Source organism: Schistocerca gregaria, chromosome 2, assembly GCF_023897955.1.
Source record: "Schistocerca gregaria isolate iqSchGreg1 chromosome 2, iqSchGreg1.2, whole genome shotgun sequence".
In the NCBI taxonomy this organism is placed as follows: Eukaryota; Metazoa; Arthropoda; class Insecta; order Orthoptera; family Acrididae; genus Schistocerca; species Schistocerca gregaria.
Window position 1 is genome coordinate 91,355,791 of NC_064921.1, and position 288,358 is coordinate 91,644,148.

A 288,358-nucleotide genomic window follows, 5' to 3' on the forward strand; every position below is an offset into this window, starting at 1 on the left:
TTCTAAGACGCTAATGCTTCACGTAAACGCCGAGAAGCTGATGCCGCCGGAACAGTTCGGCTTCCATCGCGGACACCGCACAGAGAAACAGATGCTACGTGTGGTGGAGGACGCGATGAGTGTCCAGGAGAGTCGAGAGTACGCAGGGGCGGTACTCCTTGACGTGTCTAAGGCTTTTCACTTTGTGTGGACACAGGGGCCTCCTCTACAAATTTTTTGTATTGGTGTTACCGAAACCACACGTCCGATTCATCGAATCTTACCTCGGTGGTCGAACGTTCAATGTGTGTGCTAGAATGGGCATATCTACAGCAAGGCACATACTGGTGGGAGTACCGCAGGGTTCTGTTCTCGGTTTCCTGCTGTACTCCCTAAATATCTCGGACACACCAGAGGTTAAAAGAGTTTCGCTCGCATTGTACGCGGACGGCACCACGCTTTTTGCTAGAAGCATGAATGCGAATCTCATGCGGTAACTTCCGAAGACTGCAGGGCCTCCAGGGTAGAAAGGATGATTATGAAACTCCCACGTGACTTCCGCACCAGGGAACTAAGTAACACCACAGGAGTGCAGCCAAAAAGGAAGTCACAACAGTCAGAAAAAAGACTGGTCTCGAACCTTGGGAATAAATCGCATAGAAGGGGCACCATAAGACGGCAGTAAACAACCGCCATAGCAATAAAAAAATGGTTAAAATGGCTCTGAGCACTATGGAACTTAACATCTGAGGTCATCATTCCCCTAGAACTTAGAACTACTTAAACATAACCTAAGGACATCACACATATCCATGCCCGAGGCAGGATTCGAACTTGCGACCATAGCAGTCACGCAACACAGTCTGACACACATCACAGAGTAACACAGTAGAACAACCACACACAACAGGAACAGGAACACCTATAAATACACACCAGGAAGCGCAGGAATGTTGCAAATCACTTGCCCAGCCAAGAGATAGCCAGGCGTTATCCAACTAGGTAAAGAGCGAGCACGCCGGGTGGTGCAAAGGTCCTTCGAACTTGCATGCATGTCCAAAAGGAACAGGCACTGCGGAGCCTACAGCTGTTATGAAATACAAGGAATGTACTCGCAGTTACGAACGTTGTCAACGAAAATTTGTGCTTGATCAGGACTCGAACCGGGGTCTGGCCGTTGAGTCGTGCTTGGGTACCCAAATCGTAAGGAGACCGCTGGCGATAAGTGGGAAACCCAGGTTTGAGTCCCGGTCCGGTACGAATTTTCATTGTCGACATTCCATTCTACAGCTGTTGTTTGCCCATATTCGCAACTGCGAATACATTTGCGGTATTTCATAACGTCTGTAGTCATCGTAGTGCGTGCATGTCCGAAGGAACCAAGGAAGTAATTCGGATTAACAGACACTGCAGTGTCGGGAGATATCTAGCAAGATCAAGGAAGCAACAAGTGCTCAAGTGTTCTGATTAGCTTAACTCTTGACTAAGCAATACGATGGTCTGAATTTTCTCCATTAATGTTCCTACCATTGTCTATATTTACAGTGCTGCGTGCAATATCTTGGTCGGACGAACATTTTTCAACGTCTAATTATGCATTCGACAAACTACTCTGTTTCTTGCTTAGATGAGCAACCTACCGAGGCTCATTTTCTCCTCTTTGTGTTTATTACACAGTATAACGGGAGACACTGGAAAGTTAGGATACTTCTGCGCCTTCTTAGAAAGCCATTTTGGTCAATCATTTTACGAGGAAGCTGTGGAATGCACTTTCGGTATCTCATGCCTTTGACAATGAGTAGTTACTTCCGTGGATTTTATTTTCATTTATAAAGCGTTATTTCGCAGTATGAGGAATACTGTCCACATAATTACATGTGATATTACGACTTGTATAAAACCTCTCCTTGGAAGCCAGGTCACTTGTAGATATTTTAAGTTGAACACCATCTCTGTAGTTCATATACCACAGTAGGAATTTGACTTCTTTTTAAAACCGTCATTCCCTAGTCGTCGTTGCGCCAGTTTTTGTCGATATTTGCACGAATTGACAAATCAGCAACGAGCAGAGATGTTCCCTCGCTGTTACCTTAAAAGGGGGAGGCTACAATAGCTTTGCAACTTTCTTACGTCAGACATTAAGAGAGCTTATCTTGTGAGCATCTCTGTTGATGAGTCAAGTTCTCCAATTATCGGACAGCTGTTTTATAAATTCGATAATCGATATGACTAATGTCTATTGTGGACGCGTAAAGTAAAAAGTAAAGTGATAATACCTTTGTCCAAGGATCAAAGTACGCTGAACAGACGATGTTACAAAGGTCAGTTAAGGTATTACAGTTGCGACAATGGAATAAAGCTATAATGGCAATAATGAAGGTGAATGTAAACAAGCACTTCAGTCGCATGATTCGCGATACATTACTTGCCCTTTGAAACACCAGCGTAGCAGAGATAAAGAACACAGGGTCATACTTGAAGAATAAGGGATACGAGACAAAAGAAAACATTCAACGGACGTAATCCATAGCTGGGAATAACGTGATTAGCTTTTAGACAGCGGACTTGAAACATAGAAGTTCAAATAAAGCTTCAAATAAAACAGTTATCTTCGTCAATCTCTCTTTAATTTCATCCCACGACGAGTTTCGAGAAATTACACCCTTATCTCCAGGTGTAACAAGGATGTTGTTACATTTTTGCTAGCTAGATCAGTCATTTATTGGTTGTGGTTTCATTTTGCTACAAAAACATGTAACACTCACTTGTTAGCGTAATATGGTACTTTTTTTTTTTGGTCATCAGTCTACTGACTGGTTTGATGCGGCCCGCCACGAATTCCTTTCCTGTGCTAACCTCTTCATCTCAGAGTAGCACTTGCAACCTACGTCCTCAATTATTTGCTTGACGTATTCCAATCTCTGTCGTCCTCGACAGTTTTTGCCCTCTACAGCTCCCTCTAGTACCATGGAAGTCATTCCCTCATGTCTTAGCAGATGTCCTATCATCCTGTCCCTTCTCCTTATCAGTGTTTTCCACATATTCCTTTCCTCTCCGATTCTGCGTAGAACCTCCTCATTCCTTACCTTATCAGTCCACCTAATTTTCAACATTCGTCTATAGCACCACATCTCAAATGCTTCGATTCTCTTCTGTTCCGGTTTTCCCACAGTCCATGTTTCACTACCATACAATGCTGTACGCCAGACGTACATCCTCAGAAATTTCTTCCTCAAATTAAGGCCGGTATATGATATTAGTAGACTTCTCTTGGCCAGAAATGCTTTTTTTGCCATAGCGAGTCTGCTTGTGATATCCTCCTTGCTCCGTCCGTCATTGGTTATTTTACTGCCTAGGTATCAGAATTCCTTAACTTCATTGACTTCGTGACCATCAATCCTGATGTTAAGTTTCTCGCTGTTCTCATTTCTACTACTTCTCATTACCTTCGTCTTCCTCCGATTTACTCTCAAACCATACTGTGTACTCATTAGACTGTTCATTCCGTTCAGCAGATCATTTAATTCTTCTTCACTTTCACTCAGGATAGCAATGTCATCAGCGAATCGTATCATTGATATCCTTTCACCTTGCATTTTAATTCCACTCCTGAACCTTTCTTTTATTTCCATCATTGCTTCCTCGATGTACAGATTGAAGAGTAGGGGCGAAAGGCTACAGCCTTGTCTTAAACCCTTCTTAATAAAAGCACTTCGTTCTTGATCGTCTACTCTTATTATTCCCTCTTGGTTGTTGTACATATTGTATACGACCCGTCTCTCCCTATAGCTTACCCCTACTTTTTTCAGAATCTCGAACAACTTGCACCAATTTATATTGTCGAACGCTTTTTCCAGGTCGACAAACCCTATGAACGTGTCTTGATTTTTCTTGAGCCTTGATGCCATTATTAGCCGTAACGTCAGAATTGCCTCTCTCGTGCCTTTACTTTTCCTAAAGCCAAACTGATCGTCACCTAGCGCATTCTCAATTTTCTTTTCCATTCTTCTGTATATTATTCTTGTAAACAGCTTCGATGCACTAGCTGAAACTTGTTACAGAACTCAATTAGTCTTTCTCCTCTTTCATTACTTGTCCCAAGCCCATATTCTCCAGTAACCTTTTCTTCTACTCCTTCCCCTACAACTGCATTCCAGTCGCCCATGACTATTAGATTTTCGTCCCCCTTTACATACTGCATTACCCTTTCAATATCCTCATACACTTTCTCTATCTGTTCATCTTCAGCTTGCGACGTCGGCATGTGTATCTGAACTATCGTCGTCGGTGTTGGTCTGCTGTCGATTCTGATTAGAACAACCCAGTCACTGAACTGTTCACAGTAACAGACCCTCTGCCCTACCTTCCTATTCATAACGAATCCTACACCTGTTATACCATTTTCTGCTGCTGCTGATATTACCCGATACTCATCTGACCAGAAATCCTTGTCTTCCTTCCACTTCACTTCACTGACCCCTACTATATCTAGATTGAGCCTTTGCATTTCCCTTTTCAGATGTTCTAGTTTCCCTACCACGTTCAAGCTTCTGGCATTCCAAGCCCCGACTCGTAGAACGTTATCCTTTCGTTGATTATTCAATCTTTTTCTCATGGTAACCTCCCCCTTGGCAGATTATAAATTTTAAATGGTAATAGATGCATTTTCAATCTGTTACAGCGCACAGAACACTGCGGTTCGTCATAGATATACATTTTCAACTCAATTTATATCACAGAACACTAATCAATAACATTAAAAAACTAAAGACTATAACGAAGTAAAGGTATAGCACCCTGCCTCAGATCTCATTCATTGTTTCATTGTTTACAAGAACATGTTATAAGTATTACTGTTGCAAATACATAACAGTAAAGACACAAATAGAAATAAAATAAAAAACATAAAAACTATACTACTTGCAGACTTAGTGTTAAAAATCTAATTCTTACTGTTTCTGTACAGTGTTTTGGGAATTATCTTTTACTAAGTAGAAAGTGGAAAGTGTCTCACCTAGTACATCTGCGAAGCCCTTAAAGAAGCTCATTGCCACCGTCTAAGCTTTTTCGTTTAGTGTATTCAGCCCATGTTTCCTATTGTGAATGAAAATTTCCAGTTCTTCGTAAAGATTGAGTTTGTGGCCTTTGTTTATGTGGAAAAAGCTGAAAGGCAAGTGTTCTAAGCATTCTCAATCGACATAAGTTCCATCTCTATCACATCCCCCTCCATAAAGGGCTACGTGGAAACGATTATGAGAATCGTGTTAACTTTTGTACATGGGTATTAAGACAGGAAACGCAGCGTCCGTGGAGTGTAAACGTTTGGTGTGGGATAGTGAACCATCAACTCGTAGGCCCGTTTTTCATAGATGGAACGCTGAACGCGCACAAGTATCGCAGCTTCGTAGAGACCATCTTCCACAGTTGCAAGAAGACGTTCCCCTGCAGACTAGGAGGAAGCTGTGATGCCATCATGATAGCAGTGCAGGAAGTACTAAAGGAAGCCTTCACAAATTGTTTCTAAATCGTTGGATTAGACGCATGGTAGCTGTACCTTGGCCGGCCCTTTCTCCGGTTTTGACGCCTGTACATTTTTTTTTTCTGTGGTAAAAGCTGAAAGACCCTGTCTACATGGACATACCAGGTACACCCGATGATGTGCAACGACGTATTACTGCAGCCTACTCGGACATCTACGCTGAAATACTAGCACTTGTGCGGCAGCCGTTCCATACTAGACTGGAAGGGTGGATTTCCGATGGCGGTGGTCACTTTGAACAAAACATGTGAAAGTCAACTGCCTCATTACTGGCGTATGCACTTGTGTTGTTCGATAGTGTGTGCTATCACAGATATTGCACTAGTGTCGGTGTGGGAACTCGTAAACGACTCGCACTAGAATCCTGCTATAAACACCACTGACGTTCTAATTTACCCTGCTTTTAGCCTGTTAATTTCAACAGGCATTGTTCCATTTAAAAAAGTGTATGTTTTCACAAAAGGTGCACTTGTTAAGTATTACTGCAACCTGTTGATTGACTAACAATACGAGCCCCTGACTATTAATCTATTATGTGGAAATTGCACTTCAATAGCACATTCCGTTTCCGCAGTATTTGCGGTGCAAGTTTCAGGTGATTCGCCCTGTATATGGAATTAGATTCACAGGAAATAATTGACAAAAGCGGACCAGGCAGCTGTTGCACCCACATAATACCCGTCAGCTGACGTTCTTGGTGAGAACCATCATAAAGGGAAGCAGTATCTTGCACGGGAGTTCACATTGCCTCGCGCGGCGTCCCTGCACATCTACGGATATCTCTCAACGTCCGTCTGCAGACAGCCTGGAAGACCGCAGACATCTGCTGATAACGCTGGTGCCCATGATGTGATGCCCGCACTATCGCACAGGCTATTACCGTCGTACAGGTTATCTACAATGGAACACGGAACCAAAGATAGCGGACTTCAGACTGCGGGCAAACAGAATACTAACACTTCACCTTTGCTCTCAAATGAATTGTAAAAACAAAAACAAAAAAGTGTTCTTACATGCGAACTGTTTCGATGTTCTATACTTTCTCCTTGTTTGACACGTTTGTCATACACCTAAAAATAAGAAAAAAGTTTCTTTTTTTTGGGGGGGGGGGGGGGAGGCAAGCGAAACATGTTTATATAAGCAAAGACCTGTGTTTGTTAGTAATTTTGCTTTTGATACCGAACGATCTCTCTAACAAACCAAATACTGATACGAGTTACTTACAGAATGGAAAAACTTGTCAAATCCGACCTCAGGGTAGATCGGATTGGGTTATGGAAAAATGTAAACACACTCGAGGCAATACTGATCCTACAACTTATCTTACAAGATAGGCCGAAGAAAGACAAATATACATTTATATCTTTGTAGATTTAAAGAAGGCTTCTGACAATTTTATTGGAACAAAATGTTTAAAATTTTGTGGGTAACAAGTGTGAGTACGACGCGCGCTCAGGGAGCTCTGCACCAATTTAATTACGTATATACACTCCTGGAAATTGAAATAAGAACACCGTGAATTCATTGTCCCAGGACGGGGAAACTTTATTGACACATTCCTGGGTTCAGATACATCACATGATCACACTGATAGAACCACAGGCACATAGACACAGGCAACAGAGCATGCACAATGTCGGCACTAGTACAGTGTGTATCCACCTTTCGCAGCAATGCAGGCTGCTATTGTCCCATGGAGACGATCGTAGAGATGCTGGATGTAGTCCTGTGGAACGGCTTGCCACGCCATTTCCACCTGGCGCCTCAGTTGGACCAGCGTTCGTGCTGGACGTGCAGACCGCGTGAGACGACGCTTCATCCAGTCCCAAACATGCTCAATGGGGGACAGATCCGGAGATATTGCTGGCCAGGGTAGTTGACGTACACCTTCTAGAGCACGTTCGGTAGCACGGGATACATGCGGACGTGCATTGTCCTGTTGGAACAGCAAGTTCTCTTGCCGGTCTAGGAATGGTAGAACGATGGGTTCGATGACGGTTTGGATGTAGCGTGCACTATTCAGTGTCCCCTAGACGATCACCAGAAGTGTACGGCCAGTGTAGGAGATCGCTCCCCACACCATGATGCCGGGTGTTGGCCCTGTGTGCCTCGGTCGTATGCAGTCCTGATTGTGGCGCTCACCTGCACGGCGCCAAACACGCATACGACCATCATTGGCACCAAGGCAGAAGCGACTCTCATCGCTGAAGACGACACGTCTCCATTCGTCCCTCCATTCACGCCTGTCGCGACACCACTGGAGGCGGGCTGCACGATGTTGGGGCGTGAGCGGAAGACGGCCTAACGGTGTGCGGGACCGAAGCCCAGCTTCATGGAGACGGTTGCGAATGGTCCTCGCGATACCCCAGGAGCAACAGTGTCTCTAATTTGCTGGGAAGTGGCGGTGCGGTCCCCTACGGCACTGCGTAGGATCCTACGGTCTTGGCGTGCATCCGTGCGTCGCTGCGGTCCGGTCCCAGGTCGACGGGCACGTGTACCTTCCGCCGACCACTGGCGACAACATCGATGTACTGTGGAGACCTCACGCCCCACGTGTTGAGCAATTCGGCGGCACGTCCACCCAGCCTCCCGCATGCCCACTATACGCCCTCGCTCAAAGTCCGTCAACTGCACATACGGTTCGTGTCCACGCTGTCGCGGCATGCTACCAGTGTTAAAGAGTGCGATGGAGCTCCGTATGCCACGGCAAACTGGCTGACACTGACGGCGGCGGTGCACAAATGCTGCGCAGCTAGCGCCATTCGACGGCCAACACCGCGGTTCCTGGTGTGTCTGCTGTACCGTGCGTGTGATCATTGCTTGTACAGCCCTCTCGCAGTGTCCGGAGCAAGTATGGTGTCAATGTGTTCTTTTTTCCATTTCCAGGAGTGTATATACACTACTGGTCATTGAAACTGCTACACCACGAAGATGACGTGCTACAGACGCGAAATTTAACCGACAGGAAGAATATACTGTGATAGGCAAATTATTAGCCTTTCACAGCATCCAAACAAGGTTGGCGCCGGTGGCGACACCTACAACGTAATGACATGAGGAAAGTTTCCAACCGATTTCTCATACAGAAACAGCAGTTGACCGGCGTTCCCTGATGAAACGTTGTGATGCCTCGTGTAAGGAGGAGAAATGCGTACCTCACGGTTCCGGCTTTGATTAAGGTCAGATTGTAGCCTATCGCGATTGCAGTTTATCGTATCGCGACATTGCTGATCGCGTTGGTCGAGATCCAATGACTGTTAGCAGAATATGGAATCAGTGGGTCCTGGAAGGTAATATGGAACGCCGTGCTGGATCCCAACGGCGTCGTATAACTAGCAGTCGAGATGACAGGCATCTTATCCACATGGCTGTAACAGATCGTGCAGCCATGTCTCGATCCCTAAGTCAACAGATGCGGACGTTTGCAAGACAACAACCATTTGCATGAACAGTTCAGCGACGTTTGCAGCAGCATGGACTATCAGCTCGGAGACCATGGCTGCGGTTACCCTTCACACTGCATCATAGACAGGAGCGCCTGCGATGGTGCACTCAACGACGAACCTGGGTGCACGAATAGCAAAACGTCATTTTTTCGGATGAATCCAGGTTCTGTTTACAGCATCATTATGGTTGCATCCGTGTTTGGCGACATCGCGGTGAATGCACATTGGAAGCGTGTATTCGTCATCGCCATACTGGCGTATCACCCTGCGTGATGGTATGAGGTGCCATTGCTTACACGTCTCGGTCACCTCTTGTTCGCATTGACGGGAGTTTGAACAGTGGACGTTACATTTCATATGTGTTACGACCCGTGGCTCTACCCTTCATTCGATCCCTGCGAAACCCTACATTTCAGCAGGATAATGCACGACCACATGTTGCAGGTTCTGTGCGGGCCTTTCTGGATACAGAAAATGTTCGACTGCTACCCTGGCGAGCACATTCTCCAGATCTCTCACCAATAGGAAACGTCTGGTCAATGGTAGCCGAGCAGCTGGCTCGTCACAATACGGCAGTCACTACTCTTGAAGAAGTGTGGTACCGTGTTGAAGCTGCATGGGCAGCTGTACCTGTACACGCCATCCAAGCTCTGTTTGACTCAATGCCCAGGCGTATCAAGGTTGTTATTACGGCCAGAGGTGGTTGTTCTGGGTACTGATTTCTCAGGATTTATGTAGCAAAATTGCGTGAAAATGTAATCACAAATCAGTTCTAGTACAATATATTTGTCCAATCAATACCCGTTTATCATCTTCATTTCTTCATGGTGTAGCAATTTTAATGGCCAGTAGTGTATGTAATTCCGTCATGATTGTTTGTCTTATATGTCTCTACTACTATCAGACTAAATTTGATACGTCTGCTTCGAACATTGTACTATTACTTCCGTTGGACCCCTGCCTCTATACCGATTTCCACTAGTGTAGTGCCCGCGATAACAGCGCCGTGGTTGTGGAAACGTGTTCTGTTGGTCGCGTGCCTGGCGCTCCTCTAGGCGGTTGCCAAAGACTTCGTGCACAACAAATCGGCGTGTTGTTGTCCGGGACGTTTCCCTACATATGAGGCGAGTGTGAAGCGGATTTGTCAACAGGCACTTGCGCCTGTTGCTGCAGACGGTGCCTGAAGCGTTGCCACACGCGAGACGCTGGTGTGTAGCTGGCTGCAGGGGCTGTCTTGTAGGATGGACACAGCACCCCTTCTCCCATGATGGCGAAGTCAGGAAACAATGGTGGCAGATGTGGAGTCGTAAGACGAGAAGCCGTTCGACGTCGGCCGTGAGGAAGTGGGATCAGAGACGTCCAGCCGCCATTTTTATAGGCTGGATCCTGGACCCATCCCGAATAGAGGTGTACACATTCTACTTTAAACCTGCCCATGTTTGCCCATTAGTATGGCTGCCGCATGCTAACGGTAAAAACGGGAAGGCTGCTTTACTCTCATCCAAGCCAAGCTGTACCCAGCCCAAGCATACTAAAGGAGTCCTGCTTGGCCTGATCGTCTTCACGCTGTCCTACGGTACGTAGCAGTCTAATCCGTACACTTTTCCTGTAGTGTTATGAGTGGGATTCTAAGGTTAATCGAAGGAATATTTTACCCGAGTATCACAAGACGAGGCTCAATGAAATATATTTTGGGCCATTGTAGAACAGTCGTTATTCGGAATGTTGATAACGGCTGTGATGTGGGATCTGAGTGGGGTACTGTCAAGTGGGGGGTGCCCCAGGGATCAGTGTTGGGGTCACTCCTGTTCCTTATTTATATAAATGATATGCCCTGTAGTATTACGGGTAACTCTAAAATATTACTGTTTGCTGATGACACTAGCTTGGTAGGAAAGTATATTGTGTGCAGCATTGGCTCAGTTTCAAATAGTGCAATACATGACCTCAGTTCACGGCTTGTAGAAAATAAACTAACGTAAAATCACAGGAAGACTCAGATTTTACAGTTCAACAAAACCCGACATTTTAATTTCACTGAATGAGCATAAGATTAGTGAAACTGAACAGTTCAAATTTCTACATGTTCAGATGTTTAGTAAACTTTTGTGTAAAGCCCACGTTCAGGATCTTATTCAGAGACTTAATAATGCCATTTTTACTATTCGAACGGCATCAGAAGTGAGTGATACTTCGACACGAAAATTAGTCTGCTCTGCTTATTTTCGTTCGCTTATCTCGTTTGGTATTATATTTTGGGGTTACGCTTCCCATTCTACAAGGACATTTTTGGCTCAGAAACGGGCGGTTCGGGCAATAAGTGGTGTGAGTTCACGAACCTCTGGCGACCTCTGTTCACGAGTCTGGGTATTTTGACATTGTCCTCTCAATATGTATATTCCTTATTGTCGTTTCTTGTTACCAATATTAGTTTATTCCCAAGAATAAGCAGCTTTCACTCGGTTAATACTCGGCAAAAATCTAACCTGCGTTTGCATCGGACTTCCTTAACTCTAGTGCAAAAAGGTGTGCAGTATACTTCTGCATCCATTTTCAATAAGCTGCCACTCGAATTCAAAAATCTTAGCAGTAATCCACGCGCTTTCAAATCGAAACTGAAGAGTTACCTCATGGGTCACTCCTTCTATTCTGTCGAGGAGTTCCTTGAAAAATTAAGCTGATTGTTATTGTATTGCTGATAGCGTTTACTTAAACTTATGGACTGACTTTTTTCCGGTTCATGAACATTTATTTTTATCTGTTATTACTTTTATGTTGTAGTTTGATGTACTGGCACGTTCCATGACCTTGGAGATTTGCTCCTCAATCTGGTCCTACGAAACTTGACGTGTAAATAAATAGATAAGTAAATAAAATGGTGGATTTTTTTGTCCCTTTTTACTATTTGGCGTATTTCGGGATTAATAATTTATTTCGATATGAACGGTTTTCTCTGCAACTCCACTGTCCCTCGACTGGTACAGCCTATTCTCAATTCGAGTCTTCATCAGATCACCTCTGATACGCGTTTTCTGTAGTAAGAAGAACCGCCTCTGAAAGTCGAGTTCCTATGCACCTAAGAACCTGAAGGTGTATATTATACTACAATGCCAACTAAAGTAATGTTTTGGAAATCTACGTAGCCTTAGCGTATCTCAGCCAAATATAACCCATGTTATAGCAGTTTCAATTACTTTTTCCAGCAATCATCAATTGTATTGCGGGTTCGCTGAAATCACTCTAAGCAGCTAAAATAGTTCATTCTAAATCCTCCAAGTGCGTCTTAACAAATACGAAGTTGTTTTTCCATATTATGTTAATCTAATAAGTATATATCTGAAAGAACAAGCTTTTCTTTTATCCTAAGCTTTCTTTGCACTACTTTGCATACCACCAGAATGTAGTTTTTAAGTTACCCCAAAAAACAAGACCATACCTAATAATGGATTCGAAGTAGCTTGTATATGCTACTTTTCGTGTGGCCATGTCAGTTTCAGATGCACTGCACATGCAAGTCTGCTCAGTTTGTTTGCTAGATATTCAATGTGTGTCTGCCAGCTCAAATTTTTATCGACATTTAAATCTAAGAATTTGACTGAGTCAAACTGCATCATGTGAGTCTTAGATATGTTCAGATTCAACCCATTTAGCTGAAACCAAATTTCTAAGGTACTGAGGGTTCTGATCACAGGTTTGGGAGTTTCTTCCGAATCCTGATCACAAGAGAGAAGTATCATCTGCGATTAGAACTGATGGGGAGCTTATATTTAATGGTAAGTCATTAACATAGAAGAGGAATAGGACTGGGCCTAATGTGGAGCCTTATAGTACACCCTGGGATATTTTTTTTCACTCAGAAAAATAATATTGTACATTTGAAGAGACGCTAACTCTTTGCTTTCTGTTTTATAAATAGGATTTAAGCCATTGTAGTGCACTGCCGCTAATGCCATACTTTTCAAGTTTGTAAACAAGCAATGCATGGTTTACAGAATCAAAAGCCTTTGTGAGGTAGCAGAAAATTCCTGCAGCGGTTGGTACGTTTGTTTCCAAATTTAGCAATTATACGAAGAGCAAAAGTGGATGAACATAATTGGACGACAAGCCGAGTAATATGATTCTCTCAGCTCAAGTTTTCATCAATATGTACACAAAAAAATTTGGACTATTTTGTTGTACATACTGACTCTTGCTGATGTGCTAAATCAAGTTTTGATATGAGTCTATTTGTTGTAAGAAACTCAATGTAGTCTGTTCTTTTTTTAAAAAATTAATGAGAGTCCATTTTCAGAGAACCACTTAATAATTCTTTGGAAAACATGATTTTACTAATTCTTCTGTTTCGTTTTCTCTAATGAGATTTATTATAACACTAGGATCATCTGAAAAATCAGCAATTCTGCTTGTTGAATGTTACCTGGAAATTCATTCATATATACACTGAAGCGCCAAAGAACCTGGTATAGGCATGAGTATTCAAATACAGAGATATGTAAACAGGCAGAATACGACGCTGCGGTCGGCAACTTCTGTAGAAGACAAGAAGTGTCTGGTGCAGTTGTGGATCGCTTACTGCTGCTATAGTGTCAGATTACCCAGATTTAAGTGAGTTTGAACGTGGCGCATGAGCGATGGGACACACTGTCTCCGATGTAGTGATGTAGTGGGGTTTTCCCGTACGACCATTTCATTTTAAAAAAAATGTTCAGATGTGTGTGAAATCTTATGGGACTTAACTGCTAAGGTCATCAGTCCCTAAGCTTACACACTACTTAACCTAAATTATCCTAAGGACAACACACACACCCATGCCGGAGGGAGGACTCGAACCTCCACTGGGCGTAAATATCAGGAATCCGTTAAAACATCCAATCACCGACATCGCTGCGTCCGGAAAAAACATCCTGGAAGAACGGGGCCAATGACGACTGAAGGCCGGCCGGGGTGGCCGAGCGGTTCTAGGCGCTACAGTCTGGAACCACGCGACCGCTACGGTCGCAGGTTCGAATCCTGCCCCGGGCATGGATGTTTGTGATGTCCTTAGGTTATTTAGGTTAAAGTAGTTCTAAGTTCTAGGCGACTGATGACCTCAGAAGTTAAGTCCCATAGTGCTCATAGCCATTTTTGACGACTGAAGAGAATCGTTCAACGTGACAGAAGTGCAGCGCTTCCGCAAACTACTGCAGACTTCAATGCTGGGCCATCAACAAGTGTCAGCGTGAGAACCATCCAATGAAACATAATCTATATGGGTTTTCGAAGACGAAGACCCACTCGTGTACCCTTGATGACCACACGACACAAAGCTGTACGCCTCGCCTAGGCCCGTCAACACCGACATTGGACTATTGACTGGAAACATATAACCTGGTTGGACGAGTCTCGTTTAAAAAATTGTATCTCGAGCGGATGGACGTGCACGAGTATGAAGACAATCTCACGAATCCATGGACCCTGCGTGTCAACAGGTAGCGGTTCTTTAATGGTGTGGGGCGTGTGGAGTTAGAGTGATACGGGACTCCTGATACGTTTAGATACGACTCTGACAGGTGACACATACGTAAGCATCCTGTCTGATCATCTGCATCCATTCGTGTCCACTGTGCATTCCAACGGACTTTGGCAGTTCCAGCAGGACAATGAGACACCACACTCTTCCAGAATTGCTACAGAGTGGTTCCAGGAATACTATTCTGAGTTTAAACACTTCCCCCTCCACGAAATTCCCCAGCCATGAACATTATTCTGCACATCTTGGATGCCTTGCAACGTGCTGGTCAGAAAAGATCTGCACCTCCTCGTACACTTACTCATTTATGAACAACCCTGCAGGATTCATGGAGGCAGTTCCCCTCCAGCACTACTTCAGACATTAGTCGAGTCCATGCCACGTCGTGTTGCGCGTCATTCGCGGAGGTCCTACTCGATATTAGGCAGGCGTACCAGTTTCTTTGGCTCTGCAGTGTCTAAGGAATAGTAGTGGACTCTGTAGGACTCTCTTTGGGGCTTTACGCGTGTCACTAAAATTTTCTAGCCTTCTAACATTGAACTATTCAGCACAACACTTTGCATTCTGTTTGTCAAGTATGATTCAAACCGGATGTGTTGAAAGCCATCAATTGCATAAAACTGGGATTTTACTAGGAGTATACCATGATCTACACACTCAAAAGGTCTTGGAGACATCACAAAAAGTACCAGCTGACGACATATTTTTAATAGAGGCCTTACTGGTAAGGGGAACTCGCTCAGTCATCTCTGAAACTGGGTACTCCTCTAAATTTTGCAGTCTTTCGTCAAGGTCTGAATTCGACTTTTCCATTTTATCTTTCTTTTTTACTTTCCTAACGAGGGATATGAGAACTTCCTCCACTTTCCTTACTTTATTTTCGGGCTGGAAAAGCCTATTCACTCCCCTATGAACCATTTTGCGAACATTATCTCTGCGTTTATCCGAAGTTTCGAATTAGCGAACTAACACTCCCATATTCTCCAAAAATTTCTTCCCATCATTCTTAATGCCTAGACTATTCGCATCTGGCTCCTCCTTTTGGTTTCCGTCTTTTCAGTCGTTATCTTCCTGTCAGCTTCTGATTTTTCGAACATTATTGTGACGTGGCACATCTCTAGTATCTTCAACCGTGGACTTACTAGGCGCCTCACTATTTTCACTTTTATTTGACTTCTGGTCTCTAGTATCTTCACTACCACAACGTTTTCCCGCGTTTGAGATAGAATTTCTTTTTTCTAATAATTCCTTCACTGTCAATCCAAAACTCAGTTTCGGATTCCGCCAAAGTTTCTTCCCGCAAGATTTTTTTTTCTTCACGAGATCGAACGGTATCTGCGCGATCCACAATTAATAGAACAAACAAAACACAAAATAAAACGAAAAACTCACTTTTACACTTCAGATATTAACGGGTGAACGCTGTGATTCATAAACAACAACCATACTCAAAACTGAAAATATTTTCACACACTGAATATCTTTTAATCACACTTCACCTGAAAATTAAATTTAAAAAATACCCTCAAAAATAAATAAAACAACTGCAATCAATAATAATGCGCCGCTGCTGAAAATAATTTATAATTAAGCAATGCGCTGTGGGAAAAGTAGTCCCTACACTTTGGTTCTGCACGTTAAACCGCGTCTCATTGCGTCGTCCTGAATGTATCTCAAAAAGGCTAAACATGAAATGTTTGCGCCTCTTGCCGTATTTGTTGTACTGTGTACGAGTTGACCGGAGTTCAGTAATCGTTTGTGCAATCTGCCTCCCACACACGCGAACTCAACATACAAATGACTAAACGAGCGATTTTATGCTCATATAGAATCCAACGGAACCGTACAGTTGTTTAATTGATAATTATTCATGGCGCTAAGTGCTAATGCAGATGAAGTTTCATTGTACAGAAAATGAAATTTAATTCAATCCATATAATTAAAAGAGACCCATTTAACTTTCCAGATTAAGAGGAAAGAATATGACCCTCGTAATGGCACATCCATTACAGGGTGTATCAAAAAGGATGGCGAAAACTTACACGGCTGAAAGTGCACGATAATAGAAGCACAAATGTCAAGTAAATGTGGGCTCTAAAACGTGTACTTTAAGAGCTATGAGATATTCTGGATTTTCAATATTGTGAAACAAATCTCTTCTACTGCAAGCTCTTTGCTTTCTATGTTTTGGTAAGGGTTAGTATGGACCAAAACAAGAAAAAAATGTCCAGTAAACATGTGCTCTAAAATGCATACCTTAACAGCTATAAGCACCTGTTCATTTTCAGTACTTTGGAACACAACTCTTCTAATGAACAAATGCTCGTAACTTTTAAGGTATGATTTTAGAGCACATGTTTGCTGGACATTTTTTCTTGTTTTGGTCCATACTACCATTTCCCAAAATGCGGAAAGCAAAGAGCTTGCAGTAGAAGAGATTTGTTTCACAATATTGAAAATAAAGAATATTTCATAACCCTTAAGGTATGCGTTTTAGAGCCCATGTTTCCTTTACCTTTGTGCTTCTATTATCGTGTAGTTTCAGCCGTGTAAGTTTGCGCCATTCTTTTTCATACACCCTGTATTACTGGAACACCATCACTGTGAGACTACAGTTCAGTGAGGTAAAACCCTCGAAGATTTTTATTTGTCATGGAAAAGGTCGCCTCTTCGAAACGTTGTGGGAGGAAGTAATGTAGTGACAGAAAGTTATCTTAAAATACTAATTTATTTGCTCTCAATCAATATTGTTCAAGTTGAAGTTGGAGTGAAATACAATTACTTTCATGATAAAAAAAAGTAGCAACATGCGTACAATGTTAAGCTTTCTCCGAAACAGCAACGTCATAACATTCAGATTTATAAAGACTATATCCGCGCTGTGCCGAACCCCTTACCGCTGTGGTAACACCGGTTCCTATCAGATCGCTGAAGTGCTGTCGGGTTTTGATAGCACTTGATGGGTCGTGGTCCAGGTCTGCCGAGTGCTGTTGGCAAGCGGGGTGCAGCCAGCCGTTTGAGGCCAATTGGGGAGCTACTTGATTGAGAATTAGCGGCACCGGTAAAGAAAACTGACAACGGCCAGGAGATTGGTGTGCTGACCACATGCCCCTCCATAGCCTCATCCAGTGACCTCTAAGGTCTGAGGATGACATGGCGGTCGGTCGGTACCGTTGGGCCTGGAAGGCCTGTTCGGACGGTGTTTATCTGTTTGTATCTGTTCAGAACGCAAACTCGGTTTTTGAGTTCACTGTTTAAATAAAAAACAGATAATGTGATTCTGGAAACATGTAAACGATTGTAAACCACCTGGAGATGAGTACAAACCCGAAACCGGTCGTTTGTTAAATAAAACCACCTTCAGTTATGACTGGAAGTATGTATCATTCTACACCATGTAAAAGAACAGTCATGGATTTCAAATGCATCGATTGTGGATAAAATTGACTTAACCATGTGCTCTTCCTACTACACTGCCGGAGAAAAAAATCGCAACATCGAAAATAATTAATGTAGAGTAATGAAATTTTGACAGTACATATATCTAGGTAACAAACTTAAGAGGAAATTTTAAGAGTACATTTATCTAGGTAACAAACTTAAGTGACTGGCATCGCAAGATCACAAGTTAACCGAGATAAGCTACTGGAAATGTGAAATGCTGGCACCTTAATGACAGCTAGAGCCGCCAGAATGTCGAATGCAGGCAAGCAAACGTCCATGCATTGTGTTCTACAGGTGCCGGATGTCACTTTCTGGAACAGAGTTCCATACATTTTGCACTCGGTCCGTCAATACACAGATCGTTAATGCTGTTTGTGTATGAGACTGGAGTTGCCATCTGACGGTGTCTCATACGTGGCTGATTCGAGGCAGACTGGTGATTGAGCAGGCCAAAGTAACATGTCGCACTTAATACAGCATGTTAGGTTACAACAACGGTACGTGGGCGAGCACACCCCTGGAATGCTGTTCATGAATAGCAGCACAACAGGGCGAATCAGCAGATTGGCGTACAATTTTGCAGTCGGGTTCGAAAGCTGGTTGCAGACCCTCACTTGAACTGCTTTCAACCAGCACCAACACCAACACACATCATTCGCATCGAGGCAGAACCAGCTTTCATCGGGAAACACAACAGACCTCCATACTGCCCTCCAATGAGCTCTCGCTTGACATTACTAAAGTCGCAAATGGCGGAGGTGATGGGTCAGCACGCTACTGGGCGTCTGGCTAGGAGCTGTCCTTGAAATAACCGATCTGCAACAGTTCTTTGCTCACAATGGTGCCAACTGATGCTAATATTTCTCCTGCAGGGTCATACGCCGAACACAATGGTCTTCCCTCTCGGTAATGTCACATAGCTGTCTAAGCCCGGTCTTCTTGCATCATGGGGTCCCAGGGTCGATTCCCGACCAGTTCGAGGATTTTCTCCGCCCGGCGACTGGGTGTTTGTGTTGTTCTCATCATCGTTTTTGGAAATGGCGGGATTGGAAATGGAAAGATTGGGCAGTTGTAGGACGCTGTTGACCACGTTGTTGAGCGCCCAGCAAAGCAACATCATCATCTTCATCATCATCTACTGGCAGCAGTATATTCTTGTAACTACCGCTGCCAGCAATCAATCATGTACATTGGCGATATGCCTGCCAAGTCTGTCTGCAATATTGCAGACGGAATATCCATCTTCTCGTAGCCATAGTACACGCCCCCTTTCAAACTCAGTGAGCTGTTGATATGGCGTCCTTGTCGGCTTAAAGGCATTCTTGACTGACGACATCTCATCACGTCCAATCTCAAAGGTAGCTAGCACTCAAAACCGTTACAGCGTGTATTTAAGGGAAACTTGATTCACGTCCGCACAATGGCTATACTTGTGTGTACAAGTCGGTGGTAAGGCCTGCTATGGTATACGGGTCAGAAACATGGCCAATCACAGTAGCCCAGGAAAGGAAGATGGAAGTGGCGGAAATGAGGATGCTGAGGTGGATGTGTGGGGTAACGAGGAAAGACAGGATTAGAAATGAATTTGTTAGAGGAGCTGTGAAAGTGGCACCCATGGCGCAAAAGATGCAAGAGAGCAGACTAAAGTGGTACGGACACTTACAGAGCAAAGGGGAACAGTATATCTGAAACAGAGTTGAAGATATAAAGATTGAAGGAGCGAGAAGGAGAGGAAGACCGAAGATGAAGTGGAAGGATAAGATATCCGGGGACCTAAGGGAGAAAGGATGGGAGAAGGAAGAGGCAATAGATAGAGTAAGATGGAGGAGAACGATCTACATCTACAAGATTACTGTGCAATTCGCATTTAAGTGCTTGGAAGAGGGTTCATCGAACCACAATCATACTGTCTCTCTACCATTCCACTCCCGAACAGCGCGCGGGAAAAACGAACACCTAAACCTTTCTGTTCGAGCTCTGATTTCTCTTCTTTTATTTTGATGATCTTTCCTTCCTATGTAGAAGAGCAACGCCGACCCTACGTGACGTGGGACAAGGCGACGATAAAGAAGAAGAAGAAGAAGAAGACGAAGACGAAGAAGAAGAATGGCGTTACTAGTGCCAATCTTATGCAAATGACACGACATTTGAATAGACATCACCTTTCAGGAGAAGAAACACGCCTAATAACTTTTGTTCATGTCGCACAACTTCCTCTTGATGCAGAGACTTTCTTCCGTCATTGTATACAGTACACCCACTTCTTCTGAGTCCTCCGCTACCTCGACATCTGTAGCTAATGATAAGGTACAGGGGATGGACAAAAATATAAAAGTGCTGAAAACACAACACCTATTACGATGTAGGAAAATCGGTGGCGTTCAAAACAGCCTTCAGTTGTATCGGAGTGGATAAATACAGGTGCTCTGTGGTTGTCAATTGTATTTTATTCCAATCTTTCTGCAAGATAGTGGAAAGTTCGGGTAAAGACGATGGAGATGAATAGAGATCACACCAATTTGTCTACAAAGTAGAGCATGAAAGGTCAATAATATTGAGACCTGGTGACTGTAGTGGCCAGAGGAGATGCGACAACTTGTCCCCGTGCTCACGAAACCGGAATGTGAGAACGGGCACCCCGTCGTCTGGGGACACAGCATCACCATTGGGGAACAAACATTGTTCCATGGGATGGACCTGACCATCCAGAACGGTCACATTAGTCTTGGTAATAATCTGACCTTGCAGAGTAGCCATGGGGCCTCTCGGAATATCACGATTTGTCTGACAACTTCATCACCGAACCCCCACCATTTTCACTCATGGGACGTAAACCTGGCCAGAAGTTGGGAACAGTGCGAATCAAGACTTATACAACCACATGATTTTCTTCCATTGCTGCATAGTCCACATTATATGGCTCCAGCACTATAGTTTCCTGAAGAGTAGTTTTGGAATCCCAGCTTGCCCAGGAATTCCCAAATTTGGCGGTTCCTTAGTGTTGTTTTGGTGCTCACATGGTTCGCGAGTGCAACATTCAGTTCTGCAGTGACGTTTGCAGCTGTCGTCCCGTTATTTTTCGTTACACTTCTCTTCAATGATTGTCTGTCATGACTCAATAGATACACTATCGTCCGCGTTGTGACTTAACGGATGTTGTTTCTCGGTTTTCCCTGTATGTTGTGCAAATTTTCGGTACGGCGCTTCTGGAAACACCGAACGCTTCTGCTGCCTTGGTTACGGAAGCACCCACTGCCAACAATTTGCTCATGTTGGAATTCACTTAACCCCGACGTAATGCACTCACAGCTATGCAGAATAGTGGTCTGACCACAACGGACACTTGCAACGTACTGGAGACAACAGCGCAACCTGCAGGCTTGGCTAGCGTCTGCATTTATGTTCAGATACACATTTCTCGAGGCGTTTCCATATTTTGTCCATCCACTGCACATTGCGCGTATGGCATTAACTGGATGTTTATGTTCAAATTAGTGATTGGTGTGTCTTACGTATATTTGTTTAGCATACGTGATACTGATCGGTTGCACGATGACCTTAATATTCTGTTCTGTGACACACCAAGGTCTAGAAGGGAACCAACTACTCGCTACAGCCCCCGACAGAAGAAAGATTTTAAATCGACGTTGTTATTTTATAAACATGCATCTATATCTGTATCTATGTTATCTTCTCTCGAAGCACTTTCTCTCAGGCGACCTGATACGTTAAAAGATTACAACAGGATTAAGCGGGTCTTAAGCAACAGGTCGATAACAGAAGTGTTCCTCTAGCAACAATGACAACTCTCCTTATCTGAGAGAATCTAAATGCATTGTGGACTTAGGACTTTTCCCCTCGCTTCCTAGGCACAGTCGGTATGATACGACTACTCTAGATGTGACTACCTCGATCAAAGTTCGATTTTACGAGATTTCGATTGTGTTGTAGACTGAGCGACCGTTTACCCCGGAGGGTCACATCACCCGTAATCTCAGGCTTTCTGTCCATTAGTAACGTTAAACAGAAAGATATCAGAATGTGTTGCAGATCGCTTCATAATTTTCTGATGGATAGAATCTCGTGCTTGCAACCAGTTTGTTTGTAGAGGAGGAGGTGGTGCAGTGGTGAGCCACTGGATTCACGTTCGGGAGAACGGTGGTTCGGAACAACGTCTGACTTTCCAGATTTAGCCTTTCCTTGATTTCCCTCAATCGCTCACGGTAAATGCCCAGACGGTTCCTTTGAACAGGCCACGGCCAGGTCTGTTCCGCATCTTCGCACAGCCGAGTCCCTTCAGTATCGTACCCCAACCCGACCTTGTAATCCGTGTCAGTTGATATCATAGTCGACGGGATGTTAAATCCTAATTTTCTTTTCATTTTGGTAGCCTTGTTGTTCATAGATTTACACGCTCTAGATGCCGTACTGTACGACTGCCCGCCTGCACGATATGCAGTGAGGTGACGAATCATGGGATGGCGATATGCACATATAGGGTGGTCCATTGATAGTGACTGGACCAAATATGTCACGAAATAAGCATCATACGAAAAAACTACGAAACTCGTCTTGCTTGAAGGGGGGTACCAGATGGCGCTATGGTTGGCCGCTAGATGGCGCTGGCATAGGTCAAACGCATATAAACTGCGGTTTTTAAAATAGAAACCCCCATTTTTTGTTACATATGCGTGTAGTACGTAAAGAAATAAGAATGTTTTACTTGGACCACTTTTTTCGCTTTGTGATAGATGGCGCTGTAATAGTCACAAACGGACAAATACGTGGTATCACGTAACACCCCGCCAGTGCGGACGGTATTTGCTTCGTGATACATAACCCGTGTTACAATGGACCGTTTACCAATTGCGGAAAAGGTCGATATCGTGTTCATGTATGGCTATTGTGATCAAAATGCCCAACAGGCGTGTGCTATGCATGCTGCTCGATACCCTGGACGACATCATCCAAGTGTCCGGACCGTTCGCCGGATGGTTACGTTATTTAAGGAAACAGGAAGTGTTCAGCCACATGTGAAACGTCAACCGCGACCTGCAACAAATTATGATGCCCAAGTACGTGTTTTAGCTGTTGTCGCGGCTAATGCTCACATGAGTGGCAGACAAATTGCGCGAGAATCGGGAATCTCAAAAAATGTCGGTGTGGAGAATGCTACAACATCGATTGCACCCGTACCATATTTCTATGCACCAGGAACTGCATGGCGACGACTTGGAACGTCGTGTACAGTTCTGCCACTGGACAGAAGAGAAATTACGGGATGATGACAGATTTTGTGCACGCGTTATATTTAGCGACGAAGCGTCATTCACCAACAGCGGTAACTTAAACCGACATAATATGCACTATTGGGCAACGGAAAATCCAAGTGGAACATCAGCGACCTTGGCGGGTTAATGTATGGTGCGGGATTATGGGAGGAAGGATAATTGGCCGCCCCCATTATATCGATGGCAATCTAAATGGTGCAATGTATACTGATTTCCTACGTAATGTTCTGCCGATGCTACTACAAGATGTTTCACTGCATGACAGAATGGCGATGTACTTCCAACATAATGGATGCCCGGCACATAGCTCGCGTGCGGTTGAAACGGTATGGAATAGCATATTTCATGACAGGTGGATGGGTCGTCGAAGCACCATACCATGGCCCGCACGTTCACCAGATCTGACGCCCCGGATTTCTTTCTGTGGGGATATTTGAAGAATATTTGCTATCGTTATCCACCGACAACGCCTGACAACATGCGTCAGCGCATTGTCAATGCATGTGCGAACATTACGGAAGGCGAACTACTCGCTCGTTACACGTATTGCCAAATGCATTGAGGTTGACGGACATCATTTTGAGCATTTACTGCATTAATGTGGTATTTACAGCTAATCACGCTGTAATAGCATGCATTCTCAGAAATGATAAGTTCACAAAGGTACACGTATCACATTGGAACAACCGAAATAAAATGTTCAAACGTACCTACGTCCTGTATTTTAATTTAAAATACCTACCTGTTACCAACTGTTCCTCTAAAATTGTGAGCCATGTGTTTGTGACTACTACAGCGCCATCTATCAGAAAGCGAAAAATGTGGTCCAACTAAAACATTCATATTTCTTTACGTACTACACGAATATGTAATAATAAATGGGGGTTCCCATTTTTAAAAACGCAGTTGATATCCGTTTGACTTATGGCAGCGCCATCTAGCTGGCCAACCACAGCACTGTCTGGTTTCCCCCTTCAAGCTAGAGAAGTTTCGTTCTGTGTAGTTCTTTCGTTTGACGCTTATTTCCTGTGATATTTGGCCCGGTCATGGTCAATGGACCACCGTGTATACAGATTGCGTACACAAGGTATAAGAGGGCTGTGCATTGGCGGAGCTGTGATTTGTATTCAGGTGATTCAGGTGAAAAAGTTTCCTACTTGATTATGGTCGCTCGTCGGGAATTAACAGACTTTGAACGAGGAATGATAGTTGGAGCTAGACGTATACAACATTCTAGTTCGGAAACTGTTAGGGAATTCAATATTCCTAGATCCACAGTGTCGGGAGTGTGCGGCGAACACCACATTTCAGGCATTTCCTCTCACCACGGGCAACTTAACGACCGAGAGCAGCGTTTCCGTAGAGTTGTCAGCGCCAACAGACAAGTAACACTGCATGAAATGACAGCAGAAATCAATGTAGGACTTACGAGGAACGTATCCGTTAGGACAGTGCGGCGAAATATGGCGTTAATGGACTGTGGCAAAGACGACCGACGCGAGAGATTTTGGTATCAGCTGCACATCTCCTGCAGCGTCTTTAGTGGTTCAAATGGCTCTGAGCACTATGGAACTTAACATCTATGGTCATCAGTCCCCTAGAACTTAGAACTACTTAAACCTAACTAACCTAAGGACATCACACAACACCCAGCCATCACGAGGCAGAGAAAATCCCTGACTCCGCCGGGAATTGAACCCGGGAGCCCGGGCGCGGGAAGCGAGAACGCTACCGCACGACCACGAGATACGGGCCGCGTCTTTAGTGGGCTCGTGACCATATCGTTGGACCCCAGACGACTGGAAAACCGTGACCTGGTCAGATGAGTCCCAATTTCAGTTGGTAAGAGCTGATGGTAGGGTTCGAGCGCGGTGCTGATTCCACGAAGACATGGACCCAAGTTGTCAACAAGGCATGGTGCAAGCTGGTGGTGGCTCGATACTGGCGTGGGATGTGTTCACATGGCATGGACTGAGTCCTCTGGTCTAATTGAACCGAAGACTGACAGGAAATGGCTATGTTCGGCCACATGTAGACTATTTGCAGCCATTCACCGTCTTCATGTTCCCAGACAACGATGGAATTTATAAGGATGGCAATACGCCAGTTTGGCGGGCCGCAATTGTTCGCTCACTGGTTCGGAGAACATTCTGGACAATTAGAACGAATGTTTTTTGCGACATGAATCCTATTGAACATTTATGGGCCACAATCGAAAGATCATTTCTTGCACAATATTCTGGCCGCGGAGTGGCCGCGCGGTTTGAGGCACTGTGTCAAGGATTGCGCGGCCCCTCCCGCAGAAGGTTCTAGACGTCCTTCTGGCACGTGTGCGTGTGTGTGTGTGTGTGTGTGTGTGTGTGTGTGTTGTTCTTCGCATAAGTTAGTTTAAGTAATGTGTAAGAGTAGGGACCAAGACCTCAGCAGCTTGGTCCCTTAGGAATTCCCACACATTTGAACACAATATCCTACGACGTCAACATTTTAGCTATTACGGACGGTAATAGAGGCGTCATGGCTCATATTTCTGCAGGGGACTCCCAACGACTTGCTGAGTCCATGCCGGGGGAAAGGAGGCCCGACACGATGTTAGGAGGTACCCCATAACTCTTGTGTCAAAGAAAATGGTTCAAATGCCTCTGAGCACTATGGCACTTAACATCTGCGGTCATCAGTCCCGTAGAACTTAGAACTACTTAAACCTAACGAACCTAAGGACATCACATACATCCATGACAGAGGCAGGATTCGAACCTGCGACCGTAGCGGTCGCGCGGTTCTAGAATGAAGCGCCTAGGACCGCTCGGCCACACCGGCCGGCCTTTTGTGTCAGTGTATGCTAAACTACAAACACTAAACTACCATATGTAGTATACTGTATATGAATATTTCACAGAACTTATTGTTTACCGTGAAACTGCAAACTGTTTCTTTGCGTTTTTCTTTTGTCGCATGAACGTCAGGGTGTGCGGGAAGTCCTGGCTGCTTTTGTTCCCTTGCGCTGCACCAAATCTCCTGCGGCGATTGTGACTGTACACTGAAACAAACAAAATTAATACTGAATATTTTGTTGAGTACATAGTAATCTGTTCCCCTTCTGCCCATGGCAATGTCAACATATAATTTATATTTAAAGTCTTTTATATAAATGGGGAAATTTAGTTTCATTTGTGTTTTGATGGGTGTCAATGAACTGATTACTCACGCCGAAAAAGCGTATTTAAAATGGAAACAATGAGAAAAATAAGAAATGGTATGTTAAACACAAATTGTGTTTTCCCTAAACCGTATCAGACAAATTCCGGGACCGTTCCTTTGAAAGGGCACGGCCGACTGCCTTCACTAATCCTATGGGCTTGATGAGCTCGCTGTTTGGTCGCCTGCCACAAATCAACCAACCAAACACAAATTGATCTATTAATTCAACGTGAACGACATTTATTTTACTTCGATTCACTGAAAAGATTCGCAAAGTACATTATGGTGGAAAATATTTAATTTCATGGGAAAACCAGAGATTCAGTGAGTTAGGGGGTTCCATGTCATCGATGTTTGCCTGTGTAACGCAGTTAACAAACAAATTATAAACAGTTAAGACAGAAATTTTAACCAGAAGCATTAACCTAACTCGCCCTACTTCACCTCAAAAGCGACACACCTGCAAACTGTTCAATGTCTAAAGAAATGGTGGGGCACACGTAGCAGTACACGGTCAAGGTGAAACTTAAATACATTATCACTCGTAACACTGTCCATTCGCTACATGGACAACACTACAACGGGGGCGTGCTGAAAGGAAATGACTCCAAATGGTTCAAATGGCTCTGAGCACTATGGGACTTAACATCTCTGGTCATCAGTCCCCTAGAACTTAGAACTACTTAAACCTAACTAACCTAAGGACAACACACAACACCCAGCCATCACGAGGCAGAGAAAATCCCTGACCACGCCGGGAATCGAACTCGGGAATGACTCCAAATTTTTATGTGAAAACTCTTAAAGCTTTTTAAGTCAAACAAACTTTCTAATATTCTACATCTTTATTCATCATGCCTACATATTTACTTCTCAAGATAGCCACCATGGCGACAAACACATTTCTCCCAACGACACACCACTTTGTTGATGTAGTCACTTAAAATGTAACTACATTTCCCTATACGGCGACTGAGAGCTAGTAAACTATTTCTGAGAATATGTTTATTTGATTAGCTATTACTCCCAAGGGTATAGCGTGTAAATGTTGTTGGTTTCTGACGATTAACAAGTGGTGTAGTTAAGCAATAGTCTTTCAATAATATTGAGAATAAATATAACCTTTAGTAAACTTGTTAGAATAGTAAAGAATCAAATAAAACAACTAGCTACATAAGACTTGCGAGTAGAGTCTGTCGGGTCCGTTGTAGGTAGGAACACATAGCTTAGTCTGAAATTATTAAACCTTTCTTCACCCAATCTAATCAGAATATTTCCACTGATGGTCTTATTGGCAGCGTCTGGTGTCAGTTCGGTCACAATGATGCAGCGGCTTATTTTTCTGAAATTATATCTTATGTTCGCAGGCCGTGTGAAATCACCCGTGTGCAGTGATGAATATTTCCATGGAGTATGGATGATAGTTTGTCCAATAAATTGCACTATCGGTAGGTCGCGCGTCTTTGCCTTAGCAGTGTGTGGTTCACGCAGACATCGGAGGCGCGTGGTCAGTGACACTGAGATCGAGAAGGTGAAAACATTACAATTGATGGTGGAGGGGGGGAAGGAAAGGAGAGGGAAGGGATTACTAATATTAGCTGCATCGGGACATTACGCGAAATCAGCGGCGACGAGTAAAAATATTTAATGGATCGGGGCTCGAATCCGGGATTTCTTGCTTATTTTTTTGTTTAATCTCATTTTGTTCGGTTTTGTTCGTTGCAACTGCTCGGAGCGGACGTCGTAAGACATCCGTTTTTTTTAATCTCATTTTGTTCGTGTTTTTTTTTGTTTTTTGTTTGTTCGTTGAATCTGATCGGGGCGGACGCCGTAAGACATCCTTTTGAATTCGTTGTTGATATATTAACTCAGTTTTTTTTATTACAGAGGGCAGCTAACCCTCTGACCGAACACGCTGAGCTACCGTGCCGGCTAGTCCATGTTCACTTTCTACATGCACGTTACTCTGAGATTCCCGCACGAAGTCGGACGTACTTGTGCATCCGCACTGAAGAAAGTGGATCTATTGCACTTCTAGGCGAATCAATTATGTGAATGCATGGTATCTGTTCTTTCGGACATGTCCTTCTAATCCGGTACATTAATCGCAAGCTTAGTCCCAGCACCCGATTTGCCACCCGCTAATAACCAATCCAGGTACCCTACTGCGCCATTACATCCATATTCCACGTCCCATGCACCCCCATGCCTTATCGATCCTCTCCCGCCGGAATTTTAATCAGTTCCCACTCCCCAACGACGAAATCCGTCCTGAGATATGCCCCTTTTTCCAACCCGTAACACAACCCCCCACCTCACACCATGTAAGTAGGCTGTTCAGGTTTTCTTATTGGTAACGCCACGTAGCGCTCTGTATGAAAAATCACTGGCTGTGCCGTGTGCAGTCTGTGGCTGGTTTGCATTGTTGTCTGCCATTGTACTGTTGGGCAGCGGCAGCTGGATGCTAACAGCGCGTAGCGTTGCGCAGTTGGAGGTGAGCCACCAGCAGTGGTGGACGTGGGGAGAGAGATGGCGGAGTTTTGAAATTTGTAAGAATTGGTGTCATGAACTGATATATATATTATGACTATTAAGGTAAATACATTGTTTGTTCTGTATTAAAATCTTTCATTTGCTAACTATGCCTATCAGTAGTTAGTGCCTTCAGTAGTTTGAATCTTTTATTTAGCTGCCAGTAGTGGTGCTCGCTGTATTGCAGTAGCTTGAGTAACGAAGATTTTTGTGAGGTAAGTGATTTGTGAAACGTATAAGTTAATGTTAGTCAGGGCTATTCTTTCGTAGGGATTTTTGGAAGTCAGATTGCGTTGCGCTAAAAATATTGTGTGTCAGTTTAAGCACAGTCTTGTATAATTTTTCTAAGGGGACGTTTCAACCATCCTCCCATTTTCTCCTTATCCCTCCATCCGCCTTACTGACTTCTAATAATTGCCTACGGTTCTACATGGCCGCACAGTCTTACTTTTTCATGCGTCACCTAGCATCGCCTTCATGTCATGGCATCATTAACACCCGTCAGTGATGTATTTTAACTGTAATATAAAATCGTCAGTCGAGTTAAGACCATCAGGATTGTACATGTGCATGTATTTTACAGAATCCTCCTTTGTTGTTACTTGTTCTTATGTAAAAATCGTTAATATCTTCCACTTATGCATTTTTTACAAAATCATTGTTAATGACACCTTTCATACATTTTAACCGTCTTTAAATAAACTTTTTGTAACCTTTGGCTGAAGACCGGTTTTTATCCGCTGCCGGTCTGCCCCCATTGTGGGTAATTGAAATAACAATAAAGGAAAAAAAAAACATTCGTATAGTTAGGACTGAGTTTGTAAATTAGGCTATCTTTATGTGCCTACATTTTTCTAAATCCGAAGTTGGTCATCACCCACCAAAATTAATTACTTGATTACAAGTATTGTGATCTAAGACCGGAATTATGATGAAGCAAGTATTTCCCTGGATCACTGAAAACTTTTTCGTTAATATGTCACCATTTGTAAACCGCCACTGTCTTACAGAAGTACGGTAAGCTGCCCGGAATCGATACGCAGCCGTGTCGAAGCGCCCACCTCAGGTGTATCCCGGATCCCCGCTGCTCAGCGGGCCCCACAGTATGACTGACCTTATCTGACAATACAGATCAGCGAAAGCGCGCGCATGTGTGTGTGTGTGTGTGTGTGATCTGAGGTTTTCGGGCGCTAAACGGCGTGGTCATCAGCGCCCAAACGCATAGAAACAGGAACACATGCGGTGAAGGGACCAAGACGGACAGCGAACAAGGAGAACGGCTAAAAGACACAGGCCTAACGCAGTTCCAAATCCTCACATACAGAGGCAAAACAAGAGGAGAAGAAACACACTAAAAAAAGGAAAGGAAACACAAGAAAAAGAGAACAGAAATCGAAGTGAAACAAGCGGACCTCTTACCTGAAACCTGAGTGAGTCAGTCACCCAGCAGCACATTAAAATCCTCTCCCTAAAATCCGAGGCAACAAATTGGACAGAGCACAAAACTGTAAGACTTTAACCACAGTCGTTTCGTCGTCTTGCAAAACAGAGGGCAAATCTGGTGGCAAGGAAACCACCACCCTCTGGTCAGAGAATAAAAGACAGTCAAGTAAAATGTGGCGGACAGTAACCTGGACGCCACAAGCAGTGCAGTTGGGGGGGGGGGGGGGGGTCCTTCCGCCGGAGTAAAAAACCGTGCGTTAAGGGACTATGCCCGATGCGGAGGCGAGTGAGGAGAACCTCATCCCGCCTGCACGACTGGTAGGACGTACGCCATGGCCGCGTCGTGGCCTTGACCAGACGTAGCTTATTTTCACCGACTGCCAGCCACTCCTCTTCCCATTGACGCATAACACGAAAACACAAAAGGGAGATAACAGCATGGAGGAGGACGGCACATTCGACAACGTGAGGGAGGGAACCTGCATCTTTGGCAGCCACATCCGCCAGTTCGTATCCCCTAATACCCACATGCCCCGGCACCCAGCAGAAAGAAACCTCCTTCCCCTGGCGTTGCAGGTGGAGTAGGGCATCATGGATGTTCTGGACGAGCGTATCCGTTGGGTACAAGTGCTGCATAGTCTGAAGGGCACTCAGGCAGTCAGAACAGATGAGAAGCTTAAGACTGGGAACACATCTCATCTGCTCCAATGCCCGCAAACGCCGAGATCAACAATGTCATTCCGACAGGGCGGGATCTGCAGCCGGGTGAGCGCCTTCAAAGATCGCTGCACCGAGGGCGGATTACGTAACCCGCCGGAGCGAAGTCCGCCGTAAAATATAAGCGCGCCGGAGGACGTTATCAACGTCGGATTCATCATCTATAAAAGCCGGGCGAGCGCGGACGCCGTTTACCACTGCACGCTTGACCATGCAAGCAATCGCCAAGGGTGTCTCGCGCTTCACGAGGTCGACGCAGATGGCGTCTGCGGCGCGGATTCTACACGTGGTCGCGATGCTGCACTACCTGGTCGGCATCCACGGCGCGGCGCAGCTCAAGATCGCCAGGGTGGGCCCCTTCCTGTCGGACGTCTTCTACAACATAGGCAACTGCAAGTTCGTCACCTACTGGAACCTGGTGAGCCACTCCTCCTTTATTACGACGGCAGCTCCTCGTAGAATACTACACAGTGGGGGTCAGCTCGTCAGCATCTGTTTGAAACGAGACGTTTCAGGTTATAACCGAACATCAGCCATTGGTATATTTTGTGATCTCTGAAAGGCTTTTGATTGTGTGGATCGTGAAATTCTTCTAGATAAGCTTAAGTATTGTGGTATGAGTGGGGCAGTGCACAAATGGTTTAATTCATACTTAACTGGAAGAATGCAGAAGGTTGAAATTAACAATACAGATAGTCTACAAAAACCAGCAGAGTCCTCTAACTGGGGAAGTATCAAGAATGGTTTCCCACAGGGTTCAGTCTTGGGTCCCTTATTGTTCTCAATATATGTTAACGGCTTGCCAGTCTATATTCATGGAGATGCAAAGTTAGTTCTTTTTGCTGATGATACAACTATAGTAATCACATCCAAGAAGCAAGAATCACCTGAGGAAATTGCAAATAATGTCTTTCAGAAAATTATTAAGTGGTTCTCTGCAGATGGACCCTCACTAAATTTTGAGGAAAAACAATTCATACAATGTAAGTAAGCTGTTTAGGTTTTCTTATTGGTAACGCCACGTTGCGCTCTGTATGAAAATCACTGGCTGTGCTGCGTGCAGTCGGTGGCTAGATTGCATTGTTGTCTGCCATTGTAGTGTTGGGCAGTTGGCTGTTAACAGCGCGTACCGTTGCGCAGTTGGATCTGGACGTGTGTCTATCAGAGACAGTTAATTTGTAATACTGGATATCATTATATATATATATATATATATATATATATATATATATATATATATATATAATGACCTTTGAACACTATTAAGGTAAATACATTGTTTGTTCTCCATCAAAATCTTTCATTTGCTAACTACGCCTATCAGTAGTTAGCGCCTTCAGTAGTTTGAATCTTTTATTTAGCTGGCATTAGTGGCGCTCGCTGTATTGCAGTAGTTCGAGCAACGACGATTTTTGTGAGGTGAGTGATTTGTGAAACGTATAGCTTAATGTTAGTCAGGGCCATTCTTTTGTAGGGATTATTGAAAGTCAGATTGTGTTGCGCTAAAAATATTGTGTGTCAGTTTAGTGTTGATCAGAATAGGTAAAGAGCGAAATGTCTGAGTATGTTCAAATAACGTAAGGTGTTAACCAGCATAGTAATTCATAAATTGTTCAAAGGGGACGTTTCATAACAATTCTGTACAGTAAATGGCATAACACCAGTGATAAATATAGACTATGGATGGAAGTCTGTTGCTAAGGTAGAATACTCAAAATTTCTGGGTGTGTGCACTGATGGGAGATTGAATTGGAAGAAACACATCGATGATCTGCTGAAACGGTTAGGTTCAGCTACTTATGTTATTAGGATTACTGCAAATTTTGGTCATAAACATATCAGTAAATTAGCCTACTATGCCTATTTTCATTCACTGCTTTCATATGGCATCATGTTTTGGGGCAATTCGTCATTAAGACAGAAAGTATTTATTGCACAAAAGCGTGTAATCAGAATACTAGCTGGAGCCCACGCAAGATCACCTTGCAGACATTTATTTAAGGAACTTGGGATATTCACAGTACCTTCGCAATACATATATTCACTTATTAAATTTGCCGTTAACAACCCATCACAATTCAAAAATAACAGCGAAGTGGATAGCTACAACACTAGAAGAAAGGATGATCGTCACTATTCTGGATTAAATCTCACTTTGACACGGAAAGGGGACAATTAGGCTGCCGCAAAAATCTTTGGTCGTTTGCCAAATAGTATTAGAAGGCTGACAGATACCCAACCAACATTTAAAAGCAAATTAAAAGAATTTATGAATGACTACTGCTTCTACGAAATAGATGAAATCTTAGATATGAAGTAGTAACTGTAAAAAAATTAATTAATTATTTTGTGTAAAGAAAACTTATTTTGAAGTGACACGTTCCACATGATTACGAAATGTCGTATTCATGATCTATGGAACAAGGATTAATGTATGTATGTATACATGTATTGCTATTGTGGTTGTCTACAACAAAGCCACAATATGGACTGTATACACTATCCACTATCAATAACCCGTTCGCGTCTTGATCACTAAAATTATTTGTTAGGTCTACCGCTTTCCTTCTGCCGTTTTTTTCTCTAAGTTTGATACTTTATTGTGAAAAACTTACAAAAACCTTACAATTCAAAGTACTGGCCATGGCTGGCCACTACTTTGTCCATCCTTCGGGCAGAATACGTATTCTACTGCGAAAGAACTGGGTGTCTTTTGAGGAGATCCTTGAATCGATCCTATTACTCACTTGTTCATGTGACCGGAGGTGAAGGTCAGCCAGGTGGCGTGCCATTGATCGGGAAAGGTGGCATTCAGAGGAAGCAATGTCAGGAGAAAACGGCGGGTGGGGTAGGACTTCCCACTTCAACGTTTCCAAGTATGTTTTGACGGCTGTCGCGACATTGGTTCGAGCATTGTCATGCTGAAAACTCACCTTCTCGTGTCTATCGCTGTACTGTGGTCGTTTGCCTTTCAGTGTTCGATTCAAACGCATCAGCTGCTTTCGATAACGATCTCCTGCGACTGTTTCCGTTGGTTTCAGTAGCTTCGAAAAACCTTCTATCTTCCACCGCCGTGCCTGTCTTCGACGTTAAATCACCGTTTCTAAAGCGTTGAAAACATTTTCTCCGCGTTCTTTCACTAACAGGTGCCTCACCAAAGGTCTTACGCAGCATTTTATAGCCTCAGTCGCAAATATTAAAGAAGAAAATTAAATTTTCAGCAAATGACGAGAATAGGGCTCGTAAGTTGACATATTCAGTCGAAAATAACTTTATGCTGCAATCACAAACCGACTAATATTTTGATGGCTTCATGTTTACATATGCTTGAACTTGTTGTATGACATTTTAACGACGACCTGAACCACCACTTACCCCCACTGCCATCTAGTGCAAAACGGCGGAAACGAAGTTGTAGACCTAATATTTAAAACTTTTATCCATTATAGGTGTGATACATTGCGATTGTGATACGTTAAGTTTTTTTGTGACGGTTCAGGTTTTATGCCACTATGACCGGTTTCAGATCACCGAGCGACTCACCATCAGATGGTACACACTTTTAATGGTTGCAACGTTGTGAGGGTAGTTGTTTAGCAGCTATGGGAAGATAAAAAAGAACGAAACAAGTAAGCGATGAGTGTGGCGAGGTGTCAGGAATTATTTATGTTGCAAGATAGACTTGAAGACATTACATATCGATACCTGTGTTAGCATCCATAGGTTTTGTTCCGGATACACACATCGCTGTGGTAAACATAACTTATGTTTTCTTTATATATTACATTTACAACACAACGTAAACTACACCACAGGCAACAACTCCCACGTGCTTTACAGGTTGTAAACAAACCAAAGAGTGTGATGACTTAAGCTAATATCCAATGATCCAACGCACAATCTTTGAACATTTAGTCACACTCTTTGGTGTGTTTGCATCCTGTAAAGCATGTAGGAGTTGTTGCATGTGGTAAAGTTTGTTAGGGGTGTAAATTTAAAATACCAAGAAAACATAAATTACGATTTCTGGGGAGTTTGGGGGGGGGGGGGTGGTTTAAGGGTGAGGGCGGAGGGGGGGGGGGAGAATCACTGTAATATGTCCCCTCCTCTTCTCGAGATATAAATTTTGTCTTGTTGCTTCCATGACGTTGTAAGTTGGGGACGTCAGCTGTGACATATTTTGTTATGGAGACCAAAGGCTATATTCTTCTACTACTTCACTGTTCAGCTGTGTTTATTGTTTCAACTTGTTTGCAACCGATTGCGGAGGAACTTCGTTTTCTTCGTCAGGTACTTTAGCACTTCGTCGGTGTAACTTACCACTGCAAGAATATCCTGCTAACCGCCATGCTCTGGAACAATTCGTGAAAGCTTGGAACTTGTACCCCGTTCCTTGGGGTTGTTAATAAGATAGACGCTACGACGGTTGGAATTTTGAATCCACTGTGTGCCTACAGGGAGACTTCCTTGCGCTCAGAAGTCTCCAGTTTTATAGCGAACTCAGATTGTAATATCTCCATCCAGTGAACCGAATTGCAACGTACAATTTGCCCTTTACTGCTCTCGTGAGGTTTTTGTGTCTCTACGAATTCTTTCGAGAAAAACTGATATCGACTCGCGGACACAACGCTTGTTATGGACTTGCTACTCTAAAGTCGGCCTATTGCGAACCACCAACTGCTTGTTTGATGTTATGATCTTTGGTCGACTGTCACAACTTCTCGAGTGAGGGTTTAAGAGATCATTTCCCATTGCATAGTCTTTATTTTGAACAATAGCATACTGATTTGTTGCAAAACATTATCTGTGGTCTCTTTACCGTCTCGTTACATAACTTTATGTAATCTACCTTACACACACTAGCGTCAGTTTCCATTACACACAACATTGTTCTAGACAGTCGTTTAAACTCTTTCTTATTTTGCGCCGTAATAGTTAATAATTATTTAGAGTAATATGATATGAGGAACGTGCAATTTGATTACTGAAGATGCCTTGAAATAAAACGATACGTCTTTGATAGAAGTAAAGATTTGCTGAAATTGGAGAAGACTTTAAAGCCTGTACATTGTTCATTTTCATGAACTACATATTTATAATATTAGCTCGGGAAGGGAAGAATATCATTGAGAAATGTATAGTGGAAAAATTCCCTTCTGCATACATATTTGTCACTGTACTTACAATTTTTAACCCTAAATTAATTGAAAACACACCTACGTTTCACTGATTACAAGAAACTTTAAATTCTTTCTTATATTAATGACGACATAATTCCTTAATAATGAACCAAACCTAATTAAAAGTAAATCCATACAAATTCGTTATGTACTTTGCCATATAGCATGTAACGTACTCGTAAAAGCACTGCCAGCTTGCTTTAACATGTTTAACAAAGTCTTACGTTCATCTGAGAATAACGTATACCTCTTAGCCTGAAGTACAGCGTCGTGCGGAAGAGAATAATGGATAGCGGTAAAACTGAAAAAAAAAGAATGCTTCTATCGCCGTCAACTGTGTATTTTCTGACTTCAAAGATAATACGTCAGGTTATACGCGACAGGTTTGAAAATTTTCAAATAAATAATTCCTCAATCGCAATGGAACTATGCAGTGGCACATCACTTGTGCATCGACTGCAGTTCGTCGCACATCGCAGTTACAAGATAAGATGCGATTAAGTAGCGTCAATCAGTTGCTGATTATCACGCGCGTCCCCCGCTTAATAAAATGAGGATCCAGCAACAAATGTAACTCTTCAAGCCAGCGGGGACCGGTAAACAAGAGAAAGCAGTAGCGCTGATAGCAGTCACAGGCACGAGCGAGAGTCGGAGATTAGGGTTCAGCAATAGACTGACGGCGTCGTCATCACAAGGTCTTAAAGTAGCCTCATTAATTCAAGGAAAGAAAATCGTCGAAATGTTTTTAAATCATTGACTCCTTATGTGTGTATTCGCCGCAATCCGCTATGGAAGGCAAAAGGTATTCATCTCAAAGAAGAAAGTGTAGGATTCACGCACGTTTATCTTGCGGGTGTCTTTTAAGCAGCTGGTAGCACTAGCCTTTGCCTCATAATTCATTTATTCATTTCTGAAAGCACTGGAAGCGATCAGCTGTATATGCTCTACCTTCGCGACAACGGACTACAGGATTTGCCGTCGTAAATGGGATCTCTCACTATCTGATAAGCTCAGTCTCGGTTCCCACCAGTCTGTCATTGTGCCTCATCCCACGCATTATTCGCCCGAATGCTCTGCTGGGCTGGATTCTGTGACTACGAAGGTTGGAGACGTCTCTGTGTGTTAAACCTGAAGATGCTGGTTTAACGCGTCGAAACCGGTAGTGTGAGTAAATCATCAATTAGCAGCTGTTTGCGGTTTTATTCAAGTTCAGTTCACCAAGCAATTCAACGACTGTGGCTGCCGATGTTATAAAGTTGTACATGTTACTATCGCTCATCAACGAAGGACTTCTTATTTATCACGTCCTTACTTGTTTTCCGCTTATCCATGTGATAAGCCAGCATTGAACTTCAGAAAGTGACATATTAATCTGTCAAAACAGGTTATTTGTAATAAAATATTCCAGTTGTGGAGCCGACGACTGACTTCAATCTGAAAAAAAAAGGACAGAAAAGTAAACATACAGTCAGACCCACAAGAAATTGTACGCCATAATCTTAAATGTAACGCCCGCAGCCACATCTCTGGAAGTTGTCTCGAATCTGCACTCAAAGCACTTTTTCACAGTATATTGATAAACAGTTGTGAAGTTGAAACTTCCTGGCAGATTAAAACTGTGTGCCGGGTCGAGACTCGAACTCGGGACCTTTGCCTTTCGCGGACAAGTGCTCTACCAACTAAGCTACCAAGCACGACTCACGCCCCGTCCTCACAGCTTTACTTCTGCCAGTACCTCATCTCCTACCTTCCAGACTTTACAGAAGCTCTCCTGCGAACCTCTGGAGTTGTGAAGTTGAATGTATTATTTTGTCTGTTACATGTCTGGCTTATTTACAGCCAATTTAAATGCTGGAAAAATGCGCAATATTCATTAAAATGCCTCCTGTCGTTCGTTAAGAATCTATTTGGTTCGAACGAGGCAGACTGGATGCTTCAAGAGAATAATTATCAGAAACTTCGCAGCCGTGTCTGTACAGCGTGGGAACACGACAATGGGGTGTCAACGATGGATTGGCGCACAGTGTCTCCCGATGCAAATCCTATCGCAAATGTTTGGTCGTATGTTAAGACGAAGCTTAAAGGAAAGCCAATACATACTTTGAAGCAGTTGTCATAAAATCAAGACGATATATTCATCGCTATCGAGAGAAAATGCAGAAAATCTCGTGACAAGCGTGCCACAAAGGTGAAAACCTATAATCGATAGTGGCAGTGATTGGATTAAGTATTAGGTAATTGTGCAATTAGTCATAACATTTATTTTCGTGTAAACTTATGTTTATAATGGTCTTTTATTTCACACATGTAACGGCGTACACTATCTTGTGAAATTGACTCCATATCACACTTGCTCGAAAAATGACAGCTATGAGAAAAGTCACGAAAGAATGCGAGGTAAGGGCGCAAACAGAGCCATACACAGCGTGGCAAAAACAGTATGAATAGCTTGTAAGGATGTTGCAGGGAAGGCTGTCCTGACAAGTAAATAATTCCGAGTTGTTTAGTACTGAAATTAGTCAATCAGGTCGTTCAGCACGAAAATTTAAGAACCTGCCAAACACAGTGTTGCCAAACTTGTTCTTCATTCGTTCGGGCAGCGGTTCTCGAATTACTCCGTGACCAAAGATCGGATTTCTGTGGTCAAGAGATTGAACGACTGGTAGAACGATGCATCCGTTGTTTACAAAGATTGGTGATTATATCGAAAAATAGTCTCATGTATGTGCGTCACTTCTAACTGTAGTGCAGCATTCACTAAAAGTTAATTGGCGTGCCATAATATTGTACAAGTTTATGAATCGAGATAAATTCGCTGAATACGAATATTTTGGCGTCAGCTGCATTAGTTACAGATATTCTACCCGTTGGTGACATGAAAATTTGTGCCGGACTGGAACTTCAATCCGAATTTCCCGCTTATTGCGAGCGCCTTACTATTAGGCTATCCAACAGGGCCCAAGGGCCAACCCCAACTTCCATCCGTCACACTGACTACATCCCCACTCCATAGTCTCTTACTTTCATCACTTAATGTTCTTAGCTTAATTCTGCATTTATTTCCATCTAGTTTCGATCGGCTGTCAATCATAATCAATGTAAATTTTCTTTTTGAAGTGCCATTTTAATATTTATAGAATACAGTACTTTTCGTAACCGTGATAGGCTTTCGACTTAATGCTGTCGGAACAAAGTTAGCTTTTGCATGCGAATAAACTTTGACAGCAGTTGTGACTGATTTGCTGCATGTCGCTACGAATACCTTGCAAGTGACATTTGCTTGTACAAGCGTGCAGATTTTCGGTACACCCACTCTAGCACGTACTGGGTGACCCAGAATCCCGTTAACATTCAAAAATGCTCTAATTCACGGAATAATAATAAATAATAATGTCGTGTGACTAGGACCTCCCGTCGGGTAGACCGTTCGCCGTGTGCAAGTCTTTCGATCCGATGCCACTTCGGAGACTTGCGCGTCGACGGGGATGAAATGATGACGATAGGACAACACAACACCCAGTCCCTGAGCGGAGAAAAATCTCCTCCCCACCCGGGAATCGAATCCTGGCCCTTTAGGATTGACAATCTGTCGCGCTGACCACTTTTTTTCTCATTTTGTTCTATATTGTTCGTTGAATTTGTTCGTGGCGGACGTCTGATGACACCCATTCAGGTTGTTCGTTGATCCATTCACTCAGTTTTTTTCATTTTTTTTAATTGCGGAGGGTAGCTAAACCCTCTGACTGAACACGCTGAGCTACCGTGCCGGCGACCACACAGCTACCGGGGGCGGACGATTCAGTGAATAATGTAGGTGGAGAGCACATGTCTGATGTCTGAAATGATTTGGCGCTCTATTGAAACCAAAAACGAGTGAAAAAACCGGCCAACAGGTGGCGCTGGACAGCAACACGTCAGTAACTCCGCATTAGAATCGTGTATAAAATTAGCCGTAGTTAGAACCTGTCTCATAAAGACCTGTTTGAAGGTACGACTTTCATGCAGGATGACCCTCCACCTCGAACTGCCACACGTTTGAAACATCTCTTGCGCACACCGGCTGCTGCGGATCGCGTGCTAGCCGCCACTTGCGTCATACTTGGTCTCCCAGGTCCCCAGGCCCCTATCCGCGTGATTATTGGGTGTGGGGAGACCTTAAGGCGGAAGTCCGACCTCATCACGAATGCTAAAAGAAAACATCCGACGACATTTTCTCACCGTACCTACTGATACGCAGTACAGCTCTGCTCACAACATTGCCGTTCGACCATAGGTATTGTTGATGATCGACTGAAAAATGTTGAACATTTGTTGTAAAGAACATCTCTTAGCTAAAATCACAATTAACTGCTTTTGTATTATATGAAGCGCCAAATGTTGATCATTTTGTGGACATTTTTGCTTTCAATAAAACCCCACATTAATCAAGCATGTCCCATGTCTTAGGCGCAATCTCACGGTTTGCGCGGCTCCCCCTGTCGAAGGTTCGAGCCCTCCCTCGGGCTTGGTTGTGTATGTGTAGTTCAGCGTAAATCAGTTTGTTAGATTAAGTAGTGTGTAAGCCTAGGGACCGATGACCTCAGCAGTTTACTCCTAGAGGAACTTACCACAAATTTCCAAATTTTTTCCTATTTCAAGCATGCGTGGTAATTTTTACTTCTCTACCTACATTGTTCCGTGAAGTATCAAATTTTCATATGATAACGGACATTTTGGTCATTCCGTACTCTGATATGCTCTCAAAAGCTTGCATATTTGAAAATGAACCAAGCGACAAGCAGTTTTTAACGGTGCTTAATTTGGCGCACAATTACTCTACAGCCCATTTAGCTCGCTTGCACAATGTGCTTGATCATACATGCTTGTCAACCCTGCTGTTATCTGTATGGGCGCCTTAAAGCAGGCTCATAGAAGCAAATGTAAGTTTTTAGGCAATCTTCATAGAGGCAGTTCAAATGGCTCTGAGCACTATGGGACTCAATTTCTGAGGTCATTAGTCCCCTAGAACTTAGAACTAGTTAAACCTAACTAACCTAAGGACATCACACACTTCCATGCCCGAGGCAGGATTCGAACCTTTGACTGTAGTTCGCGGTTCCAGACTGCAGCGCCTAGAACCGCACGGCCACTCCGGCCGGCATAGAGGCAGTATGCCGAGCAATGTGAAGTAAATGCGTTGCAAATTACTGTAAAAGTCTGATCGAGTAAATGAAACCTACTGTTATTTCATGTGTCTTAAATCAAAAGCTTATTACTGTTAGACAAGAAGGGACGTTCCTTTGTCCTACTTATAGTGAAATATAAAGCAGTTGCCATGATACAGACATGTTACTATTAAAAAGGTAAAATCTTCCAGAAATACGTAATAACAGGAGGGGAAAAATTATGGTATTTATTTATCTGCGGCAGGAATTCTATATCTGCGTTTCACAGGTGTACACAGGTGGCAATATGAGGATTCTTATCCCCTTCAGCTAGTGAGGAATCGCAGCATTTCCGTCAATCTTTCGTATGCTGCTGTTTAATCAATGGCCCAACAATTAAAAGACGATTGAAGTGTGTTTCCCCATTGGTCTGAAATAATTGCACCAATCATGTGGATATCTCTTCAACTCACTGTATAGCTTAACGTGAGAATAAAAGTTTTTCATTAACTTGCTGTACATTAATGCGGGCCCAGAGCCTCTATAAATTCTCTAGATGAGGTCATTTTCGCTTTTAGCAGTTAACTGTTTAATTCCGCTATTTCAATTTTGTCCTTTATGTTATTTTCAAGTATGAGCTTTCAATAGTTATCAGTTAACTCTAGTGCCATCAAGAGCGACACAACTCTATGCCAATGCCATGATCCACTCATATTATAAAAATGTATATATGTTTCACATCTTCTCCAAACCATTGAGCTGATTTCAGCCAAAATTAGTAAACATTTCATTTACTGTCTGGAAAGAATCAAAGTGGCGGGGGTGGGGATGAAAAAGAAGTGTAGCCTACGATGCGCGAATACCCAGATTTTATTCATCTTGTATTTGAACACTTAGTGAACTGCAATAAACTTTACGCGTAATTCCAATTATTTGCGAAAACTTTTCTCGGCGACAGCCTACACAAAATTATGAAAGGAAAAAAACTGCCGCATCAGACTTGATGTTTTAATTCGTTATTTCTTTACTATTAACTGCATTCGCAACACTTTTGCAGACAGTATTCACATACACCATTGAATGTCCGGTAAACATTTCATCACTGTAGGACACATATTTCAGGAGATATACCCTCATAAACACTGAGATGCGTGAAAAAACTGTCACATGATGCGTAACGTTGAAATTGATTATGGCTTTGCTACTAACTTTATTCGCAACGTATTTCGTAGACAATGTCCACATATGCCACTGAACAAAATTATATCACTTTACGACTCGTAGTGCAGCAGATCCGACATCATAAACACTAAACTGCATGAAAACAATCTGCAGGGCGTATTTCGATAGAGGTGTACGTGAAATGTGTATACAAATATGAGTTAAACGTGTTAAATATGTTTCATATGCGTGTACGCGAGCAAAGTCTTGGTTGAAAAGTCTTCGTAAACTCGTGGATCGATTTCAACCAAAATTGGTACAATACTACTAACTGTCAGGCAACAAACAAAACCACATACCTCTCATAGTTCAGTAGAAATGATGCGGAAGTCGCCGCCGGCAGAATAAATTGCACATAGTGTATTTTTGTGTCTTCTTTAGAGCGGATTAGATCACAGGTTGTTTACTCCTCGAATGTTTATTACTCTTTGTAACTGATTCTTTTGGGGTAACGCCTGTTTGACAATTCCCGCAAACGGGACGTCATTTTGACGTCACACACAATATCGACGACCACATGATCGGCTATCGACTTCAGTTAGCGTTCGAGATAGGCCTCTCACAAGATTTCATGCGTGTCCCGTAGTTTTCCAAAAACACGTCATTTTTGGAGTGATTTATTATAATTATTAGTATAATAAAATGTCACTTAATGCTTTCGTACAAGATTGCTCTCTTAGTAGAAATACTGTGACGGTAAGAACGAGCAACCTCGTGTTGAGGTAGAGATGATAACGTGGAGAAATGAGAGAGAAGGAGGAGGAGAAGGAAAAGGAGATGGACATACAGAGAGGGAGAAGGAGGAGATGGTCAGAGATAAGTGAGAGGAAGAGATAAAGAAGAAAGGAAAGAGAAAATAGACAGAGGCAGGAGGATGAGATGGACGTATGGAGGGGAGGGAGGGTGGAGGAAATGGACACACACACACACACACACACACACACACACACATATATACACATACACACACACACGCACACAGAGAGAGAGACAGACAGACAGACGACAGAGAGAGAGGGGGGGGGGGGGGTGGAGCGGGAAAGATCAGAGAGATGGGGGAGGAGGAAATGGACTAATAGCAAATTGGAATAAATACATGCCCGGGTAAAGCCAGGTATTCAGCTAGTATTGCATAAAATTTTATGCTTGAAAATGGAACAAATGCCGAAATTGCATATAAAAGAGAAAACGACATGCAAAAGTTTTCACACTCATTACATATTGTGTATATCTCGCGATCATTTTTCTATGCTAAGATAAAAGGATGAAGTAATGAATGTAGCTGCTCGTGAGAGGATGGGCGATCTAATGTGACGGATCTGAGATTAATATTATTAAAAGTTTACGAATGTAGCATAGTATTCAGATTGTAGTTAACACGTTCAGGCGTGTTATTTTGTTCCAAAATGGTTCGAATGGCTCTGAGCACTATGGGACTTAAGGTCATCAGTCCCCTAGAACTTAGAACTACTTAAACCTAACTAACCTAAGGACATCACACACATCCATGCCCGGGGCAGGATTCGAACCTGCGACCGTAGTGGTAGTGCGGTTCCAGACTGTAGTGCCTAGAACCGCTCGGCCACCTCGGCCGGCTGTTATTTTGTCTTCAGACCTTTGAGAATTTTATTTACGCCGAAACTCATCAGATATGTGATACCTAAACTATTACTTCGGTACTCCAAAAACATTTAATCGCATAATAGTTTGCTGATCTACTGTACGTCTGTTTAGTTGAGTTTATTTTAAAACTTCCATCAATGCAATCACGGCCTGATAAGGGCGAGTCTTATAATGGTAATGATAATTTAATGCAGCTGTGCTAGGTAGTTGGAAAAAATCGTTTCAAATGCTAATCAGTAGCGTAGTTGCGTTTCAGAAGCCTTTATTGTTCAAAATGTTCAAATGTGTGTGAAATTGTATGGGACTTAACTGCTAAGGTCATCAGTCCCTAAGCTCATAAACTATTTAACCTAAATTATGCTAAGGACAAACACACACACCCATGCCCGAGGGAGCCGCAGAGTCCATGACTGCAGCGCCTGAGACCGCTCGGCTAATCCCACGCGGCAAGTCTTTATTAGGAAACGGTAAATGTAAGTATCCCACAACATCAACCTTACGTTCCAGTCGATCATTGAACCTAATGATTAGTATTAATATCACATAGAATTCGAAATGAAGTACCAGCTGTAAGAGCCAGATTATCAATAAAGTAACGCGTCACACTGAATGCACATTTACTATGCCCACGTGGAGAAATGCCTGCCTCAATAGAGAGGACTCCTGTTTGTACATTATTCTGTGAAACTGAAATTTTGAGGGAGTTTTTTCTTCCCGCCAGAATGTGTAAAGTGCTGCACTATTGCCAGAGGACACGTAGCAGCTAGTTGGCAAGCCGCGACTTCCTTTAGTGGAGTGGCACAGTGTGATGATTTTGTAGTACAGAGTGGAAGTACTGACATTGACATGGGGAGTGGTTGACAAGTCATGGGGTAGAGCCAGGGCCTTTTATACCATGCTGGCAGCACTTGTTAGCGTCAGATTGGCTGGCCCAACGAGTCACCGCGGGACGGAGTAAGATATCTTTTTTTTTCCATTAGTCTCCTGACTGATATGATGCCGCCAGCCAAGAATCCCTCAGCAATACCGAGCCGAATTTGCCACATCACGCGGAGTTCAGTGTGAGGAAGTGGCTGAAAACTCTGGGTGACCTCGGTAGGGGCCGTACATTAGTACGATGGCTGATGTTGTTTGGAGTAGGTGGGCTTGTCCAGAACGTGCTGACTCAAGAATTGGCTGCGAGCTCATTGCTGGCCACCAATCCCTGAGGAAGGAGTGGTAGCGTGGAAGCACCAGCACTGGACTGTAACAGTCAGCACAGGGAGTGAACGGCTGTAATGTGGACATCGTCAAACTGTGGTAGTAGATGGTATCTTCCTTCCGGCACGCAGAAGAAGACAACAGCTCAGAGACATGGAGGAAGGACGGTGAACAGTTTCGGCCATGATTGTACACTGCAAAGCATAAAATGCAGTGCAGCGGTGTGTGCTGGAATTTGTGAACTGGCCTGGTATAGTTGTTGTGAAGAAGTATGACAAAGCTGTGACAAATTAGATCGTGCCATAACTGTACTTAGGTGTATTTGTATGCGGTGTCTGTTCAAAAAATGGTTCAAATGGCTCTGAGCACTATGCGACTTAACTTCTGAGGTCATCAGTCGCCTAGAACTTAGAACTAATTAAACCTAACTAACCCAAGGACATCACACGCATCCATGCCCGAGGCAGGATTTGAACCTGCGACCGTAGCGGTCACGCGGTTCCAGACTGAAGCGCCTAGAACCGCACGGCCACACCGGCCGGCTATGTGGTGTCTGTGGTGTTATCTGTGTGCACCATTACTGTGATGTCTTTACACCAAACGTTGTGTTTCCCCCTCCGTTTTTCTATTGCACCACCACTACAAAGCCGAGCAAAAAGAGCAAATAGTTGTCGTCCGATCTCCACGCAGTCGAAGCTCAAATTGCCACCTGTACGAGAAAAAACTGTGTGGAGGCGAATGTTACATGTACGTGCTTGTAAATCTGGCAGTTGAGTGTGTAACCGCCTTCGTCCTTAACCCACTATTCCTGCAAGTAGATCGCGTGATCATCGCTCCGCAGCGGCAAGCAGCGTATGATGCGATAGCCGCGCGCGCTGTCACCTCGCCGCCGCCGGTGACGTAGCCAGGTGAAACAGAGCTGCCAACCTGCTAACGATCGCAGCGCAGCGTCCTGGATTTCCTTCGCCCGTAGTTGCGTTACTTTTGACCTAAACCGACGTGGACGTGAGATGCTCTGTCAAAGCAGCACGTGTTGGATTAGTGCCGTTCGCTTAAGCACTGCCGGGTCCGTAAGGAAAGGTGCGAATTCGTTCCTGAGACCATGTACGGCAGGTACGCGGATACAATCAGCCGTGGGTCGGCGACAGTTTCATAATAGCGGACCGCGTGTGCGGTGATTAAGAACGGCGTCTGCGCGCCTTGTTGTCGGGGAGGGGGCAACGCCTGAAGGAAAACGTGGAGTGCGGGCGGCGTGCGGCAGTTGACACTGGGCCATGGACGTGAAGAGAGCCGTGCTGCTGCCGCTTCACTCCGTGGCCGTGGCGCACTTCGTGGTCGCCATCCACGGCGGTCTCACCGTCCAGTTCCCCCGCGGGGACGGCACGCCCGGCGCAGAACTCCTCTGGAGGCTGGGGCAGTCCAAGTACCTCACCTTCTGGAACCTGGTACGGCACGCACCTTTACACAACGTTATTTTCCTTCGGTGCAGTTCTATACCGATACAGCGGAAGTGTGCAATATGGTTTGCCGGAGACAAACCCGATCATATTGGAGTTTTGATTTCAGTTCCCGTGCTTACATAAAAATGAGTTGAGGATGAGTCAGCCTCCCTGTAAGTACAAAAATTATCACCCAAACATGTTTCACCACAGTTGTGGCATCTTCAGTGGCGCTTTTATTATTTTCCTGAAATACATACATACGGCTTCTTTTAGGTATATTTTACGTTGTATGCGTCCTGTGACTGCCAGCCGAAACCAACAACAGGTCTAAATTAGTACACCATGTCATCAGCTAACATGAGGGATGTTAGAAAACCGTCTCCCTTGAATTTTTTGTTTATTATTCAATCTTTAAAATGTACGTTCTCGTAAAATTCATGGCATATGCCCGTTTTACCAAAGCAGTATTTTGCTAGTCCTTGGTTGTGACAAGCTTTTTCATCGATCAAATGTGCTTTTTTGTAGTTAAGCTGAAACTAGTAGTTCGATGTAACTTCCTATCTTCAGCGTTCTACTGTAACACCACATTTAAAAAGCTTCGATTCTCTTCTCAGAAGTGTTTATCACTTCCGCAGAAAATTGTTTATTTAAAGAAATTTCCGCCATTTGGCTTAATTGTACATTTTGTCATGATTTCGGCTTTGTAGCCATTCTCTAGTGCATATTGAGATGTTAAAACATGTCTGACCTGTCTGTGTCAGGTCATCGACGAAAAAACATATTTTTCGTCTTAGAGACCAGTTGTATTACAAGATACGACCACACAAGGAAGATGCATAATATGGCTGACACTGTGCATAATGAGAAACCCTTAACATACAGTATGGCGTATTAAAAGGCTAATATATTCCTGTGACCTGCATTCGTCACTGACTGCAGGTCACAATGTGTTAACTGTTAAGTACACCAAACTGTACGTTAATGGCTAATCATTGTGCACAATGTCAGCCATTTATGTATCTTCGATACATACTCGTATCGTATAGTACGACAAATGGTCAACAAGACCAGAAATGTTTTTCGACGATGACATGTCAGACATATCTTAACATCTCAACACGCATTAGACAGTAGCTACAAAGCCGAAATATTGATTGCGTAAAAAGAAACGAGTGAATAATTAAAGTCAAATGGCGGAAATATCTTCCAAGGAACCTATTTGGCTGTAGTTTCCCGCAAAGGAAAGAGCATTTCCGAACAAGAGGACACTCCACAGGTGTCCTGAAAAACGACTAACACCGAAATTTATTTCAAATTGGCTACACACCCGGTATAGCCTGCGTATTTATTTTGCCATATTTGTATTAAAAAGGAAAACCAAAAATGAACTGTTTCTTGTGTAACATTGAAAAAATAGTTTCTATGTATTCGTAAAAACTTCAACCTATGAAACAGTCGTACAAAGAAATACGCATACTGTACAAACATAACTACGGTATCCCGGTCAATTACTAAAGGCTGGGAGCAGCTGCTTCGCGTGTCTACAGCTCTAATTTCTAATCGTCTCAATGGCAACGGCTCTCCATAAATCTGCAGACGGATTTTGTTACCCCCTGCAGCCGTCTTCGCTTAGCAGTTCAAAGCTGTGACAAGTGCTGCCAGGCGTCATGGATTTCCTTAAGCTGAATCGATTTTAGCAGTGTCTCGCTAGTAAAGAATAAATGCATTAAAATTTCATGCACGATGCGGCATTTTTTCGTATCTCAGTGTTTGACGTCACATCTCCTGAACTATATCTGGTGCCATGATATAATCTAGGTGCATTTTGCAACATACGTGAATACTGTCTGTGAGATTTGTTGTGGTTGGCAGGAGAGCCAACACCGTGTTACTATAGGAGGCAGAAATGCACGCGTTTTAGCTCACGCAGGCTGGCGTGAGGTCTGAAACATTACAAGGGAATTAGAATTGAGAAAAACGGGCGTAGCTGGTGGAATACTTAACTTTAATCCATTAATGACGAACGTCGCTCTTGACGGTACATGATTTACAATATCAATAGAAACTGATCATGGCGCCTTGCTAGGTTGTAGCAAACAACGTAGCTGAAGGCTATGTTAACTATCGTCTCGGCAAATGAGAGCGTAATTTGTCAGTGAACCATCGCTAGCAAAGTCGGCTGTACAACTGGGGCGAGTGCTAAGAAGTCTCTCTAGACCTGCCGTGTGGCGGCGCTCGGTCTGCAATCACTGATAGTGGCGACACGCGGGTCCGACGTATACTAACGGACCGCGGCCGATTTAAAGGCTACCACCTAGCAAGTGTGGTGTCTGGCGGTGACACCACAAGATTTATTGCGAAGAGTTGTAGCATAGAAGTAATAAATTAAAATGTCACGCATGATGTGGCACTTCCCACGCATATCATTATTACGTCATGATAGTCGTTCTCCTATGGCTGCCTGGCAGTAGGGGATGTGTGTACAAAGGTTGATTGAAGTCGGTCCAGTAGTAAAGTCCGTGCGAAAATAAAAACTACTTACCTGTTTGGGGTAAACCTTTTTTATTTATCGACATAGTCTCCTTTTTTATTTATCGACATAGTCTCCTTTTAGACTTATCCACTTCGTCCAACGCTGTTCTAATTTGTTGATCCCTTCCGAGTAATAGAAATTGTCCAAGTCTGCAAAATAGCTATTAGTTGCTGCAGTCGTGTCCTCGTTTGAATAAAATCTTTGTCCTGCCAGACATTTTTTTCAAATTCGGGAACAAATAGTAGTCCGACGGAGCCAAGTCTGGAGAACAGGGGGGATGTGAAACGAGTTGGAATCCTATTTCTATTAATTTTGCATTTTGATACCACAACCGCTGAGGTGTGTACTGGTGCATTGTCGTGATGGAAAAGGACTTTTTTGCAGTCCAATCGCCGGAGTTTTCTTTGCAGCTCGGTTTTCAAAAATGGCTCTGAGCACTATGGGACTCAACTGCTGTGGTCATTAGTCCCCTAGAACTTAGAACTACTTAAACCTAACTAACCTAAGGACATCACACACATCCATGCCCGAGGCAGGATTCGAACCTGCGACCATAGCAGTCGCACGGTTCCGGACTGCGCGCCTAGAACCGCGAGACCACCGCGGCCGGCCTCGGTTTTCAAATGGTCCAGTAACGACGAATAATATGCACCTGTAATAGTTTTACCATTTTCCAGATAGTCGATGAGGATTATTCCTTCCGAATCCCAAAAGACAGTAGCTATAACCTTTCCGGCCGAAGCACTGGTATTCGCCTTTTTTGCTCCAGATTATCTCTTGGTAACCGATTGTTTAGATAGTTGTTTGGCCTCAGGAATGTATCCATGTTTCATCCACAGTGACGAAACGACGCTTAAAGTCCTGCGGATTCTTCCTGAACAGCTGCAAACCATGCTTGCCACACTTCATACGACTCCGTTCTCGGTCAAGCGTGAGCAATCGCGGAACCCATCTTGCGGATAGCTTTCTCATGTCCAAATGTCTATGCAAAATATTATGTACCCGTTCATTCGAGACGCCCACAGCACTAGCAATCTCACGCACCTTAACTTTTCTGTCATCTTTCACCATATAATGGATTTTATCAATGATTTCTGGAACCGTAACCTCCACATGGCGTCCAGAACGTTCAGCATCACTAGTGTCCATATGGCCACTCTGAAAATTTTGAAACCACTTATAAACTGTTCTAATAGAAGGTGCAGAGTCACCGTAATGTTTATCAAGCTTCTCTTTAGTCCCCTGAGGCCTTTCATAAAGTAATGTTTAATCACCACACGAAATTCTTCTTCGTACATTTTTTGAGGATCACTCAACTTCCTTGACTCACACGAATGACAAACACAAAGAAATAGACCAATATGGCTGAAACTTGGTGTGCGTTCTTTTCGAAGATGCTACTAACTAAACATGAACGCGATACGCGCCAGTGGTGCCATCTCTCGGACTTTACACCGACTTTTCAGACGCCCCTCGTATATAAAAAATTAACAATTTCCTCTTTTCCGGAAACGGTTTTCTTGGTATTGCAATCTGGGTTTTATATCCTCTCTAGGTGAGCCATCATCAGCTGTTATGCTGCCGAAATAAAAAAAACCTGACTTTGCGTTCCATTTCGTATTTTGGCTAAACTGCACTTACGGTTTCGACGACTCTTCCACTGCTTGCTGCTGTTGGCAGCGCGCTGTAATTGGTCGTAGCCAGTCCGGTGATAGGCATATGGTAGTCAATGAGAATCGTTTAACGTAATCATGCTTTCGGAGTAAGTCACGATTTTACAGATTGTAGTTAGGTTGGGACCTAATAGCACACCTGAAATTCCTGCGGATCAAACGTGGTACGATAATATTTATTATTTCGGTTGTCACAAATATGACTGTTTTTCGGTAATATGTCGCAATTTCCGAGGTAGTTAATGTGAGATCTATACGGTCAGCTTAAACTGCTGCAAGTGAAACAAAATACCAGCTAAGTTCATTTACGAAGCATAGGAAATTACGAATGACCGGTGTAATTCGCTACCCATTTGTAATTAGTTATTCTTCGTGTTCACTTCCCAGTATTCATCACGGGATCAGTTACAAAGAGCAGCAGGCAAACATAAAAGCCGTGGACACCGTCAAGTGCAGTTTTATCCCTAACCTAATGTCCACAACATCGACTACATTCCATTACCTGGTTTTCACTTTTGTTGTTAATTTCATAACTTTTTTCAAAACGTTATCCGTACCGTTCAACTGGTCTCTGGGAAAGTCGCAATGTCATCGGCAAACCTCACGCTTTATTTCTTCTCCCTGAACATTAATTCTCTTCCCAAAACTCTCCTTGATTTCCTTTATTGATTGTTCAATCAACGGGTTGAATAACGTCGGGGATAGGCTGCAATACAGTCTCGCTACCTTCTCAACTACTGCTTCGCTTTCATGTCCTTAGACTCGTACAAGTGCAGTGTGGTTTCTGTACAAGATTTTGATATCATTTCGCTGTCTTTATGTCATCTCCTCTTCCTTCAGAGTTTCAAATAACGTATTTCAGTCAACAGTGTCGAAGTTTTCTCTAAATCTAAAAATAACTGAGGGTACTCTTTTTTAAAGAGCCACATATCCAATATCACCCGCTTCGATCATAGTTATCTCCAGATTCTGTACGTCATAGGTGGAATTTGATCTATCTCTAAAATAAAATTACAGAACACTAGCCAAACGCAAGCATCACTAACAGGGACACACAGATTTCGCTACATATTCAGAAAAAAATGGCCAAATTTTTGTGACAAGAATACAAACATCGTTGCTGGTTTCAGAATCTCTTACAAAAACGAAGATGAAAAAAAAAAAATTCTAAATTGACATACAGCAGGACGCGAATGCTCTTCCTTCAGCTCAGTTACTTGAAATCTCTAACGACACGACCACGCTGAATATCGGAATTTAGGTACAATATGTTTCTAGTATAATTAACCTCAAGATTTCTTGAAGGCGTTTGCCTCCAATGTGTCATGAACTGACATCCAATTACAAGAAATTCTACCGAGGGTGACGTGCTTATGACAAATCTTCAGTGGCCCAAAAATAGCCGTATTCGGGAGGACGACGGTTCAATACCGCGTCCGGTCATCCTGATTTAGGTTTTCCGTGATTTCCCTAAATCGCTACAGGCAAATGCCGGGATGGTTCCTTTCAAAGGGCACGGCCGACTTCCTTCCCCATCCTTCCCTAATCTGATGAGATCGATGACCTCGCTGTCTGGTCTCCTTCCCCAAAACAACCCCAACCCAAAAAATAGCGCACACGTGGTAGAGACCGAGAAGCTTTGCACATGCGCAACGTAAGTGGCGGGTGTTGACTAGAGTCTTGTCACTGTGGTCCCTTTCCCGTGTCTCAGCACAGTCCCAGTCAGATGGAACGTCTGCAAATACCTGCATAAGTTTTAACTTAACGTCGTTTGAAAAGGAGAGTAGAGTGGCTTCACTCATTTTCTGTAAAGACCTGTGTTGTTCGGCATGCTTCATGCTTCAGAGGGACAGATATAAAACTCAAGATATATTAACGATAACTGAGCTTGAACAGTCACAGGCAACTGGACAGGTACGTCAAGAAATTTCAAAAAATAATATGAAGAACATATCAATGGATTACTTTTTTACTTCGAAAATGGCTCTGAGCACTATGGGACTTAACTTCTGAGGTCATCAGTCTCCTAGAACTTAGAACTACTTAAACCTAGCTAACTTAAGGACATCAGAAACATCCATGCCCGAGGCAGGATTCTAACCTGCGACAACGGTCTAACCTGCGACAGGCTGTAGCGCCCAGAACCGCTCGGCCACCCCGGCCGGCTTTTTTACTTCAGATGGGTCCATAAACCAGTAGGTTTCTAAAATTTAAATGTATAACGGATTATGCAGGAGAAAAGGTGTGAATAAACCATGGTGAGAGAGAAGGGTGTACTTTATTGCGTACTCTTTCTAATATTTATATAGACAACGCCCTCCGAAAATGGAAATAAAGAGCGCCAGAAGGGATCCATATAAACAAGAACAAATATAGTAATACACTATTAATGCTGATGTCATTGTACAAACGGCAAATTCTGAAGACAAACACAAAAAACAAAATTGTTTTATCTATGAACGCCACATACATGGACAAGGCCATGTGCACAAGGTGTTTCTTGGCTGCAGATGTTTTATTTCTGACAAATCTTTGTATAATGTGCCACATTTTATCCACTACTATGACAACTTGATAAGAGGTTGCAAGTCACAATGAACATATTTTATAACAATTTTTTGACGATCAGATGATGACAGGAAAGCCTGTCGAAAATGTTTGTCTAAAATAAAAAGAATTAATGCTATCCTCGCTACAGAATGTTTGAGTGAAATACAATACCTGCAGAGCCACTGCCCTGTTTATTTTAAGTGGGTAGTCACACAAAATTCTTGTCTATCTCCTCCAGTGTGTGTATTTGTATGAAGGTAATAACAACTAGTCAGATGAAATTTTGTTCTTGAAACACGTGGCTGTTGAGTTCGAAGTCGTAGCACCATTGTTCAGACATTGTCAGTCACTGACAAAGGCACATTAGGCGACAAAAGTGCAATTCCGTAATTTCGTCTGTTTTTGAAAGTCGCTTAGTAAGGCTGAGAAGGAAGCGATGTTCCAGTGTCGCTTACAGCAGAGACGCGTGCTCAATCTCTGACAGATAAGAAGGCTGTCCCGGGAAAAGGGTTAAAACGAGCCCGCGTTGATTGCTTTGGGTGGGTATAGTCCAGACACGACCCCGAGCGACGCTCTCGTAACAGGAGCATCTCACAAGAAACTGGTTTCCTAACAGACGGACGCCTGTTAACTCGCTTCTACAAGCAGCGGAGATATCTCTGTACCGTCGCGCGCCTTCTCCACCTCCCCCCCCCCCCCCCCCCGCTCACCCCCCATTCTTCATAGCCGTTTATCACCACACTCATTAATGGTAGGATAGGGGGGGCAGGGGGAGAATAGGTTAGAAACAGCAAGATAAAATATAATGACCTGTGGTTGACGGATGAAGCATGTAATTTTCTTCTTCACTTCAATACGCCTGTTCTGACTCAACATTTTTAAGCCAATCTTTTTTTTAGTTTCTAACATCTCCTTTTCTTGGGGTTTGTATTTGTTTACAATGACGTGAATTCTCTCTTCTTCCGTATGTTGACGATGGTGCCTTGGTTTCTTCCTGTATTCTTTTACTTTGTCGTTTAAGTGAAATTTTTCTAACTCTTCTCGTATCTCCTCATTTTTTATAGGATCTCTCCACGAAAAATTGTAAAAACTCTCGTTTTAGTCAATTTCATGTTTTGTCTTTCTTTATCTCAATCTAGGGTTCACAACATTTAAAGCCAAAACATACACACCTTTTGCTTTGCAAAGTTTCCTCATCTTGTTCTGTAAAGTTTTATTTGTAGTTCCATGTAGCTGCTGAAATTGGATTTTATTCTGTACATCATCGTTATTTAAGCTATCACACCCCAACTATCTGAAAGTGGAGCATTGTTCCAGAGCCTTGTCTTAAATTACAATCCATACTGACACAACTTTAATTTTAATGGACATTTCAATATTCTAGCGTTGCCTTCTTAGTTCGTGTATTCTATACGCGGAGGGTTGTAAATCTGCGTTCTTATCCTGTATTAGGACTTCATCAGCTGCACGTAACATAACGTACATACGATATTTTCTTTCCAGCTATATTTATTCACGTGCTACATTCTCCCATTTGCTTAACAGATTCTCAATATATGACAGAGAGTCGGTGATAAGCTACAAACTTTCCTGACACCTTGGTTTATTATTGACCCTTCCGTTCTTGAGCCGCCTAAGATTAACATTACTTTGAAACTTTCATGAAAGTTTATGCTTGTATCAGATATATTGGATATCCGGCTTCTTCCATTACTAACAATAGTCGTTTTAATGATCGAGGGAAAAGCTTTCTCGTAGGCAATAACGGCAGCATATGTTTCTCGACTGACTTCCCGTCGTTGTTCTATAATTCTTTTAATGCTCAAAATGTTATCGTTCGGAGAGCGTCTCTTCCTAAATTCACTTAGCGCTTCTCCCAGGGATACATCTGCTATTGCTCTCAAACGATTATTTAATGTTTTGAGTAAGTTTTACAAAGTGCATTTAAAAGGCTTATACATTTGTAATAGGGACTTGCTCTTCTTACCCCCCCCCCCTTTTTTGAGATAATTACCTCCATGGTCGTCCAGTTAGAAACTTCATTACTACGCCAGCATTCTTTGAATAAATGTTAAAGCCTTACCTCCCTCGCACTGTGTCTATCCATATTTAATGAGTTAGATATTTATTTCATCTGGGCCGCACTATTTACAAGTTTTTAGACTTTTTAGTACGAGTTGGAACTCGTCTGTTATTGACTCGTGTAATCGTATCGGTGAGGTACGTATTCCCTTTTTGCTGCAGCAGTTTCACTATACTGTAATTTTTGTAATCTATTATCCGTTGTTCTTTATTAATTACAGCAATTGTAGCTTTGTCTCTTTCCAACTGATTAAACTTTTTCAACACTTCATGGGTGAAATTCTGCCCTCCTAGTTTACTTCCATGAATATGTTTCTAATTTGTAATAAACTTATCGTAAGAATCTTGGAATGATTTTATTACTTGTTTAGCATGATTTCGCTTATTATCTACATATATACTCCGCTAGCCACCAAGCAGTTTGTGGCGGAGGGCACAATTCCCGCCGAAGTCATATTCTCCCCCCCCCCCTTTCTGTTTCACTCGCGGATCGCACGAGGGAAAAACGACTGTCTGAACGCCTCAGTACAAGCTCTAATTTGCCTTATCTTTGAATGGTGATCGGCGCACGATTTGATAGTTGGTGGTAATAACACGGCCGTACGGCCGTTTCATGAGTGTACCGTGAATATCAAGAATCCGGCAAAACATCAAATCTCCCACATGGCAGCGGCCGGAAAAAGACCCTGTACGAACGGGACCAACGACGACTGAAGAGAATCGTTCAAAGCGACAGAAGTGCAACCCTTCCGAAAATTGATGCAGATTTCAATTCTGGGCCATCAACAAGTATCAGCGTGCAAACCACTCAACGAAACATCATCGATATGGGCTTTCGGAGCCGAAGGCCCACTCATGTACCCTTGACGACTGCACGACACAAATCTTGACGCCTCGCCTGGGCCCGTCAACACGGACATTAAACTGTTGATGACTGGAAACATATTGCCTAGTCGGACGAGTCTCGTTCCAAATTGTATCGAGCGGATGGTCATGTACGGGTATGGAGATGACCTCACGAATCGATGGACCGTGCATGTCAGCTGGAGACTCTGTAATGGTTTGCGGCGTGTGTACTTGGAGTGAAATAGGACCCCTGATATGTCTAGATACGGATCTGACAGATGATACGTACGTAAGCACCCTGTCTGATCACTTGCATCCATTAATGTCCATTTTGCATTCCGCCGGACTTGGCCAATTCCAGCAGGACAGTGCGACACCCAACTCGTCCAGAATTGCTACAGAGTGGCCCCAGGAAAACTCTGCTGGGTTTAAACACTTCCGCTGGTCGCCAAACTCCTCAGACATGAACTGTATTGAGCATATCTCGGATGCCTTACAGCGAGGTGTTCAGTAGAGATCTCCACCCCCTCGTACTCTTACGAATTTATGGACAGCCCTGCAGGATTCATGATGTCAATTCCATCCAGCACCACTTCAAACATCAGTCGAGTCTATGCCATGTTGTGCTGTGGCAGTTATCCGTGCTACACGAAATTAGGCAGGTGTACCAATCTCTTTGGGTCTTTGGCGTAAATTCTTTACTAGTATGTGTTATATTCTTTTTGTAAATATGTGAAAATTATGTCTTCCCCTAGCTGTTTTTATCTAGTTGTATCTTTCATAGTAAATACATTACTTACACAGGATAGACCTGCGGCAAAGCCACCCTGTTCTACTCCTATTAGTGTCCCATTCTCTAGACGTTGTTTTATAATTCGAACGCACAGCCTTCCCACTAATGCAATCTTATTTTGATCCACTTTTTTAATAAAAACTTTGTATACCTAAGCATAAGTTATAATTCGTCTCATGTTTCCGTCTTCATTCTTGTACGAGACATAGTGTTGTGAAACCGGATGAATCGCTCTGAAGCACCGTACTTTACGGTCTTACTTCGACTGTTCTGAGACTGCCGGACTCTGGTCGGCACCTGCTTCCTGGAATTGGCGCCACGAAGCTTTTCCTGTCTGGCCCAAAATACCCCGGCGTGGCGGTAATATCGAACCAGCCGCCCCCACTGGGGGTCCACGCCCACCACAGGCACGCGACGGCAGAAGCGGACCAGCTGTCCGAAGAGCTGGCCGCACGCCACAGCCACTCCGCTTCCAGGCAGATTGCTCCACCGTGGTCTCATTCTGCTTACTCACACACTGAGTTTATAGGTGGTACCGAATACGAGATACTTAAAACGCGTAATCTGGCTCGTGTATGGCAAAAGATCGAATGAATTGTTGGTAGCTGTCTTTGGGATTGTTGCTGTGTAAAGAAGAGAGTGGCTTTGTAACTGACTGCCCTATCCCTCTACGCGCTGGGTTGCCATTGATCGAAGGTCTGTCATGGGTCTCAGGGGGTGGAGAGGGGGGGGGAGGTGGGGGTGGGGGAGAGTGGCTGGGCGTGAATGAAAATAAGATACAATCAATAAAAGCGATTGTGAGTCCATGGCGCACCTCCTTCTGGCCAGATGGAATTGATGAAGTCTGTTTAACGCGACTTCGGAAGGGATACAAGCCCACTGACCCATGGCTTCCTTCTCAGAAGTGAAAAAAAATGGTTCAAATGGCTCTAAGCCCTATGGGATTTAACATCTGAGGTCATCAGTCCCATAGACTTAGACCTACTAAAACCCAACTAACCTAAGGACATCACACACATCCATGCCCAAGGCAGCATTCGAACTTGTGACCATTAGCAGCAGCGCGATTCCGGACTGAAGCACCTAAAACCGCTCGGCCACAGCGGCTGGCAGATGTGAAGAACCGCCTGTTTGTGGTGCATGTGGTGTGCTGGTTACGGTTCGCTACATTTTAACACTGTATTTTATGTAATGACGAGAGGGTTCAAACTAGTTTACCGACAGACTAGCCCTCAATTTTAGGTGATAATGAGCTGAATGTGGCACGTGTTTTCCGATTTTGCGTTTCATCTGCACTTCTACTTAAGCTCTTAGGTCGCGCCACTTTTAGTAAGAGAACGACTGGCTCATCCCTTTGCTGTTTTTATGACCCGCCGTTCTTCCTTTCTGGACTTGCCTCTTAGTGGCTGTCCTGAACAGATGTCATTGTAATGGGCTACCTTGACTCGCTTCCTCCACTGTATCGTTCAGAGGAGATGCATGAGTTCATGCAAAAAAGAGTTCAACGTAACGTGTGTGGTCTCAAGTTGTATTTTAGGCTATCCTCATTTTGTGTTCTATAGCCCCATTAGCCTCACACAGTCAGCGTACGGGCGCTGGTGACCGCGATGTTGAGCTCCCTCCAGATGTAGCCCCCTCCTTTCCCCCCCTTCCTCCCCCACCGGCCCCCCCACACACACACACGCACGCACGCACACTCTTATGTGTCACCCGCAGAAGAATGACGGCTCGTCTGGCTTTAGTAAGCAAGAGAGCTGAAAAAATGGGGCATCAGTCTTAAAACTAGAAGCTATCAGATGAATGAAGGAATCGCTTAGATCTGCAAGAGTTGTTTTCAGAGAAAAAGGGCCGAATAACTTTATACTCACAACCCGCACCTCGTGGTCGTGCGGTAGCGTTCTCGCTTCCCACGCCCGGGTTCCCGGGTTCGATTCCCGGCGGGGTCAGGGATTATCTCTGCCTCGTGATGGCTGGGTGTTGTGTGATGTCCTTAGGTTAGTTAGGTTTAAGTAGTTCTCAGTTCTAGGTGACCATAGATGTTAAGTCCCATAGTGCTCAGAGCCATTTTTTTGTATACTCACACCCTACACCTGATTGCTACTCATATGGAGGAGACTGAACATGGTTCTGAAAGCAAAATAATTTCAGCTACTACTTTCTAATACCGGATGGTCATAATTAACTTTTCCTATTTAACAGGTTATAACACGGAAACGAACTACCGTACGAGGACCAAACTTGGTAGCACTAATGTCAAGGACATGGGGAAAAGAAATGATGCAGAATCAATTCAATCGAAACGCTTTTAGTGTGCCGCTGCGGTACATCATACCATTACATACCGGTACCATTACCGCTACAAAAGGGGATCGATATGGCGACCATCAGTGTCCGGAAGAGTCTGAAAGAGCAGGATTGTTTTCTGCACAGCAGAACGAAGCTTGTCCGTAGGTATCCTGTCTACCCCTCTTGAAACGCTGCGCTTCAGATCAGCACATGAGTGAATGTTCCCCAGGTAAACCTTGTCCTTCAGGTAGCCCCACAACCAGAAATCACACGGAGTGAGTTCAGGTGATCGTGGCAGCCAAGCATTTGGAAACGATCGGGTGATAATTCGAACGATTCCAAATGTGTTTCGGAGAAGCAGATGAACTTCACGAGCGATGTGCGCTGGGCCCACATCTTGTATGAAAACAATTGAGTTCAATGCGTCTGTCTCCTGTAGGGTGGGTATGATACGCTGGAGAAGCACATCACAGTAACGCAGGCTGGTCACACTGCACGTCTTTGGTCCTTGAGCGCCAGCCTATTAAAAAAGAATGGACCAATGATGAACGCAGCCGTGAAGACACAGCACATGGTGACACGTTCATCATACAGAAGAACTTCATTCACACTGAGTGGAGGTGAAGATCAACACACTCGGCAATTCTGTGTGTTCACCTCACCCGTCAGAGAAAAATGAGTTTCGTCTGTCCATAGGATGGGCCAGGGCCAGCTCTCGTCATCTTGCGAGAAAGCGGAGAGCGATGCCAACACGTCGTGCGTACTGTGGTGCAAGCTGCTGTGCGATATGGATTTTGTACGGATACCATGTGTGCATGGTTCGAAGCACCTTCCATACAGTGGACCACGGAATGTTCGACTGTCGTGACACAGCACGCGCACTGCCTGACGATCGTGAATTGGCCAGCGTTGTCTCCCATAGCAGCAGCGATTTCGTCAACCACCTGTGGTTTAACCTGTCATCGGCCTCGTCCGGGAGCGACGCCCAGATCATGATTACAACTTCACCATTCTCTGGGCAGCAGGTGGAGAAAGAGGACTCTTCCATAATCCTTTCACTTGGCGATATTCTCGAAGTGCAGCTGCGACATTACTGATGTTTTGACAACAGAACTACACCGCTCCTTTTGTCCAAGCTCGTGTTGACACTTTAACAAGTGCACTGCGACTAGTCAGGCGTGTGAGACTATCAATAACGATGACTGATCACGGCACTTGGTGCCCGTAGTTGGAACTGGGCGGTAGCGCTGTGACGCATGGAGATCATGCACCCCATATTCTGGACATTAATGCTACCAAGTATGGTACTCGGAAAGTGATTAGTTTCCGTGTTATAACGTGTTAAATAGAGAATGTTTGATTATAGCCGCCCGGTATTTTACGAGTTGATTGCCGTGTAGTTTGTTTGATCTGCTTTAACGATTTATAATCATTTAAATATTTTGTCTGCGCCGAAAGACAGTTATCTGGAGAACATTTCCCGGCTATGTTTCGTTTACGATTTTAAATCGTTTTGAACGATTAAATAATGTAAGAACAGTTTAGAAATGCACTGAATGTTTTAGAAATTGCGAATATGGAGTGACGACAATGAAAATTTGTGGTGGACCCGGAATCGAACCCGGATTTCCCGCGTGTCGCAGCCGATTGCCTTACCATTGGGCTAGTCGAACATGACTCACGGCCAGACCCAAACTTCCATACGTCGCCAGTGTTTAAGACGACCGTCCGCGATAAGTGGGAAATCTGTTTTCGATTCCCGGTCCGGCACAAATTTTCATTATCGTTCCATTATACAGTTTGTGATTGCCCATATTCGCAATTGTGAATACATTTCATGTATTTCCTAACGGGTGCAATGCCGAAATACCTGTGTCTTCGGACATGGTACATGCTGCGAAGTCCATCTGTTCGAAGCATCTTTGGGTCGGCAGATAGAATTCTTTTCGTTTTGTTAGAGGACGTAATCCATACCTGAGAATGCGTCGGACAGATACTTTGTATGTAAGAAGGGGAACTGGTTGTTCAACTTCCCGTATTCGGTACTTCATGAGACGTACTAAGTCAGAGTTTAGCATGTTTAATCTGTTCACGTGTGTTTTCCTGGTAATTTAAGAGTTCAGCTAGACAGATTCCGAGATATTTAACGTTTGCTGCTGCAGGGGGAACCCCAGTTACATTTATGACGTTTCCGTGATTTGTGCTGGAAAGAGCGTAAGGGCTGGCACCCAGAAACATCGATCGCCGTCTACACGTTTTTGGATCGGTGCCAAAAGCCCGGGCGTGCACCTGCATCCCCGGGACTGTATTCCACCCGCTACCGCATCGCCATTCAGAGAATTGCACATCTTTCGCAAAACATTGGCACCAGGATTCTGGCAGAAACACAGTAGCTTATACGGACTTTAAAATGAATGTTATTGTCGTCCACAAGCGATTAACCGTAGGCGTCCAAAGACGAAATATTTTACTTCCACGTGTTCCAGCCTGCTGCGTTAAGGAAATGGTCACCTGGCTATACTTTATGAAGGCAGCATTTGTGGCGTTTCTTTCTCACGAAGCTTTATTTAATTGGCCACGGCATGATTTCTGTAGCTCGCAGGATCAATTTTCTCTTCATAGTTGCAGGTATAAATTACTTTCTCGCCGTGTTTTTCTGTCTGAATGTGCAAGCTAATCTCAGGAATTTTCGTACCGTTTTTCCTCACAGGCAGACTGATTCACGAGGAAGGTCTGTAAGTATAAATATTTCATGCAAATTGACTGAACTATGATGATGTTGACGATGATGATGATGATGATGATGATGATGGTGATGATGATGATGGTCGGTTATATCGTGCCTCCTGAGAACTTCCTTGGCGTGAGATGTTTATGATATTTTAAACGGTCCAGGCACATAAATGTGACCACCTCTTAAAAGTCTGAATTATCACATTTTGCACTGCGGACGTCCCGGAAGAAAGTCAGTGAAGTACCGACAGGGATGTAGAGCCATGCTGACTCCAGTGTCATGGACAGCTGCACTAGGTTTCTCAGTTTAGATAGTACGGCCTTAACAGCAGGATCGTAATGGTCCCACAGATTCTCGATTAGATTTAGATCCGTGAGTTTGGTGGCCAGGGGAGTACAGTAAATTCATCCTAGTGCCCTTCCCACAACGCACGTTCACTGTGAGCTGTGTGGCATGTTGCATTGTGCTGCAGGTAGATGCCATAGTGCCGAGGAAAAACAAACTAGATGTAGTGGTGGACATGATCTCCAAGGATAAATGCGTGGTTGTGTTCATCCATCGTACCTTCCAGAATGACGAGATCACCCACGGAATGTCACGAAAATATTCCTCAGACCATACCGCTCCCTCCTGCGGCCTGCACACTTCAGAAGATTGTGGCAGGGTGTTCGCTTTCAGATGTTTCTCGTCCGATGGTTCACTACAACTGATTCATCTGAAAAGGCCACTAGTCGCCACTCAGTGCACAACAGCTGTCATCGCCGATGGACAACAGTCAGCAAGGCTGCACGAACCAGGCGCCTGCTTGCGGAGACCCAAAAGCAGCAACGTTCGTTGAGGGTCCGTTGGTTCGATTGGGCGGTCAGTTACTTAGCAGTTGTTCGGCTATTTGCCCGTCCACATCTCCGCAGCCGTCATTATCTCCTGTCATTCATAGCCCATGATGCACCACAGTTGCCTCAGTGCCGGTTTTGTATAGGGCCATTTTGCCATGAATGCTATACTTTAACCACAGTGGCACACAAACCGTTTACAAACTTAACCGTTTCGGAATTGCTTCCACTCTCCTTCCGAAAATCAATGACCATATGATCATAGCCTTTTGGACGTCGGTAGAAATCGCTTAGTTTCCGCATTTAGATAAAGATTGCACAGTTCCCCGCATTCAGAGCCCCCTCCCCCGCGACACGCTTTATATACCCTCCACTGTTAGTGCTGCCCTGCCGCCTGTAAACGACTATTGCGCGTTGACGGCGAAAATTTAGAGGCGGTGGTGACATTAATGTGACTGGATCGTGTAAATGTACTTTGTAAATATACAGTTACGTAACGTTGTTCTCTGACTTTAATAACTCTGCGCAACGACCCGTCGAAAAATTACCGCTGCGGAGACAAGTAGATACGAAGTGCAAGCCGTGCGAAGCCTGGGTCGGGGCTTTAGTTTATATATATATATATATATATATATATATATATATATATATATATATATATATATATATATATCACCAGTTGATAGCATACGGCTTCATGTAACTTATATTTCGCGCATAATTTATCTTTCGGACTCCATTCCTTTTCCCAGGCGTTGACGGGAGTTTGAAAGTAAAAAGAATTTTTTTATATTTTTCGGGTTTATATATATATATATATATATATATATATATATATATATATATATATATATATAATAATGAGATAAAAATCCGAAAAATGTAAAAAATTCTTTTCATTTCAAACTCCCGTTAACGTCTTTGAAATTTAGTTCTAAATATTTCCACACAACTCTAAATGAGGCACATAAATACTGATTTCTTGTTACTTTTATATGAACTCGCACTGGAAGTTTTTTTTTCTTTTTTTTTTTTTGTAATATCGTCTACACTGGTTGAAAATTTTAAGATTGTTACACACATTGCTTCAAGATCTAATAAAATCGGCAACCGTTTTTTACAGAACTTTGTGGACTGTACTTTTATAAAGATTAAACTACGTCGTTTGTATTGGTAACACAGTAGAAAACAGCACAGTATCGCTTCGTAGCATTAATACGCGTTTTATGTGTAAGTGGCCAAAGTGACGAATAAACAGATACGTCTCTCAAAAAGTAAAATGAGACCAAAATGAAGTGTGTTTAAGAAACATTGGTTTCATGGTAACAGATTTTCGAAGAAAGAGGAGCATTGTGTTCAACATATGGCGTTTGAAGTTAGACAACGACACGCAGCCCAACTCGTCAGTATCTAGAGAAACACCCATTAGTGCTTCGAAGATTAAAATAAAACGTTGTCAGACACAATTTTCTGGAATATAAAGTGATTTAAAAGGTAGGTTAGGTTATATCTGATATATTTAAACATCCTAATAAAGATGTTAGGTAAACGTGTGTGTTGTAAAGTATGTGGAGGGCCAGTTAGCTAACACGAATACAGTAGGGTATCATATGGATTAGTCACGAAACTTATTATTGATTGTTCTAGTTGTAAATATACTCATTCCTTTTGGAGTTCTGATAAGTGTAAAGAAATTTTTAAAGGAAATGCTGGGGGGTTTTATCGACTGAGAGAGAGGCGCAAAGGACACGATATGTGCTGTGTGCTGTAATTACCATGCCACGCCGAGCTTGTGGAAATAATAAGTATACAGGATGTATTGGAGCTGCTGTGGAATCTGTTGCATGTGAGTCAATGAAGGATGCTGCCAACTAAGCTGTTAAAATAAATGACGGTGTGAGAAACATACCGGCAGCTTTTGATGTCACTCTGCTGAAGTGCTGCTGCAGTTGTAAGAATTCTGTTGCTACGGTGACCAGTGTGGATACTGGAAATGCAATAGACTTCCAGAATGCAACAAAACACTTTTATAAATGTAAATCAGTGAGTGAAGAAGAACATACCTGTGATAGAAATTAATGAAGAGACAGGTGATGGTATGGTGGCCTCTGCAGCTATTGAAATTTTTAGTCGATCTATGAATGAATGGGGGTGTCTGTTACTCTAAGTTCTTGTGTGACGGGGACTCAAAAGCATACAACAGCGTAGTAGCCGCTAAGTCTTATGGTGATAAGACTATCACAAAACTGGAATGTCTTCATGTCCAGAAGAGGATGGCACCAAGTTGAAGAAGTTGAAACAAAGTTTGAGAGACAAGAAAATTTCCAATGGTAAAACCATAAGAGGCAGGCTGACAGATAAAATTATTGATAAACTACAGCAATATTATGGAATGGCCATTAGAAATAGTACTGGTGATTTGTTGAAATTGGAGAAGGCAATATGAGCTATCTCCTTCTACGCACTGTCAACAGATGAAAAACTAGTGCACCAACTTTGTCCTCCTAGACTAGATTAATAGCGCAATTACAACAACGCCCAGTACACACACAATCCATACAGCCACAAACATTCCACGTCAACAGCAATCATGGATGTCATAAAATCTATTTACAGAAACCTAGCATATCCTGAATAATTGAAGAAGTGTTCATGGTCATACTCAAAATCCAAATGAATCTTTCAATAATCTCAAATGGATTCGATTATAAATATTTTTTTGTTCGAATGAAGGAAGGGGGGAAGGGAGTCTGTGATACTGTTATCGCTTTTAATGGTAGCAACGTTGGTAGGGTGGAAGTGTAACACATATGGCAATGCAGCGCAGTTGGCCACGAAGGATTAACGCAGAGAAGAAAAGAACAAGAACCTTGAAAAAAGATAAAGATTGTGGTTCACAGTATGGTGCAGGGTGCTTCTGAGTGGGCAAAACTAAAGCATATATAAAGTTAGTTTGTCTTTTGAAAGTCTATAAGCCGTATCTGAAAATTTACATTTTCTGTTGCATATTTCCCTGAATCTCAGAGACCACTTAGAGCAGCGTATTCAAATTTTAAGGGAGTATGTACTGTGCCACTTCTTTCGCGAAAAGTTACGCTAACCTGACCAAAATGACACAGCCTTGCCTTTACGATTAGCCATACCTCGTCCCCAGTACTAATAGAACGTTAAATTTTAATCCAGGATTGTTAATTACGTATTCATTATAGTGGCGGCGCGCAAATAACGCATTCAGAACAATTCAGGCGTATGCCACTAGTACGTGCATATGTCTAAATCCAATTTACTGTGCCCATCAATAATATTACTATGCGTAGGAAGTGGTGAAAAGCTATTACTCGTCAGCCCTTGTATTATTTCTAATAGCAAATGTGAACTGACTAATCTATGTTACCATGGCACTTTAAAATGAAATCGAAACACGATCACTAATTCTGTTGTACAGTACTTTGTTAAGGAAATCAATAACCCAATAACTGTTATAGGCATTATACAGGGTGGTCCACTGATAGTGACCGGGCCAAATATCTAGACGAATTAGCATCAAACGAAAAAATAAGAACAACAAATATGTTCGAGCGTGACGGGGAAAACAGATGGCGCTATGGATGGCGCTGCCATAGGTCAAATTGATAGAAACTGCATTTTTTAAAATAGGTAACCCCTTTTTTATTATATATTCGTATAGTACGTGAATAAATAGGAATGTTTGATTTGGAACATTTGTTTCGCTTTGTAATGGGTGACGCTGTAATATTCTGGCAAATGTAGGAGCGCATCCGATAGCATTTTGTGCAATTCATTACTTAAACTAGGCATGATAATGCACTTGTCCAGTCACAATAATTATGCGGAAGACAAAATCTTGTTAAAATGGGACCTTTGAAAGTCTCAGAAGAGGTAGATGCGGTGTTTATTTATGGCTGTTGTGATCAAAATGCCCAACAAGCTTATGCTATGTATGTTGATCGTTATCCTGACAGACAGCTTTCAAGTGCCCGGACCTTTCGTCGGATAATTAGTGTATTTAAAGAAACCGGAAGTGTTCAGCGAAAGAAGACGACGCAACAAAGAACTGCAACAAATGAAGACGCAAAAATAAGTGTTTTAGCTGCTATTGAGGCTAATCCGCACATTAGTAGCAGACAAACTGAGCGAGAATCGGGAATTTCAAAACCGTCGGTTTTGAGAATTATACTTCATCATCAATTTCACCCTTACTACATTACTATGCACCAGAAATTGCATGGCTATGATTTTCAACGTCGTGTAAATTTTTGCCACTGGGTATAAAATAAATTACGAGACGATAACGGTTTTTGTTTCAAGAGTTCTATTTAGTGACGAGGCGTCATTCACAAACATATGTAACGTAAACCGTCATAATATGCACTATTGGGCAGCGGAAAATCCACGATGGCTGCGACAAGTGGAACACCAGCGACCCTGTCATGTTAATGTATGGTGTGGAATTATGGGAGAACATCTAATTGGCCCTTATTTTATCGATGACAGTCTAAATGGTGCAAGGTATGCCGATTTCTTAATTAATGTTTTACCGATTCTACTACAAGATTTTTCAGTTTATGACAGAATGGCGATGTACTTTCAACATGATGGATGTCCGGCACATAGCACGAGTGCAGTTCAAGCGGTATTCAATGGAATATTTAATGACAGGTGGATTGGTCGTAGAAGCACGGCCTGCACGTTCACCGGAGCTTACATCTATGGACTTCTTTCTTTGGGGAAAATTGAAAAATATTTGTTATTGTGATCCACCGACGACGCCTGAAAGCACGCGTCAGCGCATTGTCAATGCATGTGCGACCATTACTGAAGGCAATCTACTCGCTCTTGAGAGGAGTTTCGTTATTCGTATTGCCAAATGCATTAATGTTGGACATCATTTTGAGCATTCATTACATTAATGAGATTATTGCGGCTGCTCAAGCAGTAACAACATGAGTTCCCATAATTTATGATAAGGTCACAAAAGTAAATGTATCACATCGGAACAATAGAAATAAAGTCCAAACATAATTACTTTTGTGTTTTAATTAAGAAACCAAATTGTTACCAATTGTTCATCCAAATGGGTGAAGCGTATTATAAGTGTTGGCATATTACAGTGCCATCCATCACAAAGCGAAACAAATGTTCCAAATCAAACATTCATATTTATTTACGTACTACACGAATATGTAATAAAAATGGCGATACCTATTTAAAACAATGCAGTTTCTATCAGTTTGACCTATGGCAGCGCCATCTGTTTTCCCCCGTCACGCTCGAACAAATTTGTTCTCATTTTTTCGTTTGTTGCTAGTTTCGTGAGATATTTGGCCCAGCCACTGTCAATGGACCAACCTGTATACTCGTAATATAAGTGTTGGCATATTACAGTGCCATCCATCACAAAACGAAACAAATGTTCCAAATCAAACATTCATATTTATTTACGTACTACACGAATATGTAATAAAAATGGCGATACCTATTTAAAACAATGCAGTTTCTATCAGTTTGACCTATGGCAGCGCCATCTGTTTTCCCCCGTCATGCTCGAACAAATTTGTTCTCATTTTTTCGTTTGATGCTAGTTTCGTGAGATATTTGGCCCAGTCACTGTCAATGGACCAGCTTGTGTATTCGTAATACCACACCCACTGCGATGCTTCCAATTACAATGTTTATCTTTCCATCTCTTTAAGACAGTCAATAGGTTCATGATGCGAGATAACTACAACTAAAGCTCGCTACGTATCTCAAAACAAAGCGATCGATCAGTAAGATGCTCTACAGCGGAACGTGCCACATCACTACGAAAAATGCAATGTACATCAACACACACATTAAATATTTACCGTAGCTACTGCTAATCTTACTTACGGTAAGCACTGATTTAATAAAATGTCTCCAATATTAAATACCAACTCGTCTCTTTTTACGATAATTCCGATGGTAAAAATCAAAGCTATAATTTTACTATAACCAGCGATGTAGCGATAGCTACCTCTGCGATGATATTAACTTCGATGATAACTGATCTCTCTCTGTTATTATCCCTTTTATTATCTTTACCTTCTTAAAACCTTGAAATAAGCTTTTAATTATGAACGTTATTATTTTCTTTTATATAACTCAAATGAAATTCTGATTAAAACCTTTTCTAATATTTACTGAACTATTTTAATCGTAATTGAGTTAAAAGTTCGGCGAACTTCTTTATTTTTTATCTTTGACACTACTGAAATTTACTAACCTTAGCGTATAGTCGCTTTTGAAAGCTTTGAAACTCAAAACAATCTTTTCCTTATATATGCTGCTTGTCTAAATCTACTTCAGAGGGGATTCTGTCCTTTCCAATAAATTGAAACGCGTAACGCTGATTTCAGTTTGACTCTATTTAATTCAATTAATTTCAGTACAGCTTTTAAACTTCAGTGTGAACGAATGACACCAAAGCTAAACCCCACACAAATCGGAAACGAGGAAAGACAATAGACTTTAAACAGAAAGCCTACGTACCAGCAACATTTTTGTACTAAATTTAAAATCATAAGCAAGGCTCAGACTCTTCAGGTGCTGACTTTCGCGTTCCCACCAACACTCCCTAATTTGTCATTCGCCACCCTGCAAGCAATGGAATATCGTAGTTTTACATCAGTCGGTTCCGCTACGGTACAAATTTATCCTTACTGTTTGAAACGACTAATTTGCGGGCAACAATAACTCTGTTCTCTCAATGTAAACCGTGCAAATTCTGGTTCCTGGCTCTTATTAAACAGCGATTGAGATTTTAACTCAACGGTACCCAAATCACTTATGATACGCCACTATATCAGCAGTGTGTACTAAAACCGCAACAAACCCAACCTCTGAACACTCAATTACTTTAGAATGGGCGTCTTATACCAACCACGAAATTATCGCAAACGCTCAATTACCTTAGAGCGTGAGTTCCTCTAAACACCACAAAATGGAACCACAACGACTTTTAAAGATTTGCGCACACCAGTAAAAATCACTAATAACACTTCTATTCCAATTCTGAGACTATCACTTTTATGAACATAAAGCTTCTCCAAATAAGGAACACAGCTTCCTCAAATCGAGCGTAAGTTTCCTCGCACGTTAGCCCGTTACCTTTGACCGCTGTGACCACGAATAAACTATATTTACGTCCTACCAACGATAACTAACACATTCACCAAGTACGGCGTCGTGGCTAAACCTTTCCAGAGCTTACGATCAGAACAATCTCTAATTAATTGACATTAGTGTACTCTAAAATATCTCTTAAGAAACAGCATAAACTCAACGCAGACAACTGCAGAACTCGTCTACGAAGACCGATCACACGAACTTAGTTATCCAAAATCCGAACAAACTCTAAATCTATAGCTCCATTCAAATTTATGGACCATATTCGCGGTCTCGACTAAATCCACGATCAATTGCCTTTCCTCGGATGACCGTTACACGCGATGTATAACTAGAGCTTTCACAGAGCAGCTCTCGTGTAGGACTGAACTTTTTAACACCCAATACCCATAGGGGAACTTTGACAATCATGTCACGATTCCATTGCTTTTAACAATTAACTATTTATTCGTCTGCAGCCTTCGCTGCGTCGAATAGTGGCCAGCTAGATCGGATGGTATCTCTGGCACGGACAGTTGTTGGCTTCTGCTGGCGCCGAATGGAGACTCTTTACCGCTACTTGCTCGACTGTCAAGCGTGGACGTTTGCTCGCTTTTCTAGAACAGTTTGTCACACAAAGACTTTGATTACCGAACATTATTACATTTACAAGGATTCTTCAAGTACTAACAACTTTTGAGCCTCTAAATTACTACGTTGAAGTGACTAAGAATCCGTGATGGCACTGGGAAACTTTGGTCCCGTCACAAGTAGCAACATACATATCCTGAGTCTACTGAAGTAAAAGAAAAATGTAATTAAAATTATTTAGTAGAAAGTACAAAAATTGCATAATTCTAAACGGGTAATTAAAGAAATCGTATTTCCAAAAGCAGTTGCTGCAATGCAATTGTTGTAGTTGAGTAAGCTCAGAACATACCATGTCCTGTAAAAGTCTTATGTTAGTTGCTTCAGTGGTTTATGAAACACAGGGAAGCCAAACGCAAAGTTCATCGTTGTCGAGATAGGGCGTACCAACTCCGCTTAAATGAATGACGAATTTGAAGAGCGACAGCCGCGCGGGATTATTCGAGCGGTCTGAGGCGCTACAGTCATGGACTGTGCGGCTGGTCCCGGCGGAGGTTCGAGTCCTCCCTCGGGCATGGATGTGTGTGTTTGTCCTCAGGATAATTTAGGTTAAGTAGTACGTAAGCTTAGGGACTGATGACCTTAGCAGTTAAGTCCCATAAGATTTCACACACATTTGAACATTTTGAAGAGCGACACAAATTAAAGAGGCGTAGTTACAAATAGGGCAGATGCTGAGATAGATTAACATGTTCTAAGCTTCATAGACTTTCGAACTCCATTGTTATCTATGACAACAGAGGCCAGACATCAGCTGAGTCGGGAGGGATGGTCGGAGGTGTTCAATTTAAGGCAGTACCCCATGCGTCTGCTGAAGTGGTTTAATGAAAACAACGGCAAACTTAAATGTTACCCGGTAGGATACCCCTCCAAAACAGGAGAATTAACATCCTCAATTGCCATTTCCGCTTTCGTGAAATAGCGCTAGCGTCGGTTTTTCGCACGGTGGTCCCAGCTTCGATTACCAATGGTGAAGTCAGACCCCTCTGTGATGGATATGAAACAAGGGCTTTTCAAATGCGCGACGTCGGGGAGACTGCTTGAATTAATGAGCGTCGTCAAGCTAAAGTACTCTCCAGTCTGGGAGCCACAACACCTTATTAGCGCTGCGCTAGTCGGGGGCACTCGCTCCAATAGCTGCTCCGCCTGTGCTGTTCGAAACGGTCGCGCACTATCGTCCAAAAAAAGAATGAAACTAAAAAGTCAGGGTCTAAGGCACACCTGAAATGGAAATTTGGGATAAGGACTATGGGACTGCTGAGGTCATCGGTCCCTAGGACTTACACTCACACACAGGCCCGAGGGAAGACTCGACCTCTGACCGGGGGAGGGGGGGGGGGGGGGTGAAGGGGGAGAGCCGCGCGAGCCGTGACGAGATGCCCTAGACCGCGCGGCTACCCCAAGTCACAAGGCACACCTGAAAAGTTGATGATTGGGAAGTAGTACAGTATCAAGCAACGTGGAGCAGAGAATGTACCGTGTTTAAAGATTTGAAGCTTAATACGCACATGCAGCATTAAGGCTTCACATACCTTAATACCTGCGTTGGTAAGACGATCATATTTTACAATTTTCGTAGGTGAAAGACGCGTGAGATTCCAGTGACGGACAAATGTACACTCACTATTCAACGTTGTTATGGCACTGCACTTCTTCCCCATTTTCGTCTTTTGAGGGTTGCATTCGGCACTGGCCTCTTTTTCATGGATGACAGTGCACGGGCGCATTGAAGAGCGCAGTTGGATAAGCTCTTGGATATTCGGCGAATCAACTGACTTCCCCGTTGCCCTGACTTAAATCCCATCGAGAACATTTGGGATGCGTTGGGGTGAATTATTGCAGCACCAACCACCATCACCGATGGACATCAAGCAGCTGTGAACCGCGCTGCTGGAGGAATGGAACACCTACCAGAATAACTTTTTACCAGCCTTGTACACGGTAGCACGTTGCAGAACATACACTACCGTCCTTGGTGATCACCCACCCTATTAAGAAACATGTCCCACCTTTTGTAATATCCAAATATCCATCATAAATCGTGGTGACTTCAGTATAACTTTTGTCCATGAATAATTGTCATTTCCGTCAGTCTGACTGGCAATGGCCTTGCCGCAGTTGTTACACCGGTTCCCGTGAGATCACCGAAGTTAAGCGCTGTCGGGCGTGGTTGTCACCTGGATGGGTGACCATCCGGGCCGCCATGTGCTGTTGCCATTTTTTGCGGTGCACTCTGCCTCGTTATGCTACTCTACCGAATAGTAGCGGGTCTGGCCAAAACCATCATAACGACCGGGAGAGCGGAGTGCTCACCACACGCCCCTCATATCCGCATTCTCCACTGAGGATGACACGGCGGTCAGATGATCCCGATGGGCCACTTGTGGCCTAAAGACGGAGTGAGATTGCTTGCTAGCGAAGAGGGCGATTGTAGCAACGTTCATTGGCTTTATGCCTTCTTCACGGATTCACTGACAATTTAGTTACACTGTTTTAATCAATCACTATACATCTTCAGCATTTCGTCGTTTACTTATTAACTAAATGCCGTATCCCCGAGAACATTCTGGGGATATCCTCGCGAAGACCTTCTTAGGATCTGAGAGTGCCATTTGTAAAGGACAGGCAACGATCCTTTCGGTAACAGGCTTCACTACAATTTCGAGATATGCAGTAAACAAGGCTCGGTGTAAGCGACAGGTACAGGTAATTTAACAAATGTTTCCACGAGTTAGCTGGTCCTTAAAGGAACACGCTTGTCTGCTTCCACGCACTGTGGGGGCTTTATCGTTTGCGTTGGTGACAGTGTTGGGCGATTACTTCAACTAATGCGCTACATGCATAATCAGCTATTTGACATTCATTGCCGTATAAAGACCGCCTCCCAACAGCTCTGTGCGTTAGGCTCTTAAACTCATGCTGCTGCTGCTGCCACTGCTGCTTGGTTTCTAATTCCGGTCTTTCCACATTTGCTGAGACGAGCAAACAACTTTCCTAGGTGTATCATACAGTCGTCAAAGTGAATGTGTTTCCGATTTACATTTGATTTTTGTTACGGTCATAATTACCCAGCAAGATGACGCAGTACTGGAGGAGCGCCAAATGGTCTCCAAGAGAAACACGATTTTTCGGAAAATATATTATTAGAGTAAATTCTATATATTGAACTATTGTTTCTAGAGACTCAACACGTGTCTCTTATCGGAACAAAATCTTCGGATTTTCTCTTCCGGTGCAGACCAAAGGAGAGTGGTGTAACAATGCCAGAAGGTAGTACCGATTTGCAGAAGTGCTTACAGAGCATTGATGACTCGTCCAGAGACTGGTAGCTGACCCCGAAGGTAATTAGATGTAACTTGTTGCGCATACATATAAAAAAATCCACTTCTACACTGCTACACTATTAATGACAAACTGCATGGAACAATAACTACTGTAAAAATATCTAGGAGTAACAACTATTCAGAGCCACCTTAAGTGGGAAAAGCGGACGCCAAACTGAGATTCATAGCAAGAATCTTAAAGAAATGTAATTCATCGAGCAAGGAGATGGCTTGCAATGCGTTTGTTGGACGGATTCTTGAGTATTGGTCATCATCTGGAGCTCCAAGGAGACAGGACTGATAGAAGAGGTAGAGAAACTCCAATGACGAGCGGCGCGTTTCGGCGCGAGAGCGTTACATGACGCTCAACAAAGTCCAGTGGCTGACGCTACGGAAGGCCTCGTGGATGACGGACAGTTTTCCTACTGAAGTTTCGGAAGAGTTCTTCCCACACGCCATTCGAGGATGGAACAAGAAAGGGAATAAGTCGCCAGAACTACCTCGCGCCGCAGACGGTCAGGTGTCTTGCAGAGTAATGATGTAGATGTTGATCATGTGCTTTGGACTTTGCTGACTGACTGCTTCATAAGAAACTACTTATCTTTAACACTCTAAAGGAGTGGTCGTCAAACTGGAGACGCGGGCCGCATTCTGCCCAAATCAAGTGTTGGTGCGCCTCGCGGTTCTCACATGGGAAACTCCCCATTGCACCCTCCTCACATCCATTGGTAAGGTGGTCCAGTGCATAGTCCGTTGAAACAGTCAACGGTCCTAGCACAAGATGTGAAACATCCATTGAATTGAAATAGCCACGGCGTCGCAGTTCTGTGATCACGGTGTTGGACTGCGAAGGGAAATATCCGTGTCCAAACTTCCCTCGTGCCCCATATATACAGGGTGTTACAAAAAGGTACGGCCAGACTTTCAGGAAACATTCCTCACACACAAATAAAGAAAAGGTGTTATGTGGACATGTGTCCGGAAAACCTTAGTTTCCATGTTAGAGCTCATTTTAGTTTAGTCAGTATGTACTGTACTTCCTCGATTCACCGCCATGATTTCATACGGGATACTCTGCCTGTGCTGCTAGAACATGTGCCTTTACAAGTACGACACAACATGTGGTTCATGCACGATGGAGCTCCCGCACATTTCAGTCGAAGTGTTCGTACGCTTCTCAACAACAGATTCGGTGACCGATGGATTGGTAGAGGCGGACCAATTCCATGGCTTCCACGCTCTCCTGACCTCAACCCTCTTGACTTTCATTTATAGGGACATTTGAAAGCTATTGTCTATGCAACCCCGGTACCAAATGTAGAGACTCTTCGTGCTTGTATTGTGGGCTGCTGTGATACAATACGCCATTCTCCAGGGCTGCATCATTCTCCAGGGCTGCATCAGCGCATTACGTATTCCACGAGACGGAGGGTGGATGCATGTTTCCTCGCTAACGGATGACATTTTGAACATTTCCTGTAACAAAGTGTTTGAAGTCACGCTGGTACGTTCTGTTGCTGTGTGTTTCCATTCCATGGTTAACGTGATTTGAACAGAAGTAATAAAATGAGCTCCAACATGGAAAGTAAGCATTTCCGAACACATGTCCACATAACATATTTTCTTTCTTTGTGTTTGAGGAATGTTTCCTGAAAGTTTGGCCGTACCTTTTTGTAACACCCTGTATATATTTTTTTTTCTTCGAAAGGTTATCAACTGTCTCTCCGGTCATTGATGTGTCTGTTCGGTGTACCCTAATTTGTGTCTGCGTAGTAGTGTAATATCCGATTGCAACAGCGAGGTGTAACGATCCGTTTTGGAAGTTTTACTCTTGAACGCAGTTCACGCCAGTTTGTTGTTTTTTATCTCTGTTAGTGGTCTATACGGCATCTTGTCTGCTCTCACTATTCATCACATTTATTTGCGACAGTAATATTTTCTTACTTGGCTCATGTTCTATAACCATTGTATAGTATGACAACTATATACATATTTAAAAAAACAGATAAAAATTCACTTAACGCCTTAGTGAGAGACAATCTGCTCTCATTCCAAATTAATAATATAAGTGTAGACCGGATGTGGCTTAAATTCAGAGAAATAGTATCTGCAGCAATTGAGAGATTTATACCAAATAAATTAACAAACGACGGAGCTGATCCGCCTTGGTACACAAAACGGGTTAAAATACTGTTGCAGAAACAGCGAAAGAACTATGCCAATTTTAAACAGACGCAGAATCCCCAAGATTGGCAATCTTTTACAGAAGCTCGAAATTTAGCGCGGACTTCAATGCGAGGCGCCTATAACAGTTTCCACAACGAAACTTTGTCTCGAAACCTGGTAGAAAATCCAAAGAGATTCTGGCCGTATGTGAAGTATGTTAGCGGCAAGAAACAATCAATGCCTTATCTGCGCGATAACAATGGAGATACTATCGAAGACAGTGCTGCCAAAGCAGAGTTACTAAACACAGCCTTCCGAAACGTCTTCACAAAAGAAGACGATGTAAATATTCCAGAATTCGAATTGAGAACAGCTGCCAACATGAGTAACATAGAAGTAAATATCCTCGGAGTAGTGAAGCAACTTAACCACTTAATAAAAGCAAGTCTTCTGGTCCAGACTGTGTACCAATTAGGTTCCTTTCGGAGTATGCTGATGCATTAGCTCCATACTTAACAACCAGATACAACCGTTCGCTAAACGAAAGGTCCGTACCTAAAGACTGGGAAGTTGCACAGGTCGCTCCAATATTCAAGAAAGGTAGTAGCAGTAATCCACTAAATTACAGGTCCATATCGTTAACGTTGATATGCAACAGGATTTTAGAACATATACTGTGTTCGAACATTATGAATTATCTCGAAGAAAACGGTCTATTGACACACAGTCAACATGGGTTTAGAAAACATCGTTCCTGTGAAACACAACTAGCTCTTCATTCACATAAAGTGTTGAATGCTACTGACAATACAGATCGATTCCGTATTTCTGGATTTCTGGAAAGCTTTTGACATTTTACCACACAGGAGGCTCGCAGTGAAATTGCGTGCTTATGGAATATCGTCTCAGTTATGTCTCTGGATTTGTGATTTTCTGTCAGAGAAGTCACAGTTCGTGGTAAATGACGGAAGGTCATCGAGTAAAAAAAAAGTGATTTCTAGCGTTCCCCAAGGTAGTGTTATAGGCCCCTTTGCTATGCCTTATCTATATAATCGACTTGGGTGACAATCTGAGCAGCCGTCTTCGGTTGTTTACAGATGACGCTGTCGTTTATCGACTAATAAAGTCATCAGAAGATAAAAACAAACTGCAAAACGATTTGGAAAAGATATCTGAATGGGGAGAAAGGTGGCAGTTGATCCTAAATAACGAAAAGTGTGAGGTCATCGACATGGGTGCTAAAAGGAACTCGTTAAACTTCGATTACACGATAAATCAGTCTAATCTAGAAGCCGTAAATTCAATTAAATACCTAGGTATTACAATTACGAACAACTAAAATTGGAAGGAACACACAGAAAACGTTGTGGGGAAGGGTAACCAAAGACTACGTTATATTTGCAGGACACTTAGAAAATGAGCCGGCCATGGTGGCCGAGCGGTTCTAAGCGCTACAGTCTGGAACCGCGCGCCCGCTACGGTCGGAGGTTCGAATCCTGCCTCGGGCATGGATGTGTGTGATGTCCTTAGGTTAGTTAGGTTTAAATAGTTCTAAGTTATAGGGGACTCATGACTGATGTCCCATAGTGCGCTGAGCCATTTGAACCAACTTAGAAAATGTAACAGACCTACTAAGGAGACTGCCTACACTACGCTTGTCCGTCCTCTTTTAGAATACTGCTGCGCGGTGTGGGATCCTTACCAGATAGGACTGGCGGAGTACATCGAGCCGCGCGGGATTAGCCGAGCGGTTTGAGGCGCTGCAGTTACGGACTGTGCGCCTGGTCCCGGCGGATGTTCGAGTTCTCCCTCGGGCAGGGCTGTGTGTGTTCGTCCTTAGAATAATTTAGGTTAAGTAGTGTATAAGCTTAGGGACTGATGACCTTAGCAGTTAAGTCCCATAAGATTTCACACACATTAGAACATTTTTTGAGTACATCGAAAAAGTTCAAAGAAATGCAGCACGTTTCGTATTATCGCGAAATATGGGAGCCAGTGTCACAAAAATGATACAGGATTTTGGTTGGAAATCATTAAAAGAAAGGCGTTTCTCGTTGCGACGGAAATTTCTCACGGAATTCCAATCACCAACTTTCTCCTCCGAATGCGAAAATATTTTTTTGACACCGACCTACATAGGGAGGAACGATCACCATGATAAAATATGGGAAATCAGAGCTCGTACGGAAAGATATAGGTGTTCATTCTTTCCGCGCGCTTTACGAGATTGGAATAATAGAGAACTATGAAGATGGTTCGATGAACACTCTGCCAAGCTCTTACATGTGATTTGCAGAGTATCCATGTAGATGTAGATGTAGATGTAGCACTGCCAAGATGATAAAAGAACAGACACATCACTTACTGGACGCGCAGTTCATAAATTTGTGAAAAAAATGGGTCACGACGGAGATTTGAACACGGGTCTCCTTCTTTACAGTCCAATACCATAACCACACAACCACGACGCAGTGATTCTTAGCATTCACTTTGTATTGGACATATTAAGCTTGCACCGTTCACTACTTCTATTTTACTTTTTTTCAAGTTCAGTCCGGCTTTTTTTTTTTCATACTTCATCTGTGTTCAATTTTTTACGACTTATCCATTGGGCCATGTTACCACTAAAGATGAGGGCGGTGCAAGGGTAGTTTCCCTTGTCAGCACTATAATATTATAATAGACGGCTAACAACCATGAACCGCACGAACACTTGATTCAGGCCGCATTCGGCCTATGAGTCGCAGTTTGACGATTACTGCTCCAAAGTCTGCCTTGTCACTACATATGCATTTTGGTATCCGACAGTGATTCGAATTCCCTGCTCAGCCCGAGTAGCGATATAGAGAAAAGGTGAGAGGTATTCAGGTTTCATACCACGACCGTAGCTTGCTGTCGAGGACACCGGCATGTCACGTGGGCCAGTCCACTAAGGCACAGAGTCCGTAAATACTGAGGAGCCGCACTTGTCCGGCAGTGTTCGCTCTTCCCTGAAGCCTTCGATGGCGCCACTGATATCTGAGTGACTGACCTTGCCTGTGTTTACGCTTTTAGATTGGGAACGCACACACTGAAGTGTGTGTGCACGAGTTACAATGACATCCACTACTCTCTTGACTTTACTGCTGGATACGCGTTCATTTCGCGAAGTCTGCCGTCATCGATTACAGAGGTTTTCCCATCACCACCAGCGCGAATAATCATAAACTGTTCTACTTACAGCGAGACGTATACGACATGCAGTTAACATTGTCCTTTGAATGAAGCATTTTTCACTGCTTAGTATTTGCATTTGCTAGTTCTTTGCCCTTTAGTGCAATTTAAAGCTATGTTTTGAAACGCAATAACTTAAATTACTGTATAGATGGTGTTATTTCAGTAAGAAATGCAACCTTTTTCTTTCTGAATGCAGTTTGGTTTTATTCTGGGTTCTGCACCCCGTATTATTCCCTCCCCTTTCCGCTACAAAATCCTATTTTTCAACGTAATCTTCGTTCAAGTCGACGGCCTTACGCAACCTTACTGTGAGAGCACGTATGCCCGCATGGTATCAAAAAAATGGCTCTGAGCACTATGGGACTCAACTGCTGTGGTCATCAGTCCCCTAGAACTTAGAACTACTTAAACCTAATTAACCTAAGGACATCACACACATCCATGCCCGAGGCAGGATTCGAACCTGCGACCGTAGCAGTCGCAGGGTTCCGGAACCACATGGTATCACTCTATTGGTCGACGTCGGAGTCAATGTCTTGATGCATCTGTAACCTCCCCACCATCCACGTACTGTTTCCTGCGGAGTGCATCCTTCATTGGGCCAGACAGGTGGAAGTCGGAAGGTGCGAGATCTTAGCTATAGGGGGATGGGGAAGAATGATCCAATGAGATACTATGAGGACTACCAACAGAGACGTCCAGTTGAGCAGCGAGATTTTTTGTTTGTGATCCGCCGATAGCCTCGAACGAGAGTGTCCGCACGTTTCAACACTGCAGGAGTCACCGCTGTGTGCGACGGACCAGCTCACGGAAGATCGAACAGGTTTGTGGACCTTGCGGTGACGACAGAGACCTCTCCCAATGATTCATCGTGTATTTGTTCACTGTCATATCTTCATAGACATACTTCAAGTGTGTATGAATAACTGATGTGTTGAAGTTTTCCACCAACAGAAATTCAATATTTAGAATGCTCAGCCAGCCGAGCGGTTCTAGACGCTACATTCTGGAGCCGCGTGACCGCTACGGTCGCAGGTTCGAATCCTGCCTCTGGCATGGGTGTGTGTGATGTCCTTAGGTTAGATAGGTTTAAGTAGTTGTAAGTTCTAGGGGACTGATGACCTCAGAAGTTAAGTCCCATAGTGCTCAGAGCCATTTGAACCATTTTGAATGCTCCTCCGTTATGACACCATTTTGAAGAATACGTATTGCGCCGCCACCTGTTGGAATTTCATGAAACTACGAGTGTAATCCCAAAAGTAAGGTTTCCTATTTTTTTATAACTACAGAACTATGTTTGTGTGGCAGTTGGTCACATGCGCACACCGAGATGATGCGCTCAGTCTTGGCTTGGCAGCCGTTGAGTATGGAGCTCCCGTTGGATTTTACCGCCAAGTGCGATCTGCGCGCAGTTATTCGGTTTTTGAACGCAAAGGGCACTGCGTCGATTGAAATCCATCGCCAATCGACGGAAGTGTATCGTGAGCCGTGCATGGATGTCAAAAATGTTCGTAAGTGGTGTAGAGAGTTTGCAGCTGGTCGGGCCGAAATTCACGACGAACAAAGGAGCGGGAGACCGTCACTTTCTAAGGAGACAGTGTTGAAGGTTGAGCAAAGCATGCGTGAAGATCGGTCTACCACTTTGGATTATCTCTGCACGTTGATTCCTGTGGTTTCCCCAACCATTGCTCACACCCTAAAGGAAACATTGAAGCACCGGAAGGTGTGCGCAAGATGGGTGCCACGCATGCTGACTGAGGGTCACATGCGGAAACGAGCTGATGCTTCCCGATCATATCTTCACCGCTTTGCAGCCAAACAGGACAACTGTCTGGACTCAATTGTAACGGGTGATGAAACCTGGGCATACCACTTTTCACCTGAGACCAAGAGACAATCACTCCACTGGCGGTATCCTTCTTCGCCAAAGCCGCGGAAATTCAAACAAACATAGTCCACCGGTAAAGTCATGGCAACCGTTTTTTTGGATCGGAAAGGGATTGTTGGTCGACTTTATACCTACTGGGACCACAGGTAACGCTGACAGGTACTGGGAGACCCTGAAAAAAACTCAAACGGGCAATTCAGAACCGTAGAAGAGGAATGTTGAGCAAGGGCGTACACATTCTCCATGACAACGCTCTCCCACACATCGCTCGGCAAACCGTTGCTCTCCTGCAACAGTTTCAGTGGAACATAATCATCCACCCACCCTATAGTCCTGACCTGTTCCCTAGGTTAAAAGAACATTTGGCCGGAAAGCGATTCAGCTGGGACGACGAGGTGAAAGAAGAGGTTCATAACTTTCTGAACAGCGTGGCGGCGAGCTGGTATGACGTGGGCATACAGTAACTGCCACAGCGTCTACAAAAATGCATCGACAGAAAAGGTGTTTATCTTGAAAAAAAGCTAAATGTTGAAGCTGTAAACTGATGTAAACCATTGTAGAAATAAACAGGTCTATGGACTTATAAAAAATAGGAGACCATACTTTTGGGATTACCGCCGTGTAGAATATTCCACTATGTCCCACAACGAACTCAGCATTTTTCCAATAGAAATTGGCAAAGAAAGAAAGTGCCATTACTTGTTGAACGCCCCTCGTAAATTGTCTATTAGCTAACTACGTAGCCTACGTTATTAACTCAGGATGGCATGGCGACACTTGACATAGGTGTTGCTGGTTAAGTTGCTGGCGGAGGAAGTTTCCACCAGTATTTCCAGGCGGGGAGAAAGTAAGAAAGGTGATGACATAAAGATCTTGAAAAGAACGCTGGATAGCATCCTGCATCAAATCTAACTTCCCCAGAATTCGTAATAGAAAGGCATGTGACCTCGTTGGCACTGCTCTCACTTGGCATCTCCCAGTCCAGTTGCACACCACATAAATACTTCCTGCACCAGACAACCCCCACTTCTCATGCCCTGTTTTTCGAATCACTAGTATAATGGCCACAGTTTGTAATATACGTAAATAAATACGAGTCACAGTTTTGCAAGAAACTTTCTTTTGTGCTTACAGTGTACAATAATGGGAGTTATTGCATTTACACTAAATTGTTGCTACTGACGTGCGCAAAGCAGAGGTGCTCATATTAACAGTGGCCCTTGTTCTGCAGACCAAGCATGACGACTTTGTACTTGGGAGCCTGGACATTACGTATTATGCTACGATAGTATTAGGTTTAAGTGTTGTATCGACGATGAGCGGATTAGAGGCAAAGCACAAGCCCGGAAAGAAAGGGACTTGGCAGATTTCTTTTCTTCTTAACAACATCTGTGTTTCTCGAAAGATGTCTTTGGTGCTTTTAAAGATGTCTTTGGTGCTTTGAAAGAAGTCTTTAGTGCTCTTAAAGAAGTTTTAAACATATGACTCCTTTGTATTTTAAGGAAACGACTCCTTTGTTTTTTAAGGAAACGACTACCTTTTTTTAAGGAAACGACTCCTTTTTTAAAGAAACGATTCCTTTGTTTTTTAAAGAAACGACTCCTTTATTTTTTAAAGAAACGACTCCATTGTTTAAAAAGTTTTATTTGTTTTTAAAAAAGGTAAGCTTCTGTTTACCCTAAAAACTATGGTGCAAAAAGTTTTGCTTATCAAACTCGTCTTTTGCTTATCGTACTTGTCTCTTGTTATCGAACTCGTCTTTTGACTATCGAACTTGTCTCTTGTTATCGAACTCGTCTTTTGCTTATCGAACTTGTCTCTTGTTATCCAAATTAGTCTTTTGCTTATCGAACTCGTCTTTTGCTTCTCAAACTCGTCTTTTTATGTAAATAAAACTTATCTTTTTCAAACGCATCTGGTTTTTTTAAGAAACACGTCCCTTGTTTTTAAAAATGCGTTTGTTGGTTTTCAGAAGGATGTCTTCATTACTTTTTAGAATGATGACTCTTCTTCAAAACTATGTCTTTGCTGCTTTTTGTTTCCAAAAGTCTTCTTTAAAAAACAATAAGTCTTTTTGTTAAACAAATCTCTATTGATTTAGAAAAACAAATATTTTGCTTTTAAAAAGATGTCTTAGTTGATATTAAAAATTCATGCCTGTTGCTTGTTTAAAAGAGCAGATCGTCCTCGTTTCCGAAACGACATTTGTTGTTTTTTGAAATACTTCTTCCTTAAAACACGTTTGCTTGTAGAAACGGATCACGTTTGTTTATTTAAATTCGTATCTCCTGCTACTGGTCCTGTATAAACATGGCAGAAAAAGTAGACTTGCGAAACCGTATTGTGGTCTTCCGCAAGTGGTTTGGTGTGGGAGATGCTCGCTTGACCCTGACAGAGCCAGTTCGAGCCCCGGTGGTGGCGGTGGCCGCGTGAGTGAGTGGACAGTGAGATGACGGCCCGAGCCCCTTTGGGCGGCAGCAGGCAGCGGGCAGCAGTGGAGTGGAGAGCGGCGCAGTGCAGCGGCGCCTGCCCTGCCACGTGCAGCGCCGCCGGGGAGGCGCATTGTCCCGAGCAGGCGCCGGCGCTGTGCACTTGTTGGCCGACGCGGCGGGAAAATCGTTACCGTCCGCCGCCACCGCGGGGGAGGGGCGCCGAAGGGTGAGCCGGGGGCGGCGGGAGGGGGGGCGACGCTCCGGCGCGCGGCGTCTCGCGACACTCGACGGCGTCGCGGCGCCCGCGTCGCCGCTGCAGTAGCACTGGTCGCGTCCTCGTGGCAGTCGCCCGGTAGCGTCTTCTGGAGGTGCGGTAGCTAGGGACCGCCGGCTGCCATGGGCAGGGCGTCGAGGACGGCGGGCCACCACCGCCACTGCGGCTGGCACGTGACGGTCACGTGCCGCAAGGCGAGCGCGGCGGCGCTGCACGTGTCCGCCGTGCTGCATTTCGCGGTCGGCCTGCACGGCGCCTACCTGCTGGAGCACCCACACGTGGGGCCCATGCAGTCCCAAGTGTTCAGGGAGCTGGGGCAGTGGAAGTTCCTCACCTTCTGGAACATGGTAAGCAGCGCCGCACCACACCACGCGCACTCTCCTTACGGACGTAGCCGTAAACATACTCAGCCGACAGTCTCCCTTGTAGTTTCGGTACTTGATGAATTATCTCGCTTGTAGTCCGTAGATGACCAGTGGCGCAAGTCATTTTCAGTTCGAGCAAAAGTAATGCTGGCCGTTGTCTCCCATAAAAGATTCTATTTCTGTTGTTCAATAGCTCACTTGTTTCTTTGTAGATAAAGTGCATGCTTCATATACACAAGTATATTGCTTGGTATACATAAGTACCGGGTGATCAAAAAGTCAGTATAAATTTGAAGACTGAATAAATCACGAAATAATGTAGATAGAGAGGTACAAATTGACACACGTGCTTGGAATGACATGGGGTTTCATTAGAACCAAAAAATACAAACGTTCTAAAAATGTCCGACATATGGCGCTTCATCCGATCAGAATAGCAATAATTAGCATAACCAAGTAAGACAAAGCAAAGATGATGTTCTTTACAGGAAATGCTCAATATGTCCACCATCATTCCTCAACAATAGCTGTAGTCGAGGAATAATGTTGTGAACAGCACTGTAAAGCATGTCCAAAGTTATGATGAGGCATTGGCGTCGGCTGTTGTCTTTCAGCATCCCTAGAGATGCCGGTCGATGACGATACACTTGCGACTTCAGGTAACCCCAAAGCCAATAATCGCGCGGACTGAGGTCTGGGGACCTGGGAGACCAAGCATGACGAAAGTGGCGGCTGAGCACACGATCATCACCAAACGACGCGCGCAGGAGATCTTTCACGCGTCTAGCAATATGAGGTGTTTTTTTCGTTCTAATAAAACCCCATGTCATTCCAAGCATGTATGTCAATTTTTACGGAGGAGGAGGAGATTAGTGTTTAATGTCCCGTCGACAACGGTGTCATTAGAGACGGAGCACAAGCTCGTATTAGGGAAGGAAATCAGCCGTGCCCTTTCGAAGGAACCATCCCGGCATTTGCCTGAAGTGATCTAGGGAAATCACGGAAAACCTAAATCAGGATGGCCGGACGCGGGATTGAACCGCTGCCCTCAATTTTTACCTCACTATCTACATTATTCCGTGGTTTATTAAGTTTTCAAACTTATACTGACTCTTTGATCACCCGGTATATTGTATGAGTCATCACTAATTTGCAGCCACTGGTGCTGGATTGAAGACCGTGCTCATTTTCTGTGCATTTATTTTCAGTGAAGCGCGTGCCCGCGTACACACACACACACACACACACACACACACACACACACATATACACACGAAGGCGCTACTGCTCACTCACAAAAATTATTTGGTTTGATTGTATGAGAGGAAACAATTACAACAACGCGTACTTCTAATGCGACGACAGAGACGTAATGTCGCCTACGTCACACCAATGCCCCAATCAGGACACGAACCTGCTACATGAGCTTTGACTTGGGGTTACAGACACTGGCGTACCTACCTTTCTCTGGCATGTTTCAGGCACTCTTCTCTGTACATTAACTGAATTAAAGTTGACATCTTGGATATTCGGGAATCCAGCCGGATGTTCGCGTCGTTCTCGCAAGATATTTCAACAGCGTGCCTCGCTGTCTTCTTCAGTTGCCGGTGCCGGTGCAGGTGCAGATGCCGGGAAAGCATGATGAATTAAAGTTAATTCTCGCAAACGAGACAACAAGAGTCAGTCACTGTCGAAGATGCTGTTTACAAAAACAGCGCCGCAGTACTGGTTTCGAACCGACAGCTTTTATCGTCAGACGGTTTTTCGCGTTTAGAATGGTTGTTGTTTACATTAGTTGTTGGCTGTTTTCCCCCTTGTGGCGAAAGTTCGTTTTGGTGGTGGTGCCTTACAGAGAAAAAAGTGAGAAACGACCTTTTTAACTGTATCCATTAACGAATAAAAACAACGTAAACAAATCAGTAAAGCGGAATTGTTATAGCTTTAGGTTACTTATGTCGAAGATCCCGCCTCATTATGTTGTATTGTTACACACACACATAAATACACACATACTCACACACACACAGACACAGAACAGTTTTTGCCACATGGAAAACTGTAAACAAAGATGGTCGTATCACAGATGAAACAGCGTCAAACAATTTTAATTCCACAAGAGCCATCTGAATCTGTCGGTTAGACATCGAGAACGTGGGCTATTTGTGTGAATAAATAAATAAATAACTTCATTAACAATGGCTGGTTGCTGGGTTCTTGTTTGCAAGAATGAACTTGTATTTTGTACACAGTCACAGTCGTAAAATGTCTGTTTTCAACAAAATAAAAATAGCGGAATTCTTTCCGTCGGTGTTTGGCAGAACACGAAAAGATGCTAAACAGGAAACACTTTACTAATGTTCCGAGAAATTATTTTTGTTCGGTCATGAACCGCATTGTAAACTGGCAATGGCAAGGAAAGCATTTCTGAAGAAGAGAAATTTGTTAACATTCTGTATTGATTTAAGTGTCGGTAAGTCATTTCTGAAAGTATTTGTATGAAATGTAGCCATGTATCGAAGTGAAACATGAACGATAAATAGTTTCGACAAGAAGAGAATAGAAGCTTTCGAAATGTGGTGCTACAGAAGAATGCTGAAGATCAGATGGGTAGATCACGTAACTAATGAGGAAGTATTTAATAGGATTGGGGAGAAGAGAAGTTTGTGGCACAACTTGACTGGAAGAAGGGATCGGTTGGTAGGATATGTTCTGAGGCATCGAGGGATCACAAATTTAGCATTGGAGGGCAGCGTGGAGGGTAAAAATCGTAGAGGGAGACCAAGAGATCAATACACTAAGCAGATTCAGAAGGATGTAGGCTGCAGTAGGTACTGGGAGATGAAGAAGCTTGCACAGGATAGAGTAGCATGGAGAGCTGCATAAAACCAGTCTCAGGACTGAAGACCACAACAACAACAACAACGCGTGTTCTGATGCAGTTCAGTGTTCTCCAAATCTTCCAGCTTGATGTACTGCCGCTGGGTATTTCTCGTGAGGCAGGGTAGTCCTTCGGAGGCTCGTTCAGTTCACTAGTGAGGAATCTCTTGCGGAATTTAAGTCTGCTACGTCCACATGAAGGACCATGCAGCGGGTGGCGCTCGTCGAAAATCTGTTTAAATTTTTCTGTATGCTCGTGCGCAATTCTTCTCACTATAACAACTAAACTGCTGATATCATGAGTATAGACAAAGAAAAGTTTTTCATCCTTTACTTAAATGTAACTATTTTTATGTGACCTAAAAATTAAGTTACTATTTTGTAAACACTCTGCATGTCATTTTGTATCTTCTGTAAAAGGAAATTGGTGTGGAGATAGGTTGAACTCGAGCAAGAAGAGAGGCTACTTCATAAAGAAAACAATCTACATTTAAGAGGGTGAAGTAGGGAACGGATCTGATTCTTTTTTACGGCAGTGAACGTATGCACGTTGTATAATGTTTAGCTACTTCCATGGCGTGATGCACAGGTGCACGTTCGTGCCCTAGTTGCTGTGCACGCAAAGCTCCGCAGCAGCTCTGCGTGCGCCACCGACTTGTCGTGCACTGGGGCAGTTACTGAGGGGTTGGATGTTGGGCGCACGTCACGAGCTCTGCTTACCTGAACAGGTAGGCACGTGAGGGCAGCTGACATCATTACACATACAATACTTACTTACCTACCGTCATGGATTACTCACTATAACTTTACTTTACTTTTTCGTGTCCCGAGATTTGTTTCGAAGCCTTTCAGCCCAATGTCGGGCCAAGTCCAATGTTTCCCTCTTCTCGAGCCATAGTTCGTCAAGGGTACACCTTGTGGGGCAGATGGAACACTGTAGAAGGTGTTCCATATCCTGAACTTCACCACAGTCACATTTGTTGTCTCCTTCGACCTTCAATCCCCATTCGACTAGGTTTGCTTTAACTGGTGCTTGAATTTAATTGATGAAAGGAGAAAATATAAAAATGCATTAAATGAAGGAGGCAAAAAAGAATACAAACGTCTCAAAAATGAGATCGACAGGAAGTGCAAAATGGCTAAACAGGCATGGCTAGAGGACAAATGTAAGGATGTAGAGGCTTATCTCACTAGGAGTAAGATGGATACTGCCTACAGGAAAATTAGAGAGACCTTTGGAGAAAAGAGAGCCACGTGTATGAATATCAAGAGCTCAGATGGAAACCCAGTTCTAAGCAAAGAAGGGAAAGCAGAAAGGTTGAAGGAGTGTATAGAGGGTCTATACAAGGGCTATGTACTTGAGGACAATATTATGGAAATGTAAGAGGATGTCGATGAAGATGAAATGGGAGATAAGATACTGCGTGAAGAGTTTGACAGAGCACTGAAAGACCTGAGTCGAAACAAGGCCCCAGGAGTAGACAACATTCCATTAGAACTACTGACAGCCTTGAGACAGCCACTCCTGACAAAGCTCTACCATCTAGTGAGCAAGATGTATGAGACAGACAAAATACCCTAATACTTCAAGAAGAATATAATAATTCCAATCCCAAAGAAAGCAGGTGTTCACAGATGTGAAAATTACCGAACTATCAGTTTAATAAGTCACAGCTGCAAAATACTAACGCGAATTATTTACAAAGGAATGGAAAAACTGGTAGAAGCCGACCTCGGGGAAGATCAGTTTGGATTCGGTAGAAATGTTAGAACACGTGAGGCAATACTGACCCTACGACTTATCATAGAAGAACGATTGAGGAAAGGCAAACCTACATTTCTAGCATTTGTAGACTCAGAGAAATCTTTAGACAAAGTGGACTGGAATACTCTCTTTCAAATTTTAAAGGTGGCAGGGGTAAAATACAGGGAGCGAAAGGCTATTTACAATTTGTACAGAAACCAGATGGCAGTCATAAGAGTCGAGGGGCATGAAAGGGAAGCAGTGGTTGTGAAGGGAGTGAGACAGGGTTGTAGCCTCTCCCCGATGTTATTCAATCTGTATTATGAGCAAGCAGTAAAGGAAACAAAAGAAAAATTCGGAGTAGGGATTAAAATCCATGGAGAAGAAATAAAAACTTTGAGGTTCGCCGATGACATTGTAATTCTGTCAGAGACAGCAAAGGACTTGGAAGAGCAGTTGAACGGAATGGACAGTGTCTTGAAAGGAGGATATAAGGTGAACATCAACGAAATCAAAACAAGGGTAATGGAATATAATCGAATTAAGTCTGGTGATGCTGAGGGAATTAGATTAGGAAATGAGACACTTAAAGTAGTAAAGGAGTTTTTCTATTTGGGGAGCAAAATAACTGATGATGGTCGAAGTAGAGAGGATATAAAACGTAGATTGGCAATGGTAAGGAAAGCATTTCTGAAGAAGAGAAATTTTTAACATCGAGTATAGATTTAAGTGTCAGGAAGTCGTTTCTGAAAGTATTTGCATGGAGTGTAGCCATGTATCGAAGTGAAACATGGACGATAAGTAGTTTGGACAAGAAGAGAATAGAAGCTTTCGAAATGTGGTGCTACAGAAGAATGTTGAAGATGAGGTGGGTATATCACATAACTAATGAGGAGGTATTGAATAGGATTGGGGAGAAGAGAAGTTTGTGGCACAACTTGACTAGAAGAAGGGATCGGTTGGTAGGACATGTTCTGAGGCATCAAGGGATCACCAATGTAGTATTGGAGGGCAGCGTGGAGGGTAAAAATCGTAGAGGGAGACCAAGAGATCAATACACTAAGCAGATTCAGAAGGATGTAGGCTGCAGTAGGTACTGGGAGATGAAGAAGCTTGCACAGGATAGAGTAGCATGGAGAGCTGCATAAAACCAGTCTCAGGTCTGAAGACCACAACAACAACAACAACGCGTGTTCTGATGCGGTTCAGTGTTCTGCAAATCTTCCTGCTTGATGTACTGCCGCTGGGTATTTCTCGTGAGGCAGGGTAGTCCTTCGGAGGCTCGTTCAGTTCACTAGTGAGGAATCTCTTGCGGAATTTAAGTCTGCTACGTCCACATGAAGAACCATGCAGCGGGTGGCGCTCGTCGAAAATCTGTTTAAATTTTTCTGTATGCTCGTGCGCAATTCTTCTCACTATAACAACTAAACTGCAGAAATCATGAGGACAGTATTACATAAATGGTTGAATGAACAAAATGTTTTCCGGGGGTGCCACGGAAATGGTAACCATTTAACAGATCTCCATAAACTATGAAAGTAAAAGTGAAGTGGCTAGAGGTAGCAGTCAAGTTTGCATGAGGTGTGCTTCTTTGTTTTGTGTGTTTCAGCTCCGAAAAACGCTTTGGCAGAAAGGTCGGTACATAAGTCTTTTCGTCGTATCTGTCTGCAATTCAGCGTGACAAACTCTTTCGTAGATTAAATTCAGTGACTGTGAAGTATCATGAAATTTCCAATTTCATTTATGGAAATCGTTAAAATGAAAGAATATTTCAGTCTTGTGAACAGCGAATGAAAACTTCTCTTCACGCTCTCAGTATGTACAATTACACTACTGGCCATTAAAATTGCTACACCAACAAGAAATGCAGATGATAAACGGGTGTTCATTGGACAAATATATCATACTATAACTGACATCTGATTACATTTTCACGCAATTTGGGTGCATAGATCCTGAGAAATCAGCACACAGAACAACCACCTCTGGCCGTAATAACGGCCTTGATACGCTTGGGCACTGAGTCAAACAGAGCTTGGATGGCGTGTACAGGTACAGCTGCCCATGCACCTTCAACACGATACCACAGTTCATCAAGAGTAGTGACTGGCGTATTGTGACGAGCCAGTTGTGCGGCCACCATTGACCAGACGTTTTCAATTCGTGATAGATCTGGAGAATGTGCTGGCCAGAGTAGCAGTCCAACGTTTTCTGTATCCAGAAAGGCCCATACAGGACCTGCAACATGCAGTCGTGCATTATCCTACTGAAATGTAGGGTTTCGCAGGATCGAATGAAGGATAGAGCCACGGGTCGTAACACATCTGAAATGTAACGTCCACTGTTCGAAGTGGCGTCAATGCGAACAAGAGGTGACCGAGACGTGTAACAATGGTACCCCATACCATGTGATACGCAAGTATGGCGTTGACGAATATACGCTCCCAATAAGCGTTCACCGCGATGTCGCCAAACACGGATGCGAGCATCGTGATGCTGTAAACAGAACCTGGATTCATTCGAAAAAATGACGTTTTGCCGTTCGTGCACCCAGGTTCGTCGTTTAGTACACCATCGCAGGCGCTCCTGGCTGTGATGCAGCGTCAAGGGTAACCGCAACCATGGTCTCTGAGTTGATAGTCCATGCTGCTGCAGACGTCGTCGAACTGTTCGTGCAGATGGTTGTTGTCTTGCAAACGTCCCCATCTGTTGACTCAGGGATCGAGACGTGGCTGCACGATCCGTTACAGCCATGCGGATAAAATGCCTGTCATCTCGACTGCTAGTGATACGACGCCGCTGGGATCCAGCACGGCGTTTCGTATTACGCTCCTGAACCCACCGATTCCATATTCTGCTAACAGTCACTGGATTTCGATCAACGCGAGCAGCAATGTCGCGATACGATAAAATGCAATCGCGATAGGCTACAATCCGACCTTTATCAAACGTGACGGTACGCATTTCTTCTCCTTACACGAGGCATCACAACAACGTTTCACCAGGCAACGCCGATCAACTGCTGTTTGTGTACGAGAAATCGGTTGGAAACTTTCCTCATGTCAGCACGTTGTAGGTATCGCCACCGGCGCCAGCCTTGTGTGAATGCTCTGAAAAGCTAATCATTTGTATATCACAGCATCTTCTTCCTATCGGTTATGTTTCGCACCTGTAGCACGTCATCTTCGTGGTGTAGCAATTTTAATGGCCAGTTTTGTACTTAAGCTGGCGGGAGATTGAAACGTAGCCTTCTGTGTTCCATCCATCACTGCTACTGCACTGTAAAGAACGTCACAGCAAAAATTTCGTTGAGCTGGAGTAGTCCGAATCGAGTAAGCAGTCCCCACTGAGGAGTACATTATAACAGAACAATTGTTATCAGTAGCCAACTAAAGTATGTCGCTTGACGCTGATAGTGTCTGTAAAGTTGAAACAGACAAACTGGGCCACATCTAAAGAAGAAGGGTTACCAACGAATCTGACAATCCTGCTCCAAAACTTTCAGCACTAGTAAAATACAATCACAAAGGAGAAATTTACGCCGAATCACTCATTCTCCAGTGGAATGTTTCGGTACTTCCTGGCAGACTACAATCTTGTGCAGAATCGAACCCTTGCCATTCAGAGGTAATGACTTCAACAACTAATAGAACCAAGTATTACTCACAGTCCGGTCAAAAGTTTCAATCTTCCAGTCCATCACTGCTCTTTCCAAATTTAGCAGAAGATCACCTTAGACCTTGTAGACAAATGAATACAAAACAATACTTCAGTTGTGGCCGAGCCTTTCTTATCCAGATTTAGGGTCCTGTACATCAGTTGGTAAAAACAGAACACTCATAGGAAGACTTTATTGTCCATATGTCTTCTGACTGCTAAGAACCCTTTATCTCAGGAACTGGTAGTCCATCAAGTCCGCACAGTTGCCACAGTGGTCTGTTGTTGAAATTTATTTTCTTTTTGGTTTGTCTGCAGGTACATAAATCAATTTGTGCTGTCTTTATTATCTCTGTACTATCTGATGGCACTCTTGTCATGTGTTGAGGATGCGATGCTAAGACCCTATTCTCAATGGCCTGACTTTAAATTACTTTTCATTATCTCTGGAATTAATAAGTTAAGAAATGCAATAGGATGAGGTTTTTGGCACCTTGAACCAACACATTCAGCGTAGACTTAGGTAACTGCTTGCTTGAAACTCACCCCTAACCAAGTTGATGCTAAATTGAACTGTCGAATTTTTAATAATTATTTGCTGTAATTTCATTTAACTTTTTTGCTACTCTTTCCTCCGGAGGTTATATTTGATTTCCATAATCTAATTAATAAAGAGGGGCTCAGGAATTTTCATGAGGAACGCCTAATTAGCATGAATGAGCCTTCTATCGTATCGAACAACATTCTCCCTGAATTTGAACGACATGGATTTTAATCAACATTGTTTCTGAATAGAAATAACGTAAACTTTAGTTATAAGGTATTACTATTAATGCACTCTTAATCGGTCTCTTACACGTGAATTCTCCCTTGGTTATACTGGTCAGGATAGCAAGAGGGGGAAACGCTCTCAGAACAACATTGTCATGCAATGACACTCACAGATACGAAGATCGAAAGCAACCACGCGCTACTGATGAAACTTATTTCGTTAGCGTACGTCACACGGAAGCTCTGCATCAAAGATGTCTGAGAGTGCGTTACTTACGCAAGTTCGTGAAGCCAATGCCTGCTCTAATCATGACGACATTGTCGGGTCAACATGGGAACACGTAGGGGTTCTCTGCTGCGGAACTCCATGTTCTACACTGAGCGCTGAACGGCGTGCTCCAAAACAATGTTAACTTGATGTTAACGTCATGGAGTTTACTAACAATGAGAACTAGAAGGGAGTGATGGTGAAGAGAGAGAAGGCAACGGAAGGTGCAAAGGAATGTTGACAAGTAAAAGTTAAGAGTGTTAATGGTGTACAAAAAACGAAACGAGAACACGATGCCGAGTGGAGCAAGAAACAAGTATCTGCCCCAAAGCAGAATAAGTTAAGTGGACGAAGTAAAAATTTCATTGCTGATGTAGGTAAATGTTACCTAATAAGAGTTTGACATATAAGAACAATAATAGGAAATACCAACTTAGCAAAAATTTGACAACTTACGTCACACGGAACTGAGCTGCCAGGCTAGCAAATAAACTTTGAGATAAACTGCTCCATCTAAGGGATCGGATTTTGAAAGATGACAGACCAAACGAGTCATTATGTGCAGGCGACAGAACATATTTGCCAAACGTACATATTACATTTCATTTATTACAAAAAATGAAGCATAAGAATTAATGCGGCCAGTAGCTTACTTAAATGGACCATGGATTCACACGTGTTACACTGTTGCAAAAGTCAGTGTGTGCGAAGAATGCTGACTAACAGTTGCAGGCAGCGTTTCATTCTTGTGAGTGCAGTGTTTCGTAAGTTGAAACTTCTCTTCTGTGACAATAACAGAAACGCTTCTGTCTATCGTATAGAAACAGTCACAAAAAGATTATAAATATATGGGAAAGGTGAACTTTTGTCATCAATTAGGAAACATCAACCTTCTCTTTATTCAGTTAACAAAATTTTACAATTAAACAGCTTTATTCCTATTGTCGCCATACGATCTATAGAAATGATCGGGAATCTCGTTAAGAATAAAATCCGCAGTAGTAATACGTCATACAACTCGCTGCGCAACCTGAAAAAATTACGGCTAATGCTTTCGCAGCAAATAAATGAATACCGTGCGTCATCCACTCTGTTGCAAGCATTTAGACGTAAAGTCGGATTCCCACGTGCAACTACAGTGACGCCACAGCAAGAGGCATAACGACTGATAAGACAGTTGTGGAGAGTGCTGCTGTTTCCTCACGCTGTCATTTTACGCCGTATTGAAAAGTGTGCAGGTAGAATTCTAAGACTGTTTGGACAGGTGTCGGTGTTGTCATTCAGATTATGACCTTGGAATTGAGCCAGGAATCCATTAACAAAGCCTAAATTTTGCATTTTGAATTGCGTTTCACGCCAAAATCAGATGGTTACGTCAAACATACTTAGAAAGGAAGTAGCACTTCTAAACAAAAATCAATTTGTGAACCTCTTTTGGATAACAAAAGAAATTTGGAGTACTTGTTGAGCTGCTGAAAAAGCTCCATTAAAAATCCGATATTCAGATAGGCAATACTTGCTCGAGTGAAACTATAAGTGATACTTCGAAATTTGCCATCTGGTGATTACCTGGCATGTTTCCAGTATTTATACATTCCTAAAAGCACAGTTTCAATGTCCTTGTGTAATCTGTTGGATACTATTTAAGAAACACTCAAGAGTCATTTGAAAGCTAATATGTTCACTCCATCACCCATATCGGTTAAATAATTCAGTATATAAACGCTATTTTCATACCAAATTTTGAGTTATGCTTAGGACAAGTACACTGTAAAACACTTTAATATATTTGGTGACCGGATATTGATGTTCCTTTATTGAAACCTTACAGTGCCACTTTCTGTCTCAAGTGGAATCTACATCTACATCTACATCTACGTCCACACTCCGCAAGCCAAATGATGGTGTGTGATGGAGGGTACCTTATCGCTTCTTCCTTCTATTCCAGTCTCGAATTGTTCGTGGAAAGAAAGATTGTCGGTATGCCTCTGTGTGGCCTCTAACCTCTCTGTTTTCATCCTCATGGTCTCTTCGCGAGATATACGTAGGAGCGAGCAATATACTACTTGACTCCTCGGTGAAGGTATGTTCTCGAAACTTCAACAAAAGCCCTTACCGAGCTACTGAGCGTCTATCTTGCAGAGTCTTCCACTGGAGTTTATGTATCATCTCCGTAACGCTTTCGCGATTTCTATATGATCTTGTAACGAAGCGCGCTGCTCTCCGTTGGATCTTCTCTATCTCTTCTATCAACCCTATCTGGTACGGATCCCACACCGGTGAGCAGTATTCAAGCAGTGGGCGAACAAGTGTAGTGTAACCTACTTCATTTGTTTTCGGACTGCACTTCCTTATGATTCTTCCAATGAATCTCGGTGTGGCATCTGCTTTACCGACGATCAACTTTATATGATCATTCCATTTTAAATCATTCCTAATGCGTACTCCCAGATAATTCATGGAATTAACTGCTTCCAGTTGCTGACCTTCTATATTGTAGGTAAATGATAAAGGATCTTTCTTTCTATGTATTCGCAGCACATTACACTTGTCTACATTGAGATTCAATTGCCATTCCCGGCATCAATCGTCAATTCGTTGTAGAAACTCGTGCATTTCAGTACAATTTTCCACTGTTACAACCTCTCGATGTACTACAGCATCATCCGCAAATAGCTGCGTGCGCTTAATGCGGAAACGTGAACTGTGGCGACTTTGTACCAAACGTGTCGAAACAGGATCAACGTGTTGTTATTTTCTTTTATTGGCTGCCGATGGACGAACACTTACATTCATCGAAGAATGAACAATGTATATGGGGCAGCATGTTCGTCGAATACTACAGTTGTGGAACGCTGCGACAAAGGGTACACACGATAACGCACGTCCTCACTTCGCAAGTTCAAATGGTTCAAATGGCTCTGAGCACTATGGGACTTAACATCTATGGTCGTCAGTTCCCTAGAACTTAGAACTACTTAAACCTAACTAACCTAAGGACAGCACACAACACCCAGTCATCACGAGGCAGAGAAAATCCCTGACCCCGCCGGGAACCCGGGCGTGGGAAGCGAGAACGCTACCACACGACCACGAGCTGCGGACACTTCGCAAGTGTCGTAATGCGAAAAGTTACGCCAAGTCAAGTGGGAGACAATGGAGCAGCCGTCCTGTAGTATCGATCTCTCCCCACGCCATTATCGGGCCTCCGAGCCTTTAAAAAAGCCTAGAAGAGTCGATTCCTGTCTGACGGGGATGTGCCGCAGCCATTTACAGACTTCTTCACGCAGCGCGGACACGCAAAATATGGGTGAACAATATGGCTATCGAGTACGGAGACCGTGCGCTGTTTTACGTGAATGGCAGCAATTCTGAACAGGTCTGGGGAGAGATCCGATGTCCTTAAATTGTTTAAAGACGATAATTAAATTCGAAAACACGGGTGAGCTTGGTGTGGCACCTGGAAAAGGAAGGCGGCGAGGGTGGTGTTGGTGCAGCTGACCCTGCAGCACTTGCCCTGGAGCGTGTTAGTGCTCGCGCAGTGCCACGAGATTACTTTATCCCGTCTTCGTTGATCCATTATGGATCGTGGGACGACGGCTGGCACGAACTTCTTGATGCAATAATTTACCAACAGCCGTATGATTTGTAGAAGTTTATTTTATTTTATGAACTTCTATGTGCTGCCAGTTTCGACATTACATTGATGCCATCTTCAGGCCCCACTCGTCAGAGTCGTAAAATCGCTATACACGGAAGGAGCCACATAACTGGATCCGTGAATCAATCGTCCTGCAACAGCTCTTGGTGGCCAGGCGACACAGACTCACAAATAAGGAGCCTTAGTAACAGCAGGGGCAGTCATCGCAATTGAAATGTATCTACTGTAAGTTGCCTAAGTGTCAAACAGATATTATTACTACATTTGAAAATAGTGAAAACAAATAGCACAGTGTACGTCCATACCGATAGTTGTAAAGGAAGAAGGAGACTGTGTCGCCTGACCACCAAGAACTGTTGCAGGACGATTGATTCGCGGATCCAGTTATACGGCTCCTTCCGTGTATAGCGATTTTACGACTGTGACGAGTGGAGCCTGAAGATGGCATCAATGTAATGCCGAAACTGGTAGCACACAAAAGTTCATAAAATAAAATAAATGTCTACAATACATGCGGCTGTTGGTAAATTATTGCATCAAGAACTTTATCCCGTTGTCAACAGTACAGAAAGTTTTGCGGTCTATTTTACACTGGACCCGTACAAGATCCAGACAGCGCAGCAACTGAACCCTAACGAACCGCTGCAACGTGCTGAATTTGCTGTTCAGTTTCTAGCACGGATCAAGGTTGATGATATGGATGGAGTGTCGAGGCACATTTTATACACTACAGGGTGCTGTCGTTACACGGAAGTACCGAATTGGGGGCACTGTAAAACCGCGTGTTAAGCACGAAGAGCCATTTCTGTCGCCATATGTGAGTGCATGGTGTGGATTCACAAGCACATTTATTCCCGGTCCGTCCTTCTTTGAAGAGAATGCACTCAAGGGGCCTGTCACTTGTATCGTGATGCCTGCATGTTATCGAAACCTCTTTGTACTTCAGGTGATTCCTGCTCTGAAAGAGCGCAATTGTGGGAGAAACCACTGTTTCCATGCAATATGGGGTAGCGCTTCATGTCTCTCGCCCAATGAAAGAGTTGTTTACTGCGACCTTCCGGAAATATTCCAGATTCATGACTTGCAAGATCTCCTGATATGGATCCGTCACTTCTGACTCAGCGGATATCTATAAGAACGCGTTTACCAGGAACACATACGATCTCTACCTGATATTGCCAAAGTACAGAAACACGTTGCTGAGATTCCACCAGAACTGGTGCGAACAATTATTGTCATTTTACAAAGGTAGCATCTCGTCGACAATTCAGGTGCTCATACCAAACAAACTGTGTAAGCAGCCATGTATAATAAATCAACATTGTCCCATTCTCAATTTTTTGTCCTCTTCTGGCCACGTCATGTTTCCAGTCTTATTACACATGCAAACTTTTCCGTACGTGTTCCTTGCAATCAGAGCGCCAGATTTCCACCTGGTGGCCAAAATTGGAACTAATTCTTTCCCAGCGTAAATCGTTTCCGCATTACCGCATTGGCGAATCTACAAAGTGTCGCTGCTACACGATAATTACAGCCCAAACTGGACTTCTCTGAGTAACTGCACTATAGTTATGACCACTTGGTAGATCTAGAAAGGGAACCAATTTTTCTACTTTCTATTAAAGCCGAGTGATTACGTTTTGTATGGATAAAATGCATCTCAGAGAGGGATTTTTACTCTGCAAAACTCTCATAAATTGAGATTCGTGCGTCATATTTTTTCACACCTATTGTTTCCGTAATAAGTATACCGACGTAGAGGCCTTGCTGCTGATATTGTGACAGCTACCGTCGAACTACTTAAATTGCAGGTCAGTGCCTCGTGGAAGCTGCAATTACAGAATACCACATGTTTCCCACTGGCCTTACCCTCATTTCTGAGGTTGATTTTGATCTGAGATATTCAGGAAAGTCGTCACCTGTAGACCTGGAAGGGGAGTTTGAAGCGCTCATTGGAATTCATTAGAGATATGCAAATGGTAAGCAGTCGTGTAAGAAACTGAAGAGTTAACAGTTGAAATCTATGACTAGGTTGGGGGGTGGGTAAGCAGTGCTTCACCGGTCTTTTTTCTTTTATTTCGGGTATTATGTGAAGTGCTGGTCACTAAGACTTCTAAACGCTGAAGGTCGAGAAGCGATTATTGTCATAAGGAAACGTGGTGTCTTTCCGTCGTATATAAGAATTCAAAACAGTCACTTGCGTCGGCTTCCTTGTTGATAATCAGATAGATGAGTAAACCGAGTTTCAGAGATAACCAGTCATTAACTCGATAGCAAGAAGAAAAAAAGGAAGAATAGAAGGCAGCACGCAACTTCATTTGAAAAGAATGTTCTACTGCAAACAGACATGAGAACAAATCAGGAGCTTTAGTAACAGCAGGGGCAGTCATCACAGTTAAAAAATGTGTACTGTAAGTTGCCACAGTAGCAAACTGATATTATTCCTACATTCGAAAATAGTGAAAGCAAATAGCACGGTGTACGATATGGTTCAAATGGCTCTGAGCACTAGAACTTAGAACTAACTAAACCTAACTAACCTAAGGACATCACACACATCCATGCCCGAGGCAGGATTCGAACCTGCGACCGTAGCGGTCGCTCGGTTCCAGACTGTAGCGCCTAGAACCGCACGGCCACTCCGACCGGCACGGTATACGTCCATACCGATCGTTGTAAGGAAGAATTTGATTTGCAAGCGTTGTCTTTCTGATTTTCTTGAGAGACTTACTGATTTACAATCCAACTCTAAATTTCAATACCGCAAATATGTTGGTAATTCGCATTGGGAATTATTGTGAATGTTTGGTACAATATATAGAAACTTTGACGTACAAGTATAACGAAAGTTAATGGCATTGCTATTATAAAGTGTTATGAGTCTGTTATTTATAGTAAAGTTCTATCGGTTATACAGACCCGTTTTTACACACATCAAAACAAGTTTTGCATCACCCCGGTTCTCAGAACTCCTGAAGATAGAAGTGACTGTGGATATTGTCACAGACACAGTCCCTTTGGCTGTTCAGAGATGTCATTAAACTCACCCAAAGATGTAAACAACAATGCATGAGCAGCGCCTATTAGACAGAGGTGGCCTGACAGCCGATCAGTTCCAGTCATTCCACCAGGAAGGACGTGCATGGCTCGTGTTTTCTGTAGTTCAACCTTGCTTAGACGGTCAATACCGCGGTTCGATCGCGTCCGCATTGTTACTTTGTTCCAGGAAGGGCTCTCGACAAGGGAAGTGTCCAGGCGTCTCGGAGTGAACCACAGCGATGTTGTTCGGACATGGAGGAGATACAGAGAGAGAGGAACTGTCGATGTCATGCCTCGCACAGGCCACCCAAGGGCTACTACTGCAGTGGATGAACGCTTCCTACGGATTATGGCTCGGAGGAACCCTGACAGCAACGCTGCCATGTTTAATAATGCTTTTCGTGCAGCCACAGGACTAGTGATACGAATCGAATTGTGCGCAATAGGCTGAATGATGCGCAACTTCACTCCCGACATCCATGGCGAGATCCATCCTTGCAACCACGACACAATGCAGCTCGGTACAGATGGGTCCAACAACATGCCGAATGGACTGCTCATGATTGGCATCATGTTCTCTTCAACGATGAGTGTCGCACATGCCTTCAACCAGACGATTGTCGGAGACGTGTTGGGAGGCAACCCAGTCAGGCTGAACGCTTTGGACACACTGTCCAGCGAGTGCAACAAGGTGGAGGCTCCCTGCTTATTTGGAGTGGCATTATGTACGGCCGATATACGCCGCTGGTGGTCATGGAAGGCGCCGTAATGGCTGTACCATACGTGAATGCCATCCTCCGACCGATAGTGCAACCATATCGGCAGCATATTGGCGAGGCATTCGTCTTCAAGGACAACAAACCGCGCCCCCGTCGTGCACAGCTTGTGAATGACTTCTTTCAGAATAACGACATCGCTCGACTACAGTGGCCAGCATGTTCTCCAGACATGAACCCTATCGAGCATGCCTGGGATAGATGGAGAAGGGCTGTATATGGACGACGTGACCCACCAACCACTCTGAGGGATTTACGCCGAATCGACGTTGAGGAGTGCGGCAATCTGAACCAACAGTGCCTTGATGAACGTGTGGATAGTATGTCACGAATACAGGCATGCATCAATGTAAGAGGACGTGCTATTGGGTATTTGAGGTACCGGTGTGTACAGCAATCTCGACCACCACCTCTGAAGGTCTTGCTGTATGGTGGTACAACATGCAATGTGTGGTTTTCATGAGCAATATGAAGGGCGGAAATGATGTTTTTGTTGATCTCTATTCCAATTTTCTGTACAGGTTCTGGAACTCACGGAACCGAGGTGATGCAAAACTTTTTTTTGGTGTGTGTATTTGCTCGCAGTAGTTTCTTCCCATGGTAACACCAGTCTCCTTGCTTCCGCCCGATGACCGCCGTATGGGAAATCTAGGTCTTCCGTTTTAAGAAAACAGAATTGACACTGCTACTCGTTTATTTATTGTCATTTGATAATCCTGGTCGAGTAGAATCTGATTTTTGCTTTAGATACAATGTTTGCTCTATTGCCGCTAGTTTGGTATATTTTAATTCTATTCTGAAATACCTCAAGCGGCGCACCATAGCAGCTCTGCTTTGTTTTGTAAACGAGATTGGCAGAACAAAGTTGAAACCTAATTTGCCTCACATGTTATACATAGAGACACAGTATCGAACGAAAAGTATCGATACTGAATAGATCATCAGACATAATCTTTCAATTCTTCCTTTCTACAGTCATTCAAAACCAATATTTTATCTAGTCGTTTCGCTGATAATCTGTTACGCGACTTTGACAACGTGTTGTCTGCCTTTGAAAATAAATGCTCTGAGTGTAATGCTGTCGAAGAATAAACCATTCTTCTCTTCCTATTGATCTAAAGGATAAGGCCACAGGGTTTTCAAAGAGCCTCATTCCAATCTTTCTGGCGAGCAGGGGCAGGGTCAAAAGAGTGACTACTCCATCATCCTTTCTTTCGGGTGCTGTGTGGTGATATCGTTTCATTATTCCAAAAGACATTTACCTTTTCAAGAGTAGAATCAATGTGTGTTTCGTTGCTGTTGGTGGTCGGGGTAGCAACACGATTAGTTGCTGATAATCACCCTGTTGTAGATACTACACCTACGAAAGCTTTAGGATCCTGAAAAATGCGTATTTTTGAATATTGGGTTAAGTAAGCAGGATATTAAAGCCGAAGTTTTGAGTAAATAATGAAAGAGTAATAGTCATTACTAGCATCATTTGATACGATACCTGTTAAAAAGTGCTAATTTCATCAGACGTATCAATTGAAAAGTATCGAGTAAAAATGTCTGTCATGATGAAATTATTTGACACCACGATACTTTTTCTTGTGGCTAGTTTTATGGTCAACAAGCTCGTGTTTGATTGTAAAAGATTTCCATACCGACGCGGGTGAGCCTCTAGGGGTGCTCGTTGCGAACTGAAACGCGGTCTGTGTCTGGCTGACTGCAGTAAACATCGCTAAGAGAGAGAGAGAGAGAGAAACGCGACTGCTGACTCAGCCGAGCTTTATAGCTTTGCTCTGCACGGGCGACAGCTGGGGCTTCGCAAGCATTTCGCAAACCGTGGGAAATTACCACATTCGGCATCCATATCCGTGCAGTTGAGACATTATTGTGCCTACCCATTGTAAAGTAGGACCGAAACTGTGTACAATTTCTAGCCCCCTTAATCGGTACAGAAGTACAGCATCTGTCAACTACATTACTTTAATCTGTCATCAGTGATTTACAACAGGTGCCAATCGAAAACAATCTTAATACACATCACGGACAGACGGAGCACAAAAGCAAAACATTACACATAAATGAGAAAGTACAAATGGTAATGCGTGCTGAATTATGTGGGAGAAAATGTAAACTATTAAATCGGGATAGATGATGCTTGTCGGAAACAGAAGTCACCCTCCGTTCTCCCTCGGGCATGGGTGTGTGTGTTTGTCCTTAGGATAATTTAGGTTAAGTAGTGTGTAAGCTTAGGGACTGATGACCTCAGCAGTTAAGTCCCATAAGATTTCACACACATTTTCATCTTCCGTTGCTCGTCAACAAGGAGTCACTTTGGTGATCTGCAAATCATCGAACATCTTTTGAGTTGTTCTACGTACTCAACTTTCAAAAAGTTACCTAATTGTCGAAAATTTTACTCCTACTTATGTGGCTTGCATCATAGTAATATAGTCTGAATATTGCAGTTAATAAGTAATGATCTTTTTGTCTCCCCGTCCGCTCCCTCTCTCCTTTCCCTGTCGACACCAGACGAATAAATTTGAAATTAATTACAAAACAATCTACATTGCAAGGCACCTTTATTGAAAGGTGACTGGCTTCGATCGTAACATGATCATCTTCAGACCTTCAACCATATTGATGGGCAATGGCTGTGCGTGGGGTAGGAACCGCCAGCGGTTGACCATCGTCATTCAGCGGTCCCTGATCCATGCACAGCCATTCTCCATAAATATGGTTGAAAGTCTGAGGATGATCATGTCACGACAAAAAATTGACACCTTTTAGTAAACGTGCCCTGCAATGCAGGCTGTTTTATAATTAATTTCAAATATTACATTGTGATCGCTGACTTCCTCCAACAATGTTTCCAAAAATAGAATAATAATGCCCATCAGTGTATAGCAAGCATAGGAACTAGTCTGCCGGCGAATTAATAAGATAAGGGTGTGCTGGAAAAAGTGTTAGACACGCTTGTGTAACGCTCAAAGTAGCTTAACGGTGATTTCTGATAGATGTCAAGTGGGACTGAAGTCCACGGTATGAGAGGACTGAAAAAATACTTTATCACTGTTGTCCTCTTGAAGTCGTCAGCCGAAATTTCCTGCCATTATACGTAATTCATTGTCTTACCGCAAAGGCCGGATCGCCATGGATGAGTCACCTGCAGATACTGATTGACGAAAAACAAGGTCGATAACGACAGGCTATCCATTAAAGTAATATACTTGATAGAAACTGTATTTCTGTCCCGATTAAGGTGGTTACAAATGGTACACTTGTAAATTATACCTTATACCATGTCAGGTCGGAATGTAATCCTCACATATTTTATATGGTTGCAACGTCTGTTCACAAGACATACTTCCAGGGTTACGAGTTGCCATCGTGTGAAATATTAGCTCCACTCGATTTTTGTTAAGAGCATTGGACCTGTTACATTTTGAAAACTACTCCTCTTCTTACTATAAACGCCCCTCCCGGCCTATCTTTGAAAATGCAATATACCAAATTATTTCGCACCACAGTAAGTATGACCCTATTCAAAACTGAGGACTGTTGAGAACTGTAACAGACTTGATTTTCATAATTTCATATAATTATTGGTCGAATTTAGAATTCTGACATAATACACTTACTAGGGGCACAATCTTCTGTTATAGGTTTAACACACAAAGGCAAGTGTTACTGTTAAAGGTTTGTTCAAAAAAATCCAAGAAATTTATCCACAGTATTTTTCTACGCTTACCTTTTACTTATTGTGCAGTGTCTCCTTAGAAATACTCTCCCCCACAATTGACAAACGCAGTTTGCACTTCCTGAATCAGTCTTGGTAAAACTCTTGTTGGATCGTGCTGCATCTTCGCAAATCTTCATCCTTTCAAATGGGTTTTCAACCTTGCAAAAAAAAAAAAAAAAAAAAAAAAAAAAAAAAAAAAAAAAAAAAAATCCGCAGGAGCCTGGTCTGGAGAGTAAGGAGCATGAGGGACCATAGTGATTTTGTTGTTTGTGCATAAGTCACGCGCCAACAGGGATGAATGTTCGGGTGGGTTATCGTCATGTAGCCATGAATTGTCTCACCACATTTCAGGCCGTTTTCTTCTCACATTTTTTCGTAGCCGTCGCAACACGTCCCGATAGTACCATCGATCAACAGTTTGTTCATGTGGCACGAATTCATCATGAACTGATCCTTGAAAGTCAAAGAAAACTATCAGCATGGCTTTGACATGTGACCTGACCTGACAAGCTGTTTTTGGTCTTGGAGAAACTTTCCTGACCCAATGTGAAGATTGAACCTTGGTATCAACATCATAACGTAACCGTAGACCCACGTCTCATCAGCAGTTATGATTCTCTTAAGGACCATCTCGTCCTAATTTGCGCGATTCCAAAGCTCTTCACAAATTGCGAGGCGACGGTCTTTCTGGTCTTGACTCATGAACCGTGGGACGAACGTGGCGGCAACATGATCCAACTGAAATGTTACGTTTTTCTGCAATCTCTCGGACAGTCTGTCTTTTGTTGGCATGCACAATTTCGTTGACATTCCTGACATGCATGTCGTCGGTAGACGTCGAAGAGCGTCCACAACGAGGATTAACTTTCGTGCGGTTCTAGGCGCTGCAGTCTGGAACCGCGCCACTGCTACGGCCGCAGGTTCGAATCCTGCCTCGGGCATGGATGTGTGTGATGTCCTTATGTTAGTTAAGTAGTTCTCAGTTCTAGGGAACTGATGACCTCAGATGTTAAGTCCCTTAGTGCTCACAGCCATTTGAACCATTTTTAACTTTCGTCCGGCCATTTTTAAACCGTGTGAACCATTCGTAACACCAAATACGACTTAAGCACGCATCACCTAAGGCTTCCTGTATCATTTGGTGTCTTTGTGTAAACGTTTTCTTGAGTTACACGCAAAATTTAATGCAGACGCGTTGCTTGTCTACCTCTGGCGTCTCGAAATTTGCAAACTGTGCGACACAACGTTCTATTAAATACAGTACTGAACAATAACTGACAAACAACAATCAAACTCCGGCACTTACACATTAAACAGGCGTGTGCAGGGATGCCAATCACATTTCGCTCCAACACGCTATTGGTGCGAAATTACGAACGTTCCGGAATTTTTCTAAACAAACCTCGCATGTCTTGAGGCAACGTAACTCAGGGCGCACAAATTACCGATTCTATTCATACAAAATTTACACACAGTTTGTGTTTTGGGAAACTTTCTCTGGCTGATATCCTACACAAAATGTGGAAGGGAAAAAAAGTTTATGGATTTCATTTTCGCTGTTGACGCTACAGGACTTGAACGTTTTATTACTTCTTGGAGACTAACTCTATTTCCAACCAATTTTGCGGATTCTGTCGACCGTCCGTTGTGGCCGAGTGGTTCTAGGCGCTTCAGTCCGGAACCGCGCGACTGCTACGGTCGCAGGTTTGAATCCTGCCTCGGGTATGAATGTGTGTGATGTCCTAAGGTTAGTTTAAGTAGTTCTAAATTCTAAGGGACTGATGACCTCAGGTGTTAAGTCCCATAGTGCTCTGAGCCATTTGAACTATTTTGACTGTATCGACATATACCTTTGAACCTACCTGCATAGTTAGCTCACTGTGCGACACAACTAAATTCTGCTCAGAATGGAGCGCAAATTATCCGGGCCATACTCTTCCAGTGTTTGATAATGAGGGCATTTACGCCGATGAACTTTTTCTCACTTACACGCTGAACGACAAATAGTTACCACATGAACTCCTTTGTAAAGTAAAAAATTTTTTACGCCTGCGAGTTCAAATTTTTAAGGAATACGGGTGAGAGCGATCACTGGTAATTACTATTTGGTATTAGCTTTACCACAGTGTGGGTACAACTTTGTCTTAGTGGTGGTAGTAAGGTCTTTTTTGCAAATATGTCATTAACAACAAACAGCAACTGTGCATTAATGCTCTGATACATTAGATCATCACAACGAGAAATGGACAACGCTGTACGTGCTTTACTGTGAAACTGATGCTGAGTGGCAATTATAAATGCCCCATAATAAAACAATCCTGTCACAACGTGCGCTCTGGATAGATTTAAATCACTAATACTTTCTGGTAAACTCTAAAACAAAAAAGCACACCACGAAGAAATTATCCGAATGGGATGGAAACCAGTAGATGAGATGTACATGTACAGGCACAAAAATGATTACAATTTCACAAAAATTGATTGATTCGTTCGAGATAAAGGGCTGTACAAATTGAGCAAGGCAACAACGTTGCCTCTAGCCGTTATGCAAGCAGTAATTCTGCTTGGCATTGATTGACATACTTGTTGGCTGTCATCCAGACGGATATCGTGCCAAATTCTGTCAGACTGGCGAGTTAGATCGTCAAAATATGAGGTAGCATATTAGACCAATACTGTTTCTGATAAACATCAATGACATTCCCAGTAGTGTTACTCAGGGTGAAAAAATCCTCTTCGCTGATGACAGCAATAATATAGTCACTGTGAAAACAAGAGAACTCCTTGCCGAGGAAGAAAATGAAACTCTCAAGGAAGTTTATGATTGGTCAATAAGGAATAAAGTGACATTGAACATAAAGTAAACTAATGCCTTGAATTTCAGCTTGAAGAGGAAAAATGACAATCTTAAAATAAATGTAGATGTGCACCTCTGTAGACTGTGTAACAAATGCAAAATTTCTAGGAATGAATATTGATTCTCAATTGAACTGGTGTGAACACACAAAGGTACTTGCAAACAGAATATCATCAGCATGTTATGCCCTTATCTTATCTTATCATCAGTGTGTAACATGCAGTGTCTTTTAGTTACATATTATTCATATGTACACTCAATTTTTAGCTATGGAATTCTTTTTTGGGGAACAAATGCACAAAATATGAACACAATTTTCAAACTCCAGAAAAGAACCATAAGAATAATAACCAAGAGTACTAATCGAGCTCATTGTAAAGATCTGTTCAGAACACTGGGAATTTTAACTGCTCCATGTGAATACATTTACCAATCAGTTGTACACATCAAAAATAACATTGGTAATTACTGCAAAAACAGCTTTGTCCATGATCATGCAACAAGAGATAGACTTAACTTAAATTACCACAAAAAATAAACATAAAACTCAAAACAATGTTTTCTACCAAGGAATAAAACTCTACAATAAATTACCAAAAGATATTAAAGAAACTGCCAAAATACACTTATTTAAAAAACCAACTAAAAGGTACCTGTTATGTAATACATTCTATACACTGAAGGATTACTTAGCTAAAACAGAGCAGGGGTTTGATAAAAATGTTATACAAATAAATAATATTAATAATGATTATAAAATATCCAACATTTCACGTAACACCTTCACTTTATGTTTTTTTCCTTATTTTCTCCTTTCTAGAAATATTTACCCTGAAGCTATGCTTAGCACAATACTAACACCTCTTCCTCTTTCTGAGTTCAACATCTCACTCATTATGGAGGGATGCTGACTCAGTTTTCCAGGATAGCAAGTGGGAAGTTGCGGTACAGAAACTGGCCCAGAGATCAACAGTGTGTGTGTGTGTGTGTGTGTGCGTGTGTGTGTGTAGTGAGTGAAGTGTTATGAAACAATGTATGTATAGTGTGTGCAATGACTAATAGTGAGATATGAGTGAACAATGTGGCATTACATTATTTAATAAGTTATTTGTAAAAAAGTCTTGTATACCAGGAGTTAATGTAATGATTGTTTCTAACTAGAATTCTGTCGATATATGTGTGTACGAATTAGCTTATTTTAAATTGATCTAAATTTGTAAATACTTTGACATATCATATATCTTTGTAAAAAGAGATCTACAGATGAGTGGAGCTACAACTACTACCAAAATCCCGAGCTGGCTGGAGGGCCCTGCCCATAATGTTCCAAACATTGTGAACGAGGGGATAGATCCAGCTATCTTGCTGGCCAATTTAGGGCTTTATTAGCACGAAGACAAGCGGAAGAAACTCTTGAAGTGTCTGGAGGGCCAATCATTATCTTACTGAAATGTAAGGCCACGACAGCTCGCCATGAAGGGGAACAAAACAGGCCGTACAATATCGCTGGCGTGTCGCTGTGCCATAAGGGTGCCACAGATGACAAAGGGGTCCTGCTATGAAAAGAGATGGTACCCCCAAGACATCAGCCCTGGTTGTCGGGCCATACGGCGGCGAGTCAGATTCGTATCCTGTCACTGTATCGGGTGTCTCCAGACCGATAAGGGTGCCCCGGAAGCAAAGGAGTCCTGCTGTGAAGAGAGATGATACCCCCAAGATATCAACCCTGATTGTCGGGCCATATGGAAGGCGAGTCAGATTCGTATCCTGTCACTGTATGGGGTGTCTCCAGACTGATAAGGGTGCAACAGAAGCAAAGGAGTCCTGCTGTGAAGAGAGATGGTACCCCCAAGACATCAACCCTTATTGTCGCGCCATACGGATGGCGAGTCAGATTCGTATCCTGTCACTGTATGGGGTGTCTCCAGACCGATAAAGGTGCCCCGAAGGCAAAGGAGTCCTGCTATGAAGAGAGATGGTACCCCCAAGACATCAACCCTTATTGTCGGGCCATACGGAAGGCGAGTCTGATTCGTATCCTGTCACAGTATGGGGTGTCTCCAGACTGATAAGGGTGCCCCGGAAGCACAGGAGTCCTGCTGTGAAGAGAGATGGTACCCCCAAGACATCAACCTTGATTGTCGGGCCGTACGGCAGGTGAGTCAGGTTCACATCATTTCGCTGTACGGGGTGTATCCAGACATGTCTTCGGTTTGGGGTCACTTTGGCTGGAGTAGAATTGTCTTCAGCGAGGAGTACCACTTTGAACTGAGTCCCGATGACCAGCGAAGATACGGCCTGACAGCCAAAGTGGTGCTCTAATGTGCCATTTCATTTTGTAGCAAGGTCGCTTACAGCACAACGGTACGTCGACGATATTCTGCGCCCCGTTTTGTTGCCCTTCACGGCAAGACATCCTGGTCTTAAATTTCAGCAAGATAATGCCCGCTTGCACACGGCGACAGTTTCTGCTGCTTGTCTTGGTGCTTACCAAACCCACCCTTGGCCAGCAAGGTCGCCAGATCTCTCCCCAATTAAGAACGTTTGGAACATTATACGCTGCGCTCTCCAACTAGTTCAGGATTTTGACGATCGAACCTGCCGATTGGACAGAATTTGGTATGGTGTCCCTCAGACAGACATCCAACAAACATATCAATCAATAACAAGCCGAATGGCTGCTTGCATACCGACCAGAGGTGCATCAGTGCGTTACTGACTTCTTCAAATAGTGAAGCTCTTTCTCTTGAATAAATCACACAGTTTGAACAAACCACAATCACACTCTGTTTTGGTGAGGTGAAAAGTGTTTTTACTACGTTATTTGTGGAAAATACTTGTTATAGTTACGTGTGCATCACAAAACCTCAGCATGATGCGGAAAAAGGAAGTGCTTGCCACACAAAAACATGACAAGCTACCTGTAGTAATTAACAAACAAGTGATCCAAAAAATTCATGCACACCAAATGTAAAGAATAAATAAAAACGAAAACCCGCTGATGATGGCGCAGTGGTGCCGAAACATGTTTGGATACTGAGGAAAAACGATGTTTTGCGTAAACTGGCGGACCTCACATCCGACAATTGTAACTACGTAACTTGAAGACAGTTTCATATCTCCAACATGTCTTGTATATGATTCACCAGTATTAATATAAATTGACTCTTCATTCGACATTGTTAGGCAGGTGTACCCTCTGACTCTGTATTTTGTTAATTTGGTTTCTGTTTTACTAAAAAACGAAAATATTTCAAATATAAGTACATTTACTTTACAAACAGTCTCCCTTTCTTTTCCCTGGAGTTTATCCCGTCTAGTGTGGGGTTTGCTTTTCCATGATTTGGCAAATATTATTTAATTTCTTAATATTGTGACAGGATGTCATCCTGACTTCACAATCGTCAAGATAACCTGAATATGAATAAACTACGTCCTGTGTTTTACCGTATTGTAACTCATATTCTGTGCGTCGGAATGTGGGAGCAGCCCAGTAACGAGGGTCGTTTGAAAAATCCGAACAAAGTCCGAGAGATGGCACCACCGGCGCGTATCGAGGTCATGTGTAGTTAGTAGCATCTTTGGAAAGAATGCACACTAAGTTTCAGCCATATCGGTCTATTTCTTTGTGTTTGGCATTTGTGTGAATCAAGAAAGTCGAGTGATTGTCAAAAAATGGACGAAAAAGAATTTCGTGTGGTGATTAAACATTACTTTATGAAAGGTAAAACGCCTCAGGAGACTAAAGAGAAGCTTGATAAACATTACGGTGACTGCACCTTCGATTAGAACAATTTATAAGTGTTTTTAAAATTTTCGGAGTGGCCATATCGGCACGTTCTGGACGCCCTGTGGATGTTATGACTCCAGAAAAATAAAAGTTATGGTGTGGTGATGGATGACACAAAAGTTAAGGTTCGTGAGATGGCTAGTGCTGTGGGCACCTCGAATGAACGGGTACTTAATATTTTGCATAAACATTTGGAGATGAGAAAGCTATCCGCAAGATGGGTTCCGCGATTGCTCACGCTTGACCAAAAACGGAATCGTGTGAAGTGTTCCAAGGATGCTTTGCAGCTGTTCAGGAAGAAACTACTGGACTTTAAGCGTCGTTTCGTCACTGTGGATAAAAATGGATACATTACTATACTTCTGAGACCAAACAACAATATAAACAATGGGTTACCAAGGGAAAATCTGCACCAAAACAGGCGAAGACCATTCCTTCGTCCGGAAAGGTTATGGCGACTGTCTTTTGGTATTCGCAAGGGATAATCCTCAGCGACTAACTGGAAAAGGGTAAGACGATTACAGGTGGATATTATTCATAGTTATTGGACTGAAACTTCCTGACAGATTAAAACTGTGTGCCGGACCGAGACTCGAACTCGGGACCTTTGCCTTTTGCGGGCAAGTGCAGTTAATAAGATGTCAAAATAGAAAGAAGTATAAAATCTTATCAAAAATGCATACCTTTTTATGATACGACATTAATAAAATGGATACGAGACACAGATGTAGTATGTACAGATGTCATGAAAAAAACTTTGTATTAGTAAATGGCGAGAACGCCGAAATAAGACCATAGTACGAATGAGTAATAAGTAAGTGTTCTTGCCCACGTAAGGCAAAGGTCCCGAGTTCGAGTCTCGGTCCGGCACACAGTTTTAATCTGTCAGGAAGTTTCACATCAGTGCACACTCCGCTGCAGAGTGAAACTGTTTGAAAAACAAGATGAAATAAACAAACAGCGATTGGACCACAAAAAAGTCCTTTTCCATCGCGACAGTGAACCAGAACACACCTCAGCAGTTGTGGTCGCAAAATTTTTGGAAATAGAATTCCAGCTCAACTCGTTTACATCCCCCCTATTCTCCAGACCTGCCTCCCTCAGACTACTATTTGTTCCCCAATTTGAAGAAATGGCTGGCGGGATAAAGATGGTGGTGATTGCAGCAACTAATAGCTATTTTGCAGACTTGGACAATTCCTATTATTCGGAAGAGATCAACAAATTAGAACAGCGTTGGACGGAGTGTATAAGTCTAAAAGGAGTATATGTCGAAAAATAAAAAAGGTTTATCCCAAACACGTAAGTAGCTTTTATTTTTGCACAGACTTTTAAAACACCCCTCGTATTTGCGTAATGAGCGTGGGAAACCGCCTAAATACCACACTCAGGCTGGCTGGTGCGCCGGCCCACGGTCATTAATCCGCCCAGCAGATTCGATTCGGGCCTCGCTCGCCTCCCAGTCGCGCAACCTAGCGCACTGCGCTTCACGCTATAAATTTGCAAATAAAGTAAAAACAAGGAATGTACGCGCAAGGTCCACGAACCCAAGTAATTTATCCGCTAAAAGAGACAGCTTCTTGAAACCCTCTCAAAAGCCATTCGTGAACTTACCTGTGAGCCGCGTTGGGGCTAAATTGTTTCTCTTCGATCATCGGCCTCCGACATTCGCAGCCTAAATCGTTTGGAATAAGTCGCATCTCAACGTAACTTCCGTTTTTGTGGTGTTCTTTTATACACTCCTGGAAATGGAAAAAAGAACACATTGACACCGGTGTTTCAGACCCACCATACTTGCTCCGGACACTGCGAGAGGGCTGTACAAGCAATGATCACACGCACGGCACAGCGGACACACCAGGAACCGCGGTGTTGGCCGTCGAATGGCGCTAGCTGCGCAGCATTTGTGCACCGCCACCGTCAGTGTCAGCCAGTTTGCCGTGGCATACGGAGCTCCATCGCAGTCTTTAACACTGGTAGCATGCCCCGACAGCGTGGACATGAACCGTATGTGCAGTTGACAGACTTTGAGCGAGGGCGTATAGTGGGCATGCGGGAGGCCGGGTGGACGTACCGCCGAACTGCTCAACACGTGGGGCGTGAGGTCTCCACAGTACATCGATGTTGTCGCCAGTGGTCGGCGGAAGGTGCACGTGCCCGTCGACCTGGGACCGGACCGCAGCGACGCACGGATGCACGCCAAGACCGTAGGATCCTACGCTGTGCCGTAGGGGACCGCACCGCCACTTCCCAGCAAATTAGGGACACTGTTGCTCCTGGGGTATCGGCGAGGACCATTCGCAACCGTCTCCATGAAGCTGGGCTACGGTCCCGCACACGGTTAGGCCGTCTTCCGCTCACGCCCCAACATCGTGCAGCCCGTCTCCAGTGGTGTCGCGACAGGCGTGAATGGAGGGACGAATGGAGATGTGTCGTCTTCAGCGATGAGAGTCGCTTCTGCCTTGGAGCCAATGATGGTCGTATGCGTGTTTGGCGCCGTGCAGGTGAGCGCCACAATCAGGACTGCATACGACCGAGGCACACAGGGCCAACACCCGGCATCATGGTGTGGGGAGCGATCTCCTACACTGGCTGTACACCTCTGGTGATTGTCGAGGGGACTCTGAATAGTGCACGGTACATCTAAACCGTCATCGAACCCATCGTTCTACCATTCCTAGACCGGCAAGGGAACTTGCTGTTCCAACAGGACAATGCACGTCCGCATGTATCCCGTGCCACCCAACGTGCTCTAGAAGGTGTAAGTCAACTACCCTGGCCAGCAAGATCTCCGGATCTGTCCCCCATTGAGCAGGTTTGGGACTGGATGAAGCGTCGTCTCACGCGGTCTGCACGTCCAGCACTAACGCTGGTCCAACTGAGGAGCCAGGTGGAAATGGCATGGCAAGCCGTTCCATAGGACTACATCCAGCATCTCTACGATCGTCTCCATGGGAGAATAGCAGCCTGCATTGCTGCGAAAGGTGGATATACACTGTACTAGTGCCGACATTGTGCATGCTCTGTTGCCTGTGTCTATGTGCCTGTGATTCTGTCAGTGTGATCATGTGATGTATCTGACCCCAGGAATGTGTCAATAAAGTTTCCCCTTCCTGGGACAATGAATTCACGGTGTTCTTATTTCAATTTCCAGGAGTGTATTTCGTCGTAAACTGGTTTCTTATTCTTAGACTTTTGTGTATGTCTGTATTAAATGTCTTAATCTGAACACTAGAAGTAATACGACTACTTAAAACATCATCTCATAAAGAGTGAAACTGTAAGTATACGACGGTAACTTTTACTAAAAATAATAGAAAACGTAAAAGTGTGTATCAAATAAGCTATCCTGTGAAATTCTGTATTGTGCAGTGCACTGAAGAATGATGCAGTGCGTGACATCCCAGTATGTGACATGTAGTTCCAACAGACAAAACAAAAGTTCTACATTAAAATTGCAAAACGAATTTTGAAAGTATAAATGCCCTGTGATTTGACGTAAGCAAATTAAATAAAATTCCAGACATCAAATTATGCACACGCGAATGTAAAGACTGCGCTGAAGGAATAAGACCTTGTGACAAAGTAAGAGATCTGAACTAAATTTGACATAAACTGAACCCGAGAACAGTTGTGAAATGTAAAGCTAAACTTTAAATTATCTTTCTGTGTAATGAATGACATGAATATAAACCCTTACAAATTTTCATCGCTTATCATGTGGTAATGGAAACTCGGTACAGCTCGAAACTGATCAAAATAAAAATGCATGTGCAGCATCAAACCAGCTAAAGGAAAAAAAAACCTTTCCCAGTGCAGTGCAAGGAAAATCAGCTGTGATAAGCACAGTATGCTTCACTTTCGAGCATCTTCGTTCGGCTAAGTGCAGTGTGCCAACACACAATAACAAAACAAAATTTTCGTGGAGAGACGGTGGTAGAAAGTCGATTTATTAGATGATTGATGGAGACTAGCATTAAAAACTGTATTGTGGACGTTAACAATTACTTTCACCTTTAGAAAGATTAGTATTTATTAAAAATATTACTCTCCTACTTAGTATGTTAGAGTCGCGGAACTATAACTCGGAGCGCAAACCATGTGAGTAGATGGACAGTCAAAGTAACTAACCCAAACAAATTTAAAAAAATCACTGAAAATTTGCCTTTCACAAACTCTGCGCGAACAAGCAATGCAGCGCCATCATTATTTCGAAATATTCACACTTCTCCAATCAGTCTTCAAAAATCGTATTTCCAAAAATCGACGTTCTCTAAATTTGCATCTCTGTGTTCTGCTAGACTTCCAGGCCAGACAGCAGCGTAACAGACGCCCAAGTCCATCACTTACTTCACGGAAAGTGCACTGACAACGGCAATGCTATTGACAACCAAATATCATATTGCCTGGACTCAGAATCTCTATGATTCAACATAATGACTGTTGAAGACTTCTGTTTCAAATATACACAGTGTACGACTATGACGTACGACACATCGAACAAAAATAGAGCTCACTTCACTTTTACCGAATACAGTCGGCCGCTGTGACCGAGCGGTTCTAGGCGCTTCAGCCCGGAACCACGCGGCTGCTACGCTCGCAGGTTCGAATCCTGCCTCGCGCATGGATGTGTGTGATGTGCTTAGGTTAGTTAGGTTTACGTAGTTCTAAGTCTAGGGGGACTGATGACCTCAGATGTTAGTCCTATAGTGCTTAGAGATATTTAAACCATTTGGACCGAATACAAAAATAAGCTAGAAACCTTAAATAAAGTAGGATGTCAAAAGCGCTAAGTGAAATTACGCAGAGTACGCTGCAGAATAAGGCAGCTTTACGTTGTCCTGCAGAAGCAAAACATAAGGAACAGACTGTCTCTGTCACTGGAATGAAATTTTGCAAGTCGTCTACCAGCTGAAAATCGCGAGCCCTGCTCACCAAACTAGTGTGAAAATACTATTTCAGTAACACTGTTTGCAAGTCAAAACAGTCGCGAGAACTTGTCCTCAGCAGAGGCGAATTCTAATGATGATTGGGGATGGTTACCTATTGTTCTTAAATTCAGTACCCGCCTATTGCTCTCCAGCACATTGTGGAGACCAGCAAGGGCTTCTCGTCACACGTTAAGATTTGATTTAAAAATGCCGTCTCATAACATCCAGAGCAATGTAGAAGCCGTACATGTACCTCCCCGTTTCTATGTACTTCAGTGACAAACAGTAAATTACCCGTCAACTGTTTAAAAAAAATGGTTCAAATGGCTCTGAGCACTATGGGACTCAACTGCTGTGGTCATTAGTCCCCTAGAACTTAGAACTACTTAAACCTAACTAACCTAAGGACATCACAAACATCCATGCCCGAGGCAGGATTCGAACCTGCGACCGTAGCAGCCGCACGGTTCCGGACTGCGCGCCTAGAACTGCGAGACCACCGCGGCCGGCGTCAACTGTTTACCTCCGTAAATTAGGCTCCGATGACCTTTGACAACGTCGCTGAACGGCCCAACTGTTACCATAATTGACGCTCGGCCGTAATTATCGACAGTGCATTTTGTTTCCCAAAGCAATTATTTTTCGCCCAATCGCTCGGCTTCTTGACATCTTCCACTCTCCATTTAGATACCACCAACATTCCGTGACCGATAAGTCTCTAATGAGGGTTCTTAAAATCAAATTTGACATACTGAAAACATCGTTACGTCTCGTGTGGGAATTATGGGAGGGAAGCCCGTTACGTCAGGGTGTCTTCGTCCGTCGTCAGTCGATAATCAAAGTGAACGCGCGAGAATCATTATGTATGTAGCGGTAAATCAAATTAACACTTGCCTGTTTGGTCCTCATCACACGTAGACTTGTTTCCTTCTTCCAGTTTCCTTCAGATTTTTTAATATATACACAGTTAAAGATTAATATTTCTGTTATTTCCCCATTCCCTTAAATGGCACAAAATCCATATTCTATATTTATAGATTTATTTATTCCAATTCAAGAATTCATATGGTATAGAAGGAGTTGTCAAGGAGATATGATTTCAATTTATTTTTGAAGCTATTACTGCTGTCAGACATTTTATTACGTCTGATAATTTGTCGAAAATTTTTATAGCAGCACATTTTACCCGTTTTTGTGCCAAAGATAGGTTGAGTAAAGGATAGTGTAAGTTTTTCTTTTTCTGGTATTATAATCATGAATGTCACTGTTGTCCATGGCTCTTCTACGCATCCAACCTTCTTGCGTAGTACTTAAACCGAGGAATGATAAAATTTTGCTATGGGCAAAATTCTACCACGTAACTTCCTCTCTCCCATTCCTTTCCCTCACTCCATGTTCTCAGGTTTTTCCTTCTGTTTCATTTCCTACTATTGAATTCCATTCCCCTATCAAAAAAATGCGTGGTGTCACTTCTCTGAGGCAGTCATTAATTGCAGTGAATCTCCACTTCTGCCACAATGGCCTCTAATAATTACACAAGCAGTTTGCGTGAATTAATCCTGTGATTGAAGGACATGTGGCAAGTGTGCAATTTTATTTACTGTTCTTTCTAGCGTTTTTCTTGCAAATCTGTTGCTCTAAGAACAAACATATGGTGAGGTCACCGTGCCTTTAGTGTCAATACTGTCCGCAGCTCGAGGCCTTGCGGTAGCGTTGTCGTTCCTCGCACACGGGGTCCCGGGTTTGACTCCTGGCGGGGTCAGGGATTTTCCCTGCCTCGAGATGATTGGGGGTTGTGTCGTCTTCATCATCATAATTCATCCCCATTACGGTGGAAGGCAGGCAATGGCAAACCACCTCCACTAGGACCTTGCCTAGTACGGCGGTGCGGGTCTCCCGCATCGTCCCCTACGCTCCTCGGAGTACGGGACCTCATCATCATCACCATCACTCTGCAGAACTTAAGGAGGAGATAAGCAAAGTACCGTAACGTATTAACTACTCGATGGAAATGAATGAAACTGCAAAAACAAGTCTCATAGTCGTGCACAGAATGCTAGACGTCACATATGGTGAGGTCACCTTGCCTTTAGTGTCAAATGGGGCACGTCCCGCAAGACCAACCAGTTGAAGGAACGGAAAAAGATAGTGAGCGTTAATCAGTGAGCAGTTGGGGTGCAGTGTGGTGGTGGTGTTCCTCATTACAACATGGAGCGAAGACCAGATTTGGACTTCACAAAGGTAAGAATCATCGGGAAACTGGAAGGAAGACAGAGTGTTAAGAGTATAGCCTAGCCACAGGCACTGCTGCCCGAAGGAGAGGAGGTAGTCGACCACGGTCAACTACGGCAGCAAATCACCGCTGCATTGTGCAGCGGACAAGAAGGACTCAAGTCAAATAGTGGGTGCTACTGCAACCTCATTTAATGGGACTGAAAGCCACACAATCTCATGTTCCGTAGTGGCTCGGAGACTGCAAGGCGTGGTCTCTTTGCCTGACGACCAGTGCGTTGTGTTCCGTTGGTACCCGTACATCGGCGGAACCGTTTATGACGCAGCCAATAGCATAGGGGCTGGCCCAACGAGGAGTTCGATCGCATGTTCTTCTCTGATAAGTAGTGTTTCTGCACGTAAGCCTCGTGTGGCAACAGGTGGGAGCAATTAATGCACGCAATATCATTGTCGAACACAGATATGGTGTGCAGAGTCATTATGTTGTACTAGCGTACTGACCTCCAAATCTTACACCATACACTCGCCGATCAACGCTGTTGTGACGATGTACTCCTTCCCCACGTGCATCTTTTCACTGGTGCACTCAGCCCTGATTTCACTTTTATGGACGATACTACGCAACCGCATCGAATAGCACAGCTGGGGCAGCTCTTGGAAGGAGAGGATTTTTGGCAAATGGACTGGCCAGTTCGTTCCCAAGCATCAAATTCCTTCGAGCACGCGTCGGAAGACGTATTGCAGCACTACCAAATCGACCAACCATCATCCAGGTGGAATGGAATGCCCTACCTGAGGAACTCCACACCAACGTCGTAGCCACCATGAATGGACGTTGCAAGGCATGGACTGCCGTCTGTGATGGTCGCACACCCTGTTCAGAACTACGTCCCGCCTTTTGTAATGTCCAGAGAATCATTATGACTTTCGTCTAATTGTTGTCTTCAAACGTCATTTCTTTTCGTCTCATTGGGTATTTTAATCGATTACCTTCTTCACTAATCTGTAGCCGTTCTATGTATGGTTCAAATTTCATCGAGCTACGTTCCCGGGCAGTGACCTTAAGTTTTGAACACCAGTGTACTTACAGTTTCTTCCCTAGTTTTCTTATAATCTACTTTTAACTTACTTGCAAGACAGAGAACTCTCTCTGGACTCTGATCGGTGGATTTTACTGCTGCGTGCTAAGTGTCACAGGGATGTTTCGTCGCCCATTGGTGGTGGCATGGGGATCTGGCGCTATGAAACTGCAGACCTGCCAATTTTATCGATCACCGACTGATTACGTTGCGGGCTCAAATGAAACTGAAAATCCGACTACTGACTACGTTACTACGGCCCAGACTTGTCTCAAAATGAAACTGAATATCCGAACGGAGATGTTAGTAAGGATAAAGACCAGTAAAAATTATTTTTAATGTTTGCTTTGATTCCATTCGCTCATACGAGCGTAATGTGTAGTAAATTTAAATCTCCGTAGCGTAAGTTACCTCTTTGGGATCTTAATCTGTTAGCGAGCGTCCCGAGAGAGCTTAAACTTTGAGCTCTTCGTGTTGAAAGCTGCAGCTGCAATGTACTTTTTCTTGACTGTGAACAGTGAACCTCAAAGTCCAGTAGATAAGCGAAAGGCTGCCCATCGTTGTTCCACAGTTCCAGTCTAGCTTGCTAACAGTTGTAATGACACACGTGTGTGTGACGTATACGGCAACTAAAAAGCAGTTAAGTGGTAAAACCACTGTAACGGCTTAAAACAAGCGTTTTCTTGACAGTTTGTTTCGGGCGGAAGGAAAGGTGATAGAGAAGTACTGCTTTGGGTGATTACTGAACGTGTATTTAATTATATTACAGAAAAATATTTTAGAGTAGCGACACTGCAGAAATTCTCCCGAGGCATGTTTAATTTGAGGCGACCTCTGGCACTCAGTGTAACTGGTACCTTTCTGAGTCTGAAAAAAAGAGAGAAAATTCATATAGTCTACCTGGGTGTAGCTACTGAACTACATTGGGGATTTTAGAAATATTGATTTTTATGTAACTGGAGAGTGTATGAATAAGCTCATTAAATTACCACCAAAAAAGGACAATCTATATTAACAAAATATTGTTTAAATTAACTAATCGAAAATCCTCTCGTTGTTTCACTTTTATTTCAGAGTTATTGTTCAGTTTTCAAAGAAAAAGATTGAAAATTGATGGAGTTATGGTGGTTGCCGTCTTGAAAAATCATATTCCGAGAAAAAAAATTAATAGAAATTTTGAAATGTGGTAGACATGAACAAATGAGAAAATTCTACCTCTAGAAAGCTCTTACCGTTAATCTGCTGTCCCAGCACTGGCCTGTCATACTGTTGCCATTGCGATCGAAATCAGATCCACTAGTTTATCGAAGACCAGTTGAAATAGCGGTCGTGCCAATTCCATGAAGACACACAACTTCACAATACCATTTAGTCCTACTCCGAACAGACGCTTTGCTAGGGCGATCCGACTGTTGATTTCATATTCATTCCGTATAAAATTAGTACTTGGTATAACAACTTCTGTGCAGTTTGGACAAGCAATAATTGTTGTGAAGCCTAAGCCTCAAGGACATAGTTCTTCCAACTTGATGTCTGCATTGCACGTTTTCCATTTCGCCTGTTGAGAAATAATAGCGAACACGGCACGAAAATTTATAATCCTATAGCTCAATCAGTAACTCACATCAAAATCCTGGTCACTGTCTTTCCATTTCTTAGCAGAGGACCGAGCGAGGGGGCGCAGTGGTTAGCACACTGGACTGGCATTGGAGAGGTCGACGGTTCAATCCCGCGTCCGGCCATTCTGATTTAGGTTCTCCGTGATTTCCCTAAATGGCTCCAGGCAAATGCCGAGATGCTTCCTTTGAAAGGGCACGTCCGCCCTCCTTCCCCGTCCTTCCCTAATGCGATGAGATCGATGAGCTTGCTGTTTGCGCTCCCCCCCCCCCCCCCCCCCCCCCCCCCACACACACACACACAACCCAGCCCTCTCAGCAGAGGCACTGACTTCTTTCGAATGGCTCTCAGCCTCATTTCTGTTCTTTGGACTCTTAGATGACATACTGCTTTGACGCTGCGTTGTATACCATATTTTCGTATCTTACAACTCATTCGTACTTGAAAGACAAAATTTCGTACTACATTACTAGATCACCAACTATTAAGATCAAGATTCGAAGCGAAACATGTGTCTTTTTCGTACACGAACTGACGTTTGTTGACGCCAAGCTAACATCTTAACGTTTTTAAATACTCTACGTATACAGGGTGGTCCATTGATAGTGACCGGGTCAAATATCTCACGAAATAAGCATCAAACGAAAAAACTACAAAGAACGAAACTCGTCTAGCTTGAAGGGGGAAACCAGATGGCCCGCTAGATGGCGCTGCCATAGGTCAAACGGATATCAACTGCGATTTTTTCAAAATAGAAACCCCCATTTTTTATTACAAATTCGTGTAGTACGTAAAGAAATACGAATGTTTTAGTTGGACCACTTTTTTCGCTTTTGATAGATGGCGCTTTAATAGTCACAAACGTATGAGTACGTGGTATCACATAACATTGCGCCAGTGCGGACGGCATTTGCTTCGTGATACATTACACGTGTTAAAATGGACCGTTTACCAATTGCGGAAAAGGTCGATATCGTGTTGATGTATGGCTATTGTGATCAAAATGCCCAACGGGCGTGTGCTATGTATGCTGCTCGATACCCTGGACGACATCATCCAAGTGTCCGGACCGTTCACCGGATAGTTACGTTATTTAAGGAGACAGGAAGTGTTGAGCCACATGTGAAACGTCAACCACGACCTGCAACAAATGACGATGCCCAAGTACGTGTTTCAGCTGCTGTCGCAGCTAATCCGCACATCAGTAGCAGACAAGTTGCTCGAGAATCGGGAATCTGAAAAACGTCGGTGTTGAGAATGCTACATCAACATCGATTGCACCCGTACCATATTTCTATGCACCACGAATTGCATGGTGACGACTTTGAACGTCGTGTACAGTTCTGCCACTGGGCACAAGAGAAATTAAGGGGCGATGACAGATTTTTTGCACCCGATCTATTCAGCGACGAAGCGTCATTCACCAACAGCGGTAACGTAAACCGGCATAATATGCACTATTGGGCAACGGAAGATCCACGATGGCTGCGACAAGTGGAACATCGGCGAACTTGGCGGATTAATGTATGGTGAGGCATTATGGGAGGAAGGATAATTGGCCCCCATTTTATCGATGGCAATCTAAATGGTGTAATGTACGCTGATTTCCTACGTAATGTTCTACCGATGTTACTAGAAGATGTTTCACTGCATGACAGAATAGCGATGTACTTCCAACATGATGGACGTCCGGCACATAACTCGCGTGCGGTTGAAGCGGTATTGAATAGCATATTTCATGACAGGTGGATTGGTCGTCGAAGCACCATACCATGGCCCGCACGTTCAGCGGATCTGACGTCCCCGGATTTCTTTCTGTGGGGAAAATTGAAGGATATCTGCTATTGTGATCCACCGACAATGCCTGACAACATGCGTCTGCGCATTTTCAATGCATGTGCGAACATTACGGTAGGCGAACTAGGCGCTGTTGAGAAGAAAGTCGTTATACGTATTACCAAATGCATTGACGTTGACGGACATTAATGTGTTATTTACAGGTAATCACACTGTAACACAATGGAACAATCGAAATAAAATGTTCAAACGTACCTACGTTCTGTATTTTAATTTAAAAAACCTACCTATTACCAACTGTTCTTCTAAAATTGTGAGTCATATGTTTGTGACTATTGCAGCGCCATCTGTCACAAAGCGAAAAAAGTGGTACAACTAAAACATTCATATTTCCTTACGTCCTACAGGAATATGTAATAAAAATGGGGGTTCCTATTTAAAAAAAACGCAGTTGATATCCATTTGAGCGCCATCTAGCGGGCCAACCATAGCACGATCTAGACAAGTTTCGTTCTTTCTAGTTTTTTTCGTTTGGAGCTTATTTCGTGAGATATTTGGCCCGGTCACGATCAATGGACCACCCTGTATAATCGTGCACTACAGGGGGTATCGAGTTAGCGTACTAGGCCGTTTAGGGTCATCTGAGCGCTCGAGCAGCTCGAAATTCCGTAGAATTTTTTAGAATTTTGCCGCATGTTTCAGAAAGTACAAAGCATCTTTTAAACCGAAAAAAATGATTTTTTGAAATTTCCACAGTCTTTTTATCCCAAAGTATTTGACGGCAAGGAATCCACCTTATATTACATGGTGCTACTCCGTGACTCCAAGATGGTCACTACACCGAAAATAGCTATCTGCGAATACATATTCATTGCAACAGGTTCTGGTGACCCTGGATAGCCTTGCGCGTTAACCCGCCGCTTCCAGGATTCGGGTGCCGAGCCTGCCCCGGATCGAATCTGCCTCGCCAATTAACGTTGACGCGCGGTGAGTCGGCCGGCCTGGAAGTGAATTTAGGCTGATTCCCACATCCAGTTAGGTAAATACCGGGCTTGTGCCCACGTCTCGCCTCAAACATTTAGAATACGTTCTCAAACTTGAACATGAGATTTATATTCCATAGAGCAGACAGGCGGGGTGTACAGATACAGGAAACTTTCAGTGGTCCCATGAAGCCGTTCTTCAAATAATTCAGAATGTATTCATGTAACGAGCAACACTATCAGCGTTACGTTCGATGTATAGATGGTTACTCAAGTTTTCTGAAATTTTATTGCTCAAGACCGTGTCAATAAAACTATAAAAATTAAGGCGTGAATGAAAATGTAACTTTCTCACTCTTAAGCCTTCCGCAGGCGAGACAGATGACGCGAACGCAGACGGGAAATCTAGCATCACGAGCCACATCCCCGGCATCACATGGGACGCGCTGGTTAACACGATTTGCGACTGAAGTGGAAATTATCTGATGTATCTGGCTCCAAAACAACACAGATTCTTTACGGAAAGTGCGTAAAACTCCTTTGTTAGCTCTATTAAAACGCCCATTTCCTTCCTTTATCCACAACATGGGTATTATTTTTTCCATGTACACGTTCTAAGACAAAAGGAAAGCTCCATATCCAGCCAGTAACATCACCACATTACACAGCTTCACGAAATAGGACAAAGTAGAAAGAGAGAGAAGCACTTATATTTACATAACATCGAATATTACAGAAAATATTTAAGTTAATTTAATAAGAAAGTCCCACAACATTTTAGACAGCGCGAAGACGAAAATAAAATTAGTACACACCAAGACATGAAGCCATCAAATGTTGTTTCGTGACTCTACGCTGCACTTCTACAGCAGAGGGCCTTGCATTTACGATTTCTTGTGCGCTTTAATAACCGATATGTCTGCTGTTAACTGACATTTAATTATAAGGAATCCTACTAAGAACGACGTGTTTTTATGAATATTCAAAGTTCCATAGCCTTAAAACGGAGTACTTTTACGGGAAAAGCTATGATACTAAAATTCTTAAACTACCAGAATGACTATCCCCGTCATTTTATTACAACAAATCGTACGAATGACGGCGGGTGTTCGTGAAACCTTCAATATGCTGTTGTTTAGAAACACCATATATTCATAGGATACAGATTATAAAGGAACCCACCAAGTAGGGCTTCAACTGAAAACAAAAAATACAATATGGCGTCTTACAAGTTCTGCTTGCGACTTAGAGGGCGTTCTTGCCTCTTATTGGTTCAACGTTTCGTAGCACGTTGCCAAAATATCGCAGAAAAGACTTTGCGTTTCACGTGAGACACCGGCTCCTCAGGGTGAAATATCAGGAAGTGACGCCACAAAACTCGTCCAACTCCACGTCAACGTTAGCTAAATCGTACTGTGTGCGGATAGTTTAGGGATGATATTCGTGTCCTACGTTGAATGCCTTATTTAATTGGCCTCGGGCTACAGTAGTACAGTCAGTTCAGGTCTATCTTCCCACAAATTAGTGATTAATTTGAAACGCAAATTTCATTAACTTTAACAATAAAACTTAAGTACACTGGCCAAAGAGTCTTTGTATTTTAGGCTAACAAACTAGTCTCTAAATAAGCAAAATAGACCACTCACTCACATAAACAGAAACGAACGTATAATTCTTTAATGCCAACTTCTAACAAGAATTCTGCAAGCAATTTATAAGGACTATCAAAAATATTTACCTATATGGTAAATACCATCTACACTGGCCCCAGTAGCGAAAGTATATACCAGCCAGTATACGTGGCAGACGTCCTGGATCTCCCTATAGCCAAAGTATGGCGATACGACGGGAATTCAGAGGTTGTGGTGTCGGTAGCAGCCGTGATTGAATTTCAATCTGGCAATGATCAAACGGTCTCGTGTTCCCCTTGCCGCTGTAGTTACGTTTAATATCCTAGTTTTCTGCCCATTAGCCCGCATCTCGTGGTCGTGCGGTAGCGTTCTCGCTTCCCGCACCCGGGTTCCGGGGTTCGATTCCCGGCGGGGTCAGGGATTTTCTCCACTCAGGGGATGGGTGTTGTAAAAACAGACATAATGTCTTATGGGATAACAGCAATCAGTGATTTTATAATGTTACTTAAAAACCGTCCTGATTGCAAATTTTTTATTCATATGACCGGTTTCGGTTCATTCAGAACCATCTTCAGATCTGATATTTCAGTTACAGGAGTAACCCGTCCAAATCCAGCAATTTTCACATGCTATGTCACATACTCCTGTAACTGAAATATCAGATCTGAAGATGGTTCTGAATGAACCGAAACCGGTCATATGAATAAAAAATTTGCAATCAAGACGGTTTTTAAGTAGTGGGTGTTGTGTTGTCTTCATCATCATTCCATCGCCAACCGGAGCGCAGGTCGCCCAATGTAGCGTCGAATCTAATAAGACCTGCAACAAGGCGGCCGGTCCTGCCCGGTAAGGGGCCTCTACATCTCTACATCTACATCCATACTCCGCAAGCGATCTGAAGGTGTGTGGCGGAGGGTGACCGAGCGGTTCTAGGCGCTACAGTCTGGAACCGCGCAACCGCTACGGTCGCAGGTTCGAATCCTGCCTCGGGCATGGATGTGTGTGATGTCCTTAGGTTAGTTAGGTTTAAGTAGTTCTAAGTTCTAGGGGACTGATGACCTCAGATGTTAAGTCCCATAGTGCTCAGAGCCACTTGAACCATTTTTTAAGGGGCCTCCCGGCCAATGACGCCCAACGCTCATTTCATTTCCACAATGCAGGATCGGTATGTCAGTTTGGCAAAATCGCCGTGAGCATTGAGGCAATCACCCACATACGCAACAGGTTGAAGATACCCGTCTGGTAAAATACTGAGACCTGCTGCGTGAAGTGGTCCGTAATAGCCAGTAGCACGTCTCCAACCAACAGCGGTGCTCAGCATTTCAAGGTCTGTTTTAAGGGAGCAAAGGAGTTGTAGTCCCGGGGCGGCTGCTTGAGTGCTCTCACTTGAATTGGGGCAATTTCTGCGTTAAGACATTTGCGATATGGGGTCGTGCGTTATCATGAAACAGCAGTACCCCTGTCCACAACGGTGTTTTTTCGACAGACATGCTGCTCCATACACATTCTTCATTTTGCGATGGATGTTTACCGGTGTTTGTCCTTCGGCAGCCGAGAAAAGAACAGCAGCAAATTCCCAGAGTTCACGTTTTCGCATTTACTTCTCGCACGTCTGGAAGACCTACCTATATGTTTGTGCTTATATCCCCTCGTCGGAGTCGCGGTACGCTTCACATGCGCTGCAGCGGCTCCCTCAAACGGAAAAGCTTGGATCGTCCAATATACCGGATGATCAAAAAGTCAGTATAAATTTGAAAACTTAATACCCCACGTAATAATGTAGATAGAGAAGTAAAAATTGACACAGATGCTTGGAATGACACGGCGTTTTATTAGAACAAAAAAAAATCACAAAATGTCCGACAGATGACGCTGGACAGCAGAACGTCAGTGACTGCTCATGACAATCTTGTATAAAAGGAGCTGTAATGAGAGAGAGAATCAGATACGCCAGCAGTTGCAGCATGTTGAATTTACCTGAAAAGGCGCTTTTAGTGAAGCTGTATTATCAGAATGGGGAATGTGCTAGTCCAGCGTTACGATCCTATAGCCATATGAAGGGGATTCCAACGGGTAAAGGTCCGTTGACAAATGCAGCTGTGGCGAGAATGATTTCGAAATTCGAAGCCACGGGTCGTTTAGACAATAGACCCCGTAGTGCCCGACCGAGCACAAGGCGTAATGCTGCTGAGACAGTTCAGGAAGAAATGGAGACTGTAGCGTGTTCGTCTATGCAGGGGGAAGTTAGCGCTCGTGCAGTCGCACGTCGCCCCGGCATTCCATACGCTACTGTTTGGTTGGCACTTAGGCGTACCCCCCGATGCTATACGTACAAAATCCATCGATATTTGCGGTGTGGGCTTTTCAAAAGATGGCGGAAGATGACGATTGGTTGAGTAACGTGTTGTGGACCGACCAAGCACATTTCAGGCTCCGAGGGTCTGTCAACGCCCACAGCTGCAGAATTTGGGCTACCGAAAATCCTAGAACTGTCGTGGAAACACCATTGCACGACGAGAAATCACGGTATAGGTTGGATTTACTACATCTACCGTTATCAGCCCTTTTTTCTTCGAGGAATTGCGTGAGTCTGGTTTTGTAACTGTTACCGTGACGGGTGAGAGCTACACCGATATGTTACAGACTCGCAACATCCCCAGCCTGGCTGATAAACACCTGCTGGAACGTACGATATTTATGAAGGATGACGCTCCACCCTGTATTGCTAGAAGCGTGAAACATCTCTTGCGCTCGTCATTAGGTGATGATCATGTGCTCAGCCTTGCACTTTCGTCATGCTAGGCCCCCCAGGTCCCCAGACCTCAGTCCGTACGATTATTAGCTTTGGGGTTACCTAAAGTCGCAAGTGTATCGTGATCGACCGACATCTCTAGGGATGCTGAAAGACAACATCCGACCCCAATGCCTCACCATAACTCCGGACATGCTTTACAGTGCTGTTCATAACATTATTCCTCGACTACAGCTATTGTTGAGGAATGATGGTGGACATATTGAGCATTTACTGTAAAGAACATCATCTTTGCTTTGCCTTACTTTGTTATGCTAATTATTGCTATTCTGATCAGATGATGCGCCATCTGTCGGACATTTTTTGAACTTTTGTATGTTGTTGGTTCTAATAAAACCTCATGTCATTCCAAGCATGTGTGTCAATTTGTACCTCTCTATCTACATTATTCCGTGATTTGTTCAGTTTTCAAATTTATACTGACTTTTTGATCGCCAGGTATGTTAACATTATGGTAGTCCCAAAAAACACTCAGAATAGATTTGTTCATTACGGATTTGCCTTCGCCTTTTGACGGAATGGTGGTTTCGTGTTTCGACTACGTACTTTCCTTCCTTCTCTCGTGGTCACAGCAATCGTCCGCGGTGATTAGGCGGCTAAAGGAGTCATCTGGATTGGTCCGATACAGATGGAACACCTCCATGCCGCCTCGTTTCAACCGGGTGTTTGGATAGATTAGAGGAGTGTACGAAATATCGTGCAGGGTAGAATTGATCCAGGACTGTTACTTTTTCCACTGTCGCCTCGAGCGCTCTACGCTAGTCTTTAACTTCAAACCCTTTCTTCCCTTGAGATTGCCGATTCTTCAGGAACAAGATCTGCCTCTTCGTTCTTCATCATCCGGACTTCGTGCACTACACCGGAAGAACTGCGCCAACTAAACAGTGTCATACGATGGGGCATTGTTGCCGGTCACTTCCAGCTCAGCACCGATTGTTGCAACGTTGCTTCTATTCAAATGCACAAAACGAATTACTACGACACTCCACTTCGTGGTAGGGCTTTGCCATTTTGTTTTGTCCTGTAGCGGTGTGCAGGAATTCCAGTGTGTACCGCGCCCGTAGATGTGTATCTGCAAACAACAATCAATGATTTATGTAACTGTATTTTAACTATAAATCGCAACTTTGACTGTCCCTCGTATATAGTCTCTCCTTCCTAAATGTGATCTGTCATATCGCCTTCCGTCTAGCTCTCTCCGAGACATAGCTTACGCAACCATTAAAGTTGTGATGTAAGGGAAAAGGGCGTGAAGGATGGCCTGACAAGGATATGACTGGACCTGGCGACTGCCGGATTACGTAATCTGGTAGAGGCCTTGGTCGTATCAAAAATCCGGCAACGGTGACCTCGTTATCAGACATCCGCGTAGTCCCGTGCCGGGTCGGGTCAGAGGCCGCGTAGCGTGACTGCTCCTCTCTGTATGGAGGGTGTGATGCTCAATGGAAGCGTTATACAAGTGCGCGCTGCATTTAGTGCATATAGTATGGAGACTCTCCAGAGACAAATACTTACCGAAGTGTTTCGCTTACGGCAGTCCGCTTCCGCCGTATTCAAGTAAATGGAAAAATCAACAGTGACCAAAGCTATCTTCACCGACGAGAACAGACTGGTTCTATTCCTGCCGTGTGAGGGGCGTCAGCGCTGTAATTACGGTGGCATCTCGACCTAAGAACTCTAACAGGCGTTGTGATAAATCGCAATGGAGCAGCATCTCTAAATCAAGCGTTCAAGACATCCCCCAGACTGGTTTGACAAGGAGAAAGGGTGCAAAGTTCGTCTCGCATACCATGACCTCCGAACAAAAACCAACGACACGTGAATGTCTTCCGCGACTAGACTGATAATGAAAACAAGGACATTTCTTTTCTGGAAAAAATCATCACGGGCTTGACATCCTGGATAGTGCCTCTGAGACAGAGTTGACATCCCAGCTGATCCCTCACATCTTCTATGGAGGGAAAATTGGGCGATCTTGGCTGCCCACGGGAGTACCTCAACATCACGCAGATAGTTCCCACAGGCACGTGCCATATATGGACAAGCGTTATCCTATTGGAAAATGGCACCATCATACTGTCACATGAGATATAACACATGAGGAGGATGTATGTCTGTGACGTAACGTTGTGCCAATCAAGGCAAAAGAATGTGGGTTTCAAAGCCGAACAGGAAGGAAGAAGAACTTAGCATACTCTGTAATGGAAAGCGTCTTGGAAAAGTAGACAGTTTTGGATATATTGAAGCCATACTACATAGTTATGGAAGAATAGAAGTAATTAAGCAATCTCAGCATACTATTATACGAATCAGAAAAGAGTAGTGAAGAAAGAGATAACTATGAAAAAATGTAAATTTGTAGTGCTCTTAGACACTAGTTTTCAGTGTATGATGTCGAGAGTTGATCACTTCAAGAAAAACACCTAAGTAGGATTGCTGCCACAGAAACGAAACTGGGCGAGGTGGCTCAATGATTAGCACACTAGATTTCCATTCGGGAGGAAGACGGTTCAAACGTGCGTCCGCCCATCCTGACTTAGGTTTCCGTGATTTTCCTAAACTCCTCAAGGTAAATTCCTGGATAGATCCTTTGAAATGGCACGCTGATTTCCCTACCACAAAAAGACAATGTGCAGATATTCACATGAAGAGTCTGCTCTTTGACGACATAACAGACATTTCGCAACAGTGCAAAGTGGTCATTTCTGGCAGTTTCACGTGGTTGTATGAACTTCCCGTGCGTTGTGCTTAAATGGAGGCAGATTATCTAGAACATCTCCAGCACTGAAGTCACCATCTGTGACGCCTCTAATTAGTGGTAAAAGTAATTGCAGTGATATACACTTAACAAAGAATATTTATCACAAAGAGTGTATTGAAACTTCATATTTCTCAGTGACACGTAAAGAGGGTGTTACAAAAAGGTACGGCCAAACTTTCAGGAAACATTCCTCAAACACAAAGAAAGAAAATATGTTATGTGGACATGTGTCCGGAAACGCTTACTTTCCATGTTAGAGCTCATTTTATTACTTCTCTTCAAGTCCATTATCATGGAATGGAAACACATAGCAACAGAACGTACCAGCGTGACTTCAAACACTTTGTTACAGAAAATGTTCAAAATGTCCTCCGTTAGCGAGGACACATGCATCCAACCTCCGTCGCATGGAATGCCTGATGCGCTGATGCAGCCCTGGAGAATGGCGTATTGTATCACAGCCGTCCACAATACGAGCACGAAGAGTCTCTACATTTGGTACCGGGATTGCGTAGACAAGAGCTTTCGAATGCCCCCATAAATGAAAGTCAAGAGCGTTGAGGTCAGGAGAGAGTGTAGGCCATAGAATTGGTCCACCTCTATCAATCCATCGGCCACCGAATCTGTTGTTGAGAAGCGTACGAACAATTCGACTGAAATGTGCAGGAGCTCCATCGTGCATGAACCACATGTTGTGTCATACTTGTAAAGGCACATGTTCTAGCAGCACAGGTAGAGTATCCCGTATGAAATCGTGATAACTCCATTGAGCGTAGGTGGAAGAAACTAAAATGAGCTCTAACATGGAAATTAAGCGTTTCCAGACACATGTCCACATAACATCTTTTCTTTATTTGTGTGTGAGGAATGTTTCCTGAAAGTTTGGCCGTACCTTTTGTAACACCCTGTATAAAGGTAACACGGCAAGTGATATTTTTCTTATCGCTTGCCTTTTTATTCTTCTTGCCTAGCTCTTGTCTTGCGCTCGTGGTTCTGTATGTCATTCGATCTAAGAGGTTTGCTGCCTATTCTTATTAGTTGAATTTCCGTTAAGTAATAATTATTAGTGTTGAGTTTCAAAAAAATGTTCTTGTTGTGAAACGGAAACCTTTTTCTCTCCTTACCTTTTATGTAAATGTGGCCAATGCATTGTATGGGTGGAAGCTCGTGTGGAACTCAAATTTTCAAACCTAGCTTAAAATTAGTTTTTTTTTCGTTTATCGCACTCTATATTCTGAACAATTTACATTTTAAAGTTATTTACCAAGTCCGATTTTCAGTTAACACTACAAGGTTATATTTGATTGTTGAAAACTTATTTTTGCGTAAAATTACACTAGCAGGAGCCTGCATTAACTTTGGCTTAATCCTGACGAAGTAATATTTCAGAATTAAAAGAAATTTCTATTTATTTCAAGTAAGAAAGAAAAATACTACATATTCTTACCAGAGATATTTTTTCCTATCAGTAAAATATATCTATGATCTCAGAATAATACTTCCTTATATCACGATATTTTCACTTTATGTAATATTTGAATTATTAAATGTAGGAAGAGAAGTTCATAATAATATTAAGTAATATTTATTCTTGTTTCCCCAATAATTGCTTCCTGTTATAAAATCAGGCAGTCTAGTTTACATCTTTTCTCACTCAGTGCACTGTGAAAACGGAGTCATACATTGTCGGCGTGTTGCAAGCACTTTTAAATTAAATGAGTGCTTTCGTATATCTTCTTGCGTCGGAGTACAGACTAATTTTGTCTGTTTCTATCCGTTATTTTTACTAAAGTGCTGAGGAGAAAGGGTAAATGTCTTTGTGTGTTGCGGCTGCTCAAATCCTTCGCGTGCAAAACAGAAAAGGTAGTCTTGATTCTAAAAGGAATTTGTGGCTGAATTGGGTCCGTAATAGACCATACATCACGCGAACAAAAAACTATGCACAATAGTTGGAGGAAATCACAGGTCACCTACAGGAAAGGTAGCAGAATTGATCGACAGCACCACCATCCCCTTTTAATGACAGTCATCTGTTGTAGAATCGTACAACGTATTCTCAGCTCAAACTTAATGCGGCATCACGAACAGAATGACTTACACCATGGGAATCGGATTGGATCCCAAAACACTGATCATGCGAAACCAATCGTCGAGCCAGGATATGTGGTAAATACAGTATATTTTGACGTCCGAATAGCATTTGATTCAGTGCCTCACCAACGCTTATTAACTGTCTGTCTTCATATAGGATATGAAATGAAATTCATAACTGGGTTGGAAGATTGTTTCGTAGCAAGGAAGCAGGTTGGCTCAGCTGAAGAGTTATCGAAAAAAATGTGTTAGTAACTTCAGGAGTACTCCAGAGAAGCGTGTTGGGATTCTTTTCTGTTTGTGGTATTAATGTGCTGGTAACCAATAATAATCTAAGACTTTTCGCAGATGACCTACTTTTCGAAAAATGCCGCACAAATATTGAATTATACCTTCACGACATTTCAAAGTGCTGCAGAATTTGGCAAACTGTTTAAAATGTTCAGAAGTGTAAAACTGTGTGAAAAACGGGAAGGCGGTATTATCCTATACTACAATATCAAATAGTCACAATTACATTCGGTCATATGGTGAAAACCAGCGGAAAAATGCTACTGTCGGAGTACAAAAAGGCGAATGTGTTCCTCTTTAAAAGACTCTGGCAGGAAAATGGAGCCGGTCGCAGTGACCGAGCAGTTCTAGGCGCTTCAGTCTGGAAAAGCGCGACCGCTACGGTCGCAGGTTCGAATCCTGCCTCGGGCATGAATGTGTGTGATGTCCTTAGGTTAGTTAGGTTTAAGTAGTTCTAAGTTCTAGGGGGCTGATGACCTCAGATGTTAAGTCCCATAGTGCTCAGAGTCATTTTGAGCCAGGAAAGAGGGGAACCGGCAGCCTCAATCCTCATTCCGCCTTCCTCACAAAAAATTTTGGCATGCGAACATATTCGCGCTCTTTTAACACAATATTTTCTAGATCCTTTTACCCAGTCTCTCTCTGTTGTTAATCTGCAGCTCGTGGCCTAGTGGCAAGCGTTGATGCCTCTGGAGCACGGGGTCCCAGGTTCGATTCCCTGTCGGATCGGCTATTTTATCCGCCCGGGGACTGGGTGTTGTTCTCATCATTTCATCGTCATTCGGAAAAGTGGCGAGACTGGACAGTGACAAGATTGGGACTTTGTACGGGTGCTGATCTTCGTCTTTGTAGTTACGCCTTCATACTCGGCGTCTCCCTCTCACCAACACTGCCTCGATGTGTGTCTCGATCTCTCTCTCCTACTGTCTCGTCCCCCCCCCCCCCCCCCCCCCACTGATTTACAGTATATCCCACTGGCCACTTTCTCTGTTACACTCTTTCTCCACGAAAAGCTAGAATATGTCGGGACGCCAAAATTTTTAGTGAGGAAGGCGGATGACAGAGGCAACTGGTTTCTCTCTTTGAGGACCGTATCTGCCTCATTTGTGATTCGCCAGGAGTATTTTTCAGCTGGTTCCCTTCTTTTCCCTCCTGCAGCAGGGTGTGCTGCCTATATGAAACCTATTGCATAGATCAGTTAAGTTTTGACAGTTTAGTTACGTACCTAGACATACTTATATACTTTGACACATGTTAACAACAAATAAGCACGCATAATGTAAGTTAAACAAAACATCGTGTGGTTTACATTTCTTTTGGGTACATCGCTCATCAATCGCGGATAGAATAACATGGATAGATAGGGAAAGAAGACAAAAGTTCATTATGTAAAAATTTGTTGATTTCATAGTGGATAGCCGGGAGAGCGTCTATAGGGCGCTGGCACGGTTCGGGGAAGTCTTATCTTATTCTTCCTGGAAGGCCGAGTCACCCCATGAAGTAATCTGCTTGCTGTCCCCTCCTCAGAGTTATAATAATTTTTGTGGGTTTTAGTTGTAGTGATGTAAGGTGAGTGCTCAGTGTGTGTATCCATTTTGGAGAGGGAACGTGACTTACGTCTTCTTAATGAAATTGTGTTGAAAGCGTCATGTCTCGACTCCATAATCGTACTTCAGTTATTGAAGATTGGGTCATGCTATTAGAGGGTATACCGCATTTGTGTAGTGCCGATTGACAGGCAAAGTGGCCATCGTGGCGGTGGCTTCTGGCCACTTTGTGTAGGGGGAGACGTAATAGCAGCGGCCGAATGAAGGGCGATACTCACAGCAAGCCCTTATACGAGTGTAATCCCAAAAGTAAGATCTCCTATTTTTTATAAGTACGTAGACCTGCTTATTTCTACTATGGTTTACATCAGTTTACAGCTTGAACATTTAGCTATTTGTCGACATAATCACCATTTCTGTCGATGCATTTTTGTAGACGCTGTGGCAGTTTTTGTATGCTCATGTCATACCAGCTCGCCGCCATGCTGTTCAGAAAGTTATGAACCTCTTTTTTCACCTCGTCGTCGGAGCTGAATCGCTTTCCGGCCAAATGTTCGGAACAGGTGATAGTCACTGGGTGCCAAGTCAGACCTATAGGGTGGGTGGGTGATGACGTTCCACTGAAACTGTTGCAGGAGAGCAACGGTTTGCCGAGCGATGTGTGGGCGAGCGTTGTAGTGGAGAATGCGTACGCCCTTGCTCAACATTGTCCGTCTGAGTTTTTTCAGGGTCTCACAGTACCTGTCGGCGTTAATTGTGGTTCCAGCGATTCAGCTCCGACGACGAGGTGAAAGGAGGGGTTCATAAGTTTCTGAACAGCATGGCGGCGAGCTGGTACGACATGGGCATACAAAAACTGCCACAGAGTCTACAAAAGTGTATCTACAGAAATGGTGATTATGTCGAAAAATAGCTCAATGTTCAAGCTGTAAACTGATGCAAACCATTGTAGAAATAAACAGGGCTATGTACTTACAAAAAAAATTGGAGACCTTACTTTTGGGATTACCCTCGTAAGTGTGACCTAGAAGCGTCAAGAATCAGAGGAAAGAAAAAGATAGTAAAAAGAAGAAAACCGGAAAGCAGCCGAAGACAGAGGCAGTAAAAGAGAGATTGCAGAGAGCAGGCAACTCAACCCCTCAAAAACTCTCTTTGACGACAGAGGGCATGTACTGCAAAGGAAAACTTTGAAATGTAAGGCCAGAAAAGCAGTGGATTAAGAGCAAGTTGTGCTCCTTCTGGACACATGAAGTGGATACAGGAGTTAAAGAACACAGTTTAACTTTCATTTCTGAAAAGTGTAATGAGAATAATGTTTCACAATGATATTTGTTTGGTTCTTTGTTATAACAGTTTTTATCCATTTTTTTACTTTAAAACTAAGTGGCCACTTTGCCCACTTGTGTCGGCAAAGTGGCCACGTTGTGACTTTGTGGAAATTGAATTGTTTAAAGTACTTAATTTGATCCTAAGTCTGTTAAATTATTTGGTATTATACTTAAATAGCTGTAGATTGTAGTAAGTCGTTTCTGAGCGTTTCCGTCCATTGTTACACTTTGCCTGGCTCTCTCCTATACTCAAAGCACCTGTTTTGTGTATGGAATGGAAATAGCTAATTATTTATAAAGTGGGATCGTAATAAGTGGAAGCATTCGGCCTTGCGTTTCAGACGTACAGAGTAATGACAGACGTGCACAGTTTTTAGAAGCTTTAATGCGATTCTGTATGTTTTAATTATTCGGAAGTTGACAATCTGGTTTTAAACTTTCTTTGCTTTTAGAGTTTAATTTGATTGGGAAACGATTGAGATTGAACATAACATATACATGGATGGACATGAGAAATGAAAGGTTGCAATAAATTTTTCATCTGTGATTATTACTTTACGTATGAAATATTCTGTTGCAGATTAATAAAAATGTATTTCTGTGAATATTCCAAAATAATGATTCAAGTTTTACTTTTATTCAAGTACTAAAGCTGTTTGTGAAAGAATGAAAATATTATCGTCCATCGAACTTAGCAAACATTTTCGCGTTGCAGTCGATTTTTGTTTAACTAGATATACCCCGACTAGATTTGAAGCATAATCTTTATTACATGAAAATGTTTTCTTTTTTATATATATTGTTAAGGTCTCATGAAAATTATCCACTTTTAAATACAGTTTACGATATGTTCAGAATTTATCACTTTTTTGAATGAAAATTTACAAAAAAATGGTTCAAATTGCTCTGAGCACTATGGGACTTAACTTCTGACGTCATCAGTCCCCTATAACTTAGAACTACTTAAACCTAACTAACCTAAGGACATCACAAACATCCATGCCCGAGGCTGGATTCGAACCTGCGACCGTAGCGGTCGCGCGGTTCCACACTGTAGCGCCTAGAACCGCTCGGCCATCCCGGCCGGCGAAAATTTACTAAAGCTGCAGCTTGTATCCACCTGTAAATGCACAAGATAAAATCTACTAACTCTTTTTATTCTGCGTCTGGAGTGCTGTGAAAAGAAACGCTTTATTATTTTCGTTCACCTCTACCTGTACCCTTTTTAGGATGTTGTTATTGCGATCGTATATTTAAATCTGCCGCTGCTGCAGACTGCTCGCTCGCGGCGGAGCTCCGCACCGCCAGCGATATCCAATAAAATGCTGCAATTTCTTAAATAAAATGGGTAATGTCCGGTGCGAACTTTGCAGTAATAATGACAAACGGATTTTACTAGACAAATATATTTTAACAGAAACAATTAAAATCTTTTCACACTTTTTACAAACCCAGCTACAAATGGCGTAGATCATCGACTCATGCCGAATAAAGACTACTTAGAGCCTAATGCAACGTCACGGGTTCCTCTCCCATTCAGTTCGTGCAGAAGACAAGCGATTCTATTACAATATATTGCCTATTTATATCTTAACTAATTCTTGTACAGTCTTTGTCATTTTTAAATACATATCGTTTCTTATGTGGCGATTTTCACATCCTCCGCCACTGATAGTATTTCACACTCTTTGAATAATGGTTTAAAATAGCAAAATTCATAATTTTTTTTTCCTCACAAAATTAAGTGTCCTTTTGAAATTTAATTAACAGAAATACATATAAATTATTTGTTACAGTGTGCATTATACATCGAAATGTTCTTTTAACTTTCACTTTGGATGCGGGCTGCCAGACAACGTTACAAAGCCGAAAGAAACGCGGCAGAAACACCCCCCCCCCCCCCCTCCCGTGACCGGAGTTGCCATCGCTGAGCCCGGTATATTGGCGGCCGTGGTCAGTGACCTTGCAGCGGAACGCCAGGTGGGAACGCAGGAAGTGACGGTGGCAAAGGCTGCCGTGACGTAGTCCACCTCGCTGCTGGGGCAACACTTGCAGAGTGGGCCAAACAGTCTCAACAAACAAAACCGCCTCACTCACTAGGTGATCGCACGTCAGAGGAGAAACACACACTGTCTTGAGGTCACTGCAGGAAAACGCTGTACGTTTTTGACACACTATCGAACGATGTGGTCGTGTCGAACATGTCCAACGAGATAATAAAGAGATTGGAACGTGACTGCTTGGATGATAAAAGCGAATCAAATTTGTGTATGTGCAATAAGACAATTATGTTTGTTTCTAATTAGCTCCGTTCGAGTCTAACTTTTCTTTTTCAGGTGACTACTGGTGCAGTTAGTTCAGGTGACTAAAGTGCAGTTAGTTACTCACAGAGGTCGAGTGTGGCGCGTAATTATCGTATGGCAACGAAACATGGTAGGCATGCTGAAACATACGCATAGAAAAATTTATAAATTACTGTGCTGGTATACCTCTACGTTATTTGCTTTTCAAACAGCTAAGCAAAACTGAACGTACTCTTTTTACTTATTCTGATCATCACTAAACTGACACACAATATTTTTAGCGCAACGCAATCTGACTTTCAATAATCCCTACAAAAGAATGGCCCTGACTAACAATAACCTGTACCTTTCATGAATCACTTACCTCACAAAAATCTTCGTTACTCGAACTACTGCAATACAGCGAGCGCCACTACTGCCAGCTAAATAAAAGATTCTAACTACTGAAGGCACTAACTACTGATAGGCATAGTTAGCAAATGAAAGATTTTGGTAGAGAACAAACAATGTGTTTACCTTAATAGAGTTCAAAAGTCATTATACACTCCTGGAAATTGAAATAAGAACACCGTGAATTCATTGTCCCAGGAAGGGGAAACTTTATTGACACATTCCTGGGGTCAGATACATCACATGATCACACTGACAGAACCACAGGCACATAGACACAGGCAACAGAGCATGCACAATGTCGGCACTAGTACAGTGTACATCCACCTTTCACAGCAATGCAGGCTGCTATTCTCCCATGGAGACGATCGTAGAGATGCTGGATGTAGTCCTGTGGAATGGCTTGCCATGCCATTTCCACCTGGCGCCTCAGTTGGACCAGCGTTCGTGCTGGACGTGCAGACCGCGTGAGACGACGCTTCATCCAGTCCCAAACATGCTCAATGGGGGACAGATCCGGAGATCTTGCTGGCCAGGGTAGTTGACTTACACCTTCTAGAGCACGTTGGGTGGCACAGGATACATGCGGACGTGCATTGTCCTGTTGGAACAGCAAGTTCCCTTGCCGGTCTAGGAATGGTAGAACGATGGGTTCGATGACGGTTTGGATGTACCGCGCACTATTCAGTGTCCCCTCGACGATCACCAGAGGTGTACGGCCAGTGTAGGAGATCGCTCCCCACACCATGATGCCGGGTGTTGGCCCTGTGTGCCTCGGTCGTATGCAGTCCTGATTGTGGCGCTCACCTGCACGGCGCCAAACACGCATACGACCATCATTGGCACCAAGGCAGAAGCGACTCTCATCGCTGAAGACGACACGTCTCCATTCGTCCCTCCATTCACGCCTGTCGCGACACCACTGGAGGCGGGCTGCACGATGTTGGGGCGTGAGCGGAAGACGGACTAACGGTGTGCGGGACCGTAGCCCAGCTTCATGGAGACGGTTGCGAATGGTCCTCGCCGATACCCCAGGAGCAACAGTGTCCCTAAATTGCTGGGAAGTGGCGGTGCAGTCCCCTACGGCACTGCGTAGGGTCCTACGGTCTTGGCGTGCATCCGTGCGTCGCTGCAGTCCGGTCCCAGGTCGACGGGCACGTGCACCTTCCGCCGACCACTGGCGATAACATCGATGTACTGTGGAGACCTCACGCCCCACGTGTTGAGCAATTCGGCGGTACGTCCACCCGGCCTCCCGCATGCCCACTATACGCCCTCGCTCAAAGTCCGTCAACTGTACATACGGTTCACGTCCACGCTGTCGCGGCGTGCTACCAGTGTTAAAGACTGCGATGGAGCTCCGTATGCCACGGCAAACTGGCTGACACTGACGGTGGCGGTGCACAAATGCTGCGCAGCTAGCGCCATTCGATGGCCAACACCGCGGTTCCTGGTGTGTCCGCTGTGCCGTGCGTGTGGTCATTGCTTGTACAGCCCTCTCGCAGTGTCCGGAGCAAGTATGGTGGGTCTGACACACCGGTGTCAATGTGTTCTTTTTTCCATTTCCAGGAGTGTATCAGACACACGTCCAGATCGTCCGCTCTCAAAACTATGGCATCTCTGAAACTTCCTGGCAGATTAAAACTGTGCGCCCGACCGAGGCTCGAACTCGGGACCTTTGCCTTTCGCGGGCAAGTGCTCTATGGCATCTCTCTCTCCACATCCACCACTGCTGGCGGCTCACCTCCAACTGCCCAACGCTACGCGCTGTTCACATCCAGCTGCCCAACAATACAATAGCGAATATTTCAACAATGTCAACCAGCCACCACATTGCACACAGCACAGTCAGTGATTTTCATACAGAGCGCTACATGGGCGTTACCAACATAAAAACCTAAACAGCCTACTTACAATGCTAATGCGTTAATGCGGAACAGATTTACGCCAGAAAAAAAGTTCAGATTTTCGCCACCAGGTCCAAATAGAGCGCTGTAGACTGTCTCATTTAAAGGTTTACAGATGATGATGATTGCAAGAAAGATGTATAAAAATGTATTCACATGTATCGGGTTAACATGGTGACATGAGCAGTAGTAGTCGAATCTGAGCAACATGTTACTACAGGTTAGCTCACTGATACACCTGGAAGAGAAAGGAGTCCTGTCCCAGTATAAGTTATTAACGAGGTTGCTGTTCCTGTAACTGACCATACAGCACATGACCCGGTAACTGTTAGTTGTCTATCCCATGGTCAACAACTAAAGAAAGTTCTGCGGTCTGTTTTATTCTGGTAGTTGTACAAGATCCAGACGGTGCAGCAACTGAAACCTAATGATCCACAGCAACGTCCTGAATTTGCTCTTCAGTTTCTGGCACGGATTGAAGTTGATGACATATGACGGGGCAATATTCTATGGAGTCACGAGGCACTTTTTTCACCACAGTGAATACACAGAAGTGCAGAATTTGGTGTACTTTTAAACAGTGTGCTGTGCATGTAGAGTCATTGCCCCCGCTGTATGTGACTCTGTGGTGTGGATTCACAAACACTTTTAATCTCGGTCCGTTCTTCTTTGAAGAGTATGCACCACGGGATTGGTTAGATGTACCGTGACGTCTGTACGTCATCCAAACCTACTTGTACAGTGCGATTTCTAGTTTGGAAGAGCGCAACTGTGTGGAAAACTCTGTTTTCGTGCAAGGTAAGGAAACATCTCATTTTTGCCCACCAAGAGAAAAAATGGCTCTAAGCACTATGGCATTTAACATCTGAAGTCATCAGTCCCCTAGACTTAGAACTACGTAAATCTGACTGATCTAAGGATATCACACACATCCATGCCCGAGGCAGGATTGGAACCTGCGACCGTAGCAGCAGCGTGGCCCCGGACTGAACACGTAGAACCGCTCGCCCACAGCTGTCGGCACAGAGGGAAATATCTGTTTAATGCAGCTTTCCACGATTGTGTTACCTCCAGCGGTTTTCCAGATACATGACCTGAATCCATGTGACTTTTGTCTCTGGCCATATCTAAAAGAACGCATTTACGGGGCACATTCGGTCTCTACCTAATCTAAAGGCCAGTATACACTAACATGCTGCTCAGATTCCACCACAACTGCTCATGTCACGATCTTACCCGATACATATGAATACATTTTTATACATCTTTCTTGCAATCACTGTGCCCGATTTGCACCTGGTGGCCAAAATTAGAGCTAATTTTTTTTAGTGGAAATATGTTCTGGATTATCGCTTTAAAATATGTACAAAGTTTCACTGCCATACGATAATTATAGCCCACACTCTACCTCTGTGAGTAACTGCGCTTTAAACACGATCACTTAACGTTAAGAACTTCGACACAGTTGCAAAAATGCATGACGACACGGTGCTGTCGTATAAATTATTTATTCTAACCGGTTTCGGTTATAGACCATCTTCATAGTTTTGTGCATACGAACAAAACAGAATAGAAAGCCACGAACATCGAAACAGAATACTATTTCCAAAAAATGACGTAATCGAATATTTCAGGTACTTAAGAAAATAATTTTACAGCGGCCTCACATGAAATACGTCTTCAGATACGAATGGTAACATGGAAAAGCCAAACTGTAAGAAACATATAACAAAGGTATTCAGTACTATAGCAATGGGTCAATCAACAAGTGAAATATTGGCAGTCAAGCATACATATTCGATCCAGAAGGTCGCAGAGGGAAAATATCTATGATGAACACAAGGGTTTTATATAATATATTTTCTTTACTTCGTGCACGAGAAAAATGTTATGTATTTACAAATAATCATTGTGATCATAACAGCTGTTGTTCACTATTTTATACATAATTTACGACATTGCTGCAGCTTACTTTGTGCTTGTATTGTCTTTGTATGATCTTTCGCAGAAGTTTGTGATCTCTTTGATCGTACTTGTATGCTGAACTGCCATCATTTCACTTGCTGTCGATTAGGCCATTGCTATCGTCCTGAATACCTAGAAATGTTTCTTATGTGTTCGGTTTCACCATGGTATCATCCACATCTAAGGACAGCGTTGCCATATCTCCTACGATGAGGCAATAATTGTGTAGCATCGTCAGAAGACTGTAGTGAACTACAGAAAGATGTGAAGATGATCGACCATTGGTACAGGGTCTGCGAGTTGATGCTAAACTTAAACAAATGTGACTGAGTTTCTGGTGAACCACATGAAGAGGCTACAAGTCTGTTTGCCGAAATATGGGGGAGAACTTACGTGGCGCGAACGGATACCTGAGAATTCTACAAGTTTAGAAACACGCCAGGAAAACATTGGATCGTACTGGAAACAGTAGCTACCACAAAATACCTAGGAATGACCCTCCGAAGCGACCTAAAGTAGAATGAACACACAATATAAACTGTGGGAAAAGCAAATGTCAGGGAGAATTCTAAGCAAATGTAATTCATCTGCGAAAGAAGTGACTTACAAAATACTTGTTCGACTGATTGAGTAGTGTTCATTAGTCTGGGATCCTTACCAAGTAGGATCAACAGAAGAGATAAAGAGAGCGTCTAAGAGTGGCGCGTTTCGTCACGGGATGGTTTATCCGCCACGAGAGCGTCACGAAAATGCTCAACAAACTACAGCGGCAGTCACTAAAAGAGGCGTTGTGTATCGCGGAGGGGTTTATAATTGAATTCCGAAAGAGTGCGATCGGGAAAGCTTAGGTAACACAATTACTTCCTCCCAAAAACGTCTCACGAAACGACCACCGTGAGAAAATGCGAGAAATTAAAGTTAAAAAAAAAGTTTTTCGACAATCGTTTTTCCCAGGCGCCATTCGCTAATGGAAAGTGGAAGATGGGAATGCAGATGGGTGACCGAACAGTCATGTCCAGTGGTCAGGCAGAACATGGCTACCGCTTCTGTTCTTAGTCCATCGAACACTACAGAGTCGTCTATAAGGTTTTTCCAGATCTTCCCCTCACATGAAGTTTTATTTAATAGTTTCAACTCTTCTAGAAATTTGTTGTTAATAATGCGTTTCATAGCAAAATACATATTAATTTTTCAAGTCTGTTTAATTTTTGTGCCCTTTCTGACTAAAAAATTTGCTTTTTCATTACTATCCAAGCCACAGTGACATATATCATCCGAACTGAAATTTTGTTGTTGTTATTTTGTTGGTAATAACTTCTTGGACGTTTAACCTGGACGATGTTTGCACTCTGTGTGTTGATAACAGGCGAAATTGCTGCCCCGGATGGACAAAATATAACTGCTTTGTCGATTGTTTCTACGCCAACGTTTCGTTTTTTTTTCCGTCAATGAATCATCTGTGTACATGTGTATCCACTGATCATCAGTGTATTTCAAGTTTGTTTCCAGTGCTGCAGCTCACATTATGTTTCACTTTATTTACAATTATCATTGTGTATAGCTGGTATTCAACTTTCGTCAGTTGATAATGCGATCTTACGACTTCTTCTATCTTGAAACGTCCCTTTAGAAAAATTATAAATGACTGTGCTGGTAAGCTGCTACGTTATTTGATTTTCAAGCAGCTGAGCAAAACTCAACGTACTCCAACAGTTTTCTCTTTACTTATTCTGATCATCTCTAAACTGACACACAATATTCTTAGCGCAACGCAATCTGACTTTAAAAAATCCCAAAAAAGAATGACGGTGACTAACAATAACCTATACCCTTCATGAATCACTTACGTCACAGCCGGCCGCGGTGGTCTCGCGGTTCTAGGCGCGCAGTCCGGAACCGTGCGACTGCTACGGTCGCAGGTTCGAATCCTGCCTCTGGCGTGGATGTGTGTGATGTCCTTAGGTTAGATTGGTTTAAGTAGTTCTAAGTTCTAGGGGACTGATGCCACAGCAGTTGAGTCCCATAGTGCTCAGAGCCATTTGAACCACTTGAACTTACCTCACAAACATCTTCGTTACTCGAACTACTGCAATACAGCGAGCGCCAATACTGTCAGCTAAATAAAAGGTTCGAATTACTGAAGCTGCTGGTATGTTTCTCATGCCGTCATTTATTTTAACAGCTTAGTTGGCAGCATCCTTCATTTCCCCTGTTGATGTCGTTTTATGCAACCCGCAATCTTAACCCTGACCTTCAAAAACCATGAGCTACATTTTCATATTATCTCGCTTCCCCTGCTGATGTCGTTTTATGCAACCCGCAATCTTAACCCTGGCCTTCAAAAACCATGCGCTACATTTTCATATTATCTCGCTCGCTAAGTGCAAGCTATTAATGCTACAGAAGAAATGAACAGGGCCTTTTTGTAAGAAATTTAATGTAGTTAAACTTTGTACTGTATTACGTTTTCGCTAGAGCGTACGGTTTTAGAGTTACTCAGGAAAAACGTACAAAAGTGACGTCCAAACACACCTCAATCACCCACACTAACCCCTCACCAATCAGGATTTCTACTACCTTGTTCGTGACACTCCCTCCTACCACTGTATAAAAATGTCCGGTTACATGAACTATTTCAGATATTAGACCTTTATTGGTTTCAGCTGGTTGGGCTATTACACCACTAGGATAGTGAACTACTTTGTTAACATTATTAATTTAAACGTTCCTATGAGAATAATGAAAGAAAAACGACTTCTGCAAATTGTACACTAAAACTAATGACGTTGGCCATTCGATCCAAGTTTGGCCGTTAGAAGCACAACCGTTTCGTAGTCAGAAGGCCTGACGAATACAACGTTGAATTATTTATTTTAAGCTGTTAAAATTCACAGAAGTGCTAGGTAAAATTTACACAAACGTAAAAACGTAAATTTCACAAACGGTTTGAAAAAAAAGGGGGGGGCGGTAATTTTGCAGCTCGCACGGGGCGGTACTTCGGCTTGCGCCGACCCTGTATGGATCTAATGGGCGAAGATGGTCACACAATGCTTGGGAGCAATGCGACCCTGCAGAATAACCATGAGGCTCAGGGATACGGCTGCACAAAGCATCACCGAACCCCCGCCATGCTTAACTCTTGGAACGTGGATTCAGAACTAGGAAACAGTGTGAAACACTCATCCGACCAGCTGACTGTCTTCCACTGCTGCAAAGTCCAGTTTTTATGGATTCGGTATCATGTTTCCCTGTTACAGGGATTTTTATCACTGATGAGTGGTTTTGGAACTCCAGATCACCTTGCAGTTCCCTACTTTAGAGATCCCTTCGTGTTGTTCCGTTGTTGACAGGTTTAGCTGGATGATGAATGACTATGTTTGGTTTGTGGGGCGCTCAACTGCGTGGTCATCAACGCCCACACAAAGCGCCAATTTTTACGTAGTCCAATTTTTACACAATCCAATCTAGCCACTGTCAGGAATCTACATCTACACGCATACTCTGCAAATCACATTTAAGTACCTGGCAGAGGGTTCATCGAACCACCTCTATGTGTTCTTTCCAATTTAAGTTGTTCGTAATTGTAATACCTAGGTATTTAGTTGAATTTACGGCTTTTAGATTAGACTGATTTATCGTGTAACCGAAGTTTAACGAGTTCCTTTTGGCACTCATATGGATGACCTCACACTTTTCGTTATTTAGGGTCAACTGCCACTTTTCGCACCATTCAGATATTTTTTCTAAATCGTATTACAGTTTGTTTTGATCTTCTGATGACTTTATTAGTCGATAAACGACAGCGTCATCTGCAAACAACCGAAGACGGCTGCTCAGATTGTCTCCCAAATCGTTTGTATAGATAAGGAACAGCAAAGCGCCTATAACAGTACCTTGGGGAACGCCTGAAATCACTTCTCCTTTACTCGGTGACTTTCTGTCAATTACTACGAACTGTGACCTCTCTGACATGAAATCCCAAATCCAGTCACATAACTGAGACGATATTCCATAAGCACGCAATTTTGCTACGAGCCGCTTGTGTGGTACAGTGTCAAAAGCGTTCCGGAAATCGAGGAATACGGAATCGATCTGAAACCCCTTGTCAATAGCACTCAGCACTTCATGTGGCCGGCCGCTGTGACCGAGCGGTTCTAGGCGCTTCACTCTGGAACTGCGCGACCGCTACGGTCGCAGGTTCGAATCTTGCCTCGGGCATGGATGTGTGTGATGTCCTTAGGTTGGTTAGGTTTAAGTAGTTCTAAGTCTAGGGGACTGGTGACCTTAGACGTTAAGTCCCATAGTGCTCAGAGACATTTGAACCAATTGAACTGCATGCGAATAGAGAGCTAGTTGTATTTCACAGAAACGATGTTTTCTAAACCCGTTTTGACTGCGTGTCAATAGACCGGATGATGGTGGTAGTGGTGGTGATGATTATGATGATGATATGATGAGACAACACAAACACCCAGTCCCCGGGCAGAGAAAAATCTCCAATCCGGCCAGGAACCGAACCCGGCACCTTGTGATCCAGAGTCAGCAACGCTAGCCCCCTCCCCCCCCCCCCCCCCGCCCATTTTTTTAAAATTCTTTTGTTGACCTCTAGTGGTCTCGGGCGCTTCAAAAAGATGTTCAAATGTATGTGAAATCTTATGGGACTTAACTGCTAAGGTCATCAGTCCCTAAGCTTACACACTGCGTAACCTAAATTATACTAAGGACAAACACACACACCCATGCCCGAGGGAGGACTCGAACCTCCACCGGGACCACCCGCACAGTCCATGACTGCAGCGCCTGAGACCGCTCGGCTAATCCCACACGGCTCGGGCGCTTCAGTCATGGACTGTGTGACTGATCCCGGCGGAGATTCGAGTCCTTCCACGGGCATGGGTGAGTGTGTCTGTCCTTAGGATAATTTAGGTTAAGTAGTGTGTAAGCTTAGGGACTAATGACCTTAGCAGTTAAGTCCCGTAAGATTTCACACACATTTGAACTTTTTTTTGTTGATCTCATTTTGTCCTATTTTGTTCTGACGTCTCATGACACCCGTTCAAGTTGTTCGCTGATCCGTTCACTCAGGTTTTTTTATTACAGAGGGTAGCAAATTCTCTGACCGAACACGCTGAGCTACCGTGCCGGCATCCCTGGACCAAGAGCTGCGGACAACAGACAGGTTCCGCGAGTGCGACATTCCCTTCTGCAGTGACTTTTGAAACTGTTATCATCTTATTTTTCGTAGCAAAAAAATGGCTCTGAGCGCTATGCGACTTAACGTCTGAGGTCATCAGTCGCCTAGAACTTAGAACTAATTAAACCCATCTAACCTAAGGACATCACACACATCCATGCCCGAGGCAGGATTAGAATCTCCGACCGTAGTGGTCGCGCGGTTCCAGACTGTAGCGCTTAGAACCGCTCGGCCACCCTGGCCGGCTTTTCGTAACAATCCTGTTCGATGGCGGTATGTTACGATCACTCAGTGCACACTTTCGTCAGCGTTGTGACGTTTTTCTGATTTCCCTGTATGCGGTATAAACCTTCGATGTGGTGCCTCTTGAAACACCAAACACTTCGGTTGCATTGGCAACGGAAGCACCCACAACCATTTGCCCACCTTCGACTTCACTTAACTGCGACATAATGAACAGAGAACTAAACAGAGCACTGTTTTGACCACAGGTACCGATCGTGATCAAATGCAAGCGTGCGCTTCTCGCTGTTTTTTCCATATTTTTGTCCAGTATTAAATTGTTAGCTGTAGGTGGCGACAAATGCTTGCTTCGATGCTGAACAGAAGAGCTGAGGCAGTAGGCCCTAGAGCGGCTTTCCAGGGCCAAACAGGAAGTGGGGACGAGGCGGGCCGGGGCAAAATAGCCGCAGCGGGTCGCGCAGCTGTATAGGGGGGGGGGGGGGGGGGGGGGGGGGAGGGAGGGCCCTGTGTGCTGTATGATCGTAGCGCGCCAGCACGCGAGACCGTGCCGCACTGTAGAGCAGTAGAATGGGCACGGCACGCCACGACGCACCACACTTCATTCACCGCACGATGTGCACTTATCAAGGGAAACTCCTCATCGCAGCCCCCTCAGGTTTAGTGGTAAGATGGACCAGTGGATATGCCGTCAAAAACTGAACACAGATCAAGCATGAAAACAGGAAGAACGTGTACTGAACTGTGAAAAAAATAAGATAGAAACAGTGAACGGTCCAAGCTCAACATGTGCAACATCGACGAAGTCAGCGTCGCCACGGCGTCGTGGTTACGTGGTTGTTGTTGTTGTTGTTGTTGTGGTCTTCAGTCCTGAGACTGGTTTGATGCAGCTCTCCATGCTACTCTATTCTGTGCAAGCTTCTTCATCTCCCAGTACTTACTGCAACCTACATCCTTCTGAATCTGCTTAGTGTATTCATCTCTTGGTCTCCCTCTACGATTTTTACCCTCCAAGTTGCCCTCCAATACCACATTGGTGATCCCTTGATGCCTCAGAACGTGTCCTACCAACCGATCCCTTTTTCTAGTCAAGTTGTGCCATAAACTCCTCTACTTCCCAATCCTATTCAATATCTCCTCATTAGTTATGTGATCTACCCATCTAGTCTTCAGCATTCATCTGTAGCACTACATTTCGAAAGCTTCTATTCTCTTCTTGTCCAAACTGTTTATCGTCCATGTCTCACTTCCATACATGGCTACACTCCATACAAATACTTTCAGAAACGACTTCCTGACACTTAAATCTATACTCGATGTTAACAAATTTCTCTTCTTCAAAAACGCTTTCCTTGCCATTGCCAGTCTACATTTTATATCCTCTCCACTTCGGCCATCATCAGTTATTTTGCTCCCCAAATAGCAAAACTCCTTTACTACTTTGTCTCATTTCCTAATCTAATTCTCTCAGCATCACCCGACTTAATTCGACTACATTCCATTATCCTCATTTTGCTTTTGTTGATGTTCATCTTATATCCTCCTTTCAAGACATTGTCCATTCCGTTCAACTGCTCTTCCAAGTCCTTTGCTGTCTCTGACAGAATTACAATGTCGTCGGCGAACCTCAAAGTTTTTATCTCTTCTCCATGGATTTTAATCCCTACTCCGAATTTTTCTTTTGTTTCCTTTACTGCTTGCTCAATAAACAGTTTGAATAACATTGGGGAGAGGCTACAACCCTTACCAACCACTGCTTCCCTTTCATGTCCCTAGACTCTTATATCTGCCATCAGGTTTTTATACAGATTGTAAACAGCCTTTCGCTCCCTGTATTTTACCCCTGCCACATTTAGAATTTGAAAGAGAGTATTCCAGTCAAGTTACGTGGTTAAGGTGTTATATTGCGGAGGGGAAGATCCGCGTTCAAACCTCACCAGAGCCTTTTTTTTTTTTTTTTTTTTTTTTTTTTTTTTTTTTTTTTTTTTTTTACAAAATTATGAACTCTCTCTCCAGTTACAGACGTGTCTGTACGCAGTATTCAAATTTGTGTGTTTGTGTCGTGGTGTAACGTCCATTTACAATAGCGAAGTGTAACGAAGTGACCTCCAGACGTACGTACCTCCAATTTTACCCAAGTACCACATGTTATGAGTCTTGCGTTCCTTTTGGAAGTTTTGCCTCTTTAATTCCTTTGTTGTAACACAGTTCATTTCTGTGAGAGATCTTTACGCATCCCGCCTGCTCTCACTTAAACACATCGTATGTGTTACGACGGTAATATATCCTACACATGACTCATGTTCTATAATCAAGGTATGGTGTGACTACTGCCAAGACTACAGAAGGAAAACAGACATGTCAATGGCAGTTCATAAATTTTGTGGAAAAAATAAGAAAGAGGGCACGAGGGAGATTATAAACTACTGGCCATTAAAATTGCTACACCACGAAGATGACGTGCTACAGGCGCGAAATTTAACCGACAGGAAGAAGATGCCGTAAAATCCAAATGATTAGATTTTAAGAGCGTTCACACAAGGTTGGCGCCGGTGGCGACACCTACAACGTGCTGACATGAGGAGAGTTTCCAACCGATTTCTCATACACAAACAGCAGTTGACCGACGTTGGCTGGTGAAACGATGTTGTAATGCCTCGTGTAAGGAGGAGAAATGCGTACCATCACGTTTCGGACTTTGATAAAGGTCGGATTGTAACCTATCGCAATTGCGGTTTATCGTATCGCGATATTGCTGCTCGCGTTGGGCGAGATCCAATGACTGTTAGCAGAATATGGAATCGGTGGGTTCAGGAGGGTAATACGGAACGCCGTGCTGGATCCCAACGGCCTCGTATCACTAGCAGTCGACATGACAGGCATCTTATCCGCATGGCTGTAACGGATCGTGCAGCCACGTCTCGATCCCTGAGTCAACAGATGGGGACGTTTGCGGACAGCAACCATCTGCACGAACAGTTCGACGACGTTTGCAGAAGCATGGACTATCACCTCGGAGACCATGGCTGCGCTTACCCTTGACGCTGCATCACAGAAAGGAGCGCCTCCGATGGTGTACTCAACGACGAACCGTAGTGCACGAATGGCAAAACGCCATTTTTTCGGATGAATCCAGGTTCTGTTTACAGCACCATGACGGTCGCATCCGTGTTTGGCGACATCGCGGTGAACGCACATTGGAAGCGTGTATTCGTCATCGCAATACTGGCGTATCACCCGGCGCAATGGTATGGGGTGCCATTGGTTACACGTCTCGGTCACCTCTTGTTCGCATTGGTAGCACTTTGAACAGTGGACGTTACATTTCAGATGTGTTACGACCCGTGGCTCTACCCTTCATTCGATCCCTGCGAAACCCTACATTTCAGGAGGCTAATGCACGACCGCAGGTTGCAGGTCGTGTACTGGCCTTTCTGGGTACAGTAAATGTTCGAATGCTGCCCTGACCAGGACATTCTCCAGATCTCTCACCAAGTGAAAACGTCTGGTCAATGGTGGCCGAGCAACTGGCTCGTCACAATACGTTAGTCACTACTCTTGATGAACTGTGAATTCGTGTCGAAGCTGCATGTGCAGCTGTACCTGTACACGCCACCCAAGCTCTGTTTGACTCAATTCCCAGACGTATCAAGGCCGTTATTACGGCCAGAGGTGGTTGTTCTGCGTACTGATTTCTCAGGACTTATGCACCCAAATTGCGTGAAAATGTAATCACATGCCAATTCTAATATAATGTATTTGTCCCATGAATACCCGCTTATCATCTGCACTTCTTCTTGGTGTAGCAGTTTTAATGGCCAGTAGTGTAATTTGGATCTCCCACATGGCAGTCTAACACCATGACCACATAGCCACGACACCTTACTTCTTGTCATACCTCGTCTTAAAAAATCCATCACAGTTTGAGAACAACTGATTTCCATACCTACAACAGTCGAGGGAAAGACGACATTTATTACCGATTGTTAAAGTAGTCTGCGGGTCAGAAAGGGGTTCGATACGCAGTAACCAACATTTTTGATAACTTACCCGATAACATAAAATGTCTGACAGGTAACGAAGCAAATTTGAAATCTAATTTCAAATCGTTTCTGCTGGACAACTCGTTCTATTCCAAACTGATTCGTTCCACAACATTTCGATAAAAGTATCGTTCAGAGACTCTATGGAACGTGTAAGTAACTACACTCGAGACTAGGCATTACAGTACTGGCAACGAAACTACGATGTGTGAGCATGGTTCAGTTTCCCCTTGTATGTACCACCGTTGTCTGATACAGTATCGCTCAATTTGTAACTAATTCGTTCAGTGTATGAATGAGGGTAGAGGTGCTCCGAAAGTGGGACAGCAGTGAAAATGGAAAACGCGATCAGCACGACGAAAACAGCAGTGAGTAATAGATTGCTTGCAGACCGAAGGCATACCCTATCTAATCTGAAGGAGCGAAGGTCAGTCAACTTCGTACTTCGATTCAACACCTACTGGCCATTAAAATTGCTTTTCTGAATCAGTTTCCCCCGCCCTGTCCCTTACCAACTACTCCAGCCGAAAATTCAGGTGTACCTACTGTAAGCTTTCTATAAAATTTTGTCTGTATGTGAGAAAACTGAATATACCGATTTTGAAAACTTTCCGCTCATGTAACTAGTACGTAGGTAGCGTGTTCAATGGCTGAGCAAAATTGTTGGGTAGCCCTGAGTTGCACGTGTAAACACGTCGTGAAATTAAACCTCATGAAATGAAAAATTTGAAGTAAAGAAAATGAATCTAATTAAGTGCCAAAAGAAACTAATTGTGTGCTCAATGAAAACTTTAAAACTAAAACTCAGTATCGAAGTGCATTATGAACGTTGCGTAATATGAAGTGCAATGTTTCACGTGAATATAAATTTCTGCTATACTCGAGAGATGATAATTGTTGGAAATTACCAACACTGCTTCGTGAAAATTAATGTTCTTGCTAACACGACACCTGACAATTCCAACTACACACAGTTAGCTGAAGAATGCAAGGTGAGATCTGCCCCGAAATAAGACACTTACTTCTTGCTCAGCGTGCTGGAGTACTGACGTTCTCGAAAGCAAATAAAGATCAGCAGATTTAGCAGCTTTAAAATTGCTCCAGAATCTTCTCCATCAACATGAACGAGAAAGTATTATAAGAGTTTTCATCTCCATAATAAAATATTACAGATAATTTCTCCCAGACTGATAAATAACAATCTCATTCTGAAAAACTGAACTGTTCACTACTATGCATAAAATTACAATGCCCTAGCGCTGCACAACTGACTAGCAAGTCAAGCACAGATGAAACTAAACACAGCTAAGTATCTTATTCACCACTCATGCAGTGCCCTCATTCAACTTTGTCCCAGTGCCGTAAAGGTGAATTATTTACAATAACAGAAAACACGACAACCCTACACTATTCTAGAAAAGAGAGACTGCACCAGACAAGAATGAGCATCCTGGAAGCTGGTTGAGCATTAGTCGTATCATAAAATTAAGCACAAAAAGACAAAAGATTTTCAGTGGTTCATTGATGTCAGCTTTATGGGCGGGCATCTTGTATTCTCCATCTCACGGTATGCATATTTACTATATATGATATCCCCTCAACATTTCCGGGCACAAGTATTCGTTTACCTCGAGCTCCGACAGCGCTTATCATATTTGCTTTCTGTCTGGGTGTTGGTCGTTTGAAGAGCTTACGCAAATATCGTTAGATGTATGTTGCTTTGCTGTGGACTTTGGAGAACAGGCGTTGTCCCTTGTGACTAGGATGCAGAGGAAGAAGAAAGGAAGAACAGTTCTACGCATCAAGATTAAAACACACACACACACACACACACACACACACACACACAGAGCCTCTTCAGCTGGATGAGAATGGCAGGACAAACCGGCAGCGGCCTTCAAGGAACTGTCCACATGTTTGCCCAAAGTAATCAAGCAGAAGCGAAGACGACCTGATATGGGTGGCTGACAAAGGGTTTATACACCTATTATCTACAATGAGTCCTATTGCGCCATCTTGATTGGTACGCCGAGGAACCATATCTTAAAATATTGCCTTTATGGTGTATTAAATAATGTTGCAATGAGACTGACATACTTTACACTGTAACAGCACGACCGCTCAATTCTAAGGCTTCCTGCCAATTGGAGCTGTAGAGAAGAGGCTACGGAACAAGCCAGTACCTGCCGCATACCAATGCTGCCAACTGTTGAAGAGTTACGAAGGTGGAGGCATTACTTTTCAGTCAACCCCATAGGCTTTGTTTGAGGCTCATTAGTAATCAGTTTTTTACATGAATCGACCGCCAACGCAAATGCACCTGGAAGATCGGGTAATTTGTAATCGAAATTTTCATCCATTAGCCCTTAGCGAGCGAACGCCGTACTGTAAAGTAACAGCTTGTTTGTTGATCAACCCCAACGGAGAGGGTTGCTACTTCCGTTCTTTGAGTCTTGGTGGGTGTCTCTTGACCCACTTCACTTTGCCGACCGGTGTGATCTTCAACGTAAACTTGCAAGGGATCATGGCGAGGTACTACCAGCCAGAAACAGCTGGACCAAGGTTTTTAAAGAGTTGTTACTCGTCTCCCAACCTCCTACCTCAGCCGGGCTTGGGACCATCTATGGCGCAGTTGAAATAGAAGTATAAGACCAAGAAATATACGAAGAACTTTGTAAGGTATGGCTGTATCTGTTCCACGGTGCGGCAGTGAGTCCTGCTTTATGAAGAGGAAAGATTTTAACCATATTCAGGCAGCCGAAATATTTTTATGAGCAGTCAAAGGTTGCAAGTTGAAAAGGATTCCCTAACCAAAACGTTAGACAAGAGGTGAGCATTTTTGCAATAAATGACAAACAGGATACCACAACACTGGAAGGACCATATGGAACGAATGGAAGATAAGAGGCGTTATAATACTAACCGAAAATATGCACATAAGACAGCCAGTTAAACTATGGCCCTGATGCCGGAACAGGTTGATAGTCCTAAACTCTGACAGAGAAAGAGATCAATACTCCTAGGGTGATTTCATTTGGTATTAGGACTACATCATATGGTTTTATAATATACTAATCTGTAGTGCAAAATTAATAGAATAGTCTCATCGCTAGTAAATCAGCTCTAATTTGCAGTATTTCCTTGTAGCACTTTTCCTGTATGTGATAGTGCGGCAGAAAGTTATTCTCCGAAATTACGAACGAGCCACCTGCGGCATTCCTTAGCGTAGGTACCCGGGCTCCAGAATCAACAAAGGGAAACACTAAGTTGATCAAAGGTACTTTCTGAAGAAAGAAACCTAGCAAACGCCACTACGAAAACGAAAAAACTTAAATGTGGATAAACAGTCGGATGATCTCGACCCGCGCTGAATACGAATGGAAGCTCGTCATTAACCACGGCGCCAGATCCCCCGCTGACGCCTGCCAAACGCCAACCTGCAGTACAAGGTGATTTACGTACGCCAGAAGGCGAGCCCATGTTATGACCCCCATGTAGAATTCATAGACCATACACCGTACCCTAGAGCCTGTAGACTCCCAGAATTGGAAATACTTCTCATCTCCACAATTTACCTACCGAAAGGAGGGGTGGCGGTAGCGGCGAACAGTTCCTTATGAGCAAATTGTTTTACGGCTTCTGTTTTCTGTTCAGTTCCAAATCTCTGCGTATTTTCTCATGGAATGAGAGCATTTGATACAACTGACAGTGATTGATCCATCTGGATTGCTCCACGAACCCCCTCAGCCTCACTGGTCCCATTTAGTAGTACGAGAGGTAGTCGGAGTTTTAATTATAATCTGGAGAGAGTGAGTCTGTGACCGTAAAACTTACAAGTTGTGTTAGTCGTTCTTTGCATATTCAGCCCTCAACGTGACCCATTTTACCAACGATATGTGTCTTGGGGAGCACTTGACTACAAGAGTCTAGAAGTTGGCTGTTCAGAAACTGTTCCAGTTCGCAAAATCACCTGATCGTCGTTACGTATATGCCTCCCGTGAAGTGGTTTCTTCATCAGAGGAAAGAGGAAATGGCTTGGCGCCATATGAATATAATACAGAACGAGACAAAATTTGATTGACCAAAACAGCAGCTTGTATGACCGGTCCACGCAGGATGAGCTGGGGAGTAGTCGGGAGGGGGGGGGGGGGGGGGGGGGGGGCGGGCATGAACGCTCCCTTGGACAGCTTCCCGCGACTCTTCGTCTTGACACACTCGACAATATTTCTACATCTACATCTACATGACTACTCTGCAATTCACATTTAAGTGCTTGGCAGAGGGTTCATCGAACCACAATCATATTATCTCTCTACTATTCCACTCCCGAACAGCGAGCGGGAAAAACGAACACCTAAACCTTTCTGTTCGAGCTCTGATTTCTCTTATTTTATTTTGATGATCATTCCTACCTATGTAGGTTGGGCTCAACAAAATATTTTCGCATTCGGAAGAGAAAGTTGGTGACTGAAATTTCGTAAAAAGGTCTCGCCGCGACGAAAAACGTCTATGCTGTAATGACTTCCATCCCAACTCGTGTATCATATCTGCCACACTCTCTCCCCTATAACGCGATAATACAAAACGAGCTGCACTTTTTTGCACCCTTTCGATGTCCTCCGTCAATCCCACCTGGTAAGGATCCCACACCGCGCAGCAATATTCTAACAGAGGACGAACGAGTGTAGTGTAAGCTGTCTCTTTAGTGGACTTGTTGCATCTTCTAAGTGTCCTGCCAATGAAACGCAACCTTTGGCTCGCCTTCCCGACAATATTATCTATGTGGTCCTTCCAACTGAAGTTGTTCGTAATTTTAACACCCAGGTACTTAGTTGAATTGACAGCCTTGAGAATTGTACTATTTATCGAGTAATCGAATTCCAACGGATTTCTTTTGGAACTCATGTGGATCATCTCACACTTTTCGTTATTTAGCGTCAACTGCCACCTGACACACCATACAGCAATCTTTTCTAAATCGCTTTGCAGCTGATACTGGTCTTCGGATGACCTTACTAGACGGTAAATTACAGCATCATCAGGAATTCTGTAGTAGCTACCTGTGATGATTCGCCCCTTATTAACATAATCTGGGACCACAGCGCCATGGAATGATGGTTGGGTCTTAGCCATTTTCGGCGTTGATGAATCCACATGGCTCTACTGATTGCTCTCCCTCTTTGTCTCGGGGCATAGTGTCAGAGCAATTGCGGTGATTCAGCGGCTAATGAAGTCATCTGGATTGGCCTGCCACAGCTGGAACGTTCTGCGCTGGTGCCTCGGTCCGAAAGGCATTTTGGACTGCTGTGAGCTTCAGCATGCTCAAAATGTCATGCAGGACGATGGAAAGTGACTCATGGTGGATTTTCACTTTTTCTCCTATCTCCTCGATTGTGATACGCTAATCCTGGAGCACCAGGGCCGCCCTTATTATTTCCGGTTCTTTACGGTATATTGTCACTTCGTACTTCGTCATGCAGACTTATTTGACCACACTAGTGAAAGCGTTTGCGCTACCTTAACCACTGCGTCACATGGCGGTGCATCCTTTCCGTACTCTTTCACCAGCTCAGCGTGGACTGCTTTAGCTTTGTTCCGCTTCAAATTCAGAAAATGAATTACCGCACGATACAGCACTTAATAAGTGAGGTGTGCCATTTCCTATTAGTTCCTCGAGTGGCGTGATACGGTATTGTAGCATCAGGATTTCATTCTCTAGCACTACTACACTATCTACCCCTGCAAACACAAAATTGACTGTGTAACTTCATTTTTTCAAAGTAATAAACAAAATTTGACTATCCCTTGTACAGGAACTTGCTTTCGCGTTTCCACTTCGATTGACGGATTTTCGTACGCTGTTCTTGGCGTTCTTCCTTCTGGTTACACAAGAAAGGAAACAGCATTAATGCACTGAATTACATACCTGTATCACTGACATCGATTTGTAGTAAGAGCTCAGAGCATGCTCTGCTGCATCATAGTGAAATACCTCGAAGAAAACGATCTGAAATCAGCATGGATTCAGAAAATATATTTTTTTGTGAAACACAACTAGCTCTTCATTCACGAAGTAATGATAACTAACGACAAGGGATATCGACTTGATTCGGTGTTAATAAGTTTCTAGAGGATTTTTCATCCTGTTCCTTACAAGCATCTTCTAATCAAATTTCGAGCCTATGGAGCACCGCAATAGTGTGCGAGTGGATTGGTGATTTTTTTCTGAAACCGCACTATTCTTTCTGATTGGCGAGTAGTCATCTAGTGAAATAGAAGTGATATCCGGAGTTGCTCAAGGAAGTTTTGTAGACCTTCTGCTGTTCGAGCTATATAAATTACTAGCTGACAAACTCGGCATTGCCCAGTTATTCATTTTGCCAAATTTGTATTAGAAACGCAAACAAGAATTGAACTGCGTTTGTAATAAAGTGTCGAAAAAATTTCATTTCCATATATTCGTGAAAAGTCTTTAAATTTTGAAATAATCGCACAAAGATATATCGGTAAGGAACAAATATATATAAATACAGTATCCAAATTAAGAAACATGACCGGACAGTTTCTATACACTGGGTGCAGATACCTTCTGTCAATACAACGCTATTTTGTAAACTCCTCTATCGCAACAGCTTTTCATAGCTATATAAACGGCTATCGTTTTTCTCTGCAGATGAAAGCTGCCAAAAATTCTGCCAGATGCCAGATTTCCTCAAGTTGATTTGACTGTAAGAGTGTCTTAGTAGTGAAGAATAAATGTATTTAAACTTCAAGCATGGTGTAGCATTTTTTCACATATCTCAGTGTTTGTGAATTCATATTTCCTAAAATATGATAGAGAGTTCTTACATCCACAGCCGGCCGAGGTGGCCGAGCGGCTCTAGGCGCTACAGTCTGGAACCGTAACGGTCGCAGGTTCGAACCCTGCCTCAGGCATGGATGTTTGTGATGTCCTTAGGTTAGTTAGGTTTAAGTAGTTCTAAGTTCTAGGGGACTGATAACCTCAGAAGTTAAGTCCCATAGTGCTCAGAGCCATTTGAACCATTTCTTACATCGACAGCGATTGTTCCCTGACAGTAAGGAATGTGTGTACAAAGTTTGGTTGAAATCGGTCCAGTGATTTAGGAGGAGATGTGGATCATATCTTAGCGCACACGCACACGTTCATTTTTATAATATGTATGGATTTAGGAGGCAATGTGAGCAGTCCTCTTAGATTTTATGCAGAGGAGTCTGTCGTTTAAAGACTAGTTAACCCATTAAAACCACAAAACTAATTGGAACATGATTTAGACAAGATATCTGGAAGTAGAATTGAACCTAAACACGAAAATGTGTGTGGTCCTCCAAAATAATTCCAAAAAAAATTCCACAAACTTAAAGGCAATCAGTTCAACAAAATATCTAAAGAGCACAATCAGGAACACCTTAAATTGGAGGAAAATGTTGCGTGGGAAGGCGAAAAGAAAACTAAATTTTATTGGCAGAATGCTTAGAAGATGCAACAAATCTGCTGAAGGGACCACCTACACCACGCTTGTCCGTCGTCTTCTGGAGCATTGCTTCTCGGTGTGAGGCCCGTAGCAGATAGGATTGATGGAGGACATCAAAAAAGCAAAATAAGGGCAGCTCATTTTGTATTACAGTAGAAACCTTCCCGTCTCTTTTGTTACGCAACCTTCCCAACCTTCCCTTAGGATTTCTATCTCTTGCTTAATGGTAACAAATGAAATCTTCCCTTTGAAATTAATTCTCTTTCTCAATAATAATAAGTGCAATTTCCGCATACAAATTTAAATGCTGCTTATTAAGAGTGATTTGCGGATTATTTCGACGAAACATAGAATGTGTCGTCGTCATGGCCCCCAGTCGTTACCTGCAATAACCCGAAACTGTTCCTTACCTTTTCTACTGTTACTGGATCGCCATCTGACTGCTACATGGAACTGCGACATGAATATACTTACTTTGTTTTACTATACTATATTAGCTGCTGGGAAGCTGTGATAATAAGTGGCTGCATTTATTACGAAAGCTGACGTTATTCTTTAATTAATTTGTCTGAAGTTACGTAATTCATAGTTAAACTTTTTATTGGCAACAATAAAATTTTGCAAAGTTTTACGTTGATGGATTTTGGGATGGATTATAATCAGCAATGCAATATTGCTGGCAAAAATTAATTATATTCTGAAAGCGATTCTTCAAATATTTACTGTTGGTAATGAAATGATTTTACAAACGTTCAAATGGGACTTAAATTTTACAATAATCTTACAACTAGCATTGCGCAAACATACCTTCAGCAGTCTTGAGTTTCTCAACAATAAAAAAATAATAATAATTCAATAATATTAGTTCCTTTTATGATGTCTCTGTGCATCCGTTTATAATCTCTTGTAAATCATACCTGGTGGCTGGCAGGCACAACGCTCCTCTCAACCTCTCGCTTCAAACCTGCTACCGACTCGCTTCACTTCTCGCTTACTACTGACTACCTACGAACGCTGAAGTGCGGCCTCTCCCGCCAACAATGCTTTCTGGTGCAGACAATCCTTGCTACCACTACAAAATGTATCAATGTGCGGTCTCTCCCGCCAATAATACTTTGTTGCAGACATTCCCTGCTACCACAATTATTTCCAAAATGACAAATATTAATTATTCCTTCTTAATCCTATTAATAAAATATAAACATCTTTCATAAATTGTGGTTTGACAATAGACAATAGAAATAAACACGTCTTACACCGTCAAATACTGGGAAAAGTGTGACGGATGTTGTAAGCGAGTTATGGTGGCACTTTCATAGAAAAGCGTTTTTCGTTGGGACGACATCTTTTCACGAAATTACGTTCACCACATTTCTTCTCCGAATGCCAAAACACTTTGTAGATTTCCACGTACATAGGGATAAGCGACCATCGTGATAAAATGAGAGAAGCCGGGGCTTGCACGGATGGATTTAGGTATCCATTTTTCTCACGCGCTATTAGATATTCCTAAGATAGAGAAATAGTCTGGTCCTATTTCTCCCGGTCGAAGACTCAAATGTGATCGCAAGAACTGCATGTTAACACCATACGCTGCTTTTAATGAATAATGCTTTATTGACGACTAGTTCCCTAAGAACGAACAGCATTCAGTTTCAGGTGTTAGTGATAACTTGCATTTACTTCACATGCTGGAGAAAGGGCGATATATGGATTATCAGAAGAAGTCGAAATAAAGAACCATGTAATGGCAGACACAAGTAGCAGTTTCAACGAACAAAGTGAACATAAAAACAAGAAATTAATTAAAAAACTTAATTTTACAATACGCAGAATTTAATGAGAAAATGTATTTTAATTTCGTTGGCTGTTATTTCCTATCCTAGATGTTTCTTGCCGGTAGGCAAAAAAAAGGGCCATCACAGAAGTTGGGAAGGAAAACATAGGTACAAAGAAGGTAGCTGCGAAGAAACCATGGGTAACAGAAGAAATACTTCAGTTGATTGATGAAAGGAGGAAGTACAAACATGTTCCGGGAAAATCAGGAATACAGAAATACAAGTCGCTGAGGAATGAAATAAATAGGAAGTGCAGGGAAGCTAAGACGAAATGGCTGCAGGAAATATGTGAAGACATCGAAAAAGATATGATTGTCGGAAAGACAGACTCAGCATATAGGAAAGTCAAAACAACCTTTGGTGACATTAAAAGCAACGGTGGTAACATTAAGAGTGCAACAGGAATTCCACTGTTAAATGCAGAGGAGAGAGAAAGGAATATGTGGAAAACACTGATAAGTAGAAGGAACAGGATGATAGGACATCTGCTAAGACATGAGGGAATGACTTCCATGGTTCTAGAGGGAGCTGTAGAGGGCAAAAACTGTAGAGGAAGACAGAGATTGGAATACGCCAAGCAAATAATTGAGGACGTAGATTGCAAGTGCTACTCTGAGATGAAGAGGTTAGCACAGGGGAGGAATTCGTGGCGGGCCGCATCAAACCAGTCAGTAGACTGATGACCCAAAAAAAAAGGCATTATAGAAAACTCTTTTGAGAGCCCACTGTAGCTTTGTACATTTTTATAGAACTGATTAAAATTTCATTTATAACAGCTTCTTTATTTTACACTCTTGACACTTTGCTTCCGTAATACGCTAATTGCATTCTATACTATATACAACAAAATTGTTTTATTTTAACGACAGTTGTAAGATGCAGTATGTGCTTAGTGTAAGCTCGTATTACTGACATAACAAAATCTTTGATCCAGCTTATTTTGAGTTAAGTGGTTTTTGATAAGATAGTGTGTTTCACTTGAGACGTGACACACATTCATTCTCTTACTATAATTTATGCGAGTCACTGTGAGGTATCATGCGTTCGGCTCTGTGACAAGGGTCATATTACAATCGATAGGCTGCATCCTCTTTCAGATGCACGTGTTTGTAACATGGCTGTTGTCAAGCTTGACAGCAGAAGTCCAATTTCCGGATGTTAGATATATTGACAAACGTCCGGCAAGTGCGACGTACCTGTGCTGGTATGTGATGTGGAGAACATATGACAGCATTACAGAACGTATTTTATTATATATAAATCTACAGTGCCAAGTGCACACAAATCAGTTTTTAGATGAACGTTCATTTCAATCTTCTTACATTTGTGGACTGTACGGCGCTAAAAAGGTAACAGTTAGTAATAACCGACCGGAAATCATCGAGTAAAACAGAACTAATAACTGGCGTTCCCCGAGGAAGTGTTTTAGGCCCTATGCTGTTCCTCATTTAGATAAACGATGCAGGACACAATCTGAGCAGCCCTCTGACTGCCTGGAAATGATTCTGACATTTACCACTTTGTGAAGTCAAGTGATCAAAATGAGCTGCGAAATGACTTAGACAAGATCTTTATGGTGTGAAAAGTGACAATTGACTCTTATTAACGAAAAGTGTGAAGCCATTCACATGAGTACCAAAAGGAATTGTAAAAGTGGTTCGATGAACCCTCTGCCAGGCACTTAAATGTGAATTGCAGAGTATCCATGTAGTTGTAGATGTAGAATCCGCTAAGTAACGATCACACATGTGTAAATGCTGTAAATTCAGCTAAATGCTTTGGGATTACAGTTAGGAATAACTTAAACTGGAATGATCACAAAGATAATTTTGTGGGGAAAAAAACCAAAGACTGCAATTTATTGGCAGAACACTTAAAAAATGTAGCAAGTCTACTAAAGAGACTGCCTACACTATGTTTGACCACCCACGTCTGGAGTATTGCTGTGTGAGATGTGCATCACATACAACTGACGGACATTGAAAAAGTTCAAAGAAGGGCAAATGGTTTGCTATCGTGAAATAAGGGAGTGTGTGCCACGGATATGACTCTGCCGCATGACTCTGTTAAAATTTCGCTCACCAATTTTCTTTTCAGAGTATGCAAATATTTTATTGGCGTCCACCTACAAGGGAAGAAATGGTCATCGTAATAAAATAAATCGGAGCTGGCGTTTTCCCCGAGCGCTCTTAGAGAATGGAACGGTAGACAAGTAGCACTTCATTGTGAAGTGCAGAGTAATCACGTGCCAACGGCCTTGGCGCAGTGGTAACGCCGGTTTCCGTCAGATCACCGAAGTTAAAGCGCTGGCACTTGGAGCGGTGACCATCCAGTCTGCCGAGCGCTGTTGGCAAGCGGGGTGCACTCAGCCCTTCTGAGGCAAACTGAGGAGCTACTTCATTGAGAAGTGGCGGCTCCGGTTTCGCAAACTGACATACGGCCGGGAGAGTGATGTGCTGACCACATGCCCTCCATATCCGCATCCAGTGACGCCTGTGGGCTGAGGATGACACGGCGGCCGGTCGGTCCCGTTGGGCCTTCCAAGGCCTGCTCGGATGGAGTTAAGAGAAATCGTGTAGCTGTAGAAAAGTGAATTAATGTACTTTCGTTTTCAATACATATATGTTACAATGTATACAGATACCGATCCCTGAACGATGGTCTCTTTCATATATTGGTCTTTATTGTTTCAACAAAGACAATCGTTAACTTGTATATGAGATTTTACGTGTCAACCTATCCTAAGAAGATATCATAACAACCACCACCATCATCCTTCCAACGATTAGGCCGTTGCTTGTTCCGAACTTACACAAAATCATTCCCATATTTTCCGAGGTGGTCTCCCAGTATCTCTTCTCCCATTAGACTTGCAGTCAGGATCTTCTGGGGAGTGCTATGACCTGACATTTCACGAGGTGTTGCATCCAATTTTCGCGATACTTTTGAAGTTTATCGTTCATGAAAAAAATACTTAATTCTGTTATAATATTTTCATGTGTCTTGCCGTGCAGATCTTCGCCCTCCTCAGAAAACTCTCCTCTGCTGTTTGAATTATATTTGATGGGCGTTCTTTGTACTTTAACCCATACGTTCTGCTGATCGTACCACAGACAATTTGGAATCCGTATATTTTATTTTCAATATCGGACACAAAATCAAAACTTATATCACAGCCTAAGAAAGAGAGTGGAGATAGTTGTTCTAACACTGAACTGTCTAAGACGATTTTTGATCTGACAGATTATTTTCCACGGAATGCTGTTATTTTCGTTTTATTACTAGAAATTTAAATTGTATTCGTAGCCTATTTCGTTCAGCTGTTCACCTTCAATTTTCTGAATATTAACGTTATCATCTGCAAATGGCAGCACAGTTAGGTACTCATTATTCGCAGTCTTAAGTACTTTGTTACTTTGCTTTTCCAATTACGAAGAATTAAGTCAATGTAAATATGAAAGAGTAGGCGACAGTCAACACCCTTGTCTTATACCTTGGGCAATAACTGTTTCTTCTAATTGAATGCTACCTGTGTTTATTACGATGCGTGTTTTGTGTTAGGTGAAGAAGACATCCCCAAACATAATCTTGCATAGCTTATCACGGCTTCATACCGTCGAAAGCCTTCTCAAGGCCGACAAAGGCCATATAGATTTCTAGATTGCGTTTCTCTCTATTTTCTTAATTACAAACGCGTTGTCAGTGCACGAACGATCACCAAGATTTTTTTATTTTTACGTGAGAGCCTATGTGCTGTTTTTTGCACGTTACTGCTAAGATTTATATAAAAACGCTTCCACCATTTCTTGTTTTTCTTCCTGTTGTGTATGTAGATTTGAAAATTCGCTTCCTAACGAAAGTAGTCGTCAATAAAGTAATAGTAACTAAAAACAGCTGGTGGTGGTGGTGGTGGAATTCGCTCCTCCATGTTTTGGGATGAGGTAGTATGGACCAAAATAACGAAGAATTGTCTAGTAAAATTCATACCTAAAGGGCTATGAGCACAACCTACGACCAGGTCAGAGACAGAAGTTATGACACTTTCTGCAGGACCTGACCATCACTTTGCAGGACAATGCTCAAGCACGTACAGTGCAAGCTATTACTGATCTGTTTGACTGATGGGGATGCTAAGTATAATATCACCTACTGCACTCCCCTGACTTAAGCCCTCGCCTCAGAACTGCTACAGATTCGTCGGGCAATAGACCGTGCCGCTCTACCTGTCATCACAACTGGCACTGCTGAGAGTATCCTACGACTTCCACATCGCTGACAACGCGTTATACACAATGCTGGTGACTACTTTAAAGGACAGTAAGACTTTGTAACACGTATCTATTTTGTACGAGCTGTAAATACATAGTTGTCACTCTTAAAGTTCCAACCCTCGTACTCACATTTTAGTGTACTATTTGACATATTGTTCCAGAAACGTGTGAAGCAGTACATAAAGCACGTAAGGAAGAATTTGTGAAGATAAGCACAACACATTTAGAGTAAAAAATACATTTATTTCACTTGTGTACACTTTATTAACAAGATTTGAATTTACACGGCACCATAGACCGTTCAAGTTGTATTTTTCTTGTGTCTAGGTGTATGTGAAACACCCGATGGCATATTGAATAAACTTTCATCAGTCTCTTCCGTCACAACCTGTAAACAATAAAATGCACATCAAGATTATCACGCGCCTCATCGGCGTTTTTGTTTTCTCAAGGAAACCCAGTACAAGTAAATACTGGGTTTATAAATGTCCCATGCCCTCGCACAGCTCTTGAGAACTCCTACGTTGTATAAACAAACACGAATGTACGTAAGCAAAGTATTTTAATTTCGTAAACGAATTGTGTTTACAATTAATTGCAGTTTTGTGTACGTACTTTCAATTTTTCCACTAATTACTGACGTCTTAGTCTATTTATTTCTTCCTTACATCACCTACAATGCAGCCACTTCAAATGCAGCTGATTGCTAGAGCTATTTCTTTATAACGTAGTGGTTTTCGTAGTCAGTATACTTCGTGTTATAAAGACTTCCGTATTATTCATGGTTTGCTGCGATCGTTGAGGTAGACACGCACCAGACAGACTTAGTCATTTTACATATTAAAAGCACTAAAGCAAGCAAAGCGACAAGTGTACAGTGCTGAACTTTTATAAAAGCTAGGACCACGCTCTAACCTTTATCAAGGATCTTTGATAAAAGAAATCTTTATAAAAGTATACTAAGTACAGCGTCAGAGATTGACGAAAGGTCTCTTACAGTGTAAGACTGGACTTTATGAACAGGTAGTTTCCAGGAATAGTGTGTGCAAATTTCACTGGGTGCAGTTTTCATACAGGGGTGGAGAAGAATATGGAAACACCAAAGATAAACAAATGACCTTGCTTAATACGGTACAAGACCGTCAGTTAGCACTCAAAACAGCTTTCAATCCGAAATTATTGAAAGCTATTTCGAATGCTAACTGACGGTCCTATACCGTATTAAGCAAGGTCATTTGTTTATCTTTGGTGCTTCCATATTCTTCTCCACCCCTGTATGAAAACTGCACCCAGTGAAATTTGCAAATCATGGAGGGTCAATAATATTGACATCTGCTGACTATGACGGCCAGGGGGGACGCGACAATTCATCCTGATGATCGCAAAAGCAGTTCCGAACGACGCAAGCTGTTTGAATACGGACGCTGTCGTCGTGCAAAACCTCATCACCATTGAGGAACAAACATTGTACCACGGGATGAATCTGATCGGTTAAAATAATCACACAGTCCTTGGGATTAATGAGACCTTTGCAGCACATGGAATACAACGGTACGGGGCTTCCCAAATCATCATCGAACCCCCACAATGTTTCATTTTTGGGACGCAAACTCAGCCAGAAGTTTGAAACAGTGCTTAACAAGACTAATCCGACAAAATGAGGTTCTTACATTGCTCTGTAGAACAGCTTCGGCACCACGTTTTCCTGTTACGGGCATCTCTATCACTGATGAGTAGTTCTGGAATTCCAGCTCGCCCTAGAGGCACAATTAGCTGATCTGGATCTCCCTTCGTGTTATTTGGTGGTGATGGGGTTCGCGAGTCCGACATTCAGTTCTGTTGTAACTTTCGCAGCTGCTGTCCTCTGCTTTTTCGTCACGGTCCTCTCCGATGACCGTGTGCCACGATCGCTCAATACTCAGTTTCGTCCGCGTTGCGACTTAGCGGATGATGCTTTTTCGCTTTCCCTGTATACGGTATAAATCTTAGATACGGTGCCTCTTGTTAACACCACAGTCTTCGGCCACCTTGATTACGGAAGGGGTCACCAATAACAATTTGCCCGCGTTTGAATTCACTGACCTCCGACGTAATGGACTCATAACTACATAGAACATTGTCTGAGCACGACAGACACTTGTATTTGGCTACGAACGTCAACTGTGCAGCGCCCTCAATACGTTGCGATTGTACAGCCTGCAGGCTTGCCTGGCATCTGTAAAATGTAAACTTTCACGGCCAGAAATGTCACAATTAATAAAATGTTCCGGGCTGTTATGCCGTGGTCGAATGGATTTCACGGTAAAACCTGACGTTTCGTCCCCATCTGCAGAGGACATTTTCAAGGGGGGATCGTACGCTACTGGCAATTAAAATTGCTACGCCACGAAGGTGGCGTGCTACAGACGCGAAATTTAACCGACAGGAAGAAGATGCTGTGATATGCAAATGATTAGCTTTTCAGAGCATTCGCACAAAGTTGGTGCCGATGGCGGCACCTACAACGTGCTGACATGAGGAAAGTTTCCAACCGATTTCTCATACACAAACAGCAGTTGATCGACGTTGCCTGGTGAAACGTTGTTGTGATGCCTCGTGTAAGGAGGAGAAATGCGTACCATCACGTTTCGGACTTTGATAAAGGTCGGATTGTAGACTAACGCGTTTGCGGTTTATCGTATCGCGACATTGCTGATCGCGTTGGTCGAGATCCAATGACTGTTAGCAGAATGTGGAATCAGTGGGTTCAGGAGGGTAATACGGAACGCCGTGCTGGATCCCAACGGCCTCGTATCACTAGCAGTCGACATGACAGGCATCATATCCGCATGGCTGTAACGGATCGTGCAGTCACGTCTCGATCCCTGAGTTAACACATGGGGACGTTTGCAAGACAACAACCATCTGCACGAACATTTCGACGACATTTGCAACAGCATGGACTATCAGCTCGGAAACCGTGGCTGCGGTTACCCTTGACGCTACATCACAGACAAGAGCGCCTGCGATGGTGTGTTCAACGACGAACCTGGGTGCACGAATGGCAAAACGTCATTTTTTCGGATGAATGCAGGTTCTCTTTACAGCATCATAATGGTCGCATCCGTGTTTGGCGACATCGTGGTGAACGCACATTGGAAGCGTGCATTCGTCATCGCCATACTGGCGTACCACCCGGCGTGATGGTATGGAGTGCCATTGGTTACACGTCTCGGTCACCTCTTGTTCGCATTGCCGGCACTTTGAACAGCGGACGTTACATTTCAGATGTGTTACGACCCGTGGCTCTACCCTTCATTCGATCCCTGCGAAACCCTACATTTCAGGAGGATAATGCACGACCGCATGTTGCAGGTCGTGTACGGGCCTTTCTGGATACAGAAAAAGTTCGACTGCTGCCCTGGCCATCACATTCTCCAGATCTCTCACCCATTGAAAACGTCAGATCACTGGTGGCCTAACAACTGGCTCGTCACAATACGTTAGTCACTACTCTTGATGAACTGTGGTATCGTGTCGAAGCTGCATGGGCAGGTGTACCTGTACACGCCATCCGAGCTCTGTTTGACTCAATGCCGAAGCGTATCAAGGCCGTTATTACGCCCACAGGTGGTTGTTCTGGGTACTGATTTCTCAGGATCTATCCACCCAAATTGCGTGAAAATGTAATCATATGTCAGTTCTAGTATAATAATACTGATACCCGTTTATCATCTGCATTTTTTCGCCGGCCGGTGTGGCCATGCGGTTCTAGGCGCTTCAGTCTGGAACCGCGCGACCGCTACGGTCGCATGTTCGAATCCTGCTTCGGGCATGGACGTGTGTGATGTCTTTAGGTTAGTTAGGTTTAAGTAGTTCTAAGTTCTGGGGGACTGATGACCTCAGATGTTAAGTCCCATAGTGCTCAGAGCCATTTGAAACATTTTTTTTTTTTTGCATTTTTTCTTGGTGTAGCGATTTTATTGGCCACATGGACCTTGCCGTTGGTGGGGAGGCTTGCGTGCCTCAGCGATACAGATGGCCGTACCGTAGGTGCAACCACAACGGAGGGGTATCTGTTGAGAGGTCAGACAAACGTGTGGTTCCTGAAGAGGGGCAGCAGCCTTTTCAGTAGTTGCAGGGGCAACAGTCTGGATGATTGACTGATCTGGCCTTGCAACATTAACCAAAACGGCGTTGCTGTGCTGGTACTGCGAACGGCTGAAAGCAAGGGGAAACTACAGCCGTAATTTTTCCCGAGGACATGCAGCTTTACTGTATGATTAAATGATGATGGCATCCTCTTGGGTAAAATATTCCGGAGGTAAAATAGTCCCCCATTCGGATCTCCGGGCGGGGACTACTCAGGAGGATGTCGTTATCAGGAGAAAGAAAACTGGCATTCTACGGATCGGAGCGTGGAATGTCAGATCCCTTAATCGGGCAGGTAGGTTAGAAAATTTAAAAAGGGAAATGGATAGGTTAAAGTTAGATATAGTGGGAATTAGTGAGGTTCGGTGGCAGGAGGAACAAGACTTCTGGTCAGGTGACTACAGGGTTATAAACACAAAATCAAATAGGGGTAATGCAGGAGTAGGTTTAATAATGAATAGGAAAATAGGAATGCGGGCAAGCTACTACAAACAGCATAGTGAACGCATTATTGTGGCCAAGATAGATACGAAGCCCACACCTACTACAGTAGTACAAGTTTATATGCCAACTAGCTCTGCAGATGATGAAGAAATTGAAGAAATGTATGATGAAATAAAAGAAATTATTCAGATAGTGAAGGGAGACGAAAATTTAATAGTAATGGGTGACTGGAATTCGAGTGTAGGAAAAGGGAGAGAAGGAAACATAGTAGGTGAATATGGATTGGGGCTAAGAAATGAAAGAGGAAGCCGCCTAGTAGAATTTTGCACAGAGCACAACTTAATCATAGCTAACACTTGGTTTAAGAATCATGAAAGAAGGTTGTATACGTGGAAGAACCCTGGAGATACTAAAAGGTATCAGATAGATTATATAATGGTAAGACAGAGATTTAGGAACCAGGTTTTAAGTTGTAAGACATTTCCAGGGGCAGATGTGGACTCTGACCACAATCTATTGGTTATGACCTGTAGATTAAAACTGAAGAAACTGCAAAAATGTGAGAAATTAAGGAGATGGGACCTGGATAAACTGAAAGAACCAGAGGTTGTACAGAGTTTCAGAGAGAGCTTAAGGGAACAATTGACAGGAATAGGGGAAAGAAATACAGTAGAAGAAGAATGGGTAGCTCTCAGGGATGTAGTAGTGAAGGCAGCAGAGGATAAAGTAGGTACAAAGACGAGGGCTGCTAGAAATCCTTGGGTAACAGAAGAAATATTGAATTTAATTGATGAAAGGAGAAAATATAAAAATGCAGTAAATGAAGCAGGCAAAAAGGAATACAAACGTCTCAAAAATGAGATCGACAGGAAGTGCAAAATGGCTAAACAGGGATGGCTACAGGACAAATGTAAGGATGTAGAAGCTTATCTCACTAGGGGTAAGATAGATACTGCCTACAGGAAAATTAATGAGACCTTTGGAGAGAAGAGAACCACGTGTATGAATATCAAGAGCTCAGATGGCAGCCCAGTTCTAAGCAAAGAAGGAAAGGCAGAAAGGTGGAAGGAGTATATAGAAGGCTTATACAAGGGCGATGTACTTGAGGACAATATTATGGAAATAGAAGAGGATGTAGATGAAGACGAAATGGGAGATACGATACTGCGTGAAGAGTTTGACAGAGCACTGAAAGACCTGAGTCGAAACAAGGCCCCCGGAGTAGACAACATTCCATTAGAACTACTGACGGCCTTGGGAGAGCCAGTCATGACAAAACTCTACCAGCTGGTGAGCAAGATGTATGAGACAGGCGAAATACCCTCAGACTTCAAGAAGAATACAATAATTCCAATCCCAAAGAAAGCAGGTGCTGACAGATGTGAAAATTACCGAACTATCAGTTTAATAAGCCACGGCTGCAAAATACTAACGCGAATTCTTTACAGACGAATGGAAAAACTGGTAGATGCAGACCTCGGGGAACATCAGTTTGGATTCCGTCGAAATGTTGGAACACGTGAGGCAATACTGACCTTACGACTTATCTTAGAAGAAAGATTAAGAAAAGGCAAACCTACGTTTCTAGCATTTGTAGACTTAGAGAAAGCTTTTGACAATGTTGACTGGAATACTCTTTTTCAAATTCTAAAGGTGGCAGGGGTAAAATACAGGGAGCGAAAGGCTATTTATAATTTGTACAGAAACCAGATGGCAGTAATAAGAGTCGAGGGGCATGAAAGGGAAGCAGTGGTTGGGAAAGGAGTGAGACAGGGTTGTAGCCTCTCCCCGATGTTATTCAATCTGTATATTGAGCAAGCAGTAAAGGAAACAAAAGAAAAATTTGGAGAAGGTATTAAAATTCATGGAGACGAAGTAAAAACTTTGAGGTTCGCCGATGACATTGTAATTCTGTCAGAGACGGCAAAGGACTTAGAAGAGCAGTTGAACGGAATGGACAGTGTCTTGAAAGGAGGATATAAGATGAACATTAACAAAAGCAAAACGAGGATAATGGAATGTAGTCAAATTAAATCGGGTGATGCTGAGGGAATTAGATTAGGAAATGAGACACTTAAAGTAGTAAAGGAGTTTTGCTATTTATGAAGTAAAATAACTGATGATGGTCGAAGTAGAGAGGATATAAAATGTAGACTGGCAATGGCAAGGAAAGCGTTTCTGAAGAAGAGAAATTTGTTAACATCGAATATAGATTTATGTATCAGGAAGTCGTTTCTGAAAGTATTTGTTTGGAGTGTAGCCATGTATGGAAGTGAAACATGGACGATTACTAGTTTGGACAAGAAGAGAATAGAAGCTTTCGAAATGTGGTGCTACAGAAGAATACTGAAGATAAGGTGGATAGATCACGTAACTAATGAGGAGGTATTGAATAGGATTGGGGAGAAGAGAAGTTTGTGGCACAACTTGACTAGAAGAAGGGATCGGTTGGTAGGACATGTTTTGAGGCATCAAGGGTTCACAAATTTAGCATTGGAGGGCAGCGTGGAGGGTAAAAATCGTAGAGGGAGACCGAGAGATGAGTACACTAAGCAGATTCAGAAGGATGTAGGTTGCAGTAGGTACTGGGAGATGAAGCAGCTTGCACAGGATAGAGTAGCATGGAGAGCTGCATCAAACCAGTCTCAGGACTGAAGACGACAACAACAACAGTGTAGCTTTGTTGAATGTCAGAATCACTCGCTAGCGAGACAGGGTGCTAATCGGACATTCAACAGAGCTACGATCCGCTCTTCAAGATGTCTTCCGCAGATGGGGACGATACGTCGTGTTTTAAGGTGAAATCAATTCGACCACGGCGTAACAGCCCCGAACATTTTATTAATTGGTTAGCATCTGCATTTACGTTCACGCACGCGTTGTTTTTGCGCAACCCCTGTATATCCAGTATGGACATGCAGATGGGGGCGGCGATGGACGTTCGAAGATTGAAGAGGGTTGGTGGTCGTCCTCGCAGTTTCCGTTCGATCGGGCCATTCTTTGTGGTTGTCGGCCGGCCGGCGGGCGATCCTCAGCAGTGGTTGTCGGAGGCTCCGTTATGCAAGAGTGCGAGGTCGCGGCCCGCGCCGCTGTGTTGACGCTGCCCCCCCCCCCCCTTTTCGACTCCCCCCCCCCCCCCCCCTCGCGCCACTTGCCGGCAGCCGCGGCAGGCGCCGCCGTCCACACGGCCAGTCCGCCGCCGCGCGCCACCACGGACGCAGGCACCGTCGCTGCTGCGCGCTCGTTTCCTCGCTCACCGCCATGGCCTCCAGCGTAGCCGTTCTGGTGCACAGGGTCGCCTTCCTCCACTACGCCCTCTGGTCCCTCTACGACTTCTTCTTTTTCGAGTTCCCTGGCGTGCTGTCGAAGACTCTGGAAGCGCGTCAGCTGGGCAAGCTCAAGTTCCTCACCTACTGGAACCTGGTAAGTCGCGTCTACTCTTCCGCAGGACACAAACCTCCAACGGACCCGCCCTCGGATGTTTCTCTGCACCTCATTATCTCTTCCTGCAATATGTCTTGTAAACTGAAGAGCGAGCAGGGCTTGCGGTTCGGGAAGTCACCCTTCACGGAAGAACGAACGCCTTACCTGACGTATAAACACACGAGCGGTTTCCCGCCTAGTAGCACAGCGTGTGGTGATTTGCATAGATTCTGTTGTACATTCTTGCGTTAGTTACTGATTTTTGCATTCCGTATATTATTAGATTTGCTGCAGAATGCACACTCAGACGAGTGTCTGAACACTGCATCCGCGCTTCGGATGATGCGATATAACTTACAAGGGAACCTTCCCGTCGCACCCCCCGCAGATGTAGTTATAAGTTGGCACAGTGGATAGGCCTTGAAACACTGATCAATCGAGAAAACAGGAAGAAGTGGTGGGGAACTATGAAAAAAATAAACAAAATATACGAACTGAGTAGTTCACGGGGAAGATAGGCAGCATTAAGGAAGGTATCAGCTTAGGAGCGCCGTGGTCCCGTAGTTAGCGTGAGCAGCTGCGGAACGAAAAGTCTTTGGTTCAAGTCTCCCTCGAGTAAAAATTTTAATTTTTTGTTTTCAGACAATTATTATCTGTCCGTCCGTCTGATACGAGGTAACTGCGTCGTAGTATGGGGACGCTACACCTAAACAAACATCGAAACACACGTCGTCAGTCGACTACAGCGCACGAAAGAGACAGTATTCATGCTAACGACGCTCCCTGGCTGGCAGATGAATGTTCGCTGCTTTGGACGAGAGTGCATTAAATACGTGAGATGTATTCCGTGGGCAACATGAATCCAGCAAATATAGCGGAAGGACGGACAGATAATAATTGTCTGAAAATAAAAAATTAAACTTTTCACTCTAGGGAAGGCCTTTTTTTCTTTTTTCTGAATTTTATTTTTATTGTTATGTTATTATTATTTTTTTGTTTAGTTTTGTTGTGTCATTGATCAGAGGCCTTCTGCGCCCCGCTGGTAATATGTTGAGTCACGTCTTCTCGAAATTGATGTGTTCTGTTCAATGAACCAAGGACCTCTTGCTCTGCAGCTGCTCACGCTAACCACGGGACCATGGCGCTCCTGAGCTGACGCCATCCTTGATGTTGCAAATGCTACGCATGGACTACTCACTTTGTATATTTTGCTTATTTTTTTCATAGTTCCACAGAAGTTCTTCCTGTTTTCTCGATTGATCTGTGTTCAGTTTTTCAAGGCCTATCCACTGTGCCAACTTATAACTAAATCTGAGGGGGGTGCGATGGGGAGGTTCCCTTGTTAGTGAAAGAACCTGTGGTTACTCCGTGTCACGTAAGTTCACAGATAGTGGGGACTCGTCTGATCACTCTTCAGTGTGCAGAGAGTTTTATGAAGGCTTCATTCAACATTGACAATACTAATTTTAATAAACATTTTTGGAAGAGCGATCAAAATTTTTTTAAAAAAACTTTCTATTCAAAATTCAGTCTTGATCGCATCACGTATGCTACAAGAACATAGGTGACCGGTTTCGGTCATATCACATGACCGTCATCAGACCCATGGCATCCTTCGAAGATGGTAGGTGCAGCAATTGACATCACAGCAGCTGAGAAGTGACCAGTTGACATCACAGCAGCTGAGAAGAGTGCTCCGCCTGCCATCTTCGAAGGATGCCATGGCTCTGATGATGGTCATGTGATACGACCGAAACCGGTCACCTATGTTCTTGTAGCATACATGGTGCGATCAAGACTGAATTTTAAAAATAAAATCTTTTATTGACAAGACTGCCACAGGTACCATACGGGCAGTTCCCAGTGTAGGAACGTGTTCAGAGTATAATCTCAATCTGAGTAAAGCGTGCTATTTGTATCTGCTCTTTTAATGGTTCCATACGATCCAACACAATATTTTCTCTTTTGTAGCAGGTACGGTCCTCAATTACAGTAACTGAAGTCACTTGCATTTGGGCTGTGAATGACGCCAGAATGTAGCGATGTATGACATGGTGTAGACGTGATATCTGAGCGGTCTGTCACAGAAGAAGACAGCAGAGGTCACGAGTTTACCGACACTGAACTTGGAACGATGATCGGCACAAGAGGAATGGGTTGCAGCATATCGGATATTACATAAGAATTCAGGTTTCCGAGGTCGATAATGTCTAGGATGGTTCTTCAGTATCGCAGGGGCAATGTTCCCACTCGGCCAAACTATCGCACAGGACGCCCACATATATTTCACGAACAGACACCATGTCGCTTCCGCAGAACTGGTCAGCGGTGTGCTGTTGCCGATCTGAATGTGGGGCATGACCCATTTCTGTCGGGACTGCATTGAGACAAATGCACCGCATAGGCTCCAGCAGCCGACGACCGACTCGTGTGCAGTGCCTTCCCCTGACTTTTGGCTTCTCAGTGTATATATTATACACAGGATGAACCAGGAGGAATGGTCACTATTCAGCTATACTACAGGAACGATCATTCGAAGCGAAAAAGTCTGGCAAACACGTGATCTAAAATGCACACCTCAATAGGTACAACCATTTCTTCAGCTTAGATACCGTGAAACAAATCTCTTCTTGTGCAAGCTCTTTGCTTTCCATATTTTGGGAAGAGGTAGTATGGTTCAAATGGTTCAAATGGCTCTGAGCACTATGGAACTCAACATCGGTGGTCATAAGTCCCCTAGAACTTAGAACTACTTAAACCTAACTAACCTAAGGACATCACACACATCCATGCCCGAGGCAGGATTCGAACCTGCGGCCGTAGCAGTCGCGCGGTTCCGGACTGAGCGCCTAGAACCACTAGACCACCGCGGCCGGCAGAGGTAGTATGGACAAAAATAAGAAAGAATTGTGTCGTAAACATAGGCTCTAAGTGCTTACCTAAAGAGCTATGAGTACTCGTTCAGTAGATGTTTTGCAGCATCGAAGATGAACTCGTAAGCATTTTAGAGCCGTGTTTACTAGACTCTTTCGTTTCGAATGATCGTTCCTGTCGTACCATTGAATACTGACCATTCGTCCTGCGACACCATATATATTTCATACCCTTGCATCCCCAAACAATTTTGACCTCCCTCTAGAACTATGGAAGTAACAGCACGATGTCTTCACACGTATCATCGTCCTGTTCCTTTTTCTAGTGAATGCTTCCCCGTCCACAGTGAGCCCAAAAAGTTCAGAGACTGATTTTGCTCCTAGCATACATGCGAAGTCACCGAAGTAACTGTGGTGATAGTCTGAAATAAACTGTTGATGTGCCTTCGATCAACATGTTGTGAGAACGCAGCGTTGATTTCTGGGCATGCGATCGTAATGTATCAATGATGTTTTTTACATAAATCGCAGTGGAACAACGAACCGAAAATCTTTAAAGTGTTTAAGCAGTGATCCGGTGTTTCGCAGAGCAGAGAAGTTTGTGTGAATCCCGAACAAAAGCAAGATGCGTGGACGCCTGGTGACTTGACTGAAATTCAAAACGCGGACAAATCTTTTGAGGAAAAAATCGTCACGGCTGACGAAATGAGATTTATTGTTATCAGCAAGAAACCTACCACAAAACTACAAAGTGCAGAACTTAACATGTGGGTTCAAGGCTTGCCCGACATAACTGACATTCAATCAAAGTGGTGCTTAAATTGAACGACGTCCCAGAGAACAATTTTTCTGACAGTTTCACATAGTGATTTGGACGTTCTGTGCGGTGTACTCAAGTGGGAGATGGGGGAGTGATTATGTAAAACACCTGAAACATTAAAACCACTGTTTTAACTTTCCTCTGTTTTCTATTAATCCAGGTTCGAAACTTTTTGACTGACGAGGTATTCCCTTCCTTGTCGATTCTGCCGAGAACCTCATTCCTTATCTTGCCAGTCCATCTAATTTTCACCTCCCCTCTGCAGCAACACATCTCGAACACTTTTTTCCGGTTTCCCGACGTGCTAGCGAGAGATTATCTGCTACTTAAGTATTATTATTCCATTTAAAAATTTCGTGTTGCTCCTATCTAATACTGAAATTGATTTAATAGTTTAACAATGATATGCGCGTGTGGAAAACACTCGTGCATGGCACTGGGTAGACGCCGTCAGCATAAAGGGCAACGACACTTTATTGGAAAGCAATATTAAAGTTTATTTCTTATTGATATCTGAATGACAAGATTTGTTTATTGGAGAAAGCCGTCTCACCATTATCCCCGACTGCCTTAGGGAAAACGATGAGGAGCCTAATTAAAGAAGTCTTGAGGCTAATGTGACCATCCCAAGTACCACTCAATCTCGTATTATGTCTTGAAGCTACACAAAACGTATACAATTTAAATTAAGATTATAGAAGAATTCTTGAACAACTGCTACGGAAAAAAGTTGTTCGCTTTCTTTACACCTCTTCGAGGTTATACACCCAGCTCGCCCTACCAGTTTCAGGACTTTGCCCTTTAGGCACATGCAGAAACCATTGACAGCCATCTCAAGAAACGGAGAAACTCGTAGGACCTACTATTATTGGAATACAGAAGCTTTTGATTACTATGTTCTGACTAGTCAAATGCAGTACTGATATACCAATTCATTTTTGTGGCTCCCTTGTCAGAGCAAGTTCGTGTGTAGGTATTCTTTTGATCAATATCTGCCTCTAATTGAGAAATTACATCTATGCTCCCTGGCCGACAAATATAACGTTTCGAAGTGCAAAGTTCTGATGTTACGCACAATGTTGCGTGTGCCTGTCATCGTCCTACAAAATGTATCAGATCACGACTGATACAGAGTGAAAGGATTTAGCGTTATCACGCCCCTGGTGTGTGATCAGTGTGACGGCTTACGATAACTGGCGCACGTGAATGCACTCGTGCGCATTTCTAAACAGCTGCCTGCTCACGTCACCAGAGGGCATGCAGTCGGCTGCGTAGTTTTTCATTTCGTTTTTATGAACTTAACAGATAGTCCATGAAAATAGGAAGAGCACAACGAAAACTTCAGGATAAAGTCAAGAGTGAAACTGTAGCGTGCCCTCTGCTCCACCAGTAATTTATTTAAAGTTATAAAGAGAGCTAATACTGTTTCGAAAAAATGTTTGTTTCCCGTCTGAAATGAGTTCTGACATAACAGTACTGCCACTAGGTACCTGTTGTCACAGCTACTACACTTATTTTCAAAGAGTATTCAGTCGTATTTCTTACGAGTGATACATCCGGCGCCCAGTTTAGATATGCTAGGAAGTTTCAGATCAGCGCACACTCTGTTGCAGAGCGAAAACTCGTTGTCGAAGTAATGCTGTTTTACATTCATGCAGAATTTCTCGTGTTCTTCTTACTGGCCTGGCAGCTAATGCGTTGTCAAGTCTTGAGCAGGAATAGAACGGAGCGGATCTGATCGTGGTATTGATGGACTGACTTAATTTTCCGCGGTTTCCATACATCGCTGCAGCGGCACGCCTATGACTAACATCCCGTTGCACAACGGTCCGGATATAGCAGCTACAATGCAAAATCTCGTTTAGCTTTTGATAAGGTCTCCGCTGGTACAGGTTAGTGCATTGGTTAAGGTTAGAGTGGGGGTTCAAAATATGTCCGTAATTTCAGATTTCCGCTTAAATAACTTGATGCATATGCGGGCTCTCACTATCAAAAAGGTCGCGTCAAGTTTCTCTTGTTCTGGCAAACTAAATTTGCACTCTGTTCGTTCGCATTTGTTTCATTATTACGTTCGTCCATTAGTACAGCGCCAAAGTTCTCGACATCCGAAGTCGGGTCTGTAGTTCCTCTATTGTTGGCAAAGCGCCATAAATTGTACGATTATAAGCATTTTTCTAATTTACTGAATTCTAATATTCATTTTCTAATCGTGATACAGTAAAACTTCATTAACACGAATCCGAAGGGATCGAAAAATCAGGAGTTTGTGTTAAAAAAAAATCGTGTTAAGTGAAAAATACAGATTTTAATAAGTATACATGTACAGCAGTACACTTCTGTGTAATAGTCTACATTGTCAATCACATTATTGTAGACTTATAACACTATAAAGTGATTGTAAAATTACAAGCACTCACAAATTATGTACGTTACATTCTTGGAAAAAATTCGGTCATGGTTCGCTGACCTTCATGGGAATGATAATATCATGTAATTTCACAACCAATTGTAATGATAGCGTCCGTAAACTCGGCAGTGACGTCGGATGTTGAAGAGAACCGCCGGCCGGGGTGGCCGAGCGGTTCTAGTCACTACAGTCTGGAACCGCGCGACCGCTACGGTCGCAGGTTCGAATCCTGCCTCGGGCATGGATCTGTGTGATGTCCTTAGGTTAATTAGGTTTAAGTAGTTCTAACTTCTAGGGGACTGATGATCAGAAGTTAAGTCCCATAGTGCTCAGAGCCATTTGTTTGAAGAGAACCGTTCTAAACAGTCCAAGGCTGTAAACATCTCCTGACGGGTAGATGGAATGGTATCTGTATTCTCTTCCTCTTCACTTTCTTCTGATGGCCTATTCTTGCACCTCGTTCTCAGCTTTTGGCACATCCGATTCCACAGAAGCACATACGGCAACATCGTCGTCTACACTACTGAATTCGCAACGTCCTGCAGAACTGTTCATTCATCAGGTGAAGTGTTGCTATGTCACCAAGCTCTGTTAAAGCACTTCCCTATATGATACGGCGATACTGAGTTCCAGGCTGCTGAGATGGCTTTTTTTGCGTCAAGCAGATTCCAATTTTGGGTTGCACTATTGTTTTCAGCTTCACGAATTGCAGCTCTTACAAGTAGCTTACGATAAGCTCTCTTTATGAGAAAGATTATGAGTTGGTCCAAAGGCATAAAAAACGTTATGGGCAGTACGTCTCTCCAATGTAAGAAGAACATGTCTATTTTGAACAACCATTCGACTGTTGAAACGAAGAAGCCACTTGCGAAATGATGTGCCATCGATCCAAGCTTTCTTGTGGTGAGAGTAGATGCGAGGTAAAGTGTCCATATTTATGTTTTTAAAACAACGTGGTTTCTCCGATTTACCGATAATCAGGGACGAAACTTCTCACTGCCGTCAGCATTACAGCACGTTGTTTCCTTCGTGCTCCACCGTGACACTTAGCACCTTTTATCCCCAGGGTGTGATTTGGAAAACAATTGTAGAAAAATCCAGTTTCATCCATATTAAACACATAACACGAGGCATACTTTTCTCTCACTCGGCTGAATTCATGCAACCAGCTGTCCCCCGTGTTTATATTTTTATTGTTTGCAACACATGCAGCACTAAATTTGTTAGACCAAATGAATTGTTTAAATATATATAGTGAACATCATTTCAGAGAAATACCGTTACAATAGATAAGAAAAGTGGTGGCCCAATTTATAAGAAGAAGCTACAATTTGTAAGACAAAGCTATACATTTTTAACTTCCTTGTTACTGCACATAGGCTACAGTGATTTTAAATGTTTGTGTGCTGTATTGTCACCGAATAGATATAGTTATATGCTATATAAATCATAAATTAATTTTAAACTCTTGTAATAGAACAAGATAAAATTGAACCACTCCACGCGAGAATTCTCAACGGTCTGTCGAAATGGACACATTAAACAGCTAGATACAATCTAATAAACATTTTGTCCAACAGAATCACGATGCAGATAGTTCGTTAGATATGTTAGCGGTACACTTTAAAAGAAAGTTTATAAGAATCTATCCTATTAATTAAAACAGTATTTCACACATTCATAGTTACGTCGCAAATAGCTCGTTTACGTACCCATTTTGATTGGAACCTTTTTACTTTTATTATTTTATAGACATTTATGATTGTAATTTTCTGATCCGAACGGTTCAAACAATGTTTTGGCTGAATGAACAAAATACGCCCATTTTCATTTTTTCATTCAGCCGGACAGAAAAAACAATCATAAATGTCTGTGTGTTGATCGAGCAGTGTGGCATGCGAGTAAGTTCCACAGCAGACAACTGAGACAGTGACCTTGCAAGTGATGGATAACTCGCAAGATATGAGATAAATCGGTACGCTGAACCGCAATATGAGTTGAAGTTCTACAAGAAAGTTTAGCCAAAAACGTGTCGTTGGCGTTGAGGTCACAAGAGACAGTTAGCGTCCGTAATTTTCAAGCAAGGGAGTGTGTGTGGGGAGGGAGAGAATCGAATTGAAAGCTTCCACAAACAAAATCGATGTCAGGTTTCGGGAGCCAAACCAACATTTTCAGCAACTCAGGAAAGTGTGTAAACATTACGATGGTCAGGCAGTAACTTGAAGATCTCAACACCCACAAAAGAATGCAGTCTCTTACCAGTAAAAAAGCTTTAAACTACAAAAGGTGTCATTCAGAAATGTCTGAACCAGCATTTTTATTCTCTTCAGGATGGTTCATCAACTAAGGCATTTGAACAAGGCTGCTATACAAAAACAATATTCTAAACTTCTCAGTGCCTTTACGAAAGGTCCATAAAATATCCCACAGAAAAACGGAGGTCATGAACTAAAGATTAAATGGCCTTAATGGCCTAGCTAAAATAATGGTCTCGCGACAAGAGGGCCAAGAGGAGGTCGTCCAAGTCGCTGGGAGAGGCTTAATTCCCCGGAGCTTGTTCCTATGAAGGGAGGGCCAGTGGTGATGCCATAGGGACACCACCTGCTGACAGGCGGCAACACAGAGAGCATCGGAGGGAGTCGAAGAACCAGCGGGCCAAGGTACGAGGTCTGCAGGCTTGGCAGCAGCGTCAGCGGTCTCGTTTCCCGTCAGGCCGTCGTGACCACAGCATCCCAGGGTTAGACCACCCACCTTATTCGCCTGTGACTTATTTATTCCCCAAGGCCAAATCTACATTAAAAGGAACCGTATTTCAGTGCATTGAAACATTTAAAGAAAAAGCGGCAACGTCATTAACAACCTCACAGAACAAAATTTCCGGCACTGTTTTCGTCAATGAAAAATTCGCTTGGAGCGTTGTGGGGACAGAAGAGGTGAGTTTATATTGAGGGTGTTTTTGAAATTAAATGTTTTGGAGCAATAGTCCCATTATAACCGCACACAGGCGTTCGATTTTTTTTAAAGAATCGGTGTTTATTGCTAATTAAACAGGTGGTCGGTGTCTTATCGCTGACACTGGTCTGTCCGTCTGGCGCCGGCCGGTGTGGTCGAGCGGTTCTAGGCGCTTCAGTCTGGAACCGCGCGACCGCTACGGTCGCAGGTTCGAATCCCACCTCGGGCATGGATGTGTGTTATGTCCTTAGGATAGTTAGGTTTAAGTAGTTCTAACTTCTAGGGGACTGATGACCTCAGATGTTAAGTCCCATAGTGCTCAGAGCCATTTGAACCATTTGATTTTGTCTATCTGGCCACCAGTGACAAAAGAGTGCAACGTGTGGTGTACAGGGGCACATTGGGAGCAGTTCTTCTGCTACGGCTCCCGAACAGTGGGAAGACGCCGCTCTTGGCATTCTACTAATGTGCGGTCGAGGAGATGTGGGTCACAGCGGAAAACTGCCGTGTACCGTTCGGTGGATGCCGGCTCGTGGGTAGCGATAACGGGAAACGCAGGCGCGGAACTGGCTAGCTTCAGCGGAGGAGAGCCGCCACGGCCGCGATACAAAATCTGCAACAGCCCCGCTGCCTTTCGCCTCCGCATCTCTGACATTTTCAAGTGGCTGGAGGATCGCTTCTTGGCTGAACCATTTTAAGACATTGTTGTGCAACAATATGTCAGTCACACACACACACACACACACACACACACACACACACACACACACACGAGGAGCCTGGTCTTCTGTTGGCACCTTTTAGGGAAAGAATATCAACACAGCTACACTATTTTCATTATACGAACAGTAATTTCAAAAACAAATTAACTGACAAAACGTGACAGAACATAGCACTACTATCAAATACTGCGAAACGTGATTTAATCAATTGCAAGAGTCTTCAAGAATGCCAATAGAGATATGAAGAGATCTGAATACCGATGATTACGACGTATTTCATAGGCTAGTGAAAAGTAATGCTGAAAGTAAGTATACAGGGTGTTACAAAAAGGTACGGCCAAACTTTCAGGAAACATGCCTCACACACAAAGAAAGAAAATATGTTATGTGCACATGTGTCCGGAAACGCTTACTTTCCATGTTAGAGCTCATTTTATTACTTCTCTTCAAATCACATTAATCGTGGAATGGAAACACACGGCAACAGAACGTACCAGCGTGACTTCAAACACTTTGTAACAGGAAATGTTCAAAATGTCCTCCGTTAGCGAGGATACATGCATCCACCCTCCGTCGCATGGAAACCCTGATGCGCTGATGCAGCCCTGGAGAATGGCGTATTGTATCACAGCCGTCCACAATACGAGCACGAAGAGTCTCTACATTTGGTACCGGGGTTGCGTAGACAAGAGCTTTCAAATGTCCCCATAAATGAAAGTCAAGACGGTTGAGGTCAGGAGAGAGTGGAGGCCATAGAATTGGTCCACCTCTACCAATCCATCGGCCACCGAATCTGTTGTTGAGAAGCGTACGAACACTTCGACTGAAATGTGCAGGAGCTCCATCGTGCATGAACCACATCTTGTGTCGTACTTGTAAAGGCACATATTCTAGCAGCACAGGTAGAGTATCCCGTACGAAATCATGATAACGTGCTCCATTGAGCGTAGGTGGAAGAACATGGGGCCCAATCAAGACATCACCAACAATGCTTGCCCAAACGTTCACATAAAATCTGTGTTGATTACGTGATTGCACAATTGCGTGGGGATTCTCGTCAGCCCACACATGTTGATTGTGAAAATTTTCAATTTGGTCACGTTGGAATGTAGCCTCATCCTAAACAGAACATTTGCACTGAAATGAGGATTGACACATTGTTGGATGAACCATTCGCAGAAGTGTACCCGTGGAGGCCAATCTGCTGCTGATAGTGCCTGCACGTGCTGTACATGGGGGTACTGAAACAACTGGTTCTCCCGTAGGACTCTCCATACAGTGACGTGGTCAACGTTACCTTGTACAGCATCAACTTCTCTGACGCTGACATTAGGGTTATCGTCAACTGCACGAAGAATTGCCTCGTCCATTGCAGGCGTCCTCGTCGTTCTAGGACTTCCCCTGTCGCGAGTCATAGGTTGGAATGTTCCGTGCTCCCTAAGACGCCGAGACGCCGATCAATTGCTTCGAACGTCTTCCTGTCGGGACACCTTCGTTCTGGAAATCTGTCTCAATACAAACGTACCGCGCCACGGCTATTGCCCCGTGCTAATCCATACATCAAATGGGGACCTGCCAACTCCGCATTTGTAAACATTGCACTGACTGCAAAACCACGTTCGTGATGAACACTAACCTGTTGATGCTACGTACTGATGTGCTTGATGCTAGTACTGTAGAGCAATGAGTCGTATGTCAACACAAGCACCGAAGTCAACATTACCTTCCTTCAATTGGGCCAACTGGCGGTGAATCGAGGAAGTACAGTACATACCGACGAAACTAAAATGAGCTCTAACATGGAAATTAAGCGTTTCCGGACACATGTCGACATAACATCTTTTCTTTATTTGTGTGTGAGGAATGTTTCCTGAAAGTTTGGCAGTACCGTTTTGTAACACCCTGTATGCACTGACGGAAAAAAGCGCAGCACGAAGAGGGGGTAGTGCGACACAAACGGAAGTTGGTAGACGTGTTTCTGCATCTGAAAATGGCGTCTATTAAAATTTCGCGCCAGTGGCGTAACTGATTATGCAATTTGATGTAAAAACACGCTGAAATTGTCTGAGCGTTAGTTGCCTTTCATACTGGACGTGGTGAGTTGATGTTGGTCAAGAATGCCTTTAAAGCGACGAAGACGCTATTATTGACACCTAACACTTTGAACGACGTCGTGTAATAGAGCTACGAGAAGTGGAATGTTGCTTCTGAGATACTGCAGAAAGACTTGGCAGGAATGTAGCCACTGTACATGATTGCCGGCAGCGGTAGCCACGAGAATACACGGTCGCAAGAACACCGTTCTTCGGGCGGCCACGTGACACTACCAAGAGGAAAGACCATGCCCGGCGTATGGCTCTGACGCGTCGTACTGCACCTGCAGCATCAGTATGAGCAGCAGTTTACACTACAATGACATAACAAACTGTTACATATTGGTTAGTTCAAGGACAGCTCCGAGCCAGACGCTCTCTAGCATGTATCATACTGACCTCAAACAGCCGCCATTCGCAACTTCAGCAGTGTCAAGCGAGAGCTCGTTGGTGAAAAGTGGTTCTGCCTCGGTCACAGTGATTGCTCTGTGCTGATTAGGAGGTTGGTTGAGGGACAGTAAGCAACCTGTCAGTGTGTCAGACACACTGGACTTACACCTGGAGTTATCGTCTGGGGGTGCGATTTCGTATGACAGCAGGAGCACTCTTGTGGTTATCGCACGCACCCTGACCACAGATTTGTACGTCAGTCTGGTGATTCGACCTGTTGTGCTGCCATTCATGAACAGCATTCAACTGAGTGTTTTCCAACAGGATAACACTCGCTCCATATCGCTGTTGTAACTCAAGATGCTCTACGGAGGTCCGACATGTTGTCTGTCCTCAATCGAGAGCATATGGGCCATCATCCGACAACTTCAGCGTCATCCACAAACAACATCAATCGTCCCTTTATTGACCACCAAGTGCAACAGGCATAGAACTCTTCTCCACAAACTGACATCTGGTACCTATACAACACAATGCATGTACATTTGCATGCTTGCATTCAACATTCTGGCGTTCACCGGTTACTAACGTACCAGTATTTCACATCTGTAATGGCTTATCTCATGCTTACTTTAACCTGCGATCTTGGAATGTTTATCACGTGTGTTACCTAGACAAATGCATTTCCGAAATATCATTGCTCCACATTAAATGTTTTCGGGTGTTGCGATTTTCTCCGTCAATATCGACCCTGTAGCAAAAGCAGGTAACCTAACCGCACACGTGAATCCGTCTCGCAGCAATTAACAGATCATCGCTGCCTTCCGTTCCGTTGATAGGAACCAACGTGTAGCCCGCATCTCGTGGTCGCGCGGTAGCGTTCTCGCTTCCCGCACCCGGGTTCCCGGGTTCGATTCCCGTCGGGGTCAGGGATTTTCTCTGCCTCGTGATGGCTGGGTGTTGTGTGTTGTCCTTAGGTTAGTTTGGTTTAAGTAGTTCTAAGTTCTAGGGGACTAATGACCATAGATGTTAAGTCCCATAGTGCTCAGAGCCATTTGAACTAACGTGTAGTCATTTTAACTCCTTTTTTATCTTCGTCTTCTACGGTTCTGAGATGGGCACGTATGACCCAAGATGTTTTTGCACCCTAAAACAAAACAAACAAAAACTGGGATCCTGTACTTCGTTGGAAAGCTGGTAACGTACGATGCGGTAATGAGTTGGTGTGTTGTCTTGATCAGAACCCATGCTTTGTTCTTCCACTATTCGTGTCGCTTTTTTCTCTCACAGACTTGGACAATAAACTGAAGGTAGTAACGTTGATTCATAGCTTGACCCTTAGAAAACCAGTGAAGATACACAATTCCGAGAATATCGAAAAAAATCAATCATCGCTGTGGATCTTGATTTACTCGTTCGAGTTTTTTTCATTCTTGATGAAGTTGGGCCCTTCCAGCGCATGAACTGGCTCTTAGTTTCTGGTTCGTAAGTCAAAAACTATGATTGTCAGGTGTTATCACCCAATCTAGGAAATTAGGTTTATTTTCAGTAGTATTCAGACAGTCAGTACAAATATTCCGCTCGTTTGTTTGTTCGATATTGAGAATTTTCGGCGTCAGTTTCGCACGCACATTCCTATTATTAAGTTGATTATGCAAAATTTGCCTTCGCATTCTTTGTGAATTCTAATAGTTCCAGTAACGATCAAATACTCAACCGACGGTCAGATCGAAGCAGATTACCTATCTTTCCAAATTTTCATCCGTTTTAATGTTGGAGTGCGTCCCCGGACTGAGCCATGTTCAATGTCTTCTCGGCTATCTTGGAAGCGCTTGAACCACTCAAAAACTCGCGTACAAGTCTCTTCGCCATATCCTCCTTTTCGTAAAAGATACGTTTCAGTAGCAGCTTTTTCAAATTTCATGTGAAGCTTGATAACAATTTGTCGCACTATTATTACAATTATCCGTTTTCCGTCAAAATAACATAGCAGCCCTTACGGCCACACGCATTTGTCCGCAGACACGAGAGACGCCTCATTCGACTGAGAAGACTCCTCTCTTCCCAGCTGTTAGTCTCCCATCTCTGTCACATGCGTACTAAATCTATGACAGCGTCAGCCCCCTTGTTTTATAGTCACCTCTTATAAAAGTGCGTAAAACGTCTGATTACATTACAAATGAGTTGATGTGTTAAATATTTGACTTTAAGCTAGTAGTAGTTTAGAGAAAGTTTGAAATTCTATTTAAAGCTTGTTGGAATTCGCAAAGTGCTCTCATTCACAAATAGTGGATAATATAGTTAGGGTAATTTGCAGCCCATGGATTACGCACCTGTAAGATAACTTTAATACTCGACTTATTGTGCTCAACCTTTAACCTAAGATTACATCTTAATTAGATTATCGCGCCTTTTAAATCTGTCCAATAATTACATGAAATATTGAAAAAATAATGGAAAAATGCCGTGACGATGAATAATTGTGACAAAGTGTAGAGAAGATGATTGAACTATCTGCGTTGTACGTATTCTGTAAGCCTTACGTCATTAGAGTCACTATTTGTGCTCCAAGCGTCACTCGACCGTCAATTTTGTTGCAACAAAACTCCTGCCGAGTTTAAGGAATTTCAGCTACAACAGCCCTACTTTTTGGATCACGTTCTCTGATAGTTTCTTTGCAAAGCTTGCAACTTTGATTGCTTCAGAGTTTATATACGTTTTGAGATATATACTGTTTAAGTTGCCGAAAAGCAAATTACTACAAAAATAAGTCACTTGTAAAATTATATCTCAAAGGGTGCGCCTGATCCATACTTGTGTTTACCGCAGTTTGAAAGAGCATTCTGTTCTCTATGTTGTGGTCTTCAGTCCTGAGAATGGTTTGATGCAGCTCTCCATGCTACCCTATCCTGTGCAGTACTTACTGCATCCCACATCCTTCCGAATCTGCTTAGTGTATTCATCTCTTGGTCTCCCTCTACGATTTTTACCCTCCACGCTGCCCTCCAATGCTAAATTTGCGATCCCTTGATGCCTCAGAACATGTCCTACTAATCGGTCCCTTCTTTTTGTCAAGTTGTGCCACATACTCCTCTTCTCCCAAATTCTATTCAATACTTCATCATTAGTTATGTGATCTACCCATCTAATCTTCAGCATTCTTCTGTAGCACCACATTTCGAAAGCTTCTGTTCACTTCTTGTCCAAACTATTTATCGTCCATGTTTCACTTCCATACATGGCTACACTCCATACAAATACTTTCAGAAACAACTTTCTGACACTTAAATCTATACTCGATGTTCACAAATTTCTCTTCTTCAGAAACGCTTTCCTTGCCATTGCCAGTCTACATTTGATCTCCTCTCTACTTCGACCATCGTCATTTATTTTGCTCCCCAAATAGCAAAACTGAGTTACTACTTCAAGTGTCTCCTAATCTAATTCCCTCAGCATCACCTGACTTATTTCGACTACATTCCATTATCCTCGTTTTGCTTTTGTCGATGTTCATCTTGTATCCTCCTTTCAAGACACTGTCCATTCCTTTCAACTGCTCTTCCAAGTCCTTTGCTGTCGCTGATGGAATTACAATGTCATCGGCGAACTTCAAAGATTTTATTTCTTCTCCATGGATTTTAATACCTACTCCGAATTTTTCTTTTGTTTCCTTTACTGCTTGCTCAATATACAGATTGAATAACATCGGGGAGAGGCTACAACCCTGTCTCACTCCCTTCCCAACCACTGCTTCCCTTTCATGCCCCTCGTCTCTTATAACTGCCATCTGGTTTCCGTACAAATTGTAAATAGCCTTTCGCTCCTTATGTTTTACCCCTGCCACCTTTAGAATTTGAAAGAGAGTATTCCAGTCAACATTGTCAAAAGCTTTCTCTAAGTCTACAAATGCTAGAACCGTAGATTTGCCTTTCCTTAATCTTTCTTCTAAGATAAGTCGTAAGGTCAGTATTGCCTCACGTGTTCCAACATTTCTACGGAATCCAAACTGATCTTCCCCGAGATTGGCTTCTACCAGTTTTTCCATTCGTCTGTAAAGAATTCGCGTTAGTATTTTGCAGCTGTGACTTATTAAACTGATAGTCCGGTAATTTTCACATCTGTGAACACCTGCTTTCTTTGGGATTGGAATTATTGTATTCTTCTTGAAGTCTGGGGGTATTTCGCCTGTCTCATACATCTTGCTCACAAGATGGAGTTTTGTCAGGACTGGCTCTCCCAAGGCCGTCAGTAGTTCTAATGGAATGTTGTCTACTTCCGGGGCCTTGTTCATCTCAGGTCTTTCAGTGCTCTGTAAACTCTTCACGCAGTATCTCAGTATCTTATCTCCCATTTCGCCTTCATCTACATCCTCCTCCATTAAAAAAAAAAAAAAAAAAAAAAAAAAAAAAAAAAAAAAAAAAGCTCAAATGGCTCTGAGCACTATGCGACTTAACATCTGTGGTCATCAGTCGCCTAGAACTTAGAACTAATTAAACCTAACTAACCTAAGGACATCACATACATCCATGCCCGAGGCAGGATTCGAACCTGCGATCGTAGCAGTCGCGCGGTTCCGGACTGAGCGCCTAGAATCTTCCATTTCCATAATATCATCCCCAAGTACATCGCCCTTGTATAGACCTTCTATATACTCCTTCCACCTTTCTGCTTTTCCCTCTTTGCTTAGAACTGGGTTTCCATCTGAGCTCTTGATATTCATACAAGTGGTTCTCTTTTCTCCAAAGGTCTCTTTAATTTTCCTGTAGGCAGTATCTATCTTACCCCTAGTGAGATAAGCCTCTACATCCTTACATTTGTCCTCTAGCCATCCCTGCTTAGCCATTTTGCACTTCCTGTCGATCTCATTTTTGAGACGTCTGTATTCCTTTTTGCCTGCTTCATTTACTGCATTTTTATATTTTCTCCTTTCATCAATTAGGTTCAATATTTCTTCTGCTACCCAAGGAGTTCTACTAGCCCTCGTCTTTTTACCTACTTGATTCTCTGCTGCCTTCACTACTTCATCCCTCAGAGCTACCCATTTTTCATCTACTGTACTTCTTTCCCCCATTCCTTCCTGTCCGTCCTGTTCTCTATAGAATATTGAATTTCTACAAGTTACTGGACAAGACCACAAAGGGAGAGCTTCCGAAATCTACAAGGGGATGAGATCAGCCAACTTGAACTTCAGAGAAATTTTCTTGCGCCTAAATTGACGAATTTGAGTGCTGATTTGCGCAATAATAGTGAATCAAACAACGTGAAAGTTGCAGAATAAGCACAATGCAAACTTTGCAACAACCTTTTCAAGCTCTACCACAGTTATTCACTGGAAAACAGCAGTTCAAACTCTGCCGAAATATTCCAAACGTCGCCTCGACATTTTGTTACCTCTTGACCTGTCGATCCTACTAACGAAGTATTAAAATTCGTGGACTACAAATTAGTGTATATTCCTTTACCCAAGCCGATCTTCTGTTCCACGGACGACACTAAAACCCCAGTCTACTTCCGTTACATCTGCTATGCGAAAATGAATACAAATAAATAATATTCGCAAAACATCTTCGCCGCAGTGCGTCTACTTCACTACAGATGGCCTTTAACGAACTATAGCTAAAATAAAAGTTGGTGGAAATTGGATCAGTAATACTAGTATGTTTCATGTGAAATACGCTATGTGGAACCCATTTCGTTGCCTTGCTTCGATTGATCACGTACAGAAGTATTCTCTTTGGCTCTACACGCAGTGACAAATGACTGTGCTGGATTAAACGAGGACTGGCCTGCTCTACCATGTCCACACGTGTGCGCTGAGGCGCGGAACGCTCTGTGCAAACAGCCCTGTGCAACGTTATCCGACCCCTGACCTATAGTTTTCCACGAATGCAAACCACGGCACACGGTAGAATCATCTGAAACGCAAAGATTACGATAAGGCCCTGTGTCTTGTCTTTCCCTCTCTGGAGCCCCCAAGTGGTCTTTGAGGTCCTCTCTGGTTTGACCATCAGCTGTCACGTGCTTTAACTGAAAGCAATAATTGAGAATCAACCGGATGAACCTGCATTCTTCCTAGGTATTGCTTCAAGAGAACATTTGAACTTACAGTTTGACCTTTGGTGGAAAACCTAAAATCAGTAACCCCCACCCCGATGGTTCTTCATAAATATCGAACTTCCTTGCATACAACAGCTTCAAACGTCTGATCATTTTACACATGAGTCAATGCGTTCAATATTTGACATTCAAGAACTGGCGCTCCGTTTTAAGAAAAGCTAGTTGTTCACGCGTCACATTGTTTGAGGTCATATCTCCGGAGCTGTGTAGTTCAGTGATATAATTTTGCAGGTCAGTTCAGCGGTACATATGGATACGGCCTTTAAAAGATTGCGAATAGGATTTGTAGTTAAAGAATAACAAATTAAAACGTCATTCCTGATACCGACGTTCCAATGTGTGAACAACGAAAATGTAATACACAATAAACAATTTTCCGTTAAATATTTTGTAAGAGTCGTCAACGACAGGTTAATTTACAATGGGGATATGTTTTGGCCTTACTTAGCCTATTTATACATTAAAGGGCACATCGACACAGTCTGGAAACATCTACATCTACATCTACATGACTACTCTGCAATTCACATTTAAGTGCTTGGCAGAGGGTTCATCGAACCACAATCATACTATCTCTCTACTATTCCACTCCCGAACAGCGAGCAGGAAAAACGAACACCTAAACCTTTCTGTTCGAGCTCTGATTTCTCTTATTTTATTTTGATGATCATTCCTACCTATGTAGGTTGGGCACAACAAAATATTTTCGCATTCGGAAGAGAAAGTTGGTGACTGAAATTTCGTAAAAAGATCTCGCCGCGACGAAAAACGTCTTTGCTGTAATGACTTCCATCCCAATTCGCGTATCATATCTGCCACACCCTCTCCCCTATTACGTGATAATACAAAACGAGCTGCCCTTTTTTGCACCCTTTCGATGTCCTCTGTCAATCCCACCTGGTAAGGATCCCATACCGCGCAGCAATATTCTAACAGAGGACGAAAGAGTGTAGTGTGAGCTGTCTCTTTAGTGGACTTTTTGCATCTTCTAAGTGTCCTTTGGCTCGCCTTCCCCACAATATTATCTATGTGGTCTTTCCAACTGAAGTTGTTCGTAATTTTAACACCCAGGTATTTAGTTGAATTGACAGCCTTGAGAATTGTACTATTTATCGAGTAATCGAATTCCAACGGATTTCTTTTGGAACTCATGTGGATCACCTCACACTTTTCGTTATTTAGCGTCAACTGCCACCTGCCACACCATACAGCAATCTTTTCTAAATCGCTTTGCAACTGATACTGGTCTTCGGATGACCTTACTAGACTGTAAATTACAGCATCATCTGCGAACAACCTAAGAGAACTGCTCAGATTGTCACCCAGGTCATTTATATAGATCAGGAACAGCAGAGGTCCCAGGACGCTTCCCTGGGGAACACTTGACATCGCTTTAGTTTTACTCGATGATTTGCCGTCTATTACTACGAACTGCGACCTTCCAGACAGGAAATCACGAATCCAGTCGCACAACTGAGACACCCCATAGGCCCGCAGCTTGATTAGAAGTCGCTTGTGATGAACGGTGTCAAAAGCTTTCCGGAAATCTAGAAATACGGAATCAACTTGAGATCCCCTGTCGATAGCGGCCATTACTTAGTGCGAATAAAGAGCTAGCTGCGTTGCACAAGAGCGCTGTTTTCTGAAGCCATGCTGATTACGTATCAATAGATCGTTCCCTTCGAGAGGATTCATAATGTTTGAATACAGTATATGCTCCAAAACCCTACTGCAAACCGACGTCAATGATATAGGTCCGTAGTAGCATGGATTACTCCTACTACCCTTCTTAAACAGCGTAGTTGTAAAATGTATTAGTCACAAGAAGATCTGTTCGACAAGTAATGGTTGTTCGTCGAATAAGTTTTAAAAATGAAAAAAAGACGAAAATGCCAAACCTAGTTCTTGTGACGCTGACAAAGTAGAGGCTGTCAGAATTGTCTTATAACAAACGACAAATTCGTTTTACGCGGTCACCTCGCAATAACGTATAAATGCTATTATTTGCCTCGTCAGAATAAAAACGAATGCAACAATGCGGTATTAACAAAACTGTTAGTCATAACATCTAAGAGCTACAGTAAAGCCTTTAGCATTTATATTTCAACGTCTTTCCGCATATTCATCAAGGATAGAAATAACGGAAGAATTTGCCATTGTGCTCTTGACAAGGAGTTTATTTGCAAATGTCTGACGAAAGCTGTGTGATGCGCTCATCGAGCAAGAATGTGAAGTGAGTGGCGTAAGTCACTTCTAGTAGTAAATGCATTTTAATATGATTTCGATCTGTACGGCATCACCTGTTACCTCCTTGCCTGCTACAATGGATCGTCAATAGGATTCGGGTGAGCTGTTTCCGCGTCGATCGCTCGTGCATAACAGATGCCTAGCAATTTCTGCCACTCAAAGTAGACCATTGCAAGCTCACCTTTATTCGAAATGAGCCAATAAGTTTTCACCCAGTATACATAAAAATGTAGTTAAAAGTAAAAAAGATTCTATAGAGTCATGAAATCGTAAAATTTACAGCCAATGGTTCCACAAGCGGGATAAAGTGTTTGTTTTAAGAAAGCAGGTTAGGATTGTCTCGATATAATCATTTAGCTCAGTTAGACAAGGGCGGAGGTAAAAATAACTTGGTTCCTGTGAGTGCAGGCTTTGTCGGCGAATTTCGTATATGAAGTCTTCACGGGTTGTCAGCCGAGTAGCGTCGTCGTCTCGTAGCAACGTTGCGAAGTAAATGCATTTTAATATGATTTCGATCTGTACGGCATCACCTGTTACCTCCTTGCCTGCTACAATGGATCGTCAATAGGATTCGGGTGAGCTGTTTCCGCGTCGATCGCTCGTGCATAACAGATGCCTAGCAATTTCTGCCACTCAAAGTAGACCATTGCAAGCTCACCTTTATTCGAAATGAGCCAATAAGTTTTCACCCAGTATACATAAAAATGTAGTTAAAAGTAAAAAAGATTCTATAGAGTCATGAAATCGTAAAATTTACAGCCAATGGTTCCACAAGCGGGATAAAGTGTTTGTTTTAAGAAAGCAGGTTAGGATTGTCTCGATATAATCATTTAGCTCAGTTAGACAAGGGCGGAGGTAAAAATAACTTGGTTCCTGTGACTGCAGGCTTTGTCGGCGAATTTCGTATATGAAGTCTTCACGAGTTGTCAGCCGAGTAGCGTCGTCGTCTCGTAGCAACGTTGCGATGTAAAGCGTCTCCATCATCATCAGGCGAAGTGTCGGGATATCGTCTGTCGCGGGCTGATATCTATCCAGCCCTAGGTGTGTTCCGGGAGACAAGAAGCCAACCTGAGGTGCAGAGAAAGCAGGCTTCTAGCGTTCTTGTCGAGTCTTGAAAGACTGGAACTCGACAAGAACGCTAGAAGCCTGTTTTCTCTGCACCTCAGGTTGGCTTCTTGTCTCCCGGAACACACCTAGGGCTGGATAGATATCAGCTCACGACCGGCGATATCCCGACACTTCGCCTGAAGATAATGGAGACGCATTCCATCGAAACGTTGCTACAAAACGACGACGCTACTCGGCTGACACCCCGTGAAGACTTCATATATGAACTTGGTTCCTGTAAAAAAGAAAAAAAAAACATCCCGACATTCCGTCCAATCGTTTTCGGAAACAGTGGAAAATTGTGATTACAAATGACTGTGAAATACGCTTCCATTGTTGCTTCCAGCACCATAACAACTCACTCTGACACCACGTTTTATTTGTCGACCCCTGAAATCAGCCGTTCCGCTAAAAATTGTCATTTAAAAAAAAAAAAACTGGACTCCATTTCAACCACCACTGTTTTCACTGGACTGGCACAATGTTTTATGGGATCTCTTAGGTTAACGTTGCTTATGTGAATGATTTTTTCTCAATATACCTATTCCGAATTCAAAGTGATGCATTCCTAATAAACTGTCACACTGACATGACACATGAAACATGTTTTGCGTGTGCCCCTTCAGCTGTTGTGAACGCCAGAGCCAGTTTCTGGTGTGGGTTTTTGTCTGAGCTTATATACTGGCTTAGGGACTATTGACTTCCCCATCATGGCAGGTACTTTCCAGCACATTTGGACAAGTAAAGTTTTGGACAAGTAAAGTTTTGGACAAGTAAACCTTACACAGAGTTGTTATTAGCTGGAGCAGGATGCAACCAGTGAATCTGAGTTCTATGCCTTTAAAAGCATGAATATTAAACGAATGTCGTGGAGTGGCTTGGTACTCACGAATTCAGGGAGATGGATCAGCAGACATGCTCGGTATTTGGGGTGGGATGCTAATTTGAGAATGTTTCTGATTTCTGTGTTCGAACATTTTAGTAATACACGGAGTATTGTGTTCAGTTATGGGGAGGTGAGAGAATTAAAAAGTGCGTTTCTTGTACGTTGGTGTAGTGCTCAGCAGTTTTTCAGTTTTTGTAAGCGAGAGTGCAGTTTGTGGAGGGTGCACGTGATTGGTAGGAAGGTACGTGTTAATGAATGATGGAATCATTAGCAAGTTGGAGGTGAACTTTGGTGGAAGAGTATTGGTTCACCAGATGTGACGCAAAAAATTAAATTTGCTTTCGTGGAGATTCGAAGTGTTGTGTTGTCCTTCAGAGTGATGAAAATAGACTGCTACAGGATATTTAGTAATTGTACAGAAGTAGTGACAATTTTAGCCCTAACACGGTTGTCACACTTAATCTGGTGACCCACATGGAGATTGGATTTTTGCTAATGTAGCAATGCAGAGAATTTGAGATTCCGCCAACAGATATTTCTGAGTAAGTCGGCGTAATTTCTCTCGCGCGCCGCCCGTCACTAAAAGTGCGTCTATTCTGGCCGCAACAGATGCTGGGACTCTGCGCGACGACACCTCAGCTCCGAGGAAGGACGAAAAGGACGTTTCGCACATCCTGTCGCATTCACAAGTTATACCTGGAGGCTTGGGTCACGGCATTAGAGCTGCACTGTTTTCTTGCAGGTTGTCAAGGACGGAAGCCGAGCAAACAGGTTATCCCACTAGCGTGACTTGCTGTTCAACGTATTTTCTGACCTACATTCGTCATACACTGCGTACTGCCGCACGACGTTTTCTATTTCGACGTTTAAAGACCTTAATGATGAACTGGCAATCAAACTCCCTTTCAAGAGCTCATAGGAAATACAGATCATGGTATCTCAGTCTCCTGCGTTAATGATTATCTGCAATTTTGCTCAACGTTGTTTACAGATTTCTGGAGGTATTGCCGAATTACAATCCGAACTAGAGTTGGAAGAGTATACTAGCAGAAGATACAGATTACTGTAAATGACAATCAGACCGACCAGAATGAAGACATTTCCAAAGATCAGTTTCAGCTGCAATATATATAAAGCTTTATCGGAAAACATGTCGGATTAAGTCTTTATAAACGACGAGCGTTCGAGAATATCCACCATTGTCTTTGTCGGGAAAACAACGAAAGGCTGAATATGTAACGGAGTTAGAATGTGAATGATGACGTAGTGCCCACCGTGACTATTAATTATATCCACGCCAACTAGCATACGTCGTCCGCAGCGTCACCATGCGTAGTGTGGGACATTCTCTCCTTAATCTATCAAGCCTCCGCTTCCCTTCATTGCTGATTGCGTAGCCCACAATTCTTTTACATTTTTAAGCATGTACCACGCTTTTAGAGCCTTCTGACTTGCTCAGTGCGCTACAAGCGGTACACCAAATTTATCCACTAGACAAAATTATTCATATCGTGTGTGATACATTACAGCGGGACTAACACAAAGGCGAGGAGGTGGATTTTCGCTGAGTACAAGGAACCCGTCGGGACACAGGTAAACGACGCGGCCGAAAAAGCCGAACAAACGTGTAGGGATGATGACGTACTGCGATGTGTTGTCCCCTTACACGCCGTTGACTCATTATCTGACAGCAGAATCATGCGTCAGAGGGAAACCAAATTGTCGGAAGTGGGAAACAACAAAATGCTGTCGATCACGCCGTTATCTCATTGCCTGATACAGGAATCATGCTACAACGGGAAATGGAATTGCTGGAAGTAGCAAACAAGAAATTGCGGTCAATCACGCTGTCATCTCACTGTCTGACAGAAGGACCATGTGTGAGTGAGGAACCGAATTGCTGGAAGCGACGAACAACAAACTGCTCTCAGTCGAACCGAAGACTCAGTCTTGTCGAACTTCATGCCAACCACACCGGTGGAAGACAGTGCTGCTCGTCAGACTGCACATAGGAGAGTGCCCAAGAAAACACACGGATTTCTTCTCTACCGGGAAGGCCCACCACTATGTGAAGTTCGTAGTGTAACACTTCGCTTCAGTATGTTTTGGTGAAGTGTTTTGTGTACTGACATAAGTATAACCCTCGGTTTGACTGGAGATCCATCCATCATCCTCACCGACGCCGATACCAGTGCAACACAGGCTTAGCAATTCTGGTGAATGTCTGGTCTCGTCCCTAAAGTCTTTGGGGCGGAAGCTCAGCGTGCTCTAAATGGATAGCTCGCATTTTTTAATCAGTTTTATGTGTCATAGTTTAGTGTAGCATGACGGAGGTTTTTACAATTAATAAGTGAATTTTAATGCATCATAAGAAATTTCGCCTTCGCATGTGGGAACAGCCTTCGTCCCCCTCCCCAAGAGAATGGCACTCTGACACTTCGTAAGAACGTTGATGACCATGCTGTTGAGCGTCCCACACACGTCACCACCATTCATTCTCTCTCTCTCTCTCTCTCTCTCTCTCTCTCTCTCTCTCTCTCTCTCTCTCTCTCTCTCACACACACACACACACACACACACACACACACACACACACACACACACGCACGCACACATGCACATGTACACACACATACATGCATACATATATACATTTTAACTAAATTTAATCCACAGGCGCTTAGGTGACCTAGGTTCAGTGATCTGCAGTGTGAGTTAGAACCCATGTTTGCTCGAACGAACTCTTCTGCTAATGTCGGGTAACATTCATTTCACAAAACCTTCTGAAACGCGACGCATATTGACGTCACGCGCGCTATCGACAACCGCAGTAACTGCTATCGATTTTGTGACAAGAAATGTGAATTTTATTGCTCCTCGTTTCACTCGCAGCAATTTAGGCTGTCTTCTTAGGTTCCTGCCTAAGCACACCCTAGTAAATTTCTTGCTATTCCGAAATAAAGAGCTAAATATTTGCGGAAAGGAAAGAGGTGGATTTTATTGCTGCTCGTTTCAGTCGCAGCAATTAAAGCTGTCCGCTTGGGTTGCTGCCTAACCACACACTCGTAAATCGCCAAATGTATGTTTCATCCTTCGTTCTATAATCAGACGCAAATGTAAATATCATTGAATATAGCAGAACATACTGGCATGACTTTCAAAAGAAAGTCCCAGAGAGAGCACTCTTATAAGAAAACATCAACCACCTATAAACCATAATGCGACTTTTAATTAGAACACTAATTGTAATAAATCATCCCAAGAACGACGTGCTGTTAAAAGTTTCCGATACCCGTGCATGAAGTCTTATGAGAGATCCGTATCGAACACCAACGAAAGTCGATAGCAGTCCCTGCGCTTGTCGATATTACACGTGACGTCAAGTCTTGCGAAATGAGTGTTACCGGCTAATATAGTAGGGTAGGAATATCTGTTGAGAGAGCTAAGAGTAATTATAAGTAATAATTTGCTCTTTTTGTGTGATGCAGTACTTCTTAAAATTTCAATATGCTTCAAAATGGTGTCCATTGCGCATAGTGCACTTCTCCTAATGTCACATCCCGCGATGAAAACGAGGATTAAAGTCGCCCAGTGACGCCATCGTTTTTAAGTTTCCTGAGAAACCTTTCCTTTTAGGTTGCTTTTCATTTTATGGAACGATAACAAATCGCAGGGAACCACCCGGTGAATAAGTGTGGAGTGCTGTGTGAAAGGCAGTGTTATCATGGCTGAGAGGCCAGTTCTTTGACCAGGACAATGCAAATCATGTTTTCTTCACAATACACTATGCAATAGTTTGAGCGCAGGAAGGCAATAATGCTGAATAACTGTGAAATAGGTTTAAAATGTCACTTTCCAGCGTTACAAATTATGGTTGCGCTGTTGTAGTGGTCGTCGTCATCGTCGTCGATGTCTTCTTCGGTCATCAGACTGCTTTGCTGCAGCTTTCGACGTTAGTCTATCCTGTAAAGGCCTTTTCATCTCCGCATTACAACTGCAACCTACGTCCATTTGCACCAGCTTGCCTAGGTCTCTCTCTACAATTTGTTCCCTCCACATTCCCGTCCGTTATCAACCTGACAATCCTTTGATCCTTTAGATGTGATTTATTAACTGATCCTTTCTTTTGGTCAAGTTGTGTCACATTTTCCCAAAGTCGATTCAGTACCTCATTAATTATTCAGTCCACATCCGTAGCACCACATCCCAACAGCTACGACTGTCTCCTTCTCTGAATGTTTATCGTCCACGTTTCACTCTCGTACAATGACACAATTAAAACAAATACCTTCAGAATTTTTTTTTTAAATTTAAGAGCACTATGGGACTTAGCTGCTGTGGTTATCAGTCCCATAGAACGTAGAACTACTTAAACCTAACTAACCTAAGGACATCACACACACCCATGCCCGAGGCAGGATTCGAACCTGCGACCATAGTGGTCACGCGGTTCCAGACTGTAGCGCCTAGAACCGTATGGCCACACCGGCGGGCGATAAGATTTACACGGCAACCATTCAGACAGATCAGATGGCCGAATGTAAATCGTGTGATGTGCATATTGTCAATCAAACCTGACCTACCACAGTCCGCAGACGAATCACGAGGCTAATAAAAAAAATCCAGATAAGTGAGAAGAACTAGCACACTGAGAGTTCTGTACAAACTTAATTATACGAATGCGGGGTATCCTTTCGGACATATCTGACAGCATAGACACCACCCAAACTCGATGGGCAATGAATCCACTACCTTCAGTACGGATACAGAAACATAGCTCAACCTCCTGCGGGAACCTCAAAGTAGGGAGCATGTAGCATATGGGCGGCGACTACAGAGATATGGTAGTAGATGAAGAAGTTGGTCGGCCGACGGTGTTCTAGTACACTCAGTTGCGATGAATACAGTATCCGGGTGGCGCAGTGGTTAACTCATCTGTCTAGTAAGCAAAAATGGTTCAAATGGCTCTGAGCACTATGAGACTTAACATCTTTGGTCATCAGTCCCCTAGCACTACTTAAACCTAACTAACCTAAGGACAGCACACTACACCCAGCCATCACGAGGCAGGGAAAATTTCTGACCCCGCCGGGAATCGAACCCGGGAACCCGGGCGTGGGAAGCGAGAATGCTTGCGCACGACCACGAGATGCGGGCCTCTAGTAGGCAGAGGATCGTGGGTTCGTATCTCGGTTCGGTAGACATTTTCACTCGTCGCTACTGATTCCTCATAAAGTCCCAATGTAACTGACAACAATAGTTCGTTTCCTATCCTTTCTCCCCCTTCGCCTTTAATTCACGCAATATCAGTTATGTATGAAGACAGATCATCCACCCCGGGAATCGAGAAACAATTTTTGCCTGTTATCGACATCTGTACAGGTACGATATACGTCCAGCCATTCCGGAGAAAAAGTGGTCTTAACAGGAGGAAGAACTAGTCGGATAGCGAATGATAAAAAATGCTTTAATGAGGTATAAGTACAACTTGACATTCCAATTTTTTTATTGTTTATTTGTAGTGTGAAGCCTTGACTACTGGCCTTCATGACTCTAGGTCAACGAGAAGTACTCTATAGGTTTTGAGGAGTGTGTTTGCGAGTATCAAAATTTGTGTCATAAACGACCGTATCTTTTGATTGCACTGACTTAAAAGGTTAAACTTTTTATAACGCAAAGGGACCGAAGACCTTAGTATATGATATAAATTTGAACCTCATACGTCAAACCGTTCATGAGAGAAGCCAGAGTCAAGTGACGGACAGAGAAACAGTCGAGCAACAAATTACAAACAAAATATTTATTCGTTCTATATAATTACCTAGTAACAATTTGCAGATTTTTTCCTTTAATTGTAGTGTGGAACCATGCTTCTCTCCAAATTTCATGATTCTAGGTGAACGGCAAGTGCGCTATAGAATTTGATGAGTGAGTTGGCGGGTATCAAAATATGAAACATGAATGGCATTTTTATTGCAGTCACTTAGAAGCTACAGTTTTGGACCTCGCCAAGGGACCATAGGCATTAATGTGTGCCACAAATTTCAACTTGATACGGGTATCCATTCCTAAGAAAATGGGTTTTTGAGAGACAGGGGACAATAAAGTGACCCTGTAAGGGTCCCGTTTTTAGCGATTGAGGTAACGAACCCTAAAAATGGCAAATTACCAGGAGGCGAAATCAGGCATGCTACTATAGTTGTTTGAACGTGTATTTTTCTGTCGATGAGAAGCAATTACCCGCACCACATTGAAGATGTTAATACTGACTGACTGAATTTCGTTTTTCACGTCCTCACGTATCTGCTACTCCATTACGATGTTGTATGTTCTTTAACATCAGAGATGTCAGAGACATTTCAGTCATTAGTCAGTTGTCATATTCAGTAGTTCAGTACAGCGATCCTTTCTCCCCCCCCCCCCCCTCCCCTTCTCTGAACAGCTGACGTTAAAGTCTGAGACGACATTCATATGTCACTACGTTTAGATGGGATCCAAGACGTGATTTTCGTAAACAAATAACCCATAATCACTTCAGCTTGATCATGTAAACTGTAATATCTATTCTAGAGATGCGAACCTAGCTGCCCGTTTTCCTGTTCAACAATCTAAGTTGGCTATCACGTAAACGCTTTACCATTCTTGAAACGTGCTTGGGTTGTGATAATTTTGTGCAGCGAACAGAATGAAATATTAGATTGAGCAGGAAGTTATCCAAATCGTGTATTTATATGTCGAGAAATAGACACCTTGCTTAGTTAATCGGAAAACGGAACAGCGAATTTCAAGGGTCATTCGTGTAAAACTTGCGTCCGGAAAATAGATATCTGTGCGGGCTAGCAAATCGATTCAACCTTTTAACATGTAACCGCATTAGCGAAAATCGGTCTCAGTAAGTTGTGTTGCGTGCATACGTAGGAAGTAAGAGATATTTGATATCTTCAGAAGGCATAAACATTTCACATAAAAAGAGAGCTCTTCATCAGAAAGTGGTTGCCATATGAGTACAGAATATTCTCGTACCGTATTCAGTCACCTATGTTTCAGAATGAGCAGTTTCAGCAATAAGACTACCAGCAACACTTTTTATGTCTACACTCTTGAGTGTCAGTGACGCTTCGTCGTACGTGTGTTGACTGTAGGAATCGTGAGCGCTATAAGCCACTGTGTTAACATGTTACGCAACTTCTCACCCGTGGCGACCTCCGGAACGAAGCTTGTTGCACTTGCGGTCTTCACTTGATAGACAGTGCGTCTGCAGTGAAGTCAGCTTGTAAAGCAAATGGCTATGTAGAATCTGCTGCCTTTTCTCTTCTTCCCAGGGGAAAAGCAAAATGCTGTTTCTACTGAAAGAAAATCACTTTTCACAGGGGGGAGGAGGGGAAGAGGGGGACGATGTTTGTCTCATACATTGTAGTATCATTACCTGCAATAAGCGATTTTGTCAGCCTTGCTTTTCAATTTTAGCACATTTCTCGGTTAATTTGCTGTCCAAATTAGGCACTTCTGGTAAGCGACATACGCCCTTAGGACATAGTGGATAATATACGATGTATTTTAATGTTGAATCCATCGGCCCTCTTCGTATTTTAACAATACAATGAACTATATACCTTAAGAAACATCCAGGAAGATTAAAACTGTGTGCCAGACCGAGACTCGAATTCGAGATATAATTTTAATCTGCCAGAGAGTTTCATATAAGCGCACATGCCGCTGCAGAGTGAAAATTTCATTCTACGAATTTCATGTTCATTTGATTATCATATAGATCATCTACGTCAATACATCAACAGAAACAGAACGTGATGCATTGTAAGTACGTGTACCATAGACATTCACAGAAGCAATCATACTACACACTTTCGACGGGTCCGTTGAGGGCAGTGGTAAGCTACTTCCAAAGCACTTTAGCATGATAGTAATACCCGTGTTGCCTTCCCGAAGCTCTGCAGGGGCTACAGATACTAATTTCCGTGCCATAGTCACAAAGTGCGACCCGGTGACTGTTTTGCTTTTTCCCTTCCTGTAGCTGGTAACATTACGACTCTCAGTGCTCACATGAACTTTTCAAATACAAGTCAGTCTTGCTATGTTTCTAACGCAACAGTTTTAATAATAGGTAAAAGAATGAGGTTTCCAAACATTTTTGTATTATTGCTATGTTCTCTAAGGAATTAATCTGTTGAAATTAGTAGTCCATTGTAAATAGTTTTTTGGGGTATATTTAAATCTAGATTAAAAGTCGAAATTAAAAACATTATTTCAGTGATCTGAGAAAATCAGCCAACCAGTTGCAGATTTAAATGTTTATTAACAACTCTTGACCATGGTTTCAAACAATTGTAAAATTGTCTTCTTCAGAAGTAGATGGACACTTACAATCACACTGGCGACGACAAATTTCAAATCAAAGCAGCCCATGTCAGGTAACGTCTTATGTGTGACCAGCAGTAAAACCAAATAAAGTCCGATTTCTGTTCTACTGATTTTTATTTATTTCGAACTAGCTTTCGGAGTATTAAGCCATCTTCAGTAAACAGACGCTAGTCAGTTGTTTCCTGAAGATGGTCTAATAAGCCGAAAACTACTTCGAAATAAACAGAAATCAGCAGAACAAAAACAGCGTAATTGTTATTCAAACTTAAATACAAATAAAATACATTAAAAAACACTCCCACTAGAGCTGGCCTAAGCGTGAAAACCTTTACATTAAAATGTACAGGCTATTTAAAGGCAGTAAAACGGCCCGTATGTGCCTGGTGGCATTTAAAACAAAAAAAATTGGACTTGGTTGTCCGTTCGCTAAACTAACCAACACGTTCTACAAATAAAAAAAGATGCGGAGGAAATGAAGTATTTATTGAAAACTAGGATATCCTGGTGTACGCAGAGTAAGGAACAATTCCAGGATCAGTATAAGTGAAAAGATCCAAAAAATAGCTAGTGAAGATGCTTCGTAAATAGAAGGAATCGAAATGTGTAAGCATAAAAAAACAAACCGCCTTCTATGTAGCTGCACTGACGCACGTCTGTCAGACTAAGACGACGACGACGACGACGACGACGACGACGACGACGAGTCCCCACCCCCATTTAAAACGTCAAAACAACGTTTGTTAGTAAAGTTACCGGCCCTAGCTCTAATACCTCTTCCAGTATTGTGTTCAATCGAGAACTACATGAAACGATTATGATATCTATCTGTCTGTTTGTTTGACTCGATAAACATTTTCCGTAGTCAATATTTAATATTTGCTGGCAGATGGTTTAGTAGATTTTGGGACTGTGACAACGTAGCTATCGAACAGCTTATATTTAGAGCACGTTCATGGAAAATTAGGGGCTATTACAAAAGGTTCTGTGCGATTGGAAGTGATGGTAGATATAGGAGTTGCGTTGCAGAGGGAGTCCGAAGCTGTCACACAGCTGCTAATGGAGAAAAGTAGACTATGTGGCAAGCACCGTGATTCGTACTCTCTTCCAGGCCCGCTCGAATTCTGCACACCGTGCAGAAGCGCTGAAGCACGGCACAGGTGCGTACGATCTGTATTCTCAGTCTTTTAAACACGACTGGGAAATGCATTTCTTCTTTGTGGCAGTAGATGAAAACTCAGTGTTTGCTGCGGCGCCGAATAATAGTCGGCTAGCGCAAGTTCTCGACTGAAAGACACTGCAACCCATTGCATAAAGACGAGTGTAGTGTACCGAATGGAGGTGGGTCGTTCGCGAACAAACGGGTCCAGAGGAACGGTTCAAAAAGATGAACAGAAGAAGCGAGGAACGAATTCTAAGGAACGGTCGTTCATAATTCACTCCGGTCGCGGCTTTCTACTTGTAGTTCCTGGGAACGGGAAACGGCCGATCTCGTTGCCACAACGACACGTCGGCCGGTCTCGTTCCAGCCTCGGTCCCATTCCCGTCCGTCTCGGTCTCGGTCTCTCTCGGACGGACTCGTCCTTCACGTGGCCACTCGTCGTAGTTTCACTGCCGACTGCTCATAGTTAGTTCAGTATCCAGTCACCTATGCTACAAGGCAAATTAAGTGTGCTTGAGAATACAGATGAGGCACATAAACAGGTTGTTCATGTAAGTTGTAATATATAATTTTGTAACTCTGGACTTCTGGTTCTTTTCGTATTTTATTCAGCGTCCACGAATGGCAATTAAAATGTATTTTATAATTACGTAAATTACATAATCATTACGTGGTATGTAATACATATATTTTTTCAGATAACGAAAGACACATCAGCTTACTTCACTATTTCGATAAACAGCAGTAGAGATACTTATAAAAAGGGAAGTTTTTATGTCATTACACATGCAAAGGAAGTTGGCACGGCACACACGAATGGCCATTTTTCCGTCTTTTTTTGATCCAAGGTAAAACAGCATGTTCTTTGTAAGGGGGGAGACCGACTTACAACCGAAAGAAGCACGCGCTCCATAATCGAGTGTCTGGTGTCACATTTTGTAAAGAGAATACGATAACTTCTACAACATTATTCAGTAATATCACAAATTGAGTCCGCCTTGATGGAAAACACCTTGTTATTCGTTTATTTCTTTATTGTCCCAAACTAGTTTCGGCGACAAATATCACCATCATCAGTGTTTTTTTTAGTCTAAAACATGCAGAAAATGGTATGATTGCACAAACACAGTAAAACATTATTACATTTTTACAAATCGTCTTTTGAAATACAGTTTTATATCGATACTTTCATACTACCTTCTTTATTGTATACAACAGCACGTTTTAAGCAATTATTGGCGCTGTTTGTGACATATTTTCTGTGCTCTTTTTTCTGTTGCCGTCTTTTTACTTAGCGAAAATCATGTCATCTGTGAGTGGCTGTTAGTAAACAAATACTCAAAGGTGAAATTCGTATGTCAGCAGTATATACTTGGGGTTGTGGTAGTGTTGTGGAAACCAGTTATTTTGGTGTGTATTCATCTGTTGCTTAGCTATTCGTGTACCCACGTTCGTTGGATGGTGTGTGGCTCCTTTTTACACAGACAAACAAAACTTTTGCACTTTGTTTCTGATCCAGAATATTACGCCATCTTGCTGTTCGTGTGTGTCGTGAGAGGCATATCGCAAGTGGCGAGAAAGGCTATGAAAAACTAGCGCGAATTCAAAAAAAAATGTTCAAATGTGTGTGAAATCTTATGGGACTTGACTGCTAAAGTCATCAGTCCCTAAGCTTACACACTACTTAACCTAAATTATCCGAAGGACAAACGCACACACCCACGCCCGAGGGAGGACTCGAACCTCCGCCGGGACCAGCCGCACAGTCCATGACTGTGGACCCCAAGACCGCTCGGCTAATCCCGCGCGGTCCAGCGCGAATTACGACGACGAATGTAGTATGAAAGTATCAATATAAAACTGTATTTCAAAAGACGATTTGTAAAAGAGTAATAAAGTTTTACTGTGTTTGTACAACCATACCATTTTCTGCATGTTTTAGACCAAAAAACCCCACTGATGATGGCGATATTTGTCGCCAAAACTAGTTTGGTATAATAAAGAAATAAACGAATACCAAGGTGTTTTGCACCAAGGCGGACTCAATTTGTGATATTACTGTTTCTCTATACAAACACGGACCAAATGGAAGAGTTCCAGTATAATATTACAACATTACTCCTTCGTATAAGGACTGGTATGGGGTGCACTAAGCATCATGAGGACAACTGAGATTTTATTCGACCCCAGTTTGGATTCCGTAGAAATGTTGGAATACGTGAGGCAATACTGACCTTACGATTTGTCTTAGAAGAAAGATTAAGGAAACGCAAACCTACGTTTCTAGCATTTGTAGACTCAGAGAAAGCTTTTGACAATGTTGACTGGAATACTCTCTTTCAAATTCTAAAGGAAGGAGGGGTAAAATACAGGGAGCGAAAAGCTATTTACAATTTGTACAGAAATCAGATGGCAGTTATTAGAATAAAGAGGCATGAAAGGGAAGCAGTGGTTGGGAAGGGAGTGAGACAGGGTTGTAGCCTCTCCCCAATGTTATTCAATTTTGTATATTGAGCAAGCAGTAAAGGAAACAAAAGAAAAATTCGGAGTAGGTATTAAAATCCATGGAGAAGAAATAAAATCTTTGAAGTTCGCCGATGACATTGTAATTCTATCAGCGACAGCAAAGGACTTGGAAGAGCAGTTGAACGGAATGGACAGTGTCTTGAAAGGAGGATACAAGATGAACATCGACAAAAGCAAAACGAGGATAATGGAATGTAGTCGAAATAAGTCAGGTGATGCTGAGGGAATTAGATTAGGAAATGAGACACTTAAAGTAGTAACTCTGTTTTGCTATTTGGGGAGCAAAATAAATGACGATGGTCGAAGTAGAGAGGAGATCAAATGTAGACTGGCAATGGCAAGGAAAGCGTTTCTGAAGAAGAGAAATTTGTTAACATCGAGTATGAATTTAAATGTCAGGAAGTCGTTTCTGAAAGTATTTGTATGGAGTGTAGCCAAGTATGGAAGTGAAACATGGACGATAAATAGTATGGACAGGAAGAGAACAGAAGCTTTCGAAATGTGGTGCTACAGAAGAATGCTGAAGATTAGATGGGTAGATCACATAACTAATGAGGAGGTATTGAACAGAATTGGGGAGAAGAGGAGTTTGTGGCTAAATTTGACTAGAAGAAGGAATCGGTTGGTAGTACATGTTCTAAGGCATCAAGGGATCACCAATTTAGTATTGGAGGGCAGTGTGGAGGGTAAAAATCATAGAGACCAAGAGATGAATACACTAAGCAGATTCAGAAGGATGTAGGTTGCAGTAGGTACTGGGAGATGAAGAAACTTGCACAGGATAGGGTAGCATGGAGAGCTGCATCAAACCAGTCTCAGGACTGAAGACCACAACAACAACAGTAGCGGTTACAAGAGCAAGAAATGCGACAGTGACCGGGAGAGCGCTGTGCTGGCCACGTCCCTCCGCACCGCATCCAATGACGCCATCGACAGATGATGACACAGTTGTCGGTCGGGCCCGGTTGGACCGTGTAGGTCCAGAACGCGGGCTGCTGTATTCGAACACCACAGGCGTGTTTTCTGTCGCACGCCAGAGCAGCTGGAGCAGATAGCGTGAGTCCACTTGAACGAGAGGAAGCGCCGCCGTGAGTCACCCGCAGTGGCCTCAGCGGCTCGCCTGCAGACGTGGGGCTTCGCCCGCTATCGACTGCGCCGCCAGCGTCGCAGTCCCAGAGACTTGCTGGCCGCGCGGCCTTCCGCCTCGGCCGCGTCCAAAATTGATGAGCGGGCCATTTTGCACACAAAGGCGGCGCGCCCTCTGCCACCCTCGCGGCCCCCTTCCCGCCCTCGCTGGAGTACTCGGCCGTTTTTGTCGGGTCGCGCGCCTGCGGCGTACTCCGTTCGCGACCGCGGCTGCTGCTACAGAGGGCAGGAGATAGGACGGCGGGAAAGGCTTTTGTTACAGTGGCTCACTACAAGTAGTCGGGCGGGCACCTGAAACAGCAGTCACTTTGCTGAAGAGTCGGTTTGGACTCATTTTTCTCCCTCGAAACAGCTTCCATATCTCACGAAGTCGTCGTCGTCGTCATTGTTCTGTCAGTACTATCCTGTGAAAGCCAGTTCACCTTTTCTTGACGATGATGAGGTCCCATACTCCGAGAAGCGTAGGGGAGATCCGCACCGCTATACTAGGCAAGGTCCTAGTGGTGGTGGTTTGTCATTGCCTTCCTCCGACCGCAATGGGTATGACTCATGATGATGAAGACAATACAACAACACCCTCTCATCTCGAGGCAGGAAAAATCCCTCTGGAATCGAACCTGGAATCCCATGCGCGGGCAGCGAGAACGCTACCGCAACACCACGAGCTGCGGCACCATTTCATATCCATTTGAATCTTAATGTATTCAAACCTTGTCTTCTACTATAATTCTTACTCTTGCACTTACCTCTATTACCAACCTGACGATTCCTTAATGCCTCATGACTTCTCCTGACAGACGATCCCTACTTTTAGGGAAGTTTTGGCATAAATTTCTTTTTTCTCCAGTCCGATCAAAACCTCCAAGTTACTGGGCTGGCGCACGATTTCATAGCGTTTTTCTTTCAATTTAAACACGAGGTAAGAGACTTTATTCATTAATAGTGCAGGGTGATTAAAAATGACTCATTGGGTTTTGGATGAATGTATTTCACAAAGTGATACATAAAAATTACTGATGGATCGTATGAATAAAGCTCATTTTCAAGTCTTATACATCATTACAAATGGTGTATGCGCTCTCCTCGTGTTACACGGCACGCATCTATGCTCAAGCTAAGCCAAGCCCATACACATTCGAGCATGTCCCTGTCAGTGTACGATGCGCAAATGTTTAGAAAACTTATCGCATTTGCACATGACAGCCGGCCGGAGTGGCCGAGCGGTTCTAGGCTCTACAGTCTGGAAGCGCGCGACCGCTACGGTCGCAGGTTCGAGTACTGCCTCGGGCATGGATGGGTGTGATGTCCTTAGGTTATTTAGGTTTGAGTAGCTCTAATTTCTAGGAGACTGATGACCTCAGAAGTTAAGTTCCACAGTGATCAGAGCCATTAGAACCATTTGCACATGACATTTACTCTGGACGCAGACAGATGGCGTACACAGATTCCGTACCAGGAGTTTTCAAAACATCGGGAAGGCTGATTTTATTCGGCTGCATGCCTTACCTTTTTTTAACGTAATTGACGTTCGTCTTACAATCTCGACCATAGATGTTGTCTCATAGTGCTCAGAGCCATTTTAACCTTACAATCTCTGTTCAAGGTACTATCTATTCCGTTCGTCACCACGTCGTGGTCTTGTCGTTAGTATTGTTGACTCTTGATCATGGAGTCCCGAATTCGATTCGCGAGACAGGTCGTGTATTTTCTCCGCGCAGGATGGGATGTGTGTGTTGTCTTCGCCGACATCGACGCGCAAGTCGCAGAAATGGCGTCAAATAAAAAGACTTGTTCCATGTTTCCGACTGCCCCGGAAGGGGCTCCCGTCAAGAATGACATACGCACGTTGCTATTCCGTTCAACTGATCTGATCTTCCAAATCCTTTGCCGTCTCTGACAGAATTCCCCTCTCCCCCCCCCCCCAAAAAAAAAGAGCAGACCCACTGTACTAAGCACTGACGTAAACAAATCATTATGATAATATCAAACATATTATGTAGTGTAATTGTTAGCGCTATTAATATTCTAAGCACATGTGGCACGTTAAATGTAGAACCAATGGCAAATTATGTTTCTGGGGATGGGGAGCGACAGTGTAAAACTGTGCCCTTCCCCTCCGAAAAGAACCGAATCCTCGAAGCGTGACTGTATGTTTCCAATCATACACCTAGTGAAATGGTGAGCGAACACTCCGATTTTATATTTGAGAGTTTATGGCTGTTACAGTGCTCAAAACAACTGTGGCTCTAAGAACCAGAAGGGCCTAAAGCAAATCGTCACAGATTTTGAGATTATAACATGTACGCATGGTCCTGACATCTGTCGGTCTTATGGTGAACAAACTTTATATCTGCAGCCCCGCACTGTACATACGGACAGTCACGAAAAAATGTCTCAAAAATTTTTCAGATATTCATTTCCATATGTCTCCAAAGTACAAAGTATAATTTTGTTGCTCTGTGCTGCTCAATTATATAGAGTAGACAACATAATTTAGCATGTAAATCACATACGTAGCCGTAATACTTCACAATCTGAGCGTTATCGGCAATTTCACCCGAAGTCAAACCACAGAATGTGCCTAATGAAAATGACAGTGAGAAGCATGATCTACAAACTTTACAACTGTCAAAAGACGATGTTGTCAGTAACCAATATATAGAAACATCGTAAATTAACGTTCATAATAAAATCATAAATATTAATTGATATTTCATGAAAGAAAGTATGCGCGCTATTGGTTGACTTGGTTGTTCTACAAATTTGATTTTCACGAACATCTATTTCTGTAAAAACTTCGTTTCTGAGCGTTGGGCGTTTGATTCTCGGTGCCTAAATTGCCTGGCAATTTACTTCTAAAACTTTCGGACAGAAGTTTTCCAAAAGGTGTATTTCTCTGAATTCCAACTTCTTGGAAGTTACGCTGAAGTGACCTACTACGCACTGATGTAAATAGGCTTTTATGATTATTACAGTTAATATACCCCAACATCTTACATATTTTATTGCAGCTGGTATTATCACACTCATAGGCACATGTGGCACATTAAAACGAGGTCGAGCATGCTCAGTATGGGGTTGGGTAATGGAAGACGGTGAGCCCTCTCCTCCCCAAACACGCGAATCCTGGAGGTGTTTGTGGAAAATTTCTTTAGTAGTATGTGACAGATAGCTGGTCATGACATAATTTCTTGTGCAAATCTGTCTGTTGGCGGTCATTTAAGTTGTGTCGGCGAAAACAACCACCACTGTAGGGCAACTATGCCATCTGTTAATTTTGCTTTCCCGGGTTCGATTCCCGGCGGTGTCAGGGATTTTCTCTGCCTCGTGATGGCTGGGTGTTGTGTGATGTCCTTAGGTTAGTTAGGTTTAAGTAGTTCTAAGTTCTAGGGGACTGATGACCATAGATGTTAAGTCCCATAGTGCTCAGAGCCATTTGAACCATTTTTTAAATTTTGCTGTGGGCATTACGTAGTCTGGTAGCTAGCGTTAAATGGACATCCTTCTAACACGCACGCTTTTATTGCATCACGACTTTGCATAACCAGACTTCACTGGAAAAAGTGCCATGGCCTTGACGGAGCGTCTAGCACTTGGCTATTTACACGGCTAAGCTGCTTTGCCAGCCACATATATATATATATAAAATAAGGTCTCAGGGCGAGCGTTGTTGGTGTTATGTATATATACTGACCTCAAATTCTTAAACAAGAATAGAGACGGAGGTTCGACAGTTTCTCAGACGATTTTTTTCAGCGCGTTTGAAATGTTTTTGATGACTTTGTCGGAGTGCTCAAGTACTCAACAGTAGACAACAAGGTTCTAAAATACATTGCGAGCAACTAACTTGATAATCTGGCAGGTGTGTAGCTTCTGATCCACGAATGAAGACAAATATCAGCAGTTACAGCTTTTCCCAATTTTTGTTCAATTGCTTGATCCATCTGAGCCTGCCGTTGTGACCGAGCGGTTCTAGGCGCTTCAGTCGGAACCGCGTGACCGCTACGGTCTCATGTTCAAATCCTGCCTCGGGCATAGATGTGTGTGATGTCCTTAGGTTAGTTAGGTTTAAGTAGTTCTAAGTTCTAGGGGACTGATGACCACAGATCTTAAGTCCCATAGTGCTCAGAGCCATTTGAACCATTTTTGGTCCATCTGAATAGGTAAGGAAGTTGCATGTTTTCGGGTGCCAGCCAGGGGCATTTAACTTGCCGCAAATGTGTAAATAGAGGTCTTCGATTCGATTCTGTATTTGATGGTAGCAGAAAAAACTTGGAGAGAAACCCATTCCTAGCACAAGCATCGATGAAGCCACCAAGCTTGTCATTCCCCTCCAAAAGACGGATTATCGCATAGTGTACAAGGGCTCATATAGCTCAGCGTTTCGGAATTTAATGGTCAATATTGAGCCCAGCAAATGATACGAAGTAGCGCGTCATCAGCTATCCTCGCCTAGCCGTCACGTTCTGAATGTGCGGTAAAAATTTCTTCAACCGACAGACCTTTGGATGAAGCGTCAGCGAGGTTTGGTAATCTGAAGCACCGTGGCGAGTTAACATAGACTCTCTCCACAAGACAATGCATAGTCAGTAAGCCCTTAGCGGCGCAATAGGAAAAAATTTAGTCGGGGAATAAGGGAACGTAATAGTAAAAGCTGTTACTTGAAGCTACCGTATACATTTTTATAGTACATGAAACGTATTCGCAGTTGCGAATATGGACAGCCATCGGTTGTATAATGGAATAATGAAAATTAGTACCGGAATGGGACTTGTACCCAGGTTTTCCACTTTAATTGAGCGGTCGTCTTAACCGCTATGACCATCCGTGTAAGACGCACTAGCAGACCCAAAGTTTCATATGTCGTCGTTCCTGCGTCTCGTACACACACCATGCAATTCCGCTCGCGTGAATCGGGAAATCCGGTATTAGAGTCCCGGTCCGACACAAATCTTCATCGTCATCACATGTCTGCAGGTTAAATGTTTCTGAAAGATTTTGTGCAGGTTGCGCTAGACAGCTTCGACAAAGATTAAAAATTACATTGTATGACACGCAGTCGTATTTTTATTAAGGACTATCGATTTTGGTCATGAATCTAGCAATCTTCGGGCCCCAGAAAGGTATCAAGCTATGCACAACCCAATTGCAATACACAGTGAATCTCATACACACTGAGGTGACAAGTCAAGGGACAGCGATATGCACAGTACAGATGTCGGCAGTATAGTGTAAACAACGTATAATGCCGCCGCGACCGAACCCAGTTCCCCCTGAAGGGTATTTAAATCGGCCGCCGCCGCGACCGAACCCAGTTCCCCCTGAGCAGCCATAGCGTACGGATCTCCGTGCCGGCACGTTCACAGGAGCTCAGTCCGTCAGTTCACCTGATGATGGCGACATGTTTGATCGCCGAAATATTGTGCCCGTTGGACACTATAGACCGGCAGTACACCCGTGGATATTTTGATTAACGTATAAAAAGGCAGTGCATTGGCGGAGTTCTCATTTGAACTCAAGTGATTCATGTGAAAAAGTTACTTACGCGATTATGGCCGCACGACGGGGATTAACAGACTCTGAACGCGGAATGGTAGTTGGATCTAGAAGCATGGGACATTCCATTCCGGAAATAGTTAGGGAATTCAGTACTCCAAGGCACACAGTGTCGATAGTGAGCGGAGAATACCAAATTTCGGGCATTTGCTCTCACCTGGGACAACGCAGTGGCCGACGGTCTTCAGGTAACGACAGAGAGCAGAGGCCTTGGTAGAGTTCTTGGTGATAAGAGACAAGCAACACTGCGGGAAACAACAGTAGAAATCAGTATGGGACTCACAGCGAATTTATCCGTTAGGACAATGCGACGAAATTTGGTGTTAATGAGCACGCAGCACCTTTCCTGGGCTCGTGACGATCGCTTGGACCCCAAACGGCTGGAAAAGCGTAGCCTGGTCATATAAGTTAAGATTTCAGTTGGTAAGAGCTGATGGTAGGGTTAGGGTGCGGCGCAGACCCCACGAAGCCGTGGATCCACGTTGTCAACAAGGCACTGTGCGAGCTGGTGGTGGCTCCATACTGGTGTGGGCTGTGTTTACAAGAAATGGACTGGGTCCTCTGATTCAGCTAAACCGATCATTGAATAAAACTGATGATGCTCGGCTACCTGGAGACAATTTGCAGCCATTCATGGACTTAATGTTCCCAAACGACGACGTCATGTCACCAGCCCACAGTTGTTCGTGATTGGTTTGATGAACATTCTGGACAGTTCGAGCGAATTTTACTACTCAGACCGCCTGACTAGAATCCCATCGAACATTTAAGGGACATAATCGAGAGGTCAGTTCCTGCACAAAATCCTGCGCGAGCAACACTTTCGCAACTATGGGCGCCTTTAGAGGCAGCATGGCTCGATATTTCTGCAGGGGACTCCCAACGACTTGAGCCCGTGCCACGCCGAATTGCTGCAATGCGTGTGGCAGGAGGAGGTCCGACATGATATTTTCAGGTATCTCATGACTTTTGTCACCTCAGCGTTCATTCGTGAGAGTGGGTCTTATATTTCTATGTAGGTTTTAGCGCATGTCCTTGGTCCCTCTGTGTCCTCCGCCCTAGTGCTTTTAGGGTAGAAGTTTTAATGTGTTGCAGAGTGGTTGGCTTTTCCTTTTTGCTCTCGTGGTCGACCAGCCACTGAATCTGATTTCTTGTTTTACTCTCTTCTGTTTCTAGCGCCTCTGTTGTTTTCTTATCCTCTTTTGTTCCTTTTAGGGTTCGTTCCTTCCCTTCGTTCTTGTGGTTTTTCCTTTCTTTCCGTTTTGTGTTATATGTCTCGTTTGTTTTATTTTCACACTTGTGGCATTGTTTTATTAGGAACAAGGAATCGATGACGTCGTAGTTTGGTCCCTTCTCCCCTCTTTTAAACCAACCAACCAATGAATGAAACTTCCTGGCAGATTAAAACTGTGTGCCGGACCGAGACTCGAACTCGGGACTTTTGCCTTGCGCGGGCAAGTGCTCTACCAACTGAGCTACCCAAGCACGACTCACGCTCCGTCCTCACAGCTTTACTTCTGCCAGTACCTCGTCTCCTACCTTCCAAACTTTACAGAAGCTCTCCTGCGAACCTTGCAGAACTAGCACTCCTGAAAGAAAGGATATTGCGGAGATATGGCTTAGCCACAGTTTGGAAGGTAGGAGAAGAGGTACTGGCAAAAGTAAAGCTGTGAGGACGGAGCATCAGTCGTGCTTGGGTAGCTCAGTTGGTAGAGCACTTGCCCGCGAAAGGCAAAGGTCCCGAGTTCGAGTCTCGGTCCAGCACACTGTTTTAATCTGCCAGGAAGTTTCATATCAGCGCACACTCCGCTGTAGAGTGAAAATTTCATTCTACAACCAATGAATGTTCATTAATACAGCTGCCAATGTGCAACAGTCGTGCCTTGTAAACGTCACACACTAGTGCACATCGAAGTTTGTTGAGATTACAGGATCAGCTTCTGTTTTCCATTTTCAAGATATGAAGCGAACCAGTGTTGGATTTTCCCTAATCCCATAATTTTTCAAGAGATGAAAAAAAGTACTGGAGTCTCAGTACATTAAAAGAAAATACCTACAGTTCTCAACTTATATATGGAGGTACAGAAATAACCGCAAAATCTTCGTGGGTGTCATCTAGGCATTAAAACAAGAGTAAAATATTAAAGTAGGTTTCGTCTGAAATTGTTTTATTTCTGAGATACGCAGTAGAGTGGGGATTACAAGTGCGCCATAGACAACGCAGAATTAATTCTTGGTGATCCAGAAGCAACTGTACACATTTCTTGCATGTAATGTATTCATCAAGATAAGCATAAAACGATAGTGTTTTTTTCTTAAATTGCTTTATTTCATAGTTGCGCAGTGCAGTAGGTATCACAAGTGCAACACAACATTAATTTTTCTCGTGAATCAACGATACAGGGGGACCCGAAATTTAAGACAACAACAGACAGTACATTTACCCCAGAACATGGTCAAAATTATGTCCGTGTAGAACGAAGCCATGGCATGCTCGACGTTGTAATACCCTAAGAATGTTGCAGGCTCCGTTCATTTTATTCTTCACAACTGCACAACCATTACGCTGCAGTAGTTGTATTACATTCTCAGTTGCAACACCATACACGAGCTCCATGAGACAACCCCAAAGGTGTAAGTCCAGGGCGGGTTAAGAGCTGGAGGTCTGGCAGGCAAAGCAACTGGTCGTGCGCGGCTTGTCCACTTACGGGGATAAGCAACTCTGAGATACTCTCTTGCCTCCGACTGAAATGTACAAGCCCATGGTTGGACAAAGTAACATCGGTCGATATGAAGGCGAGCACGACACGGCGAAATCCTGTACTGGCCCGTTACGTCACGCATATCACAAATGACATTATGTATCGTATTTCGGAAATAAAGCAGTTTCAGACAAAATTTTAACATTTTACTCTCATTTTGGTCCATACTTTACACACACGAAGTGTGTAGAGCTACTTTTGAATCATCTTGTATAAATAAACATCAACGACCTGCAACGAATACGGTCTTCTCCCCGTGCAACAACGGTATTGCCGGGAACCGCCGGGCGAAAGAGCGCGGAACTGCGCCCAAGAGAGCCCCCACGCGTTTGTTTTTCTTTCCGCGAATACCCGTTTGCACGACGCTGTCACTTCTGCCGCACCGACTCGCGCCAGCGAACCGCTGAGTGACGTCAAGCGTCGCGGCACACATGTGCAGAGGTCCCGAGTTATTTACATTCTCGAAAAACCGCGCAGTCCAGCCAAACACGAGAGCTCGCGGCTTGCAGGCGCTCAGCGAACAGCTCCAACTCCCCAGTAGCTTCGACCCCTGGCTGCGAGTTACGGTGTCAGCACTCTGTGTATTATCCCGCTAACTTCATTGATAAGCCCAACTGCCTGCACAAGAGGGAAAACGTCCTCTGCACTAAAGTCAGTGAACACAACTTTGCAGGAAATTTCGTTAGTGTTTCGAACTGGTACGCGAACCTCATTCCGTAACCTGAGTCATCTCTCTCTCTCTCTCTCTCTCTCTCTCTCTCTCTCTCTCTCTCCCTCCCTCCCTCCCTCCCTCCCTCCCTCCCTCCCTCCCTCCCTCCCCACACATTGAACGCTCGATAAAGACAAAGCTACTCGCTACTGCTGGTGCTACACAATTTTAATCTGCCTCTTTCTCCCTCTTCGTAGATCGCAGCTTGTGGTCTAGTGACGTCGGCACCGTAACTCAGCGTGTTCGGCCAGAGGGTTAGCTGCCATCTTAAAAAAAAGAAAAGAAAACAGAGTGAATGAAAGAATGTCATAGGACGTCCGCTCCGAATGCATGCAACGAAAGAAACGAACAAAATGGGATTCATAAAAAAAGTGGCTAGTGTTGCTACCTGTAGATCACGGAGTTCCGGGTTCGATACTCGTCCGGGTTGGGGATTCTCTCTGCCCGGGGACCGGATTTTGTGGTGTCCTCTCAGTCTATGACTACAGCATCCAAGACCGCTCGGCTAATCTCGCGCAGCCACCATTCTACAACGGTGGTTTAAGAGAGACAAGCTGCTCCATACACATTCTTCATTCTTCGATGGATTCCTACCAGTGTTTTTCCTTAGGCAGCCATGAAAAGAATAACAGCACGTTGGTCCCATTTGGATATATATATGAGCGAGGTTTCTACGGCTGCGCCGGCCGTGGTGGTCTAGCGGTTAAGGCGCTCAGTCCGGAACCGCGTGACTGCTACGGTCGCAGGTTCGAATCCTGCCTCGGGCATGGATGTGTGTGATGTCCTTAGGTTAGTTAGGTTTAAGTAGTTCTAAGTTCTAGGGGACTGATGACCACAGCAGTTAAGTCCCATAGTGCTCAGAGCCACGTTCTACGGCTGCCGCCGCCTCTCGCATCCCAATCTCCATCGTTCACGGTCATTCCAGTCTCCTTTATTAAGACATCTCGCCGCCATTGCTTCGTTGGCGTTGTCTTTCCAGCATCTCGCAGTCTACCGCTCTTTCTTCTTTGATGTGGAGTCCATTGGCATACACGTTTTGACCATCCACGCGCACGCCGGAAAGACACGACGACCAATTGCCTACGTGTCGCTGTTTACAAATCCGCTTAGGAGCTGTGTTATGTTACATATGAGCTGCAACAGCGTCCTCAAGCGGAAACGTTTTGATCTCCCCTTATACTAAAATTATGAATCTTGGGCGAGTCTAATGGCCTTATCCACTCTGTGCTATTTCCTTCATGGATTAATCTCTCCCCATGTACTTTGTTTCCAGTTTGGAGCTGCGGCATCTAGTTTGGTATTCATTTGGAAGAAGTTACTGTCCTGTTGTCGCAAGGAGCACTGTTTCCAGTTGCTACTTTCTTTCAGACGCGTTTTAAGTTATCTCTGTACACTAAAGCTACGCGTGAGGTGGTGTAAAGTGCGGTGTCACTGACCAATCGGAAACGAGTGATTTGGAGTAATGAATCACGCAGCACCCTATGGTAATCCGATGGATGAACTTGAGTTTGGCGAATGCCTGTAGAATATCACTTATCATGTTTAGTTCCAACCACGAAGTACAGAGGTTGTGGTGTTATGGTGTGGATCTTTTTCGTGACTGAGACCTAGTCCGATTATTGCACTTAAGGAAATGATAAATACGGAAGGGTATCGACACATTTTAATCCATTATGTACTGCATGAAGTAGATCAACAGTTCGGAGACAATTCTTTCTATAAGTATAGCAAAGCACCCTGTCATAAACCAGGGTCTGTCAGACTGTGGTTTGTGGTCGTTAACATTTTTGGAAAAGAGTGGCCCGCTCAGAGTCCCAACCTGAACCCAATAAAACATCTTTGGAATAAGTTACAACGTAGATTTGCTCCAAACCCCACCGTCCACCTTCTTTCATTTTGGCTCTTGAGAAAGACTGGGCTGCCGTAAGACATTGACACCTCTTTCTGAATGTCTCCGGCAGAGTTGAAGCCGTGATAAAGACAAAGGCTAGACACATCTCATAGCAATGTCCACTAAAGGTGTCCCGATGCTTTTGATCAGGTTGTCTACGTTAGATCACCGTTTCTAGAGCAGCAAGTGCGTAAGGAATTCAACATAAAGTAGTATTCTCATGAGTTCACAATTTCAAAAATGTGTTCACGTTGTCCTGTTGGACTACCTGGTTGGACAAAATGACACACATTTAGTCTTAGTTATTGACAAAAGATGCCAATGGCTCAAATGGCTCTGAGCACTATGGGACTCAACATCTGAGGTCATCAGTCCCCGAGAACTTAGAACTACTTACATCTGACCAACCTAAGGACATCACACACATCCGTGTCCGAGGCAGGATTCGAACCTGCAGTTCCAGACTGAAGCGCCTAGAACCGCTCGGACATACCGGCCGGCCAAAGATGCTACAAGTAATTGTTGTTATCATGGTCTTAAATCCGAAGACTACTTTGATGCAGCTCTCCATGCCACTCTATCCTGTGCGAGCCTCTTTATCTTCGAATAACTACTGCAACCTACATCCTTCAGAATCTGCTTACTGTATTCATCTCTTGGTTTCCCTCTACGATTTTTACACCCCCCCCCCCTCCCCCCTCCGTCCCCCACGCCTCGCTCCAGTACTAAAACTGCCATCCCTCGCTGTCTCAGAATGTGTCCTATCAACTGAGCCCTTCTTTTGGTCCAGTTGTGCCACAGATTTCTAGTCTCCCCAGTTATATTCAGTACCTCCTCATGAGTTACGTGATCGTCCCACTTAATCTTCAACTTTCGAAAGCTTCTATTCCCCTTTTTGTCTAAAATGTTTACCGTACATGTTTCACTTCCATTCATGACAACACACCTTACAAATACTGTCAGAAAAGACTTCCTAACCATTAAATGTATATTCATTTTCCTTTCTATAATATTTTCTTCAAATTCATCCCCATTGTATAGACCCTCTAGATACTCCTTCCACCTTTCTACTTTCCCTCTTTGCTGTGACTTAAAGGTTCGAAATGTGAATCTGACAAAGGAACTTTCTTTGTGAGAGATAGTACACATTTTATCTGCGAGCTGGTATTTTAGCCCGAGTAAGGTGTGACACACACAGAGCCAGATAGGAAATAGTGATATATATATATATATATATATATATATATATATATATATATATATATAGTTTTTTTAATTCTCTGCAATATGTTCATAGTTTTATGTTGTAGTATACATTGGTGACTGTTGGAGAGTACAACACTGGGAATGACCGACTCCTAGACCAGCAGATTTATGAAAGATCTGCCACAGTTGCCCAAAAAAGCTAAACTTCTATCAATTGAAGACCTTGGGCACATTCAGTTCATATTTCACCAATAACTTTTGCGATTTTATTTTACCTCGTAACTGGACTCAAGTATTGTCTCAGTTCCCACCCGCAGTTTTTGAGAGAACCACCCCTAAGATCATGAGGCGCAGTTAACTCAACATTGACAGAATCGGTAGATAAGTGAAAACTGAGCACTTTCATTATCATGCAAGGGGTCTGCAAACTCATATGTTCCAAGATATGTAGGAAAAAAGTCTTAAGAAAGCTGCTTATATTCCATACAGGTCAGCGCCGCTGGCCTAGTCACCAACACAAATGGCTGGGGGAAGAGGTCATGTGTTAGATTTATACATCCATAAAAACGAAGTTAAGGCGGAATGCACATGGGAACAAGTACAGTGTCACAATAACATTGACTGGTGAACGTACTATTTTCAGTCTCAGAGATCAGTACACCCCTGCAACATTATGCCTCCCCACACCAAAACACACAGACCACCAAAATGATCACGTCAGACAAAGCTGGACACACACTCATGGCGAGAGGTGGGACCTCCAAATATTTGAACAGGGTACACTTATCAGTCAGTGTTGTTGTGACACTGTAATTCTTCCCCGCATGTGTCTCTTCTGGCGTGCATTCGGCTTTTGTGGATGACAATGCACAAGTGCATTGAATGGCGCTAGTGGAGGAGCTCTTGCGAACAGAGGATATTCTTCAAATAGACTGATCAGCCCATTCATATGATTTAAATCCCACTGAATAAGAGTGGGATGCATTGGAGAGACGCATTGCAGCACCTCCACATGTATCAACATGCACCTTCGCATGTGTCTAACAGATGTCAACCCCACTGGTGGACCAATTGAATGTTCTATTATAAGAACTCCTTAGCACCCTTTTAGCTATCATTGGAGGACATTGCAGAGAATGCTGTGCCATCTGTGTTCTCAAACCCTGTTAAGAAACTTGTCCCACTGTTTATAATGTCCAGGGGACCATATGAATCATGATGACGTCAGAGAAATTGTTTGAATAAAAGTGTCATTTCTGTTCATCTCATTGCGTATTTCTTTTTTCTTGAAGTTACTTTCTGTGCTCTACTGCAGCAGTTCTTTCTAGGTGCAATCAAAATTTCATAACGCTATGTTACTTGGCAATGACATATTGTATGTCAGTCACTTTCTTCCTTTTTACTTAGGCACACACGTGTACAATATAAAAAGTCTTGAGCTACATTAAGTTTCTCCAAGTAATAAGTTATCAAAATTATTGCGCTATTTCTGTCAAATCCATGATGACTGAACTCTTGTGTCACAGACAGTTTCCTTCCTCAGTTTCCTCTTTCTATTCAAGAGAGGACACACACACACAGAGAGAGAGAGAGAGAGAGAGAGAGAGAGAGAGAGAGAGAGAGAGAGAGAGAGCTAGCACTGCAATGTGTCACCAAAATTGTGTATTTAAAAATTCACTATTAAAAAGTCAGTAAAAATCTGGATTGTGTAGCTTACACCCACCTTCAGCAATGAATGAAAGATTCTGCTAAACTATTAGCTGGTAACACAATTTTAAATGATATTAAAAGCCCTGAACATGTACAAGGTTATATTATGCACAGTTGACACATGCTCTGCACCACACCCTATCAGTTGAAGGTATTAAAGGCAGACAAGATGTACAAGCTATCATGTGTCAGAATATGATAAGTACCTGGTTCAAGTTATTGAACCATTGAACATGTAATAGGGAACTTCAGCATTTGACAATGCTAAATATACTTAGGGATCATAACTAATAATTTAAGAGACAAGTCTAGGTAGCAGTCTAATTTTGCCAATTAGAGTATATTAATGGTGACAGGTAAAGTTTATTACAGTATCTTTCCATGTAGTAGTTTGCAGCAAAAGCCTACAAAACTGGATTCTACTGCACCACTGAGTAAGAAAACAATTAGACTGTACAGTAGACACAGCTACTTTCCTGAATAGCTCTGTCATGGTAACATTCTGTTTGACATGCTACAGTCCCACAAAGTAAAATAGCCAATTACATGTAGTGTTTATAATTTTCTTTCAATTTAAATTTGAATTAAAAGCAGCTATTTTAGATGTTTTCCTCACTTTAATGACAGAACTATTTCACCAATAAAAAATTACCTCCCTGAGCACAGCTTCAGATTCAAATAATTAATTACTTCTTCTTTTCAGGTGTTACAAACTGTGTACTTCACGATATGTGTCATCAATGATCTCATTGGAACAAATGACTCTCATCCTAAGAAGACACCATTCATTCGGAGTCTGAGAGATTTTATTCAGGCGTCTTTGGCTTTCCCTCTCTCAACTGTAAGTAAATCACTGCATAATCTCTAGTATATTACTGATAACATTTGTTGCATTTAAGACATTGTGGAGGCTATGGAGTTGAGTTCTTTTATTAAGGAAAATTTAGCATGAATAATTTCAGCTTGCCATTAGACTGACAGTGACATACAGAAAAGGATTTCAAGCTTTTTAAACCAATGGTATTTTTGTTCAAAGAAAATGAGAAGATACAGAGGAAAACATACTTCTTTAGAAAGTAAACTGGAATGTCAACAAACATTCTTGATAAAGTGATATCAGACAGAATGAAACAGATGTTAATAATGGAATGGAACTATGGGATCTGGCATGATGGTGAAGAAGGAAATTTAGAGCTTCATAATTTTTTTTGTGATCATGGTAAGAAGTAATCTACCTACAGTGCTTATGACAAGGATGCAGTCTTTTGTCCCTACTCCTTAGAATCAATTATGGAAATAAAAGGAAGGTACAAGATGGTGTTAAAATAAAAGGTGAAAAGATATCAATGAAAAGATTTGCTGATGAAGTTTTATCCTCAATGAAAGTAAGGTACATGATCTGCTGAATGGAATGAACATTCTAATGGGTATAGAATACATATTGAGAGTAAATCAAAGAAAGATAAAAGCTGTGAGAAATAGCAGAAATGAGAACTGTGAGGAATTTAACATTACAGTTGGTGATTATGAAGCATACGAACTTAAGGAATTTTGCTACCTGTGCAGCAAAATAGCACATGACAGGTAGAGCAAGAAGGACGTAAGAAGCAGACTAGCATTGGCAAAAAAAGCATGTCTGGCCAAAAGAAGTCTATTAGTCAGGCCCAGATCTGGGGACAGGGGAGGTGGGGTGGGAGGGGGAGGGCAAACCAGGGTATCTGCTCCAGGCAGCTATTTCAGAGGTGCCAAATTCATATTCTTGAAGGAAAAAACCTTTTTTCACAAAGCGTCTAGCATCCAGTGCATGTTGGTTTATCAATTATTCATATGATTTTGAAAAGCACTCCTGTTGGTTTTTGAGCATTTTTAATACGTTCTAAGAGATTTCTGAACAAATAATAGGTTGATTTTTGAATGTGCTCATAGCCTATGTGATGTCTCTGCTAGGGGAATCCCTGTCGCATGTAGAAATAAAAAAACTTTCACACAGGCAAAAGAGATGAGCTGAATAAACCCGAATGGGTGAATGCCAATTGCTATTTGTTAATGTCTTTGATTAGGTTTGCAAATGATTAGCATTTTTATAATTATTAACAAATCCGTAGATTCAGACTACCAGAGTGGAAATAAATGACTAACAGGAACAATAGGTAAGAAAGATTACATGATATTGTCCCTGTGTAACCAAGAAAATTAAATTGCCAGATTGTTACACTACTACAGACCACTATAAAGTTTTTGCCCCAGTTCAGAAATATTGTAGTTCTGTGGCTTGAATTGAGGAAGAAATTTCTGAGGATGTACATTTGGAGCACAGCATTGCATGGTAGGAAGACTGGAACAGAAGAGAATTGAAACATTCAGGATGTGGTGCCACAGAAGAATGTGGAAAATTAAGTGGACTGATAAGGTAAAGAATGAGGAGGTTCTCTGCAAAATTGATGAGGAAAGGAATATGTGTGAAGCACTGACAAGAAGGGGGGACAGCATGATAGGACATCTGGTAAGACATCACAGAATAACTTCCATGATACTACAGGGAGCTGTACTGTAGAGAGTAAAAACTGTAGAGGAAGACAGAGATTGGAATACATCCAGCAAATAATTGTGGACATAAGCTGCAAATGCTACTCTGAGATGAAGAGGTTGACACTAGAGGGGAATGTGTGGTGGGCTGCATCAAACCACTCAGAAGATTTTTTTTAAGTGGTCAAACAAGGATGACTTGGGAATTGGCTGCAGCCTCTGGAGTGACCATCCAAGCGTTTGACTTAAGGTACCAGAAAACTTGAATCAGGGTAGGAGGACAGCTTGGTGAGTCACATGTAATAAAGACTTTAGTACAAGGCAGCAATGGAACAAAGGCGGTAAAAGGAAGAAAGAACTGAAGCAAATGGTAAACTGACATGAAAAACAAGTAAAACAAAAAGATCTTAATAATAGATCATGAAAGCAAGAACAAAATCGCCTTTTCTTTGTCCTCTGCCCATTGCTTAGTAGTTTAGAGTCTAGTAGTATCTCAGTCTACAGGCGTTTTGCACATATGATTCTACTACTACCAGCACTACTAGTAGTAGTATCACACTTACAGTTGGTGTAGGGACAAGTAATTATAAATGTTTTATGTTGAATTATTCACAAGTATATATTTTATTATAGTATACACTTTATTTTATTATGAACAATTTGAATTTCTGTACAAGTTATAGCACTGTACATGAAATGTGTGCAGATCTACCAGGTCAGAACTATTTGCTACAATTTCTTATCAATATATGTGTGTTATTACTGAACTTAACACCAATTTAAATAGTACATTTTTGTGTGTTTTTAAGTAAGTATGATAGCTGTACATGAGAGGCTTGGTTATTGTTAATGATAGATCATGTATGCAAGATTAGTTTTTGAATGCTACTTACCTTGTGATTTTTCTTCTAGTTTGTATGCTTGACTTTCTGGAGCCTATATGCAATTGACAGAGAACTAGTTTTCCCAAAAGCAGCAGATACATTTTTTCCATGGTGGCTGAATCATGTAATGCATTCCAACATATTAGTATTCTCACTGTTGGAGACAGTTGCTACATATCACAAGTATCCATCAAGATCAAAATGTTTGCTTGGTCTTGCAGTTTTCACAATTGTTTATCTTGTATGGTAAGTAAGGATTACAATATCATGTAGCTTTTATTTATCTTTAATAAGTTCACACTTACAGTACATTAAAATTGCATATGTTTGGAAATAATGCACTTTTTACAGTGTTCTTACTGCAAATACTGAATTTGTATATTTTCAGGGTGCACATAATTTACTACCTCTCAGGTGAATGGGTCTATCCAGTACTAAGTGTCCTAAATGTTGCCCAGAGAATAGTATTTTTCCTCATACTGATGCTCTTATTTTTTGGGCTCTATTTCCTGGGAGAGGTACTCAACAATAAAGTATGGGGTAAGTAACAAAACATTTTCTTTAAAATCAAGATTTGAATCTGTCTGGTTAGCCATCCAAAATACAGGGTGCTTCAGAATGAACATATTTGTAGCATTTATTACAGTCAACTTAGAATTATTAATAAAACATCAAATGAAACTGCAATTTGATTTTTCTTACAAGAGCCAGATAGACCAGATGGTAGGTAGCAGAGGCACATACAAGATTCTATATGAACCACCAAAGGTAAAAATCAAAAGGCTTCAGATTGTGCAAGTCTTGAAAAACAAGCTTTCATATACCCCTTTTGAGACCAATTCAGCAGTTGAGTACAGCACTGTTCAACCAATTATGTACTGAGGTACACTAGTGAGGTGGTGCACCATCATGCTGCCACATAAAGTTCTGTGTTTCAGCTTCTTCAAATTGAAATGTCTGCTAAGACATAGAAAGGTGTACTAGTGAATAGTCTGACCCCAGTAGCTGAGTGGTCAGTGCAACAGAATGTCAATCCTAAGGGCCCAGGTTTGATTCCCGTCTGGGTTGGAGTTTTAAACATCAACATACAGTTGCTTGACCAAAAAAGAAAGACCCATAAACTTTCTGCCAGGATATGGCACAAAAACATTCAATCCAGGGGAGTATCATTCGAACTGTACCATCTTTGGGCTTTAGCCGATCATCAGATGTGCACAGTGTTTGCTCACATTTTCACTTAGGTGAAATACTGCTTTATCACGGGAGATGTCATGATCTAAAAAATTTATCATGCAGAAACATTTTGTTTGCAATGTTGGCACGTAAATTGTAGTCTATAGGCTTTAGTGTTTGTAACAACTGCAAACAATAAAGACATAATTTTAAGTATCTCCTTAAGTCACCACACAGACATCACTGGAATGGCTAATTCACGACTAGCCTTCTGAACAAATTTCTTGGGGCTTCACATGAGACTCTCACTCATTCAACACATTCGTCCATCACTCTTGGTCATTCAACACTCTCCCCTTTGCATACAGGCGTAAAAACGAAACTTTTTGAGTTGGTCTTTCATTTGATGTATTATTTACAATTGCAGATTGAATGTGATAAATGCTGAAAAGCCTTATAAATTGTACATTTATTCTGAAACACCCTATGCTTCACATTATTCATGGACATGGTTAGACTGGCTTTTTGTGCCAGCAGTTGCCACATTGAAATGTGGAACTGGTTGTGAATAAATCAAATGATTTTTGTCAACAAGCAAGGAGAGAGAATCATTTCCTTTTTATGTACCAAGTCTGTAATATCTTGTCTTTATTTATTAATGCTCTCATTTTGGTGAAAATGATGTAGAATTGGGGGAAGAGGATAATTTGTTTGAATGATAGAATGAAGGAATCATTTTTTTGTTCATTGATTTTTAATTAGCATAGTCCTTTGAAATGTCTGCTAAGACATAGAAAGGTGTACTAGTGAATAGTCTGACCCCAGTAGCTGAGTGGTCAGTGCAACAGAATGTCAATCCTAAGGGCCCAGGTTTGATTCCCGTCTGGGTTGGAGATTTTCTCCACTCAGGAACTGGGTGTTGTGTTGTCCTAATCATCATCATTTCATCCCCATCGACACGTAAGTCGCCAAAGTGGCGTCAAATCGAAAGACTTGCTCCCGGCGAACTGTTTCCTCGACGGGAGGCCCTAGTCACATGACATTTACATTTTTTACTGGTGAATAAGAAAGGTGGTTGATTGTGTAACAAGCAGTCACTAGATGATTGTCTTCTGGGGAGGAGTATTACTATTGGGTGTCCCACATAAAACCAGTACACCTTACGTACCAGTTTATCATCTCTGGTCTAATTGCCAGTGAAGTAGCACCACTGTCTTTAAATTCCCTTGGCCACCACTTCAAACATCTCTTATAAACAGGTAACTACATGTTTTCTAACTTCACTAATATCTATTCTTTTTTAGTTGGTTAATCGTTAGTTGACTCTTGGGCGTGGGGCATAACGGTTTTATGTAGGATCCCCCATATACAACAGTAATCTATATTGCATATCATTCCCTTAGTTATTGCATGCAAAGTACATTTGAGAAATGAGGAAAAAAACATGATTGCATAAGGGGACAAACATTTTAAAATGAACTTCTCATAGAAAGTGTTGAAGAGTTTTTATTTTCAAAAATATTTTCACAAACAGCTGGGATGTGTAGCTCTCTAAGATCTACAGTAATTAACTGCATTTGCATAGACTTTTGGTGTTAGTAACTGGCTATAAATAAAATGTGCTGTATGAATGTTATATCTGTTTATGGTTGCAAGAATGGATAGAAACAGTTTTTTTTTTTTTTTTTAAATTAAGTGTAATAATCTTGCACGCAGTGTTAAGTCAAATGGCACTCAGTATTCTTGGGGCTCAAACCCATCACATTCACTTCTCCTTTAAGGATGAAGATAATTGTAATATGCTGAAGTAATGGAGAACTAGGCTCGAATCAAAGCACAGATGTCCTATCCCCAGACTTATATAGCACTGCCAGTTAGTTCCTTAGACAGACTCTAACAGATTTTTTGAATATAACTCTTTGTTTTAGTTATTGTAACAGAGGTACCCAGTGTTTTAACTAACTCTTCGTTTGCTACTTGGTAGAATAATTTTATATTTAATGTAACTGTAAAATGCACTATTATTTAGCTTTGGAACAGTCAGTTTCCCTTTTTTTAGCCTGAGTATGACACATGTGTATTGTATTTCAAAATATGTTATATGAAAAGTGTGTCTAATGTGTAAAGAAATCTACATTTTCTGCTATCGTCAGTGAAATTAAAACTTAGATGACAGAATGATTGAGACAATGGAACTGATTCAGGAGTGTAGAGTTTTGGTTTAGTGTGTTCTTGAAAGTACTTAAAGTGAGAGGATGGTTGCTTTGAAAAGGCCGATGCTGATGTCATTCCCCATTCTTGTCCATTCTGAGCTGGGAGACATTTATGATCATCTTGTCATTGTTGGGATGCTATTCTACTTGGTAGGGCCAGAGTTTTTATTTCACCAATGAAATATGATAAATGACATTAAGCTTAAATATTTTATGGTTTCTGATTCAGCAGAAAGAGTAGTTCTCATAGATTACATCATTGCAGATAAAACAAAGGGCTAGATTAATTTCAGATATACAGCATGTTATAACAAAAATCAGTCAGTGTAAATAAAATATGAACAAACAGCTCTCATTAAAATTTAACTTCCCTGTAAATCGTACCACTTGTTTTAAAACACATGCTGTGTACTGTTTGTAATTGAAGGACTGAACATGGTAGTTTTCTAAAATTAAGTGTAATTCATGTAGCCTACCACTAAATTTGTGGTAAATAAGAGACAGAGGCATGTGCAGCTATGGGTACACTATTACAGTGAACCATAACTACTGGCTAATGCCTCTGTGAAGTGCTGATCCTAAGCAGAAACAAGGAACTTTCTTTAGTGCCCATCACTTTCATGCTATACTTTATATTTTTTAAAAGGTGGACAGATATAGTTCTGAATTTCATGAAATTATTTATATCAGCCATAAGTGAATCTAGTAATGACTTACCATGAGCTCAAAACTGGTATTGATAATTTTGTATAACCTTAGGATGAACTGTAAAATTTAAAAAAATAATTTTTGAGCTTTCAAGACAGAATGACTATCTATGCATGCATAATTATCTTCGTGATAACAATCAAATCTGTCATTGTCAATCTTCAATGTATGTTTTTCTGACATTAATATACCATGTCTGCATTGTTTTCAGTCTCTTTATAAAATTTTTATCAAATGGTTTTCAGTGAAATTATGCAAATAAAATTCTCACTGTTGACAGAACATCTAAAAATGCCTGTAAGTCATTATTTTTCAATCTGTTTTTCAGAAAGTGAGGTTGCAGAAGGTCAGAAGACAAGAAAAATGAAGAAAAAATAACCTTGGCAGCTTAACCACATTGTATCCATTTCATCATCTCGTCAATGTTCAAAATATCATCATCAAAATACTTAATTTTGTACTGTTGAACATACTGAGAAATAAAGTGTATTGTTATTTTTCATCCTTAATATTTAAGGGTGTACTATATACATAAATTGTTACTGACAATAGAATTGAAGAAACTGAAAAAATCCTGTTGGCACGTAAACTGTAAACATGAAGGAAAGTAAAGCACTGGGACATAGTCTGACTTGACTTACAGTTGTTTCAGTTGTAGATATTTGATCAATTTTAACATACTGGATCTTTCGAGCAAAACAATTTAAAGAGAGCCAAAATGTGACAATCATATCAACAACAGTAGCATGTTTATAGACATATGTAAAATAATAATAAATTTTTGAAATAAAAGCAAATATGTGCTTTTTACTTAGCCTGATAGCATCTAATAATTAATTGATAATGAAATGTTTTAAAGCAATTGTCAGATGGTTACTGCTACCACTTCTAATTTACATAAAAACATTTGCAAAAAGTATTTGTTCCAAAGTGTCTAATGCTACAACACTTACCATTGTACAAAATAGTATTTGGCCTGTGAAAATCTCAGTTACTAAAAATAAAAGTATTACTAAAGTTTGTGGCTATTTTTTATTACTTCTGTTGATGTTAAAGAAAAGTTTTATACAGTGTGAGTATTAAATTTCACATCAAAAATCTGTCTTACACACATGTACAACATTTATATCCCTCACATATCACTAAACTACACTTATAAACTTCCCTTTACTTTATACCAGCCATGCTGTGAGATGAAGAAAACACAGATAGCATAAGGCTTTGGTTATCAAGCAAAGAAAATTACTTTTTCTATACAATAAAATTGTTTGTTCTTGTGACTATTCCAATGCAATTATTTGTAAAAGTAAAGAGAAAATAGAAATTTTTTAAAAAGATATGAAACAGAACTTCTAGATACTGCATATAGAAACTATTTACACTTTCAGAATGTCTTCAGTATTTATGTAAACTGCACTTGAGATTATAGAGTGAGGAACGTAACTACCAACACTTTCTCCCACTGAAATGGTTGCACAACACAAATTTACTGAAGGCTAACCTTGGGCAGTTGACCTGCCTAATAATCATATAAGGCACTGCGTTAAGAGGGTAACGTTAAGAAATACTGGAGTGTGAAAACCCAAACATGTGAAATTTGAAGAAAAAATAACTAGGTCAAAGAACATTTGAAGGACGAAAGTAGTAAATTGCAGAATGTTGTAATTAACTCCTTGTTTTGTAGTGTTCTGCAATTATAGAGAACATTTCTGGGGTGTGATTTGCCTGGGCCTGAGTCCATACCTCTTATTTTTCCATGAAATTTTGAGTCTACAATGATGCAGAGGTAAAATTCTTGAAAGAGTACCAGTTTACATTTTAAAGTAGAGAGGTGAAGAGCACATTTTATGGTGATCCGTAAGAGAGACACTGCGTTAAACTTCTATGGTTGACTGATGAAGCTATATATCAGTTTGAATTCCTGGTTTAGTCTAAATTCAAACTATTAAATACATTTACTTCTCACTGTTTGGGAAATATTACATATATAATATATTAGAGAAGAATGTAGGTCAACACTCAGATTGTACTGAGGAGGTATGAGATAGATAATAGCTAAAAAAAGAAACAAGGAATGCAAATTGGAACTTGGGCACTCTGGGGAAGTCCTTTCAACAAGTCATGATATCTAATTTACAAACCTCTTATTTTGCAGCAAATTGAAACATTTGTTCCAAACAGTACCTGAAGCTTACCTCACAGAATATTGCATGTAAATCATATAAACTGAGAGTTCACAGTGTATCCTTCTCAAGTTGATTTGCACCACCATTTGACCCCAGAACAGTAGGCATTGCGGCCTGTTGGTGGTTGAATTCACTGCCCAATCACCTTTGTGTATATCTTCAGGGTCAGCTAACTCCCAGCATGATGCTGGTCATTAATCACAATCCCAGTGCCGTACTGACATATTAATACTTGATTAACAATGCAAATCAGATTAACTTCTGTCATCCTAGCCTGAAAAATGAAAATTAATATTTTTGAGGGCAGTAATGTAAAGTAAAATTCTGATGTAAATGTTTTATTACTCATTTTCAGTCCTTCCAGTTTTTTATAATTATTCTCAAGCCTTCTATCTTTATTCATCTCACTTTTTACCTGATGTATTCAAACAAGTGAGTACTATTAACTCCTGACTTGGTTATAGTATTGTGAAAAGGAAAGTTGCTTGCTACTCACAACATAGTGGAGATGCTGAGTTGCAGATAGGCACAAAAAAAAAAACTGTCACAAATATTGCTTTCAGCCAGTAATGTCTTTGTCAAAATTAGATCACACACACACACACACACACACACACACACACACACAATGTTAGACTTTCTTACAATAATGACCATGGGTTTTTCCTCCGAGTTATTATATCTACATTTAAGCAACAGTAGATGCTGATAAAACTTCATAATTGACACAATGATGTGGCAGAGAACATTTCAAGTCATCTATGTTGGCAAGGCTATGTATGTACCTGCAAAACGGATAGTACAGTAAGCATGTGGTGCTTGAGAAAGAACTGGGTGACTGGTGGCTCAGTGCTACAACTGGGCTTACTGAACTGTCAGTCACAAAGTCATTTTAACGATAGTATATACTGTCTTGGTGCTACGTCATGGACCAGGTAATCCTTTAAGTTATCACTAAAAAACATGTCATGTATAATGATTGTGGTTTTATCTTTCATGACATTTTAGCTCTATCTACTCCACTCATACATCGTCCAGTCACATTAATGTGACCACTACCTATGTTCAGTGTCACTGTGCATTAATCATTCACAGATAGCCAGTGCCAGCACTAAGAGGGAGGGTATGTAAAGCATGTTGGGGATGTAGTAAACAGGGCAGTCATTGTAATGCAGAAATGGAGCCACTCATCAGACTTTAGAGAGGGCATGATAAATTGGCTTTCAGGACAAGCGTGGAAGAATTTCCAAGACGACTTCAGTTTGTGAACTGTTTGTATGATATCACTGTTAACGCACACTGTGCATGGCAAAATGACACTACCCAAAACCAGTGTTGAGGCAACTGTGATGCACCAAGAGCCACAGATGACAGGCGGGAACAATACCTGCGATGATGTGTACATGCGAATAGATGTGAAACTGCTGAACTGGCCACCCACATGCACCCAGGGGCTGATAAGTATTCAGTGAATGTTGCTGCCTGTGGGACTCCATAGTAGGTGTCTGTTTCAGGCACCCTTGCTGACTGCTGTTCATCTGTGATGAAAACCTAAATTTGCATGCCAGTACCTCAGCAAGACATCCACTGAATGGCAACAGGTGACCTTCTCAAATGAATTGTGTTTTAATTGTCCATCAGACTGATGGAAGTTGGATTGTGGGAACAATCCAGGCCAGAGGAGGGCATTTTATGGTCTGGGGAATGTTTCCATGGCCTTCCTTTGGTGATTTCATCATTATGGTAGGCACAATGGATCATCACAAGTATGCATATATCCTTAGGGGCCATGTCCACCCATACATTCACTTTTTTTATCCCCCAGCACAATGGCATTTACCAGCAGGATGATGCAATATGTCACATAGCTCACATTGTATGTGCTCTGTCAAAAATCTGTGGGACCATGCTTGTGCCATGAGAAACCTAGCACAGCTGGCCACAACATGGGAGTCAGCATGGCTTCATATTCCTATTGGTTCCTTCCAAACCCCCCCCCCCCCCCCTCTTCCTCCACAACTCACAGTGGTCCATGCTGCAAAATGTGATCATCTAGTACTTTGTTACAAGGTCAATTAATATGACTGGACAGTGTAGTAGATTTATGTCCTCAGGCAGTTCAGTGAACACTTTCAAGGTCACCACAAGGAAATTGTCTTGAATTCTGGCTAATGACCAACTTGGACTCATCATAATCAAAAGTGCAGCTACTCACAGGGATCAAATGTGGGTTGTGATTTTCATATCACAGCAAAACTAGTTAGATATTCTAATGTGTTAATGGAGAACCAATTTAAGGTGCAAAAATTAGTTCCATTTTTTGCCACCAGGTTTGAACCTAGCTCTGTGAATGCAAGAATGATGTTTAGAACAGTTTCCGTATGTGATGGATTAGGAACAGGAAGTGGGCAGAAAAGATCAAACAACTGAGAAAGGCATAATGTTGCTTTTATTATTAGCTGTCACTTATATCATTTGTTCAGTATGAGCACCAGAGATGTTGGCAAGATGCTCCAGCCAAAAAAACATGATTAAAAGTTGATCACAACAGTTTTGGTGGAATATGAGCAACATGTTCCTGTATACTGGCCACCAGATCTGGTACATACTGAATGTGTCTCCAGTAAATGCGTTCATTTAGATACAATCAGAGTCAAAAGTCACATGGATTCAGCTCAGATGATCTTGTAGGTCTTGAATCTGGAAAACTTCTGGAGGTAACATGTTCATGGAAGGTTGCATTAAACAGATCTTTTACTAGGTGAGCGGCATGAGGTACTGCCCCACCTTACATGAAAATAGTGGTTTCCCCACATTTGTGCCATTCTAAAAGAGGAATCACATGCTGTACAGGGCAGTCTCCACAATGTGCAGACTTCATGGTACACCTGTCAGGCCTTCTGGATATATTCTCTGCAAAGAAGAATGGACCCACAATAAAAGTGCTTGTGAATCCATACCATACAGTCACATATTGGGAGCGCAATAGCTCTTTGTACACAATACACAGTTTAACAGTAGTTCTATGTATTTGGTGCACAATGTAATGTAAAATGAGCCTTGTCACTCCCCAGAATATTAGCCAGCCACATCATCAACTTTGATCCATTACAGACACTGACATTGCTGCAGATCATGAGGTTTCAGTTGCTGCACTGTATGGATCTTGTACCGATACCATTGTAAAATAAACCACAAAATTTACCATACTATTGACCCTGTGATGGATAATTCTTGTGGTGCTGTATGAGCACTAGCACTCTCTAGGACATGTGATGCATTGTCAGTGACAGCAACCTGATCAGTAACTGACACTGTGATAGGACATTTTCCTCTTTCAGGGGGACTTTTTTCTTCACCCAGGGCTGGGTGTTTGTGTCATCATTTCATCATCATTCAGGAAAGTGGTGAGACTGGATTGTGAAAAGATTGGGACTTTGTACAGACACTGATAACCACACATGAGTGCCCAACAAACTAAATACCATCATCATCATCATTATTGTCATAATCATCCCTCTTCCAGGTGCCATGCCAAGCTCGCCCATGTTTTATAATTTCATTAAATCTTCTTTAAACCATTTAATGATATTGGGCCTCTCCTGAGATTTTTTAGTCAGCAATACTCTCTCAATGCAGCACTGCAATTGCTGCCACTTATGCTAAACAGTTTCATTAACAGTACACATCCATACTACTTGGTAGCCAAACCATTCAGTCACATTATGGCTTCCCACATGAGAACATGGTATGACATCCTTCATACAGACAGAGTAAATGTAGATTTTCACCTGGTAGCCAGAATTGCAACTCTCTCTCTCTCTCTCTCTCTCTCTCTCTCTCTCTCTCTCTCTCTCTCTCTCTCTCTCTCTCTCTCTCCCTCTCTCTCCCTTTTTTTTATGTATTAGAATATCTACCAAGTTTCACCACCACACAATGATTATAGCCCACAATGGACCCAAGTGATTAAGTGCACTAGTATGTGTGAAAGACTTTTGATGGTCAATTTTCTGTTATTCTCTTGTTTCCACATTTTTAAGATTGGATAAACACATGTCCAGTGGTTAGTTTTCATTTATAAAAACCATCATTTTAGTGAGTGTAAGTCACCTATCAAGATTCTTGTGACAGTTCATTATTCTGTTTCTCACTTTGTTAAAATCAAATAATTTCTTGGCCTCATAAAAAAAGAAATTTAGCTGCTCTTTTTGTCTGGGGAACTAAGCTTTCCTGGCAAAAGTACTAATCACCCCCTGAAAAGAGCAAACTGTTCACTTAAAGCACTGTATGTTGTTCAGAGCTCGAACAAAGTGGCCATGTGACCCTCCATTGTTAACACAGCTCATGGCAGTGAAGTGCCAAGTGCTGAGTGCTAGCTAGTCATGAGGATGAATCAATGTTAAGACATGATAGAATGGCAGACAGGATCTATCGTATTTGGACATGCCCAACTCTACAGTGTGAATGAAGTTTAATTTGTTGAATTATCAACGTAGGCTGTCCATTATTTCAACAAATAATTATGTTCCACTCACATCCAGACAATATGGCATAAGAATAGTGATTATAAAAGTATCATAGCTGATAAGAAAAATAGATGAATGACACACCTTGTCAATAAGAATCAGTTTCAAACCATTCAGGAACTGGTGCAGTCTGTCAATGCACATTCACCTGTACCAGTTTCTGACCAAATATTGTGAATGGAACTACTTGCAAAGGACAGTTGGCGTCATGTCCCTTGCAAAAGGCCAGAGCTCCCAGCAGTAATTAAAGTTGCAAGTCTTCAGTGGGACAAACAACACAGAAAGTGGATCTGCAGTGGACTGCACGCACGTAGTGTGGTCCAATGAACTGCTTCTTCTTCTTCTTCTTCTCTCTTTTTTTGTGTTATGAAAGGAGTAAAGCGCACTGATTGCACAGTGAGACATTTTACATGCAGTGGGTGGTGGGTGTAGTTCAGGTCAGATATGGTTCTGTAATGTTCTGGAAGTGTTTTTGACATCATGACTTGGGCCCAGTCATTTAAGTCACCGAGAACATAAACTTGGATATCTAGTTGCCCTTTCCTCTACATCTTCATTAAGAGTATGATGTGGACACTGCCATCTTCGAAGATAGTACATGCCTGGTATGATAAATATATAGATTGGAACTTAAATAGTGGCTAATACTATTGTGGAGACACTATGCAATGCACTCTACTATTATCGCTGATAGCACATGTTGTTGACATACCTACCTTACTTTTGAGCAAATGGACTCACCCGTCCCACGTCACTGGCGTGCGCACAATCGAGGGAAACACAGTCACTTGTGAGTGAGTGGTCTAATGTAATGGTGTCACTATGTTTTTGAAAAAGGAACAATGGAGTTGGATCAAGATTTAATGTGCTAGAGGTCATACAGCATGACAGTGTCATCAAGGTCTTCAAGAGGCGTGCGGGGAATTGGTATTATGATACAGAACAGTGGCACATTGGGTAAAAGCCTTCAACAAAGGTCAGCAAACTGCGGCAGACATACATCGGGCAGGTAGTCCTAGCATCTCTGAATAAAAATGACAATCTATCCTCTTCTATATATTTCAACCATAATTCCAGTTCACACATGAAGTTACTCAGATAAAGCATCATTCTCACTTGTTACAGCTGTCAAGAATTACATAATTGGTCTGAAAAACAATCTTCCCACTTTAAGCAGCTGTGACAGTATATTGTACTTGAGATAATGGAAAAGTGTTATTAAAGTTTGAAATTTTCACTTAAGTGTTCTCTTCTCATAACAAAATTTTATCATGGCTTTGATTTTAACAGTCATATTCATGAAGCTGACTATGGATCTTGAAAATGACAACAGTAAACCAATAAGTCTGATTTCCTATCTTTCCAGTTACAAATGTAGTACAAATGTTCCTCAAAAATTTTCTGAATTTACGTTTATACAGTTTCCATGAAACCAAATAGTGCAGTACTTCAAAGTACAGCTAAAGTAAAAAAAAATTTTTTTCAAAGACAGGCGAGAATGAACCTTCTTAAAATCAGGACAACTTCTTCACTATGCAAGCACAAGCATATGTTTGAATCATGATAGTGTAAAGGACCTTTAATGTAACCATGTTGCAAAATTGTTTTAACCAATTGGATACAATCTTCGTTTCAAAACCATACATGACTTTTGACTTTCAGACAAATAATAAAAATGCTTCTCATTAATATTGGTGTGTAACTACACTTAAAATACTTTGTAATATGTACACCAAATACCTAATAAAGAAGAATAGAGTGGCAGTGGAAGATAATCTGAAAAATTTAGAGAGTGGTCACAGGATACGTGTGACTCTGGAAATCAAAATTTTTGAAGTAAGATCCACATTAGCACAGGCTCTGTGTCTGCCAGACACATTGTATAAAAATGGGTGTATACCTCCTTGGAGTCAGTGAAGTTGGGGGATATATAAATTGTCATTATTTTCAATATCATCTGCTGCTACCTGTAACATGAATTTCTTTGAAAGAACTTGCTTCAACTCGTTGCTTAATTTCTAAAATTTTAGATGCCAGTCTGCACCTCTTCAACCACAGAACCCTTACCCCCCCTCCCCATAAAGAGTCAAAAGTTGTCAAATTGACTATGATAAATCATCTTTTGCAAAATACTGCTCTTAAATTCAGGTAATTAAATCAAAATTTCTTATAGTCAAAACAATAATACAATAAGGCTTAATATAAACAACAGGTGCTACAATCTGTCCCCATAACTGTGTCGCTCTGCTCCCTAGTTCTGCTCAGTTCATTTTGGCACTGGTCAATGACACACACACACACACACACACACACACACACACACACACACACACACACACACAAACACACAAACACAAACACACACACACACACACACACACACACACACACACACACACACACACAAAGCCCTGAGTATGACACACCATGCCGCTTCAGCTTTGGGCCAGAGGTCATCAGTCGTAATGGCTTTTGAGTCATGCTGTTCTAGTCTCTTGGCAATGTGTGACCAAATGTTTTTTTATGGATGAGAGGTCTAAACAGTGTACTGGCTATGGCAGATATCTAACAGGATATGTTGAAGCAGGTCAGGACAGCTTGGGAAGTGTGAAGCATTTTGCTGTCTTCTTGAAAGGTTATGTCACAGAGTCCTTTTGGACATTGTGTGCAGTCACTGGTCTTAATAGTTCAGAAATGTAATGCTTTCTGTCCAGATTATGAGATCTGTGGACCAGAGGTGATCATGTTGTGTACACAATGGCACCTAGTTCACACCAGATTCTGAGTGTGTACGATGGTGACAAATGTACTCAGGCAACCATTGTTCTTCTCAGAGCATCCATACTGATGCACCTAGTGTGATGCTGTATGTAGAACTGGGTTCCATCTGAATAGATGATGTGGGACCACACCTGTGTCCAGTGTTGTCATGGAAGCACCACTTTTGGTGTGCCTCTCTCTGCCGCAGCATCAAGACGAGTTACAACAGTCTTCACCGTGCAGGTCTGTCTGGTGTATGCTCCCCATGGATACTTATCTTCCTCCAAGTAATCCAGTTTCCTGACTCAAGTTATGTGAAGTTGCTTTATGATCATGTACAGGCAAGCTGCACAATATGTCATCTCGGACGATAGTCACATGGGGGACTTTTGTGATCCTGTATGGCATTGTGTGTGGCTCTTCTGAATCTATCGATTCCATATTCCCATGACAGTCACAGGATCCTGGCCAAGATGTTTAGCAATGTCAAGGATCTACACTGCTGGAAAAAAATTAATACACCTGGAATGATGATGTTGATTTTGGTCCGATGATGGTGTTACCCCATGGGGGATAGTTGATCTACCAATAATAGTTTCAACATCATCTGCCAAAAGACAGCATAATAGCAAAGCTATCAGAGTGCCATTTGTATCTACCCTTTAATAGGGAATGCTCGCAGCCTGAAGGCTCAGTGTGATGCAAACGTGTGAAGGGCACAGGCAACCATGCCACGGAGACACTCATGCTTCCTACAGTGAACTGAGCCAATTTGAAAGGGTTCAAATTGTGGCCTTCTGAGTGGTGGGATGGCCCCTACAGAGAAATGCCTCATGAGCTGGATGCCCTGCAATGATTGTGGAATGATGCTGGTATCAGTATTCACATGAACATTCTCACACCAGTGGATGAGGTGATGAGGTTCTGGGTGTCGACAGAGCACAGACACTCTGGGCAGTATTATCTCTGGACTTGCCTCCAATCAAGTATGTGTGGGATATGTTGGGACGAGAAGTGAGTTGTGCAACTTGTTAACCAACTACTCTTGGATAACTATGTGAACAGCTTGAGCAGATGTGTCATAATGTATCCCAGGACAGTATTCACCATCCACACAATCAACGGGATGCCGGAGTCATCACCTGTGTTGTTGCCCCTGGAGCCTATACCACATACTAATATGGTGTTTCAACATGGATCGAACACTGGTACCTTAGAACCACTTGTGCTGTTGATCTGTAAATGTAATCATTTCGTGTATTCCATATGCCCTGTTGCAACTCTTATTCTTGAGTGAATGAATTGGAAACATCTGGGAGGGTGTACCATTCTTTTTTTTTTTTTTCAGGGAGTGTATAAACTGCAGTCTTGATAGTCCATGAGCCTCGCAAATGAACAACACACCAATACTGTTTCAAAACCAGAAATGCATTGAGCAATTGTTCATTACATACAGCAGGTAGGCTGCATTACCTACTCTTTGCAGTTGCAACAAAATGCAGATCATTTGAATATGCAATTATGTGGTATAGCGAATAATTTATAAAGTTTTAGGATGACAGATGCACCTCTTCAACCACACAATCTCTCTCCCCCCTCTCCAGCCGTAACAATCACAAGTTTCAATTTTTTTAAACTTACAATATACTCTTTCGAAATTGAGCTTTGAAAGAGTTAATTTTTTATTATCAAAACAATAAAACTACAATATTTAACATATACAACAAGTGCTACATTCTGTTCTGGTAGCAGTGTCACTTTCTTGTGTAGTCCCATTTTATACATACTGAAACAAGTCGGTGGTTTTTGTGACTATGACATCGTGTTTCCAACTGCTGCCAGCCCTAACAGTAAAATCAGTGTTGTGAACACAAAAAGATTTATTCCGTTAAACTGGAGTTAAATTTCAGCTAAAATTCACTAAAGGCTTATCGTTATTATTTACTCTCACAAAAATTAAATTTCAATACACTGACAACTTACTAAGAATCTTTTTCCCATTAGCATTGCATATTATTGTTATAATAATAATAATAATAATAATAATAAATATTATTATTATTATTATTATTATTATTATTATTATTATTATTACTGAATGAAATTTTCAGTCTGCAGTGGAGTGTGCACTGATTTGAAACTTCCTGGCAGATTAAAACTGTGTGCCGGACACAGTTTTAATCTGCCAGTAAGTTTCATCACTATTACTATTACAGTTACTACTACTTCTAAACTGCTGGAGTATGGGGGTTGGGTGAAGAAACATCTGTGGGGTATACTCTCATGGTGTCAATCACCATAGTAGTAGTTAGCCTGTTCCACGGAGATGTTGTTTGCAGATTTGGTTGGCTAAAGGCTCTTGGCACCCCTGCATTGGACTATGGTAAAACCAAAAGAATAATAGCCAGATCATAAACTACTCAGGAAAGGTTTCAAGCTGCTGGCATCTTTGTATGACCTTATTTCATGCCAGAATGACAAAATATTGTTTATTTCTTTCAATTGCTTTCAATTGGACACCAGTGAGCTTCGGCCACAGAAAAACAATTTTGTTTATTGTGCAGCCTGACAAGCCCATTTCCACAGCCAGTGATACTATTGGTTCTTTTACCTCTCACAGCTGTTCACTTGGAGCAATAGAGAATATGATTTGTAACACTTACACATTTTGGGGCAAGCAATGTTGCAGCTCAGAAGCAAGGGTAACAAGAAAATGTTCACATCTTTTCCTTATGTCATTCTCAACCACAGATGAAATTTTGTTGGAAGTAATTCATATGTTTCAGTGAGACTTAGACTTCATGACCTAAGCACACCCTCAGTGACACAATTATAGTTGCGAACATCTGCTCTAAAAAGATCGCTTGTATGGGACGATGACTGTTCTGTAAAATTAGACTGAATGTACCAACTGACATTCGTACAAATGAGGTTTAAGAAAAGTGAGATGAAGTTTGTTTACATCATCACTGTACATATTATGGAGAAGTTGGGCAGTACAGCACTTCTCATCAAGTGCATCTATCTCAAAGTGGGTTTCTAATTCAAGCCACTGAGAAAAAAACATGTGAAACATCCTCTAAAATAGACAACCAATGTGTATTGCACTTCTGAACTATTTTCAATGTATTAGCTCTGTCATTTAATCACACCATTAACCCTTGTGTCCACCTCGAGTTATCTGGGTAACATTTATAACTGCTAATTTATCAGGTGTGTTGAAACTAGCATACATAAGCCTCAGGTTATTCCTCATTTGCATTTTCATAAATGTCATAATAAAAGAAAAATTTGAATACTTTCAGAGAAGAGCATTAACAATAGAAAAGAATATAATGTACTCTTTAACATTATTGGCGTTACCCAGGTAACTACAAATCTCCATTGGAACAAATGTAAAGCTGGCAAATGACATTATTGATTTTAAGTAATATATTAGTAATTTTGCTACTCATTAGGTAATCAAGAAATAATACAGCAGATGCAGTCATAGATATATACGTATGTAAAATTTATCAAGTGTTCAGTAATTGTGAGAGTTATTTACATAATATTATATAGCTACTAAAGTCTGCAGCTCGTTACAATGGAAAGACAATCTTGGAATTATTATTTATTCACAAATTGCTCACGCTGTTGTTGTAATGTGATACTCATTACATATTGGGTTTTTACGTTTCTTGCAACTTTTTTTCTTGTCTTTCTTCTTTCTTTTCTTTCACTGAGCATACAAAGAGTCAACAATGATTATCAGCCATCGAGAAGAATCTCATTTTGGCTGAACCTCCACTCGTTCAAGAACCAGAATTAGAGGCCTTCTAGTATGCACTCAATACCCGATTTCACGGGAAATTTCTCGGGCAGTTAGGATTTGATGATCTAGAGATAATGGAAGGCACTGTCAAATGTTTTACAAGATCCAGTAGAAACAGTCTGCGTCTATGAGTCACATTTTTTGTTTGTGGATTGTTTCCCGAGTAAATAATGTATTCCGCTAAAGAAACTATGTAAAGAATGTTGTAAAAAAAGGCTTGGGGACACCTCTGCGTTCTCCTTTTCACACTGCAATGAGAGCACAACTTGTCTGTATTATCTACATCCCCATTTGTGCTGTTCTGCGCACATCAAAAAAAAGTTGTGCATCACCTTGGTTCCGAGAGCTCCAGAACCTGTACAGAAAACTGGAATAGAGCTGAAAATAAACATCATTTCAGGCCTTTTTATTGCTCATGAAAACAACACATTGCATGCGATACCACCATACAACGAGTCCTTCAGAGGTGGTGATCCAGATTGCTGTACACGCCGATAGCTCTAATAACCAGTAGCATGTCCTCTTGCATTGATGCACGCCTGTATTTGTCATGGCATACTATCCCATAAGTTGATCAAGGCTCTGTTGCTCCAGATTGTCACACTCCTCAATTCGGCTTCGATCCCTCAGAGTGGACCGTGTGGTCTAAGCGCCTTGTCACAGTCTGCATGGCTTTCCCTGTTGGAGGTTCTAGTCCTCCCCTGGGCATGGGTGCATGTGTCTTGTCCTTAGCGTAAGTTAGTGTAAGCTTAGAGACCGATGATCTCATCAGTTTGGTGCCATAGGATCTTACCACCTACCTCAGAGAGGTACATCTTTGGGCGGGTTTAGTGACATCTCTGAACAGTCAAAGGGACTTGTCTTTGATACAACATCCACAGTCAAAGTCTATCTTCAGCATTTCTGGTAACCGGGGTGATGCAAAACTTTTTTTTGAACCGTGTAATAGTGTATAACAATTGGCTTTGAAAGAGAAGTGGATGCATCATAATGCATATTAGATAACGTTCCACCTGCTTCCTTCTTCTCTGGACATATGAACGCAGAGAAACGTTATCTTGACTGAATCCAAATATAGACAACAGTTATAAGCGTGAAGAGGAAGGTTGCACTTCTGAAGTTATATAGGGATTGTGGTATCTTTGAAATGTTATATAAATCTTTTACTACCCTGTCCCCTTCATTAGTTTCTCTTTCAGAAGAAATTGGGATAGTCATCGGATGAGAATTTCGCGAATCACAAACGTGTGGCGGCAGCACCGTCCAACGCACGAAGGGCTGAACTACGGCACTGCCGACACAAGCAGGGGCAGCTGTACCGTTACGCATAATTTCGGCAACGGTGCGTCGCACACCGGACCGCACGGGAACAAAGCAGGCGGTCAGTAGGAGCTAGTCGACGCGACGCGACACACGTCTCCTAGGTTCTCCCGCCGCGGACCACGTGCGTCGAGTGAACGTGACTCCGACGTAAATGCGTACGCGCGGTCGTAAACGCAGTCGCCTTCAAAGTGTCTTTCGCTTCTTCGCGCACGTTACGGCGGCTCCGGTAGCGCCAGGAGCAGAACATTCTGTGACGCGGCCTTTTGTCTCGCTCGGTCCACGCGGTCGCGCTACGGCTCGTCACTGGAGTGTATACCCTCCGGGATCGGTGATCGAGCCGTGCTGCCAGTGCAACGCACCTGGCTGGACGGACATTAGCGAAGAATGTTATTTGTCATTTATTGTAACGGTAGGAAAAATAAATGTGTCCTGTCCCGAAACCGCGTTAGTCGTTTATTGCCACAAAGCCTCTCCCTTGAGCATAGTGCGTGGGCGCAGCGATAAAGCCGGTTCACTGCACATGAGCGACTGTAAGCGAAGATACAACATGTTCCCGCTTCAAACCCGCGAAACTTTCAAGCTATATGTGGCTCACTTTGAGGGCATGTATTGAGTATATCGCGTCTTTCCTTTGTAAGGAGAAAGCTGCTCATCAGAAGTGAGATGGTAGGCACAAAGTTTTTTGGAACACGTGAATTTAGCACTTCATATTTGTCATGTATGAAATATGTAAACAGACGGAATACGGCGCTGCGATCGGTAACACCTATATAAGACAACATGTGTCTGTGTCAATTGTTAGATCGGTTACTGCCGGTACAATGGCAGGTCATCAAGATTTAAGCGAGTTTGAATGTGGTATTATAGTCAGCGCATGAGCGATGGTACACAGCATCTCAGAGATAGTGATGAAGTGGGGATTTTCCCGTACGACCATTTCACTTGTGTAGCTACTGTGAATATCAGGAATCCGGTGAAACATCGAATCTCCGACGTCGCTGCGGCTGAAAAAGCGTCGATCAGGCGGGCTGTTGTAAAAAGTACAACCGCAGCAGTTTTTATGGCTGATCGAGGCCTTAACCTTGAGCTATTGCGCCATTGCTGCCATGTATTCCATTGTCGACGTTTTCTTGACAATGTTAAAGTGGCTTCAGTTGATTTGGTTAGCTTCCTCAATTTGTTTTCTGAACTGCAAGCAACGACGTGTCAAATGTTGTAAGAAGCACAACGCGCGCCTGCTGGTGTCACAGTTGGAAGCTTTATTCCAGCTGTCAATGACCAGAGAAAAGTTTACAAAAAAGTTAACTATACACGCTCGTTGTTATATTTTTTCTAGCTTTTATAGATGCAATTTAAATGTTACTTTGGTTACACCGACATCTGAATATATTTATTCATTTCAATTCTTAGATGTGTTGTTGCAATTCAAAGGGTGTATCAGACGAAAAAATTCTCAAACTGCTCGAAGAAGGTGATGATAAAGTCTTTCCAGACTTTTGAGACTTGGAGGAAAGTAAAGTAGATTTGAGAGATGAAAAAGCGTAATAGAACCATGGCAGTGAATCTGACTGTGATGATCCCGAAGAGACAGCAGATGTACGAGGGTTCTTTATTGAAAAGACAAAGTATCACGTTGGTGTAAGAGCGAGTGTGCTAAAACATCAAAAACCAACTGAAAAAACACTGTGCAAATTCCACCAGTTCGGATAAAGAACGTAATGGGGATAACTGATGAAGTTAGTGCTTTTTTTGAAAGTAACTGACCATGACTTAATTGATGAAATCGTAAACTATACAAACACCTATATAAATAAACAGCGAAACACACATCAGTTCTCGCGCAAAAGAGGTAATAAAGTGACGAAATAATGACTGTGACCGCTTTTTCTTTCTTTTTGTTTTGAGAAGAAAATGTCATCATGCTAATGTACTGGACCTCTAGGCAGCCGACGGAACATGAATGCTAGTGCTTAGGACTGCAGTGAGTTACAATAGGTTTCTGAACAGGCTATACGCGGTTTGCTTATATGGGAGGGAAGAATGACAGGAGAAAAACTGATGAGTTGGTTGCAATTCGTACAGCGTTGGATCTTTTTGCTACTAACTGTCAATGTTCGTACAGACTGGTGATTTCACCACGATAGATGAAATGCTGTAGATGGATTCAGCACATGCCCAGCCAATCGGCTAAATATGGGATAAAAATGTTGTCTCTGTCTGATGCAAAACATTTTATTGCAGTCATCTGGAGGTTTATTGCGGCATGCAACCAAAGAACAATATCGAGTATCTAATGCCCCTGAGGACGTAGGGAAAAGATATGGTGGCTATAGAAAAATCTAGAAGAATCCTTATAACTGACTATTGGTACAATAGCTGCGTCCTTTCTAAATATTTGCTGCAGAAGACTATCACTTGTATTGGTACGAAGAACAAACGTGAAATTCTTCCAGAATTTCTCCCAAACAAAACAAAAGCATTTGGAAGTGCAATGTTTTGATTTCTGTAGGATATGGCCTTAATTTCATATGTTCCTTCTAAAAGCTGTGCTATCAAACTTTTGTCTGCTGTGCATGACATGGCAACAGTGGATAAAGAAACACGCAAACCTGAAAACTTAATTGAGTGCAACATGACAAAAGATGGAGATGACGTTGTAGCTAAAATGTGTGCCTGATACTCCAATTCAAGAATTACAAGGAGATGGGCATTGGATACTTTTTCATTTTTTTGAGAATTGTCGTAATTACTTCACAGACAAATAGACTGTGAAAAGTGTTACGAAATTGAACATATGTCAGAAAAACTGGCTAAATTGTTAGTTAATGAACTAAAAGAGCAAAAGCTTTTGTTATAAATGTTGCAGATAGAGAATATGAACTGCTTTCTTCATTAAATATAATAGTTTCTTTAAGACAAGTTTGTTTTTGGTGACACATGACCATGTTGTAAATTTTACAACGCTCGCCTGCTCATGTGACAACAGTGGGCTAGCCTGCCGGAGGGTAAAAGATCCTGCAAGAACGGGACCAACGACGATGAAGAGAAACGTTCAGCGTTACAGAAGTGCAACCCTTCCGCAAATTGCTGCAGATTTCAATGTCAGCGTGAGAACCTTTCAACGAAACATCATCGATATGGGCTTCCGGAGCAGAAAGCCCACTCGTTTGCCCTTGACAGCTGCACGACACAAAGCTTTACGTCTCGCCTGGGCCCCTCAACGCCGACACTGGGCTGTTGATGACTGTAGACATGTTGCCTGGTCGGACGAGTCTCGTTTCAAACCGTATCGAGCGGATGGTCGTGTACGGGTATGGAGACAACCTCATGAACCCATGGACACTGCGTGTCAGCAGTGGACTATTCAAGCTGGAGGAGGCTTTGTAACGATGTGGAGCGTGTGCAGTTGGAGTGATATTTGACCCCTGATGCGTCTAGATACGACTCTGACAGGTGAGACATACGTAAGCAACCTGTCTGATCAGCTGCATTCATTCATATCCGTTGTGATTCCGACGGACTTGAACAATTCCAGCAGGACAATGCGACACCCCACACGTCCAAAATTGCTACAGAGTGACTCCAGGAACACTCTTCTGAGTTTAATCACTTCCGCTGGCCACCAAACTCCCCAGGAATGAACATTATTGAGCATATCTGGGATGCTTTCCAACGTGTTGTTCAGAAGACATCTCCACCCCCTCGTACTGTTACGGATTTATGGACAGCCCTGCAGGATTCATAGTATCAGTTCCCTCCAGCACTGCTTCAGACATTAGTCGAGTCCATGCCACGTCGTGTTGCAGCACTCCTGCATGCTCGCAGGACCCCTACCAGATATTAGGCAGCTGTACCAGTTTCCTTGGCTCTTCAGTCTATATCGTCCACGAGAATCCAGAGTTGAGCTGCATTGTACGATGATGAATAATTCATAATGTCGTGCAACAGTCGCCAGCAAGAACTGGAATGGCCAGAGCTGAGTGTTGCCAGCTGTGCCTGTACGACTGTAAATTCATTGGTTTACCCAGTACCCTTCTTAGAGAAATAAAAGTATAATTTTTTTGTGTGTGGACACAAGGGTTATTGATGCCTACCATAACTGCAGCATTGTCAGTACCCTAACGCGAATTAAATTAATGTTCACGCCATACTCATTAAGGAAAGATTTCAGACTATTGGTTATTGCCAGTGCGTTGCTTCCTCCTAATTCTACCATTCCTAAGATTGTGCAAACATTGCGACCTTGGGCCTCTGAAAAGCATACAACATGACCGCAGATTTATCCAGAACTATGTTGAAATATCAGTTTCCTATGTCCTTTTTCAGACTGACTTTGAAATGTGGGTGAAGAAAGTTTTTAATCACATCATTGCACTTGTTTCTATGCAAAAGCATTAAGAGACATGGTCAGTACCTTTAAAACACCCATTTGAAAGAGTGCAGAGGTGATCCACAGATCTTACTGCGCAATGTTAGCAGCAAATATACTTCTGCAACATGGACTTCCTTCGTTTGGCTAACTGTATGTGAATCTGGTTTCAGCAGCCCCGCTGAAGGAAAGTGTGTTTCAGCTTTTTGAATTATTCAGTAATTCCGATAGGCACAAATTTAAATTACACCGGAAAAATCGACATTGCGCACTTGATGGGTCGGTGAGAATCTCAACAAGCTGTTGTTAAGCATCTTTTTCGAATCTTTTGGTTATATTTCTTACCCTTTTGTACGACATTTTTGATGACATAACTAATAGAAAACAACTCCACCGTAAAGATTAACATTTAACACTATGCACCGACGCGACAGCTAAACTTCGGTCCAGTGTAACCTGTAAATTGAGTGCTAAAAGCAAAGACCTAAAACTAGAAAAGATTGTAAAATTGAGTTGAGACAGGGGAAATGCGTAAGCGAAAACTGATAATTAAACATACCGCATATGCAGTAAGCATATGAATGATATGATCTAGCGGGGCGGGGCGGGAGGGGGGAGGGAGGTAAGTTGCGTCACTTGCCCCCTCCTAGAATGTGGAAACGTGCTGTTTATTCATTATAGACTTCTATCACATTCTAAGCAATAGTTATCAGTTGAGACCGCATCATATGCATTTGCTTGTTGCATATGCATTTGCATATTTGGCTTCTTTTTACCGGTTATTGCAAATTTTAACTAAAAACTAGCGCCGATGCATATTTTAGCTTTATGTTTACAATATTTGAAAAATTGAGATGGGCTGTCTCTAGCTCGATCTAGTTTTCATATCTCACAGATTGATCGTGACCTAGAATTGCGTGCAATCGCTAACTGAGACACCACTGCCTAGCGAAATCATTAGAGAAGAGGACCAGGTACAGGCAGACAAGAGTCAATGCTTCTACCCCGCGCCCTCTGTCATACAGTACGGTACGCGTCGGCAACAATTAAATTAAACTACGCAAGCTTTTAGTCGCACGTCCATTGTTTCAGTTTAGCTTTCTGTTTACTTGTACACAGTTGAACGTGTCTACGACGTGTAGTGTGTATCGTGTTGTGCGCCACGTCACCCGAAAAAAAGAAACGCCATTTCGTCGATATCTGACCTACCTGTAACATTTAGATACGAGACATTACTTTTGCTACTACTGCGCATTCTTGATAGTTTTTAAACTTGGTTAAAGATAAATTTCGAAATTTGGTGACATATTAAGCGACCTTATTCTGATCATTTCTCGAGAAGGTGGCCATTTATATTAGCTTAACTTGTTTGTTTAGCCTATGTTTCACCTAAGTGGTGTTTGTTAACAGCCTTACTTAGTCACATACAAGTCCGACTTCCTGAAGAGTTAGGAAAAAGACATATGTGACATGGGACTCGGAGTTAGATGTTTTGTAAATGCTTCAATGTCACTTGCCTTCTACTAATGAAACTGTATTACAATTGCACTGATCTAAGTACATATTCATTACTGCAAATAAGCAACACATGTGCACGGAAATCATTAAGTCGGAATTCTACGTGACCTCAATGGGCTCAGGATATTTTTATTGTCATTCAGCACTATATGCTTTACTAATTAATATTGGACCATAGGTGTCCGCAGAAAGTTTTCCAGAAGTAGAAGGGAGTAAAATTGCCATTTTTGATATAAATTGCGTGATCAGTTTTGAGACATGTCGAGCTACAAGAACTAAATTTTCTAGGTGACTCAAAATATTTATTGTATTTTGGAGAATTGACGGTTATCCGCTGAGAATTCATAGCTTTTACAGACAGATTACTTCGATACATAATCGGCAAGTATGACTCATTACCTCCAAAGTAGACCTTTTTGTATTATTAAAATGATTATGAACGTGACGCACTTACTAAGTTGACGATCTGACATTATGCCGTTAAATTTGTCATGTGTCCAATAAGATGATCAGTAAGCTGGGAAATACACTAAGGTGACAAATGTCATGGGATATCTCTAAATCGTGTCGAAGGTCCTTTTGCTCGACTTGCCATGGACCCAACAAATCGCTGTTAAGCTCGCTGCAGAAGTACTGGTCCATGCTGCCTCTATAGCCGTCCATAATTGCGAAAGTGTTGCCGGTACAGGATTTTGCTTTCAAACTGACCTCTCGATTGTACTCCATGTATATTCCATGGGATTCATGTCAGGCGATCTGGGGGCTGAAACATTCGCTCGAATTGTCCAGAGTGTTCTTCAGTTTTCCCCAGGGACATGGTGCATTATCATCCACAAAAATTCCATGTTGTTTGGGAACATGAAGTCATGAAGGGCTGCAAAATATAACAATTTCCAGTCACTGATCGGTTCAGTTGGACCAGAGAATCCAGTCCATTCTATGTATACGCAGCCCACACCATTATGGAGCCACCACCAACTTGCACAGTGGCTTGTTGACAACTTGGGTCGATGGCTTCGTGCGGTCTGTGCCAGACTCGTACCCTACCATCAGCTCTTACCAACTGAAATCAGGACTCATCTGACCAGGCTGTGATTTTTCAGTTATCTGGGGTCCAACCGATATGGTCCCGAGCCCACAAGAACGTAGCCAGAATTTTGTCAAAGGGGTTGGATCCGATTTGTTAAAGTGGACCTAAAAAGAAGGCCATGTTTCTCATTTATTCTGAAAACAGATTTATTTATTTTTTAATTTTATGTAACTCATTTGTTTTTGGGATGACTTTACATTTGTAGTGATTGGTATATAAAATTAAGCAAGAAAAAAGCTTTCCCTAAAAAAAGTGTAACATATTCTCAGTAGTATATGAGAAATACGCAAATGTACAATTAGTGCGATAATTTCACTTTATCACCAAACAAATTAAAATTCTAATACAATGAATTCCCCCTCTCTAAGAGACCTAGCTCAATCTTTTAATAGAAGGTTCACTACCGCGGAGAACAAGAATGTTAACATTGGGTTGAGTAACTTATAAAGTTAAAAGGGTCCAAACATCTTTCGACAATAGCTATCTTTCTCCTACTACAATCTTGCACTTAAATCTACAACTTATCTGAAATCAAGTCAGTATTTCTTCAGCACAATAAGGCGTCCCAAGTTTTTCAATTCAGGCTGACACTTTACATTACAGTTCTTCAATTTCCTTAAGTGATCAAGAACGTCTTTTGAAATATTTATTTCAACATTCAACTTGAAACTATGGCAACCAATTTTAATTATAAATGGTTCAAATGGCTCTGAGCACTATGGGACTCAACTGCTGTGGTCATTAGTCCCCTAGAACTTAGAACTACTTAAACCTAACTAACCTAAGGACGTCACACACATCCATGCCCGAGGCAGGATTCGAACCTGAGACCGTAGCAGTCGCACGGTTCCGGACTGCGCGCCTAGAACCGCGAGACCACCGCGGCCGGCTAATTGTAAAACAAAATGGAATACACAAATACAATGACCCACCTTTTTGAGATCTCAACTTTGATTCTCGCATGCATTGATTCACTAGGTTTCTAATGTATACGGCCTCATAAATGACTTTTTGTTTGTCGATGTTAATATGGTTATACGGTCATTGACGCTAAAAAACTCGAATACGAGTACAGCAGTTGTTGTGGTTTATATGGGGTTGTAGCGATGTCGGGCGTCGGGCGTCAGAAGAAACAGATGCTAGTTAATCAGCTGGTTGTCTGTCGCATGTCAACAGGGTTCGCGCACTGACCGCCAGGAGTGCTAGGAGACGCTTCCCCTTGTTATAGCGGTGCGTGCTCCATGAATTTAATAGTTTGCTTTGACTTTTTAGGCTCCATGAATTTAATATTTTGCTTTGACCTTTTTAGTATTCTTGTTACTGCTTCTGCACTTTGTTACCAAAATAACTAGTTGTATTTGTGGCACTGGAATTGTTTTGCAGTATTTTTCCTGCTATTATGTGAGCTAAAAATAACTTCTTGTCTCCACCTTGCCTTCTGTATCTGCCTTCCTTCCTCCACACGGCTCCTGTATGAACTCATCACCTTCCCCCACCTCCTCCTGTTTCTCCAACATCTTCGCATCTTTTACATTGTCCGCAGGCTTGATCCCCCCCACCCCCTGGTTTCCTTCTTCCTCTCCACCCCCCACCTGTTGCCGCGCATCTAACGCTGTATCTCTCCCTCCCTCCACCTCAACACCCTCCATCTCCTGATGAACTTCGTTATGATATCTACCCTTCCTTCCAACTATAATCTGGCCTTGTCCCCCCCCCCCCCCACCTCCGCCCTCCCTAGGGCCCCCTTTTCCCTCTCCCCTCCTTCTCCCAGAGTGATTTTTCCTCCTTCCCACGTGAGACCCTGCACCTCATCTTTGCCTTGATCCCTCCCACATCCCTCCCTATCTGGCCCTCTTTGGCGCGCCCCCGCCCATCTCCCCCACCCTCTTCCCCTCCCTCCCTCTCTTCTTTCCTTTTCCCTCATCGTCTTGAGCCTGACATATCCTCCGTTTTGATCATTGTCAGTGTGCCACATCGGTGTTGTGTTTAGTGCTGTTTCTCCTGTGCATCGAAAGATGTGATTTTAATTGTGTGCTAGCCTTGTACTTAGTGTTATTGTCTGTGTTTGTTATGTGCTACACCATCCGTCGATCCTCTTATGCTCTGGTCATAATGTACCTTGTGTACTTTTAATTGTCCCGGTGGGTGGTTTTTATTTGCGCTACTTTTTTACGTTTTTTACGTCCATTTTACAGTCGCCCCTTTTTTGCCTATTGCCTTCCATGATGTTCCATCTTTTTTATATCTATGTTCACCATGTTTTTTCCTTTGTTATTTTTAAATGTCTTCTATTGTTTGTTCTATGTCATATGCTGCGCATATGCTGCTGCCAGCCCGCCCCATTGGTGAATTGAAATACAATAAAGGAAAAAAAAACTTCTTGTCTAAATACAGTATTGGACAGAATTATATGTCGCGCGTATCTTATTCTGGCTGCGAACAAGAACACGATAACGAGATGGCAAGTACAACACACCCAGCTTGCAACAGTGGTGAGTCCGATGTGATCGCAGCTAGAGAGAGAATAAACCAGCAGCACAAATGGCTAGCAGCGAACTTCAAGAATTAGAAATTGGTGCGTGGATGGACCCGCCAACCATATCAAGACTGGCTGTGCAGCTACCATCGTTTTGGTGCCACAACCCAGCAGTATGGTTTGCACAGGTGGAAGCGAGTTTCGTCTGCGCCGGAGTGACCACTCACTCCACGAAGTACGTACTTGTGGTTTGTCAGCTGGACCACTGCTACGCAGCTGAGGTTCAATATATTATAACTTCACCTCAGAATATGGAAGCATAAGCGAAATTAAAGGCTGAATTAATTCGAAGAGTGTCCACTTTGCAGGAAGAACAAGTGCGGCAGATTCTCACACAAGAGTATGTCGGTGATAGAAAACCATCGAAGTACCTCGGTCATTTCAGAAGCAAGGTTGACGCACGCATGCTGCCTGATACATTACTACACACGTTGTGGAGTATCCGGCTTCCGGGACAGGTGCAGGCCATTATAGCATCGCAAACGGACATGTCGCTAGATGCGGACCTGGTGGATTGAATTCAAGACGCCATTGTACCGCCCTCCTGCCCTGAAAATATGATGGCGTGTAATAGTACCTCGGCCGTAACGCGGTCGGATTACGACCGTTCGTGAGCAAGGTCGTCACGCTGAGTAAGAAGATGGACGAACTACCCTCCGAAGGTACACTAGAGGACGATTCCGCAGAAGATACTGGCCATTAAAATTGCTTCACCACGAAGATGACGTGCTACAGACGCGTAATTTAACCGACAGGAAGAAGATGCTGTAAAATGCAAATGAATAGCTTTTCAGAGCATTCACACAAGGTTGGCGCCGGTGGGGACACCTACAACGCGCTGACATGAGGAACGTCTCCAGCCGATTTCTCACACAAAAACAGCAGTTGACCGGCGTTGCCTGGTGAAACGTTGCTGTGATGCCTCGTGTAAGGAGGAGAAATGCATACCATCACGTTTCCGACTTTGATAAAGGTCGGATTGTAGCCTATCGCGATTGCGGTTTATCGTATCGCGACATTTCTACTCGCGTTGGTCGAGATCCAACGAGTGTTAGCAGAATATGGAATCGTTGGGTTCAGGAGGGTAATATGGAACGCTGTGCTGGATCCCAAAGCCCTCGTATCACTAGCAGTCGAGATGACAGGCATCTTATCCCCATGGCTGTAACGGAACGTGCAGCCACGTCTCGATCCCTGAGTCAACAGATGGAGACATTGGCAAGACAACAACCATCTGCACGAACAGTTAGACGACGTTTGCAACAGCATGGACTATCAGCTCGGAGACCATGGCTGCGGCTACCCTTGACGCTGCATCACAGACAGGAGCGCCTGTGATGGTGTACTGAACGACGAACCTGGGTGCACGAATGGCAAAACGTCATTTTTTCGGATGAATCCAAGTTCTGTTTACAGCATCATGATGGTCACATCCGTGTTTGGCGACATTGCAGTGAACACACATTAGAAGCGTGTATTCGTCACCGCCATACTGGCATGTCACCCGGCGTGATGGTATGGGGTGTCTTTGGTTACATGTCTCGGTCACCTCTTGTTCACATTGACGGCACTTTGAAAAGGGGACGTTACATTTGAGATGTGTTACGACCCTACATTCGATCCCTGCAAAACCCTACGTTTCAGCAGGATAACGCATGACTGCATGTTGAAGGTCCTGTACGGGCCTTTCTGGATACAGAAAATGTTCGACTGCTGCCCTGGTCAGCACATTCTCCAGATCTCTCACCAATTGAAAACGTCTGGTCAATGGTGGACGAGCAACTGGCTCGTCACAATACGCCAGTCACTACTCTTGATGAACTGTGGTATCGTGTTGAAGTTGCATGGGCAGCTATACCTGTACACTCCATCCTAGCTCTGTTTGACTCAATGCTCAGACGCATCAATGCCGTTATTACTGCCAGAGGTGGTTGTTCAGGGTACTGATTTCTCAGGATCTATGCACCCAAACTGCGTGAAAATGTAATCACATGTCAGTTCTAGTATAATATATTTGTCCAATGAATACCTGTTTATCATCTGCATTTGTGCTTGGTGTAGCAATTTTCATGGTCATTAGTGTAGAAGTCGTTTCTCGGCGAACTCCGCCCGGCCGAAGATTCAACATCGGCAGACATATGTTGGTACCGAAAGAAGTTCGGAGATCAGGCGCACAAGTGTACTTCGCCGTGTACCTTTCTCAGTTGTAAGCGACAGGCAGAAGTAATCGCTCCAGACTGTCGGTCGCCGTTCTTGAGTCTCTTTAGGACAGATCGCAAGACAGGGCGTAAGTTTTTGGTAGACGCGGGTACCGACTTCGGTATTTTACCACAGACCCAGTTACACAAGTATCGGCCAGCCATCTCGTTTTGCCTTTCCGCAGCTTTCCGGGATTACGTCGCGCCTTGAAGTGGAATTTAACCGTGGCGGACGTAAGCTAGCCTATAATCGGAGCCGATTTCTTAGCGCATTATCGACTGTAGCCTGACTGCGCCAACACCCGCCTAATTGACAACATCACGGGACTAACTGCCAATGGATTCCGACGTAGCGTGGCAGTATGCAACGCCAAATTGATCCAGTCGAAGAGCGATGAGTACACCGACTTCTAGAACAATTCCCGGCTATCACAAGGTCTCCTGGGGCCCCATAAAAGGTATGTCACAATACCATACATCATATCAAAACTACTGCAGCCCCTCCGATTTCGTGTAGACCCAGGCGTCTTGCTCCTGACCGATACGTCGTTGCCAAGGAGGAATTTAATACAACATTGAAGGAAGGCCTCATTCGCTGGTCAAGTGGGCCTTTGTCGTCACCCCTCCATTTAGCACCAAAAAAGAACCGTGGATGGTGTCCTTGTGGTGATTACCGAGCCTTGAGTGCTAGGACAATACTGGATCGGTACCCTATTCCTCTCTAGACCCGCCAGGTTGGCCGATAGCGCTAATGCGCTGCTTCCTGGACTCGGGTAGGCACACCGGCCCCGTATCGAATCCGCCCGGTGGCTTAACGATGGAGGCAGGTGGGATGTGGTTTTTAGGCGGTTTTCCACATCCCACTAGGTGAATACAGGTCTGATCCCCACATCGCACCTCAGTTACATGGCAGGCAGACATCTGCACACATTCGCTCTCTTCCATGGATTACAGTAGACACAGACAGTTGGGGTACACTAATTCCATCCCAGGGGGTACGGCAGGAAGGACATCTGACCACCCCTTAAATTAACCTTGCCAAATCCGATTAACCATGCCGACCCTGCGTTACTGTGGGAAAATGGCGCAAGCAAAAGAAAGCAAAAGAAAGGAAAGACCCTATTCCTCTCTTGAAAGATTATAGTTACGCACTATGTGGAAAAATGTGTTTACTGTATTAGATTGTGCAAAGGCATATATACAGATCCCTGTTGCCGAAAGAGATATTCCGAAAAAGGTCATTATAACGCCATCTGGCATGTTCAAAAGCCCATTTATGATGTTCGAATTGAGTAATGCAGTCCAGACATGGCAAAGGTTTATAGATTCCGTTTTTCAGGGCTTGTACTGTTGTTTTGCAGATCTTGATGACATACTCATCTTTTCAGTGACCCCAGAGAAGACAAACAGCACCTGCTTGAGGTATTTAAACGCCCTGGCGAATACAGAGTACTGCTGAACACTTCAAAGTGTGTTTTTGGCCAGCCAGAGATTACCTTTTTAGGCCACCGGATTTCATCGAAGTGTTCAATGCCATTACCGGAGAAAGTAGAGGCTATATTAAATATTCAACAGCCAGAAACTGCTAAAGAACAGCGACGATTCTTGGGAGTCCTTAATTTCTACCGACGTCACCTACCTCAAGCAGCAGAACTCCAAGGGCCTCTTTCCGTAGCTTCAGCTGAGCCTAACGTCGGTATTTTGGAGTCTATGCAAAACTCGTTCGAAGTGGCCAAGAAAAGTACTGCAGACTCAGCCCTTCTTCCACATCCGGCTCTCGCGCTGGTAGTAGACGCCAGTCGGTGCAGCGTTGATACAATATGTAGGCGGAGCCTAGCAGCCTCTCGCATTCTTTTCACGAAAGCTATCTCCTGTGCAGCAGCAGTGGAGAGCATACGACCGCGAATTGTTGGCGATTTATGAATCCATTAAATATTTCCTTACACAGTTGGAAGCTAGAGTTTTTGACATTTTTGGCCCTGAGCACCATGGGACTTAATTTCTAAGGTCCTCAGTCCCCTACAACTTAGAACTACTTAAAGCTAACTAACTTAAGGACATCACACACATCCATGCCCGAGGCAGGATTCGAACCTGCGACCGTATCGGTCGCGTGGTTCCAGAACTGTAGCGCCTAGAACCGCTTGGCCACACCGGCCGGTGGTGTCGGTGGAGGTTGCTGGGTGGTGGGGGGAGGTTTCGCCTGATTGCGTTGCAGATGTGAATGTGAAGAGTTCAGTAGGACGAACACTGGTTTCACTCTATCGATGGAAACAGTATTCATATTTCCGTTGACGACGATATCATATGTTTTGTCACCATCCAGAAAATCCTCGTATCACTAGCAGTCGAGATGACAGGCAACTTATTTGCATGGCTGTAACGGATCGTGTAGGCACGTCTCGATCCCTGAGTCAACAGATAGGGACGTTTGCAAGACAACAACCATCTGCACGAACAGTTAGACGACGTTTGCAGCAACATGGACTATCAGCTCGGTGACCATGGCTGCGGTTACCCTTGACGCTGCATCACAGACAACAGCGCCTGCGATGGTGTGCTCAACGACGAACCTGGGTGCACGAATGGCAAAACGTCATTTTTTCGGATGAATCCAGGTTCTCTTCACAGCATCATGATGGTCACATCCGTGTTTGGCGGCATTGCGGTGAACACACATTAGAAGCGTGTATTCGTCACCGCCATACTGGCATGGCTGCGGTTACCCTTGACGCTGCATCACAGACAACAGCGCCTGCGATGGTGTGCTCAACGACGAACCTGGGTGCACGAATGGCAAAACGTCATTTTTTCGGATGAATCCGGGTTCTCTTCACAGCATCATGATGGTCACATCCGTGTTTGGCGGCATTGCGGTGAACACACATTAGAAGCGTGTATTCGTCACCGCCATACTGGCATGTCACCCGGCGTGATGGTATGGGGTGTCTTTGGTTACATGTCTCGGTCACCTCTTGTTCACATTGACGGCACTTTGAAAAGGGGACGTTACATTTGAGATGTGTTACGACCCTTCATTCGATCCCTGCAAAACCCTACGTTTCAGCAGGATAACGCATGACTGCATGTTGAAGGTCCTGTACGGGCCTTTCTGGATACAGAAAATGTTCGACTGCTGCCCTGGTCAGCACATTCTCCAGATCTCTCACCAATTGAAAACGTCTGGTCAATGGTGGACGAGCAACTGGCTCGTCACAATACGCCAGTCACTACTCTTGATGAACTGCGGTATCGTGTTGAAGTTGCATGGGCAGCTATACCTGTACACTCCATCCTAGCTCTGTTTGACTCAATGCTCAGACGCATCAATGCCGTTATTACTGCCAGAGGTGGTTGTTCAGGGTACTGATTTCTCAGGATCTATGCACCCAAACTGCGTGAAAATGTAATCACATGTCAGTTCTAGTATAATATATTTGTCCAATGAATACCTGTTTATCATCTGCATTTGTGCTTGGTGTAGCAATTTTCATGGTCATTAGTGTAGAAGTCGTTTCTCGGCGAACTCCGCCCGGCCGAAGATTCAACATCGGCAGACATATGTTGGTACCGAAAGAAGTTCGGAGATCAGGCGCACAAGTGTACTTCGCCGTGTACCTTTCTCAGTTGTAAGCGACAGGCAGAAGTAATCGCTCCAGACTGTCGGTCGCCGTTCTTGAGTCTCTTTAGGACAGATCGCAAGACAGGGCGTAAGTTTTTGGTAGACGCGGGTACCGACTTCGGTATTTTACCACAGACCCAGTTACACAAGTATCGGCCAGCCATCTCGTTTTGCCTTTCCGCAGCTTTCCGGGATTACGTCGCGCCTTGAAGTGGAATTTAACCGTGGCGGACGTAAGCTAGCCTATAATCGGAGCCGATTTCTTAGCGCATTATCGACTGTAGCCTGACTGCGCCAACACCCGCCTAATTGACAACATCACGGGACTAACTGCCAATGGATTCCGACGTAGCGTGGCAGTATGCAACGCCAAATTGATCCAGTCGAAGAGCGATGAGTACACCGACTTCTAGAACAATTCCCGGCTATCACAAGGTCTCCTGGGGCCCCATAAAAGGTATGTCACAATACCATACATCATATCAAAACTACTGCAGCCCCTCCGATTTCGTGTAGACCCAGGCGTCTTGCTCCTGACCGATACGTCGTTGCCAAGGAGGAATTTAATACAACATTGAAGGAAGGCCTCATTCGCTGGTCAAGTGGGCCTTTGTCGTCACCCCTCCATTTAGCACCAAAAAAGAACCGTGGATGGTGTCCTTGTGGTGATTACCGAGCCTTGAGTGCTAGGACAATACTGGATCGGTACCCTATTCCTCTCTAGACCCGCCAGGTTGGCCGATAGCGCTAATGCGCTGCTTCCTGGACTCGGGTAGGCACACCGGCCCCGTATCGAATCCGCCCGGTGGCTTAACGATGGAGGCAGGTGGGATGTGGTTTTTAGGCGGTTTTCCACATCCCACTAGGTGAATACAGGTCTGATCCCCACATCGCACCTCAGTTACATGGCAGGCAGACATCTGCACACATTCGCTCTCTTCCATGGATTACAGTAGACACAGACAGTTGGGGTACACTAATTCCATCCCAGGGGGTACGGCAGGAAGGACATCTGACCACCCCTTAAATTAACCTTGCCAAATCCGATTAACCATGCCGACCCTGCGTTACTGTGGGAAAATGGCGCAAGCAAAAGAAAGCAAAAGAAAGGAAAGACCCTATTCCTCTCTTGAAAGATTATAGTTACGCACTATGTGGAAAAATGTGTTTACTGTATTAGATTGTGCAAAGGCATATATACAGATCCCTGTTGCCGAAAGAGATATTCCGAAAAAGGTCATTATAACGCCATCTAGCATGTTCAAAAGCCCATTTATGATGTTCGAATTGAGTAATGCAGTCCAGACATGGCAAAGGTTTATAGATTCCGTTTTGCAAGGCTTGTACTGTTGTTTTGCAGATCTTGATGACATACTCATCTTTTCAGTGACCCCAGAGAAGACAAACAGCACCTGCTTGAGGTATTTAAACGCCCTGGCGAATACAGAGTACTGCTGAACACTTCAAAGTGTGTTTTTGGCCAGCCAGAGATTACCTTTTTAGGCCACCGGATTTCATCGAAGTGTTCAATGCCATTACCGGAGAAAGTAGAGGCTATATTAAATATTCAACAGCCAGAAACTGCTAAAGAACAGCGACGATTCTTGGGAGTCCTTAATTTCTACCGACGTCACCTACCTCAAGCAGCAGAACTCCAAGGGCCTCTTTCCGTAGCTTCAGCTGAGCCTAACGTCGGTATTTTGGAGTCTATGCAAAACTCGTTCGAAGTGGCCAAGAAAAGTACTGCAGACTCAGCCCTTCTTCCACATCCGGCTCTCGCGCTGGTAGTAGACGCCAGTCGGTGCAGCGTTGAAACAATATGTAGGCGGAGCCTAGCAGCCTCTCGCATTCTTTTCACGAAAGCTATCTCCTGTGCAGCAGCAGTGGAGAGCATACGACCGCGAATTGTTGGCGATTTATGAATCCATTAAATATTTCCTTACACAGTTGGAAGCTAGAGTTTTTGACATTTTTGGCCCTGAGCACCATGGGACTTAATTTCTAAGGTCCTCAGTCCCCTACAACTTAGAACTACTTAAAGCTAACTAACTTAAGGACATCACACACATCCATGCCCGAGGCAGGATTCGAACCTGCGACCGTATCGGTCGCGTGGTTCCAGAACTGTAGCGCCTAGAACCGCTTGGCCACACCGGCCGGTGGTGTCGGTGGAGGTTGCTGGGTGGTGGGGGGAGGTTTCGTCTGATTGCGTTGCAGATGTGAATGTGAAGAGTTCAGTAGGACGAACACTGGTTTCACTCTATCGATGGAAACAGTATTCATATTTCCGTTGACGACGATATCATATGTTTTGTCACCATCCAGAAAATCCTCGTATCACTAGCAGTCGAGATGACAGGCAACTTATTTGCATGGCTGTAACGGATCGTGTAGGCACGTCTCGATCCCTGAGTCAACAGATAGGGACGTTTGCAAGACAACAACCATCTGCACGAACAGTTAGACGACGTTTGCAGCAACATGGACTATCAGCTCGGTGACCATGGCTGCGGTTACCCTTGACGCTGCATCACAGACAACAGCGCCTGCGATGGTGTGCTCAACGACGAACCTGGGTGCCCGAATGGCAAAACGTCATTTTTTCGGATGAATCCAGGTTCTCTTCACAGCATCATGATGGTCACATCCGTGTTTGGCGGCATTGCGGTGAACACACATTAGAAGCGTGTATTCGTCACCGCCATACTGGCATGGCTGCGGTTACCCTTGACGCTGCATCACAGACAACAGCGCCTGCGATGGTGTGCTCAACCACGAACCTGGGTGCACGAATGGCAAAACGTCATTTTTTCGGATGAATCCGGGTTCTCTTCACAGCATCATGATGGTCACATCCGTGTTTGGCGGCATTGCGGTGAACACACATTAGAAGCGTGTATTCGTCACTGCCATACTGGCATGTCACCCGGCGTGATGGTATGGGGTGTCTTTGGTTACATGTCTCGGTCACCTCTTGTTCACATTGACGGCACTTTGAAAAGGGGACGTTACATTTGAGATGTGTTACGACCCTTCATTCGATCCCTGCAAAACCCTACGTTTCAGCAGGATAACGCATGACTGCATGTTGAAGGTCCTGTACGGGCCTTTCTGGATACAGAAAATGTTCGACTGCTGCCCTGGTCAGCACATTCTCCAGATCTCTCACCAATTGAAAACGTCTGGTCAATGGTGGACGAGCAACTGGCTCGTCACAATACGCCAGTCACTACTCTTGATGAACTGTGGTATCGTGTTGAAGTTGCATGGGCAGCTATACCTGTACACTCCATCCTAGCTCTGTTTGACTCAATGCTCAGACGCATCAATGCCGTTATTACTGCCAGAGGTGGTTGTTCAGGGTACTGATTTCTCAGGATCTATGCACCCAAACTGCGTGAAAATGTAATCACATGTCAGTTCTAGTATAATATATTTGTCCAATGAATACCTGTTTATCATCTGCATTTGTGCTTGGTGTAGCAATTTTCATGGTCATTAGTGTAGAAGTCGTTTCTCGGCGAACTCCGCCCGGCCGAAGATTCAACATCGGCAGACATATGTTGGTACCGAAAGAAGTTCGGAGATCAGGCGCACAAGTGTACTTCGCCGTGTACCTTTCTCAGTTGTAAGCGACAGGCAGAAGTAATCGCTCCAGACTGTCGGTCGCCGTTCTTGAGTCTCTTTAGGACAGATCGCAAGACAGGGCGTAAGTTTTTGGTAGACGCGGGTACCGACTTCGGTATTTTACCACAGACCCAGTTACACAAGTATCGGCCAGCCATCTCGTTTTGCCTTTCCGCAGCTTTCCGGGATTACGTCGCGCCTTGAAGTGGAATTTAACCGTGGCGGACGTAAGCTAGCCTATAATCGGAGCCGATTTCTTAGCGCATTATCGACTGTAGCCTGACTGCGCCAACACCCGCCTAATTGACAACATCACGGGACTAACTGCCAATGGATTCCGACGTAGCGTGGCAGTATGCAACGCCAAATTGATCCAGTCGAAGAGCGATGAGTACACCGACTTCTAGAACAATTCCCGGCTATCACAAGGTCTCCTGGGGCCCCATAAAAGGTATGTCACAATACCATACATCATATCAAAACTACTGCAGCCCCTCCGATTTCGTGTAGACCCAGGCGTCTTGCTCCTGACCGATACGTCGTTGCCAAGGAGGAATTTAATACAACATTGAAGGAAGGCCTCATTCGCTGGTCAAGTGGGCCTTTGTCGTCACCCCTCCATTTAGCACCAAAAAAGAACCGTGGATGGTGTCCTTGTGGTGATTACCGAGCCTTGAGTGCTAGGACAATACTGGATCGGTACCCTATTCCTCTCTAGACCCGCCAGGTTGGCCGATAGCGCTAATGCGCTGCTTCCTGGACTCGGGTAGGCACACCGGCCCCGTATCGAATCCGCCCGGTGGCTTAACGATGGAGGCAGGTGGGATGTGGTTTTTAGGCGGTTTTCCACATCCCACTAGGTGAATACAGGTCTGATCCCCACATCGCACCTCAGTTACATGGCAGGCAGACATCTGCACACATTCGCTCTCTTCCATGGATTACAGTAGACACAGACAGTTGGGGTACACTAATTCCATCCCAGGGGGTACGGCAGGAAGGACATCTGACCACCCCTTAAATTAACCTTGCCAAATCCGATTAACCATGCCGACCCTGCGTTACTGTGGGAAAATGGCGCAAGCAAAAGAAAGCAAAAGAAAGGAAAGACCCTATTCCTCTCTTGAAAGATTATAGTTACGCACTATGTGGAAAAATGTGTTTACTGTATTAGATTGTGCAAAGGCATATATACAGATCCCTGTTGCCGAAAGAGATATTCCGAAAAAGGTCATTATAACGCCATCTAGCATGTTCAAAAGCCCATTTATGATGTTCGAATTGAGTAATGCAGTCCAGACATGGCAAAGGTTTATAGATTCCGTTTTGCAAGGCTTGTACTGTTGTTTTGCAGATCTTGATGACATACTCATCTTTTCAGTGACCCCAGAGAAGACAAACAGCACCTGCTTGAGGTATTTAAACGCCCTGGCGAATACAGAGTACTGCTGAACACTTCAAAGTGTGTTTTTGGCCAGCCAGAGATTACCTTTTTAGGCCACCGGATTTCATCGAAGTGTTCAATGCCATTACCGGAGAAAGTAGAGGCTATATTAAATATTCAACAGCCAGAAACTGCTAAAGAACAGCGACGATTCTTGGGAGTCCTTAATTTCTACCGACGTCACCTACCTCAAGCAGCAGAACTCCAAGGGCCTCTTTCCGTAGCTTCAGCTGAGCCTAACGTCGGTATTTTGGAGTCTATGCAAAACTCGTTCGAAGTGGCCAAGAAAAGTACTGCAGACTCAGCCCTTCTTCCACATCCGGCTCTCGCGCTGGTAGTAGACGCCAGTCGGTGCAGCGTTGAAACAATATGTAGGCGGAGCCTAGCAGCCTCTCGCATTCTTTTCACGAAAGCTATCTCCTGTGCAGCAGCAGTGGAGAGCATACGACCGCGAATTGTTGGCGATTTATGAATCCATTAAATATTTCCTTACACAGTTGGAAGCTAGAGTTTTTGACATTTTTGGCCCTGAGCACCATGGGACTTAATTTCTAAGGTCCTCAGTCCCCTACAACTTAGAACTACTTAAAGCTAACTAACTTAAGGACATCACACACATCCATGCCCGAGGCAGGATTCGAACCTGCGACCGTATCGGTCGCGTGGTTCCAGAACTGTAGCGCCTAGAACCGCTTGGCCACACCGGCCGGTGGTGTCGGTGGAGGTTGCTGGGTGGTGGGGGGAGGTTTCGTCTGATTGCGTTGCAGATGTGAATGTGAAGAGTTCAGTAGGACGAACACTGGTTTCACTCTATCGATGGAAACAGTATTCATATTTCCGTTGACGACGATATCATATGTTTTGTCACCATCCAGAAAATCCTCGTATCACTAGCAGTCGAGATGACAGGCAACTTATTTGCATGGCTGTAACGGATCGTGTAGGCACGTCTCGATCCCTGAGTCAACAGATAGGGACGTTTGCAAGACAACAACCATCTGCACGAACAGTTAGACGACGTTTGCAGCAACATGGACTATCAGCTCGGTGACCATGGCTGCGGTTACCCTTGACGCTGCATCACAGACAACAGCGCCTGCGATGGTGTGCTCAACGACGAACCTGGGTGCACGAATGGCAAAACGTCATTTTTTCGGATGAATCCAGGTTCTCTTCACAGCATCATGATGGTCACATCCGTGTTTGGCGGCATTGCGGTGAACACACATTAGAAGCGTGTATTCGTCACCGCCATACTGGCATGGCTGCGGTTACCCTTGACGCTGCATCACAGACAACAGCGCCTGCGATGGTGTGCTCAACGACGAACCTGGGTGCACGAATGGCAAAACGTCATTTTTTCGGATGAATCCGGGTTCTCTTCACAGCATCATGATGGTCACATCCGTGTTTGGCGGCATTGCGGTGAACACACATTAGAAGCGTGTATTCGTCACTGCCATACTGGCATGTCACCCGGCATGATGGTATGGGGTGTCTTTGGTTACATGTCTCGGTCACCTCTTGTTCACATTGACGGCACTTTGAAAAGGGGACGTTACATTTGAGATGTGTTACGACCCTTCATTCGATCCCTGCAAAACCCTACGTTTCAGCAGGATAACGCATGACTGCATGTTGAAGGTCCTGTACGGGCCTTTCTGGATACAGAAAATGTTCGACTGCTGCCCTGGTCAGCACATTCTCCAGATCTCTCACCAATTGAAAACGTCTGGTCAATGGTGGACGAGCAACTGGCTCGTCACAATACGCCAGTCACTACTCTTGATGAACTGCGGTATCGTGTTGAAGTTGCATGGGCAGCTATACCTGTACACTCCATCCTAGCTCTGTTTGACTCAATGCTCAGACGCATCAATGCCGTTATTACTGCCAGAGGTGGTTGTTCAGGGTACTGATTTCTCAGGATCTATGCACCCAAACTGCGTGAAAATGTAATCACATGTCAGTTCTAGTATAATATATTTGTCCAATGAATACCTGTTTATCATCTGCATTTGTGCTTGGTGTAGCAATTTTCATGGTCATTAGTGTAGAAGTCGTTTCTCGGCGAACTCCGCCCGGCCGAAGATTCAACATCGGCAGACATATGTTGGTACCGAAAGAAGTTCGGAGATCAGGCGCACAAGTGTACTTCGCCGTGTACCTTTCTCAGTTGTAAGCGACAGGCAGAAGTAATCGCTCCAGACTGTCGGTCGCCGTTCTTGAGTCTCTTTAGGACAGATCGCAAGACAGGGCGTAAGTTTTTGGTAGACGCGGGTACCGACTTCGGTATTTTACCACAGACCCAGTTACACAAGTATCGGCCAGCCATCTCGTTTTGCCTTTCCGCAGCTTTCCGGGATTACGTCGCGCCTTGAAGTGGAATTTAACCGTGGCGGACGTAAGCTAGCCTATAATCGGAGCCGATTTCTTAGCGCATTATCGACTGTAGCCTGACTGCGCCAACACCCGCCTAATTGACAACATCACGGGACTAACTGCCAATGGATTCCGACGTAGCGTGGCAGTATGCAACGCCAAATTGATCCAGTCGAAGAGCGATGAGTACACCGACTTCTAGAACAATTCCCGGCTATCACAAGGTCTCCTGGGGCCCCATAAAAGGTATGTCACAATACCATACATCATATCAAAACTACTGCAGCCCCTCCGATTTCGTGTAGACCCAGGCGTCTTGCTCCTGACCGATACGTCGTTGCCAAGGAGGAATTTAATACAACATTGAAGGAAGGCCTCATTCGCTGGTCAAGTGGGCCTTTGTCGTCACCCCTCCATTTAGCACCAAAAAAGAACCGTGGATGGTGTCCTTGTGGTGATTACCGAGCCTTGAGTGCTAGGACAATACTGGATCGGTACCCTATTCCTCTCTAGACCCGCCAGGTTGGCCGATAGCGCTAATGCGCTGCTTCCTGGACTCGGGTAGGCACACCAGCCCCGTATCGAATCCGCCCGGTGGCTTAACGATGGAGGCAGGTGGGATGTGGTTTTTAGGCGGTTTTCCACATCCCACTAGGTGAATACAGGTCTGATCCCCACATCGCACCTCAGTTACATGGCAGGCAGACATCTGCACACATTCGCTCTCTTCCATGGATTACAGTAGACACAGACAGTTGGGGTACACTAATTCCATCCCAGGGGGTACGGCAGGAAGGACATCTGACCACCCCTTAAATTAACCTTGCCAAATCCGATTAACCATGCCGACCCTGCGTTACTGTGGGAAAATGGCGCAAGCAAAAGAAAGCAAAAGAAAGGAAAGACCCTATTCCTCTCTTGAAAGATTATAGTTACGCACTATGTGGAAAAATGTGTTTACTGTATTAGATTGTGCAAAGGCATATATACAGATCCCTGTTGCCGAAAGAGATATTCCGAAAAAGGTCATTATAACGCCATCTAGCATGTTCAAAAGCGCATTTATGATGTTCGAATTGAGTAATGCAGTCCAGACATGGCAAAGGTTTATAGATTCCGTTTTGCAAGGCTTGTACTGTTGTTTTGCAGATCTTGATGACATACTCATCTTTTCAGTGACCCCAGAGAAGACAAACAGCACCTGCTTGAGGTATTTAAACGCCCTGGCGAATACAGAGTACTGCTGAACACTTCAAAGTGTGTTTTTGGCCAGCCAGAGATTACCTTTTTAGGCCACCGGATTTCATCGAAGTGTTCAATGCCATTACCGGAGAAAGTAGAGGCTATATTAAATATTCAACAGCCAGAAACTGCTAAAGAACAGCGACGATTCTTGGGAGTCCTTAATTTCTACCGACGTCACCTACCTCAAGCAGCAGAACTCCAAGGGCCTCTTTCCGTAGCTTCAGCTGAGCCTAACGTCGGTATTTTGGAGTCTATGCAAAACTCGTTCGAAGTGGCCAAGAAAAGTACTGCAGACTCAGCCCTTCTTCCACATCCGGCTCTCGCGCTGGTAGTAGACGCCAGTCGGTGCAGCGTTGAAACAATATGTAGGCGGAGCCTAGCAGCCTCTCGCATTCTTTTCACGAAAGCTATCTCCTGTGCAGCAGCAGTGGAGAGCATACGACCGCGAATTGTTGGCGATTTATGAATCCATTAAATATTTCCTTACACAGTTGGAAGCTAGAGTTTTTGACATTTTTGGCCCTGAGCACCATGGGACTTAATTTCTAAGGTCCTCAGTCCCCTACAACTTAGAACTACTTAAAGCTAACTAACTTAAGGACATCACACACATCCATGCCCGAGGCAGGATTCGAACCTGCGACCGTATCGGTCGCGTGGTTCCAGAACTGTAGCGCCTAGAACCGCTTGGCCACACCGGCCGGTGGTGTCGGTGGAGGTTGCTGGGTGGTGGGGGGAGGTTTCGTCTGATTGCGTTGCAGATGTGAATGTGAAGAGTTCAGTAGGACGAACACTGGTTTCACTCTATCGATGGAAACAGTATTCATATTTCCGTTGACGACGATATCATATGTTTTGTCACCATCCAGAAAATCCTCGTATCACTAGCAGTCGAGATGACAGGCAACTTATTTGCATGGCTGTAACGGATCGTGTAGGCACGTCTCGATCCCTGAGTCAACAGATAGGGACGTTTGCAAGACAACAACCATCTGCACGAACAGTTAGACGACGTTTGCAGCAACATGGACTATCAGCTCGGTGACCATGGCTGCGGTTACCCTTGACGCTGCATCACAGACAACAGCGCCTGCGATGGTGTGCTCAACGACGAACCTGGGTGCACGAATGGCAAAACGTCATTTTTTCGGATGAATCCGGGTTCTCTTCACAGCATCATGATGGTCACATCCGTGTTTGGCGGCATTGCGGTGAACACACATTAGAAGCGTGTATTCGTCACTGCCATACTGGCATGTCACCCGGCGTGATGGTATGGGGTGTCTTTGGTTACATGTCTCGGTCACCTCTTGTTCACATTGACGGCACTTTGAAAAGGGGACGTTACATTTGAGATGTGTTACGACCCTTCATTCGATCCCTGCAAAACCCTACGTTTCAGCAGGATAACGCATGACTGCATGTTGAAGGTCCTGTACGGGCCTTTCTGGATACAGAAAATGTTCGACTGCTGCCCTGGCCAGCACATTCTCCAGATCTCTCACCAATTGAAAACGTCTGGTCAATGGTGGACGAGCAACTGGCTCGTCACAATATGCCAGTCACTACTCTTGATGAACTGTGGTATCGTGTTGAAGATGCATGGGCAGCTGTACCTGTACACGCCACCCAAACTCTGTTTGACTCAATGCCCAGGCGTATGAAGGCCATTATTACTGCCAGAGGTGGTTGTTCTCGATACTGATTTATCAAGATCTATGCACCCAAATTGCGTGAAAATGTAATCACATGTCAGTTCTAGTATAATATATTTGTCCAATGAATGTCCTGTTTATCATCTGCATTTCTTCTTGGTGTAGCAATTTTAATGGCCATTAGTGTATTTGTAACTTACGATAATGCTAGTAGACGAATCAGAAACGGCTTTCATCTTTTTACTTGTTACAAACGTATCCAAAATTAGATACTGTCACCATAGCTCAAAAGCAATAAACGGCAGCACTTTCATTAAATTCAACTCAAGTAAGATCGAAACTTATTAACTGGACTCCCTAAACACAGGATGGGGTAGGACATGGAAACCTCAGAAGGGTGGATCCAGAATTTGTCGTTGAACAGTTACATTTATTTAATCACCAAATCAATAAATAAATTCAAATTATTATGAGCGTTAGGCTAAGGTTAATGTGCTGCTAGCTGCTGTGGGAATCAGCACTGACAGAAACTAGAAAGGACACAATTTGTGAAGGCTGGTAGCAGAAGTCCAAAATCACCACTACAAACACGAAAAGATTAAATGAACACTATTTATAAAAAGAAAACAAATTAATCTTCTTGTCACTCCTGTGTTTAAGTAGTTTACTCTCTATTACTACCTGCAGACCACAGGCTGAGTGTGACCTTGATATTACTCAATAGTGATGATAACAAAGTCTGTGATCTAATTCAGCTGCCCAGCGATGGGTATCTGGTTAAGTCACCATTGACAGGTGGCGCTGACCTCTGTCTTCCTGGAGGTGTGGCTCTGCCTGCTCAATCCAGTGGTGTACGGGTCACCGCCTTCTTGATGCTGTTTTGTGGCGCTGCGTTGGTCGGTGTGCAGATGATGCTTTAGGAGTGAACAGTTTCCTCATAAAACAGAAGCTGCTCAAAGAGCACCACCAAAGACATCTCCAAGGCAATTTAAAAAATGTCACTTAAGACCTCCAAGGAATTTTAAGAAAACAATTTTTTTAAGCAAACAGGCCCTTAACACACAAGAGGGCAAACTTACTGTTACAATCAATCTAAAATCTACTGAAAATTTTATCAAGTAGCAAAACAACAAAATAGATTAAGGCTGTCCACACATGATGCAAGTTCAATCCCAATTTGGGCTCAAACCAGTAATTATGATTAAATTATGATTAAATAATATTCGTGTAATATAATAATGAAGACATTACATTTTGAGAAAAAACATTGCTACCGAAAATCATAACATGGGTAATACAAGCATATTCCAAGGGAAATGTACAAGTAAGAAAAACATTAAATAAGATCAGAACATTAAGTAATATAGCCACTATTAACTTAAAATTTATTAGCACGCAGTGCAAACCAACACACTAAGGCAATCACAGACGCGCCTTAAAGACAATTTACAAACAGTGCGTAACAGAAACAAGCCCCACTACCACCAGCCGCTGAAAAATCGGCCGCAAAACTCAGAAGGCTAATTAGGGCTGTTAACAAACACTACTTAGGTGAAACATACGCCAAACAAACAAGTTAATCTAATATAAATGGTCACCTTCTCGAGAAATGATCAGAATAAGCCTCCTAATATGTCAGTAAATTTCAAAATTTATCTTTAACCAAGTTTACAAACTACCCAAGACTGCACAGTAGTGGCGAAAGTAATGTCTCATATCTAAGTGTTCCAGGTATGTCAGCTATCCATGAAGCGACACATCTTTTTTCGGGCGGCATGGCGCACAATACATTACACACTACATGTCGTAAACACGTTCAACTGTGTACAAGTAAACAGAACGCTAAACTGAAACAATGGACGTGCGACTAAAAGCTTACGCAATTTAATTTAATTGTTGGCGACGCATACCATACTGTATAACAGCGGAGGGGATTAACCAGGGGGCACGGGTGCAGGTGCATTTATTCTGTCTGCCTGTTCCTGTTCCTCTTCTTAATGGTTTCGCTAGACAGTGATCTCTCGGTTAGTGATTGCACGCAGTTCTAGGTCGCGATTAATCTGTGAAACATCAAAATTAGATCGAGCTAGAGACCGCCCGTCTAAATTTTTAAAATATTGTAAACATAAAGCGAAAATATGCATTGTCTCTAGTTAAAATACGCAATAACCAGTGAAAAGGAGCCAAATATGCAAATGTATCGGCAACATGCAAATGGATATAATCCAGTCTCAACTAATAACTATTGCCAAAAAGTGAGAGAAATCTATAATGAGTAAACAGCACATTCCCAAATTGCAGGAAAGGCCAAGTGCCCCAACTTACCTCCTCTCCCCCATCCCCCTCACCTCTTCCGGTAGCCTATGTAGTGGACAAGTTTTCATCGAGCAGCTACAGAGCAACTGTTTGAGGGTTGCCAAGGTAGCGGATTTTCCGCTGAATTTGACGGATTTTACACACTGTCGACAGGTGAAATTTTGCGTTTAGCGGTCAAGAGATTTTTAATGGAATTGTGGACTGTCATCTGCAGCAACATTTTTCTGTTCAATGCAATGTTTCCCTTAAAAAATTAATGTGTAAAATCCTAAACTGGCAACAATACGGATCGAGCTGACTCCTACAATTAAATTATGATGAGACTGAAATTTAACCTCCCATCTTCCCATACGTCCGTTTCGACGAAACTTCCACATTACACAATACCTATGAAACATGACGTCATCTATACATACCATCTTGCCTTGTGAGGAATATGTTTGTATGAATGATTGTCATAATACGATTCGGCCAAAGTTATAAGGCTATTCAACAATCACATGCTTGTTCTTTATTCTCAAGATTAAACCATGAGAGCCCATAAGGTCAGGAAATAACTAATGAATTAGGATATCTTTCAGTGCTTGGATATCATTCTCCAACAGCTCTTAATACTAACGATGTGAATGAGGCTCTGAACCCCCATGCCCCACCCCCTCCCCTCTACATTCTATCATTCATGTGTTTACTGCATATGTGGTATGTTTAATTATTAGTTTTCGCTTACACATTTACCCTGACTCAACACAGTTTAACTATCTTTTCTAGTTTTAGGTCTTCGCTTTTAGCACTGAATTTACAAGTTACGCTGGACCGAAGTTTAGCTGCCGCATCGGTGCATAGTGTTAAATTCTTAATCTTTATGGTGCAGTTGTTTTCTATTAGTTACGTCATCAAAAATGTCGAACAAAAGGATGAAAAATATACCCAAAAGTTTCGAAAAAGGGGCTTAATAACAAACAATAGGAAGACTAGCTTGTTGAGATCCTCACCGACCTTCTAGTGCGCAATGTCGTTTTGCCAGTGCAATTTAAATTCGCGCCTGTTGGATTTACTCAATAACTCAAAAACCTGAAACATCCTTTTCTTCTCAGGGGCAGTAGAAACCAGATTCACATACAGTTAGCCAATTGAAGGAAGTCCGTGTTGCAGAAGTTTGTTTGCGGCTAAGCATTGCGCAGTAAGATCTGTGGATCACCTCTGCAGTCTTTGAAACAGGTGTTTTAAAAGGTGTTGACCATGTCTCTTAATGCGTTTGCATAGAAACAAGTGTAGTGGTGTGATTAGAAACTTTCTTCAGTCAGTCTGAAAAAGGACATAGGAAAATAATATTTCAGCGTAGTTTTGGATAAATCTGCGGACTCGTGGTACGCTTTTCAGAGGCCCAAGGTCGCACTGTTTCCACATTCTTAGGAATGGTAGAATTAGGAGGAGGCAATACAGTCGCGAAAACCAATAGTCTGAAACCTTTCCTTAATGAGTACAGTGTGAACATTCAATTAATTCGCGTTAGGGTACTGATAATGCAGCAGTTATGGTAGGCATCAATAACCCTTGTGTCCACACACAAAAAGTTATATTTTTATTTCTCTAAGAAGTAAACCACGTAAACCAAGGAATTTACTGTCGTACAGGCACAGCTGGCAACACTCAGCTCTGGACATTGCAATTCTTGCTGACTATAGTTGCACAATGTTATGAACTATTCATTATTGTACAATGCACCTCAGCTCTGGATTCTCGTGAACGATACAGACTGAAGAGCCAAGGAAACTGGTACAGCTGCCTAATATCGTGTAGGGCCCTGCGAGCATGCGGAAGTGCTGCAACACGACGTGGCATGGACTCGACAAATGTCTGAAGTAGTGCTGGCGGGTACTGAAACTATGAATCCTGCAGGGCTGTCCATAAATCCGTAAGAGCACGAGAGGGTGGAGATCTCTTCTGAACAACACGTTGGAAAACATCCCAGATACGCTCAATAGTGTTCATGTCTGGGGAGTTTCGTGGCCAGTGGTAGAGTGTTCCTGGAGTCACTCTGTAGCAGTTCTGGACGTGTGGAGTGTCGCATTGTCCTGCTGGAATTGTTCAAGTCAGTCAGAATGCACAACGGACATGAATGGATGCAGCTGATCAGACAGGATGCTTACGCACGTGTCACCTGACAGAGTCGTATCTAGTCGTATCAGGGGTCAAATATCACTCCAACTACACACGCTCCACACCGTTACAAAGCCTCCTCCAGCTTGAATAGTCTCCCGCTGACATGCAGTGTGCATGGATTCATGAGGTTGTCTCCATACCCCTACACGTCCATCCGCTCGATACGATTTGAAACTAGACTCGTCTGACCAGGCAACATGTCTGCAGGCATCAACAGTCCAATGTCGGCGTTGACGGGTCCAGACGAGGCGTAAAGCTTTGTGTCGTGCAGTCATCAAGAGTAAATGAGTGGGCTTTCGGCTCCGAAAGCCCATATCGATGATGTTTCGTTGAATGGTTCGCACGAAGACACTTGTTGATGGCCCAGCATTGAAATCTGCAGCAATCTGAGGAAGGGTTGCACTTCTGTCACGCTGAACATTTCTCTTCAGTCGTCGTTGGTCCCGTTCTTGCAGGATTTTTTACCCTCCGACAAGCGTGCCTACTGTTGTCACACGAGCAGGGGCGCGTTGTAAAATTTACAACATTGTCATGTGTCACCAAAAACAAACTTGTCTTAAACAAACTATTATATTTACGGAAGAAAGCAGTTCATATTCACTGTCTTCAAAATTTAGCTCTTTTAGTTCTTTAAATAACAATTTAGTCATTTTTTCATACATATGTTCAATTTCGCAACACGTTTCACAGACAATTTGTTTGCGAAGTAATTACGGCAATGCTCAGAAAAATGAAAAAGTAGCCAATGATCATCTCCTTGTACTTCTTGAAATGGAGTATCAGACACACATTTTTGCAACAACGTCAATTCCATCTTTTGTGATGTTGTTCTCAATTATGTTTTCAGGTTTGTGTGTTTCTTCATCCATTGCCGCTATGTCACGCACAGTTTTTAGAAGGTCTTATCCTACTGAAATCCAAACATTGCACTTCCAATTTCTTTTGTTTTTTCGGGAGAAATTCTGGAAGAATTTCACGTCTGTTCTTCGTCATTGTATCAATGCAAGTGATAGTCTTCTGCAGCAAATATTCAGAAAGGAGGTAGCCATTGAACCAATAGTCATTTGTAAAGTTCTTGTTAGTATTTTCTATAGGCACCACATATCTTTTCACTATGTCCTCAGGAGCATTAGATACCCGATATTGTCCTTTGGTTGCATGCCCCACTAAACCTACAGATTACTGCAATAAAATGTTTTTGCATCACACAGAGGAAACATATTTGTCCCATATTTAGCCGGTTGGCTGGGTATGTACTGAATCCATCTACAGCGATCTCCGTAATGGTGGAGCATTTCATCTATTGTGGTGAATTCACCAGGCTGTACGAACATTGACAATTAGCAGCAAAAAGATCCAATACTGTTCGAATTGCAACGAACTTGTCAGTTTTTTTCCTGTCATTCCTCGTTCCCATACCAATAATCCGCATACAGCTTAGAAAAAACAGAAACCTATTGTAACTCACTGCAGTCCTAATCAGTAGCATTCCTGTTCCGTCCGCTGCTCAGAGTTATAGTAAATTTGCGTCATGGTGTTTTCTTCTTCAGCCATTATTTCGTCACTTTATTACCTCTTTTGTGCGAGAATTCATGTGTGTCTCGCTGTTTATTTATATCGTTATTTGTATACTTTACGATATCATCAACAAAGTCAAGGTCAACTACTTTCAAAAAGACACTAAATTCATCAGTTATACCCATCAGTTTTGTCTTCGATCTGGTGGAATTTGCACAATGTTTTTTCAGTTGGTTTTTGATGTTTTAGCACACTCGCTCTTACACCAACGTGAAACTTTGTCTTCTCAATAAAGAACCCTCGTACATCTGCTGTCTCTTTGGGATCATCACAGTCAGATTCACTGCCATGGTCCTATTCAGTATTTTCATCACTCAAGTCTACTTTACTTTCCGTCAAGTCTCAAAAGTCTGGGAAGATTTTATCATCACCTTCTTCGAGCAGTTTGCGAATTTCTTCGTCTGATAATCCCTTTAAATTGAAACAACACATCAAAGCACTGAAATGAATAAATACATTCAGATGTCGGTGTAACCAAAGTAACTTTTAAGGTGCATCTATAAATTTTTTTAAAAATGAGGCAGTATAGTTAACCTTTTAGTACACTTTGCTCCTGGCATTGACAGCTAGAAAAAGTCTTCCAACTGTCACACCAACAGGCGCGCATTGTTCTTTTTACGTCTTTCGACACGTCGTTACTTACAGTTCAGAAAACACACCGAGAAAGTTAACCAAATCAACTGAAGCCACTTTAGTATTGTCAAGAAAACGTCGACAATGGAATACAAGGCAGCAATTGCGCAGTAGCTCAAGGTTAAGACATCGATCAGGCATAAAAACTGCTGCAGTTGTACTTTTTACAACAACGCGCCCGCTCGACGGTTTATCGGCCGCAGGGATGTCGGAGATTTGATGTTTTACCGGATTCCTGATATTCACAGTACACAAGTGAAATGGTCGTACGCTCCCCACTTCCTCACTATCTCGGAGATGCTGTGTACCATTGCGCATGCGCTGACTAACACCACATTCAAACTCACTTAAATCTTGATAACCTGCCATTGTAGCAGTAGTAACGGATCTATAACTGGGACAGTCACTTGTTGTCTTATATAGGTGTGCTGATCGCAGCGACGTATTCCGTCTGTTTACATATTTCATACATGACAAATCTGAAGTGCTAATTTCAAGTATTCCAAAACACTATGTGCCTACCACCTCACTGCTGATGAGCAGCTTTTTCCTTACAAAGGAAAGACGAGATACACTCAATACATGCCCTCAACATGAACCACATATGGCTTGAAGGTTTTGTGGGTTTATGATTCGAGATATTCTCATCCAATGACTGACCCAATTTGTACAGGTAAATCTGCTTCTGGAAGAGAAATTAATGGAGGGGGACAGGGTAGTAAAAGATTTATATATCATTTCAAAGATACCTGCAGAAATATACTTACTGACAGTTTTTTCACAACTGTGCCATTAACAAGGCTGTTGATGGCTTGAGATTTGTCCATATTTGGTACTGTGAAAAGGAACAATCTCTATATACCTCCAGAAATGCAACCTTCCTCTTTAAGCCAAGAACTGTTGTCTACATTTGGATTCAGTCAAGATAACGTTTCTCAGCGTTCATATGCCCCAGAGAAGATGGAAGCAGGTGTAACGTTATCCAATATGCATTATGATGCATCCACTTCTGTCCCTCTTTCAAAGCCAGTTGTTATACACTATTACACTCATCAAAAAACGTTTTTCATCACCCCAGTTCTCAAAACTACTGATGATAGACGTTCACTGTAGATATTGCACCTCAGACACAATCGCTTTGACTGTTCAGAGATGTCACTAAACACACCCAAAGATGTAAACAACTATGCACTATCAGCGACTATTAGACGGAAGGGAGCCGACATCTGACCAGTTCAAGTCATTCCACTAGGAACGGGGCACATGGATCGTGTTTTCTGTAGTCCAACCATGCCTAGACGGTCAATACCGCGGTTCGATATCGTCTGCATTGTTACTTTGTGCCAGGAAGGACTTTCAACAAGACAAGTGTCAGGTGCTTCGGAATGAAACAAAGCGATGTCGTTCCAGATGGAGGAGATATAGAGAGACAGGAACTGTCGATGACATTGCTCGCTCAGGCCGCCAAAGGGGTGCTACTGCAGTGGATGATCGCTACATACCGGATTATGGCTCGAAGGAACGCTGACAGCAACGCCACCAAGTTGAATAATGCTTTTCATGCAGCCACAGGATGTCGTTTTACTACTCAAACTGTGCGCAATAGGCTACATGATACGACAATTCACCCTCCCATCGTGCACATCTTGTGAATGTTCTCCAGACATGAACCCTATCGAACATTTTTGGGATAGATTGAAAAGGGATGTCTATGGACGATGTGACCCACGAACCACTTTGAGGGATCTATGCCGAATCGCCATTGAGGAGTGGGACAATCTGGAGCAAAGGTGACTTGATGAACGCAAGAGGACGTGCTACTGGGTATTAGAGGTACCGCTGTGCAGTAATCTGTATCACCTCCTTTGATGGTCTCGCTGTATGGTGGTACAACATGCAATGTGTGATTTTCATGAGCAATAAAAAGGGCGGAAATGATGTTAATCTTGATCTCTATTCCAGTTTTCTGTACATGTTCCGGAACTCTCGGAATTGAGGTGATGCGTGTGTAACAGGATAAATGGGGGTGTAGATAATATGGACAAGTTGTGCTCTCATTGCAGTGTAAAAAGGAGAACACGGAGATGTCCTCAAGCATTTTTTTAAACATTCCATATTTTCCTTTTTAACAGGAAGACATTATTTAACAGGGAACAATCCAAAAACAAAAAATGTGACTCACAGATGCTGACTGTTTCTACTGGATCTTGGAAAACATTTGACAATGCCTTCCATTATCTCTAGATCATCAAATCCTAACTGCTCGAGAAAATTTGCCGTGAAATCGTGTTTTGAGTGCATAATACGAGGCCTCTAATTCTGGTTCTTGAACGAGTGGGGGATCAGCCAAAATGAGATGCTTCTCGATGGCTGATAACCATTGTTGACACTTTGTATGCTCAGTCAAATTAAAGAAAGAGGTAAGATAAGAAAAAAGTTGCAAGAAACGTAAAAACCCAACATGTAATGAGTATCACATTACAACAACAGTGTGAGCAATTTGTGAATAAATAATTATTCCGAAATTGCCTTCCCGTTGTAACGAGCTGCAGACTTTAGTAGCTATATAATATTATGTAACTAACTCTCACAGTTACTAAACACTTGATACATTTTGCATATATTTATGACTGCATCTCTTGTATCACTGCTTGGTTGCCTAATGAGTAATAAAATTATTAGTATCTTACTTAGAATCAATAATTTCATTTGCCAACCTCACATTTGTTCCAATGGAGATTCGTAGTTACCTGGGTAACCCGAATAATGTTAAAGAGTAAATTATATTCTTTTCCATTGTTAATGCTCTTCTCTGAAAGTATTTAAATTTTCCTTTTCTTATGACATTTATGAAAATGCAAATGAAGAATAACCTGAGGCCTATGTATGCTAGTTTCAACACACCTGATAAATTAGCAGTTATAAATATTACCCAGATAACCCAAGGCGGACACAAGGGATAAGGGTGTGTATTAATTTCTTGTGTCTGTCATTCTGTACAGCTGAAGGTAACTTATGCCACAGCTGAAACTTTGTCTCGGAATTTGGAGTTTTTGCTGTAGGAAACGTTTTCTTGATTTTCAAAGTCTTCATCTCGTCAAGTTGATTATAGAAAGTTACTGAATGCAATAAATGACAGAGCTAATCCATTGAAAATAGTTCAGAAGTGCAATACACATTGGTTGTCTATTTTAGAGGATGTTTCACGTGTTTTTTCTCAGTGGCTTGAATTAGAAACCCACTTTGAGATAGATGCACTTGATGAGAAGTGCAAACTGCCCAACTTCTCCATAATATGTAGAGTGATGATGTAAACAAAATTTATCTCACTTTTCTGAAACCTCATTTGTACGAATGTCAGCTGGTACATTCAGTTAAATTTTACAGACCAGTCATCGTCTTGGAGAAATGATCTTTTTACCGCAGATGTTCGCAAATATAATTGTGCCATTGAGAGTGTACTTAGGTCATGAAGTGGAAGTCTTAATGCAAGATATGAATTACTTCCAACAAAATTTCATCTGTGGTTGAGAATGACATAAGGAAAAGACGTGGACATTTTCTTGTTTCCCTTGCTTCTGAGCTGCAACGTTGCTTCCCCTAAAATGTGAAGGTGTTACAAAACGTATTCTCAATTGCTCCAAGAGAATGGCTGCGAGTGATAAAAGAACCAATAGTATAGATGGCTTTGGAAATGGGCTTGTCAGATTGCCCAGTAACCAAAATTGTTTTTCATTGGCCGAAGCTCACTAGTGTCCAATTGAAAGAAATAAACAATATTTTGGCATTCTGAAATGAAATTAGGTCATACAAAGATGTCAGCAGCTTAAATCCTTTCCCAAGTACTTTCAGATCTGGCTATTATTCTTTTGGTTTTACCATAGTCCAATACAGGGTTGCCAGGAGCCTTTAGCCAACCAAATCTGATAGCAACATCTGTGCTGAACAGGCCAACTACTACTATGGCACCATGAGGGTATACCCCACAGATGTTTCTTCACCTGGCCCCAATAGTCCAGCAGTGGACAGGCAAGACACCACACGGTTACACAAGGAGGAAAATCAATTACTGTGGCTCGAACTACATTACTGTCATGACTGTAATCTAAACTTAGCAAGCTTCCTTTCGGAAGTAGTAGTAACAGTAATAGTAATAGTGATGATGATGATAATAATAATAATAATAATAATAATAATAATAATAATAATAATAATATTCTATGATAGTCATGGCATAGCTGATAGCGTTGCACTTCCTTTCGACTGGTTCCTCATATTGCACTCATGTACGCGATCAGTGTTATCCACTGCAGAAGGTGCTGTCCATCCACCAAAACTCTTTCCCCAACTCAGGCAAGCGATATCAGTCAATAATTATGTGGTAACCAACAGCGTGTTAGTACACAGATGGGATGTGAAAGACACTATCGATGTACTCTAATAATAAGCATGACAGTAGATAGTGCAAACAATTTTAGTTATTTTACAGTAACTTCAACACTGGCCAAAGACGTGACAACATGTTTCCCTTATTTCAATATCAAAGCTAAACCACCTCTTCTCCACTTTGCGAGTATCATTGCGAACGTGGATAGATGACTGTGCAGTATGTCCATTCAGTGTTTATTCACGATAACATAAATCATCATAGTATACCAGACAACGCTCCACATATTTCTAACACCTCTAGCATTGTGCTTAATTTACGATCTATCTCTCTGCGTATGGGAGTCACAGAGTATTCTCGCTGCCTTAGGGTAAAATTAGAGAGTGAAAGACCCTCCTCACACTGTCATTTGCCAACCTGCCCTGCAGCACCGTTACCGAATTAATATGCAACCGACGAGAAGAAGACCACTACACTCCACGTCTCGTGAATGAATGGAGCTTTCCGAGTCCTCACCCATCCAAGTACATGAGATTTCTCGAGATGAGCCCATTTCGAGGAGCTTAGCACTCCTTATCGATGTATAGTAACAGATTTCAAATTATCGCAATGTAATAGCATACGATTAAGAAGAACAAGTAATGAATGATTTTTATGCGCGATGGAGCTCCAGATGGATGGAGTTCGACGCATTTTGACGTAAATCAACCAAGCTATCAACTCTAAGGTATTGTTCTAGAGTCTAGGATCGGTACCTGGAAGGTAATGGCAAGAGAGGACATAAACACATGCACTCCTAAGGCTACAACGTTCTGCACTTAAAACGGACTATAATGTTAGATCGCCTGCGTTTGCGACCTAGCAGTTATACGGAATGTAGAGCTGTTAATATTCCAATGTAATAAATATATTTCAAGCACATGACATGCATCCATCTTCCCGGTATTTTCTACGATAAACTATGTTATCGAACCGTAAAACGAAAAAACTACTTCCGTAAAACATTTGCTCTGCGTGATACGGCCACAGTATAGCTTTTTGGAGACATATAATGCCCACATCCGATCACGGTTCAGGAATTATATGATGCCTCCATCAAGCCTATATAACATGATCGTTAGTAGCGGGGGATACTTCCTACAAGGAAACAGATAAAGGCATAGCAGCGGCGTCCGACATATGAAAATTACAAGTCATTTCGTCACTGACTCTGTAAACAACGCATCTGTCAAATGTATACAGGGGGATTGCAGCGCCTCGGAAGGACCTATTGCTAACTTAGTTATGACGCTGAGGTTTCGATTTTACACCCAAGATGCGACAGGGGGGATGGAGTACATCGCATAAATCAAAGTTCGTTTAGAGGCATGTGTCAGATTTCATCACACATGAGATGGAACTCCTCTGATGACCGACAGGTTTACCCTTAATGATTTGCAAGTAGACATTGCTTTAAACCACATACAGAACAACGTTAATTTTTATAGTACGTTTGCATTGGTTTCATTCATGAATGCAATTGGGTTTTAAGACAAACTTTTTTATGCTTCTTATGTTGTGGCAGCTATTTATCATACCACACATAACAAGACTTGGCTATGCATACATAACTTATGTATTCTGACATAGGTATGTCACATTTTATTGTATTTTAATTTATTTTATTATTCATTTATATTAGTAAATGATTTATGTATAAAAACATTTTCTTCCACTGGGCATATGATTGTATGCAGTACATTTGATTGTTGTGATGCATGGCCTATTATTACTGTGTGGTACAGATTTCTGAATAATAGTGGATACATATGTTAATCTATTATGCTATATTAAAGTAAAATAGGGAAAACTATTAATAACAGCATGACATACGCAGAAGCATGTTTGCCCTATTGTTACATACAGTTTTAATGAGATACAATATGTCCTTTGCAGCTACTTACATAGTTAGCATAGATACCTGTCAATTTTTTACGTATATTCTTTATTTTTATCATAGTACATTTGTTCTACTCATTGTACAGGAGCCTGAAGATGGCATCAATGTAATGCCGAAACTGGTTCCATATAATAAACTCATAAAATAAATATCTACAATACATACGGCTGTTGGTAAATTATTGTGGCAAGAAGAACATACATACAAGTAGAATACAGGCCATGTCACGCGACTGATGCTTCTGGACAGAACAGGGGAAAAATTGACCTGCAGCATTTTCTCCTTCTCTAGAACGCATCAGTCAACCATAAAATCGTACCTCGTCACAGCTCCATCTCAATCGATCACTCCGTCCACTCTCTGTTATCCCTTAACACAGATGCAAGTAAGTGTAAAGGTGAATGGTTCTCTGTCTTCCTGAAAAGCATCAAATACAGTAGTCAACTAGCGTGTAGCACTGGTACATCAACAGACGTACAGTATAATGCTGCCTGGACGGAAAAAGATTGACTGCCTCCCTGCTTCCCTTCATTTCGATGCCGACGTTTTCTCGGATACCTCTTGTTGCCGCATACTTGTTCCCATGTATAAATTGTTCGGCGCGAACCATATGATACGCAAGTACTTCCTCAATTTCCCCGCATTTCGGTGTATATTCTGTCAATTTATACCTATTCCTTCGTCATTTTTCGCAATTCTATCGATTTTATGTCAGATCTACCCATGCGATCATGACGTAACTTCTCGTTCTGTGTTCTAAAATTGCTTGTAAATGTAACACAGCTGCCAACACCTAGCCCAAATGCACTGATCGGGAGGCGTAATACAGCACTGTACTCGACTGTATCCAATCATCTCCACATTTGGAGAGCGTTTGCTCTGTTTTCTGTATGTATAGCTTTCATGATTGAGTGGAAATTGGAAGACACGTTTGCCAGTTCTCTAGACATGAGAAACAATTTAGTTGACCTTGTAAATTATAGGGATGATTTGGAATCTACTACGTAACCGACATCAGTATTCGAGAGTGGAAATATTTGTTTCCTCTATTTGTTTCGAGTTGCTGAGTAAATGTCTTTGCAGACGTGACAAGTTTCTAGTTAGTCAGTGGTTTACAGCACGCCCCACCTTGCTAAGAGAAATAATTTCCAGTCTATATCTTGGGAATTATATTGTGCTAGTGATAGGTAGGATGCTGCCTAGTGCTTGTTATCGAGAAGTACAGCGAAAATGGTATAATATTATGGTGAACCATGAGAAAATACATGTGTTCTTGTAATCCCTGAGTCTGGAGATGTGTGTACAAAAGCGAGCAGGCAAGGAAGCAGGTTTGGAGCAGAAAGAGTAACGTGATTGTGCCGAGGGGAAACGAGCCCTAATTTGTAGAACAGCTCTGAGTGCGACTTTGATCCAATGAGGGTGCCCTGGTCGCGTGTTGGGGGTGGATGACTTGTGATCACTAGCTACGGGAAAATATCTAGTGCTGTGAGGAGTATATACGGTACTGTCCATCTTCATGGTATATGTACAAATTGATATAATTGCGATCATTTTGTTTGGCGCAGGATACGAATTGTATGTTTACTACACCGAGACAGTACACAGTGCTGGGATGGAGATCGGTTTCGCACAGTAATATTCAAGCTCCTGTCCTAGGTGGGAGAGCAGTATGAATAAGAAAGAGTCTTTCCATATTTGACGATATGTATGGTAGTTTGTAAGATTTAAGTGCCAGTGCAATATGGCGATCTGTGTAAAATAACCACTGAAAGTCTTGTCTGCAGAAGGAAAAAAGGCGGACAGGGCTTCGATGCCGACGGCTTCAGTAATTCGGCAGGTAAATTCGAAAAGCGCCAATCATAATGCTCAATTCATTCACATCCTTTGTGCAGGGATATAGGAGCCTCTACATAGCGGAGGGACCGTTTGTGTGTGTTGAAAGCAGGAAGGGTAACACGTGATGGACGGGATACCACATTATGACTGTGAGGAATACTGCATTCGACGTTATTCTGCATTATTTTCATAAACAGGTTCTGTTAGGGCAAGAATTTCCGTGTATGTAAGCTGAGGACACCTGTGTGTAGCTTGATGGCTGACAGCCACGTCACTTCATGGGGCTGAAGGTAGACTCCTGTGTGGTCTACCGGACAGGGGGTGGCGAACGGTGCTTGTGCGTTTCATTGTGTGTCTCTTGCATTATTTTGCGAGCAGATCTGTAGGCTGTGCTATGTGTTATTTGGACATTTTACGAGTACTCAGCGTGTCTACACATCAGCGTATCGCATTATTTAGGAGGAGTCTGCATGTCTGTACTGAAATTATTTCGATATATGTTTGCATGTCTACAGAGCATTATTTAGAAATAGTTTACATGTCTGTGGGCTGTGAGGCGTGACCCCGAGCATGTGTTTTGTATCAGTGTGGTTGAAATGGCTCTGAGCACTATGGGACTTAACTGCTGAGGTCATCAGTCCCCTAGAACGTAGAACTACTTAAACCCAACTAACCTAAGGACATCACACACATCCATGCCCGAGGCAGGATTCAAACCTGCGACCGCAGCGGTCGCGCGGTTCCAGACTGAAGCGCCTAGAACCGCTTGGCCACACCAGCCGGCCCTATATCTGTGTGATAAACATACTCTATCCATAAATAAATTGTTGCAAAATAAATAAAGTACACTCCTTCCTTACTCTCTAGAGCAGCCCAGCGCAGATTGAGTCATTTTCGGGCCATTTTCCCCATCTATACCACAATCTTGCATTATATCACAGGAGGGGTGACAGTACCCTCTGGTGGCAGTATTGTGTACTAGGTCAGGTGGAGTCTAGATCTTTTGGTGGAGACACTACATGCAAAATAAAAACTTACGACCAGCACAGGCAGAATCGTTTTCCCACGATTTCTCCCCACCATCTTGGATTACGTCACGAAACAGACGACAGCGCTCTCTGGTGGTTGTACTGTATACTAGGTCCAGACCTCGTGGTGAACACGCTGTTTACCACCATCTTGGATAATGGTACTTGTGTCATGAGCTGACGTCATGCCTGCCATCTTCGCTTATGTCATGGAATGGACGACAGTGCCGTCTAGTACTGGTACTCTGTACTAGGTCAGTTGGAGTCCGGACCTTATGGCAAACACACTAGATGGTGGTGCTGCCTCTAACTGTTTAAATAAAGACTGGTTCCAAGATTTCGACAGTTGATGATTAGCAATCATGTTTGCAGTCATTTAGATGGATTATTATTTTGACAATTTATGGATTGTT

The 288,358-nt window shown here is 43.0% G+C and overlaps 1 protein-coding gene and 1 pseudogene across 3 annotated transcripts; both read left to right on the top strand.

Annotated features, from left to right (window-relative positions):
• The first annotated feature begins 31,289 nt into the window (after positions 1 to 31,289).
• Positions 31,290 to 232,788, top strand: LOC126336399 (androgen-induced gene 1 protein-like). 3 transcript variants are annotated; one of them, XM_050000082.1, is made up of 5 exons: positions 31,290 to 31,516; positions 224,970 to 225,107; positions 227,705 to 227,922; positions 228,065 to 228,216; positions 232,099 to 232,788. In XM_050000082.1, exons 1-5 carry the CDS (start codon positions 31,310 to 31,312, stop codon positions 232,146 to 232,148), a joined length of 765 nt encoding a protein of 254 aa, XP_049856039.1. In that variant the 5' UTR covers positions 31,290 to 31,309; the 3' UTR covers positions 232,149 to 232,788. The 3 variants fall into 3 exon arrangements, with proteins under 3 accessions (XP_049856039.1, XP_049856041.1, XP_049856038.1); XM_050000084.1 differs by lacking the exon at positions 31,290 to 31,516 and adding an exon at positions 46,652 to 46,911; XM_050000081.1 differs by lacking the exon at positions 31,290 to 31,516 and adding an exon at positions 84,338 to 84,678.
• Positions 73,132 to 73,249, top strand: LOC126337194 (5S ribosomal RNA; annotated as a pseudogene).
• Positions 232,789 to 288,358: the final 55,570 nt, after the last annotated feature.

Excerpts from the sequence above, each read along its gene's own strand:
- LOC126336399 (XM_050000081.1), top strand. The coding sequence starts at position 84,454 with ATGGGCAGGGCGTCGAGGACGGCGGGCCACCACCGCCACTGCGGCTGG. Across the intron at positions 227,923-228,064 it reads ACAATTGTTTATCTTGTATG|GGTGCACATAATTTACTACC; the intron begins GTAAGTAAGGAT and ends GTATATTTTCAG. Across the intron at positions 228,217-232,098 it reads ACTCAACAATAAAGTATGGG|AAAGTGAGGTTGCAGAAGGT; the intron begins GTAAGTAACAAA and ends TCTGTTTTTCAG.